At 39.6% G+C, this 227,984-nt stretch overlaps 5 protein-coding genes and 2 long non-coding RNA genes across 13 annotated transcripts; 2 read left to right on the plus strand and 5 right to left on the minus strand.

Moving 5' to 3' along the window:
- Window positions 1–26,068: 26,068 nt before the first annotated feature.
- Window positions 26,069–151,307, plus strand: tmem98 (transmembrane protein 98). 3 transcript variants are annotated; one of them, XM_077494658.1, is made up of 7 exons: window positions 139,462–139,603; window positions 140,550–140,736; window positions 140,812–140,943; window positions 141,014–141,047; window positions 141,107–141,222; window positions 141,290–141,349; window positions 149,323–151,307. In XM_077494658.1, the coding sequence occupies exons 2-7, from the start codon at window positions 140,606–140,608 to the stop codon at window positions 149,525–149,527; spliced, it is 678 nt and encodes a 225-aa protein (XP_077350784.1). In that variant the 5' UTR covers window positions 139,462–139,603; window positions 140,550–140,605; the 3' UTR covers window positions 149,528–151,307. The 3 variants fall into 3 exon arrangements, with proteins under 3 accessions (XP_077350775.1, XP_077350784.1, XP_077350765.1); XM_077494649.1 differs by lacking the exon at window positions 139,462–139,603 and adding an exon at window positions 26,069–26,151 and having other exon boundaries at window positions 140,550–140,943; XM_077494639.1 differs by having other exon boundaries at window positions 140,550–140,943.
- Window positions 45,883–47,623, minus strand: LOC144002478 (uncharacterized). The gene is made up of 3 exons (XR_013278754.1): window positions 47,370–47,623; window positions 47,208–47,291; window positions 45,883–46,475 (listed from the first exon to the last, which is right to left on the minus strand). It is a non-coding gene; the product is annotated as an uncharacterized LOC144002478 (long non-coding RNA).
- LOC144002527 (uncharacterized) lies at window positions 107,612–109,377 on the minus strand. Its single transcript, XR_013278766.1, has 3 exons — window positions 109,334–109,377; window positions 109,172–109,255; window positions 107,612–108,341 (listed from the first exon to the last, which is right to left on the minus strand). It is a non-coding gene; the product is annotated as an uncharacterized LOC144002527 (long non-coding RNA).
- On the plus strand, window positions 142,059–145,596 carry LOC144006108 (uncharacterized). The gene is made up of 6 exons (XM_077504789.1): window positions 142,059–143,602; window positions 143,719–143,765; window positions 143,855–143,905; window positions 143,980–144,013; window positions 144,091–144,326; window positions 145,573–145,596. The coding sequence occupies exons 1-6, from the start codon at window positions 143,476–143,478 to the stop codon at window positions 145,594–145,596; spliced, it is 519 nt and encodes a 172-aa protein (XP_077360915.1). The 5' UTR covers window positions 142,059–143,475.
- On the minus strand, window positions 151,106–195,892 carry svilc (supervillin c). Of its 5 annotated transcripts, none has more exons than XM_077494599.1 (32): window positions 195,428–195,892; window positions 191,649–191,935; window positions 190,022–190,156; window positions 184,861–185,037; window positions 184,751–184,785; window positions 183,311–183,372; window positions 181,240–181,385; window positions 179,427–179,643; window positions 178,760–179,166; window positions 178,004–178,097; window positions 177,262–177,303; window positions 177,122–177,184; window positions 176,565–176,639; window positions 176,428–176,491; window positions 176,269–176,355; window positions 174,167–174,278; window positions 173,708–173,868; window positions 173,518–173,616; window positions 173,312–173,448; window positions 172,997–173,144; window positions 171,699–171,844; window positions 171,224–171,399; window positions 171,005–171,140; window positions 167,368–167,757; window positions 166,360–166,459; window positions 166,059–166,278; window positions 165,814–165,947; window positions 157,727–157,882; window positions 155,167–155,292; window positions 154,990–155,102; window positions 154,437–154,568; window positions 151,106–151,403 (listed from the first exon to the last, which is right to left on the minus strand). In XM_077494599.1, the coding sequence occupies exons 2-32, from the start codon at window positions 191,873–191,875 to the stop codon at window positions 151,365–151,367; spliced, it is 4,356 nt and encodes a 1,451-aa protein (XP_077350725.1). In that variant the 5' UTR covers window positions 191,876–191,935; window positions 195,428–195,892; the 3' UTR covers window positions 151,106–151,364. The 5 variants fall into 5 exon arrangements, with proteins under 5 accessions (XP_077350725.1, XP_077350736.1, XP_077350713.1 ...); XM_077494610.1 differs by having other exon boundaries at window positions 166,059–166,275; window positions 174,167–174,281; XM_077494587.1 differs by having other exon boundaries at window positions 174,167–174,281.
- A 571-nt stretch (window positions 195,893–196,463) lies between these two features.
- cdk21 (cyclin-dependent kinase 21) lies at window positions 196,464–218,213 on the minus strand. The gene is made up of 8 exons (XM_077494673.1): window positions 218,045–218,213; window positions 216,697–216,942; window positions 199,656–199,788; window positions 197,940–198,107; window positions 197,731–197,840; window positions 197,616–197,666; window positions 197,230–197,362; window positions 196,464–196,797 (listed from the first exon to the last, which is right to left on the minus strand). Exons 2-8 carry the CDS (start codon window positions 216,936–216,938, stop codon window positions 196,720–196,722), a joined length of 915 nt encoding a protein of 304 aa, XP_077350799.1. The 5' UTR covers window positions 216,939–216,942; window positions 218,045–218,213; the 3' UTR covers window positions 196,464–196,719.
- A 1,117-nt stretch (window positions 218,214–219,330) lies between these two features.
- retsat.2 (retinol saturase, tandem duplicate 2) lies at window positions 219,331–226,500 on the minus strand. Its single transcript, XM_077494685.1, has 11 exons — window positions 226,230–226,500; window positions 225,239–225,421; window positions 224,918–225,159; window positions 223,558–223,759; window positions 222,941–223,138; window positions 222,741–222,860; window positions 220,808–220,946; window positions 220,435–220,544; window positions 220,170–220,339; window positions 219,865–220,024; window positions 219,331–219,582 (listed from the first exon to the last, which is right to left on the minus strand). The coding sequence occupies exons 1-11, from the start codon at window positions 226,390–226,392 to the stop codon at window positions 219,434–219,436; spliced, it is 1,836 nt and encodes a 611-aa protein (XP_077350811.1). The 5' UTR covers window positions 226,393–226,500; the 3' UTR covers window positions 219,331–219,433.
- Between the last annotated feature and the right edge of the window lie 1,484 nt (window positions 226,501–227,984).

The following is a 227,984-nucleotide window of genomic DNA, read 5'->3' on the forward strand; positions in this document are numbered from 1 at the left end:
GTATTATGTGGCCACTCCACAATGTCTTTTGTGTCCACATTTGTTTTCTGGGGAGCGACACAACTTATTGGTCCATAATAGTATTTTTATTTTGTTTTAACACCACTTTCACTTCAATGATTAGCTTTCCAGTAGACTGACAATTACATATGTGTTCGCACCACAATATTGTGTGCAACCGCATTTGTTTCTGTGAAACGCTTTGAACATAATAGTCTTATTTTTATTAATTAGTTTTTAATGCTGTTTACGCTGTACTGTGCTCGCAATAATTGTTTAGTATTATTCTAATATTGTGTTTGCCCAACATAAAGGTGTCAAATGTAATAGGCACTTCCCTCACGGCTGCTTTTAAAACCATCCATCATTGTACTTGATCAATAACATGCAAGCGCTCAAATAAATATGTCTGTTAACAAATAAAAGTAGGCTTCAAATAATAAAGTGTTTGTAATAAAAAAAAAAAAAAGGGCTTTCTAGTGGCAGACTCATTTGTACGTGTCAAAGTGTAATTAATGCTCCAAGCCAGCGCACGCTAGAACTCTGTCCCGAGCACAGACACGTAATTAATTACTTTCCATTTAGTTCAAGCTCCTTTGTTCTCACTAAAACCCTTGCACACATCCACACACACAAGCGAAAGCAAAGCTAAAAAGGTGATCATAGTTTATAATTACAATATTAATTGCTGCGCTTGAGCCAAGCAGCCTCCACTGTTCAAGCTCCAAAGATGGCTACAAGGTGTTGTGATTCATTCCAATTACCACGCGATACAGTTGACTTCTGAAAGAGCAAATCGATACACTGACAACTTTTGACACATTTGTGATATAAAGTGTGAAATCACTCACTACAATTAAGCTGGTATCCAATGCAATCCAATAACGATGTGTTAAATTTGACTCCAGTTACAATTACAATTGTGATGAGGTAAATTACCCCAAGACAGTGTGATGTCAATCATTCCAATTACAATACAATACGATTTACACAGTTGTTCCAATTTCAATATTTATGATACAAATATTGTTGCACTTTTGATAGTATTCACATTTATGGTTCGATTCAATCCAATTATGATGTGTACGATTCACTCGAATAATGTCACAATTCAATGTGATTTCAATGCAATAAGCTAACACTAAACAATATATATTTTGGTAGACGGGCGCTCATGCACTCATCGGGTCCATCTTCATTTTGGTGCCGGAGCAAGGTAAATTTGTCAGACCACGCCTCGCTTGGGCATCCTAGTGGACCCAGTGTGTGTGTTGTTGTTGTTGTTGTTGTTGTTGTTTTTCAAATTAACTGTTCCATGCACACCTGACAATTTGGTGAGGAAAAGTAGACTAGAATTTAGACTAACAAAAAGCAGGTCTAAGTTTTGGTGCAGGTCTTTCAATGCAACTTTGGTGGATTTGACCCAGCTGCAGGCAAACCGAATCTGAGCTCCGTGAATGTGTATGGTGGACGTCATCGTATTTCATTCATAAATATGACAACAGCGTGTGACAATCCCTCAAAGTCATACTAGAAACCAATTCATTGAACAAATTATTATTATTATCATCTTAAACATATTTTTAAGAGCACACACGACACAACTATGGCTGGGTGTAGGGAGGGGTTTGCCGCACACGGACGCATGTTGAAGGGGAGAAGGCGGTCACCAAGTGCTCACTCAACAGCGGCCAACTTGACATCATCCATAAGTGGAGATCTTCTTGCAGCTCCTTTGGAATGTACTTTGCATTTGCCAATCTTATATATGCCATGTAGACTGCACACCTCTCTCTGTGCTGAATTTAAAGTGAATGAGGGCAACGGCTTCCATTTGATGGCAAACATGTGGGCTACCTCCCACAATGGCGCACAACGCCCTTGCACCAAACGAAATAGTCAACCTCAAACATTTCTTCCCAATAATATATCTGACCTCACTATTCTAAACATGACATTCTGATTAATATTTCAGTTGTGGAATGTGAGTTATGAAGCAAAATCCAGCCGTTTTTATCCCTTTTAGTGGGCGGCCATTTTGCCACTTGTCGACTGACGATGACATCAAAGGTGCTCAGGCAATGACCAATCATAGCTCACCTATTTTCTGAAGCTGCGCTGTGATTGGTTGTTACCTGAGACCTGAGCAACATTGATGTCATCTTTAGTCAACAGCAAGTGGCAAAATGGCCGCCCCCTAAGATGAATAAAAACGGCTGGATTTTGACAGGCGGGGCTGCATAGAACATATTGTCCCCCCAAAAATGGGGGGAGGGGAGGCGACTTCCCCTTTCAACAATTGTCTTAAATTTCTATATCATTTTTGTTTTTTTCGTTTTTTTGTTTTTATTATTATTGTTTAGCTTCACAGGCACCATTGTCTTTACTGCAAGCCTCTGAGCTTAAGTTGTGACGACGGCTTTGTGGAAGACGGAATAAAAATTAAAGTGAAGTTCTGTGAAGATGTAACTGACGATTTGGCGACGCTGGGATGATTTCAGCAGGAACGGGAAGTGCACACTGGGCTTTTTTATTGCTTTTTCTCGCCTGCCAGCTTCCTGCTGTCGCCGCTTGATATGAGAACTATTACCTAGTCGCTGTTTCGTGCAGCCAAGAGGAGGCCTCATGGTAACCACACTAAAAACTCACAAATTTGATCCCAATTACGTTGTTCTGTGAGATAATTCTGACATTGAGATTCAGCTCCACTCGTTTGTGTCCAGCTCATTCTTTTTCTTTTTTTTTCTTTTTCTTTTTTTTGCCACAGGCTGATAATACGTCTGATGACAATTAGCAGAGCTGACGGCCATCATATTTATTCATCATTAATTAGCCGTCATGCTGGCTCATCCTGAGCGAACATTAACTCCGAGAACAATGCGTGACCCACCGCCATGTTTTCATTTGCACAATTAAAGTGAAAGCGTAATGCCTCCATTAAGAAGTGTAATAAAGAGACTGATGCACGTTGATTTTACGTCCCATAAAACTGCTCGAAATATGTCACGGACAAAATGTGACTACTTGTCAACTGTACATCCAGTTTTTCAGGGTATATTTCTTTGGTGTCAAACAGGTGCATAATTCTTTTAAATACACCGAGTAAGTTTTGTGTACCTTAAATGCAAATGTACCCTAACATAAAAGTCTCATACAACTGTACTCAGGCAGTGATTATTTCCGAACTTTGAAAATGATTGGTGAAGAACAACAAGCCGTTACTTCCAAGCATTGTGAAGCTTGACGTTGTTTTGCGCTGGCATCCGTGAAGCCGTAGCGGGCAGATGGGTTGTGAACTTGTGACATTGCTCCAGACGAGTGTCCAAAGTGCCACGTTGCCACATTGCGTGCTGATGACGGGAACAAAAAAGTGAATAGAGCGCAGAGAACATGTGACGCCGCCACTCTCTTCTCTCACTTCCACAAAGTATGGTTTCTTCTCCCTATCAGGACTCGTGCCTTTGAATCAATCATCTGGCGAGCCATCTGCCTGTCAGACCGCAAATGTGTTACAGTCTGCGTATCAGGCCAAAAATAATCACGACATAAAATTATACGTAGCACCTCGATGGCCTCACCATGCGCATACCAAAACGTTAATCCTTTGGTCTCCAAATGCTGTTTTGCCTCACAAAGGCAGCAGCGGAGAGGGAAGAAAATATGTGCTATTCCTGCCAATCTATGACAATGAAAGAGAGTGAAGTGGGTGCCAAGAGGGGGAGGGTCACCGCGGAAAATTGAAATGTTTCACCTCAAATTGCCGTCAGATTTCTTTTGTGTTTGTTTCGCAACGTTGCATCATGCTCTAGCTAGCTGCTGATGCTTTTCCCCCACAAATACAGTTGAGAAGATCTTGTAGCGGTGCTGTCTGCTTTATGACATCATTAAAAAAAATAATAACTTGAAAACATGTCAAGTTTCTTGAAAATCATGACATGCTCATGCTCAAATGCTAAGCTAAAGCTACATTTGCCAGGAAAACAGCTATTTAGAATTTCATGTTAGAAATGATTTTTGCTGTGCTATAAACATGCTACATTTTCCACACAATTCTGTATATTGGCAGTTTTAGTTGTATGATATTATCACCGTAGAAAAAAGTTAAGGAGATTAGAAAAATGTTAAAACGTATCATTTATTGAGTGAATGAGTGCACAAGGGGACAAACAAACGTGCTGTGCTAAAACTCCATATGTTGACATTATTTCCAAAGTTGGTTGCATGACGTTTAGGGATGTAACGATAACGGCAATATCATGATATTGCAATATTAAAACTGCCACAATATATCATCATCGTCATGTCACGATAAAAGAAGCACATTGTTAAAAAGCCTGGTTGATTTCAATTTCTGCAGTTCTAGCACCCTCTGGTGGCTAGCTTTTTAGTGCATTTAATTTTCACAAGGCATGTTTTGGCCCTTCCGTGTTTTAAAATCCACGCTTATGTCAGATGAAGGAGAATGTAATATGCTTGTGAACACAATCAATATGTGGAGGAACTCAATGTGTGCTTGCATTATCAAGTAAGTGTCTTATATGCTATTTATATATTTGTTATACATAAAATGTATAATATTTGTAAAATATTTTTCATTGCTGTAATGTACAAACGCACAATATTATGTGTTTTTTTAGTGTGAGCTAATATTTTTACAGTATTGTGACCTTTTTGTATCACCATTCACCAACCTTCCCATAATATCGTATAATAATGTTTGGATATTGTTACATCCCTAATAACATTCCCAAAATGTCAATTTTCTATACTGCTGACTTTTCATGCAAAAACTGACTCCATTCTGAGGCGAGCAGTTTGCTGTGGTCAACCATGGCAAACAGATGGACTCAAATGTGGGCAAGCCAAGAGGTTTGAATATGCTCATTGTGAACGATAATGCCCCGGGGCTTGTTTGGGGACGGGTGCGCTGGCTCTTGCCTTCCTGGCTGCAACAAATGAGCATGTGCAACTTTGCGTCACGTCGCACCAGAGGCCCGAAAGCAATAACAATGCAAACATAATGGACGGATCGTTTGGCGCTTTCTTAATTATCCCTCCATCATCGCCACCGCAGCGGGAAATTGGCCTCACATCGAAAGCGACGAAAAAGCATCGCAGTGGAATGAAAGTCTGCGCCGTCCACACGGAGCTCAACTTATACAGCAATGAGCAGGAATTGCCGGTGGGAGGGAGAGGTGGTAATTCCGCGCGGAGCCTTCGTTCGTTGGGGCTGAGGTCTTCAGCTACGACAACAAACGTAATTTAGGGCTGGAGAAATAATACCCCCTGAAAAGACAATCACCACTTTGGAGCGAGGACACGGCGGCCATTTTATTCTTGTGATTGAGCTAGACAACTAAAAGATGGCATCACACAGACACGCTTTTTTTGTGCAGTAATTGAGGAAATAGGGTATCTCCTTTAACTACATCTTCAGACATCACTTTCTAGGCCATGTTCTAAAGCACACAATAGCCTACACAAATACTTTAGTTCAGTACAAAAAATATATTTTTCTTTACAGTACATTATGTTTGATACTGCATGTTTTTGCAAAAACAAAAAAATCTTTAAAAAAAACAACAACATTTCAATGGGGATGAATGCAACTGTAACAACCAGCATTGCATCGGGTCACATGACCAGTCCAACTACAGTAACAGATCTTTTTGTGGTACATTGTCTGTTATTGCAAAAAAATCGGACGTCTCGCCGCGTTGTTTTTGCTATTTTACGGCACGATGCTGAGGTCTCCGATGAGACGCTCCGCTGTTTTTCCATTTACTTCCCCCACACTTCACTGGCAGCTGCGAATTGGAAAAAGACAGAACATTTCTCACGGGGGATCTCGGGGGGGAGTCACTTGGTGTGCGACGACGATGGCGTGATGTGACGCTTCGCAGGAACAAGACGTGGACAAAAAAAAAAAGAAAGAAAAGAATAGAACGGGAGTGGTGATGCTCGTCAAAGCGCAGCGGGTCTTTTTAGTCGACGTGACGGAGCGAGAAAGGCCTCATTACGGCGGCAGAATTTGTCGGAAGCGCTGAGGTCTGAGGGAATAGATGGGAAGTGGAGCCTTCGATGAACCAATGGGCAGAGGACACAGCGCAAAAGTCTTTGCGGGTCAGATTCACACCTTCTAACTGTTACACATCTACTTTGTAAAAGCAAACTTGCAGAAACAATTTTCCCCTCCTATTTCTGTTCTTTTCTTCTTTTCCTCAACTCAACTTAAAGAGAACTTTAAAACAATAACAGCTGCATACAAAGTGCTGTACATAATATAAGAATCAGACATATAAACACAAAGACAATTCAAATAATTAATGATGAATATTAAATCTGCCTTATGGAGGAATTTCCCCAAAATATATTTACAATAGCCTTTTTATTTGACCATTTATTTCTCAAACATGTAATTAGCAGACACCTTAGCTGTCCACATATGGGTACTCCTGCAAGCGTCTAGCCAATAATTTTCAGACTGGATTCGGGTTTGAATTTCCCGCCCTCTGTCTGTGGATGTGACATAATGTGTGATTGTATATGTGAGAAGGGAGTGTGCAGTTTCATTTTTTGGCCACACGTGGCATGAGCGAATCAAAATTAAAATTTCTGCATTCAGCAGCTTTAAACACAATAAAATATGAAAACAAACAAAACAAAAAAGCCCAATAATAAAACTTACTTTAATATGAGTTTTAAAAATGGACAGAGGGGCACCTTGCCTAACAATATGCAGTGGGTCAAATTGACCCAGTCAAAAGTTCTTTGGAGAATGAATGAATGAATGAATGAATGAATGAATCACCGACCATTTCTTTAGTAATGAACATTTTTAAAATGTATCTTTTTAGGACTAATATTAAAGTTGCGGGTCAAATTGAGATCTAAGGTTTTGCACAATTTTTTTCTTTTAATTACAATTTTTTTTAAAGTTGACCTATGAACGTTTTTAGTATACAGTGTTCCCTCGCTATAACACGGTTAATTTTTTGAGGCCTTGCTGTTTCGTGGATTTTTTTGGTGCAATTTTGCATGCGTTTTTATTTTTATTTTTTATTTTTATTTCTTACAGAAATGTACCTATTTTCACTCCGAATTGTCCCTCGGTGTGCTTGTGAGTGTGGATGGTTGTTCGTCTCTGTGCCCTGCGATTGGCTGGCAACCAGTCCAGGGTTACCCCGCCGACTGCCCAAAGCCAGCTGAGATAGGCTCCAGCACCCCCCGCGATCCTTGTGGGGAATAAATGGATGGATGGATGGATGTACCTATTTTATAAAATTTAGGAAGGTTTGAACATTGAGAATGTTTAAACAAGAAAGAAATGTGATGCCTCAATGAGAAAAGTGTATTTACTGTGTGGTGAGCTGTTTTAGAGCCAGAAAACATTTAAAATGAATATAAAACACTAAGCAAACTACTTTGCGAATTTTATTTATTGTGGATATTTTTTGGAACCTAACCCCAGTGGAAAACGAGGGAACACAGTACTGAAAAAAAAAAAAATAATCACAACAGGAGGGTTGAAAACTCTAAGCCTGTTGCATTTTTCCCCCATTCTAAAGTATTTAAGTAACCTTTTGGGCTTTTGTGTTAGTTGACCTTGAACTTGACCTTGACTCCTGATTGCTGCTAAACAAACAAAATAAAAAATAAGCACAACCCTGAAAGTTGTAAATGTAGTTGAGAACATGTGAACAGATTGCATTTAATGAAATATTTGGATGAAGTCACGTGACCAAATAGTTCCTGAGAAAAAAGTTGAAAGGAAGGCAGCCACACCTTGTTTTTTTTTTTGTTTTTTTCAAAATTACTCAAATTTGGCAACGTTCATTCCAAGTTGCGTGTGTGAGTAATTGCTTAGTGCTCTCACCCTCTCAACATACAGCAAATTCCACCCCGAGTTGTATTTACATTTTGTTTACATATTGTCCTCAAATAAATTTTATTAGGCACTTGTTTCTGAAACAAAACAATTCATCAAACAATAAGGCAGAGTCTGCCAGTTGGCGGTAATGTCAGCAGTCATTCAAAGGAGAAAGAATGTTAAGAGAAAATCATTCAGAACATCTACACATCGTCATATGCTGTTCATTGGAGACACTTATTTTATACGTATTTATTTATTTGTATTTTTATTTATTAAAGTCTGGCTCAACCAGTGCCACTATATTCAAGATATAATGTGAACATTATTGGTAGGCCAATGCAACAAATGATTGATTGTTTGTTTGTTTGTCTGTTTCTTTACTGTAAGTCTCAAGTCTGCCACCAAGTCATCCCAATTGCCCGCAGCTGATTTTTAATGAGGTCATGTCCGATGATTGTGGTCCTCAACAAGCCAGCAATCGCTTCATTTCACGCGGCCATATTGCCATAGTATTGCTTTGTTGCGCTCGCTTGTGTGGATCTCATTTATGGAGGCTTTTAAGATGGCGACTAAAAAGCCCTTCATGTATAATTGCTCTGTCTGGGTGAGGACGACATGTGAGACGTCTTTGTCTGCTGTCCTTCAAGACCTTCTCCCTTTTTTTAGTAGTTAATGTTTCAATTAAAGATATGGTTAGTGTTTTAAGCAAAGATTTCAAATTTGGATTTCAAGACAGGGTTAGGGGTTGTAATTAAGGGGTTCAAACTTAGGTTTAGAGTTTCAAATCAGGGTTAGAAATGTGACTTAGGGTTTCAAGACCCATTTGGGCTTTCAAAAAAAAGGGTTTTAGGTTTTCAAACAAAGGTTTGGGTTTCAAGCTGTGATTAGGGTTTCATGTTATGGTTTGAAAATAAGACTACAAATCAGGGTTAGGATTTCAAATTAGCATTTGAAGGTGAGATTGTCATCCAAATTTGGGTTTGATCCCTGGTGTTAATATTTCAAAATGGATGACACACATCTAGCGCTGTTGTCAAATGAGCTTTTGAAGGGCAAGCGACATGTACAACGCATCATGAGTAACAAAGGATGGCAAAGATTAGAGGAAGAAGAGCTGCGGGATATTGGCCTCCTCTTCCTCCTCCTCCACACGTGTCCACACATTGCACTTAAAATTAGAAGCTAAAAAAAGGTCAGCAGACGCCGGACAACATCTTGGCCTTGTGTCCACCGCTTTTGCTATTACAAGCGTGCACTTGCCGCCTCCAGGCTCGGTGGGCTGAAAGGTCGCCGTCCTCCGAGGGTTAATATTCAAATCAGAGCGGTCGCCGTGCCGTACATGCACAGCAGCTGAGGTCCTGACTGTGTCGGGGAAGTCGGGTAAATACGGCAGCGTGCGTGTTCACCGGCCACTGACCGCAGGCATGTCAATCAAACGGCGGCCACGAGGCACAAAATCAATTTTCGTTTTCAGCCCACCAGAACGGAAGCCAAAAGCTTAAGCGACAGCGACCAGAAAAATACCGACGCATGACCTCGCGCTAAAATGTTCTTAAAGCCACTGAGGAGGAACGAAAAGTTGTGAATGAGGCCTCAGGTTGTTGATGTCTTGCCTGTGAAAACTCATTTGGCATTACTCGAATGGCTGGCCCAGCTAGCCGAATCCCGAGCATGAACCTTCACTCAAACCAAAAGTTTTAGTCTAGTTTTAGGAGGGGAAAAGTACACAGAAGCACATTGCCCTACATCAACCCAACCCTGATGATGATGAAGTTCTTGGTCCTTATTGATGCCACGGCTATAGAAAGCTGCCATTGTGTGATGGCAAATAACTCACACACCACTTTAATGAGAAACATGGAAATGAGAATGACGGTGCAACAATTCAACGCCGCCCCTGACCCACACAATCAACCAGACATTTCAAGTGTTCCCAAGTGGCCTCATTCAAAACCCGTCTTGGCGGAGACGAGCCCAAGTGAACGACTCGGAGCACATCCGGGATTAGGAGGCATCTCTGTGCACGCCTCGAGTGGACACTTGGTCCGCTGACTGGCACATTCTGAACACCTTTGTTGCGTTGCTTTGCAAAGATAAAACACTTGTACCTCATCACAAACCCATCAGGCTTGCCTTGTGATTACAGGTGAGGTATATGTATTAAGAGCAGTGGCAGCTGGTAGAGAAATCTTTCATGGTAGGAGGGGTGTGTTGCTAGATAGAGCTTAATATCAGTAACCTTGCTCTGCAAGAGGAATTCTTGCGGTATTTGTTAGTTCACAAACTCCCAGGGATACATCTTGGACCGAGTGCGTTCATTTTCAGTGATCCAAACCACTAGTGGTTCAGACCAATCACAGAGCAACATTATGATTGGGGGCAGGACATGCAGATGTGATGAAACCAGGAAGCGTTGACACCGTAGGAGACAAACAAATCTAACATGGACGAATGGATGCTGCAATTAATTCTGTTCTCACAGTAGAGTTGTGCAGATCGATCCAAGTATCTATAGAATCGTTACTAACGTGAGTATCGGTATTGGATCGATATTTTAATCTTTTTAATTTAACTTGGTTACTCATGGGTCCCTTGCGCAATCTTTTTGTAACACGCGCATGCATTTCAATCACAGTGAGCGGTGGACGGCACTGGCGGTAATTAATTTTACAAGTGAATGACATAATATGACAATAATGCTTCATTTGAGCTTTGCCAACTACTAGTTGAGCTAAGTGTTCGTGTAGCACAATATGTAAGTGTCGTTGATGTAATGTGACTAGACTAGAGGAACTTCGGTGGCTGATATTTCTTTGAATGCAAAAGAGTAACAGGAACTAAGAATATGAAGATTATTACTACTTTGCAAATTTAAATAACAGCCCAGGTATGTTTCCATTGAGGATATTATATTATGGCATGTTTAAGAACTTAACAAAAGTCTACTTTGCAAAAAAAAGAAAAAGAAAAAAAAAGGGAAAAAAAACTTTTTTAATAGGAAAAATGATTTAAAATACTGTACCATAATATTTTATGAACTGAAAAGTTTTTTTGTTGTTGTTGCTGTTGTACAATGTCCCTGTAAAGCGATCTTCTACTGTATATATGATGTACATCATCCATTTGAAAGTGTTCATCCCCGCATGTGTTCAGCGATAAGAAAGGTGCACTTGTGTATGCAACAAGACCAAACAGCACTTATCTCATGCAAAGCCACAACAGCATCAAGACATTTGCCCGATATGCAGACTCTCTTTGGAAGTCCTCACACATAAATCAGCAGGCCTGCCGTGTGGGGTTATCACCATTTCATAGAGGCGAGGCGCTCAGAGGCTCCACGGTGGAATGAATCATCCCTGCGGTGACCTTACGCACAGTTTGCACAGCCCCACCTCTCGGCGTCTTGTAAATGTTGCCATTAGCATTTTGACATTTGTGCTGCGGAGCGTTGGGTATTAAAACTCACGTTTGCCACCGTGCCCCTTTCAGCGGCGTCCATCTCATCTTTCTGCTGATGTGATGTCATTACACGGGTCGCTATCATCAAGTACATTGGTGCTTTGACTTACGACTGCCCCAACGTCGTTCTTTTTTTTAGTTGGGAGCCATTGATTGGCCAATTTTTTTTATTTTTTTTTGCTTTGTGTTGTGAGCCAAAAATTAAGTTCTGAAATCACTGCTGCTACGCTGCCACATGAGTGAAATGAGGAAAAAAGGTTAGGGTTAGATATAGGGGTGTGAATTGCCTAGTACCTGACGATTCGATTCGTATCACGATTCACAGGTCACGATTCGATACCGATTAATCCCGATCCGAATTTATAAGTCGATTGTTGCGATTTTTTTCATTCAAATTTAGAAAATGCTAATCAGTAAGCTTGTAGAGTGTAAGATTTATATGAAAATGTATTATTTATTTATCTGAAATTTCAGTCTTATAGAGGTTGTAATCTGTTTCATGTTTCAACAGCATTAAAATAAAATATTAAGGCTTAATGTTCCGTTCATGTAACATTCTTCCATGCTCAAGGTGTGAATCCTAAAAAAAAAAAAAAAAAAAAAAAAAAAATCGATTCTGCCGATTATTGAATCGATTCGAGAATCGCGCGATGTAGTATCGCGATATATCGCCGAATCGATTTTTTTTTTTTTTTTTTTTTAACACCCCTAGTTAGATATTTGAAGTAGGGTTTCAAGTAAGGCTTAGAGTTCTTAAATAGGACAGGATTCGGATTTTGTAGGGTTCCAAACACATTAGGGTTTCATGACTGTTTCATGACTCAATTTTAAGAAAACATTTGGATTTCAAATTAGGGCTTGATATCTGGGTTAAGGTATGTGTTTCAAATTGTAGTTTGAATGTTTTCAGACTTCAAAGCAAGTTCAGAGAGGGACGGGTTAGTCTTTCAAATGACTGAAACTAGGATTAGGGTTTTCAACTAGGGTTTCTAGACAGGGTTAGAGCCTTAAACGAGGGTTAGGATCTCAAGATGGAGTTGGAATTATTCAAGTTAGGGTTTCAATATAGGGTAAGGCTACAATTGTCCATGTCCTGGTTTTTGTTCCCATCCTATTGTTTTGCTGTTTGCTTCCTATGCTAAGTAGCCACTGCTAGGCTAGCCCCCACATCCTTGCCGTTTGTCAACCAATCTGTTTCAAATGTTGTGTAGCGCTGAATGCAACATGCTAAGACATGAACCAGCATTAACCTTTAGTGAATATACCTGCATTCAAAATTCAATTTGTATTCATCCTATTGTTTGGATAAAGTGAGAGTGATTCAGTCTGCCATGATGTTCTTCTGTGAAGCTTCACTGCAGGGAGCTCTCAATGACGGCCACGTAGGTGGACCTCACCTCTCAACCCAATGTGCGAGTGTGCACGTGTCTGTGTGTAATGTGTGTGTGTGAGAGTGTGTGTGGGAGGCCTGTGCACCCCTATCAGTAATTAACCCAATTACAATTGAATCCACGCCATAGCATTATGTTGGAGGGCTTGCTGAAAAGAGCGGGAGGCGTAGCACAAAGTCACAAATTTTTAGCTACTTGAAATAACATGAGGATGTATCTATGCTGCTGCAGGTGAAACGTTTTTTTTTTTATGAAGAAAAAACACTATAAACGCAATTTGTGTCGTATTTTCAACGTAAAAGCATAAAACATCACATAAAGCAGGATTGATGCATCAGGACATTGTTGTCACAGTAGTTAACTATTAGTAATAATAGTTAGTTGGGTTCAGAATAAGATATGACAAGCTAGCTTTTTTTTTTTTTTTTTTTTTTTAATTCAGCCCCAAAGGCAGTTTTAACTTACCAACATGGAATTTGGTATGCATGTCTATCATGATTACACACGCAGAAAAATCTTAAGAATTCATGGCCAAAAATACACAGGAAGTCGAACATTTTGGCTAGGTAGCATCATCCAGATTTTTGGGAAATTCAGCCCTGGAAGATAGCTTTAAATGAGGGAAATTAAGGGAAATTTCATTGACATGCCAATCATGATTAGACCCCAAAAAAGTCTCAAGAAGCCATGCTGGAAAAGAAACAGGAGTTTTGTCATTTACCAAAATTTTCAGATGACAAAATGAACCTGATTAAAAGCCGCAACAGCTAAATTTGGCCATAAAACAACTTTGCCATGTATTATTAGCCGCAGCTCTCCATGTTACGACATGGGATAGCTGCAAAGACAAAGGTCACACATATTGACTTTTAATAACTTTTATTGACCGCTTTTATGACTGCCACCTCTGGCCTAAAGTGTAACTGCAGCCTCCGTATCAAGCTATGTCATGCATGGTGCTTGTGTGGGTGTGGGTGTGCTCAAATAAACTTTTTTTTCTTTTCTTTTTTTTTTCCTGTTTTCTTGGAGTCTTAGCTGGATTTTGTGCTGTGCTCAAAGCCTCTTGTGTTTTAGTTTTTTTATTTTTTATTTTTTTTCCCACAGTTTCCATCCCAGTTGTGTCATACACTAGCTAACGCCACCGCAGAGAGACAAGCATGACGTCACCCGCGATCACTCCACCCCCTCCACTCCCCAAGAAACTGTGGCATGTTCAGGAGGACACCCACAACAACAACAAAAAGTCCTAAGAGGCCATGTTGGAAAAGATACAGGAAGTCTGCTGATTTATTTGTCAACATTTTATGGTCATTTTGACCATTTCCAGGGGGGCTTCAAAGATAAGCATAACTTTACAATTCATACCAAAATTTCAACAAAGTTTTTGCAATTAGGTTAAGCGAGGAGAAGGACTGTAAAGTTTTCTAAATGACAAGTGACAATTCAACCTCTGAAGGAACTAATTTCAATTAGTATAATGAAATTTGGTCGATATTTCTATTATAAGTAGTAAAAAAAAAAGTCTCAAGAAGCCATAACTGACAAGACACAGGAAGTTTGCTGTTTTGCTATGTTAATTTTGACCATTTCCTGGAAATCCCCAAAGTCTCATAATTCTACTCTACAAGGTCAGTGTTTGACTAAACGTCTTGGGTGCTGAAAGTTTTTTTTTTTCTTTTACTATTAGAACAATAAAGCCGTCAGAGAAACGGTATTAATGCAATGAGTGCAAAAGCATTCCTCTGAGCTTCGCAGCGTAATGGCCTCCCCTGTCAAGCTGCATCCTCGTTATAGTTGATTGCCAATTAGAGACCTCAATTAACAGCCACTCTTTCTTGCAGTGTTAACAAATGTGATTAGGTCATAAGGGCTCACACCTCCACCTACAGTGATATTAGCGACAGTAAATTTGGGTTGTGCAGTGCTGTTCCTGGTATCCCCACGTGTGCGCATTATCAAGCAGAGTGGCACAAACTCATTTACAGTATTAGATTTTATCAACATCTTCACCCCCGAGCAGTAAAACATCATTAAAAAAAAAAAAAAAAAAACGTGTGTCCTCTCTGTGAGTACCACCCTGCCCATTGGCGCCACGGATGACAGCGTGCTCGTCCTCTGCGGCGGCGTCATTTATCACAGGCAGTGCTGATAAATGGAGGTGAGGGGACAAGATTAAACAGATGAAGTGAGACCGTGTGCCCTGCAGTGCAGAGAGATGCCGCACCGCATCATGTGACAGTGAGTTACCTTTGGCCTGGTTTGGGACTTGTGTCCATACTGGGGTGGCCAGGCGCCCTGATTTAGGCAGGACAGTCCTAATTTTCAGTGATGACCTAAGCAGGACGCTGGTTTGTCCTCCTTTATAAAGACAATGAGCCGCGGTTGAGTTTATGTGACCCAACATTAGCCCCACCCCACGGTTGTCACAACTGCTCTGTTATTGGCCAAGAGGGGCTTCAGTTAAAAATCTCGTACATCATTGGTTCAATAAATGTAAACAAAGCTCCACGTGTGGCTATTTGACTACGTCATTTCCTCGCCGCCTTCTTTGACAGCAGCGAAAAGGCAGCGCTAGCAAAAATGCCAAAACGCCGGACATTTTTGAATGGACGAAAGAGCACAATTTCTTGGTCAAAAGCAATCAAGACTCATTTCATGGTTTCTACACACTTTGACAGTGTCATGTGGAAGTAGACAGTCACGGCAAAGCAGTCATAGAACGTCACGTGAGGCCAGAAAAGCATAAACGCAAGAAGCGAGCAGCAGGTGTGTCATCACTGAAGACGTGTTCCTTGTTATTTGCTTTTCAAAATAAATTATGTTTTGTGACACGTTGACTTTTAGAGAAGCATGTCACTGCTTAGTGGTTTAAAAACATGGTACTGTAAATAAATAAATTGTCAAAAAGAAGTTTGACTTTTAATTCACATTTTTTACCATTTAGTTACACAATCATGATATATAAACCAAGCAAAACTTTATTGTTGATGAAATTACACCGCGAGCCTGATGGACAGTGTTCCTTCGTTTTCCGCTGGGGTTAGGTTCCAAAAAATACCCGCAATAAATGAAATCCGTGAAGTAGTTACCTTCATGTTTTACATTTATTATAAATGATTAAAGGCTCTAAAACCCCTCACCACACAGTTTATACACTTTTCTCATCGAGGCATTTACATTTTCTCACATTTCTCTCTTGTTTAAATTCACAATGTTCAAACCATAAATTTTATATAATAGGTACATTACTGTAAAAAAAAAAAAAAAAAAAAAAGAAAACAGCGAGGCCATGAAAAGTGAACCGCGTTACACCTTGTTTGGGATTTTTCGCTGAATACACGTGTTTGCATAAACTGCCCGGGTTTTTGATCACAAAATTGGTATAGTATCCAAGCCTGAACACAAACCTCAAGTGTGACTGGCAGCGTGGGGGTGTGTGCGTGGTGGTGTGTGTGCGCGTGCGTGCAAATAAAAGACAGATACAGATGGAAGGTGTGAATGAATCGGGACTGGTCACATGGGATATTCTGACATGACAGGCTGAAGGTGACAACAGATGATTTGCGCGTGTCGTCGTTATCTGGAGGACATGACAGCACTTGACACGTCAACGGAACTTTCCAGAAGAGAGAAGGTGGCGAGTGTCTGGAATGTTCCATTACATGTGAGGCTACTATTAGAGGAACCGCAGGGTCATCAATCCAAAAAACACGTAGATGAAGATCAAAGTCTGTGGACGTGTTGCAATTAAAGACGCACATTGGTGAGTTATACACTAGTGATGGGCTGACAAACTGCGAAGTAAAATATGCCAAGAATTTCTAAATTAAATGAATAATTACCTCTATCTCTTAAACGAGGATTAAAATATATTTGTATACTATGTATTACTAGTGTGTATCAGGGAACTAGCATTTTAGTCCAAGACTTATTGATCATTTTCAGCATTTGGTTACAGCGAAAACTCTGACATTAAATGCCCCTCAGATTACACAATTCACAATTTTTGGCTTTTGTTTTGTATTCATTTGGACAAACAACGTCACTTTATGTGTAGCAACTAGTTAAAAGTTAAACTAGACTATTTGGTTTTTTTTATACTGCTTTTTTTTTAATTGTGTGAGTTTTGGAGAAACATTTTCGTTCTAAGGTGGTGCTCGTATTTGAGCACAGTGGAAGCTCTGAAGTCGAAAGACTCTTGTACAATTCTCACTTCAAATACTGTACAGTGGTTACTGTTTTACTGTTTTCAAATGGTGAGTGCCTACTTCTTAACTCATCATAAAAAAAAAGCCAATGAAACATTTTAGTGTCATTTTCCCCCGCAAAGATTCCAAATTGAATTTGACATGTGTCACATAAACTTGACATGTGAGCAGAGTTAATTCTTTGATGGTTCATTTTTTCATCAATTTTTCCATCATAGCATTTTATGATTAATTTATGCCAAAATCCAGGCCATTCCAAAGGCCTCACACACTTTTTCTTATGACATTAAGAAGCCACCATTCCATATTTCCTGCACAAGCATGCAAGAATGCATTGTAATCAGCATAAAAGTATGGCCATTATGTGTCTGGCTGGCTTATTTTTAAATGACAAAAATGTCTCTCTTTTATGGGGTGCACTTGACGTAAATACATGCATCAGCAGCGAGGTGGGAAATGGAGAAAAGATAGCAGGAGACACATTAGCCTGCAGTCAAAAGCCACTTCAATGACACACACACAACAACTTTTTTCTTTTCTTTTTTTCTTTTTTTGCAGAAGGAAACATTGCAACAAAAGACCACTGATGGTTAACATGTAATCACAGTTGGCGGCTTTACAGGGAATAAGACTAATTGAATTGCTGGTGTGGCAGATCTTAATCAGGCGAGCGCGTGGACAGCAAGACCGTCCATCGACAGGCCCGACACGCAAGACCGATTAGGCCACTTAAAAGTCCTCTGTGCTTCTCGTTCTGCGATGTAAATATGCAAAGTGCTGAGATTCGTGCTCTTCGCAATCAGGATGAGGAGAGTGAGGTGCGCGTACTGAAGCAGAACAAGCTTGTATGGCTGATTGCAGAAGGAGGCTAGTGCTACATGCTAACGGACGGGCTAATGATTAATTGGAGCAGACGAAGCACAGGAGCTTTTGAAGTGAAACACTCAGCTGTTAAATGAGTTTAGAACGTTCACATTTTAGATTTTCACTATATCAAATCCCGAGAATGGGTCACAATTGAGTAAAAGTTCATTTTACTCTTGTGAGCTTTAATCATAATATTCATGCATGCTAACGCAAGGACTCAGAGTGTTTTATCAAGGCAGAAAGTAAATGTTTAGTATGTTTATTGCATTAAGTAACAATAATACAGGCAACTCATTTTTCCATTTGTTTATCTTGGCTATATTGTGTTATAATAGGTTTTTGTTAGCTAACTTTCTTAGCAGCTTACTTCATAAATAGTATAAATAACGCTCTCGTATTTCCCCAATGCATAAACATATTAAATATATAGACATACAAGACTCATTGTAGATTACTCTAAAAGTCTTTGTTCTAATGGTACGTACATGAAATGACATTACAAGCTAACGTCAGCTTGCTTTATGGGAACTGTTAAGGGAATGAACAAGTACAGACAACTGAAACCATAACAAATTCTAATATATAATATGATACATCTCTTTTTTTATAGGACAATGTACCATCAACAGACAACCGACTTCTTTAACATTGTTGTGTTGATACATAGCATTGCTGGTTTACCCCATGACACAACGCTATGTGCTAGCTTTACGGGCCTCTGACTCGTTTTTAAAGCCTCGTGTCCCCTCAGTAATAGGTAACAAGCGTTATTTATGACCAATACCAAGAATACTGTTATAAAATGTCGGGACTTGAAGATGGCGCCCATTCAATATCAGTTTGATGGTAATATTTGCTGAAAACGAGCATTGTAAATTGAATGTGGGACGATTACGTTTTTCAATATTTTGCCTCCATTTGCTCAATGACCAATATAATAAAACGGACTGTGTTAGCTGTACTGGAAAAGACCATTCAGATTGTTTTTTGAAAAGGATTGGTCACCCAAAAGGTAAAGGTGTGTTTGTTCAATATCACCCCCGGCAACAGGAGGTCCATATGGGCGCATTTGTTTGCCCTGTCATTACAAACCTCGCCATCCCCGTATGACGGGCCTGTTGTCTTAGTGGCGGCATCCCCCACTCCCACCATTGCACCCCCAGGCGCCTTTCATCTCCATCGTCACGGGAACAGGAGCCACAAGGGAGAGGCAGTCGGCAGGAAATTAGGCGCGTGACAAGATAAGAGGCCACGTTCTGTCTGTATCTGTTCCCTGGCAACTGGCGGGAGCAGCTGGGGATGACTAAGAAAGAAAAAAAGGTAACCACTGATACGAGTGCCGCCTTTGTCTTCTTTAAATCCTGCTAAAAAGTCTCACACTATGCTTGAAAGCAAACGGCAGTAATGCTATCTGGCCGCATCGAGTCGATACTTCGGTGCGGTTCTTCCGCGGGACCCATCGTTCACTCGGCTTTATGGCCTGGCACATGAGCGCGGCCTGATAAAATGTTATTAAAGCGGCCGTCTCGCTTCCCCACAGCCGTAATGAAACTTCACCGGAACACTTCTAGTCTGATGCACGTTGGGAGCGGAGGAAAAAGTGAGCAGGCAGTTCAAGTGTAAGAACAGAATCCAAGAATGTTTCCATACGTAAATATACAAACGTCTCGTTTGCATTTAGCAGTTCGGTTTGGCACGGGATGTATTTTATTTTGTTTCTACTGTAAAGGGCCTCAAAATATCTGACACAAAACACCTTGCATGCTCCATGTACATTATGTACAGAACCGAAACACGACTAAAAAGTGTGACTGTTGTTAGATATTTTGAGACACTTTACAATGGAAAGACAATAAAAACCACAATGTCCCAAAATGCTAAATGGAGACTGGGATGAAAAATGTGGCAGTTCAGATCCGATTTTCTGAGGCTTTTACAATAGGGGGGAAAAAAAAATCAGGCCATCCTGAACCAAAACAGTGATAAAAACTAGTGTTCAGGTCAGACATTTTGGTACAAATAGAAACACAATTAAATACATATCAATCAACCTGATTTAAAAAAAAAAAAAAAAAAAAGTTTAATTAAAAAAAAAAAGTTACTGTAGTTAATTAGTTATAATAGAAACTAGAGCGGCAACTAAGGATTACTTTAATAACAGATTAATCTTTTGATTAGTTTGTTCATTAATCAATTATTCAGATTAAGCAACGTGTATTAATTTGCACTCCTTTGTTCAAAACACGACATTAATTCAAATAGACAGTGTAGAAAATGGACAAACAAATATTTATGATTCAGTTACTGACTGATTTGGTCCATATCAGGTCAGAAAATTGTTCAAAATGGTGTTCATTGATTTCAAAGTAAAAACAACGGTTTAAAGATAATCAGTCTATTCAATCCTTCATGGAGGACAACAGAAATCTGAGAATATTGAGTTGAGTTGAGAAATTGAATTTCTGAGGATTTGGAAAATTTGAAATTGTAAAAAGCTATATAATACATGATTAATCAATTATTAAAAATATTGATGGAATAATTTGATATTCGATTAGTTGTCAATGAATCAATTAGTTGTTGTACCTCTAATGCAAACATAAAAACGTACCAAAACAGGACAGACATTTTGAGATTCAAATGCAATAAAATGCATAGCCGTCCTGACATTCTTCAGCACCAAGTGAATACAGGGCTAAAAAAATAAATAAATAAATAAATAAATAAATAAATAAATAAAAATGGCACATTTCTCATTAGATAACCAAACCAAACTACACTAAACCCCGATATAGAATATTTAAATATTTGCCACCCCAAAACCTGTCCTGGTTTGGGTTGGGTCTTGGTTAGTTTTAATTGCTTCAGTCATGTTTTGGGCTTTGTTATCATGTCATGTTACTTTAGTTTTGTTCATGATCTGTGCTTTGTTATGTTTTCCTTGTGTGTCTCCCTTGTCTCGTCCCGCATTGTCATGTGCACCTGTATTTGCCTGCCCATCCTCGTGTGTCAACCAATCAGTGCCCTCTGCCACTTGTGTCTTGCACAGGTGAGTCTCGTTATGTCAATTAGAGTTGATGTATTTGGGCCCCGTTCACACAAAATCCCGTTTCAATGTATCAGCGCAAGTATCTTACCGTTTGGGCAGTTCGTCCACACGGCGACTCGGTTTCAGCGCTTGAAACCGATCACTTTTGAAATCGGGCTCCCGAGTGGAAAGATTTCAAAACGCGTCCCGTACATTCCAATGTGGACACCATATGCAGGATAGATACTCCTACTGTAATTCTCTCATAACTGCGCACAAACTGCTAGTCTGTCAACAACAATGGCGGATAGACGTGGCGTCGTCGTTTTGCGCAACCTCCTTAGATTGTTCGTGCTTTAACAGCAAGATGTTTTGCATGTTGTGTTCGTCTCACTGATCAGTATAGCATGCCTGTGCAAGCCGATGAAGCCACAGGGCAGCCATCTTACTCCTCCCATCTCGCAAACAGATAACTGTTTAAACTACTTTGAAGACCTCCTTTCCTTTTATCGCTCAGTTCTTAGACCTCATTAGATTTGGCAGAGTCATCTTTTGTTGAATTACAGTTATAATTCTTTAATAAAAAAAAAATATATATACAAGTTTCCTCCTGTAAACATCATTAAAGCGATACAACATGTATAAATCATTTTCCATTATAGGATTAGGCATTGTATTCAAAGAATAAAAGGGTAAATATCTTTGGCATCTTATTCCCTGACTTTTCTTTTAAACCCATTAACTCATTCACTCCCAGCCATTTTCACAGAAGCAATCCCGTTCACTCCCGGCTGTTTTACTGGATTTTGACTGATTTTGCAAGGCCCACAGAATATTGTGTTTTATTGCTATAAAAGCATGGAACCTATCACAAGAAAGATTAAAGTTTCTTCTTTCATCAGGAGAAAAAAAAGTATGTTTCTATCAGTTTCCGTTTTGCAGCAATTAGCATTAGAAGAGAGCTAAGTTTTATCAGTTTTTTTTATCTCCTTTGCTCTGCTGCCACCTGCTGGCCGTTTGTGTAATAACTACCATTTCTGCAACCGTTCTTTGCAGTTGAGAGGCTGCATCAAAGCCTTCTGTATGCTCTAGCATTAAAAAAAAAAACAAAAAAACGTATAAATACGTCTTTGGGACACTTAGAACATTCAAAAAAACATATTTACACGTTATTGGGAGCAAATGAGTTAAGTATCAAATTAAGAACGCACCGTGGTGAACGCCATTATCCTGGTCGTGTGATCGTGATGACGTATCCCGTGCGTAACCAGAAGCCGTCTTCGCTCATTTCAATGGGAATTTGTTGACAGGCTGTTTCTGCTAAGTACTGTCTCAAATGTTCTCTAATTTCGATACTGTAAATGTATAGGATCGTATGCCGAGAAACGCTTCTTGGGAGGAGTAATATGGCGGCTTCGCGGCTTCAAAATCTTGACCTATCGGCTATTCAGATCAGTGGTTCGTTATTCTTCGCTGATTCTTCTTCCACGCTTTCCGTTAACTCCTTATGGCAGTGCTACAGCGCCACTCCAGACTTGGCATATGTATTGGCATATATATGTTAAGCGTCTTCTTTTGAACACTCGCATGTCTTGAGACAGTTCTGTCTTGACAAGATTTGTTTGAGGAACGAAGCCTTGCTTCCGTTTAAAAAGGGCTTTAGTCTCCTGTCTTTTGTTAAGTCCTGTCGGTCCATTGTTGCTGTTGCTTCCCCTCGTCGTGCAGTAACCTCGTCGCGTCTATTGCTTCGTTTTTCGTTTGGATTATAGACTGTTGTTTTCATGTTTACCTACCAGTGTTTTTGTGCACCTTTCCACATTGTTAAATTAAATCATTCCTGGACTTCATTCCCCTGCCTCCTTGCTTGGTTTTCCAAGTGGGTCCTAACCACACCTTAACGCGGACGTAACAACCAATTTCATTGACTGGCGCCCAATCCAGTGTGTACTCCACGCTTTTGGCCTGATCACCCGAGATGTCAGAGTACAATTATGAGACAATCTATCAGTCGTCACCTCTCCTCAATGGAGAATTAAAACAGAGGCAGTTTGCAGCGATGAGGGCAAAGAGTCCTTTTTAATAACAAGGTGGTGATAATAAGCCGGCGGGAGGAGCAGCGGCGAGATAAATCAGTGTGACACGCCAAATCAGCGGGAGAAAAGTGAGCATCTGCTCACACTGACAGGCTGATAAAGAGCATGAAGGGATGTAAGGCAGAAGGTGTCCAAGTATTTTTGTCCACATGACGTTCTGGTTAACCCAAATACAATACACTTTTTTTCCCCCCCCCCTCCCTTTGACCTTCTGGTTTTGACGGTAAAATTGATCTACGGTGAAGTCACAGTGGGATGTCATGTGGCATCGATAGCAAAAAAAGAAGTACAAACATGCTGGATGGAAACGCTGACCTTCAAGCGCGTCGCACAGTTGGCGACCGCGAAGAACAAGAAGTGTTTGACAAACCATTTGACATTTAGCCTCCACCAGTGTCCCACTGTTGTGCCATTGACAATGACAAGCCAGGGACTCGGACTCGAGGATGAATTATGACACCGAGTGCACCAAGCGTGACTTCCGTAGTTTCCATCCGACACGAACTCTCACAATTTTAAGCCCTGTATCACTTTGGCATTTTACTGCAGAGTTCACTGTGATGCAGTACAGTTCTATACCCAGGACAACTCTTATTGGATCATACTGTATGCTGCAGGTGCACCTAATGGTTAGTCATGTATTGCATAATTATGCTTTAGGACAGACCGCCGGTCATATACCAAAATAAAAGCGCTTTGAGTTTCAATGAGTAGTGACAGTGAGGTGACTGGCAGACATGTATGCCTTTCTCCGTCCTTTGCGCTAATTCTCTGCCATCTGTGACAGACATTGACCAAATTCATTTATTTCTAGCAAAGGTATATGCTCAGCACAAGGATGAAATGGTTTACAGTTTACCAGTGGACTGTGACAAACGCTAATTAATCTTACTACCAGAGGTGGGCAATTCCGTCTTTCCGTAGGCTGTCAGTGATGGCTGCCCACATTTCGACGAGTGCTTCCATATTTTTTGGCTTTTTGACACAAAATCTAAAAAAATAATAATAATACCTGGACCGAGAAGGAGCGTTTCTACTGACCAAGCTAGATGGACGAAAACGTGCTTCTGTCGATGCTCAGTCCATGTATTTTTTCAAGCCTTCACATTAAAGACAGGAAGAGACGGAAGTGTCCATCTCTGCTGACTACCATATTTCAAAATTATGGGTGTAATAGTTGTAGATTACTGCAGTGTCTACTGATATACAAACCAAAAATTGTTGTGAAACAAGACATGAACCCCAAAAGAGGAGTACCGAAGGAGATGCAAACTCTGCAAGAAAAAGACACAAACCATTGAAGATGCAAACCGTAGAAGACACAAATCGTGGGAGACACTAACTGTAGAACAAGTAGCGAACTGTGCAAAGACGTGATATGTAGAAAAAAAAATATTGAAGACATTTACTTATAAACAGACCTGAACTGTAAAAGTAGAATACGTACAAGATAGACACAGAATGAGATGCGAACTGTAGAAGACGTGAATCATAGAAGATGGGAATTGTAAAAGAAAAAGCATACCATAGACAAAAAAATATTTAATCCATGGAAGTGATCAAACTGTAGAAGAATCGAACAATAGAACAAGAAGCCAACCGTTGAAAACGGCAGTTGTAAAAGAAGAATAAGACAAACTGTGAACCGTAGATATCATTGGCTTTAAAGAACAATAGTAAGATCGTATAAGTTGCAAATTGTAGAAGACCTGAACCACAGGGGAAAAAAAACAGAAGAATAAGAAATCAGCTGAAGAAGAAGAGATGAACTGTAAAAGATGCAAGCTGAAGAAGAAGATGAAACTTTTTTTGTTTTTTTGTTACTGGCATTTCTATTCATCTCAATGGGGAAATTGAAAATGGCTGATTTGAAGTACGATCACGGTCTTGGAACACAAAACCCGTAAACCAATGTAGCACTGTTCCTCCGATCGTATTGGTCACTATCATCATCGTGCAAAATGTTGGTACGATTTCCTCTCTAGTTGCGCGACAGCAAACCCTCCGTCACACGAGGTGTCTTCACTTGCCTGCTGCTTTCATTACTCCAACCGCAGGGATTATTCGAGTGTACACGACCAGATAAAACCCTGAAAGAGAACTCCTCGGATCAAGAAAAAAAATATAAGGAGAAGATTTTCAGACGGCTGACTCAACACCAAAAGGATGAGCGACGTCTGGATTCCACATTAATATTCATTCAAACACGTCTCCGTCTTGCTGATATTTTAAGATTGCTTCCCGTCTTACAGCCCCCCGGTGGCACCCGAGGCCGCCAAATGCTACCTGGCGTTTCCTGACGGCTCACCCGTTTGGCTCTTTTCCTCCTCACTCGCTCGTAAAGCTGCCCGACCAGCTGGCCGGGACGGGTCGCCCCAGGCTGCCTTGGACGTGGATCAAGCGCCGACGTCTGGCTCCAGCATGTCGCCGGCCTTGCCAAACAAAGATGTCTTCTTTTCGGTTGTAACATTTGTTGTGGGGGGAGAAAACATTAAAAATAAGTCTTAGATAAATAGGGATAAGTTGCTTATTAGTATAGTTGGATCTGGCGCATCGCAAGGAGAATGCACCAGCTGAAAAAAGCTTGTCTAACACAATCCTCTCTCAAGGTTTTTATTCAGCACAAAATCACTTCTTATAGCTGAGCATTACATCATCTTCTGCGGAGGACAGAAAATCAAGCCGTTCTAAAGCAAAGTCATCTCTTTAAAAAGTTGTTTTCCACCACAGAATCAGACAATTTTCTGGATTCTGCAAATATATGTGTTCAGTATGATGCATCTTCTGCCAGCCTGGCCTTGCACGCTTTCTCACCAGCGCATTTTCATCATTTGCACTCTGCATTATTCACACTATTTATCCTCTCGGTTGCAATTTGCTGAAGTAATAACTGCTGTTCCCTCACGGGAATGATTAAACTTTCACGCAACAAAAAAATTCAATTATTGAAACAAATACTGGCTTACAACAACCATGTAGCCAAGTCAGGCAACCCAAAAATATTAGAAATGTAGAGCGGGAGATCAAGTGTGCGCAGATTAAATGTGAAGGATGACGAGACGACTCTACGGCTTAACCGCCGCACGTCTGTCCTCGTCGGATTTGTTGCATAATTTCAACGTCGTTCATGGGGGGGGAAAGAAGTTGGTGGCGGTGGGTGAAGACAACCATGAGGATATATGGAGATTTTGGCAGCAGAAGCAAATTCAGAGAAGTCAGACTTCAATAAAAAGTAGGGGAAAACACACGTTAAATATTTGGTGCTAGGTGGAGGAGAGATTGAGAACCTACTGAATGGGGGGAGTGGTATTTTTAATTTAGTGTATTTCGCTCTAATATTTTGTGCTAATACTTTTCATGTATTATTCCTTGTATCATTTTCTATTTGTGTCTAATACTTTGTTTTTTAATGCAACACAATTGTTATTTAATGAGCATGTGCATGTTTTTACTAGTGCCACTCGGATTAGCAAATACCGGTTGCATTTCTTTTAGCAGTGCTGTCATAAAACACTGACAATTGTGTGTGTGGGTTACAGGAAGTTTAGAATTCTTTAGGAGTGTGTGCGTGTGCTTGCGAGCACGGCAATGGCTCGTCAAAAAGTATGTGTATCAAGTATTTTTCTTGTGTGTGCGCGCACCATTGGCTCCAACTCCCATAATTACTGTGAAAAACAAAAAACACACATATGCTGATGCTTGTTGTGGCTGCCAGATTGTTTCTCTTTTAGTTGTTGTTGTGAGAAAGTTGTACTTCTCTTCTCAGGCCAGACATAGCAGCAGGAAAAGAAAAAAAAGAAAAAGAAAAAAAAACCTCGCACAGAGATTGGCTCTAGTTTGAGGCCAATTAGTCAATTGTTTTAAGAAAAAAGTATATGTATAATAATATTTTGCAAATTGAGGCATTTACTAAAAAGAAAAATGGTGTTACCTGCAGTTATCTTTTAATGTCAGTTTAACACAAATTCAATTTGAGTGTCATGTTATCAATTGTTAAAGTTACTTATTACAGTTTATTTGTGTATTCATTTATTTTTCCAATTGAGCCATTGAGAACTACATTGGGATAACTCAACTTTTGCCATTTAGCAAGAGTGACTAAGCATCATGCTCGTAATAACATTTGCAGAGTTTATATTTTGGTCATTTACATGGCAATGAGTAATTGTGAATAGCTTTTTATTTTTGGTCTTTACAGAAATTGCGTATTTTATTCAGATTTTGGCATCTTGCCAAAAAAATTGTTTAATACAATCCATTTATTAATATTTTTTGCCATTAAATATTAATTTAACGTTTAAAAAATTAATGCAATATCTTTGTAAGTGCAAATAGCCTTCAAGTCTATCATTTCATAAAATCTGATTAAAACATTAACAGGTCTGGACTAGTCATCTGAGATAGTGTAATGATTCATCCATCCTTTTTCTTGACCGCTTATTCCTCTCAGGGATCGCGGGGGGTGCTGGAGCCCATCTCAGCTGGCTTTGGGCAGTAGACGGGGAACACCCTAAAGTGGTTGTCAGCCAATTGCAGGGCACACGAGGACAAACAACCATTCACACTCAAAAGCACACCTAGGGACAATTCAGAGCACCTAATTAACCTGCCATGCATGTCTTTGGAATGTGGGAGGAGACCAGAGTACCCGGAGAAGACCCACGCGTGCACAGGGAGAACATGCAAACTCCACCCAGGAAGGCCGGAGCCTGGACTCGAACCTGAGTCCTCAGTACTGGGAGGCGGACTTGCTCACCACTAGTCCACCGTGCCGCCCTGTAATGATTCAGTGGATCTCAAATACACAAAGTTCAGTAGAGTATAAAAATACAAAATCTAAGACCACAGGCAAAAGTCCAACAAAAAGAGTTTGCAATGGCAAGAGAAAAATTGAATAACAAAAAGGCACACAACAATACGCGAAACACTCTTGAGCCAGTCCAAAACAGAAACAAGGGAAAGTATAACAAAAAATAAAAAATAAATAAATCTTCAAGAACTTAAAAAAACAAGACGGTAAGGCAGGGGTGTCAAACATAAGGCCCGCGGGCCGGATCAGGCCCACAAAGGGGTTTAATCCGGCCCACGAGATGATTTTGTAAAGATAAAAAAAACAAAACAAAAAAAACAAATGTAATGTCGGACAAATTAATCAGCCGGCCACAATCAAAATTTATAAATATATATAATTTGTAATTTCACAAGCAGTCCTCAGATGAGCAATGCAACTTGTACACAACTGAAAGTTATGGTTTGTTTCATTATTGTTATTTTTTTGTAATCATACACTGACATAAACGTGTTAAATACGACACAAATTCAATTACTGGTAACACAAATAGCTATGACAAGGATTAGCGTCCTTATAACGTCATTAACTGCGCCACGCAATGCATTCTGGGAACAACATATATGCCAAACGGGTCGATTTAATACATCCGGAACGTATACCGGCAAAGTGTTGCCGCGTTCTATTTGCATTTGTGTTATTTTTCGGAACATGATTACAGTTGAGCTCCGTAATTTAGGGCTGGTCCAAAAGTCTGCATATAAATGACGGTAATTGTTATATACCGTATATAGTATATATTGTTATAAAACTTACATACCGTTTTTTACCGATGCGGCCCACTTGGTAATATATTTTCCGTCATGCGGCCCCTGAGCCAACATGAGTTTGACACCCCTGCGGTAAGGCAAGATCAAGGTTGCAAATAATGTTTAGGAGTCACAGCTATCTTGGGCTGAGGCATGAACAAGCGAATAGTCCGACAAATGAAAGGAGCAGAAGCTCCCTCTTAAATACACAAGACATAATTGCCGATGAGCAGCAGCTGTGCAGTCTCAGGGGCGCCACCGCAGGTCAGGCTCAAACTGGAATTACAACAATAAGACAAAAGCAAGCACATCCTGCAGGCATGGAACATGACAGATAGAGGGCAAGTGCCAGGTGGACCGGTGTCTTTTGGGGCCGATGCTGTGCTATTTAGATTTTGTTTTCCAACATTTTTTCTCCAAGAGACTGGGCACAGAAATTGAACCAATCAACGTCAGTGGAAAAGCTACATGATAGCCAGGGGTGGTCAGGAGTCATGCCTAAATATAAATATCATATGAATCTATCTTCAGGATAGAACATTTGATACTTACAGTCAATTATGTCCAATTTTTTTCACCCCATAGCAAGCAAATAACATGGCTGTGAAGGGGTGACGTTTTATTTATCACACTATTCACAGTCATCTTTCATGAAGTAAAATGCGCACCTCCAGAACCTTAATCAACACATAGGAAACTTTGTCAGCTCTGATTGGCTGTTAACCGGTCAATGCATGACATAGAAGTACATAAAGGTCCTAAGGGCTTTTTGTTTTCATGGCTCACTCGGTGTTGCCGTTTCAGTTCGCAACCGTATTCAGAAGGGTTCGGCCGTAACCCTGCGGTTGAGTGGCCTCCCGGGAGGTCAGCATGGCTGATGAACCCCAGAGACGCTGTGCACCTCCCGGGAGGGTTCGGCCTCAGCTGGCGTTCAGCTAAGCGTCCCGTAGGAAGCAAGCCCTTTGAGCATATCCCGCCATATGCCAGAACACTGACGCGCTTGCCATCCACAGGGAAAAAAAACGAAGCTCTGGTACGCACCTGAGCCGCCATATCTCACGCTCTGATGCTCCGATGTTAATGTGCAGCTTTGAGCAAAAGGCTGCCATGGAAATCACATCTCACTTTGCTCTGAGTAGGATGAAGAGGAGCTGGTTCGGGTCCGCCTTTCACAAGGGTTAAAGTTCTCAGTTGTTGAGACGGATTTCTGTCATTATTCAGAAAAATTAAGCTCGTGTCTCACTGAGCAAAGTAGCAATTGTTGCTTTTTCGGCAGGCTTCCTTCTGTGTTGCAAAGCCACTTGCCACCCTCTCTCAAACCATCTATGCTCTCAAATCGTTTTTCTTGCCACAGAGAAATTTTGAATGTTCAAAATTTGGTTTGAAAGAAACATGCACCGACTGCGCTCCTTGACAGACGAAAATGTCGTTTGTGCAGAGTTGCATGCACGCCCTTGCATGGTTGTTGTCGGCACAATAAAACTGTCCTAACAGCTGGAATATGTGTGCACTTTTATTTTGTAGGTGCTGTGGAAAGTGTTCATCTTTATGACACGTGGAAGGGCAGAGCAGCTGCTATTTGCCGGTTTACTTTACTGTACAACTACCATGGGTCAATCTCATCTGAAAGGTGCCGCGTTGGTAAACATCAACAGGCATGAAAATCACGCACCTTTAGGCGAATACGCCGTTTAGAAACCAAAATAAGTGACCTACGACGTGAAGACCAATGTGTGTGATGGTGGGGAGTGCTACGTACATAGCTAACAGCCACTGCACCCTCAAATGTAAGTCAAGTGTCACGACTGATGACTTATGACACGATATCAGGGTGTTCAGTACCTTGCTCAAGAATACTTTGACATAGTCAGACTGGCTTGGGATTGAACCCACACTCTCAGGGTTGCAAGTTCACCACACTACCACTGAGCCACGCCGCCACAGCAACACTTGCCAGGGGCCTCATTTGTAAAGCTTGCGTACGATCAAAATGAGGCCAAAACTACGTACGAACATTTCTGCGCCAAAGGTGGTATTTACAGAAAACAAACTGAACGTGAAACTTTACGCACCGCCACATCAAGTCTGGACCTACCGTACACAATCCGAGCATTCTGGAGACATGGGAAAACAGCGACACAATCAGCTTTGTGTATTTCTATTCCTTAAATGCCATATATGCTGGATGTTGCGTCACATTATAACGTTTTGCAGACTTGCCCCGACGTCACAAGCACGCAGCGGGGCGGAGAGCTGCGCGCAAATAAACATCTTAAACGCCTGTCTTCTCCCATTGACCACCTATCTTGAAAAAGCCTCATGCAACAAATCACATTAGTAACAACTAATGTGGACACATACTGCACCTATTACATCATCGCGCCGAGCAACAATATGCGTCTATTGTAACTTCACCCAACCGCCGCGCAGTAAACCACTAAAGGCTAAATAAAACTACATTAACTAAATTTAAAAAAAAAAAAAAAGCTAGAAAGGTACAGTCTTGGTGCATCTTTTCTGCGTAGATAGGGTTTTGTCATGCAATTACAAAAAAGAAATGCGCGCGTCAGTCATAAACGTTCACAATGCAATCCACGCAGCCATGATTCTGGATGAAGATCCATAAGCAACACGTTGAGAATATCAACAACAACTAGAGCTGCGAGCAGCTATAAAGGGCCCTCGCAACCCGGGCCACGTTGGGGTATTTGCACGTCGGGGTACTGGCATGTTGGGGTACTGTCAAATAGGAAACCATCTAAATTGTAAACGTTTTTGCCATGCTTTGTGTTTGTAAAGTTTCATGGAAAGGCCAAAAATGATGCACAATTAACAAAATAAAATCAAAATGGATTGGCACATGGCTATATAGAATACTTTTTGAATATATTCGGCATGCCTGCCAATATTCACACATCTAGCTGAATCATATAAACGGAAAGACTTCATAAAAATGTCTAAAGGGCGCTATTGAGCCATTTATTACAATTGCACAACAAATATCTAAATAAAATATTCATGTTCCAGACATGTCTGGTGTGTGTGCAAAGTTTTGTGAGTTTTCGCCCATATTTAGACTCTCAAAGAAGCATTTTTCTTCACAAACAATGCATGGCTAGAGCAAAGGCGTGTGACAAAATAAAAAAATTCAATAACTTTTCATCTTAAATATCTTAAGATGAAACACGCCAAAGAATGAAGACGATCTGATAAGTTCTGTTGAAAATATGACCCCTAGAAAAGGCCCCAAAAAATGGCTACAAATACCAAAGTAAATCCAAATGGCAGACTTCCTGTTTGATTCAGCATATGGCTTTAGAAACCTTTTTGTAAGTCTTAGGCTGATAGGTATCCCAATTTTTACAAATCTAGCTGAATCACAAAACACAAAACATTTGCAAAAGCTTCATAAAAATGTCTAGAGGGCGCTATTGAACCATTTATTGCAAATTGAATAAGAAATCTCTAAAATATTCATGCTGATGACAAGCCTGATGTGTGTGTAAAGTTTCATGAGTTTTTGCACATGTTTAGACCAAAAAAAAACCCATTATTTTACATGGCAAACAATGCATCACCATGACAATGGCGTGCGACAAAATAAATAACTTTGATAACTTTGCATCTTAAACATCTTAAGATGAAGCACACCAAGTTTAAAGACAGTCGGATAAATTTTGTAGGAGGAGTCCGTTAAAATATGACCCCGAAAAAAGGCCACAAAAAATGGCTACAAATCCCAACGTAAATCAAAATGGCGGACTTCCTGTTTGGTTTAGCAGATGGTTCCAAGAGACTTTTTTGTACATCGTGGGCTCTTATGTATGCCTCTAAATTATCATAGCGCTAGGTGAAACGTACAACCGGGAATGCTTCGTTAAAGATTTTTTTAGCTCAAAATGTGATGCCCGGCCCCTACGGGACTTCCTGTTGGGTTTAGCACATGGCACCAAGAGACTTTTTTGTACATCGTGGGCTGTTACATGTGTCTCCAAATTTCCGTAGCTCTAGGCTGCTTCGTACAACTGGGAATGCTTCATTAAGAAGGAATTTTTTCCTTTGCAAACTGTGCATGCTACGGCAACAGCGTGCGACGAAATAAAAAGCTTTCAATAACTTTTCATCTTCAACGTCTTAAGATGAATCACACAAAGTTTGGAGATGATCGGATAAACTCTGTAGGAGGAGTTCGTTAAAATAAGACCCCTATGAAATGGCCCAAAAAATGGCAACACGTTCCAAAGTAAATCAAAATGGCGGACTTCCTGTTCGGTTTAGCATATGGTTCAAAAAGAGTTTTTTGTACCTTGAGGGCTGTTACATATGTCTTAAAATTTTGGTAACTCTAGGTGAAATGTACAGCCGGGAATGCTTCATTAAGTAAGAATTTTGAAACACAAAATTTGATGCCTCGCCTCTGGCGGACTTCCTGTTAGGTTTAGCATATGGCACCAACAGGCTTTTTTGTAGATCATAGTCTGTTACATATGTGTACCAATTTTCGTAGCTCTAGATTAAACGTACCACCGGCAATGCTTCGTTAAGTAAGAATTTTGAAACTGTAAATTTGATGCCCCGCCACCGTCATATAGTATGTCAAAAACTTTAGATTTTTTACCATGATGTTGTCCCAGGTGTTGAGATGGTACAGCCCAAGTTTGAAGTCAATCGGGTTAACCGTGTAGGAGAAGCGGGCAAAAGTATGACCCCTGTAAATGTGCAAAAATTGGCCAAAATTGGACATTCAAATACTCATACCTCACTTCCTGTCTATTTTAGGGTACACATATCAAAGAGGTTTTTGTTCATCTGGATGTGCTACAGGTGCCACACAATTTTCGTAGCCATAGGACAATCGTAGCGGGACAGGGATCCGTTAAACCTATGTAGGTGGCGCTACAGAGCCATTTTTCTGTTATCATGTATGGCGACTTTAAAATATCAAATTTTTCGCCAGACCCGATCTGCGTGTAAAGTTTGGTGAGTTTTCGTTCATGTTTAGTGCCTCAAAAATGTGGTTGTTTGCGGAAAAGAATAATAACAAAGAACTAGAGCTGCGAGCAGCTATAAAGGGCCCTCGCAACCCGGGCCACGTTGGGGTATATGCAAGTCGGGGGACTTGCACGTTGGGGTACTGTTAAATAGACAAGGACCATGGAAAATAGAAATGCATTTGCCGTGCCTTGTGTGTAAAAAGGTGCAGTAAAAGGCCAAAAATGATGCACAATTCCCAAAATAAATTCAAAAGTGTGGACTTTCTGATGTGTGTGCAAAGTTTCATGAAAAGTCGCTCGTTTGATATTCAAAACCAGCATCTGTTTATTTGAAAACATTGCATGGCACAGAGATGGTGTGTGATCAAATAAAAAGCTTTTTGATGACTCTTAATGTGGTGTCGCTGTGCAACACATATGTATTCATGACATAGTGAAGTATTGTGACAGTTTTGTAGGGTCCAGCAAACAGTAAATGTGTGACAGTTATTCAAGAAAAAATGTAGCTTTGAAGCAGGCTAACCAATGACATCATCTAAAGGGGAAAAAAGCACATGAGCAAGCATAGGTATAAGTAGAGGAGAAAAAGAGATGAAAGAAGTGCGAGAGATGGAACAGGAGAGGAATGCAGCTGTTTATGTATAGCTGTTGTAACAGGACAGATTAAATAACACTTTAACCTGGGGTTAACAGCGCCCTAGGACAGATAAACTCTTTAGTGTAAAAGTTTTCTGGGACAGATGAATCCTTTGGGGTCAAAGAGTTTGGGTTAGCACATAGTCTGTCTTAGGATAATGTAACCTCCATGGATGAATTAGTCCTAGGACGCTTTGACCTGCGGGCTAAAACTTCAGGGGGGTTAACCTGTCCTGTTATATTGTGATCATCGTCTTCGTGCATGTCCTCAGTGGCTTCTTCTGTCTGTGTGGCAGCATTTGATACATCTGTAGAACAAAAAAGAATGAAGAATCATGTTAGATCTGTGAAGTTTGGTTGTCTTAGGTGTAGTTTACAGAACAGTCGTGTGCATATTTTTAGCATGGTAGTGTCTTAATACAAATGCATATTATGTAATGCACTGTATATGGATATTACAGACGTAATATTTGACGGTGATCTTATATTCATAGTTTTTGCCCGTTAATAAATAATATAGCTAGTAAGTAATAAGACACGCAAAAATGGTATAGTTGAATCCTCTGGGTCAAAAAGCAATGTTTTAGGATTGTGTGATGAAATGATGAATAAAAGTAAGGATACGACAGGTACATAAATGGTTATGTAAGTGTAAAATTTGGCATGGTGTGTCCAGATACATGCAGGATAAGTATAAAATATTATGGTGTGTGATTGATTTTTTCTTAGTAAAAATTAGTATTGTAAAGGTCAAGTCACAGTATGTCCAAATTTTTTTTTTTAAAAAATCTATGGTATAGAAACATCATAATCAGGGGCAAAGACATAAACATAATAATAGTAATTAATAATGATAGAATTTAAATACAATCTTTTCCATGAATATGTCAGTTATTTTGAGAAGATACAGAAAAAAAAGAACTTTGAAGTGTCTATCAGTGGATGAAAGAGGGCAAGATCACAGCATAGCTACATGATATCAGTCACATTTGAAAGTAATCAAGTGTAGTATGTATTCACATTATATACATTGAGAAATTGCGGCTCAATAATCAGTCAGTGTTTTAGTTAACAGTCCAATGTTACCTTCAAGATATTCCTAACAGAAAAAAAGGAATGTGCATTAACAAAAAAATGTAAAAATGTCCATTGTCAAACATGTCATTCATTATACACAATGTGTAGGATGGGGATGCTTGCTGTGTTAGTGTTTGTGTGTCTTCCATGTCATATAGCTTACCATCACGGACAAATGCATCACATGCATCCTTTATATCCAATGCAGTCTGGAGTTCTTTCACAAGCTTGGTTTTGAAGTCTATCTGTTTTTCAAGTGCTCGATTGACTCGAGTCACATGGACGAGTTGGTTCATTTGGGAATGAAGATCAAGGCTGCGCTGGTATAAGTCGTTGCGACTGAGAGCATGATCAATGCATGCATACTGTAATGACAAAGCATTCAATGAAAATCAGTCATGTTAGATTCCATGATTCTAAATAGCAGAGGTAACGTGTTGGTGCAAAACGTTGTGGTCGTGTTGCATGTTACTCAATGGCTGTGTGTGTCAAAACGAGTTTATTTGAAAGAATATACAAATATATACACACGGACATATATATTTATACAGTATAACAGTGCCGCATGTATTGGTTTTAAGGAAAGAGTTGAAAAGCAGTGTTCAGAAAAAAGCATAAGACGCACAAAGTACCATTTCACTACATGTAATAAGTTGTCAAGTAGACATGTGAATTAAGTGGTTAAGATAGTGGCTACTGTGCAAGTAAGCTTCAATTGTCTCTAAAAGGTTAGCATATGTGTTCTACATGATATCAATGGCTAGACGTGCTCGTGGAGAAACATTACAAACAGAAAAACACACTAAAGGTGCCTTTAACAAACCTGTTAATAAATGAGAACTTAATACATATATGTATGGCATACTGTATATGATTGAGAAAGTTGTCCTGTTTAGTTTATGTATTGTATACTTACGGAAAAAAGTTGGCAATCTTTGCGTATGGAGATGATTAGAGGGTCTTTATCAAAAGAGAATTTGCTTGGTGATTTGTTCATGTTCTGTAGAAAAGCAAAGGAGTAGAAATAAATACAGTATCATACTTCATAAACATACAAGAAATTTGTAGCTGTATTAACCATTGTTGGTATTTGAAGTGATAATTTAGGAATAGAAGTGTAGTGATTGCAGAATTTATAGAGTGCTTACCTTGTATGACTTTGTAGATGGAAATGTCTTTTGTTGAAAGAGCTCTTTGTCTACTATATATGCAAGGACAAGCATAAGTAGGTGTGGTTATGAAGTACTTGACCATTGAAATAAAGCAGTGGTATCAAATGTATGGACCGTGGTTTGGCTCAGGCCTGCAAAGGGGTTTAATGTGGCACAAGAGATAATCTTGTAAGGTACAAAAAATAATAATAATATAATAGGTATGCCTCTGAGTTTTCACAAATCTAGGTCAAGTCAAGTCATCTTTAGTTATTTTGCGCTTGAATCATCCAATCGAAAATGCTCCATAAAAAATGTATAGAGGGTGCGATTTATTGCAAATTGCACAAGAAATCTCTAAAAATTCATGTTAATGACAAGTCTGATGTGTGTGCAAAGTTTCACGAGTTTTCACACATGTATAGATAAAAAAAAAACAAAGCAGCACTTTACTTGGCAACCAATGCATCGCTATAGCAGCAGCGTGCGACAAAATAAAAAACTTTCGATAAATTTGCATCTTAAACATCTTAAGATGAAACACACCAAGTTTGAACACGGTCGGATGAATTTTGTAGGAGGAGTTAAAATATGACCCCTAAAAAAGGCCACAAAAAAAGGCTACAAATCCCATCATAAATCAAAATGGCGGACTTCCTGTTTGGTTTAGCACATGGTTCCAAGAGACTTTTTTGTACATCGTGGGCTCTTATGTATGCCTCTAAATTATCATAGCGCTAGGTGAAACGTACAACCGGGAATGCTTCGTTAAAGAGGAGTTTTTTAGCTCAAAATGTGATGCCCGGCCCCTACGGGACTTCCTGTTGGGTTTAGCACATGGCACCAAGAGACTTTTTTGTACATCGTGGGCTGTTACATTTGTCTCCAAATTTTCGTAGCTCTAGCTGCTTCGTACAACTGGGAATGCTTCATTAAGAAGTAATTTTTTCCTTTGCAAACTGTGCATGCCACGGCAACAGCGTGCGACAAAATAAAAAGCTTTCAATAACTTTTCATCTTCAACATCTTAAGATGAATCACACCAAGTTTGGAGATGATCGGATAAACTCTGTAGGAGGAGTTCGTTAAAATAAGACCCCTATGAAATGGCCCAAAAAATGGCAACACGTTCCAAAGTAAATCAAAATGGCGGACTTCCTGTTCGGTTTAGCATATGGTTCAAAAAGAGTTTTTTGTACCTTGAGAGCTGTTACATATGTCTTCAAATATTGGTAACTCTAGGTGAAATGTACAGCCGGGAATGCTTCATTAAGTTAGAATTTTGAAACACAAAATTTGATGCCTCGCCTCTGGCGGACTTCCTGTTAGGTTTAGCATATGGCACCAACAGGCTTTTTTGTAGATCATAGTCTGTTACATATGTGTACCAATTTTCGTAGCTCTAGATTAAACGTACAACCGGCAATGCTTCGTGAAGTAAGAATTTTTAAACTCTAAATTTGATGCGTCGCCGCCGTCATATAGTATATCAAAAACTTTAGATTTTTTACAATGATGTTGTCCCAGGTGTTGAGATGGTCCATCCCAACTTTGAAGTCAATCAGGTTAACCGTGTAGGAGAAGCGGGCAAAAGTATGACCCCTGTAAATGTGCAAAACTGGGCCAAAATTGGACATTCAGATGATCATACCTCACTTTCTGTCTATTTTAGGGTACACACATCAAAGAGGTTTTTGTTCATCTGGATGTGCTACGGGTGCCACACAATTTTCGTCGCCATAGGACAATCGTAGCGGGACAGGGATCCGTTTAACCTATGTAGGTGGCGCTATGGAGCCATTTTTCTGTTATCATGTATGGCGACTTTAAAATATCAAATTTTTCGCCAGGCCTGATGTGCGTGTAAAGTTTGGTGAGTTTTCGTTCACAGGCTTTTTTGTAGATCATAGTCTGTTACATATGTGTACCAATTTTCGTAGCTCTAGATTAAACGTACCACCGGCAATGCTTCGTTAAGTAAGAATTTTGAAACTGTAAATTTGATGCCCCGCCACCGTCATATAGTATGTCAAAAACTTTAGATTTTTTACCATGATGTTGTCCCAGGTGTTGAGATGGTACAGCCCAAGTTTGAAGTCAATCGGGTTAACCGTGTAGGAGAAGCGGGCAAAAGTATGACCCCTGTAAATGTGCAAAAATTGGCCAAAATTGGACATTCAAATACTCATACCTCACTTCCTGTCTATTTTAGGGTACACATATCAAAGAGGTTTTTGTTCATCTGGATGTGCTACAGGTGCCACACAATTTTCGTAGCCATAGGACAATCGTAGCGGGACAGGGATCCGTTAAACCTATGTAGGTGGCGCTACAGAGCCATTTTTCTGTTATCATGTATGGCGACTTTAAAATATCAAATTTTTCGCCAGACCCGATCTGCGTGTAAAGTTTGGTGAGTTTTCGTTCATGTTTAGTGCCTCAAAAATGTGGTTGTTTGCGGAAAAGAATAATAACAAAGAACTAGAGCTGCGAGCAGCTATAAAGGGCCCTCGCAACCCGGGCCACGTTGGGGTATATGCAAGTCGGGGGACTTGCACGTTGGGGTACTGTTAAATAGACAAGGACCATGGAAAATAGAAATGCATTTGCCGTGCCTTGTGTGTAAAAAGGTGCAGTAAAAGGCCAAAAATGATGCACAATTCCCAAAATAAATTCAAAAGTGTGGACTTTCTGATGTGTGTGCAAAGTTTCATGAAAAGTCGCTCGTTTGATATTCAAAACCAGCATCTGTTTATTTGAAAACATTGCATGGCACAGAGATGGTGTGTGATCAAATAAAAAGCTTTTTGATGACTCTTAATGTGGTGTCGCTGTGCAACACATATGTATTCATGACATAGTGAAGTATTGTGACAGTTTTGTAGGGTCCAGCAAACAGTAAATGTGTGACAGTTATTCAAGAAAAAATGTAGCTTTGAAGCAGGCTAACCAATGACATCATCTAAAGGGGAAAAAAGCACATGAGCAAGCATAGGTATAAGTAGAGGAGAAAAAGAGATGAAAGAAGTGCGAGAGATGGAACAGGAGAGGAATGCAGCTGTTTATGTATAGCTGTTGTAACAGGACAGATTAAATAACACTTTAACCTGGGGTTAACAGCGCCCTAGGACAGATAAACTCTTTAGTGTAAAAGTTTTCTGGGACAGATGAATCCTTTGGGGTCAAAGAGTTTGGGTTAGCACATAGTCTGTCTTAGGATAATGTAACCTCCATGGATGAATTAGTCCTAGGACGCTTTGACCTGCGGGCTAAAACTTCAGGGGGGTTAACCTGTCCTGTTATATTGTGATCATCGTCTTCGTGCATGTCCTCAGTGGCTTCTTCTGTCTGTGTGGCAGCATTTGATACATCTGTAGAACAAAAAAGAATGAAGAATCATGTTAGATCTGTGAAGTTTGGTTGTCTTAGGTGTAGTTTACAGAACAGTCGTGTGCATATTTTTAGCATGGTAGTGTCTTAATACAAATGCATATTATGTAATGCACTGTATATGGATATTACAGACGTAATATTTGACGGTGATCTTATATTCATAGTTTTTGCCCGTTAATAAATAATATAGCTAGTAAGTAATAAGACACGCAAAAATGGTATAGTTGAATCCTCTGGGTCAAAAAGCAATGTTTTAGGATTGTGTGATGAAATGATGAATAAAAGTAAGGATACGACAGGTACATAAATGGTTATGTAAGTGTAAAATTTGGCATGGTGTGTCCAGATACATGCAGGATAAGTATAAAATATTATGGTGTGTGATTGATTTTTTCTTAGTAAAAATTAGTATTGTAAAGGTCAAGTCACAGTATGTCCAAATTTTTTTTTTTTTTAAATCTATGGTATAGAAACATCATAATCAGGGGCAAAGACATAAACATAATAATAGTAATTAATAATGATAGAATTTAAATACAATCTTTTCCATGAATATGTCAGTTATTTTGAGAAGATACAGAAAAAAAAGAACTTTGAAGTGTCTATCAGTGGATGAAAGAGGGCAAGATCACAGCATAGCTACATGATATCAGTCACATTTGAAAGTAATCAAGTGTAGTATGTATTCACATTATATACATTGAGAAATTGCGGCTCAATAATCAGTCAGTGTTTTAGTTAACAGTCCAATGTTACCTTCAAGATATTCCTAACAGAAAAAAAGGAATGTGCATTAACAAAAAAATGTAAAAATGTCCATTGTCAAACATGTCATTCATTATACACAATGTGTAGGATGGGGATGCTTGCTGTGTTAGTGTTTGTGTGTCTTCCATGTCATATAGCTTACCATCACGGACAAATGCATCACATGCATCCTTTATATCCAATGCAGTCTGGAGTTCTTTCACAAGCTTGGTTTTGAAGTCTATCTGTTTTTCAAGTGCTCGATTGACTCGAGTCACATGGACGAGTTGGTTCATTTGGGAATGAAGATCAAGGCTGCGCTGGTATAAGTCGTTGCGACTGAGAGCATGATCAATGCATGCATACTGTAATGACAAAGCATTCAATGAAAATCAGTCATGTTAGATTCCATGATTCTAAATAGCAGAGGTAACGTGTTGGTGCAAAACGTTGTGGTCGTGTTGCATGTTACTCAATGGCTGTGTGTGTCAAAACGAGTTTATTTGAAAGAATATACAAATATATACACACGGACATATATATTTATACAGTATAACAGTGCCGCATGTATTGGTTTTAAGGAAAGAGTTGAAAAGCAGTGTTCAGAAAAAAGCATAAGACGCACAAAGTACCATTTCACTACATGTAATAAGTTGTCAAGTAGACATGTGAATTAAGTGGTTAAGATAGTGGCTACTGTGCAAGTAAGCTTCAATTGTCTCTAAAAGGTTAGCATATGTGTTCTACATGATATCAATGGCTAGACGTGCTCGTGGAGAAACATTACAAACAGAAAAACACACTAAAGGTGCCTTTAACAAACCTGTTAATAAATGAGAACTTAATACATATATGTATGGCATACTGTATATGATTGAGAAAGTTGTCCTGTTTAGTTTATGTATTGTATACTTACGGAAAAAAGTTGGCAATCTTTGCGTATGGAGATGATTAGAGGGTCTTTATCAAAAGAGAATTTGCTTGGTGATTTGTTCATGTTCTGTAGAAAAGCAAAGGAGTAGAAATAAATACAGTATCATACTTCATAAACATACAAGAAATTTGTAGCTGTATTAACCATTGTTGGTATTTGAAGTGATAATTTAGGAATAGAAGTGTAGTGATTGCAGAATTTATAGAGTGCTTACCTTGTATGACTTTGTAGATGGAAATGTCTTTTGTTGAAAGAGCTCTTTGTCTACTATATATGCAAGGACAAGCATAAGTAGGTGTGGTTATGAAGTACTTGACCATTGAAATAAAGCAGTGGTATCAAATGTATGGACCGTGGTTTGGCTCAGGCCTGCAAAGGGGTTTAATGTGGCACAAGAGATAATCTTGTAAGGTACAAAAAATAATAATAATATAATAGGTATGCCTCTGAGTTTTCACAAATCTAGGTCAAGTCAAGTCATCTTTAGTTATTTTGCGCTTGAATCATCCAATCGAAAATGCTCCATAAAAAATGTATAGAGGGTGCGATTTATTGCAAATTGCACAAGAAATCTCTAAAAATTCATGTTAATGACAAGTCTGATGTGTGTGCAAAGTTTCACGAGTTTTCACACATGTATAGATAAAAAAAAAACAAAGCAGCACTTTACTTGGCAACCAATGCATCGCTATAGCAGCAGCGTGCGACAAAATAAAAAACTTTCGATAAATTTGCATCTTAAACATCTTAAGATGAAACACACCAAGTTTGAACACGGTCGGATGAATTTTGTAGGAGGAGTTAAAATATGACCCCTAAAAAAGGCCACAAAAAAAGGCTACAAATCCCATCATAAATCAAAATGGCGGACCTCCTGTTTGGTTTAGCACATGGTTCCAAGAGACTTTTTTGTACATCGTGGGCTCTTATGTATGCCTCTAAATTATCATAGCGCTAGGTGAAACGTACAACCGGGAATGCTTCGTTAAAGAGGAGTTTTTTAGCTCAAAATGTGATGCCCGGCCCCTACGGGACTTCCTGTTGGGTTTAGCACATGGCACCAAGAGACTTTTTTGTACATCGTGGGCTGTTACATTTGTCTCCAAATTTTCGTAGCTCTAGCTGCTTCGTACAACTGGGAATGCTTCATTAAGAAGTAATTTTTTCCTTTGCAAACTGTGCATGCCACGGCAACAGCGTGCGACAAAATAAAAAGCTTTCAATAACTTTTCATCTTCAACATCTTAAGATGAATCACACCAAGTTTGGAGATGATCGGATAAACTCTGTAGGAGGAGTTCGTTAAAATAAGACCCCTATGAAATGGCCCAAAAAATGGCAACACGTTCCAAAGTAAATCAAAATGGCGGACTTCCTGTTCGGTTTAGCATATGGTTCAAAAAGAGTTTTTTGTACCTTGAGAGCTGTTACATATGTCTTCAAATATTGGTAACTCTAGGTGAAATGTACAGCCGGGAATGCTTCATTAAGTTAGAATTTTGAAACACAAAATTTGATGCCTCGCCTCTGGCGGACTTCCTGTTAGGTTTAGCATATGGCACCAACAGGCTTTTTTGTAGATCATAGTCTGTTACATATGTGTACCAATTTTCGTAGCTCTAGATTAAACGTACCACCGGCAATGCTTCGTTAAGTAAGAATTTTGAAACTGTAAATTTGATGCCCCGCCACCGTCATATAGTATGTCAAAAACTTTAGATTTTTTACCATGATGTTGTCCCAGGTGTTGAGATGGTACAGCCCAAGTTTGAAGTCAATCGGGTTAACCGTGTAGGAGAAGCGGGCAAAAGTATGACCCCTGTAAATGTGCAAAAATGGGCCAAAATTGGACATTCAAATACTCATACCTCACTTCCTGTCTATTTTAGGGTACACATATCAAAGAGGTTTTTGTTCATCTGGATGTGCTACAGGTGCCACACAATTTTCGTAGCCATAGGACAATCGTAGCGGGACAGGGATCCGTTAAACCTATGTAGGTGGCGCTACAGAGTCATTTTTCTGTTATCATGTATGGCGACTTTAAAATATCAAATTTTTCGCCAGACCCGATCTGCGTGTAAAGTTTGGTGAGTTTTCATTCATGTTTAGTGCCTCAAAAATGTGGTTGTTTGCGGAAAAGAATAATAACAAAGAAGAAGAAGAAGAAGAACTAGAGCTGCGAGCAGCTATAAAGGGCCCTCGCAACCCGGGCCACGTTGGGGTATTTGCACGTCGGGGTACTGGCATGTTGGGGTACTGTCAAATAGGAAACCATCTAAATTTTAAACGTTTTTGCCATGCTTTGTGTTTGTAAAGTTTCATGGAAAGGCCAAAAATGATGCACAATTAACAAAATAAAATCAAAATGGATTGGCACATGGCTATATAGAATACTTTTTGAATATATTAGGCATGCCTGCCAATATTCACACATCTAGCTGAATCATATAATCGGAAAGACTTCATAAAAATGTCTAGAGGGCGCTATTGAAGCATTTATTGCAAATTTAATAAGAAATCTCTAAAATATTCATGCTTATGACAAGCCTGATGTGTGTGTAAAGTTTCATGAGTTTTTGCACATGTTTAGACCAAAAAAAAAAAAAGCAGCATTTTACTTGGCAAACAATGCATCGCCATGAAACGGCGTGCGACAAAATAAATAACTTTCGATAACTTTGTATCTTAAACATCTTAAGATGAAGCACACCAAGTTTGAAGACAGTCGGATAAATTTTGTAGGAGGAGTTCGTTAAAATATGACCCCTAAAAAAGGCCACAAAAAATGGCTACAAATCCCAACGTAAATCAAAATGGCGGACTTCCTGTTTGGTTTAGCAGATAGTTCCAAGAGACTTTTTTGTACATCGTGGGCTCTTATGTATGCCTCTAAATTATCATAGCGCTAGGTGAAACGTACAACCGGGAATGCTTCGTTAAAGAGGAGTTTTTTACCTCAAAATGTGATGACCGGCCCCTACGGGACTTCCTGTTGGGTTTAGCACATGGCACCAAGAGACTTTTTTGTACATCGTGGGCTGTTAAATTTGTCTCCAAATTTTCGTAGCTCTAGCTGCTTCGTACAACTGGGAATGCTTCATTAAGAGGGAATGTTTTCCTTTGCAAACTGTGCATGCCACGGCAACAGCGTGCGACGAAATAAAAAGCTTTCAATAACTTTTCATCTTCAACATTTTAAGATGAATCAGACCAAGTTTGGAGATGATCGGATAAACTCTGTAGGAGGAGTTCGTTAAAATAAGACCCCTATGAAATGGCCCAAAAAATGGCAACACGTTCCAAAGTAAATCAAAATGGCGGACTTCCTGTTCGGTTTAGCATATGGTTCAAAAAGAGTTTTTTGTACCTTGAGGGCTGTTACATATGTCTTCAAATGTTGGTAACTCTAGGTGAAATGTACAGCCGGGAATGCTTCATTAAATAAGAATTTTGAAACACAAAATTTGATGCCTCGCCTCTGGCGGACTTCCTGTTAGGTTTAGCATATGGCACCAACAGGCTTTTTTGTAGATCATAGTCTGTTACATATGTGTACCAATTTTCATGGCTCTCAATTAAACGTACCACCGGCAATGCTTTGTTAAGTAAGAATTTTGAAACTGTAAATTTGATGCCCCGCCACCGTCATATAGTATGTCAAAAACTTTTGATTTTTTACCATGATGTTGTCCCAGGTGTTGAGATGGTACAGCCCAAGTTTGAAGTCAATCGGGTTAACCGTGTAGGAGAAGCGGGCAAAAGTATGACCCCTGTAAATGTGCAAAAATGGGCCAAAATTGGACATTCAAATACTCATACCTCACTTCCTGTCTATTTTAGGGTACACATATCAAAGAGGTTTTTGTTCATCTGGATGTGCTACAGGTGCCACACAATTTTCGTAGCCATAGGATAATCGTAGCGGGACAGGGATCCGTTAAACCTATGTAGGTGGCGCTACAGAGCCATTTTTCTGTTATCATGTATGGCGACTTTAAAATATCAAATTTTTCGCCAGGCCCGATCTGCGTGTAAAGTTTGGTGAGTTTTCGTTCATGTTTAGTGCCTCAAAAATGTGGTTGTTTGCGGAAAAGAATAATAACAAAGAAAAAGAAGAAGAAGAAGAATAATAACTAGAGCTGCGAGCAGCTATAAAGGGCCCTCGCAACCCGGGCCACGTTGGGGTATATGCAAGTCGGGGGACTTGCACGTTGGGGTACTGTTAAATAGACAAGGACCATGGAAAATAGAAATGCATTTGCCGTGCCTTGTGTGTAAAAAGGTGCAGTAAAAGGCCAAAAATGATGCACAATTCCCAAAATAAATTCAAAAGTGTGGACTTTCTGATGTGTGTGCAAAGTTTCATGAAAAGTCGCTCGTTTGATATTCAAAACCAGCATCTGTTTATTTGAAAACATTGCATGGCACAGAGATGGTGTGTGATCAAATAAAAAGCTTTTTGATGACTCTTAATGTGGTGTCGCTGTGCAACACATATGTATTCATGACATAGTGAAGTATTGTGACAGTTTTGTAGGGTCCAGCAAACAGTAAATGTGTGACAGTTATTCAAGAAAAAATGTAGCTTTGAAGCAGGCTAACCAATGACATCATCTAAAGGGGAAAAAAGCACATGAGCAAGCATAGGTATAAGTAGAGGAGAAAAAGAGATGAAAGAAGTGCGAGAGATGGAACAGGAGAGGAATGCAGCTGTTTATGTATAGCTGTTGTAACAGGACAGATTAAATAACACTTTAACCTGGGGTTAACAGCGCCCTAGGACAGATAAACTCTTTAGTGTAAAAGTTTTCTGGGACAGATGAATCCCTTGGGGTCAAAGAGTTTGGGTTAGCACATAGTCTGTCTTAGGATAATGTAACCTCCATGGATGAATTAGTCCTAGGACGCTTTGACCTGCGGGCTAAAACTTCAGGGGGGTTAACCTGTCCTGTTATATTGTGATCATCGTCTTCGTGCATGTCCTCAGTGGCTTCTTCTGTCTGTGTGGCAGCATTTGATACATCTGTAGAACAAAAAAGAATGAAGAATCATGTTAGATCTGTGAAGTTTGGTTGTCTTAGGTGTAGTTTACAGAACAGTCGTGTGCATATTTTTAGCATGGTAGTGTCTTAATACAAATGCATATTATGTAATGCACTGTATATGGATATTACAGACGTAATATTTGACGGTGATCTTATATTCATAGTTTTTGCCCGTTAATAAATAATATAGCTAGTAAGTAATAAGACACGCAAAAATGGTATAGTTGAATCCTCTGGGTCAAAAAGCAATGTTTTAGGATTGTGTGATGAAATGATGAATAAAAGTAAGGATACGACAGGTACATAAATGGTTATATATACACACGGACATATATATTTATACAGTATAACAGTGCCGCATGTATTGGTTTTAAGGAAAGAGTTGAAAAGCAGTGTTCAGAAAAAAGCATAAGACGCACAAAGTACCATTTCACTACATGTAATAAGTTGTCAAGTAGACATGTGAATTAAGTGGTTAAGATAGTGGCTACTGTGCAAGTAAGCTTCAATTGTCTCTAAAAGGTTAGCATATGTGTTCTACATGATATCAATGGCTAGACGTGCTCGTGGAGAAACATTACAAACAGAAAAACACACTAAAGGTGCCTTTAACAAACCTGTTAATAAATGAGAACTTAATACATATATGTATGGCATACTGTATATGATTGAGAAAGTTGTCCTGTTTAATTTATGTATTGTATACTTACGGAAAAAAGTTGGCAATCTTTGCGTATGGAGATGATTAGAGGGTCTTTATCAAAAGAGAATTTGCTTGTTGATTTGTTCATGTTCTGTAGAAAAGCAAAGGAGTAGAAATAAATACAGTATCATACTTCATAAACATACAAGAAATTTGTAGCTGTATTAACCATTGTTGGTATTTGAAGTGATAATTTAGGAATAGAAGTGTAGTGATTGCAGAATTTATAGAGTGCTTACCTTGTATGACTTTGTAGATGGAAATGTCTTTTGTTGAAAGAGCTCTTTGTTGTCTACTATATATGCAAGGACAAGCATAAGTAGGTGTGGTTATGAAGTACTTGACCATTGAAATAAAGCAGTGGTATCAAATGTATGGACCGTGGTTTGGCTCAGGCCTGCAAAGGGGTTTAATGTGGCACAAGAGATAATCTTGTAAGGTACAAAAAATAATAATAATATAATAGGTATGCCTCTGAGTTTTCACAAATCTAGGTCAAGTCAAGTCATCTTTAGTTATTTTGCGCTTGAATCATCCAATCGGAAATGCTCCATAAAAAATGTATAGAGGGTGCGATTTATTGCAAATTGCACAAGAAATCTCTAAAAATTCATGTTAATGACAAGTCTGATGTGTGTGCAAAGTTTCACGAGTTTTCACACATGTATAGATAAAAAAAAACAAAGCAGCACTTTACTTGGCAACCAATGCATCGCTATAGCAGCAGCGTGCGACAAAATAAAAAACTTTCGATAAATTTGCATCTTAAACATCTTAAGATGAAACACACCAAGTTTGAACACGGTCGGATGAATTTTGTAGGAGGAGTTAAAATATGACCCCTAAAAAAGGCCACAAAAAAAGTCTACAAATCCCATCATAAATCAAAATGGCGGACTTCCTGTTTGGTTTAGCACATGGTTCCAAGAGACTTTTTTGTACATCGTGGGCTCTTATGTATGCCTCTAAATTATCATAGCGCTAGGTGAAACGTACAACCGGGAATGCTTCGTTAAAGAGGAGTTTTTTAGCTCAAAATGTGATGCCCGGCCCCTACGGGACTTCCTGTTGGGTTTAGCACATGGCACCAAGAGACTTTTTTGTACATCGTGGGCTGTTACATTTGTCTCCAAATTTTCGTAGCTCTAGCTGCTTCGTACAACTGGGAATGCTTCATTAAGAAGTAATTTTTTCCTTTGCAAACTGTGCATGCCACGGCAACAGCGTGCGACAAAATAAAAAGCTTTCAATAACTTTTCATCTTCAACATCTTAAGATGAATCACACCAAGTTTGGAGATGATCGGATAAACTCTGTAGGAGGAGTTCGTTAAAATAAGACCCCTATGAAATGGCCCAAAAAATGGCAACACGTTCCAAAGTAAATCAAAATGGCGGACTTCCTGTTCGGTTTAGCATATGGTTCAAAAAGAGTTTTTTGTACCTTGAGGGCTGTTACATATGTCTTCAAATATTGGTAACTCTAGGTGAAATGTACAGCCGGGAATGCTTCATTAAGTTAGAATTTTGAAACACAAAATTTGATGCCTCGCCTCTGGCGGACTTCCTGTTAGGTTTAGCATATGGCACCAACAGGCTTTTTTGTAGATCATAGTCTGTTACATATGTGTACCAATTTTCGTAGCCCTAGATTAAACGTACCACCGGCAATGCTTCGTTAAGTAAGAATTTTGAAACTGTAAATTTGATGCCCCGCCACCGTCATATAGTATGTCAAAAACTTTAGATTTTTTACCATGATGTTGTCCCAGGTGTTGAGATGGTACAGCCCAAGTTTGAAGTCAATCGGGTTAACCGTGTAGGAGAAGCGGGCAAAAGTATGACCCCTGTAAATGTGCAAAAATGGGCCAAAATTGGACATTCAAATACTCATACCTCACTTCCTGTCTATTTTAGGGTACACATATCAAAGAGGTTTTTGTTCATCTGGATGTGCTACAGGTGCCACACAATTTTCGTAGCCATAGGACAATCGTAGCGGGACAGGGATCCGTTAAACCTATGTAGGTGGCGCTACAGAGCCATTTTTCTGTTATCATGTATGGCGACTTTAAAATATCAAATTTTTCGCCAGACCCGATCTGCGTGTAAAGTTTGGTGAGTTTTCGTTCATGTTTAGTGCCTCAAAAATGTGGTTGTTTGCGGAAAAGAATAATAACAAAGAAGAAGAAGAAGAATAACTAGAGCTGCGAGCAGCTATAAAGGGCCCTCGCAACCCGTGCCACGTTGGGGTATTTGCACGTCGGGGTACTGGCACGTTAGGGTACTGTTTCATAAGAAACCGTCTAAATTGTAAATGTTTTGCCATGCTTTTTGTGTTTGTTCACATTGCTATGGAATGCTTTGTCGAGGTATTCGGCTGATAGGTATGCCTCCCAATATTCACACATCGAGCTGAATCATATAAAAAAAAAAATTCTTTGCAAACAATGCATCGCTACAGCAAAGGCGTGCCACGTTGGGGTACTTGCACGTCGGGGTACTGGCACGTTGGGGTACTGTCAAATAGGACAAGGACCATCTAAAATGTTTTTGACAAGTCTTGTGTGTGCAAAGTTTAATCAAAACGCAAAATATGGTGCGCAATTCCCAAAATAAATTCAAAATGGCGGACTTCCTTTTAGGTTTAGCATACGGCTTCAGAATACTTTTTGTAGGTCTTAAGCTAATAGGTATGCCTCCCAGTTTTCACAAATCTAGGTCAAGTCATCTTTAGTTGTGTATCGCTTGAATCATACAATTGGAAATGCTCCATAAAAATGCATAGAGGGCGCTATTGAGCACAACGTTGGGTTACTTGCACGTCAGGGTACTGGCACGTTGGGGTACTGTTACATGGAACAAGGACCATTTAAAATGTTAGTTTTTTCCATGCCTTGTCTGTGCAAAGTTTAATGAAGAAGGCCAAAAATGATGTATAATTCCCAAAATAAAATCAAAATAGCGGACTTCCTCTTTGGTTTGGCAAATGGCTACATAATACTTTTTTGTAGGTCTAGCATAATCATACAATCGGAAAGGCTTCATAAAAATGTCTAGAGGGCGCTATTTATTGCAAATTGCACAATAAATCTCTGAAAATTCATGTTCATGACAAGTCTGATGTGTTTGCAAAGTTTCATGAGTTTTCATGTGCATAAAAAAAAAAAAAGCAGCACTTGACAACTGTTACATGGAACAAGGACCATTTAAAATGTTAGTTTTTTCCATGCCTTGTCTGTGCAAAGTTGAATGAAAAAGGCCAAAAATGATGTATAATTCCCAAAATAAAATCAAAATAGCGGACTTCCTCTTTGGTTTGGCAAATGGCTACATAATACTTTTTTGTAGGTCTAGCATAATCATACAATCGGAAATGCTTCATAAAAAAGGTCTAGAGGGCGCTATTTATTGCAAATTGCACAATAAATCTCTGAAAATTCATGTTCATGACAAGTCTGATGTGTTTGCAAAGTTCCATGAGTTTTCATGTGTATAAAAAAAAAAAAGCAGCACTTGACAAACAATGCATTGCTATGGCAACAGCGTGTTACAAAATAAAAAACTTTCGATTACTTTGCATCTTAAACATCTTAAGATGAAACACACCAAGTTTGAAGACAGTCGGATAAATTTTGTAGGAGGGGTTCGTTAAAATATGACCCCTGAAAGTTTTTCCTTGCCCGGTTGGAGGGTTAGATCAGGGGATGTCGCAACTTGTTTGTGGTTAAGTGCTACAGAAGTAAATGTGTCTTAACAACCTCATGATTGAATGTGTTTTCAATTCTCTAGGATGTGATTGGATTGTATCAATTAAATGTTCTTATAACTGATTCAGTGAGTAGTAAAAATAGTGTGTCAAGTATAATGACATGAAATATAAGGAATCCAAAAAACAAAACAAGAACCCTTTAAATTACACATTTTGTTCCAGGCTTTATGTGCGTGCATAGTTTGAGTATACACCTAGGTTTAGGCCAGGAGTGTTCAAACCTTTTGCAAAGACCGGGTATGGTAAGGTGAAAATGTGTGGGGCCTAATCAACCATTTAGTTTAGCCTGACATAATTTTTTTACATGCATATGTAAATATATATATGTGGACAAATGTGTACATATGTCTACAAATTTTTGTAGCTCGAGCTGCTTCGTCCAACTGGGAACGCTGCATTAAGAAGGATTTTTTTTTCCTTTGCCAACAGTGCATGCCACGACAACAGCGTGCGACGAAATAAAAAGCTTTCAATAACTTTTCATCGTCAACATCTTAAGATGAATCACACCAAGTTTGAAGATGATCGGATAAACTCTGTAGGAGGAGTTCGTTAAAATAAGACCCCTATGAAATGGCCAAAAAAATGGCAACATGTTCCAAAGTAAATCAAAATGGCAGACTTCCTGTTAGGTTTAGCATATGGTTCAAAAAGAGTTTTTTGTACCTCGAGGGCTGTTACATATGTCTTCAAATTTTGGTCACTCTAGGTGAAACGTACAGCCGGAAATGCTTCATTAAGTAAAAATTTTGAAATGCAAAATTTGATGCCCTGCCTCTGGCGGACTTCCTGTTAGGTTTAGCATATGGCACCAACAGGCTTTTTTGTAGATCATAGTCTGTTACATATGTGTACCAATTTTCGTAGCTCTAGATTAAACGTATAACCGGCAATACTTCAGATGAAACATGCCAAAGAATGAAGACAATCTGATAAGTTTTGTAGAAAATATCAGGCCTATAAAAGGCCCCCAAAAAATGGCTACAAATAGCAAAGTAAATCAAAATGCCGGACTTCCTGTTTGGCTTAGCATATGGTTCTAAAAGACCTTTTTGTACATCGTGGGCTCTTATGTATGCCTCCAAATTATCATTGCGCTAGGTGAAAGGTACAACCGGGAATGCTTCGTTAAAGAGGAGTTTTTTAGCTCAAAAAGTGATGCCCGGCCCTTGCGGGACTTCCTGTTGGGTTTAGCACAAAGCAGCAAGAGACTTTTTTGTACATCGTGGGCTGTTACATATGTCTACAAATTTTCGTAGCTCTAGCTGCTTCGTACAACTGAGAATTCTTCATTAAGAATAATTTTTTTCCTTTGCAAACAAGTGCATGCCACGACAACAGCGTGCAGCGAAATAAAAAGCTTTCAATAACTTTTCATCTTCAACATCTTAAGATGAATCACACCAAGTTTGAAGATGATCGGATAAACTCTGTAAGAGGAGTTCGTTAAAATAGGACCCCTATGAAATGGCCAAAAAAATGGGAACACGTTCCAAAGTAAATCAAAATGGTGGACTTTCTGTTAGGTTTAGCATATGGTTCAAAAAGAGTTTTTTGTACCTTGAGGGCTGTTACATATGTCTTTAAATTTTGGTAACTCTAGGTGAAACGTACAGCCGGGAATGCTTCATTAAGTAAGAATTTTGAAACTCAAAATTTGATGCCCCGCCTCTGGCGGACTTCCTGTTGGGTTTAGCATATGGCACCAACAGACTTTTTTGTAGGTCATAGTCTGTTACATATGTGTACCAATTTTCGTAGCTCTAGGTTAAACATACAACCGGCAATACTACGTTTAGTAAGAGTTTTGAAACTCTAAATTTGATGCCCCACCGCCGTCATATAGTATGTCGAAAACTTTAGATTTTTTACCATGGTGTTGTCCCAGGTCTTGAGATGGTACATCCCAAGTTTGAAGTCAATTGGATTAACCGTGTAGGAGAAGCAGGCAAAGGTATGACCCCTGTAAATGTGCAAAAATTGGCCAAAATTGGACATTTAAATACTCATATCTCACTTCCTGTCTATTTTAGGGTACACACATCAAAGAGGTTTTTGTTCATCTGGATGTGCTACAGGTGCCACACAATTTTCATAGCCGTCGGACAATCGTAGCGGGCCAGGGATCTGTTTAACCTATGTAGGTGGCGCTATGGAGCCATTTTTCTGTTATCACCTATGGCGACTTTAAAATATCAAATTTTTCGCCAGGCCTGACGTGTGTGTAAAGTTTGGTGAGTTTTCGTTCACGTTTAGTGTCTCAAAAATGTGATTGTTTGCGGAAAAGAATAATAACAAATAAAAAGAATAACTAGAGCTGCGAGCAGCTATAAAGGGCCCTCGCAACCCGTGCCACGTTGGGGTATTAGCACGTCGGGTATTATTCGGCTGATAGGTATGCCTCCCAATATTCACACATCTAGCTGAATCATATAAAAAAAAAAATTCTTTGCAAACAATGCATCGCTACAGCAAAGGCGTGCCACGTTGGGGTACTTGCACGTCGGGGTACTGGCACGTTGGGGTACTGTCAAATAGGACAAGGACCATCTAAAATGTTTTTGACAAGCCTTGTGTGTGCAAAGTTTAATCAAAACGCAAAATATGGTGCGCAATTCCCAAAATAAATTCAAAATGGCGGACTTCCTTTTAGGTTTAGCATACGGCTACAGAATACTTTTTGTAGGTCTTAAGCTAATAGGTATGCCTCCCAGTTTTCACAAATCTAGGTCAAGTCATCTTTAGTTGTGTATCGCTTGAATCATACAATTGGAAATGCTCCATAAAAATGCATAGAGGGCGCTATTGAGCACAACGTTGGGTTACTTGCACGTCAGGGTACTGGCACGTTGGGGTACTGTTACATGGAACAAGGACCATTTAAAATGTTAGTTTTTTCCATGCCTTGTCTGTGCAAAGTTTAATGAAGAAGGCCAAAAATGATGTATAATTCCCAAAATAAAATCAAAATAGCGGACTTCCTCTTTGGTTTGGCAAATGGCTACATAATACTTTTTTGTAGGTCTAGCATAATCATACAATCGGAAATGCTTCATAAAAATGTCTAGAGGGCGCTATTTATTGCAAATTGCACAATAAATCTCTGAAAATTCATGTTCATGACAAGTCTGATGTGTTTGCAAAGTTTCATGAGTTTTCATGTGTATAAAAAAAAAAAAAAGCAGCACTTGACAACTGTTACATGGAACAAGGACCATTTAAAATGTTAGTTTTTTCCATGCCTTGTCTGTGCAAAGTTGAATGAAAAAGGCCAAAAATGATGTATAATTCCCAAAATAAAATCAAAATAGCGGACTTCCTCTTTGGTTTGGCAAATGGCTACGTAATACTTTTTTGTAGGTCTAGCATAATCATACAATCGGAAATGCTTCATAAAAAGGTCTAGAGGGCGCTATTTATTGCAAATTGCACAATAAATCTCTGAAAATTCATGTTCATGACAAGTCTGATGTGTTTGCAAACTTCCATGAGTTTTCATGTGTATAAAAAAAAAAAGCAGCACTTGACAAACAATGCATTGCTATGGCAACAGCATGTTACAAAATAAAAAACTTTCGATTACTTTGCATCTTAAACATCTTAAGATGAAACACACCAAGTTTGAAGACAGTCGGATAAATTTTGTAGGAGGGGTTCGTTAAAATATGACCCCTGAAATTTTTTCCTTGCCCGGTTGGAGGGTTAGATCAGGGGATGTCGCAACTTGTTTGTGGTTAAGTGCTACAGAAGTAAATGTGTCTTAACAACCTCATGATTGAATGTGTTTTCAATTCTCTAGGATGTGATTGGATTGTATCAATTAAATGTTCTTATAACTGATTCAGTGAGTAGTAAAAATAGTGTGTCAAGTATAATGACATGAAATATAAGGAATACAAAAAACAAAACAAGAACCCTCTAAATTACACATTTTGTTCCAGGCTTTATGTGCGTGCATAGTTTGAGTATACACCTAGGTTTAGGCCAGGAGTGTTCAAACCTTTTGCAAAGAGGGCCGGGTATGGTAAGGTGAAAATGTGTGGGGCCTAATCAACCATTTAGTTTAGCCTGACATAATTTTTTTACATGCATATGTAAATATATATATGTGGACAAATGTGTACATATGTCTACAAATTTTTGTAGCTCGAGCTGCTTCGTCCAACTGGGAACGCTGCATTAAGAAGGATTTTTTTTTCCTTTGCCAACAGTGCATGCCACGACAACAGCGTGCGACGAAATAAAAAGCTTTCAATAACTTTTCATCGTCAACATCTTAAGATGAATCACACCAAGTTTGAAGATGATCGGATAAACTCTGTAGGAGGAGTTCGTTAAAATAAGACCCCTATGAAATGGCCAAAAAAATGGCAACATGTTCCAAAGTAAATCAAAATGGCAGACTTCCTGTTAGGTTTAGCATATGGTTCAAAAAGAGTTTTTTCTACCTCGAGGGCTGTTACATATGTCTTCAAATTTTGGTCACTCTAGGTGAAACGTACAGCCGGAAATGCTTCATTAAGTAAAAATTTTGAAATGCAAAATTTGATGCCCTGCCTCTGGCGGACTTCCTGTTAGGTTTAGCATATGGCACCAACAGGCTTTTTTGTAGATCATAGTCTGTTACATATGTGTACCAATTTTCGTAGCTCTAGATTAAACGTATAACCGGCAATACTTCAGATGAAACATGCCAAAGAATGAAGACAATCTTTGACAAGTTTTGTAGAAAATATGAGGCCTATAAAAGGCCCCCAAAAAATGGCTACAAATAGCAAAGTAAATCAAAATGCCGGACTTCCTGTTTGGCTTAGCACATGGTTCTAAAAGACTTTTTTGTACATCGTGGGCTCTTATGTATGCCTCCAAATTATCATAGCGCTAGGTGAAAGGTACAACCGGGAATGCTTCGTTAAAGAGGAGTTTTTTAGCTCAAAAAGTGATGCCCGGCCCTTGCGGGACTTCCTGTTGGGTTTAGCACAAAGCAGCAAGAGACTTTTTTGTACATCGTGGGCTGTTACATATGTCTACAAATTTTCGGAGCTCTAGCTGCTTCGTACAACTGAGAATTCTTCATTAAGAAGAATTTTTTTCCTTTGCAAACAAGTGCATGCCACGACAACAGCGTGCAGCGAAATAAAAAGCTTTCAATAACTTTTCATCTTCAACATCTTAAGATGAATCACACCAAGTTTGAAGATGATCGGATAAACTCTGTAAGAGGAGTTCGTTAAAATAGGACCCCTATGAAATGGCCAAAAAAATGGGAACACGTTCCAAAGTAAATCAAAATGGTGGACTTTCTGTTAGGTTTAGCATATGGTTCAAAAAGAGTTTTTTGTACCTTGAGGGCTGTTACATATGTCTTTAAATTTTGGTAACTCTAGGTGAAACGTACAGCCGGGAATGCTTCATTAAGTAAGAATTTTGAAACTCAAAATTTGATGCCCCGCCTCTGGCGGACTTCCTGTTGGGTTTAGCATATGGCACCAACAGACTTTTTTGTAGGTCATAGTCTGTTACATATGTGTACCAATTTTCGTAGCTCTAGGTTAAACATACAACCGGCAATACTACGTTTAGTAAGAGTTTTGAAACTCTAAATTTGATGCCCCACCGCCGTCATATAGTATGTCGAAAACTTTAGATTTTTTACCATGGTGTTGTCCCAGGTCTTGAGATGGTACATCCCAAGTTTGAAGTCAATTGGATTAACCGTGTAGGAGAAGCAGGCAAAAGTATGACCCCTGTAAATGTGCAAAAATTGGCCAAAATTTGACATTTAAATACTCATATCTCACTTCCTGTCTATTTTAGGGTACACACATCAAAGAGGTTTTTGTTCATCTGGATGTGCTACAGGTGCCACACAATTTTCATAGCCGTCGGACAATCGTTGCGGGCCAGGGATCTGTTTAACCTATGTAGGTGGCGCTATGGAGCCATTTTTCTGTTATCACCTATGGCGACTTTAAAATATCAAATTTTTCGCCAGGCCTGACGTGTGTGTAAAGTTTGGTGAGTTTCCGTTCACGTTTAGTGTCTCAAAAATGTGATTGTTTGCGGAAAAGAATAATAACAAATAAAAAGAAGAATAATAAGAATTCCTTGAAAAACAATAGGGACCTCGCAGCGGTCGCTGCTCGGGCCCTAATAATAAGAATTCCTTGAAAAACAATAGGGACCTCGCAGCGGTCGCTGCTCGGGCCCTAATAATAAGAATTCCTTCAGGAACAATAGGGACCTCGCAGCGGTCGCTGCTCGGGCCCTAACTAGAGCTGCGAGCAGCTATAAAGGGCCCTCGCAACCTGGGCCACGTTGGGGTACTTGCACGTCGGGGTACTGGCACGTTGGGGTACTGTCAAATCGGACAAGGACCATCTAAAATGTTTTTGACAAGCTTGTGAGTGCAAAAGGCCAAAGATGGTGTGCAATTCCCAAAATAAATTCAAAATGGCGGACTTCCTTTTAGGTTTAGCATACGGCTACAGAATACTTTTTGTAGGTCTTAAGCTAATAGGTATGCCTCCCAGTTTTCACAAATCTAGGTCAAGTCATCTTTAGTTGTGTATCGCTTGAATCATACAATTGGAAATGCTCCATAAAAATGCATAGAGGGCGCTATTGAGCACAACGTTGGGTTACTTGCACGTCAGGGTACTGGCATGTTGGGGTACTGTTACATGGAACAAGGACCATTTAAAATGTTAGTTTTTTCCATGCCTTGTCTGTGCAAAGTTTAATGAAAGAGGCCAAAAATGATGTATAATTCCCAAAATAAAATCAAAATAGCGGACTTCCTCTTTGGTTTGGCAAATGGCTACATCATACTTTTTTGTAGGTCTAGCATAATCATACAATCGGAAATGCTTCATAAAAATGTCTAGAGGGCGCTATTTATTGCAAATTGCACAATAAATCTCTGAAAATTCATGTTCATGACAAGTCTGATGTGTTTGCAAAGTTTCATGAGTTTTTTAATGTGTATAAAAAAAAAAAAAAAAGCAGCACTTGACAAACAATGCTGATAGGGGTCTGTCCTAATTTTCACAAATCTAGCAGAATCATACAATCGGAAATACTTCATAAAAATGTCTAGAGGGCGCTATTTATTGCAAATTGCACAATAAATCTTAAAAAATTCATGTTCATGACAAGTCTGATGTGTTTGCAAAGTTTCATGAGTTTTCACACATGTATAGATAAAAAAACAAAGCAGCACTTTACTTGGCAAACAATGCATCGCTATAGCAGCAGCGTGCGACAAAATAAAAAACTTTCGATAACTTTGCATCTTAAACATCTTAAGATGAAACACACCAAGTTTGAAGACGGTCGGATGAACTTTGTACGAGGAGTTCGTTAAAATATGACCCCTGAAAAAGGCCACAAAAAATGGCAACAAATCCCATCGTAAATCAAAATGGCAGACTTCCTGTTTGGTTTAGCACATGGTTCCAAGAGACCTTTTTGTACATCGTGGGCTCTTATGTATGCCTGCAAATTATCATCGCGCTAGGTGAAACGTACAACCGGGAATGCTTCGTTAAAGAGGAGTTTTCTAGCTCAAAATGTGATGCCCGGCCCCTGGGGGACTTCCTGTTGGGTTTAGCACATGGCACCAAGAGACTTTTTTGTACATTGTGGGCTGTTACAAATGTCTACAAATTTTTGTAGCTCTAGCTACTTCGTACAACTGGGAATGCTTCATTAAGAAGGATTTTTTTCCTTTGCAAAAAGTGCATGCCACAACAACAGCGTGCGAAGAAATAAAGAGCTTTCAATAACTTTTCATCCTCAACATCTTAAGATGAGTCACACCAAGTTTGAAGATGATCGGATAAACTCTGTAGGAGGAGTTCGTTAAAATATGACCCCTATGAAATGGCCCAAAAAATGGCAACACATTCCAAAGTAAATCAAAATGGCGGACGTCCTGTTAGGTTTAGCATATGGTTCAAAAAGAGTTTTTTGTACCTCGAGGGCTGTTATATACCTCTACAAATTTTGGTAACTCTAGGTGAAACGTACAGCCGGGTATGCTTTGTTAAAGAGGAGTTTTTTAGCTCAAAATGTGATGCCCGGCCGCTGGGGGACTTCCTGTTGGGTTTAGCACAGGGCACCAAGAGACTTTTTTGTACATCTTGGGCTGTTACATATGTCTACAAATTTTCGTAGCTCTCGCTGCTTCGTACAAATGGGAATGCTTCTTTAAGGATATTTTTTTCCTTTGCAAACAGTGCATGCCATGACAACAGCGTGCGACGAAATACAAAGCTTTCAATAACTTTTCATCTTCAACATCTTAAGATGAATCACACCAAGTTTGAAGATGATCGGATAAACACTGTAGGAGGAGTTCGTTAAAATAAGACCCCAATGAAATGGCCAAAAAAATGGCAACACGTTCCAAAATAAATCAAAATGGCGGACTTCCTGTGAGGTTTAGCATATGGTTCAAAAAGAGTTTTTTGTAGGTCATAGCCTGTTACATATGTGTACCAATTTTCGTAGCTCTAGATTAAACGTACAACCGGCAATGCTTCGTGAAGTAAGAATTTTTAAACTCTAAATTTGATGCGTCGCCGCCGTCATATAGTATATCAAAAACTTTAGATTTTTTACAATGATGTTGTCCCAGGTGTTGAGATGGTCCATCCCAACTTTGAAGTCAATCAGGTTAACCGTGTAGGAGAAGCGGGCAAAAGTATGACCCCTGTAAATGTGCAAAACTGGGCCAAAATTGGACATTCAGATGATCATACCTCACTTTCTGTCTATTTTAGGGTACACACATCAAAGAGGTTTTTGTTCATCTGGATGTGCTACGGGTGCCACACAATTTTCGTCGCCATAGGACAATCGTAGCGGGACAGGGATCCGTTTAACCTATGTAGGTGGCGCTATGGAGCCATTTTTCTGTTATCATGTATGCCGACTTTAAAATATCAAATTTTTCGCCAGGCCTGATGTGCGTGTAAAGTTTGGTGAGTTTTCGTTCACGTTTAGCGTCTCAAAAATGCGATTGTTTGCGGAGAAGAATAATAATAAGAATAATAATAATAACTAGAGCTGCGAGCAGCTATAAAGGGCCCTCGCAACCCGGGCCACGTTGGGGTACTTGCACGTCGGGGTACTGGCACGTTAGGGTACTGTCAAATAGGACAAGACCATCTAAAATGTTTTTGACAAGCCTTGTGTGTGCAAAGTTTAATCAAAACGCAAAATATGGTGTGCAATTCCCAAAATAAATTCAAAATGGTGGACTTCCTTTTAGGTTTAGCATACGGCTACAGAATACCTTTTGTAGGTCTTAAGCTAATAGGTATGCCTCCCAGTTTTCATAAATCTTGGTCAAGTCATCTTTAGTTGTGTATCGCTTGAATCATACAATTGGAAATGCTCCATAAAAATGCATAGAGGGCGCTATTGAGCACAACGTTGGGTTACTTGCACGTCAGGGTACTGGCACGTTGGGGTACTGTTACCTGGAACAAGGACCATTTAAAATGTTAGTTTTTTCCATGGCTTGTCTGTGCAAAGTTTAATGAGAAAGGCCAAAAATGATGTATAATTCCCAAAATAAAATCAAAATAGCGGACTTCCTCTTTGGTTTGGCAAATGGCTACATAATACTTTTTTGTAGGTCTAGCATAATCATACAATCGGAAATGCTTCATAAAAATGTCTAGAGGGCGCTATTTATTGCAAATTGCACAATAAATCTCTAAAAATTCATGTTCATGACAAGTCTGATGTGTTTGCAAAGTTTCATGAGTTTTCATGTGTATAAAAAAAAAAAAAAAACAGCACTTGACAACTATTACATGGAACAAGGACCATTTAAAATGTTCGTTTTTTCCATGCCTTGTCTGTGCAAAGTTTAATGAAAAAGGCCAAAAATTATGTATAATTTCCAAAATAAAATCAAAATAGCGGACTTCCTCTTTGGTTTGGCAAATGGCTACATAATACTTTTTTGTAGGTCTAGCATAATCATACAATCGGAAAGGCTTCATAAAAATGTCTAGAGGGCGCTATTTATTGCAAATTGCACAATAAATCTCTGAAAATTCATGTTCATGACGAGTCTGATGTGTTTGCAAAGTTTCATGAGTTTTCATGTGTATAAAAAAAAAAAAGCAGCACTTGACAAACAATGCATTGCTATGGCAACAGCGTGTTACAAAATAAAAAACTTTCGATTACTTTGCATCTTAAACATCTTAAGATGAAACACACCAAGTTTGAAGACAGTCGGATAAATTTTGTAGGAGGGGTTCGTTAAAATATGACCCCTGAAAAAGGCCACAAAAAATGGCAACAAATCCCATCATAAATCAAAATGGCAGACTTCCTGTTTGGTTTAGCACATGGTTCCAAGAGACTTTTTTGTACATCGTGGGCTCTTATGTATGCCTGCAAATTATCATAGCGCTAGGTGAAACGTACAACCGGGAATGCTTCGTTAAAGAGGAGTTTTTTAGCTCAAAATGTGATGCCCGGCCCCTGGGGGACTTCCTGTTAGGTTAAGCACATGGCACCAAGAGACTTTTTTGTACATCCTGGACTGTTACATATGTCTACAATTTTTCGTCGCTCTAGCTGTTTCGTACAACTGGGAATGCTTCATTAATAAGATTTTTTTTCCTTTGCAAAAAGTGCATGCCACGACAACAGCGTGTGACGAAATAAAAAACTTTCAATCACTTTTCATTTTCAACATCTTAAGATGAATCACACCAAGTTTGAAGATGATCGGATAAACTCTGTAGGAGGAGTTTGTTAAAATATGACCCCTATGAAATGGCCCAAAAAAATGGCAACACATTCCAAAGTAAATCAAAATGGCGGACGTCCTGTTAGGTTTAGCCTATGGTTCTAAAAGAGTTTTTTGTACCTCGAGGGCTGTTATATACCTCTCCAAATTTGGTAACTCTATGTGAAACGTACAGCCGGGTATGCTTTGTTAAAGAGGAGTTTTTTTAGCTCAAAATGTGATGCCCGGCCCCTGGGGGACTTCCTGTTGGGTTTAGCACAGGGCACCAAGAGACTTTTTTGTACATCTTGGGCTGTTACATATGTCTACAAATTTTCGTAGCTCTAGCTGCTTCGTACAAATGGGAATGCTTCATTAATAAGATTTTTTTTCCTTTGCAAAAAGTGCATGCCACGACAACAGCGTGTGACGAAATAAAAAACTTTCAATCACTTTTCATTTTCAACATCTTAAGATGAATCACACCAAGTTTGAAGATGATCGGATAAACTCTGTAGGAGGAGTTTGTTAAAATATGACCCCTATGAAATGGCCCAAAAAAATGGCAACACATTCCAAAGTAAATCAAAATGGCGGACGTCCTGTTAGGTTTAGCCTATGGTTCTAAAAGAGTTTTTTGTACCTCGAGGGCTGTTATATACCTCTACAAATTTTGGTAACTCTATGTGAAACGTACAGCCGGGTATGCTTTGTTAAAGAGGAGTTTTTTAGCTCAAAATGTGATGCCCGGCCCCTGGGGGACTTCCTGTTGGGTTTAGCACAGGGCACCAAGAGACTTTTTTGTACATCTTGGGCTGTTACATATGTCTACAAATTTTCGTAGCTCTAGCTGCTTCGTACAAATGGGAATGCTTCTTTAAGGATATTTTTTTCCCTTTAAAAACAGTGCATGCCATGACAACAGTGTGCGACGAAATACAAAGCTTTCAATAACTTTTCATCTTCAACATCTTAAGATGAATCACACCAAGTTTGAAGATGATCGGATAAACACTGTAGGAGGAGTTCGTTAAAATAAGACCCCAATGAAATGGCCAAAAAAATGGCAACACGTTCCAAAATAAATCAAAATGGTGGACTTCCTGTTAGGTTTAGCATATGGTTCAAAAAGAGTTTTTTGTAGGTCATAGCCTGTTACATATGTGTACCAATTTTCGTAGCTCTAGATTAAACGTACAACCGGCAATGCTTCGTGAAGTAAGAATTTTTAAACTCTAAATTTGATGCGCCACCACCGTCATATAGTATATCAAAAACTTTTCATTTTTCACAATGATGTTGTCCCAGGTGTTGAGATGGTACATCCCAAGTTTGAAGTCAATCGGGTTAACCGTGTAGGAGAAGCGGGCAAAAGTATGACCCCTGTAAATGTGCAAAAATTGGCAAAAATTGGACATTTAAATACTCATACCTCACTTTCTGTCTATTTTAGGGTACACACTTCAAAGAGGTTTTTGTTCATTGGGATGTGCTACAGGTGCCACACAATTTTCATAGCCGTCGGACAATCGTAGCGGGACAGGGATCCGTTTAACCTATGTAGGGGGCGCTAAGGAGCCATTTTTCTGTTATCATGTATGGCGACTTTAAAATATAAAATTTTTCGCCAGGCCTGATGTGCGTGTAAAGTTTGGTGAGTTTTCGTTCACGTTTAGTGTCTCAAAAATGCGATTGTTTGCGGAGAAGAAAAAGAAGAATAATAAGAAGAATTCCTACAAAAACAATAGGGCCTCGCAGCGGCACCGCCGCCGCCGCTGCTCGGGCCCTAATAATAATAATAATAATAATAAGAATTCCTACAAAAACAATAGGGCCTCGCAGCGGCACCGCCGCCGCCGCTGCTCGGGCCCTAACTAGAGCTGCGAGCAGCTATAAAGGGCCCTCGCAACCCGGGCCACGTTGGGGTATTTGCACGTCGGGGTACTGGCATGTTGGGGTACTGTCAAATAGGAAACCATCTAAATTTTAAACGTTTTTGCCATGCTTTGTGTTTGTAAAGTTTCATGGAAAGGCCAAAAATGATGCACAATTAACAAAATAAAATCAAAATGGATTGGCACATGGCTATATAGAATACTTTTTGAATATATTAGGCATGCCTGCCAATATTCACACATCTAGCTGAATCATATAATCGGAAAGACTTAATAAAAATGTCTAGAGGGCGCTATTGAAGCATTTATTGCAAATTTAATAAGAAATCTCTAAAATATTCATGCTTATGACAAGCCTGATGTGTGTGTAAAGTTTCATGAGTTTTTGCACATGTTTAGACCCAAAAAAAAAAAGCAGCATTTTACTTGGCAAACAATGCATCGCCATGAAACGGCGTGCGACAAAATAAATAACTTTCGATAACTTTGTATCTTAAACATCTTAAGATGAAGCACACCAAGTTTGAAGACAGTCGGATAAATTTTGTAGGAGGAGTTCGTTAAAATATGACCCCTAAAAAAGGCCACAAAAAATGGCTACAAATCCCAACGTAAATCAAAATGGCGGACTTCCTGTTTGGTTTAGCAGATGGTTCCAAGAGACTTTTTTGTACATCGTGGGCTCTTATGTATGCCTCTAAATTATCATAGCGCTAGGTGAAACGTACAACGGGGAATACTTCGTTAAAGAGGAGTTTTTTACCTCAAAATGTGATGACCGGCCCCTACGGGACTTCCTGTTGGGTTTAGCACATGGCACCAAGAGACTTTTTTGTACATCGTGGGCTGTTAAATTTGTCTCCAAATTTTCGTAGCTCTAGCTGCTTCGTACAACTGGGAATGCTTCATTAAGAGGGAATTTTTTCCTTTGCAAACTGTGCATGCCACGGCAACAGCGTGCGACGAAATAAAAAGCTTTCAATAACTTTTCATCTTCAACATTTTAAGATGAATCACACCAAGTTTGGAGATGATCGGATAAACTCTGTAGGAGGAGTTCGTTAAAATAAGACCCCTATGAAATGGCCCAAAAAATGGCAACACGTTCCAAAGCAAATCAAAATGGCGGACTTCCTGTTCGGTTTAGCATATGGTTCAAAAAGAGTTTTTTGTACCTTGAGGGCTGTTACATATGTCTTCAAATGTTGGTAACTCTAGGTGAAATGTACAGCCGGGAATGCTTCATTAAATAAGAATTTTGAAACACAAAATTTGATGCCTCGCCTCTGGCGGACTTCCTGTTAGGTTTAGCATATGGCACCAACAGGCTTTTTTGTAGATCATAGTCTGTTACATATGTGTACCAATTTTCATGGCTCTCAATTAAACGTACCACCGGCAATGCTTTGTTAAGTAAGAATTTTTAAACTGTAAATTTGATGCCCCGCCACCGTCATATAGTATGTCAAAAACTTTTGATTTTTTACCATGATGTTGTCCCAGGTGTTGAGATGGTACAGCCCAAGTTTGAAGTCAATCGGGTTAACCGTGTAGGAGAAGCGGGCAAAAGTATGACCCCTGTAAATGTGCAAAAATGGGCCAAAATTGGACATTCAAATACTCATACCTCACTTCCTGTCTATTTTAGGGTACACATATCAAAGAGGTTTTTGTTCATCTGGATGTGCTACAGGTGCCACACAATTTTCGTAGCCATAGGACAATCGTAGCGGGACAGGGATCCGTTTAACCTATGTAGGTGGCGCTACAGAGCCATTTTTCTGTTATCATGTATGGCGACTTTAAAATATCAAATTTTTCGCCAGACCCGATCTGCGTGTAAAGTTTGGTGAGTTTTCGTTCATGTTTAGTGCCTCAAAAATGTGGTTGTTTGCGGAAAAGAATAATAACAAAGAAAAAGAAGAAGAAGAAGAAGAATAATAACTAGAGCTGCGAGCAGCTATAAAGGGCCCTCGCAACCCGTGCCACGTTGGGGTATTTGCACGTCGGGGTACTGGCACGTTAGGGTACTGTTTCATAAGAAACCGTCTAAATTGTAAATGTTTTGCCATGCTTTTTGTGTTTGTTCACATTGCTATGGAATGCTTTGTCGAGGTATTCGGCTGATAGGTATGCCTCCCAATATTCACACATCTAGCTGAATCATATAAAAAAAAAATTCTTTGCAAACAATGCATCGCTACAGCAAAGGCGTGCCACGTTGGGGTACTTGCACGTCGGGGTACTGGCACGTTGGGGTACTGTCAAATAGGACAAGGACCATCTAAAATGTTTTTGACAAGCCTTGTGTGTGCAAAGTTTAATCAAAACGCAAAATATGGTGCGCAATTCCCAAAATAAATTCAAAATGGCGGACTTCCTTTTAGGTTTAGCATACGGCTACAGAATACTTTTTGTAGGTCTTAAGCTAATAGGTATGCCTCCCAGTTTTCACAAATCTAGGTCAAGTCATCTTTAGTTGTGTATCGCTTGAATCATACAATTGGAAATGCTCCATAAAAATGCATAGAGGGCGCTATTGAGCACAACGTTGGGTTACTTGCACGTCAGGGTACTGGCACGTTGGGGTACTGTTCCATGGAACAAGGACCATTTAAAATGTTAGTTTTTTCCATGCCTTGTCTGTGCAAAGTTTAATGAAGAAGGCCAAAAATGATGTATAATTCCCAAAATAAAATCAAAATAGCGGACTTCCTCTTTGGTTTGGCAAATGGCTACATAATACTTTTTTGTAGGTCTAGCATAATCATACAATCGGAAATGCTTCATAAAAATGTCTAGAGGGCGCTATTTATTGCAAATTGCACAATAAATCTCTGAAAATTCATGTTCATGACAAGTCTGATGTGTTTGCAAAGTTTCATGAGTTTTCATGTGTATAAAAAAAAAAAAAAAGCAGCACTTGACAACTGTTACATGGAACAAGGACCATTTAAAATGTTAGTTTTTTCCATGCCTTGTCTTTGCAAAGTTGAATGAAAAAGGCCAAAAATGATGTATAATTCCCAAAATAAAATCAAAATAGCGGACTTCCTCTTTGGTTTGGCAAATGGCTACATAATACTTTTTTGTAGGTCTAGCATAATCATACAATCGGAAATGCTTCATAAAAAGGTCTAGAGGGCGCTATTTATTGCAAATTGCACAATAAATCTCTGAAAATTCATGTTCATGACAAGTCTGATGTGTTTGCAAAGTTCCATGAGTTTTCATGTGTATAAAAAAAAAAAGCAGCACTTGACAAACAATGCATTGCTATGGCAACAGCGTGTTACAAAATAAAAAACTTTTGATTACTTTGCATCTTAAACATCTTAAGATGAAACACACCAAGTTTGAAGACAGTCGGATAAATTTTGTAGGAGGGGTTCGTTAAAATATGACCCCTGAAAGTTTTTCCTTGCCCGGTTGGAGGGTTAGATCAGGGGATGTCGCAACTTGTTTGTGGTTAAGTGCTACAGAAGTAAATGTGTCTTAACAACCTCATGATTGAATGTGTTTTCAATTCTCTAGGATGTGATTGGATTGTATCAATTAAATGTTCTTATAACTGATTCAGTGAGTAGTAAAAATAGTGTGTCAAGTATAATGACATGAAATATAAGGAATACAAAAAACAAAACAAGAACCCTCTAAATTACACATTTTGTTCCAGGCTTTATATGCGTGCATAGTTTGAGTATACACCTAGGTTTAGGCCAGGAGTGTTCAAACCTTTTGCAAAGAGGGCCGGGTATGGTAAGGTGAAAATGTGTGGGGCCTAATCAACCATTTAGTTTAGCCTGACATAATTTTTTTACATGCATATGTAAATATATATATGTGGACAAATGTGTACATATGTCTACAAATTTTTGTAGCTCGAGCTGCTTCATCCAACTGGGAACGCTGCATTAAGAAGGATTTTTTTTTTCCTTTGCCAACAGTGCATGCCACGACAACAGCGTGCGACGAAATAAAAAGCTTTCAATAACTTTTCATCGTCAACATCTTAAGATGAATCACACCAAGTTTGAAGATGATCGGATAAACTCTGTAGGAGGAGTTCGTTAAAATAAGACCCCTATGAAATGGCCAAAAAAATGGCAACATGTTCCAAAGTAAATCAAAATGGCAGACTTCCTGTTAGGTTTAGCATATGGTTCAAAAAGAGTTTTTTCTACCTCGAGGGCTGTTACATATGTCTTCAAATTTTGGTCACTCTAGGTGAAACGTACAGCCGGAAATGCTTCATTAAGTAAAAATTTTGAAATGCAAAATTTGATGCCCTGCCTCTGGCGGACTTCCTGTTAGGTTTAGCATATGGCACCAACAGGCTTTTTTGTAGATCATAGTCTGTTACATATGTGTACCAATTTTCGTAGCTCTAGATTAAACGTATAACCGGCAATACTTCAGATGAAACATGCCAAAGAATGAAGACAATCTTTGACAAGTTTTGTAGAAAATATGAGGCCTATAAAAGGCCCCCAAAAAATGGCTACAAATAGCAAAGTAAATCAAAATGCCGGACTTCCTGTTTGGCTTAGCACATGGTTCTAAAAGACTTTTTTGTACATCGTGGGCTCTTATGTATGCCTCCAAATTATCATAGCGCTAGGTGAAAGGTACAACCGGGAATGCTTCGTTAAAGAGGAGTTTTTTAGCTCAAAAAGTGATGCCCGGCCCTTGCGGGACTTCCTGTTGGGTTTAGCACAAAGCAGCAAGAGACTTTTTTGTACATCGTGGGCTGTTACATATGTCTACAAATTTTCGTAGCTCTAGCTGCTTCGTACAACTGAGAATTCTTCATTAAGAAGAATTTTTTTCCTTTGCAAACAAGTGCATGCCACGACAACAGCGTGCAGCGAAATAAAAAGCTTTCAATAACTTTTCATCTTCAACATCTTAAGATGAATCACACCAAGTTTGAAGATGATCGGATAAACTCTGTAAGAGGAGTTCGTTAAAATAGGACCCCTATGAAATGGCCAAAAAAATGGGAACACGTTCCAAAGTAAATCAAAATGGTGGACTTTCTGTTAGGTTTAGCATATGGTTCAAAAAGAGTTTTTTGTACCTTGAGGGCTGTTACATATGTCTTTAAATTTTGGTAACTCTAGGTGAAACGTACAGCCGGGAATGCTTCATTAAGTAAGAATTTTGAAACTCAAAATTTGATGCCCCGCCTCTGGCGGACTTCCTGTTGGGTTTAGCATATGGCACCAACAGACTTTTTTGTAGGTCATAGTCTGTTACATATGTGTACCAATTTTCGTAGCTCTAGGTTAAACATACAACCGGCAATACTACGTTTAGTAAGAGTTTTGAAACTCTAAATTTGATGCCCCACCGCCGTCATATAGTATGTCGAAAACTTTAGATTTTTTACCATGGTGTTGTCCCAGGTCTTGAGATGGTACATCCCAAGTTTGAAGTCAATTGGATTTACCGTGTAGGAGAAGCAGGCAAAAGTATGACCCCTGTAAATGTGCAAAAATTGGCCAAAATTGGACATTTAAATACTCATATCTCACTTCCTGTCTATTTTAGGGTAGCGCTAGGTGAAACGTACAACCGGGAATGCTTCGTTAAAGAGGAGTTTTTTACCTCAAAATGTGATGACCGGCCCTTACGGGACTTCCTGTTGGGTTTAGCACATGGCACCAATAGACTTTTTTGTACATTGTGGGCTGTTAAATTTGTCTCCAAATTTTCGTAGCTCGAGCTGCTTCGTATAACTGTGAATGCTTCATTAAGAGGGAATTTTTTCCTTTGCAAACTGTGCATGCCACGGCAATAGCGTGCGACGAAATAAAAAGCTTTCAATAACTTTTCATCTTCAACATTTTAAGATGAATCACACCAAGTTTGGAGATGATCGGATAAACTCTGTAGGAGGAGTTCGTTAAAATAAGACCCCTATGAAATGGCCCAAAAAATGGCAACACGTTCCAAAGTAAATCAAAATGGCGGACTTCCTGTTCGGTTTAGCATATGGTTCAAAAAGAGTTTTTTGTACCTTGAGGGCTGTTACATATGTCTTCAAATGTTGGTAACTCTAGGTGAAATGTACAGCCGGGAATGCTTCATTAAATAAGAATTTTGAAACACAAAATTTGATGCCTCGCCTCTGGCGGACTTCCTGTTAGGTTTAGCATATGGTTCAAAAAGAGTTTTTTGTAGATCATAGTCTGTTACATATGTGTACCAATTTTCGTGGCTCTCAATTAAACGTACCACGGCAATGCTTTGTTAAGTAAGAATTTTGAAACTGTAAATTTGATGCCCCGCCACCGTCATATAGTATGTCAAAAACTTTAGATTTTTTACCATGATGTTGTCCCAGGTGTTGAGATGGTACAGCCCAAGTTTGAAGTCAATCGGGTTAACCGTGTAGGAGAAGCGGGCAAAAGTATGACCCCTGTAAATGTGCAAAAATGGGCCAAAATTGGACATTCAAATACTCATACCTCACTTCCTGTCTATTTTAGGGTACACATATCAAAGAGGTTTTTGTTCATCTGGATGTGCTACAGGTGCCACACAATTTTCGTAGCCATAGGACAATCGTAGCGGGACAGGGATCCGTTAAACCTATGTAGGTGGCGCTACAGAGCCATTTTTCATGTATCATGTATGGCGACTTTAAAATATCAAATTTTTCGCCAGGCCCGATCTCCGTGTAAAGTTTGGTGAGTTTTCGTTCATGTTTAGTGCCTCAAAAATGTGGTTGTTTGCGGAAAAGAATAATAACAAAGAAAAAGAAGAAGAAGAATAATAACTAGAGCTGCGAGCAGCTATAAAGGGCCCTCGCAACCTGGGCCACGTTGGGGTACTTGCACGTCGGGGTACTGGCACGTTGGGGTACTGTCAAATCGGACAAGGACCATCTAAAATGTTTTTGACAAGCTTTGTGAGTGCAAAAGGCCAAAGATGGTGTGTAATTCCCAAAATAAATTCAAAATGGCGGACTTCCTTTTAGGTTTAGCATACGGCTACAGAATACTTTTTGTAGGTCTTAAGCTAATAGGTATGCCTCCCAGTTTTCACAAATCTAGGTCAAGTCATCTTTAGTTGTGTATCGCTTGAATCATACAATTGGAAATGCTCCATAAAAATGCATAGAGGGCGCTATTGAGCACAACGTTGGGTTACTTGCACGTCAGGATACTGGCACGTTGGGGTACTGTTACATGGAACAAGGACCATTTAAAATGTTAGTTTTTTCCATGCCTTGTCTGTGCAAAGTTTAATGAAAGAGGCCAAAAATGATGTATAATTCCCAAAATAAAATCAAAATAGCGGACTTCCTCTTTGGTTTGGCAAATGGCTACATAATACTTTTTTTGTAGGTTTTAGGCTGATAGGGGTCTGTCCTAATTTTCACAAATCGAGCAGAATCATACAATCGGAAATACTTCATAAAAATGTCTAGAGGGCGCTATTTATTGCAAATTGCACAATAAATCTCTAAAAATTAATGTTCATGACAAGTCTGATGTGTTTGCAAAGTTTCATGAGTTTTCACACATGTATAGATAAAAAAACAAAGCAGCACTTTACTTGGCAAACAATGCATCGCTATAGCAGCAGCGTGCGACAAAATAAAAAACTTTCGATAACTTTGCATCTTAAACATCTTAAGATGAAACACACCAAGTTTGAAGACGGTCGTATGAACTTTGTACGAGGAGTTCGTTAAAATATGACCCCTGAAAAAGGCCACAAAAAATGGCAACAAATCCCATCGTAAATCAAAATGGCGGACTTCCTGTTTGGTTTAGCACATGGTTCCAAGAGACTTTTTTGTACATCGTGGGCTCTTATGTATGCCTGCAAATTATCATAGCGCTAGGTGAAACGTACAACCGGGAATGCTTCGTTAAAGAGGAGTTTTCTAGCTCAAAATGTGATGCCCGGCCCCTGGGGGACTTCCTGTTGGGTTTAGCACATGGCACCAAGAGACTTTTTTGTACATTGTGGGCTGTTACATATGTCTACAAATTTTTGTAGCTCTAGCTGCTTCGTACAACTGGGAATGCTTCATTAAGAAGGATTTTTTTCCTTTGCAAAAAGTGCATGCCACGACAACAGCGTGCGACGAAATAAAGAGCTTTCAATAACTTTTCATCCTCAACATCTTAAGATGAGTCACACCAAGTTTGAAGATGATCGGATAAACTCTGTAGGAGGAGTTCGTTAAAATAAGACCCCTACGAAATGGCCCAAAAAATGGCAACACATTCCAAAGTAAATCAAAATGGCGGACGTCCTGTTAGGTTTAGCACATGGTTCAAAAAGAGTTTTTTGTACCTCGAGGGCTGTTATATACCTCTACAAATTTTGGTAACTCTAGGTGAAACGTACAGCCGGGTATGCTTTGTTAAAGAGGAGTTTTTTTTAGCTCAAAATGTGATGCCCGGCCCCTGGGGGACTTCCTGTTGGGTTTAGCACAGGGCACCAAGAGACTTTTTTGTACATCTTGGGCTGTTACATATGTCTACAAATTTTCGTAGCTCTCGCTGCTTCGTACAAATGGGAATGCTTCTTTAAGGATATTTTTTTTCCTTTGCAAACAGTGCATGCCATGACAACAGCGTGCGACGAAATACAAAGCTTTCAATAACTTTTCATCTTCAACATCTTAAGATGAATCACATTAAGTTTGAAGATGATCGGATAAAATATGACCCCTATGAAATGGCCAAAAAAAATGGCAACACATTCCAAAGTAAATCAAAATGGCGGACGTCCTGTTAGGTTTAGCATATGATTCAAAAATAGTTTTTTGTACCTCGAGGGCTGTTATATACCTCTACAAATTTTGGTAACTCTAGGTGAAACGTACAGCCGGGTATGCTTTGTTAAAGAGGAGTTTTTTTTAGCTCAAAATGTGATGCCCGGCCCCTGGGGGACTTCCTGTTGGGTTTAGCACAGGGCACCAGGAGACTTTTTTGTACATCTTGGGCTGTTACATATGTCTACAAATTTTCGTAGCTCTCGCTGCTTCGTACAAATGGGAATGCTTCTTTAAGGATATTTTTTTTCCTTTGCAAACAGTGCATGCCATGACAACAGCGTGCGACGAAATACAAAGCTTTCAATAACTTTTCATCTTCAACATCTTAAGATGAATCACACCAAGTTTGAAGATGATCGGATAAACACTGTAGGAGGAGTTCGTTAAAATAAGACTCCAATGAAATGGCCAAAAAAATGGCAACACGTTCCAAAATAAATCAAAATGGTGGACTTCCTGTTAGGTTTAGCATATGGTTCAAAAAGAGTTTTTTGTAGGTCATAGCCTGTTACATATGTGTACCAATTTTCGTAGCTCTAGATTAAACGTACAACCGGCAATGCCTCGTGAAGTAAGAATTTTTAAACTCTAAATTTGATGCGCCGCCGCCGTCATATAGTATATCAAAAACTTTTCATTTTTCACAATGATGTTGTCCCAGGTGTTGAGATGGTACATCCCAAGTTTGAAGTCAATCGGGTTAACCGTGTAGGAGAAGCGGGCAAAAGTATGACCCCTGTAAATGTGCAAAAATTGGCAAAAATTGGACATTTAAATACTCATACCTCACTTTCTGTCTATTTTAGGGTACACACTTCAAAGAGGTTTTTGTTCATTGGGATGTGCTACAGGTGCCACACAATTTTCATAGCCGTCGGACAATCGTAGCGGGACAGGGATCCGTTTAACCTATGTAGGGGGCGCTAAGGAGCCATTTTTCTGTTATCATGTATGGCGACTTTAAAATATCAAATTTTTCGCCAGGCCTGATGTGCGTGTAAAGTTTGGTGAGTTTTCGGTCACGTTTAGTGTCTCAAAAATGCGATTGTTTGCGGAGAAGAATAATAATAAGAATAATAATAATAAGAAGAATTCCTACAAAAACAATAGGGCCTCGCAGCGGCACCGCCGCCGCCGCTGCTCGGGCCCTAATAAGAATTCCTTCAGGAACAATAGGGAATGAAATGGCCAAAAAAATGGCAACACGTTCCAAAATAAATCAAAATGGCGGACTTCCTGTGAGGTTTAGCATATGGTTCAAAAAGAGTTTTTTGTAGGTCATAGCCTGTTACATATGTGTACAAGGTGAGAATGTGTGGGGCCTAATCAACCATTTAGTTTAGCCTGACATAATTTTTTTACATGCATATGTAAATATATATATGTGGACAAATGTGTACATATGTCTACAAATTTTTGTAGCTCGAGCTGCTTCGTCCAACTGGGAACGCTGCATTAAGAAGGATTTTTTTTTCCTTTGCCAACAGTGCATGCCACGACAACAGCGTGCGACGAAATAAAAAGCTTTCAATAACTTTTCATCGTCAACATCTTAAGATGAATCACACCAAGTTTGAAGATGATCGGATAAACTCTGTAGGAGGAGTTCGTTAAAATAAGACCCCTATGAAATGGCCAAAAAAATGGCAACATGTTCCAAAGTAAATCAAAATGGCAGACTTCCTGTTAGGTTTAGCATATGGTTCAAAAAGAGTTTTTTGTACCTCGAGGGCTGTTACATATGTCTTCAAATTTTGGTCACTCTAGGTGAAACGTACAGCCGGAAATGCTTCATTAAGTAAAAATTTTGAAATGCAAAATTTGATGCCCTGCCTCTGGCGGACTTCCTGTTAGGTTTAGCATATGGCACCAACAGGCTTTTTTGTAGATCATAGTCTGTTACATATGTGTACCAATTTTCGTAGCTCTAGATTAAACGTATAACCGGCAATACTTCAGATGAAACATGCCAAAGAATGAAGACAATCTGATAAGTTTTGTAGAAAATATGAGGCCTATAAAAGGCCCCCAAAAAATGGCTACAAATAGCAAAGTAAATCAAAATGCCGGACTTCCTGTTTGGCTTAGCATATGGTTCTAAAAGACTTTTTTGTACATCGTGGGCTCTTATGTATGCCTCCAAATTATCATAGCGCTAGGTGAAAGGTACAACCGGGAATGCTTCGTTAAAGAGGAGTTTTTTAGCTCAAAAAGTGATGCCCGGCCCTTGCGGGACTTCCTGTTGGGTTTAGCACAAAGCAGCAAGAGACTTTTTTTGTACATCGTGGGCTGTTACATATGTCTACAAATTTTCGTAGCTCTAGCTGCTTCGTACAACTGAGAATTCTTCATTAAGAAGAATTTTTTTCCTTTGCAAACAAGTGCATGCCACGACAACAGCGTGCAGCGAAATAAAAAGCTTTCAATAACTTTTCATCTTCAACATCTTAAGATGAATCACACCAAGTTTGAAGATGATCGGATAAACTCTGTAAGAGGAGTTCGTTAAAATAGGACCCCTATGAAATGGCCAAAAAAATGGGAACACGTTCCAAAGTAAATCAAAATGGTGGACTTTCTGTTAGGTTTAGCATATGGTTCAAAAAGAGTTTTTTGTACCTTGAGGGCTGTTACATATGTCTTTAAATTTTGGTAACTCTAGGTGAAACGTACAGCCGGGAATGCTTCATTAAGTAAGAATTTTGAAACTCCAAATTTGATGCCCCGCCTCTGGCGGACTTCCTGTTGGGTTTAGCATATGGCACCAACAGACTTTTTTGTAGGTCATAGTCTGTTACATATGTGTACCAATTTTCGTAGCTCTAGGTTAAACATACAACGGGCAATACTACGTTTAGTAAGAGTTTTGAAACTCTAAATTTGATGCCCCACCGCCGTCATATAGTATGTCGAAAACTTTAGATTTTTTACCATGGTGTTGTCCCAGGTCTTGAGATGGTACATCCCAAGTTTGAAGTCAATTGGATTAACCGTGTAGGAGAAGCAGGCAAAAGTATGACCCCTGTAAATGTGCAAAAATTTGGTAACTCTAGGTGAAACGTACAGCCGGGAATGCTTCATTAAGTAAGAATTTTGAAACTCCAAATTTGATGCCCCGCCTCTGGCGGACTTCCTGTTGGGTTTAGCATATGGCACCAACAGACTTTTTTGTAGGTCATAGTCTGTTACATATGTGTACCAATTTTCGTAGCTCTAGGTTAAACATACAACCGGCAATACTACGTTTAGTAAGAGTTTTGAAACTCTAAATTTGATGCCCCACCGCCGTCATATAGTATGTCGAAAACTTTAGATTTTTTACCATGGTGTTGTCCCAGGTCTTGAGATGGTACATCCCAAGTTTGAAGTCAATTGGATTAACCGTGTAGGAGAAGCAGGCAAAAGTATGACCCCTGTAAATGTGCAAAAATTGGCCAAAATTGGACATTTAAATACTCATATCTCACTTCCTGTCTATTTTAGGGTACACACAGCATATGGTTCAAAAAGAGTTTTTTGTAGGTCATAGTCTGTTACATATGTGTACCAATTTTCGTAGCTCTAGATTAAACGTACAACCGGCAATGCCTCGTGAAGTAAGAATTTTTAAACTCTAAATTTGATGCGCCGCCGCTGTCATATAGTATATCAAAAACTTTTCATTTTTCACAATGATGTTGTCCCAGGTGTTGAGATGGTACATCCCAAGTTTGAAGTCAATCGGGTTAACCGTGTAGGAGAAGCGGGCAAAAGTATGACCCCTGTAAATATGCAAAACTGGGCCAAAATTGGACATTTAAATACTCATACCTCACTTTCTGTCTATTTTAGGGTACACACTTCAAAGAGGTTTTTGTTCATTGGGATGTGCTACAGGTGCCACACAATTTTCATAGCCGTCGGACAATCGTAGCAGGACAGGGATCCGTTTAACCTATGTAGGGGGCGCTAAGGAGCCATTTTTCTGTTATCATGTATGGCGACTTTAAAATATCAAATTTTTCGCCAGGCCTGATGTGCGTGTAAAGTTTGGTGAGTTTTCGGTCACGTTTAGTGTCTCAAAAATGCGATTGTTTGCGGAGAAGAATAATAATAAGAATAATAATAAGAAGAATTCCTACAAAAACAATAGGGCCTCGCAGCGGCACCGCCGCCGCCGCTGCTCGGGCCCTAATAAAAAGGGCCCTCGCAACCCGTGCCACGTTGGGGTATTTGCACGTCGGGGTACTGGCACGTTAGGGTACTGTTTCATAAGAAACCGTCTAAATTGTAAATGTTTTGCCATGCTTTTTGTGTTTGTTCACATTGCTATGGAATGCTTTATCGAGGTATTCGGCTGATAGGTATGCCTCCCAATATTCACACATCTAGCTGAATCATATAAAAAAAAAAATTATTTGCAAACAATGCATCGCTACAGCAAAGGCGTGCCACGTTGGGGTACTTGCACGTCGGGGTACTGGCACGTTGGGGTACTGTCAAATAGGACAAGGACCATCTAAAATGTTTTTGACAAGCCTTGTGTGTGCAAAGTTTAATCAAAACGCAAAATATGGTGCGCAATTCCCAAAATAAATTCAAAATGGCGGACTTCCTTTTAGGTTTAGCATACGGCTACAGAATACTTTTTGTAGGTCTTAAGCTAATAGGTATGCCTCCCAGTTTTCACAAATCTAGGTCAAGTCATCTTTAGTTGTGTATCGCTTGAATCATACAATTGGAAATGCTCCATAAAAATGCATAGAGGGCGCTATTGAGCACAACGTTGGGTTACTTGCACGTCAGGGTACTGGCACGTTGGGGTACTGTTACATGGAACAAGGACCATTTAAAATGTTAGTTTTTTCCATGCCTTGTCTGTGCAAAGTTTAATGAAGAAGGCCAAAAATTATGTATAATTCCCAAAATAAAATCAAAATAGCGGACTTCCTCTTTGGTTTGGCAAATGGCTACATAATACTTTTTTGTAGGTCTAGCATAATCATACAATCGGAAATGCTTCATAAAAATGTCTAGAGGGCGCTATTTATTGCAAATTGCACAATAAATCTCTGAAAATTCATGTTCATGACAAGTCTGATGTGTTTGCAAAGTTTCATGAGTTTTCATGTGTATAAAAAAAAAAAAAAGCAGCACTTGACAACTGTTACATGGAACAAGGACCATTTAAAATGTTAGTTTTTTCCATGCCTTTTCTGTGCAAAGTTGAATGAAAAAGGCCAAAAATGATGTATAATTCCCAAAATAAAATCAAAATAGCGGACTTCCTCTTTGGTTTGGCAAATGGCTACATAATACTTTTTTGTAGGTCTAGCATAATCATACAATCGGAAATGCTTCATAAAAATGTCTAGAGGGCGCTATTTATTGCAAATTGCACAATAAATCTCTGAAAATTCATGTTCATGACAAGTCTGATGTGTTTGCAAAGTTTCATGAGTTTTCATGTGTATAAAAAAAAAAAAAGCAGCACTTGACAACTGTTACATGGAACAAGGACCATTTAAAATGTTAGTTTTTTCCATGCCTTGTCTGTGCAAAGTTGAATGAAAAAGGCCAAAAATGATGTATAATTCCCAAAATAAAATCAAAATAGCGGACTTCCTCTTTGGTTTGGCAAATGGCTACATAATACTTTTTTGTAGGTCTAGCATAATCATACAATCAGAAATGCTTCATAAAAAGGTCTAGAGGGCGCTATTTATTGCAAATTGCACAATAAATCTCTGAAAATTCATGTTCATGACAAGTCTGATGTGTTTGCAAAGTTCCATGAGTTTTCATGTGTATAAAAAAAAAAAAGCAGCACTTGACAAACAATGCATTGCTATGGCAACAGCGTGTTACAAAATAAAAAACTTTCGATTACTTTGCATCTTAAACATCTTAAGATGAAACACACCAAGTTTGAAGACAGTCGGATAAATTTTGTAGGAGGGGTTCGTTAAAATATGACCCCTGAAAGTTTTTCCTTGCCCGGTTGGAGGGTTAGATCAGGGGATGTCGCAACTTGTTTGTGGTTAAGTGCTACAGAAGTAAATGTGTCTTAACAACCTCATGATTGAATGTGTTTTCAATTCTCTAGGATGTGATTGGATTGTATCAATTAAATGTTCTTATAACTGATTCAGTGAGTAGTAAAAATAGTGTGTCAAGTATAATGACATGAAATATAAGGAATACAAAAAACAAAACAAGAACCCTCTAAATTACACATTTTGTTCCAGGCTTTATGTGCGTGCATAGTTTGAGTATACACCTAGGTTTAGGCCAGGAGTGTTCAAACCTTTTGCAAAGAGGGCCGGGTATGGTAAGGTGAAAATGTGTGGGGCCTAATCAACCATTTAGTTTAGCCTGACATAATTTTTTTACATGCATATGTAAATATATATATGTGGACAAATGTGTACATATGTCTACAAATTTTTGTAGCTCGAGCTGCTTCGTCCAACTGGGAACGCTGCATTAAGAAGGATTTTTTTTTTCCTTTGCCAACAGTGCATGCCACGACAACAGCGTGCGACGAAATAAAAAGCTTTCAATAACTTTTCATCGTCAACATCTTAAGATGAATCACACCAAGTTTGAAGATGATCGGATAAACTCTGTAGGAGGAGTTCGTTAAAATAAGACCCCTATGAAATGGCCAAAAAAATGGCAACATGTTCCAAAGTAAATCAAAATGGCAGACTTCCTGTTAGGTTTAGCATATGGTTCAAAAAGAGTTTTTTGTACCTCGAGGGCTGTTACATATGTCTTCAAATTTTGGTCACTCTAGGTGAAACGTACAGCCGGAAATGCTTCATTAAGTAAAAATTTTGAAATGCAAAATTTGATGCCCTGCCTCTGGCGGACTTCCTGTTAGGTTTAGCATATGGCACCAACAGGCTTTTTTGTAGATCATAGTCTGTTACATATGTGTACCAATTTTCGTAGCTCTAGATTAAACGTATAACCGGCAATACTTCAGATGAAACATGCCAAAGAATGAAGACAATCTGATAAGTTTTGTAGAAAATATGAGGCCTATAAAAGGCCCCCAAAAAATGGCTACAAATAGCAAAGTAAATCAAAATGCCGGACTTCCTGTTTGGCTTAGCATATGGTTCTAAAAGACTTTTTTGTACATCGTGGGCTCTTATGTATGCCTCCAAATTATCATTGCGCTAGGTGAAAGGTACAACCGGGAATGCTTCGTTAAAGAGGAGTTTTTTAGCTCAAAAAGTGATGCCCGGCCCTTGCGGGACTTCCTGTTGGGTTTAGCACAAAGCAGCAAGAGACTTTTTTGTACATCGTGGGCTGTTACATATGTCTACAAATTTTCGTAGCTCTAGCTGCTTCGTACAACTGAGAATTCTTCATTAAGAAGAATTTTTTTCCTTTGCAAACAAGTGCATGCCACGACAACAGCGTGCAGCGAAATAAAAAGCTTTCAATAACTTTTCATCTTCAACATCTTAAGATGAATCACACCAAGTTTGAAGATGATCGGATAAACTCTGTAAGAGGAGTTCGTTAAAATAGGACCCCTATGAAATGGCCAAAAAAATGGGAACACGTTCCAAAGTAAATCAAAATGGTGGACTTTCTGTTAGGTTTAGCATATGGTTCAAAAAAAGTTTTTTGTACCTTGAGGGCTGTTACATATGTCTTTAAATTTTGGTAACTCTAGGTGAAACGTACAGCCGGGAATGCTTCATTAAGTAAGAATTTTGAAACTCAAAATTTGATGCCCCGCCTCTGGCGGACTTCCTGTTGGGTTTAGCATATGGCACCAACAGACTTTTTTGTAGGTCATAGTCTGTTACATATGTGTACCAATTTTCGTAGCTCTAGGTTAAACATACAACCGGCAATACTACGTTTAGTAAGAGTTTTGAAACTCTAAATTTGATGCCCCACCGCCGTCATATAGTATGTCGAAAACTTTAGATTTTTTACCATGGTGTTGTCCCAGGTCTTGAGATGGTACATCCCAAGTTTGAAGTCAATTGGATTACCCGTGTAGGAGAAGCAGGCAAAAGTATGACCCCTGTAAATGTGCAAAAATTGGCCAAAATTGGACATTTAAATACTCATATCTCACTTCCTGTCTATTTTAGGGTACACACATCAAAGAGGTTTTTGTTCATCTGGATGTGCTACAGGTGCCACACAATTTTCATAGCCGTCGGACAATCGTAGCGGGCCAGGGATCTGTTTAACCTATGTAGGTGGCGCTATGGAGCCATTTTTCTGTTATCACCTATGGCGACTTTAAAATATCAAATTTTTCGCCAGGCCTGACGTGTGTGTAAAGTTTGGTGAGTTTTCGTTCACGTTTAGTGTCTCAAAAATGTGATTGTTTGCGGAAAAGAATAATAACAAATAATAAAGGGCCCTCGCAACCTGGGCCACGTTGGGGTACTTGCACGTCGGGGTACTGGCACGTTGGGGTACTGTCAAATAGGACAAGGACCATCTAAAATGTTTTTGACAAGCCTTGTGTGTGCAAAGTTTAATCAAAACGCAAAATATGGTGTGCAATTCCCAAAATAAATTCAAAATGGTGGACTTCCTTTTAGGTTTAGCATACGGCTACAGAATACCTTTTGTAGGTCTTAAGCTAATAGGTATGCCTCCCAGTTTTCACAAATCTTGGTCAAGTCATCTTTAGTTGTGTATCGCTTGAATCATACAATTGGAAATGCTCCATAAAAATGCATAGAGGGCGCTATTGAGCACAACGTTGGGTTACTTGCACGTCAGGGTACTGGCACGTTGGGGTACTGTTACATGGAACAAGGACCATTTAAAATGTTACTTTTTTCCATGCCTTGTCTGTGCAAAGTTTAATGAAAAAGGCCAAAAATGATGTATAATTCCCAAAATAAAATCAAAATAGCGGACTTCCTCTTTGGTTTGGCAAATGGCTACATAATACTTTTTTGTAGGTCTAGCATAATCATACAATCGGAAATGCTTCATAAAAATGTCTAGAGGGCGCTATTTATTGCAAATTGCACAATAAATCTCTGAAAAATTCATGTTCATGACAAGTCTGATGTGTTTGCAAAGTTTCATGAGTTTTCATGTGTATAAAAAAAAAAAAAAAGCAGCACTTGACAACTGTTACATGGAACAAGGACCATTTAAAATGTTAGTTTTTTCCATGCCTTGTCTGTGCAAAGTTGAATGAAAAAGGCCAAAAATGATGTATAATTCCCAAAATAAAATCAAAATAGCGGACTTCCTCTTTGGTTTGGCAAATGGCTACATAATACTTTTTTGTAGGTCTAGCATAATCATACAATCGGAAATGCTTCATAAAAATGTCTAGAGGGCGCTATTTATTGCAAATTGCACAATAAATCTCTGAAAATTCATGTTCATGACAAGTCTGATGTGTTTGCAAAGTTTCATGAGTTTTCATGTGTATAAAAAAAAAAAAAAAACAGCACTTGACAAACAATGCATTGCTATGGCAACAGCGTGTTACAAAATAAAAAACTTTCGATTACTTTGCATCTTAAACATCTTAAGATGAAACACACCAAGTTTGAAGACAGTCGGATAAATTTTGTAGGAGGGGTTCGTTAAAATATGACCCCTGAAAAAGGCCACAAAAAATGGCAACAAATCCCATCATAAATCAAAATGGCAGACTTCCTGTTTGGTTTAGCACATAGTTCCAAGAGACTTTTTTGTACATCATGGGCTCTTATGTATGCCTGCAAATTATCATAGCGCTAGGTGAAACGTACAACCGGGAATGCTTCGTTAAAGAGGAGTTTTTTAGCTCAAAATGTGATGCCCGGCCCCTGGGGGACTTCCTGTTAGGTTAAGCACATGGCACCAAGAGACTTGTTACATATGTCTACAATTTTTCGTCGCTCTAGCTGCTTTGTACAACTGGGAATGCTTCATTAATAAGATTTTTTTTCCTTTGCAAAAAGTGCATGCCACGACAACAGCGTGTGACGAAATAAAAAACTTTCAATAACTTTTCATTTTCAACATCTTAAGATGAATCACACCAAGTTTGAAGATGATCGGATAAACTCTGTAGGAGGAGTTTGTTAAAATATGACCCCTATGAAATGGCCAAAAAAATGGCAACACATTCCAAAGTAAATCAAAATGGCGGACGTCCTGTTAGGTTTAGCATATGGTTCAAAAAGAGTTTTTTGTACCTCGAGGTCTGTTATATACCTCTACAAATTTTGGTAACTCTATGTGAAACGTACAGCCGGGTATGCTTTGTTAAAGAGGAGTTTTTTAGCTCAAAATGTGATGCCCGGCCCCTGGGGGACTTCCTGTTGGGTTTAGCACAGGGCACCAAGAGACTTTTTTGTACATCTTGGGCTGTTACATATGTCTACAAATTTTCGTAGGTCTAGCTGCTTCGTACAAATGGGAATGCTTCTTTAAGGATATTTTTTTTCCTTTAAAAACAGTGCATGCCATGACAACAGTGTGCGACGAAATACAAAGCTTTCAATAACTTTTCATCTTCAACATCTTAAGATGAATCACACCAAGTTTGAAGATGATCGGATAAACACTGTAGGAGGAGTTCGTTAAAATAAGACCCCAATGAAATGGCCAAAAAAATGGCAACACGTTCCAAAATAAATCAAAATGGTGGACTTCCTGTTAGGTTTAGCATATGGTTCAAAAAGAGTTTTTTGTAGGTCATAGCCTGTTACATATGTGTACCAATTTTCGTAGCTCTAGATTAAACGTACAACCGGCAATGCTTCGTGAAGTAAGAATTTTTAAACTCTAAATTTGATGCGCCGCCACCGTCATATAGTATATCAAAAACTTGTCATTTTTCACAATGATGTTGTCCCAGGTGTTGAGATGGTACATCCCAAGTTTGAAGTCAATCGGGTTAACCGTGTAGGAGAAGCGGGCAAAAGTATGACCCCTGTAAATGTGCAAAAATTGGCAAAAATTGGACATTTAAATACTCATACCTCACTTTCTGTCTATTTTAGGGTACACACTTCAAAGAGGTTTTTGTTCATTGGGATGTGCTACAGGTGCCACACAATTTTCATAGCCGTCGGACAATCGTAGCGGGACAGGGATCCGTTTAACCTATGTAGGGGGCGCTAAGGAGCCATTTTTCTGTTATCATGTATGGCGACTTTAAAATATCAAATTTTTCGCCAGGCCTGATGTGCGTGTAAAGTTTGGTGAGTTTTCGTTCACGTTTAGTGTCTCAAAAATGCGATTGTTTGCGGAGAAGAAAAAGAATAATAATAAGAAGAATTCCTACAAAAACAATAGGGCCTCGCAGCGGCACCGCCGCCGCCGCTGCTCGGGCCCTAATAAGAAGAATTCCTACAAAAACAATAGGGCCTCGCAGCGGCACCGCCGCCGCCGCTGCTCGGGCCCTAATAAGAATTCCTTGAAAAACAATAGGGACCTCGCAGCGGTCGCTGCTCGGGCCCTAATAAGAATTCCTTCAGGAACAATAGGGACCTCGCAGCGGTCGCTGCTCGGGCCCTAATAAACGTTTTTGCCATGCTTTGTGTTTGTAAAGTTTCATGGAAAGGCCAAAAATGATGCACAATTAACAAAATAAAATCAAAATGGATTGGCACATGGCTATATAGAATACTTTTTGAATATATTAGGCATGCCTGCCAATATTCACACATCTAGCTGAATCATATAATCGGAAAGACTTCATAAAAATGTCTAGAGGGCGCTATTGAAGCATTTATTGCAAATTTAATAAGAAATCTCTAAAATATTCATGCTTATGACAAGCCTGATGTGTGTGTAAAGTTTCATGAGTTTTTGCACATGTTTAGACCAAAAAAAAAAAGCAGCATTTTACTTGGCAAACAATGCATCGCCATGAAACGGCGTGGGACAAAATAAATAACTTTCGATAACTTTGTATCTTAAACATCTTAAGATGAAGCACACCAAGTTTGAAGACAGTCGGATAAATTTTGTAGGAGGAGTTCGTTAAAATATGACCCCTAAAAAAGGCCACATAAAATGGCTACAAATCCCAACGTAAATCAAAATGGCGGACTTCCTGTTTGTTTTGGAAGATGGTTCCAAGAGACTATTTTGTACATCGTGGGCTCTTATGTATGCCTCTAAATTATCATAGCGCTAGGTGAAACGTACAACCGGGAAGGCTTCGTTAAAGAGGAATTTTTTACCTCAAAATGTGATGACCGGCCCTTACGGGACTTCCTGTTGGGTTTAGCACATGGCACCAAGAGACTTTTTTGTACATTGTGGGCTGTTAAATTTGTCTCCAAATTTTCGTAGCTCTAGCTGCTTCGTACAACTGTGAATGCTTCATTAAGAGGGAATTTTTTCCTTTGCAAACTGTGCATGCCACGGCAACAGCGTGCGACGAAATAAAAAGCTTTCAATAACTTTTCATCTTCAACATTTTAAGATGAATCACACCAAGTTTGGAGATGATCGGATAAACTCTGTAGGAGGAGTTCGTTAAAATAAGACCCCTATGAAATGGCCCAAAAAATGGCAACACGTTCCAAAGTAAATCAAAATGGCGGACTTCCTGTTCGGTTTAGCATATGGTTCAAAAAGAGTTTTTTGTACCTTGAGGGCTGTTACATATGTCTTCAAATGTTGGTAACGCTAGGTGAAATGTACAGCCGGGAATGCTTCATTAAATAAGAATTTTGAAACACAAAATTTGATGCCTCGCCTCTGGCGGACTTCCTGTTAGGTTTAGCATATGGTTCAAAAAGAGTTTTTTGTAGATCATAGTCTGTTACATATGTGTACCAATTTTCGTGGCTCTCAATTAAACGTACCACGGCAATGCTTTGTTAAGTAAGAATTTTGAAACTGTAAATTTGATGCCCCGCCACCGTCATATAGTATGTCAAAAACTTTAGATTTTTTACCATGATGTTGTCCCAGGTGTTGAGATGGTACAGCCCAAGTTTGAAGTCAATCGGGTTAACCGTGTAGGAGAAGCGGGCAAAAGTATGACCCCTGTAAATGTGCAAAAATGGGCCAAAATTGGACATTCAAATACTCATACCTCACTTCCTGTCTATTTTAGGGTACACATATCAAAGAGGTTTTTGTTCATCTGGATGTGCTACAGGTGCCACACAATTTTCGTAGCCATAGGACAATCGTAGCGGGACAGGGATCCGTTAAACCTATGTAGGTGGCGCTACAGAGCCATTTTTCTGTTATCATGTATGGCGACTTTAAAATATCAAATTTTTCGCCAGGCCCGATCTCCGTGTAAAGTTCGGTGAGTTTTCGTTCATGTTTAGTGCCTCAAAAATGTGGTTGTTTGCGGAAAAGAATAATAACAAAGAAAAAGAAGAAGAAGAATAACTAGAGCTGCGAGCAGCTATAAAGGGCCCTCGCAACCCGTGCCACGTTGGGGTATTTGCACGTCGGGGTACTGGCACGTTAGGGTACTGTTTCATAAGAAACCGTCTAAATTGTAAATGATTTGCCATGCTTTTTGTGTTTGTTCACATTGCTATGGAATGCTTTGTCGAGGTATTCGGCTGATAGGTATGCCTCCCAATATTCACACATCTAGCTGAATCATATAAAAAAAAAAATTCTTTGCAAACAATGCATCGCTACAGCAAAGGCGTGCCACGTTGGGGTACTTGCACGTCGGGGTACTGGCACGTTGGGGTACTGTCAAATAGGACAAGGACCATCTAAAATGTTTTTGACAAGCCTTGTGTGTGCAAAGTTTAATCAAAACGCAAAATATGGTGCGCAATTCCCAAAATAAATTCAAAATGGCGGACTTCCTTTTAGGTTTAGCATACGGCTACAGAATACTTTTTGTAGGTCTTAAGCTAATAGGTATGCCTCCCAGTTTTCACAAATCTAGGTCAAGTCATCTTTAGTTGTGTATCGCTTGAATCATACAATTGGAAATGCTCCATAAAAATGCATAGAGGGCGCTATTGAGCACAACGTTGGGTTACTTGCACGTCAGGGTACTGGCACGTTGGGGTACTGTTACATGGAACAAGGACCATTTAAAATGTTAGTTTTTTCCATGCCTTGTCTGTGCAAAGTTTAATGAAGAAGGCCAAAAATTATGTATAATTCCCAAAATAAAATCAAAATAGCGGACTTCCTCTTTGGTTTGGCAAATGGCTACATAATACTTTTTTGTAGGTCTAGCATAATCATACAATCGGAAATGCTTCATAAAAATGTCTAGAGGGCGCTATTTAATGCAAATTGCACAATAAATCTCTGAAAATTCATGTTCATGACAAGTCTGATGTGTTTGCAAAGTTTCATGAGTTTTCATGTGTATAAAAAAAAAAAAAAGCAGCACTTGACAACTGTTACATGGAACAAGGACCATTTAAAATGTTAGTTTTTTCCATGCCTTGTCTGTGCAAAGTTGAATGAAAAAGGCCAAAAATGATGTATAATTCCCAAAATAAAATCAAAATAGCGGACTTCCTCTTTGGTTTGGCAAATGGCTACATAATACTTTTTTGTAGGTCTAGCATAATCATACAATCGGAAATGCTTCATAAAAAGGTCTAGAGGGCGCTATTTATTGCAAATTGCACAATAAATCTCTGAAAATTCATGTTCATGACAAGTCTGATGTGTTTGCAAAGTTCCATGAGTTTTCATGTGTATAAAAAAAAAAAAGCAGCACTTGACAAACAATGCATTGCTATGGCAACAGCGTGTTACAAAATAAAAAACTTTCGATTACTTTGCATCTTAAACATCTTAAGATGAAACACACCAAGTTTGAAGACAGTCGGATAAATTTTTGTAGGAGGGGTTCGTTAAAATATGACCCCTGAAAGTTTTTCCTTGCCCGGTTGGAGGGTTAGATCAGGGGATGTCGCAACTTGTTTGTGGTTAAGTGCTACAGAAGTAAATGTGTCTTAACAACCTCATGATTGAATGTGTTTTCAATTCTCTAGGATGTGATTGGATTGTATCAATTAAATGTTCTTATAACTGATTCAGTGAGTAGTAAAAATAGTGTGTCAAGTATAATGACATGAAATATAAGGAATACAAAAAACAAAACAAGAACCCTCTAAATTACACATTTTGTTCCAGGCTTTATGTGCGTGCATAGTTTGAGTATACACCTAGGTTTAGGCCAGGAGTGTTCAAACCTTTTGCAAAGAGGGCCGGGTATGGTAAGGTGAAAATGTGTGGGGCCTAATCAACCATTTAGTTTAGCCTGACATAATTTTTTTACATGCATATGTAAATATATATATGTGGACAAATGTGTACATATGTCTACAAATTTTTGTAGCTCGAGCTGCTTCGTCCAACTGGGAACGCTGCATTAAGAAGGATTTTTTTTTCCTTTGCCAACAGTGCATGCCACGACAACAGCGTGCGACGAAATAAAAAGCTTTCAATAACTTTTCATCGTCAACATCTTAAGATGAATCACACCAAGTTTGAAGATGATCGGATAAACTCTGTAGGAGGAGTTCGTTAAAATAAGACCCCTATGAAATGGCCAAAAAAATGGCAACATGTTCCAAAGTAAATCAAAATGGCAGACTTCCTGTTAGGTTTAGCATATGGTTCAAAAAGAGTTTTTTGTACCTCGAGGGCTGTTACATATGTCTTCAAATTTTGGTCACTCTAGGTGAAACGTACAGCCGGAAATGCTTCATTAAGTAAAAATTTTGAAATGCAAAATTTGATGCCCTGCCTCTGGCGGACTTCCTGTTAGGTTTAGCATATGGCACCAACAGGCTTTTTTGTAGATCATAGTCTGTTACATATGTGGACCAATTTTCGTAGCTCTAGATTAAACGTATAACCGGCAATACTTCAGATGAAACATGCCAAAGAATGAAGACAATCTGATAAGTTTTGTAGAAAAATATGAGGCCTATAAAAGGCCCCCAAAAAATGGCTACAAATAGCAAAGTAAATCAAAATGCCGGACTTCCTGTTTGGCTTAGCATATGGTTCTAAAAGACTTTTTTGTACATCGTGGGCTCTTATGTATGCCTCCAAATTATCATTGCGCTAGGTGAAAGGTACAACCGGGAATGCTTCGTTAAAGAGGAGTTTTTTAGCTCAAAAAGTGATGCCCGGCCCTTGCGGGACTTCCTGTTGGGTTTAGCACAAAGCAGCAAGAGACTTTTTTGTACATCGTGGGCTGTTACATATGTCTACAAAGTTTCGTAGCTCTAGCTGCTTCGTACAACTGAGAATTCTTCATTAAGAAGAATTTTTTTCCTTTGCAAACAAGTGCATGCCACGACAACAGCGTGCAGCGAAATAAAAAGCTTTCAATAACTTTTCATCTTCAACATCTTAAGATGAATCACACCAAGTTTGAAGATGATCGGATAAACTCTGTAAGAGGAGTTCGTTAAAATAGGACCCCTATGAAATGGCCAAAAAAATGGGAACACGTTCCAAAGTAAATCAAAATGGTGGACTTTCTGTTAGGTTTAGCATATGGTTCAAAAAGAGTTTTTTGTACCTTGAGGGCTGTTACATATGTCTTTAAATTTTGGTAACTCTAGGTGAAACGTACAGCCGGGAATGCTTCATTAAGTAAGAATTTTGAAACTCAAAATTTGATGCCCCGCCTCTGGCGGACTTCCTGTTGGGTTTAGCATATGGCACCAACAGACTTTTTTGTAGGTCATAGTCTGTTACATATGTGTACCAATTTTCGTAGCTCTAGGTTAAACATACAACCGGCAATACTACGTTTAGTAAGAGTTTTGAAACTCTAAATTTGATGCCCCACCGCCGTCATATAGTATGTCGAAAACTTTAGATTTTTTACCATGGTGTTGTCCCAGGTCTTGAGATGGTACATCCCAAGTTTGAAGTCAATTGGATTAACCGTGTAGGAGAAGCAGGCAAAAGTATGACCCCTGTAAATGTGCAAAAATTGGCCAAAATTGGACATTTAAATACTCATATCTCACTTCCTGTCTATTTTAGGGTACACACATCAAAGAGGTTTTTGTTCATCTGGATGTGCTACAGGTGCCACACAATTTTCATAGCCGTCGGACAATCGTAGCGGGCCAGGGATCTGTTTAACCTATGTAGGTGGCGCTATGGAGCCATTTTTCTGTTATCACCTATGGCGACTTTAAAATATCAAATTTTTCGCCAGGCCTGACGTGTGTGTAAAGTTTGGTGAGTTTTCGTTCACGTTTAGTGTCTCAAAAATGTGATTGTTTGCGGAAAAGAATAATAACAAATAAAAAGAAGAAGAATAACTAGAGCTGCGAGCAGCTATAAAGGGCCCTCGCAACCCGTGCCACGTTGGGGTATTTGCACGTCGGGGTACTGGCACGTTAGGGTACTGTTTCATAAGAAACCGTCTAAATTGTAAATGTTTTGCCATGCTTTTTGTGTTTGTTCACATTGCTATGGAATGCTTTGTCGAGGTATTCGGCTGATAGGTATGCCTCCCAATATTCACACATCTAGCTGAATCATATAAAAAAAAAAAATTCTTTGCAAACAATGCATCGCTACAGCAAAGGCGTGCCACGTTGGGGTACTTGCACGTCGGGGTACTGGCACGTTGGGGTACTGTCAAATAGGACAAGGACCATCTAAAATGTTTTTGACAAGCCTTGTGTGTGCAAAGTTTAATCAAAACGCAAAATATGGTGCGCAATTCCCAAAATAAATTCAAAATGGCGGACTTCCTTTTAGGTTTAGCATACGGCTACAGAATACTTTTTGTAGGTCTTAAGCTAATAGGTATGCCTCCCAGTTTTCACAAATCTAGGTCAAGTCATCTTTATTTGTGTATCGCTTGAATCATACAATTGGAAATGCTCCATAAAAATGCATAGAGGGCGCTATTGAGCACAACGTTGGGTTACTTGCACGTCAGGGTACTGGCACGTTGGGGTACTGTTACATGGAACAAGGACCATTTAAAATGTTAGTTTTTTCCATGCCTTGTCTGTGCAAAGTTTAATGAAGAAGGCCAAAAATTATGTATAATTCCCAAAATAAAATCAAAATAGCGGACTTCCTCTTTGGTTTGGCAAATGGCTACATAATACTTTTTTGTAGGTCTAGCATAATCATACAATCGGAAATGCTTCATAAAAAGGTCTAGAGGGCGCTATTTATTTCAAATTGCACAATAAATCTCTGAAAATTCATGTTCATGACAAGTCTGATGTGTTTGCAAAGTTCCATGAGTTTTCATGTGTATAAAAAAAAAAAGCAGCACTTGACAAACAATGCATTGCTATGGCAACAGCGTGTTACAAAATAAAAAACTTTCGATTACTTTGCATCTTAAACATCTTAAGATGAAACACACCAAGTTTGAAGACAGTCGGATAAATTTTGTAGGAGGGGTTCGTTAAAATATGACCCCTGAAAGTTTTTCCTTGCCCGGTTGGAGGGTTAGATCAGGGGATGTCGCAACTTGTTTGTGGTTAAGTGCTACAGAAGTAAATGTGTCTTAACAACCTCATGATTGAATGTGTTTTCAATTCTCTAGGATGTGATTGGATTGTATCAATTAAATGTTCTTATAACTGATTCAGTGAGTAGTAAAAATAGTGTGTCAAGTATAATGACATGAAATATAAGGAATACAAAAAACAAAACAAGAACCCTCTAAATTACACATTTTGTTCCAGGCTTTATGTGCGTGCATAGTTTGAGTATACACCTAGGTTTAGGCCAGGAGTGTTCAAACCTTTTGCAAAGAGGGCCGGGTATGGTAAGGTGAGAATGTGTGGGGCCTAATCAACCATTTAGTTTAGCCTGACATAATTTTTTTACATGCATATGTAAATATATATATGTGGACAAATGTGTACATATGTCTACAAATTTTTGTAGCTCGAGCTGCTTCGTCCAACTGGGAACGCTGCATTAAGAAGGATTTTTTTTTCCTTTGCCAACAGTGCATGCCACGACAACAGCGTGCGACGAAATAAAAAGCTTTCAATAACTTTTCATCGTCAACATCTTAAGATGAATCACACCAAGTTTGAAGATGATCGGATAAACTCTGTAGGAGGAGTTCGTTAAAATAAGACCCCTATGAAATGGCCAAAAAAATGGCAACATGTTCCAAAGTAAATCAAAATGGCAGACTTCCTGTTAGGTTTAGCATATGGTTCAAAAAGAGTTTTTTGTACCTCGAGGGCTGTTACATATGTCTTCAAATTTTGGTCACTCTAGGTGAAACGTACAGCCGGAAATGCTTCATTAAGTAAAAATTTTGAAATGCAAAATTTGATGCCCTGCCTCTGGCGGACTTCCTGTTAGGTTTAGCATATGGCACCAACAGGCTTTTTTGTAGATCATAGTCTGTTACATATGTGTACCAATTTTCGTAGCTCTAGATTAAACGTATAACCGGCAATACTTCAGATGAAACATGCCAAAGAATGAAGACAATCTGATAAGTTTTGTAGAAAATATGAGGCCTATAAAAGGCCCCCAAAAAATGGCTACAAATAGCAAAGTAAATCAAAATGCCGGACTTCCTGTTTGGCTTAGCATATGGTTCTAAAAGACTTTTTTGTACATCGTGGGCTCTTATGTATGCCTCCAAATTATCATAGCGCTAGGTGAAAGGTACAACCGGGAATGCTTCGTTAAAGAGGAGTTTTTTAGCTCAAAAAGTGATGCCCGGCCCTTGCGGGACTTCCTGTTGGGTTTAGCACAAAGCAGCAAGAGACTTTTTTTGTACATCGTGGGCTGTTACATATGTCTACAAATTTTCGTAGCTCTAGCTGCTTCGTACAACTGAGAATTCTTCATTAAGAAGAATTTTTTTCCTTTGCAAACAAGTGCATGCCACGACAACAGCGTGCAGCGAAATAAAAAGCTTTCAATAACTTTTCATCTTCAACATCTTAAGATGAATCACACCAAGTTTGAAGATGATCGGATAAACTCTGTAAGAGGAGTTCGTTAAAATAGGACCCCTATGAAATGGCCAAAAAAATGGGAACACGTTCCAAAGTAAATCAAAATGGTGGACTTTCTGTTAGGTTTAGCATATGGTTCAAAAAGAGTTTTTTGTACCTTGAGGGCTGTTACATATGTCTTTAAATTTTGGTAACTCTAGGTGAAACGTACAGCCGGGAATGCTTCATTAAGTAAGAATTTTGAAACTCCAAATTTGATGCCCCGCCTCTGGCGGACTTCCTGTTGGGTTTAGTATATGGCACCAACAGACTTTTTTGTAGGTCATAGTCTGTTACATATGTGTACCAATTTTCGTAGCTCTAGGTTAAACATACAACCGGCAATACTACGTTTAGTAAGAGTTTTGAAACTCTAAATTTGATGCCCCACCGCCGTCATATAGTATGTCGAAAACTTTAGATTTTTTTACCATGGTGTTGTCCCAGGTCTTGAGATGGTACATCCCAAGTTTGAAGTCAATTGGATTAACCGTGTAGGAGAAGCAGGCAAAAGTATGACCCCTGTAAATGTGCAAAAATTGGCCAAAATTGGACATTTAAATACTCATATCTCACTTCCTGTCTATTTTAGGGTACACACATCAAAGAGGTTTTTGTTCATCTGGATGTGCTACAGGTGCCACACAATTTTCATAGCCGTCGGACAATCGTAGCGGGCCAGGGATCTGTTTAACCTATGTAGGTGGCGCTATGGAGCCATTTTTCTGTTATCACCTATGGCGACTTTAAAATATCAAATTTTTCGCCAGGCCTGACGTGTGTGTAAAGTTTGGTGAGTTTTCGTCCACGTTTAGTGTCTCAAAAATGTGATTGTTTGCGGAAAAGAATAATAACAAATAAAAAGAAGAAGAATAATAAGAATTCCTTGAAAAACAATAGGGACCTCGCAGCGGTCGCTGCTCGGGCCCTAAAAAGAAGAAGAACTAGAGCTGCGAGCAGCTATAAAGGGCCCTCGCAACCCGGGCCACGTTGGGGTATTTGCACGTCGGGGTACTGGCATGTTGGGGTACTGTCAAATAGGAAACCATCTAAATTTTAAACGTTTTTGCCATGCTTTGTGTTTGTAAAGTTTCATGGAAAGGCCAAAAATGATGCACAATTAACAAAATAAAATCAAAATGGATTGGCACATGGCTATATAGAATACTTTTTGAATATATTAGGCATGCCTGCCAATATTCACACATCTAACTGAATCATATAATCGGAAAGACTTCATAAAAATGTCTATAGGGCGCTATTGAAGCATTTATTGCAAATTTAATAAGAAATCTCTAAAATATTCATGCTTATGACAAGCCTGATGTGTGTGTAAAGTTTCATGAGTTTTTGCACATGTTTAGACCAAAAAAAAAAGCAACATTTTACTTGGCAAACAATGCATCGCCATGAAACGGCGTGCGACAAAATAAATAACTTTCGATAACTTTGTATCTTAAACATCTTAAGATGAAGCACACCAAGTTTGAAGACAGTCGGATAAATTTTGTAGGAGGAGTTCGTTAAAATATGACCCCTAAAAAAGGCCACAAAAAATGGCTACAAATCCCAACGTAAATCAAAATGGCGGACTTCCTGTTTGGTTTAGCAGATGGTTCCAAGAGACTTTTTTGTACATCGTGGGCTCTTATGTATGCCTCTAAATTATCATAGCGCTAGGTGAAACGTACAACCGGGAATGCTTCGTTAAAGAGGAGTTTTTTTTTACCTCAAAATGTGATGACCGGCCCCTACGGGACTTCCTGTTGGGTTTAGCACATGGCACCAAGAGACTTTTTTGTACATCGTGGGCTGTTAAATTTGTCTCCAAATTTTCGTAGCTCTAGCTGCTTCGTACAACTGGGAATGCTTCATTAAGAGGGAATTTTTTCCTTTGCAAACTGTGCATGCCACGGCAACAGCGTGCGACGAAATAAAAAGCTTTCAATAACTTTTCATCTTCAACATTTTAAGATGAATCACACCAAGTTTGGAGATGATCGGATAAACTCTGTAGGAGGAGTTCGTTAAAATAAGACCCCTATGAAATGGCCCAAAAAATGGCAACACGTTCCAAAGTAAATCAAAATGGCGGACTTCCTGTTCGGTTTAGCATATGGTTCAAAAAGAGTTTTTTGTCCCTTGAGGGCTGTTACATATGTCTTCAAATGTTGGTAACTCTAGGTGAAATGGACAGCCGGGAATGCTTCATTAAATAAGAATTTTGAAACACAAAATTTGATGCCTCGCCTCTGGCGGACTTCCTGTTAGGTTTAGCATATGGCACCAACAGGCTTTTTTGTAGATCATAGTCTGTTACATATGTGTACCAATTTTCGTGGCTCTCAATTAAACGTACCACCGGCAATGCTTTGTTAAGTAAGAATTTTGAAACTGTAAATTTGATGCCCCGCCACCGTCATATAGTATGTTAAAAACTTTAGATTTTTTACCATGATGTTGTCCCAGGTGTTGAGATGGTACAGCCCAAGTTTGAAGTCAATCGGGTTAACCGTGTAGGAGAAGCGGGCAAAAGTATGACCCCTGTAAATGTGCAAAAATGGGCCAAAATTGGACATTCAAATACTCATACCTCACTTCCTGTCTATTTTAGGGTACACATATCAAAGAGGTTTTTGTTCATCTGGATGTGCTACAGGTGCCACACAATTTTCGTAGCCATAGGACAATCGTAGCGGGACAGGGATCCGTTAAACCTATGTAGGTGGCGCTACAGAGCCATTTTTCTGTTATCATGTATGGCGACTTTAAAATATCAAATTTTTCGCCAGGCCCGATCTGCGTGTAAAGTTTGGTGAGTTTTCGTTCATGTTTAGTGCCTCAAAAATGTGGTTGTTTGCGGAAAAGAATAATAACAAAGAAAAAGAAGAAGAAGAAGAATAATAACTAGAGCTGCGAGCAGCTATAAAGGGCCCTCGCAACCCGGGCCACGTTGGGGTACTTGCACGTCGGGGTACTGGCACGTTGGGGTACTGTCAAATAGGACAAGGACCATCTAAAATGTTTTTGACAAGCCTTGTGTGTGCAAAGTTTAATCAAAACGCAAAATATGGTGTGCAATTCCCAAAATAAATTCAAAATGGCGGACTTCCTTTTAGGTTTAGCATACGGCTACAGAATACTTTTTATAGGTCTTAGACTAATAGGTATGCCTCTGAGTTTTCACAAATCTCGGTCAAGTCAAGTCATCTTTAGTTATTTCGCGCTTGAATCATCCAATCGGAAATGCTCCATAAAAATGTATAGAGGGCGCGATTTATTGCAAATTGCACAAGAAATCTCTAAAAATTCATGTTCATGACAAGTCTGATGTGTGTGCAAAGTTTCATGAGTTTTCACACATGTATAGACCAAAAAAATAAGCAGCACCTTACTTGGCAAACAATGCATCGCTATGGCAACAGCATGTGACAAAATAAAAAACTTTCGATAACTTTGCATCTTAAACATCTTAAGATGAAACACACCAAGTTTGAAGACGGTCGGATGAATTTTGTACGAGGAGTTCGTGAAAATATGACCCCTAAGAAAGGCCACAAAAAATGGCTACAAATGCCGACGTAAATCAAAATGGCGAACTTCCTGTTTGGTTTAGCAGATGGTTCCATGAGACTTTTTTGTACATCGTGGGCTCTTATGTATGCCTCCAAATTATCATTGCGCTAGGTGAAACGTACAACCGGGAATGCTTCGTTAAAGAGGAGTTTTTTAGCTCAAAATGTGATGCCTGGCCCCTGCGGGACTTCCTATTGGGTTTAGCACATGGCACCAAGAGACTTTTTTGTACATCCTGGGCTGTTACATATGTCTACAATTTTTCGTCGCTCTTGCTGCTTCGTACAACTGGGAATGCTTCATTAAGAAGGATTTTTTTCCTTTGCAAAAAGTGCATGCCACGACAACAGCGTGTGATGAAATAAAAAACTTTCAATAACTTTTCATTTTCAACATCTTAAGATGAATCACACCAAGTTTGAAGATGATCGGATAAACTCTGTAGGAGGAGTTTGTTAAAATATGACCCCTATGAAATGGCCAAAAAAAATGGCAACACATTCCAAAGTAAATCAAAATGGTGGACGTCCTGTTAGGTTTAGCATATGGTTCAAAAAGAGTTTTTTGTACCTCGAGGGCTGTTATATACCTCTACAAATTTTGGTAACTCTAGGTGAAACGTACAGCCGGGTATGCTTTGTTAAAGAGGAGTTTTTTTAGCTCAAAATGTGATGCCCGGCCCCTGGGGGACTTCCTGTTGGGTTTAGCACAGGGCACCAAGAGACTTTTTTTGTACATCTTGGGCTGTTACAAAGGTCTACAAATTTTCGTAGCTCTCGCTGCTTCGTACAAATGGGAATGCTTCTTTAAGTATATTTTTTTTCCTTTGCAAACAGTTCATGCCATGACAACAGTGTGCGACGAAATACAAAGCTTTCAATAACTTTTCATCTTCAACATATTAAGATGAATCACACCAAGTTTGAAGATGATCGGATAAACACTGTAGGAGGAGTTCGTTAAAATAAGACCCCAATGAAATGGCCAAAAAAATGGCAACACGTTCCAAAATAAATCAAAATGGTGGACTTTCTGTCAGGTTTAGCATATGCTTCAAAAAGAGTTTTTTGTAGGTCATAGCCTGTTACATATGTGTACCAATTTTCGTAGCTCTAGATTAAACGTACAACCGGCAATGCTTGGTGAAGTAAGAATTTTTAAACTCTAAATTTGATGCGTCGCCGCCGTCATATAGTATATCAAAAACTTTAGATTTTTTACATTGATGTTGTCCCAGGTGTTGAGATGGTCCATCCCAAGTTTGAAGTCAATCGGGTTAACCGTGTAGGAGAAGCGGGCAAAAGTATGACCCCTGTAAATGTGCAAAACTGGGCCAAAATTGGGCATTCAGATGATCATACCTCACTTTCTGTCTATTTTAGGGTACACACATCAAAGAGGTTTTTGTTCATCTGGATGTGCTACGGGTGCCACACAATTTTCGTCGCCATAGGACAATCGTAGCGGGACAGGGATCCGTTTAACCTATGTAGGTGGCGCTATGGAGCCATTTTTCTGTTATCATGTATGGTGACTTTAAAATATCAAATTTTTCGCCAGGCCTGATGTGCGTGTAAAGTTTGGTGAGTTTTCGTTCACGTTTAGCGTCTCAAAAATGCGATTGTTTGCGGAGAAGAATAATAATCAGAATAATAATAATAAGAAGAATTCCTACAAAAACAATAGGGCCTCGCAGCGGCACCGCTGCCGCCGCTGCTCGGGCCCTAATAATAAGAATTCCTTGAAAAACAATAGGGACCTCGCAGCGGTCGCTGCTCGGGCCCTAATAATAATAATAAGAATTCCTACAAAAACAATAGGGCCTCGCAGCGGCACCGCCGCCGCCGCTGCTCGGGCCCTAATAACTAGAGCTGCGAGCAGCTATAAAGGGCCCTCGCAACCCGGGCTACGTTGGGGTACTTGCACGTCGGGGTACTGGCACGTTGGGGTACTGTCAAATTGGACAAGGACCATCTAAAATGTTTTTGACAAGCCTTGTGTGTGCAAAGTTTAATCAAAACGCAAAATATGGTGTGCAATTCCCAAAATAAATTCAAAATGGTGGACTTCCTTTTAGGTTTAGCATACGGCTACAGAATACCTTTTGTAGGTCTTAAGCTAATAGGTATGCCTCCCAGTTTTCATAAATCTTGGTCAAGTCATCTTTAGTTGTGTATCGCTTGAATCATACAATTGGAAATGCTCCATAAAAATGCATAGAGGGCGCTATTGAGCACAACGTTGGGTTACTTGCACGTCAGGGTACTGGCACGTTGGGGTACTGTTACATGGAACAAGGACCATTTAAAATGTTAGTTTTTTCCATGCCTTGTCTGTGCAAAGTTTAATGAAAAAGGCCAAAAATGATGTATAATTCCCAAAATAAAATCAAAATAGCGGACTTCCTCTTTGGTTTGGCAAATGGCTACATAATACTTTTTTGTAGGTCTAGCATAATCATACAATCGGAAATGCTTCATAAAAATGTCTAGAGGGCGCTATTTATTGCAAATTGCACAATAAATCTCTGAAAAATTCATGTTCATGACAAGTCTGATGTGTTTGCAAAGTTTCATGAGTTTTCATGTGTATAAAAAAAAAAAAAGCAGCACTTGACAACTGTTACATGGAACAAGGACCATTTAAAATGTTAGTTTTTTCCATGCCTTGTCTGTGCAAAGTTTAATGAAAAAGGCCAAAAATTATGTATAATTCCCAAAATAAAATCAAAATAGCGGACTTCCTCTTTGGTTTGGCAAATGGCTACATAATACTTTTTTGTAGGTCTAGCATAATCATACAATCGGAAATGCTTCATAAAAATGTCTAGAGGGCGCTATTTATTGCAAATTGCACAATAAATCTCTGAAAATTCATGTTCATGACAAGTCTGATGTGTTAGCAAAGTTTCATGAGTTTTCATGTGTATAAAAAAAAAAAAAAGCAGCACTTGACAAACAATGCATTGCTATGGCAACAGCGTGTTACAAAATAAAAAACTTTCGATTACTTTGCATCTTAAACATCTTAAGATGAAACACACCAAGTTTGAAGACAGTCGGATAAATTTTGTAGGAGGGGTTCGTTAAAATATGACCCCTGAAAAAGGCCACAAAAAATGGCAACAAATCCCATCATAAATCAAAATGGCAGACTTCCTGTTTTGTTTAGCACATGGTTCCAAGAGACTTTTTTTGTACATCACGGGCTCTTATGTATGCCTGCAAATTATCATAGCGCTAGGTGAAACGTACAACCGGGAATGCTTCGTTAAAGAGGAGTTTTTTAGCTCAAAATGTGATGCCCGGCCCCTGGGGGACTTCCTGTTAGGTTAAGCACATGGCACCAAGAGACTTTTTTGTACATCCTGGACTGTTACATATGTCTACAATTTTTCGTCGCTCTAGCTGCTTCGTACAACTGGGAATGCTTCATTAATAAGATTTTTTTTCCTTTGCAAAAAGTGCATGCCACGACAACAGCGTGTGACGAAATAAAAAACTTTCAATAACTTTTCATTTTCAACATCTTAAGATGAATCACACCAAGTTTGAAGATGATCGGATAAACTCTGTAGGAGGAGTTTGTTAAAATATGACCCCTATGAAATGGCCAAAAAAAATGGCAACACATTCCAAAGTAAATCAAAATGGCGGACGTCCTGTTAGGTTTAGCATATGGTTCAAAAAGAGTTTTTTGTACCTCGAGGGCTGTTATATACCTCTACAAATTTTGGTAACTCTATGTGAAACGTACAGCCGGGTATGCTTTGTTAAAGAGGAGTTTTTTTAGCTCAAAATGTGATGCCCGGCCCCTGGGGGACTTCCTGTTGGGTTTAGCACAGGGCACCAAGAGACCTTTTTGTACATCTTGGGCTGTTACATATGTCTACAAATTTTCGTAGCTCTAGCTGCTTCGTACAAATGGGAATGCTTCTTTAAGGATATTTTTTTTCCTTTAAAAACAGTGCATGCCATGACAACAGTGTGCGACGAAATACAAAGCTTTCAATAACTTTTCATCTTCAACATCTTAAGATGAATCACACCAAGTTTGAAGATGATCGGATAAACACTGTAGGAGGAGTTCGTTAAAATAAGACCCCAATGAAATGGCCAAAAAAATGGCAACACGTTCCAAAATAAATCAAAATGGTGGACTTCCTGTTAGGTTTAGCATATGGTTCAAAAAGAGTTTTTTGTAGGTCATAGCCTGTTACATATGTGTACCAATTTTCGTAGCTCTAGATTAAACGTACCACCGGCAATGCTTCGTTAAGTAAGAATTTTTAAACTCTAAATTTGATGCGCCGCCGCCGTCATATAGTATATCAAAAACTTTTCATTTTTCACAATGATGTTGTCCCAGGTGTTGAGATGGTACATCCCAAGTTTGAAGTCAATCGGGTTAACCGTGTAGGAGAAGCGGGCAAAAGTATGACCCCTGTAAATGTGCAAAAATTGGCAAAAATTGGACATTTAAATACTCATAGCTCACTTTCTGTCTACTTTAGGGTACACACTTCAAAGAGGTTTTTGTTCATTGGGATGTGCTACAGGTGCCACACAATTTTCATAGCCGTCGGACAATCGTAGCGGGACAGGGATCCGTTTAACCTATGTAGGTGGCGCTACAGAGCCATTTTTCTGTTATCATGTATGGCGACTTTAAAATATCAAATTTTTCGCCAGGCCCGATCTGCGTGTAAAGTTTGGTGAGTTTTCGTTCATGTTTAGTGCCTCAAAAATGTGGTTGTTTGCGGAAAAGAATAATAACAAAGAAAAAGAAGAAGAAGAATAATAACTAGAGCTGCGAGCAGCTATAAAGGGCCCTCGCAACCTGGGCCACGTTGGGGTACTTGCACGTCGGGGTACTGGCACGTTGGGGTACTGTAAAATAGGACAAGGACCATCTAAAATGTTTTTGACAAGCCTTGTGTGTGCAAAGTTTAATCAAAACGCAAAATATGGTGCGCAATTCCCAAAATAAATTCAAAATGGCGGACTTCCTTTTAGGTTTAGCATACGGCTACAGAATACTTTTTGTAGGTCTTAAGCTAATAGGTATGCCTCCCAGTTTTCACAAATCTAGGTCAAGTCATCTTTAGTTGTGTATCGCTTGAATCATACAATTGGAAATGCTCCATAAAAATGCATAGAGGGCGCTATTGAGCACAACGTTGGGTTACTTGCACGTCAGGGTACTGGCACGTTGGGGTACTGTTACATGGAACAAGGACCATTTAAAATGTTAGTTTTTTCCATGCCTTGTCTGTGCAAAGTTTAATGAAAAAGGCCAAAAATTATGTATAGTTCCCAAAATAAAATCAAAATAGCGGACTTCCTCTTTGGTTTGGCAAATGGCTACATAATACTTTTTTGTAGGTCTAGCATAATCATACAATCGGAAATGCTTCATAAAAATGCCTAGAGGGCGCTATTTATTGCAAATTGCACAATAAATCTCTGAAAATTCATGTTCATGACAAGTCTGATGTGTTTGCAAAGTTTCATGAGTTTTCATGTGTATAAAAAAAAAAAAAAAAGCAGCACTTGACAACTGTTACATGGAACAAGGACCATTTAAAATGTTAGTTTTTTCCATGCCTTTTCTGTGCAAAGTTTAATGAAAAAGGCCAAAAATGATGTATATTTCCCAAAATAAAATCAAAATAGCGGACTTCCTCTTTGGTTTGGCAAATGGCTACATAATACTTTTTTGTAGGTCTAGCATAATCATACAATCGGAAATGCTTCATAAAAATGTCTAGAGGGCGCTATTTATTGCAAATTGCACAATAAATCTCTGAAAATTCATGTTCATGACAAGTCTGATGTGTTAGCAAAGTTTCATGAGTTTTCATGTGTATAAAAAAAAAAAAAAGCAGCACTTGACAAACAATGCATTGCTATGGCAACAGCGTGTTACAAAATAAAAAACTTTCGATTACTTTGCATCTTAAACATCTTAAGATGAAACACACCAAGTTTGAAGACAGTCGGATAAATTTTGTAGGAGGGGTTCGTTAAAATATGACCCCTGAAAAAGGCCACAAAAAATGGCAACAAATCCCATCATAAATCAAAATGGCAGACTTCCTGTTTTGTTTAGCACATGGTTCCAAGAGACTTTTTTTGTACATCACGGGCTCTTATGTATGCCTGCAAATTATCATAGCGCTAGGTGAAACGTACAACCGGGAATGCTTCGTTAAAGAGGAGTTTTTTAGCTCAAAATGTGATGCCCGGCCCCTGGGGGACTTCCTGTTGGGTTTAGCACATGGCACCAAGAGACTTTTTTGTACATCCTGGGCTGTTACATATGTCTACAATTTTTCGTCGCTCTAGCTGCTTCGTACAACTGGGAATGCTTCATTAAGAAGGATTTTTTTTCCTTTGCAAAAAGTGCATGCCACGACAACAGCGTGTGACGAAATAAAAAACTTTCAATAACTTTTCATTTTCAACATCTTAAGATGAATCACACCAAGTTTGAAGATGATCGGATAAACTCTGTAGGAGGAGTTTGTTAAAATATGACCCCTATGAAATGGCCAAAAAAAATGGCAACACATTCCAAAGTAAATCAAAATAGCGGACGTCATGTTAGGTTTAGCATATGGTTCAAAAAGAGTTTTTTGTACCTCGAGGGCTGTTATACACCTCTACAAATGTTGGTAACTCTATGTGAAACGTACAGCCGGGTATGCTTTGTTAAAGAGGAGTTTTTTAGCTCAAAATGTGATGCCCGGCCCCTGGGGGACTTCCTGTTGGGTTTAGCACAGGGCACCAAGAGACTTTTTTGTACATCTTGGGCTGTTACATATGTCTACAAATTTTCATAGCTCTAGCTGCTTCGTACAAATGGGAATGCTTCTTGAAGGATATATTTTTTTCCTTTAAAAACAGTGCATGCCATGACAACAGCGTGCGACGAAATACAAAGCTTTCAATAACTTTTCATCTTCAACATCTTAAGATGAATCACACCAAGTTTGAAGATGATCGGATAAACACTGTAGGAGGAGTTCGTTAAAATAAGACCCCAATGAAATGGCCAAAAAAATGGCAACACGTTCCAAAATAAATCAAAATGGTGGACTTCCTGTTAGGTTTAGCATATGGTTCAAAAAGAGTTTTTTGTAGGTCATAGCCTGTTACATATGTGTACCAATTTTTGTAGCTCTAGATTAAACGTACAACCGGCAATGCTTCGTGAAGTAAGAATTTTTAAACTCTAAATTTGATGCGCCGCCGCCGTCATATAGTATATCAAAAACTTTTCATTTTTCACAATGATGTTGTCCCAGGTGTTGAGATGGTACATCCCAAGTTTGAAGTCAATCGGGTTAACCGTGTAAGAGAAGCGGGCAAAAGTATGACCCCTGTAAATGTGCAAAAATTGGCAAAAATTGGACATTTAAATACTCATACCTCACTTTCTGTCTATTTTAGGGTACACACTTCAAAGAGGTTTTTGTTCATTGGGATGTGCTACAGGTGCCACACAATTTTCATAGCCGTCGGACAATCGTAGCGGGACAGGGATCCGTTTAACCTATGTAGGGGGCGCTAAGGAACCATTTTTCTGTTATCATGTATGGCGACTTTAAAATATCAAATTTTTCGCCAGGCCTGATGTGCGTGTAAAGTTTGGTGAGTTTTTGGTCACGTTTAGTGTCTCAAAAATGCGATTGTTTGCGGAGAAGAATAATAATAAGAATAACTAGAGCTGCGAGCAGCTATAAAGGGCCCTCGCAACCCGGGCCACGTTGGGGTATATGCAAGTCGGGGGACTTGCACGTTGGGGTACTGTTAAATAGACAAGGACCATGGAAAATAGAAATGCATTTGCCGTGCCTTGTGTGTAAAAAGGTGCAGTAAAAGGCCAAAAATGATGCACAATTCCCAAAATAAATTCAAAAGTGTGGACTTTCTGATGTGTGTGCAAAGTTTCATGAAAAGTCGCTCGTTTGATATTCAAAACCAGCATCTGTTTATTTGAAAACATTGCATGGCACAGAGATGGTGTGTGATCAAATAAAAAGCTTTTTGATGACTCTTAATGTGGTGTCGCTGTGCAACACATATGTATTCATGACATAGTGAAGTATTGTGACAGTTTTGTAGGGTCCAGCAAACAGTAAATGTGTGACAGTTATTCAAGAAAAAATGTAGCTTTGAAGCAGGCTAACCAATGACATCATCTAAAGGGGAAAAAAGCACATGAGCAAGCATAGGTATAAGTAGAGGAGAAAAAGAGATGAAAGAAGTGCGAGAGATGGAACAGGAGAGGAATGCAGCTGTTTATGTATAGCTGTTGTAACAGGACAGATTAAATAACACTTTAACCTGGGGTTAACAGCGCCCTAGGACAGATAAACTCTTTAGTGTAAAAGTTTTCTGGGACAGATGAATCCCTTGGGGTCAAAGAGTTTGGGTTAGCACATAGTCTGTCTTAGGATAATGTAACCTCCATGGATGAATTAGTCCTAGGACGCTTTGACCTGCGGGCTAAAACTTCAGGGGGGTTAACCTGTCCTGTTATATTGTGATCATCGTCTTCGTGCATGTCCTCAGTGGCTTCTTCTGTCTGTGTGGCAGCATTTGATACATCTGTAGAACAAAAAAGAATGAAGAATCATGTTAGATCTGTGAAGTTTGGTTGTCTTAGGTGTAGTTTACAGAACAGTCGTGTGCATATTTTTAGCATGGTAGTGTCTTAATACAAATGCATATGATGTAATGCACTGTATATGGATATTACAGACGTAATATTTGACGGTGATCTTATATTCATAGTTTTTGCCCGTTAATAAATAATATAGCTAGTAAGTAATAAGACACGCAAAAATGGTATAGTTGAATCCTCTGGGTCAAAAAGCAATGTTTTAGGATTGTGTGATGAAATGATGAATAAAAGTAAGGATACGACAGGTACATAAATGGTTATATATACACACGGACATATATATTTATACAGTATAACAGTGCCGCATGTATTGGTTTTAAGGAAAGAGTTGAAAAGCAGTGTTCAGAAAAAAGCATAAGACGCACAAAGTACCATTTCACTACATGTAATAAGTTGTCAAGTAGACATGTGAATTAAGTGGTTAAGATAGTGGCTACTGTGCAAGTAAGCTTCAATTGTCTCTAAAAGGTTAGCATATGTGTTCTACATGATATCAATGGCTAGACGTGCTCGTGGAGAAACATTACAAACAGAAAAACACACTAAAGGTGCCTTTAACAAACCTGTTAATAAATGAGAACTTAATACATATATGTATGGCATACTGTATATGATTGAGAAAGTTGTCCTGTTTAGTTTATGTATTGTATACTTACGGAAAAAAGGTGGCAATCTTTGCGTATGGAGTTGATTAGAGGGTCTTTATCAAAAGAGAATTTGCTTGTTGATTTGTTCATGTTCTGTAGAAAAGCAAAGGAGTAGAAATAAATACAGTATCATACTTCATAAACATACAAGAAATTTGTAGCTGTATTAACCATTGTTGGTATTTGAAGTGATAATTTAGGAATAGAAGTGTAGTGATTGCAGAATTTATAGAGTGCTTACCTTGTATGACTTTGTAGATGGAAATGTCTTTTGTTGAAAGAGCTCTTTGTTGTCTACTATATATGCAAGGACAAGCATAAGTAGGTGTGGTTATGAAGTACTTGACCATTGAAATAAAGCAGTGGTATCAAATGTATGGACCGTGGTTTGGCTCAGGCCTGCAAAGGGGTTTAATGTGGCACAAGAGATAATCTTGTAAGGTACAAAAAATAATAATAATATAATAGGTATGCCTCTGAGTTTTCACAAATCTAGGTCAAGTCAAGTCATCTTTAGTTATTTCGCGCTTGAATCATCCAATCGGAAATGCTCCATAAAAAATGTATAGAGGGTGCGATTTATTGCAAATTGCACAAGAAATCTCTAAAAATTCATGTTAATGACAAGTCTGATGTGTGTGCAAAGTTTCACGAGTTTTCACACATGTATAGATAAAAAAAAACAAAGCAGCACTTTACTTGGCAACCAATGCATCGCTATAGCAGCAGCGTGCGACAAAATAAAAAACTTTCGATAAATTTGCATCTTAAACATCTTAAGATGAAACACACCAAGTTTGAACACGGTCGGATGAATTTTGTAGGAGGAGTTAAAATATGACCCCTAAAAAAGGCCACAAAAAAAGTCTACAAATCCCATCATAAATCAAAATGGCGGACTTCCTGTTTGGTTTAGCACATGGTTCCAAGAGACTTTTTTGTACATCGTGGGCTCTTATGTATGCCTCTAAATTATCATAGCGCTAGGTGAAACGTACAACTGGGAATGCTTCGTTAAAGAGGAGTTTTTTAGCTCAAAATGTGATGCCCGGCCCCTACGGGACTTCCTGTTGGGTTTAGCACATGGCACCAAGAGACTTTTTTGTACATCGTGGGCTGTTACATTTGTCTCCAAATTTTCGTAGCTCTAGCTGCTTCGTACAACTGGGAATGCTTCATTAAGAAGTAATTTTTTCCTTTGCAAACTGTGCATGCCACGGCAACAGCGTGCGACAAAATAAAAAGCTTTCAATAACTTTTCATCTTCAACATCTTAAGATGAATCACACCAAGTTTGGAGATGATCGGATAAACTCTGTAGGAGGAGTTCGTTAAAATAAGACCCCTATGAAATGGCCCAAAAAATGGCAACACGTTCCAAAGTAAATCAAAATGGCGGACTTCCTGTTCGGTTTAGCATATGGTTCAAAAAGAGTTTTTTGTACCTTGAGGGCTGTTACATATGTCTTCAAATATTGGTAACTCTAGGTGAAATGTACAGCCGGGAATGCTTCATTAAGTTAGAATTTTGAAACACAAAATTTGATGCCTCGCCTCTGGCGGACTTCCTGTTAGGTTTAGCATATGGCACCAACAGGCTTTTTTGTAGATCATAGTCTGTTACATATGTGTACCAATTTTCGTAGCTCTAGATTAAACGTACCACCGGCAATGCTTCGTTAAGTAAGAATTTTGAAACTGTAAATTTGATGCCCCGCCACCGTCATATAGTATGTCAAAAACTTTAGATTTTTTACCGTGATGTTGTCCCAGGTGTTGAGATGGTACAGCCCAAGTTTGAAGTCAATCGGGTTAACCGTGTAGGAGAAGCGGGCAAAAGTATGACCCCTGTAAATGTGCAAAAATGGGCCAAAATTGGACATTCAAATACTCATACCTCACTTCGTGTCTATTTTAGGGTACACATATCAAAGAGGTTTTTGTTCATCTGGATGTGCTACAGGTGCCACACAATTTTCGTAGCCATAGGACAATCGTAGCGGGACAGGGATCCGTTAAACCTATGTAGGTGGCGCTACAGAGCCATTTTTCTGTTATCATGTATGGCGACTTTAAAATATCAAATTTTTCGCCAGACCCGATCTGCGTGTAAAGTTTGGTGAGTTTTCGTTCATGTTTAGTGCCTCAAAAATGTGGTTGTTTGCGGAAAAGAATAATAACAAAGAAGAAGAAGAACTAGAGCTGCGAGCAGCTATAAAGGGCCCTCGCAACCCGGGCCACGTTGGGGTATATGCAAGTCGGGGGACTTGCACGTTGGGGTACTGTTAAATAGATAAGGACCATGGAAAATAGAAATGCATTTGCCGTGCCTTGTGTGTAAAAAGGTGCAGTAAAAGGCCAAAAATGATGCACAATTCCCAAAATAAATTCAAAAGTGTGGACTTTCTGATGTGTGTGCAAAGTTTCATGAAAAGTCGCTCGTTTGATATTCAAAACCAGCATCTGTTCATTTGAAAACATTGCATGGCACAGAGATGGTGTGTGATCAAATAAAAAGCTTTTTGATGACTCTTAATGTGGTGTCGCTGTGCAACACATATGTATTCATGACATAGTGAAGTATTGTGACAGTTTTGTAGGGTCCAGCAAACAGTAAATGTGTGACAGTTATTCAAGAAAAAATGTAGCTTTGAAGCAGGCTAACCAATGACATCATCTAAAGGGGAAAAAAGCACATGAGCAAGCATAGGTATAAGTAGAGGAGAAAAAGAGACGAAAGAAGTGCGAGAGATGGAACAGGAGAGGAATGCAGCTGTTTATGTATAGCTGTTGTAACAGGACAGATTAAATAACACTTTAACCTGGGGTTAACAGCGCCCTAGGACAGATAAACTCTTTAGTGTAAAAGTTTTCTGGGACAGATGAATCCCTTGGGGTCAAAGAGTTTGGGTTAGCACATAGTCTGTCTTAGGATAATGTAACCTCCATGGATGAATTAGTCCTAGGACGCTTTGACCTGCGGGCTAAAACTTCAGGGGGGTTAACCTGTCCTGTTATATTGTGATCATCGTCTTCGTGCATGTCCTCAGTGGCTTCTTCTGTCTGTGTGGCAGCATTTGATACATCTGTAGAACAAAAAAGAATGAAGAATCATGTTAGATCTGTGAAGTTTGGTTGTCTTAGGTGTAGTTTACAGAACAGTCGTGTGCATATTTTTAGCATGGTAGTGTCTTAATACAAATGCATATTATGTAATGCACTGTATATGGATATTACAGACGTAATATTTGACGGTGATCTTATATTCATAGTTTTTGCCCGTTAATAAATAATATAGCTAGTAAGTAATAAGACACGCAAAAATGGTATAGTTGAATCATCTGGGTCAAAAAGCAATGTTTTAGGATTGTGTGATGAAATGATGAATAAAAGTAAGGATACGACAGGTACATAAATGGTTATGTAAGTGTAACGTGTTGGTGCAAAACGTTGTGGTCGTGTTGCATGTTACTCAATGGCTGTGTGTGTCAAAACGAGTTTATTTGAAAGAATATACAAATATATACACACGGACATATATATTTATACAGTATAACAGTACCGCATGTATTGGTTTTAAGGAAAGAGTTGAAAAGCAGTGTTCAGAAAAAAGCATAAGACGCACAAAGTACCATTTCACTACATGTAATAAGTTGTCAAGTAGACATGTGAATTAAGTGGTTAAGATAGTGGCTACTGTGCAAGTAAGCTTCAATTGTCTCTAAAAGGTTAGCATATGTGTTCTACATGATATCAATGGCTAGACGTGCTCGTGGAGAAACATTACAAACAGAAAAACACACTAAAGGTGCCTTTAACAAACCTGTTAATAAATGAGAACTTAATACATATATGTATGGCATACTGTATATGATTGAGAAAGTTGTCCTGTTTAGTTTATGTATTGTATACTTACGGAAAAAAGTTGGCAATCTTTGCGTATGGAGATGATTAGAGGGTCTTTATCAAAAGAGAATTTGCTTGGTGATTTGTTCATGTTCTGTAGAAAAGCAAAGGAGTAGAAATAAATACAGTATCATACTTCATAAACATACAAGAAATTTGTAGCTGTATTAACCATTGTTGGTATTTGAAGTGATAATTTAGGAATAGAAGTGTAGTGATTGCAGAATTTATAGAGTGCTTACCTTGTATGACTTTGTAGATGGAAATGTCTTTTGTTGAAAGAGCTCTTTGTTGTCTACTATATATGCAAGGACAAGCATAAGTAGGTGTGGTTATGAAGTACTTGACCATTGAAATAAAGCAGTGGTATCAAATGTATGGACCGTGGTTTGGCTCAGGCCTGCAAAGGGGTTTAATGTGGCACAAGAGATAATCTTGTAAGGTACAAAAAATAATAATAATATAATAGGTATGCCTCTGAGTTTTCACAAATCTAGGTCAAGTCAAGTCATCTTTAGTTATTTCGCGCTTGAATCATCCAATCGGAAATGCTCCATAAAAAATGTATAGAGGGTGCGATTTATTGCAAATTGCACAAGAAATCTCTAAAAATTCATGTTAATGACAAGTCTGATGTGTGTGCAAAGTTTTACGAGTTTTCACACATGTATAGATAAAAAAAAACAAAGCAGCACTTTACTTGGCAACCAATGCATCGCTATAGCAGCAGCGTGCGACAAAATAAAAAACTTTCGATAAATTTGCATCTTAAACATCTTAAGATGAAACACACCAAGTTTGAACACGGTCGGATGAATTTTGTAGGAGGAGTTAAAATATGACCCCTAAAAAAGGCCACAAAAAAAGGCTACAAATCCCATCATAAATCAAAATGGCGGACTTCCTGTTTGGTTTAGCACATGGTTCCAAGAGACTTTTTTGTACATCGTGGGCTCTTATGTATGCCTCTAAATTATCATAGCGCTAGGTGAAACGTACAACCGGGAATGCTTCGTTAAAGAGGAGTTTTTTAGCTCAAAATGTGATGCCCGGCCCCTACGGGACTTCCTGTTGGGTTTAGCACATGGCACCAAGAGACTTTTTTGTACATCGTGGGCTGTTACATTTGTCTCCAAATTTTCGTAGCTCTAGCTGCTTCGTACAACTGGGAATGCTTCATTAAGAAGGAATTTTTTCCTTTGCAAACTGTGCATGCCACGGCAACAGCGTGCGACAAAATAAAAAGCTTTCAATAACTTTTCATCTTCAACATCTTAAGATGAATCACACCAAGTTTGGAGATGATCGGATAAACTCTGTAGGAGGAGTTCGTTAAAATAAGAACCCTATGAAATGGCCCAAAAAATGGCAACACGTTCCAAAGTAAATCAAAATGGCGGACTTCCTGTTCGGTTTAGCATATGGTTCAAAAAGAGTTTTTTGTACCTTGAGGGCTGTTACATATGTCTTCAAATATTGGTAACTCTAGGTGAAATGTACAGCCGGGAATGCTTCATTAAGTTAGAATTTTGAAACACAAAATTTGATGCCTCGCCTCTGGCGGACTTCCTGTTAGGTTTAGCATATGGCACCAACAGGCTTTTTTGTAGATTATAGTCTGTTACATATGTGTACCAATTTTCGTAGCTCTAGATTAAACGTACCACCGGCAATGCTTCGTTAAGTAAGAATTTTGAAACTGTAAATTTGATGCCCCGCCACCGTCATATAGTATGTCAAAAACTTTAGATTTTTTACCATGATGTTGTCCCAGGTGTTGAGATGGTACATCCCAAGTTTGAAGTCAATCGGGTTAACCGTGTAGGAGAAGCGGGCAAAAGTATGACCCCTGTAAATGTGCAAAAATGGGCCAAAATTGGACATTCAAATACTCATACCTCACTTCCTGTCTATTTTAGGGTACACATATCAAAGAGGTTTTTGTTCATCTGGATGTGCTACAGGTGCCACACAATTTTCGTAGCCATAGGACAATCGTAGCGGGACAGGGATCCGTTAAACCTATGTAGGTGGCGCTACAGAGCCATTTTTCTGTTATCATGTATGGCGACTTTAAAATATCAAATTTTTCGCCAGACCCGATCTGCGTGTAAAGTTTGGTGAGTTTTCGTTCATGTTTAGTGCCTCAAAAATGTGGTTGTTTGCGGAAAAGAATAATAACAAAGAAAAAGAAGAAGAAGAAGAAGAAGAAGAATAACTAGAGCTGCGAGCAGCTATAAAGGGCCCTCACAGCCCGGGCCACGTTGGGGTCCTTGCACGTTGGGGTACTTGCACGTTGGGGTACTGGCACGTTGGGGTACTGGCATATTGGAAGCAAAATTTCTTTGAAAATGGCATAATAAACGTTTACATGTAGAATATTTTTTTGCCAGTGTGTGTGTCAAGCTCAACGGGTTTTGGTGATTGTTAAGACCTGCAAAAATCAGCGTCCTTTTTTATTTTTAGGCAATGAGTTGCCCTGATTGGTATTTTTTTGTAAAAGTGTATATACACATCATCGCTCGTTGTACTCATTGCACAATGTTACTTTTATTGTCCAAAGGGGCAATCAAAAATGAATAAAACAAAATGGAAACGTACATACGTTTGGATCGGTGTGAAGCCAGTGAACAATTTGAGTGGTGGAAACTAAAAGAATATTCATAAATGACTTAGTTATCACACTTAGAATGAGTGTACATTTTTTGTACAAAATACCGTATGTGGGGTATTTTATTTTTATTTTTATATAAGCCTCAAGGGCTAGGTGGAGCTGTATTTATAACTGAATGTTGTCATAGAGATACCTTCAGGCCTTGATTATAAGCATACATGTCAAGTGTGGGATTTATTTTTTGGAGCATGTACCGTGGAGTTATTAAGCATATCCTTCATTCACGATATTGCTTTTAATGTCCATAGAGGCTATCAAAAATAAATAAAAATATATATATGTTTGGATAAGTCTGATGCCAGTGAACATTTTGAGTGGTGGAAACTAAAAAAATATTCATAAATGACTTAGTTATCACACTTAGAATGAGTGTACATTTTTTGTACAAAATACCGTATGTGGGGTATTTTTTTTTCATGCCTCAAGGGCTAGGTGGCGCTGCATATATAACTGAATGTTGTCATAGAGATAACTTCAGGCCTTGACGATAAACATACATGTCAAGTTTGGGATTTTTTGGAGCATGTACCGGGGAGTTATCAAGCATATCCTTTTTCATTGTGAAACACAAATTTTGATGCCCCGCCCTCATCATATAGTATTTCGAAAAGTCAAAATTTTTCCCCCTGTCGTTGGCTCAGGTCTTGACATGGTCCAGGCCAAGTCTTAACTCAGTCGGATGAAACGTGTAGGAGAAGTGGGCAAAAGTCTGCCCTCTGTGAATGTGCAAAAATCGTCAAAAATGGGACATTCAAAAATTCGTAGCTCACTTCCTGTTCATTTTAGCATATGGGTACAAGAGACGTTTTTGTAGGTCTTGGGCTCCCTCATACACCTAAAAATATTCTGCGTTTTTGCTTAAACGTACAACCGGGGCTGCTTCGTTAAAAATTTCGAGGGGGCGCTATTGAGTCATTTTTGTAAAAATAGCACAATCAACAATAAAATATTGCTCATTTTACCAGGCCAGATGTGTGTGCCAAGTTTCAGGAGTTTCTGTGCATGTTTAGATCCTCAAAACTGGCGTTGTTTTCTTGGCGAACAGCGCTTAGCCACGCCTACAGCAATTCGCGAAAACTCACAAACTTCGTGTTGTGACATCATGAAGGCCGAAACCCTCCTCTGAGCAAATATGAGGTAGGTCCAGTTAACGTGTTTGGAGAAAAACGTAGAAGAAAATTCGTAAGAAAAAAAATTGCCACTAGGTGGCGCTATCAGTTAGATGAAATGTAAGTTAGTAGATGTCTTTAGAGCTTGACTCTCATCAAATGTGTGAAATTTTGAGAAGATAGGATCATCTCGGTCAAGTTAATGCAGCTTTTATTTTCACGAAAAATCTTCAGATTTTGCGTCACCGTAGCGGCCACGCCCTTTGATGAAAAGTTACAATATTCGGTGTGGGGCATGATCAACATCTTAAGGCTTTTCTGACCAATTTTCAAATGGATCCCTTCAACAAGCTCAGCACAGTAGCTAAAAACGTAAAGTATGACATTTATTGTAACCACTAGGTGGCGCTATATGTATAACTGAATTTTGTCATATAGATGTTTTCAGGCTGTGACTATTACGTTGCCTGAGAAGTTTGAGATTTTTTGGAGCTTCAACATGGGAGTTATTAAGCATTTGCTCTTTCTGGACAAATGAAATTTTAAAGGCAATATTTGATGCTCCGCCCCCGTCGTATAGTATTTCGAAAAGGCAAGATGTTTTGCCCAGCTGTTCTCTTAGGTCTTGAGATGATAAATGCCAAGTTTGAAGTCAATTGGATGAAAAATGTTTGCAAAGGGGGAAAAAGCATGACCACAGTGAATGTGCCAAAATAGGCCAAAATTGGACATTAAAAAATTCATAGCTCACTTCCTGTACATTTTAGCTACATGGTCCCAATAGACTTTTTTGTGCGTCTCGGGGTGCTACACGTGCCTGCCAATTTTCGTTGCTCTAGCTCAAACGTGTCGGGCTTGGTTTTTATTTTTCTACGCTAGGGGGCGCTATAGAGCCGCGTTGTTATAACGACTTCATAATATCAAATTTTTCGCCGGACCTGAGGAGTGTGCAAAGTTTGGTGAGTTTTCGTGAATATTTAGGTACCCAAAATCGCGATTGTTTGCGGAGAATAAAGAAGAAGAAGAAGAATAATAACTAGAGCTGCGAGCAGCTATAAAGGGCCCTCGCAACCCGGGCGACGTTGGGGTATTTGCACGTCGGGGTACTGGCATGTTGGGGTACTGTCAAATAGGAAACCATCTAAATAGTAAACGTTTTTGCCATGCTTTGTGTTTTTAAAGTTTCATGGAAAGGCCAAAAATGATGCACAATTAACAAAATAAAATCAAAATGGATTGGCACATGGCTATATAGAATACTTTTTGAATATATTCGGCATGCCTGCCAATATTCACACATCTAGCTGAATCATATAATCGGAAAGACTTCATAAAAATGTCTAGAGGGCGCTATTGAGCCATTTATTACAAATTGCACAACAAATCTCTAAAGAAAATATTCATGTTCCAGACAGGTCTGGTGTGTGTGCAAAGTTTTGTGAGTTTTCACCCATATTTAGACTCTCAAAAAAGCATTTTTCTTCACAAACAATGCATGGCTACAGCAAAGGCGTGTGACAAAATAAAAAAATTCAATAACTTTTCATCTTAAATATCTTAAGATGAAACACGCCAAAGAATGAAGACGATCTGATAAGTTCTGTTGAAAATATGACCCCTATAAAAGGCGCCAAAAAATGGCTACAAATACCAAAGTAAATCAAAATGGCAGACTTCCTTTTTGATTCAGCATATGGCTTTAGAAACCTTTTTGTAAGTCTTAGGCTGATAGGTATCCCAATTTTTACAAATCTAGCTGAATCATAAAACACAAAACATTTGCAAAAGCTTTCATAAAATGTCTAGAGGGCGCTATTGAACCATTTATTGCAAATTGAATAAGAAATCTCTAAAATATTCATGCTGATGACAAGCCTGATGTGTGTGTAAAGTTTCATGAGTTTTTGCACATGTTTAGACCCCCCAAAAAAAGCAGCATTTTACTTGGCAAACAATGCATCGCCATGACAACGGCGTGCGACAAAATAAATAACTTTCGATAACTTTGCATCTTAAACATCTTAAGATGAAGCACACCAAGTTTAAAGACAGTCGGATAAATTTTGTAGGAGGAGTTCGTTAAAATATGACCCCTAAAAAAGGCCACAAAAAATGGCTACAAATCCCAACGTAAATCAAAATGGTGGACTTCCTGATTGGTTTAGCATATGGCTCCAAGAGACTTTTTTGTACATCCTGAGCTCTTATGTTTGCCTGCAAATTATCATAGCTTTAGGTGAAATGTACAACCGGGAATGCTTTGTCTGTTTAATCAAAACGCAAAATATGGTGTGCAATTCCAATGCATTGCTATGGCAACAGCGTGTGACAAAATAAAAAACTTTCGATTACTTTGCATCTTAAACATCTTAAGATGAAACATACCAAGTTTGAAGACAGTCGGATAAATTTTGTAGGAGGGGTTCGTTAACATATGACCCCTGAAAAAGGCCACAAAAAATGGCAACAAATCCCATCATAAATCAAAATGGCGGACTTCCTGTTTGGTTTAGCACATGGTTCCAAGAGACTTTTTTGTACATCGTGGGCTCTTATGTATGCCTGCAAATTATCATAGCGCTAGGTGAAACGTACAACCGGGAATGCTTCGTTAAAGAGGAGTTTTTTAGCTCAAAATGTGATGCCCGGCCCCTGGGGGACTTCCTGTTGGGTTTAGCACATGGCACCAAGAGACTTTTTTGTACATCCTGGGCTGTTACATATGTCTACAATTTTTCGTCGCTCTAGCTGCTTCGTACAACTGGGAATGCTTCATTAAGAAGGATTTTTTTCCTTTGCAAAAAGTGCATGCCACGATAACAGCGTGTGACGAAATAAAAAACTTTCAATAACTTTTCATTTTCAACATCTTAAGATGAATCACACCAAGTTTGAAGATGATCGGATAAACTCTGTAGGAGGAGTTTGTTAAAATATGACCCCTATGAAATGGCCAAAAAAAATGGCAACACATTCCAAAGTAAATCAAAATGGCGGACGTCCTGTTAGGTTTAGCATATGGTTCAAAAAGAGTTTTTTGTACCTCGAGGGCTGTTATATACCTCTACAAATTTTGGTAACTCAAGGTGAAACGTACAGCCGGGTGTGCTTTGTTAAAGAGGAGTTTTTTTTAGCTCAAAATGTGATGCCCGGCCCCTGGGGGACTTCCTGTTGGGTTTAGCACAGGGAACCAAGAGACTTTTTTTGTACATCTTGGGCTGTTACATATGTCTACAAATTTTCGTAGCTCTAGCTGCTTCGTACAACTGGCAATGCTTCTTTAAGGATATTTTTTTTCCTTTGCAAACAGTGCATGCCATGACAACAGCGTGCGACGAAATACAAAGCTTTCAATAACTTTTCATCTTCAACATCTTAAGATGAATCACACCAAGTTTGAAGATGATCGGATAAACACTGTAGGAGGAGTTCGTTAAAATAAGGCCCCAATGAAATGGCCAAAAAAATGGCAACACGTTCCAAAATAAATCAAAATGGTGGACTTCCTGTTAGGTTTAGCATATGGTTCAAAAAGAGTTTTTTGTAGGTCATAGTCTGTTACATATGTGTACCAATTTTCGTAGCTCTAGATTAAATGTACAACCAGCAATGCTTCGTGAAGTAAGAATTTTTAAACTCTAAATTTGATGCGCCGCCGCCGTCATATAGTATATCAAAAACTTTTCATTTTTCACAATGATGTTGTCCCAGGTGTTGAGATGGTACATCCCAAGTTTGAAGTCAATCGGGTTAACCGTGTAGGAGAAGCGGGCAAAAGTATGACCCCTGTAAATGTGCAAAAATTGGCAAAAATTGGACATTTAAATACTCATACCTCACTTTCTGTCTATTTTAGGGTACACACTTCAAAGAGGTTTTTGTTCATTGGGATGTGCTACAGGTGCCACACAATTTTCATAGCCGTCGGACAATCGTAGCGGGACAGGGATCCGTTTAACCTATGTAGGGGGCGCTAAGGAGCCATTTTTCTGTTATCATGTATGGCGACTTTAAAATATCAAATTTTTCGCCTGGCCTGATGTGCGTGTAAAGTTTGGTGAGTTTTCGTTCACGTTTAGTGTCTCAAAAATGCGATTGTTTGCGGAGAAGAAAAAGAAGAATAATAAGAAGAATTCCTACAAAAACAATAGGGCCTCGCAGCGGCACCGCCGCCGCCGCTGCTCGGGCCCTAATAATAATAATAACTAGAGCTGCGAGCAGCTATAAAGGGCCCTCGCAACCCGTGCCACGTTGGGGTATTTGCACGTCGGGGTACTGGCACGTTAGGGTACTGTTTCATAAGAAACCGTCTAAATTGTAAATGTTTTGCCATGCTTTTTGTGTTTGTTCACATTGCTATGGAATGCTTTGTCGAGGTATTCGGCTGATAGGTATGCCTCCCAATATTCACACATCTAGTTGAATCATATAAAAAAAAAAATTCTTTGCAAACAATGCATCGCTACAGCAAAGGCGTGCCACGTTGGGGTACTTGCACGTCGGGGTACTGGCACGTTGGGGTACTGTCAAATAGGACAAGGACCATCTAAAATGTTTTTGACAAGCCTTGTGTGTGCAAAGTTTAATCAAAACGCAAAATATGGTGCGCAATTCCCAAAATAAATTCAAAATGGCGGACTTCCTTTTAGGTTTAGCATACGGCTACAGAATACTTTTTGTAGGTCTTAAGCTAATAGGTATGCCTCCCAGTTTTCACAAATCTAGGTCAAGTCATCTTTAGTTGTGTATCGCTTGAATCATACAATTGGAAATGCTCCATAAAAATGCATAGAGGGCGCTATTGAGCACAACGTTGGGTTACTTGCACATCAGGGTACTGGCACGTTGGGGTACTGTTACATCGAACAAGGACCATTTAAAATGTTAGTTTTTTCCATGCCTTGTCTGTGCAAAGTTTAATGAAGAAGGCCAAAAATTATGTATAATTCCCAAAATAAAATCAAAATAGCGGACTTCCTCTTTGGTTTGGCAAATGGCTACATAATACTTTTTTGTAGGTCTAGCATAATCATACAATCGGAAATGCTTCATAAAAATGTCTAGAGGGCGCTATTTATTGCAAATTGCACAATAAATCTCTGAAAATTCATGTTCATGACAAGTCTGATGTGTTTGCAAAGTTTCATGAGTTTTCATGTGTATAAAAAAAAAAAAAAGCAGCACTTGACAACTGTTACATGGAACAAGGACCATTTAAAATGTTAGTTTTTTCCATGCCTTGTCTGTGCAAAGTTGAATGAAAAAGGCCAAAAATGATGTATAATTCCCAAAATAAAATCAAAATAGCGGACTTCCTCTTTGGTTTGGCAAATGGCTACATAATACTTTTTTGTAGGTCTAGCATAATCATACAATCGGAAATGCTTCATAAAAAGGTCTAGAGGGCGCTATTTATTGCAAATTGCACAATAAATCTCTGAAAATTCATGTTCATGACAAGTCTGATGTGTTTGCAAAGTTCCATGAGTTTTCATGTGTATAAAAAAAAAAAAGCAGCACTTGACAAACAATGCATTGCTATGGCAACAGCGTGTTACAAAATAAAAAACTTTCGATTACTTTGCATCTTAAACATCTTAAGATGAAACACACCAAGTTTGAAGACAGTCGGATAAATTTTGTAGGAGGGGTTCGTTAAAATATGACCCCTGAAAGTTTTTCCTTGCCCGGTTGGAGGGTTAGATCAGGGGATGTCGCAACTTGTTTGTGGTTAAGTGCTACAGAAGTAAATGTGTCTTAACAACCTCATGATTGAATGTGTTTTCAATTCTCTAGGATGTGATTGGATTGTATCAATTAAATGTTCTTATAACTGATTCAGTGAGTAGTAAAAATAGTGTGTCAAGTATAATGACATGAAATATAAGGAATACAAAAAACAAAACAAGAACCCTCTAAATTACACATTTTGTTCCAGGCTTTATGTGCGTGCATAGTTTGAGTATACACCTAGGTTTAGGCCAGGAGTGTTCAAACCTTTTGCAAAGAGGGCCGGGTATGGTAAGGTGAAAATGTGTGGGGCCTAATCAACCATTTAGTTTAGCCTGACATAATTTTTTTACATGCATATGTAAATATATATATGTGGACAAATGTGTACATATGTCTACAAATTTTTGTAGCTCAAGCTGCTTCGTCCAACTGGGAACGCTGCATTAAGAAGGATTTTTTTTTCCTTTGCCAACAGTGCATGCCACGACAACAGCGTGCGACGAAATAAAAAGCTTTCAATAACTTTTCATCGTCAACATCTTAAGATGAATCACACCAAGTTTGAAGATGATCGGATAAACTCTGTAGGAGGAGTTCGTTAAAATAAGACCCCTATGAAATGGCCAAAAAAATGGCAACATGTTCCAAAGTAAATCAAAATGGCAGACTTCCTGTTAGGTTTAGCATATGGTTCAAAAAGAGTTTTTTGTACCTCGAGGGCTGTTACGTATGTCTTCAAATTTTGGTCACTCTAGGTGAAACGTACAGCCGGAAATGCTTCATTAAGTAAAAATTTTGAAATGCAAAATTTGATGCCCTGCCTCTGGCGGACTTCCTGTTAGGTTTAGCATATGGCACCAACAGGCTTTTTTGTAGATCATAGTCTGTTACATATGTGTACCATTTTTCGTAGCTCTAGATTAAACGTATAACCGGCAATACTTCAGATGAAACATGCCAAAGAATGAAGACAATCTGATAAGTTTTGTAGAAAATATGAGGCCTATAAAAGGCCCCCCAAAAATGGCTACAAATAGCAAAGTAAATCAAAATGCCGGACTTCCTGTTTGGCTTAGCATATGGTTCTAAAAGACTTTTTTGTAAACGTACAACCGGGAATGCTTCGTTAAAGAGGAGTTTTTTAGCTCAAAATGTGATGCCCGGCCCCTGGGGGACTTCCTGTTGCGTTTAGCACATGGCACCAAGAGACATTTTTGTACATCCTGGGCTGTTACATATGTCTACAATTTTTCGTCGCTCTAGCTGCTTCGTACAACTGGGAATGCTTCATTAAGAAGGATTTTTTTTCCTTTGCAAAAAGTGCATGCCACGATAACAGCGTGTGACGAAATAAAAAACTTTCAATAACTTTTCATTTTCAACATCTTAAGATGAATCACACCAAGTTTGAAGATGATCGGATAAACTCTGTAGGAGGAGTTTGTTAAAATATGACCCCTATGAAATGGCCAAAAAAAATGGCAACACATTCCAAAGTAAATCAAAATGGCGGACGTCCTGTTAGGTTTAGCATATGGTTCAAAAAGAGTTTTTTGTACTTCGAGGGCTGTTATATACCTCTACAAATTTTGGTAACTCTAGGTGAAACGTACAGCCGGGTATGCTTTGTTAAAGAGGAGTTTTTTTTAGCTCAAAATGTGATGCCCGGCCCCTGGGGGACTTCCTGTTGGGTTTAACACAGGGCACCAAGAGACTTTTTTGTACATCTTGGGCTGTTACATATGTCTACAAATTTTCGTAGCTCTAGCTGCTTCGTACAACTGGCAATGCTTCTTTAAGGATATTTTTTTTCCTTTGCAAACAGTGCATGCCATGACAACAGCGTGCGACGAAATACAAAGCTTTCAATAACTTTTCATCTTCAACATCTTAAGATGAATCACACCAAGTTTGAAGATGATCGGATAAACACTGTAGGAGGAGTTCGTTAAAATAAGGCCCCAATGAAATGGCCAAAAAAATGGCAACACGTTCCAAAATAAATCAAAATGGTGGACTTCCTGTTAGGTTTAGCATATGGTTCAAAAAGAGTTTTTTGTAGGTCATAGTCTGTTACATATGTGTACCAATTTTCGTAGCTCTAGATTAAACGTACAACCGGCAATGACTCGTGAAGTAAGAATTTTTAAACTCTAAATTTGATGCGCCGCCGCCGTCATATAGTATATCAAAAACTTTTCATTTTTCACAATGATGTTGTCCCAGGTGTTGAGATGGTACATCCCAAGTTTGAAGTCAATCGGGTTAACCGTGTAGGAGAAGCGGGCAAAAGTATGACCCCTGTAAATATGCAAAACTGGGCCAAAATTGGACATTTAAATACTCATACCTCACTTTCTGTCTATTTTAGGGTACACACTTCAAAGAGGTTTTTGTTCATTGGGATGTGCTACAGGTGCCACACAATTTTCATAGCCGTCGGACAATCGTAGCGGGACAGGGATCCGTTTAACCTATGTAGGGGGCGCTAAGGAGCCATTTTTCTGTTATCATGTATGGCGACTTTAAAATATAAAATTTTTCGCCAGGCCTGATGTGCGTGTAAAGTTTGGTGAGTTTTCGTTCACGTTTAGTGTCTCAAAAATGCGATTGTTTGCGGAGAAGAAAAAGAAGAATAACTAGAGCTGCGAGCAGCTATAAAGGGCCCTCGCAACCCGGGCCACGTTGGGGTACTTGCACGTCGGGGTACTGGCACGTTGGGGTACTGTCAAATAGGACAAGACCATCTAAAATGTTTTTGACAAGCCTTGTGTGTGCAAAGTATAATCAAAACGCAAAATATGGTGTGCAATTCCCAAAATAAATTCAAAATGGTGGACTTCCTTTTAGGTTTAGCATACGGCTACAGAATACCTTTTGTAGGTCTTAAGCTAATAGGTATGCCTCCCAGTTTTCATAAATCTTGGTCAAGTCATCTTTAGTTGTGTATCGCTTGAATCATACAATTGGAAATGCTCCATAAAAATGCATAGAGGGCGCTATTGAGCACAACGTTGGGTTACTTGCACGTCAGGGTACTGGCACGTCGGGGTACTGTAACATGGAACAAGGACCATTTAAAATGTTATTTTTTTCCATGGCTTGTCTGTGCAAAGTTTAATGAGAAAGGCCAAAAATGATGTATAATTCCCAAAATAAAATCAAAATAGCGGACTTCTTCTTTGGTTTGGCAAATGGCTACATAATACTTTTTTGTAGGTCTAGCATAATCATACAATCGGAAATGCTTCATAAAAATGTCTAGAGGGCGCTATTTATTGCAAATTGCACAATAAATCTCTAAAAATTCATGTTCATGACAAGTCTGATGTGTTTGCAAAGTTTCATGAGTTTTCATGTGTATAAAAAAAAAAAAAGCAGCACTTGACAACTGTTACATGGAACAAGGACCATTTAAAATGTTAGTTTTTTCCATGCCTTGTCTGTGCAAAGTTGAATGAAAAAGGCCAAAAATGATGTATAATTCCCAAAATAAAATCAAAATAGCGGACTTCCTCTTTGGTTTGGCAAATGGCTACATAATACTTTTTTGTAGGTCTAGCATAATCATACAATCAGAAATGCTTCATAAAAAGGTCTAGAGGGCGCTATTTATTGCAAATTGCACAATAAATCTCTGAAAATTCATGTTCATGACAAGTCTGATGTGTTTGCAAAGTTCCATGAGTTTTCATGTGTATAAAAAAAAAAAAGCAGCACTTGACAAACAATGCATTGCTATGGCAACAGCGTGTTACAAAATAAAAAACTTTCGATTACTTTGCATCTTAAACATCTTAAGATGAAACACACCAAGTTTGAAGACAGTCGGATAAATTTTGTAGGAGGGGTTCGTTAAAATATGACCCCTGAAAGTTTTTCCTTGCCCGGTTGGAGGGTTAGATCAGGGGATGTCGCAACTTGTTTGTGGTTAAGTGCTACAGAAGTAAATGTGTCTTAACAACCTCATGATTGAATGTGTTTTCAATTCTCTAGGATGTGATTGGATTGTATCAATTAAATGTTCTTATAACTGATTCAGTGAGTAGTAAAAATAGTGTGTCAAGTATAATGACATGAAATATAAGGAATACAAAAAACAAAACAAGAACCCTCTAAATTACACATTTTGTTCCAGGCTTTATGTGCGTGCATAGTTTGAGTATACACCTAGGTTTAGGCCAGGAGTGTTCAAACCTTTTGCAAAGAGGGCCGGGTATGGTAAGGTGAAAATGTGTGGGGCCTAATCAACCATTTAGTTTAGCCTGACATAATTTTTTTACATGCATATGTAAATATATATATGTGGACAAATGTGTACATATGTCTACAAATTTTTGTAGCTCGAGCTGCTTCGTCCAACTGGGAACGCTGCATTAAGAAGGATTTTTTTTTTCCTTTGCCAACAGTGCATGCCACGACAACAGCGTGCGACGAAATAAAAAGCTTTCAATAACTTTTCATCGTCAACATCTTAAGATGAATCACACCAAGTTTGAAGATGATCGGATAAACTCTGTAGGAGGAGTTCGTTAAAATAAGACCCCTATGAAATGGCCAAAAAAATGGCAACATGTTCCAAAGTAAATCAAAATGGCAGACTTCCTGTTAGGTTTAGCATATGGTTCAAAAAGAGTTTTTTGTACCTCGAGGGCTGTTACATATGTCTTCAAATTTTGGTCACTCTAGGTGAAACGTACAGCCGGAAATGCTTCATTAAGTAAAAATTTTGAAATGCAAAATTTGATGCCCTGCCTCTGGCGGACTTCCTGTTAGGTTTAGCATATGGCACCAACAGGCTTTTTTGTAGATCATAGTCTGTTACATATGTGTACCAATTTTCGTAGCTCTAGATTAAACGTATAACCGGCAATACTTCAGATGAAACATGCCAAAGAATGAAGACAATCTGATAAGTTTTGTAGAAAATATGAGGCCTATAAAAGGCCCCCAAAAAATGGCTACAAATAGCAAAGTAAATCAAAATGCCGGACTTCCTGTTTGGCTTAGCATATGGTTCTAAAAGACTTTTTTGTACATCGTGGGCTCTTATGTATGCCTCCAAATTATCATTGCGCTAGGTGAAAGGTACAACCGGGAATGCTTCGTTAAAGAGGAGTTTTTTAGCTCAAAATGTGATGCCCGGCCCCTGGGGGACTTCCTGTTGGGTTTAACACAGGGCACCAAGAGACTTTTTTGTACATCTTGGGCTGTTACATATGTCTACAAATTTTCGTAGCTCTAGCTGCTTCGTACAACTGGCAATGCTTCTTTAAGGATATTTTTTTTCCTTTGCAAACAGTGCATGCCATGACAACAGCGTGCGACGAAATACAAAGCTTTCAATAACTTTTCATCTTCAACATCTTAAGATGAATCACACCAAGTTTGAAGATGATCGGATAAACACTGTAGGAGGAGTTCGTTAAAATAAGGCCCCAATGAAATGGCCAAAAAAATGGCAACACGTTCCAAAATAAATCAAAATGGTGGACTTCCTGTTAGGTTTAGCATATGGTTCAAAAAGAGTTTTTTGTAGGTCATAGTCTGTTACATATGTGTACCAATTTTCGTAGCTCTAGATTAAACGTACAACCGGCAATGACTCGTGAAGTAAGAATTTTTAAACTCTAAATTTGATGCGCCGCCGCCGTCATATAGTATATCAAAAACTTTTCATTTTTCACAATGATGTTGTCCCAGGTGTTGAGATGGTACATCCCAAGTTTGAAGTCAATCGGGTTAACCGTGTAGGAGAAGCGGGCAAAAGTATGACCCCTGTAAATATGCAAAACTGGGCCAAAATTGGACATTTAAATACTCATACCTCACTTTCTGTCTATTTTAGGGTACACACTTCAAAGAGGTTTTTGTTCATTGGGATGTGCTACAGGTGCCACACAATTTTCATAGCCGTCGGACAATCGTAGCGGGACAGGGATCCGTTTAACCTATGTAGGGGGCGCTAAGGAGCCATTTTTCTGTTATCATGTATGGCGACTTTAAAATATAAAATTTTTCGCCAGGCCTGATGTGCGTGTAAAGTTTGGTGAGTTTTCGTTCACGTTTAGTGTCTCAAAAATGCGATTGTTTGCGGAGAAGAAAAAGAAGAATAACTAGAGCTGCGAGCAGCTATAAAGGGCCCTCGCAACCCGGGCCACGTTGGGGTACTTGCACGTCGGGGTACTGGCACGTTGGGGTACTGTCAAATAGGACAAGACCATCTAAAATGTTTTTGACAAGCCTTGTGTGTGCAAAGTATAATCAAAACGCAAAATATGGTGTGCAATTCCCAAAATAAATTCAAAATGGTGGACTTCCTTTTAGGTTTAGCATACGGCTACAGAATACCTTTTGTAGGTCTTAAGCTAATAGGTATGCCTCCCAGTTTTCATAAATCTTGGTCAAGTCATCTTTAGTTGTGTATCGCTTGAATCATACAATTGGAAATGCTCCATAAAAATGCATAGAGGGCGCTATTGAGCACAACGTTGGGTTACTTGCACGTCAGGGTACTGGCACGTCGGGGTACTGTAACATGGAACAAGGACCATTTAAAATGTTATTTTTTTCCATGGCTTGTCTGTGCAAAGTTTAATGAGAAAGGCCAAAAATGATGTATAATTCCCAAAATAAAATCAAAATAGCGGACTTCTTCTTTGGTTTGGCAAATGGCTACATAATACTTTTTTGTAGGTCTAGCATAATCATACAATCGGAAATGCTTCATAAAAATGTCTAGAGGGCGCTATTTATTGCAAATTGCACAATAAATCTCTAAAAATTCATGTTCATGACAAGTCTGATGTGTTTGCAAAGTTTCATGAGTTTTCATGTGTATAAAAAAAAAAAAAGCAGCACTTGACAACTGTTACATGGAACAAGGACCATTTAAAATGTTAGTTTTTTCCATGCCTTGTCTGTGCAAAGTTGAATGAAAAAGGCCAAAAATGATGTATAATTCCCAAAATAAAATCAAAATAGCGGACTTCCTCTTTGGTTTGGCAAATGGCTACATAATACTTTTTTGTAGGTCTAGCATAATCATACAATCAGAAATGCTTCATAAAAAGGTCTAGAGGGCGCTATTTATTGCAAATTGCACAATAAATCTCTGAAAATTCATGTTCATGACAAGTCTGATGTGTTTGCAAAGTTCCATGAGTTTTCATGTGTATAAAAAAAAAAAAGCAGCACTTGACAAACAATGCATTGCTATGGCAACAGCGTGTTACAAAATAAAAAACTTTCGATTACTTTGCATCTTAAACATCTTAAGATGAAACACACCAAGTTTGAAGACAGTCGGATAAATTTTGTAGGAGGGGTTCGTTAAAATATGACCCCTGAAAGTTTTTCCTTGCCCGGTTGGAGGGTTAGATCAGGGGATGTCGCAACTTGTTTGTGGTTAAGTGCTACAGAAGTAAATGTGTCTTAACAACCTCATGATTGAATGTGTTTTCAATTCTCTAGGATGTGATTGGATTGTATCAATTAAATGTTCTTATAACTGATTCAGTGAGTAGTAAAAATAGTGTGTCAAGTATAATGACATGAAATATAAGGAATACAAAAAACAAAACAAGAACCCTCTAAATTACACATTTTGTTCCAGGCTTTATGTGCGTGCATAGTTTGAGTATACACCTAGGTTTAGGCCAGGAGTGTTCAAACCTTTTGCAAAGAGGGCCGGGTATGGTAAGGTGAAAATGTGTGGGGCCTAATCAACCATTTAGTTTAGCCTGACATAATTTTTTTACATGCATATGTAAATATATATATGTGGACAAATGTGTACATATGTCTACAAATTTTTGTAGCTCGAGCTGCTTCGTCCAACTGGGAACGCTGCATTAAGAAGGATTTTTTTTTTCCTTTGCCAACAGTGCATGCCACGACAACAGCGTGCGACGAAATAAAAAGCTTTCAATAACTTTTCATCGTCAACATCTTAAGATGAATCACACCAAGTTTGAAGATGATCGGATAAACTCTGTAGGAGGAGTTCGTTAAAATAAGACCCCTATGAAATGGCCAAAAAAATGGCAACATGTTCCAAAGTAAATCAAAATGGCAGACTTCCTGTTAGGTTTAGCATATGGTTCAAAAAGAGTTTTTTGTACCTCGAGGGCTGTTACATATGTCTTCAAATTTTGGTCACTCTAGGTGAAACGTACAGCCGGAAATGCTTCATTAAGTAAAAATTTTGAAATGCAAAATTTGATGCCCTGCCTCTGGCGGACTTCCTGTTAGGTTTAGCATATGGCACCAACAGGCTTTTTTGTAGATCATAGTCTGTTACATATGTGTACCAATTTTCGTAGCTCTAGATTAAACGTATAACCGGCAATACTTCAGATGAAACATGCCAAAGAATGAAGACAATCTGATAAGTTTTGTAGAAAATATGAGGCCTATAAAAGGCCCCCAAAAAATGGCTACAAATAGCAAAGTAAATCAAAATGCCGGACTTCCTGTTTGGCTTAGCATATGGTTCTAAAAGACTTTTTTGTACATCGTGGGCTCTTATGTATGCCTCCAAATTATCATTGCGCTAGGTGAAAGGTACAACCGGGAATGCTTCGTTAAAGAGGAGTTTTTTAGCTCAAAAAGTGATGCCCGGCCCTTGCGGGACTTCCTGTTGGGTTTAGCACAAAGCAGCAAGAGACTTTTTTGTACATCGTGGGCTGTTACATATGTCTACAAATTTTCGTAGCTCTAGCTGCTTCGTACAACTGAGAATTCTTCATTAAGAAGAATTTTTTTCCTTTGCAAACAAGTGCATGCCACGACAACAGCGTGCAGCGAAATAAAAAGCTTTCAATAACTTTTCATCTTCAACATCTTAAGATGAATCACACCAAGTTTGAAGATGATCGGATAAACTCTGTAAGAGGAGTTCGTTAAAATAGGACCCCTATGAAATGGCCAAAAAAATGGGAACACGTTCCAAAGTAAATCAAAATGGTGGACTTTCTGTTAGGTTTAGCATATGGTTCAAAAAAAGTTTTTTGTACCTTGAGGGCTGTTACATATGTCTTTAAATTTTGGTAACTCTAGGTGAAACGTACAGCCGGGAATGCTTCATTAAGTAAGAATTTTGAAACTCAAAATTTGATGCCCCGCCTCTGGCGGACTTCCTGTTGGGTTTAGCATATGGCACCAACAGACTTTTTTGTAGGTCATAGTCTGTTACATATGTGTACCAATTTTCGTAGCTCTAGGTTAAACATACAACCGGCAATACTACGTTTAGTAAGAGTTTTGAAACTCTAAATTTGATGCCCCACCGCCGTCATATAGTATGTCGAAAACTTTAGATTTTTTACCATGGTGTTGTCCCAGGTCTTGAGATGGTACATCCCAAGTTTGAAGTCAATTGGATTACCCGTGTAGGAGAAGCAGGCAAAAGTATGACCCCTGTAAATGTGCAAAAATTGGCCAAAATTGGACATTTAAATACTCATATCTCACTTCCTGTCTATTTTAGGGTACACACATCAAAGAGGTTTTTGTTCATCTGGATGTGCTACAGGTGCCACACAATTTTCATAGCCGTCGGACAATCGTAGCGGGCCAGGGATCTGTTTAACCTATGTAGGTGGCGCTATGGAGCCATTTTTCTGTTATCACCTATGGCGACTTTAAAATATCAAATTTTTCGCCAGGCCTGACGTGTGTGTAAAGTTTGGTGAGTTTTCGTTCACGTTTAGTGTCTCAAAAATGTGATTGTTTGCGGAAAAGAATAATAACAAATAAAAAGAAGAAGAATAATAAGAATTCCTTGAAAAACAATAGGGACCTCGCAGCGGTCGCTGCTCGGGCCCTAATAATAAGAAGAATTCCTACAAAAACAATAGGGCCTCGCAGCGGCACCGCCGCCGCCGCTGCTCGGGCCCTAATAAGAATTCCTTCAGGAACAATAGGGACCTCGCAGCGGTCGCTGCTCGGGCCCTAATAAGAATTCCTTCAGGAACAATAGGGACCTCGCAGCGGTCGCTGCTCGGGCCCTAATAATAGGGTGGCCTATTGATTGCCTAATTTTGAGACAATTTAGTAAGTCTGAGTAAAGACAATAAAAGTGTAAGAGGTTAAGAAAATGGATGGATGGATGGATGGATGGCTTATTTTTTTATTACTATGATTATAATTATTATTATTATTATTTTCCTTCTTAAAAAAAGTCTGCTACTGTGCGCCCTGTGCCGGCGTTACCGCAACTCATCCTGCTTACTGTTATTGGCCTTCCGCGACTCGACCCCTTCAATGAGGGTTTCAATGTACATCCTCTTTTTTTTTTTTTTTTTTTTTTAATAGGACCTACTGTTCACACAAAAATTCTATGTACATCATAGTAAAAATTTAGCCTTCTTTCTTGCCTTTCATTGACCGTCCAAATTGTTTTGATTTGGTGTTGCCAACACGTGCTGCTTATTAATATGCAGATGAGTTGATTTCCATTGCCAAATATGGGATGAAATAGGCGGACTTGGGGCGGGGAACGGCGTGGAATCTGCTGCGCACACCGTGTGGCATTTATAAAGGGAACTTGCGTGCAGATATGCGTATGTGTTTATATGCATGGTTTTATAAATCTTTATTTTTTTTCTGTGTACGTGAGTTTTGAGTTTTGTTCGTACGTACTTTTGTGCACAGGTTTTCACGCATAGTTTTATAGTTTTATAAATGAGGCCCCAGCGTTGGAGGTAGTATACTGGTAGATGACATGAACATTCTCAGGTGTGGGTTACATTCAGGGGCGGACTGACCCACGGGGGCCGGTGAGCCGGGCCACAAAACAAAACAAACAAAAAAAACTTTTCTTTTTTTTTTTTGCGCTCCTCGTGTTTTACAATACACATTGTTTAAGAGAATATATGTACAACCAGCCCACTATTTTCTAAATACAGGCCGACAGCAACAACCGTGCAGCCGCACTCCCCCTCCACCACTTGTGAGGAGGACACGCAGTGCTGGTGCCTGGCGGAGTGACTCGCCCAAGTCATTGCAAACACAAACTCAGAACAATGCTGGCCAACTGACCGTGTATGCTTCGTCGGATTGTCGCTTTGTGATCAATAATAAGCAGCGCTGCCGCAGTAAATTAACTACAAATGAGTGCAAGAGCGCATCAGCCCACAGGAGCACCACGCCCCAAGTTGTAGGAGCGAGAGAGAGACAGAGATAGAGAGAGAGACACGTGGGAGTGGCAACTTATTAACTTTATTAACTTATTAACAGTTAGTGGGATTCAAATCTATGACAAATTACTTAATTGTTATTTGGTGCCCGAGTGATCATTTTGCATATATTCAAACAGATTTAAAAGCTTTTAAACAGAATGTATTTTTGTGGTATTTTTAGTGTTCAATCTAAATGTCACTGGTCGCACGGTGAGTAAAATGAGTTTCCATACACTTTGAATCACTTCTACAACCACTAAAAGGGCCTAACAATATAGTCATTAACCTGTTGTCTTGTTAGATATTGCAGCATACACAGGAAACCTGTACAACTGTTTTACGGTTTTAATCATGTGATATTCAACATACAGTGGATTATGGTCCAAAAAACAACAACAACAAAAACATTTCTTCGCGTTAGTGCAACACACCAGGCTGGCTGGCCCCCCACAATATACGTGTGGGGCTGGTCCATCAAAACTCCCGGGCCACTTTTTCCCCCCAGTCCGCCCCTGGTTACATTAGTAATTAGTAATGGTGTCTGACTTTTTTCAGAAAGGAGTTTAGTGATCCAAATGTATCACTTTTTTTTTTTTTTTAACACAAATTGTTTTTAGAAGAAAAAACGCTTTATTTCAGTGGCCCCAGCCAGCTTGCTGGACTATTTTCCCCTCGTCCAACACCGGACCAGAACTCGTGTCACAGAACACTGTCAGGCGTAAGTCAGTGCTGATCGCACACACGGGAGGTGAGGATGAAATAGAGATTCATGTCAAAAAATCCAAACTATCCCATTAAGTCATATTCCACGAACTCAATATTAACCAAAATACTGCTGCATACTAAAATTCAAACAGAATATGCTTCTCCCACTGGTCGCTGAATCAGTGGAAGCTGGTGTTTATGGATCTCACTCTACTTCATCTATCCTTCCTTCCTTTCTTTAGTCTTTCTTCTGGTCTCTTGAGGTCTCCCTAATTTGTTGGAATTTAGATGTTTCTGTGGTTGGTGAAAGATTTTGGTTTGTAACTCTGTGAGTAGTAGGTGGTGTCTGGTCGATGCTTGAATTTCACTTTGTTTCATCATACTTTTCTCTGATCCTTCCTCTGGTCTCCTGACAACTTCACGACTCTGGCGGGACTCTGAAGTATTCTGTTAAAGTGAAGGGTATGGGATTTTTAACAGGTTTCAAGTGAATTAATGAGCACAAACTCGCACATATGCACACATGCACAAGCACACGCACACAAGAATTTTTTTTTTTGGGGGGGGGGGGCTAGTCATTCAAAAAAATGGTTAAAAATGTTAAGAATTATAAAAACTGGATTTAATTGAAATGTCTTTCACATTAAGCATAAAATAAAAACTTTAACTAAATAAAAGTTTAAAAACCAAGAGTTCTGAAAAGATTACATGGAAATGAAGTTGTGGCGTTAAAAAAAAGAGGCAAAATATAATCAGCTGACAGCATGCACGATACTGTACAATCCAGCTGTGAGGAGCACAAACAATGTTACGAGCACTTGGAAGCTTCTGCTCTATGAATTATGTGAATGTTACGTTCAGCTGACTGGGCGGCTGCAACGCACACAAGGTCACACGCATTTCATCTGCCGTCATCTGTTCCTCGAGGCTCTTTGAGTGCATTCGTATTGGCAAACTCAAACACGCACACAAGCTTGCACAAACACACGCCATACATAAGTCAGGATTGATGATATACTAGACGGGATACAATATCCATGATCGTCAATGCCAAGAATGCCATTACAGCCTTCAAAATTATCACAATAAAACGAAAGTATGAGCCGTCATTATTGAGCAAGTGACTCAAGAGCAGTGTTGGCGTTCACATTGAGAAAAATTACTGCAGCTACATTTAATATATTTACTACTGTTACCGCCCCACATTATTAGAAATGATAACCTCCGCTTGAGCGCACCTGCAGCACACACGTGGGACGTTCATCATCATCATCATCATCATAATCATTTCAAAATGTAATTAAAGTGCATATCATCAATATCTTTTTATCATCTGCTGCTGCTTCTTTTTCCAAGCTTCCCGCTGGTGTTTTCACACAAGCTGCGTTGACGAGATTCCCTGTAGTGTAGAGTGACACACAAGGTGTGTGAGTGCCACTTGATCATTCCTCCGCACAGCAACATGACAGTGATGACATGTTACCGTGGTGAATGTATTCATGCTATTTGATTGTTTACATCACACAGTCACAACATAGCCTGCAGATGCGAGGAAGCTTTCAATCATGTGAACAAAGAACAACACACAACACCATGTAACACTCGCACAACTTACTATTAACGGCAACACTACGATGCACCACATGATGACCAACACACATTGGCGACAAGAAATGAGGCCATGTGGCACATGTTGTCCTGTCTTCCGCTGCAGTGCTTGCTGCAGCGTTGGCTTATTAAGTTTGAAAGGTGAGACGTGTATAAGCTTCAATTTTCCTCCTCCCCTCATTTTGAGTGGCCAGTCTTCCCTCACCATTTTGTCACACGTCCTTTAGAGCGTCAGGCTCAGGAGGCCAGAACGGACCACATTTGCTCAGCCCTCTCGGCTCACGCCATCAACCGCCACAAAAAACTCAAACATCTGCCAATGTTGTTCATTGCCGTTTCTAAACACAACATTAGCAATAGCTTAAATTCACTCCCAGCCATTTTCACTGAAGCAACCCCCTTCGATACAGGCTGTTTTACTAGATTTTGACTGATTTTGCAAGGCACACAGAATATTGTACTCTATTGCTATAAAACCAAGGAACCTTCCAAAAGAAAGATTGGAGTCTCTTCTTTCATCAGAGAGAGAAAAAAAAGTATGTTTGTATTTTTTTTCCCGCTTTGCAGCAATTAGCATTAGAATATAGCCAAGTCTCATCACTATTCACAAACCTGTTTAAAACAATGGTAAAAAGACCTTGTTGCAACATGGCCCTGGCCATGGCCTCTTATACTCTGCTGCCACCTGCTGGATGTTTTTTTTTTTTTTTGGGGGGGGGGGGGGGGGATAACTACCATTGCTATAAGCAAAATTCTCTAGCATAAAAACAAAACATAAAAATGTATAAATACATTTATGGGAGTGAAGGACAAAGTATTAAAAAACGTATTTATACGTTTTTGGGTTTGAATGAATTTGATTTTTTTTTTTTTCAGCAATAACCTCCAACCTTAATTAACATGGACAATGTTTTGATTTTATCAAAGCCTGATCCCATTCACAATTCCTTTTCTTTTCAAAGGTCAGAATTGTGTCACTTAAACCAGCCTTAGGTGTAAATGTTCAATTTAACACCATGACAGCATCAATTTGTGCCATTACAATCTCTCCCAAATGTGTTCTTACTGTTTACCTGTGTTAGCTGTGCCATGTTGGCATTAGCAGAAGTGTCTTTCCTGACCGCCGAGTCATGACTATGCCTCGGTGATGGTGTCGTCCACATATGCGCTCACCGTTTGCGGAGAACAAAGCGTGGGCATCGCTCAGCCCCGAGTGGAGCTCCGTTTTTGTTTGAACTCTCCGCCACTCTACAGCGGGTGTGGGCGAGGAGCACAGGAAAACACAGAGGCTTTCCCCCGTGCCACAGACAGAGGCTACAATATGAAATCCACTGCGAGAGTGGAGGTGGTGGTGACGGTTCGCCATGCAGTCATCTTCCTTGTCAGGATTCTGCTGAGTCATGGTTTTCCACTTGTTGCAATTTTAGCATTTCAGCTCAAATTAGAAGCAAGTGTCAAATAGCGAGCCTGAGCCCGTCATGTCGTTCTTTGAACGCGTCCTGAGATTTCCGCAGACATGCATTGATCCAGGGCAATCCTGTGCGTGATTTATGAGCTGCATGTTCACAGGCGACAAGATGCTAATTTACAGTGTGTCTCTGCAGGGATTTTGCACAACATGAGAAACAGCTGTGACACAAAGTGTCTTCTCACATCATGTAATGTTGTTTTCCCAATGAGTGCAAATCAGTTCTGAAGCTGTGACTGGGCTATGATTGATGGGCTTTTCAGTGAATCCTCCCTTCACTTGGCCTACGCGGAGTCATTCGGTGTGACGGCCCAGCGTGAAATTACAACCTAGGTTAACTCATTTGCCTCCTACACCTCTTACAAATACGCCTTGCAGGAGTTCAAACGAATGTATTTTTAAAGACATCATCAATCGAATAGCTGGACCAGATCAATAGATCACAGAAGCAGGATGGTGGTGGCCCTGTGTCATTTTGGTGACATTAAAGGGGCACGGCGACACAATCAAGGCGGTCGACGAAGGCGATGATCGAGATTAGCGAGTGTTTGATGGACACACTTAGCCAGTGTGATGATTGTGTTTACAGCACAGGAGTTTGATCGGGTATGTTAGCATTCTACTGTGGCCACACAGTGAAAGGCGCCAAGCAACATAACCATTACGGGAGTGTGGATCCGCCTCTTACTACCACCGATACGGTCTAGGTTAGACGGGCTAATGAATAGCATCGATGTGGCGATGTTTTAACTCTTTAAGGACCAGACATTTGAGCACAAGGTTCAAGTTGGGGTAACTTCATCTGAGATTGTTTAGGTCCTGTTGTTTTAGTTAGCAACAGTAATGGAATTGACAGCTACGTGAAGCAGAAGTGAAGTTGACAGGTCAACAAAGTAACGTTCCGTTCACCAAAAGCCAACAAGGTTCCTGGGAAAAGGAGAATTTACATGAGAGCAACGTACGACCAGATGATGAACTCGGTTCATTGGCTGTGACTGGACGAGACGCGTGAGAAAAGCGAGCGCTGCGACTTTCCGCAGATCCATCGATATTACGCATGCACACACACATACACGCTCAGAGATTAGGGCGAAAATCCGAGGAGAGGCAAGACGAGCGATGTGGAGATAAAGAAAGAGAGAGGTTGCTAATCCTATTTGCACTCACTTCAATCCATGTGTGGGGAGGAAAACAGAGTTATTAGAAAAATAGAACTCCAAAAAATAAAAAGCCCAACCTTGGTTTGTGATCCTAATTAAAAACGATAACTTATTTTTAAAACTCTGATGTGAAAACTTCATCCCATTTTGAAACCCTTACACTAGCTCCAAATGTTAATTTCAAACTCTAACCTTTGAATAGAATAGAATTCAACTTTATTGTCATTGCACTATCACAAGTTCAGAACAACGAAATGCAGTTTGCATCCATCCAGAAGCAAAAATAAATGCAGTATGCAGTGTTGATACATGACTTTGACTTGAAAATCCCAATTCAAACCCCAACTTTTGTTTTAAAAAACAAACCAAAACAAAACGCTAATTTCATACCTAAACATTTGAGAATGTAATAGAAAACAACTTCTTTCAATCCCTTATTTAAAACCTTAACCTTTGCTTGAAACCCCATCACTAGGCTTGAAACCCTAATAAGAGACAGTGACCTTTTTCTTCACACCATAACCTTGGCTTCAAACCCTAATTTGGAACCTAAGCTTTGCTCAAATAACTTTACCCTGTCTTGAAACTGTAATTTACAACCATAATCTCGATTAGTCGACTCTAATTTAAAATTTGAAACCCTAACCTTTACACTCAACTTGCAGGGTTTCCCCAATGCTTAATAGGCCTATCTATATCAGATGTACTGCCTCATAGAAAGACTTTGATTTGAAATATGAAAATATCTGCCCATGAAGGCGTACAGAGCAGGACATGTCTGCAAACAGCAGAGAGATAACTGCAAGGGGATGACGAAGACCATTGTATTACGAGCACACAACGACATCCCATAATCTCTGAGGAACGTGACAAAAGACCAATATTGTGTTCAGCTTTTCTGTGCCAAGAAGAAGTAAGAGGATGTAAGCGCCTCCAAAAGACATAAACATGGGAATAAATGTGCATATATATATGTGTATATGTACTTAGTAACGTTTGCTATTGAGTCAAGTTTCTCCACGTCTGGTCAAGTTTCTCCCTCACATCCAAGCCAAGTGTCTCCCTTACGTCCTGCCAAGTCTGTCTACGTTCTGCCAAGTCTGTCCACGTCCTGCCAAGTCTGTCCAGGTTTGTCCACGTCCTGCCAAGTCTGTCCTGCCAAGTCTGTCCACATCTGTCCACGTCCTGCCAACTCTGTCCTGCCAAGTCTGTCCACGTCCTGCCAAGTCTGTCCACATCATGCCAAGTCTGTCTACGTCCTGCCAAGTCTGTCCACATCCTGCCAAGTCTGTCCTGCCAAGTCTGTCCATGTCCTGCCAAGTCTGTCCAGGTTTGTCCCCGTCCTGCCAAGTCTGTCCTGCCAAGTCTGTCCACATCTGTCCACGTCCTGCCAACTCTGTCCTGCCAAGTCTGTCCACGTTCTGCCAACTCTGTCCTGCCAAGTCTGTCCACGTTCTGCCAAGTCTGTCTACGTCCTGCCAAGTCTGTCCACATCCTGCCAAGTCTGTCCTGCCAGGTTTGTCCACGTCCTGCCAAGTCTGTCCAGGTTTGTCCACGTCCTGCCAAAACTGTCCTGCCAAGTTTGTCCACGTCCTGCCAAGTCTGTCCAGGTTTGTCCACGTCCTGCCAAGTCTGTCCTGCCAAGTCTGTCCACATCTGTCCACATCTGTCCACGTCCTGCCAAGTCTATCCTGCCAAGTCTATCCTGCCAAGTCTGTCCTGCCAAGTCTGTTCACATCTGTCCACGTCCTGCCAAGTCTGTCCACATCTGTCCACGTCCTGCCAACTCTGTCCTGCCAAGTCTGTCCACGTCCTGCCAAGTCTGTCCACATCCTGCCAAGTCTGTCTACGTCCTGCCAAGTTTGTCCACATCCTGCCAAGTCTGTCCTGCCAAGTCTGTCCACGTCCTGCCAAGTCTGTCCAGGTTTGTCCACGTCCTGCCAAGTCTGTCCTGCCAAGTCTGTCCACATCTGTCCACGTCCTGCCAACTCTGTCCTGCCAAGTCTGTCCAAGTCCTGCCAACTCTGTCCTGCCAAGTCTGTCCACGTTCTGCCAACTCTGTCCTGCCAAGTCTGTCCACGTTCTGCCAAGTCTGTCTACGTCCTGCCAAGTCTGTCCACATCCTGCCAAGTCTGTCCTGCCAGGTTTGTCCACGTCCTGCCAAGTCTGTCCAGGTTTGTCCACGTCCTGCCAAAACTGTCCTGCCAAGTTTGTCCACGTCCTGCCAAGTCTGTCCAGGTTTGTCCACGTCCTGCCAAGTCTGTCCTGCCAAGTCTGTCCACATCTGTCCACATCTGTCCACGTCCTGCCAAGTCTATCCTGCCAAGTCTATCCTGCCAAGTCTGTCCTGCCAAGTCTGTTCACATCTGTCCACGTCCTGCCAAGTCTGTCCACATCTGTCCACGTCCTGCCAACTCTGTCCTGCCAAGTCTGTCCACGTCCTGCCAAGTCTGTCCACATCCTGCCAAGTCTGTCTACGTCCTGCCAAGTTTGTCCACATCCTGCCAAGTCTGTCCTGCCAAGTCTGTCCACGTCCTGCCAAGTCTGTCCAGGTTTGTCCACGTCCTGCCAAGTCTGTCCTGCCAAGTCTGTCCACATCTGTCCACGTCCTGCCAACTCTGTCCTGCCAAGTCTGTCCACGTTCTGCCAACTCTGTCCTGCCAAGTCTGTCCACGTTCTGCCAAGTCTGTCTACGTCCTGCCAAGTCTGTCCACATCCTGCGAAGTCTGTCCTGCCAAGTTTGTCCACGTCCTGCCAAGTCTGTCCAGGTTTGTCCACGTCCTGCCAAAACTGTCCTGCCAAGTTTGTCCACGTCCTGCCAAGTCTGTCCAGGTTTGTCCACGTCCTGCCAAGTCTGTCCTGCCAAGTCTGTCCACATCTGTCCACGTCCTGCCAAGTCTATCCTGCCAAGTCTGTCCTGCCAAGTCTGTCCACATCTGTCCACGTCCTGCCAAGTCTGTCCTGCCAAGTTTGAGATGTGTTTATTTTCCCAAGGACATTTTCCCAAGTATATGTATACACAAAGACACACATAAGAAGAAGCCAAATTGTATTCTACTATATTGTGGTTTCGATTTCAATTTGAGTCATTTTTTCAGCCCTACTGAAGGAAAAAAAAAACCTGTCTTGGAACCATAATTACACACTGTAACCCTGTCTCGAAACCTTCAGTAAAGTCCAGGTGTTCTTTGATGTTGGACTGACATCCGCCTCTGCAGCACTCGGCCCAGCAAATAGTTCAATTACATCTTGATGGCCTCTCGCTTTCCATCTCCCTCTGAAGTCAGTGCTAACGTTTGATGAGCTATCGCCCTCTCAGTGTCACTACGTGACTGCTTGTTGAGGAACTCTCCAGCTCAACAACACTCCAAGAAGAAACATTGCACATTATTGTGGGATTCAAACAAACAACACACCTGTGCTATGCTGAAACCAGCTGGTGAGCCTCCTCCGCCGCCGAGTTGTCAGACTTTGAGGGAAATCGGTGGATTTCTCTATGCTGGCAGTGTGGCAAACTCTCAGTGAGTGTGGATCATTAACTAGATGACTGCTGCACAACGGCAGTGTATAAACAGTTAAACAGAGAAAAGAGGGTCCCTTTACAGAGGCGCTTTCTGGCTCCTTGCAGTCATCTCTGTTAAATAGCAGCACACCACTGCAAAGCAAACTTACAATGATAAACAGATGAATACGTATTTTGATTTCTGACAGTGCCAATGAAAGACTATTATTTTTGCAAAAGCAGATTCCATGATTGAATAGACTATACACAACGCAATGTACAGAATTAGCCTACTGTATGTGGTTAAAGTATTCAACACAAAGCACCTTCACATGAGGCTCATCAATAATATTACCTAGCATTAGACTTTACGCCGATCTGATCTTGTTTTTTGTTTTTTTTCTATGCATTTCAATAGCTGTCAATTATACATGGATTTCCGCTATGGCAGGTGTGAGAACTGTATAGTAAATAGACAAGTTGTTGAAATAAATACATTTTTCCAACTTCTGATTGAATTGGCTATTGAATATTTTTTCCAAACTTACTGTTCGACCCCAAAATTCTTGATTACGTAAAGCCATTTTTTTTTAATATGCAGGAAATTAACACCGTTTTTTTTTTTTTTTTTTTAGAGAGACATATTGCTCCATCGCATCACATTATTCTGATTGGATCGGTGAGCGTTTTTCGGGTTTTTCGAACTTGCTGATTGACGATCAGCTTAAAAAAATCCAGATCAGGTAAAGCCTACCTAGCATATAGCCTAAATAACACAAATGAACAGACACAACCCATGGGCAAACAAAAATGCGCTCTTGCACCTCACACAAGCATTCAAGTGAGTAATGATCTTTTTACATTTACACACAATAAATCTTCGTCTCCATTTAATGGCAGTAGCTGTTTTACACTAAAAAGACAAATGATTTGAATACCATGCATGATATGTAACATGAATAATATAAATTTAATTTTGCATCTACTCAAACTACAATATAACGTACTCAACAGTTTTTGATTGTTGCTGTGGTTGTTGCTTCAAATGGTCTCCGTGCGCCATCTAACGTTCAGTCTGCACACGAGCAAAAAAAAAAAAGAAAGAAAAAAGAAAGGTAACTGTTGGGAGCGGGCGCGCGCATACCAAAAGTTTTCATTGGCCGACACTCATGAGGCGCGTTCACATGTGCTCGTTGTCCGGAGAAGTCAGCGACGTCTCCGCCTTCGTCCAGCTGCTGAACAATGAGGTGGAATTTTTTTTTCCCTTTTTTATTTTAGTTTTGGGTGGTGAAATGTTAAGGTAAGCCAGATTTCCGTTTTCAAGACTTTTGCGAGGGGAAAAAAAACACACTATGTGGCTGTATTTTTGACAGCTTTGTTTGCAGTGTTTATTGACTGTCTTTGACTTTTCCATTGTTTTTGAAATGCTCACCGGAGCGGTGCATTTGGAAGTGTAGAGGAAAAATAGCCTGCTCTGCATAAAACCAGAAAATGTTGAATCATTTCAATTTTATACTTGAATTTACTTTGAATTTTGGTAAATGTTATATGGTCGAATTGGATGCACGAGTGGTTGGAATCCAGACTCCAGCCTTCCTGTGTGAATTGGTTTGTTTTCAATTGTGAAAAAAAATATAAAAAATTAAAAAAATGACTGTGCTTTTTACTAAGAGAATCAAGTTGAGTTTTGTTCAGCGAAAGCTCCATATGACACAGGCCACTTAACCCAAAAATAATCAGATTAAAGAATTACAACATTCCTCAGCAGAGTGTGGTGCGCGAGCCAGGGTTGCGTAATTATGGTGAAAAGCATGAGAACGCAATGTTGTGTTTAATTAAAGAAGTCGCCATTTTGTGACAGAATGTCATTTACAGTGTCAAAGAACCTGGGCTGGGCTTTTTGTGTCTGATGCACATGAGGAGGGTCAAGTGATGGCAAAGAGGAACAAGTATGATGATAACCATGGAATAGGAAATGGAATTTATTGAGACGTTGAGGAAAAGCCAGGAAGAAAAGTGTGATGAGAACCATAGAACTTACTGTTGCATATGTTTTGAACATTTATACATTTTATATTATTATTGTTCGTCTCATTTTTATTCTTTTAGTATTTTCTTTTTATAGTTTTAGCTCGGTCTTATGTTCTTAAAAAATATTATAGTGTGGTAATTTTTAACTTTCACGTTATCTGTAACAGCATAGAAGAAATGTATTTATTTTTTTAAACATCATGTATCCCCCACAGATGAAGTCTTGTCCTTAATCTTGGTTCTCGGAGCAGTCGCCATCCCGGTCGTCGCCATGGAGACGGTGGTGATCGTGGCCATCGGGGTGCTGGCCACCATTTTCCTGGCGTCCTTGGCCGCCCTGGTGGTGGTGTGCCGCCACCGCTACTGCCACCCGCACCATCTGCTACACCACTTTGATTCCAAGTGGGCGTCTGGACTATTCATTAGGAACACACAGCTGTCAAACAAAAGATTGATGTGCACTTCCTGTTCCATCAGGCCCACGGTGGACCTGATCGGCGCCATGGAGACGCAGAGCGAGCTGTCCGAGCTGGAGCTGGATGACGTGGTCATCACCAACCCGCACATTGAAGCCATTCTGGAGAACGAGGACTGGATCGAGGATGCTTCGTATGTTTTCAATATCAGCGTCAATCACCTGGGCTGCTCACATTGTTTTGTTTTGTTTTTCTTTTTACAGCGGATTGGTCTCTCACTGCATCGCTATCTTGAAGGTAACGCAAGACAAATGTCTTTAGCGACTGATGGACACTAACGCCGTTCTTCTTTGTAGATCTGCCACACTTTGACGGAGAAACTGGTCGCCCTGACGATGGGCTCGGGGGCCAAAGTCAAAGCACCGGCCAGCCTGGGCGACATCATCACTGTGGCAAAGCGTATCAGCCCCAGGTGATGTTTGTTTACATCTTAGCGATGCGGCTAGCACGCTAACGGCCTAGTTTTTGTTTCTTAACAGGGTGGACGACGTGGTACGATCCATGTACCCACCTTTGGACCCCATCCTGCTGGATGCCAGGTAATAATGTAAATAGAACGTTTTACTTTTTTACAAAAGGGTAACATCGATAGCAAAGAGGTATGTGATGTCCACAGAGCTGGAAATTGAAATTGTCTATCAGTCGGTCTAACTGGCTGCTAGCCTGTCCTCTGCAGAAGAACAACAACAACAAAATATAGCACGACAAATACTAACTGTCGAGCATTAGTGACAATCAGTTCAACACGCTGCACAGTTTGAAGTTGAAATGGTTTGAATTAAAAGTAGTGTAATGGAATTTTAGTGTGAAATGTAGAGTACTGAAAAATTGGGAATTATTGGAATGTGGAAAATAGAACTCAAGATGTCCTGAATGAGCTGAACATTTTTTAACTTTGTCAGGTTTACCTGTTTGACATTTATGAACTCATTTGCTCCCAATAACGTGTAAATACGTTTTTTGTTTTTTGTTTTTTTAAGTTTTAAGTGTCCCAAAGACGTATTTATAGTTTTTTTTGTTTTTCAATGCAAGAGCATACAGAAGGCTTTGATGCAGCCTCTCAACTGCAAAGAACGGTTGCAGAAATGGTAGTTATTACACAAACGGCCAGCAGGTGGCAGCAGAGCAAAGGAGATCAACCGGGGCCATGTAGAAAAAAAGCTAAATTACTTACAATTTTAAATAGATTTGTGAAAACTGATTAAACTGAGCTCTCTTCTAATGCTAATTGCTGCAAAACGGAAACAGATAGAAACATACTTTTTTTTCCTGATGAAAGAAGAGACTTTAATCTTTCTTTTGATAGGTTCCATAATTTATAGCAATAGAACACAATATTCTGTGGGCCTTGCAAAATCAGTCAAAATCCAGTAAAACAGCCGGGAGCGAACGGGATTGTTTCTGTGAAAATGGCTGGGATGGGAGTGAATGAGTTAAACACAACAAAAAGGAGAGAAGACACTCAGTTCAAAGCTCGCAAGGAGAGAGGAGAGGAACTGACTGATACAATGCGCTTCTGCACTCTCTGAATAAATCCCCACCTCACCCTTTCTTTTTATTTGGTTTCCATGCCCCGAGTTACATAGTTGTTCCAACCTTAATAATGAAAACGCAAAACATACTATGTGTTGTGCATGTGAGTGGAAGATAGCTGAGTACATGTGTGGTCAAGTTTGCAATCGTTTCTTAACAGAAAACAGGAGGCCACAGCAGACTGGCTTTAACCATTCTGCTGCATTAGATGTTCTGGTTATTTTGCTTTTTGCGTCATCTTCTGTTAAGATAACGTATAGCTAGGCTATGTGAATGTGAGTGTGGAGCATAGCAAAGCATTCTTCATTGCAGCATATGTATGATAACATATTTACAATTATTCCTACAAACTTGGAATCAGTTGCGAAAGCAGCACCACGTACAACTGATTAAAATGTTTACAGTCACAGAGTCACGCTTACTTTTCAGTTCACTTTAACTCTTTGACCGCCATAAACGTTTAAAGACGTTCAGTATAATCCTAGGATTGGCCGCCATAGACGTTAATTGACGTCTACTATGTTTTTTTATGGAAACGGGTGGAGGAAAGCCTTGGGCAGCTGTGCTCCAAGTATCAAGCCGATCGGGTTACTATAATGAGTATTCCTGGCCACTAGATGGCTGTGATGAGTCTTTTGGACAAGATCGGGTAGGAGACATCAGTAGAAGAAGAGAGGCTGAGCTAGAGTGTTGAGGGGGAGCGAATGGCTAACTTGGCTAAGAGAGTCAAAAAGGCTACAGATGGCAATCAGCTCACGCTTGATCCTTATTTTCAAAGCTCAAAAGCATCGACCAGTGCTCAAGAGCACAGTGATGACGGGGTTAAGTCATAGTTGAAGCGGTGACGCGGCCGTTTCGACCACGTCCTAAGGCCCCACCGGCTAGCGATGCTAATAACGTCCTAAGGCCCCACCGGCTAGCGATGCTAATAACGTCCTAAGGCCCCACCGGCTAGCGATGCTAATAACGTCCTAAGGCCCCACCGGCTAGCGATGCTAATAACGTCCTAAGGCCCCACCGGCTAGCGATGCTAATAACGTCCTAAGGCCCCACCGGCTAGCGATGCTAATAACGTCCTAAGGCCCCACCGGCTAGCGATGCTAATAACGTCCTAAGGCCGCACCGGCTAGCGATGCTAACACCGGAGAAAAGTGGTGCACAACCGAGCACGTCTGCACAGATGACGTTTCATCGGACGTTGACGACTACTATGGGTCCGATGCAAGACAGTCTTGGACATTCTTCCAAAGAACGTGAAGGTAAGCGCTAACATGCTAAGAGAACTTTCCGGTCGATCTGCTAGCAGCGTGTGTAAATGTGCTGATATACACTAAAACATCTATTACCTATACAAACGTGAATGTATATTTTATAGATCGTGCTCACAGCAACGTCCGACCGCTGGTTCTACGACAAAGAAAGGTAAAAAAAAAAAAAAACGTTTTCAATACACCGCAACAATAAAAGGAAAGTCTTTCGGATAGTATTGTAATTGTATATGTTTCTTTCAGCTCCTCCTCATAGGGCCCAAAGTGACCCTTCTCACAGTGAGCAGAACAAAGGTAAAAAGAAAAAAAAAAGATTCTCCACAGCTCTAATAAAATATTTGATGGTAAACGTCTTCTATAATTTACAGAATGTGCATCAACCAATACATCCAAGAAAAAAAGGTAAACATGCACACACACACGCACATTGTATCACAGTGCTCTAAAATAATATATGATATTGAAATGTATATTTGCAGATCCCAAAGATTCTGGCTGGCTTGAAGTTGATGAATTCGGCTGGCAGCCAACCATCTTCCCCTTTGCTGCAAAACCAGGACCAAGGGATGCTGCAGCAGAGCTGAATTCCCACCTGCCAGCTGACATCCTGGAGCTCTTCATCACGGATGAACTTCTCCAGCACATCGTTCATCATACCAACCTCTACGCAAATCAGTCCATGCAGAAGCAGACTGACAAAAACTGTTGCGCACGTGTAAATAGTTTGCAAAGAGTTTTCCAAATTGTTTGTTCGGATTGCTACTGTTGCATGTAAATAAACTGTTATTTTGCAATCAAAAAACACTTTTTTTTATTGTTGGGGTAGTGTTTTATAGAAGTTTAGGTGTTTGTAAAATCACTCATGCAAAAAAAAAAAGTGCCAAATTCACGAGAGTGCATGAAATAACATCGTTTCACAAAAAGCTTGATTTCTCCGTATTTTGGAAGAAAATAGAGGATTTGGGTGAAACGAAGCTGTTTTCTATTGTTGATTACTGAAGATCTGAATAAGGTAGCAACAAACTTTTTTTTTAGATGAAAGATGAGACTTCAATCTTTCATTTGGCAGTATCCGCGTTTCCATAGTCCTAACACAACATTTTCTGTGGAGCTTGAAAGATCGGTAAAATTCTGTAAATCAGCTGGCAGTATAGGGGTTACCTTTTCCGAAAATGGCTGGCAGTCAAAGAGTTAAAAAATAATTCGGTCATCGAACATGTTCTTTGCATACACCATGTTTAACTCATTCACTGCCAGTCATTATAGAAAATGTTTACATTTCCAATACTCACGTGATATTACATTCAATAATTATATATAAACCGAATCAACCAAATAACAGAATAGACTCCCTACTTTTTGTCCCGTCCCGTTCTTTTATAATTGACAGCAGAAAAATGTAGGTTTGCCAAAATACAGCCATTTCTCCCATGGACTCTGAAACTGTGTTTATTTCCTATAAAATGGGGCAATGATGTCATCTACCGGTGGTTGGGCAACAGTAAAGTTGTTTCCAAGTTTGATATTTACAGTGGAGCATGCTCAGATTCGCCCCCATTTAGCACCGCTCTAAAAAATACAATTGACAAGTATACTTGTCAAAGGCAGTGAATGAGTTTAAATGAAGCAGCAAAGTTATAAATTAGGGATAGACCGAGTATTGGTCGTGCAGTTATTTTGCATTTTGACAAATATCGGCTTCGGCCTTTTTACGATTATGAGGGCCGATAAAGCTGGCATCTCTTAACAGTTTTTACTTATCGCAAAGATATTTTGAACATGTTCAAACAATTTTTCACTGTCTGCGAAGATCTTTTGAAACTTTTACAATCCCTGACGAAAACACCAAATTAGCGACGCTCTCATGCATCCCCCAATAAAACAAAACTGCATCTTTCAGAGTGGTCTTTTATTGTGGTACTCTAAGGCACACCTGTGCACTAATCATGGTGTCTAATCAGCATCTTGATATGGCATACCTGTAAGGTGGGATGGATTATCTCGGTAGAGGAGAAGTGCTCAGTATCACAGATTTAGACCAGTTTTTGAACAATATTTGAGAGAAACAGTGATAATGTATGTGGTAAAAGTTTTATAACTTTGAGTTCATCTCATAACAAATGGGAGCAAAAACAAAAGTGTTGCGTTCATATTTTTGCTGAGTATGTTTACTATTAGCAAACGGGTGTAACAGATAACGTAAAAGGAAAGACAGCTGACAAAAATCAGCTGCTGCTGACCTTTGAAAGGAGCTGAATGCAAATTACAGAGTTTTTGCAGATTTGCGACCTCTCTGGCCAAATGCGGAATGGAAGCCAGCAATGTGCACGCGCCCAGAGTACCGATACGTTAATGGTACTAGTAGCAGTGGCGTTCCTCAGCAACTTGGCACCCGAGGCAGGATTTCTGGTAGTGCCCCCCCCCCCCAACCGCCAAGAGGGGGTCTTATTAGACCAAACATAAACACGACCCTGTGCAATTTCTTAGACCAACCACAAAATAATTTATCATAAACTCACACAGGGCACACGGTATCTTCACGTCTCTGGAATTTTAAAACCGCAGTTGCAGTTCAAAATTAATAATGTAGTAATTGTACTACAATAAATCATTGTATGGGATAATGAGAGCCTAACAAAGAACAAACTTAATTATTTGCATCAACCATTCAGAGTATTATCTCAGTATCATGAATCGGGACTTGCAGAAGTTAGGTTTACAGGTTTTCACAAGACTCGTTTTTTTTTCTGGTGTGCTTTGCTTTCATTTTATTGTTGATGGTTCTTATAACTGGTTCTGATGATGCAGAACAATATGAGTAGCACTCAGTACCTTATGAGCGAAAATTTCGACATAAATTTCTTACTGATGAAATCTGCATTTAGAGCATCTCCCACACTTAATTTTATACTTATTGGTACAACCATATGTCACACAGTTATATTTTCGCTGCAGAGGAAGATAACGTATGCTGCGGAAAAGTCGACTTACTTTAAGTCTGGCAACGCAAGATGGCCGCCGCCGGCTTCACTTTTTGCTACAGCATGAGCAGCCCAGTTTAGTTTATTCAGTACGTCCGTTCTGTATCAGCCTGCACATCCACTTGAGAGTCTGACCGTGATATTTATTTATTTATTTTATTTTATTTGATCTTTTAAGCCTTGATCCAGGACAGCATACTAGCGTTTTCATTTCATTTTCTTAACTAAAGAGCCAGACCTCTCACCAGAAAGGAAGTGCAGGGGGGCACTTCATCAACCTAAATCTGATGTTTTTGTACTTTTTGCAACCTAACTCCAGCAGAAAACGAGGGAACACTGTACATGAGACTCAAGGTGCATTTTCGTCAACAATAAAGTTTTGCTCTCTCTGTCCACTTTCACACCACAGTCTACACTTCTGTAGGAGTGTGCAGATCATTGTTTCATTTTGACATATTGAATAGTCTTAAAAAATAACATTCAGTAAGGTTTCATAATTTTATAGAACAGGAAAATATAAATGTGTATGTACAACACTACATACTTTGTCCAGCACGTGTTTACACTGCACCAGCGAGCGTGTTTTGATTGTCTAGCTGTCATGTATCAAATCTACTCTGCAGTTTACTTACTTCTACTTGGTGGCGAGCTTTTCCTATCCCCCTGCTCATCACACTGGAGTTGTTTTTGTACGCCGGCCGATCCTGTTGTGTTCTTCACTTCTGCCATGTATGACACGCAGCGAGCAGTTTTGTTTTTGTTTTTTTTGCTTGTTTCAGACCTTAACGAGCCACTAAATTGTTGTACATTGATTGACGTTAATGTGCGAAGACGACTCTCCCTCCGAAAGTGAATGCTATAGTGGGAAAGGGGAGGGGGGGCTGTTCGTTGTCCGCTGTAAATAAAGACTCGGTTCGCATCGTTCAAATTGACGAGCCATTCAAATGACTCAATTCGTTCATCATTAATAAACTCCAACGCGGCTGAAAAGGCGGTCAAACCAGAGTCCGGTTTAGGGTTGTGCATGACTGCTAACATTGCTGTTAGCTCGCTGTTAGCTAGCAGTCACGGCTAAACGCTGGCAACAGGCGACGTACAATACAACATCAGCATAATTATGTCTTATTAGCCTCTTACCTGGGGCTTGAACGTAACTTCAGGACTATGTAGTGTTACTGACGCCTGGCCCAGCAGTTTGGTGCACATGGATATTGCCATTGTTCAAAAACTCCGAATAGAGGAGCACATCTACAGCACCGATGACACGCTTCCGGTAACACTTCAAAATAAAAGTGTTACATGCATTGATATTAGGGGTGTGAATTGCCTAGTACCTGACGATTCGATTCGTATCACGATTCACAGGTCACGATTCGATTCGATACCGATTAATCCCGATACGAATTTTTAAGTCGATTGTTGCGATTTTTTTTCATTCAAATTTAGAAAATACTAATCAGTAAGCTTGTAGAGTGTAAGATTTATATGAAAATGTATTATTTATTTATCTGAAATTTCAGTCTTATAGAGGTTGTAATCTGTTTCATGTTTGAACAGCATTAAAATAAAATATTAAGGCTTAATGTTCCGTTCATATAACATTCTTCCATGCTCAAGGTGTGAATCCTAACCCGAAGTCAGACGTTTTGTTGAATATTTTTCCATTAAAAATGGAAGTTTAAAAATCGATTCACACACACACACAAAAAAAAAAAAAAAAAGGCAATTATGATAAGACGTTGAATCGGTAAGACTACCGAATGAACAATTCTGAGCTCTTAAAAAAAAAAAAAAAACGATTTTTTTTTAATCGATTCGAGAATCGCGCGATGTAGTATCGCGATATATCGCCGAATCGATTTTTTTTAACACCCTTAATTGATATACATATACTACTTGGTAAAGTAAGGTTTATTTTGAAATTTGGTTTCTCACAGCCCCGTGTACTGTCATGCATACTGCCGTTAGCTTGACTGACGTGACTGACAAAGGATGAAAAAAGAAGAAAAAAAACATCTCTCCCTGTCGCCCCTTTTGCTCACGAGCGCCCCTTGCATTTGCCTAATCCACCTAATGGCAGGAGCGCCACTGACTAGTAGTTCTATTGTGTATTGCTCATCATAAATAGACCCTATCACATTTTCGTGACGAGGTCTTACCTTTTTAACAAGAAAGCAAGTTGTGGGCCCCGTTTCATCCTCTTAGGTTTTTCCACCTACTCCAACAACGCTGCTCCAATATTGATCCACTCCAATATAGATTTCGAGCAGGAAAGGCAATCTCAGCTGCTGAAATGCAACTTGAGATATATGTGCCTGAGACCAGAGGTGTTACCAATAAGATTACATACATACATAATCATTTACTAATCATTAAGTATACAGTGGAGCCCAGAATATGTACAGATTCAACCTTTTGCAGATTTCTTTTTTTGTTTGTTTTTGTTTAAAACCCATTCCCCGTTATTTGCGGAACTTCCCCCCCATCCCCTTACTTATTATTCATATTTTTTAACCATTCCATTGCTTACATTTTTTTTTTTTTTTTGCTGATTTCTACTGTACATTGGTCGACTGTATATTTATCCCGCTCATCTAAAATGAGCATATCTTGTGCATATCTTTCAAAATATTTTTATATTACAATCGTAAGCGGTTCAGATAATGGCTGGCTGGATGGATGGATCAATATTTTTATAAAATTGTTTTGACGTTTTTCTTACCACCGCAGGGCGACCGCTCTTCTCCTGTCCGTCAGCCACCTGGTCCTGGTCACCCGCAACGCCTGCCACATGTCAGGCAGCCTGGACTGGATCGACCAATCGCTGCACGCGGCCGAGGACCACATGGTGGTGCTGAGGGAGGCGGCCTTGGCCTCCGAGCCGGAACGCGGCGTCCTCAGCGGGGCCGACGGCCAGAGGGAGCACGCCATCTAGATGCCGCCGGATTTTGGACTTTGAACGCAGCACCAGCACATCACGTTTCACACCTTAAAAACTTGCTTCAAATCCCAAAGCCTGGCTTGACACCCTACTTTGAAACACAATCTTTTCTTGAAACCCTGATTTCTACCTGTCTCGAACATCTCATTTACATCCGAAAACAAAATTCTGTCTTGAAACCCCACTCCTGACATGAAACCTAATCATTGCTTCAAATCTTAACACTGACTTGAAACCCTAATCCTGTCATGAAACCCTAATTCATAACCCTAACTTTTTCTTCAAATCCTAATCCGGGTTCGAAATCCTAATTTGAAACCCTGACAAAAAAACAAGAACAACGGAAAAAAAAACATGAATCTTTACTTCCAATGCCAATTTGAAACCCTAATCCTGCTTGAAATTAATTCAAGACAGGTTTAAAATATGAGCATGTATGAGCTCATGTTAGGGTTTCAAAACCAAATTAGGCCTTGAAGTAAAGGTTAGGGTTTTGGTTACGGTTGAAACCCCAACTATGTCTTCAAACCCTGGCTTGAAGCCCTTTTGCTTCAAACCCAAATTCTGTTTTGAAACCCTAATCCTGCTTGAAAATAGTGTACGAAAGCAATAGGAATTCAAATTGAGAAATTTCACATCTGGATTTGGGTTTGAAGCAATGGTTAGTTAGGGTTTCAAGCAAAGTTACGGTTTCAAGATATGCTTTAAATTATAGGTATATGAAACCTTAAAGTTGTTTTGAAACCCCAACTATGATAAAAAATGAGCTTTCTTTGAAACCATAACCCTTTGTTGAGCTTATAATGTGAAACCCGATCCACTGTTTAAAACCCTACTAAACGCCACATTTGAAATCCTAACCCCTTTTTGAACCACTAATTTGAAAGCCTACTTTGAAACCCATTAAGGTTGTAACCCGGCATTCTTTGATGTTTGACTGCCAACGTCATTGACTGAAAGCAAAAGTCGATGAGTATCGATCGTTTCGTCTACTTTCTCAACAAATGAAGTCAAAATCCCAAATCCACGGAAGACTTCTCTCACGGTGGTGGTCTGAAATCCACTCTCGCACAGAGGATTAGTCAGCTAATCAATGCGCAGAAAAATATCAGCCCATGAAATGGCTGCTACTAAGTGGACTGGCGGACATTTTGTGAGTATTAATGTGATATTTAAAAAAAAAAAAAAAGTCATAATGATAAGCATATGGGCAAAACTATTGGGACACACACAATTCGTTGTTGGCAGAATGTGTCCTAATACTTTTGTAATTTCCCAGGCACTTGCAATGGAATGTTTTTGGGACAATTTACGAAAACTAACGTGTTAGTCATTGGAGTACACAGAACATAAACCAAGCGTCAAACTCAGAAACCTCCAAAACTGCAAGCAGAAGTGTTGACCACTATTTCACAGTGCTTCCCTTTAACACATCCATACAATTGTATACATGATCCTCACACCCCTTGATGAAAATAAGACTATTACCCGCTTGGCCCAAAATGGCTGCCCACTGATGGCAACATTGTGTTGGTTGTTTGTGACAATCAAGAATGAAGTCTTCACAAGATGTGCCGTTCATGTCTTTTCTATTGTTTATTAGATGATCTTTTCTAAGCACTCGAGCACCACATACAGTAGTTGATCACGTATATCTATTTTATAAATTTCCTCTCATATATTCTACCTGTGATTTGCACAGATAAAATGGTTGTATAATTGTGTTGTTGAAAAAGTACATAAATAAAGTTGAGCTACACTTCTTTTTCTTTCACCATGTGACGTGTCCATTTGGCAAACAAGTCCTTCAGTTTTGCTTTGAGTCAGCATGTTAGCAGTTCGAGTCCTCTCGTTTCAGCTCGAAAGTCATCTGAAAAGCAATCACAGAGAGAACAGTTTATATTGTACAAGTTAACTTCTACCAACTTAACACGTTATTAAGTACAATGTGTCTTTCATATTTGTAGTATGTAAAAATTTTTTTGAGTCTATCCTGCATTTGTCGCTGCAAAAATAAATATCTATAAATTGGTCAAAAATCATCACCTTCAAATTTTGAAAACAAATACTTTTTTTTCTCAAATAAAGGTAAGATAATGACAAAGGTTATAATCAACCAACATTACAATTGAACCAACTGCTTTTTATGGAGGACCAAAAGTGCCAGCATTAAATAAATGAATACATCATTAAATAATTAAATAAAATTGTCATGAAATAATTAAATGTGTCATTCATTCATTAAATTACCTATATATAAATATATATATATATATATATATATATATATATGTATATTGCTCTGCGATTGGCTGGCAACCAGTCCAGGGTGTCCCCCGCCTACTGCCCAAAGCCAGCTGAGATAGGATCCAGCACCCCCCACGACCCTTGTGAGGAATAAGCGGTCAAGAAGATGGATGGATAATTATTGCTGTGTTTATTTATTTCATGGTCCTGTGTTGCAGCGTTTCATGAATTTATTTTATCTGTCAAACTCGCCCGCCAAAGTTAGTGGGCGGGGCTAAAGCCTGATTCACTGAATCTTGTCTAATCAACTGCTTCGTCCTGGAGTGGTTAGAAACATGGCGGCTACGGTGATGGATTTTTATAGAGTGATCGAGGCTTTGTGTTGTGCAAAACCAACATCAAAATAAAAGCGATATTTCTTCTATTTCGTTAAAGTACAATTTTGCCTTGTAGGCGTTTCCATTGAAGAGTGATTTGCCTCTGAGCCGTAGTTCTCGTAATGTCCCGCCTCGACTCTCGCGAGATCTCGCAGTTCATGTAGGCGGTCACATCACGTTGACGGCTCCACATGCAACGTCACGAACGTCAGCAGCCTTGGCGCGATAGTTACACCACCTTGTGCTTAATAAGACTTGTGCTCTTAGGAAGCAATTGGGACACAAAAGCGAGTGGCCCTGTATGTCCTACTTCCTTTTCTCCGTGACCGGGCGGGGTCACATGACTACAGGAAATGCGGAAAAAAAAAAAAAAAAAAGTGTTTCCATTACACTTTTGCGAAGTACTTCCATTTCAACACGTCTCAAAAAGCACCTCATGGGAGTGTAAATCCGAGTCTCATGGAAATGCACCTATTTAGGTGAAACGCGCCACCCCAGCCTATCAATTGTGTTTACTGGCTACTCACTCCGCATCAATTGACTATTGTGGAAATGGATTCGCCTTGACTTGGTGAGCAGACTGACCAATCAGGTGTTAGGACCCGCCCATCAGTTTGACTGATAAAATAAATTCCCGGAATACCGCAACACAGTCACCATGAAATAATTAAAAATAAATAAATAAATTTACAAATAATCATAGGGGACTTAATTCATTAATGACACATTTCATAACATGGATCTATTTAATTCCACATTTAATTAATAAATGAAACATTTAATTCATTAATGACATTTAAATTTAATTATTTAATGGTGTATTTATTTATTTAACGTTCGCACTTTTGGTCCTCCACAGCTTTTATCCACTTGTACATTGGAATGTGTGCATTTCTAGTTTAACCAGAATTCTCCTACTCATATAAAGTTGTTCAATAGCAGTTGACCTTGGTAAGATTGCAACACGGACGATGTCTTTTTTATGTTCACCATTATCGTCAACCATTTAAAAAAAAAAAAAAAAAAAAAAACACTTGACAGGGGTAACATGAAAAATATTAGGGGTGTGCCAAAAAATCGATTCAAAAAAGAATCAAGATTCTCATTTATTAATCGAATCGAAATTTAATAGCCAAAATCGATTTTAGTTAAATTAGAAATGAAGAAGGGGAAAAGGTAGTTGTAGCCCACATGCTGTTTTTGTGGAAAAAGGCACTTAAAATACAAAATTAATAAATGTTTAAACAAAAACAAAAAAACAAAAAAAACAAAAAAAGACACTTTAATGTCTCTATTTGTCATTTTGTCTTGCAAAGAAGACTGGAGTAGATCATGACAATGTTGTGCATATGTGTAAATTGAAGCAGAAATCATCCATCCATCCATTTTCTTGACCGCTTATTCCTCACAAGGGTCGCGGGGGGTGCTGGCGCCTATCTCAGCTGGCTCTGGGCAGCAGGCAGGGGACACCCTGGACTGGTTGCCAAGCAATCCCAGGGCACACAGAGACGAACAACCATCCACACTCACACGCACACCTAGGGACAATTCGGAGCGCCCAATTAACCTGCCATGCATGTCTTTGGAATGTGGGAGGAGACCGGAGTACCCGGAGAAGACCCATGCGGGCACGGGGAGAACATGCAAACTCCACCCAGGAAGGTCCGAGCCAGGACTCGAACCGGAGACCTCAGAACTGGGAAGCGGAAGTGCTAACCACTCGACTACCGTGCCGCCCTAGCAGAAATCATTTGTCAATCAAATAATTTTGAATCGAAAATCGTTTGAATCGAGAATCGATTCTGAATCGAATCGTAGACCCAAAAATCGAAATCGAATCGAATCGTGAGACAGTCAAAGATTCCCAGCCCTAATAAATATGGTCTTTAAAAAAAAAAATAAAAAAAAAATCTGCAACCTCATCTTGTCCCTCTTAATTTGATTTTTAAGAAACCAGCGTGTCTGAGGGGAAAAAACCCCCCCAAAAAACTGGACGGTGCTTTTCTGAAATGGCTCTTCTCCATGTTGTTCGTGTAAGCAGTGCAAGTAGGTGGGGACGCACTTTGAAATACTGGCTAAAAAGTTTTTTCAAAAAGTCCTGTCAAATGAAGTCAGGTTAATTTCTTGCGCCCTGTGCACACAAATTCATCAAATTGCGAGAGGCTGTGTCACTGTGCACGCGTTTGTGGCCTTGAAAATGCATTGTAAAGGTTTATTATTTATTTATTTATTTATTTATTTTTTACTCTACTGGTTGAAAAGGTTCCTGGGGATTCTACCTGGAAGTCGCGGTCCGACAGGTGTCCTTCTGGGCCTGGTGGGGTCACTTTGTCAGGTAAGGGGCTTGGTTTTGTTTTTGATCTTGTCTTGGTGAGCTGGGCCAGGGCGTCCTGCACCGAGGTCAGCTTGCCCTGCACGCATGCACCCAACATGCTCATGTTCCACTCAAATGAACCAAAGGTGGATGTCATAAACAACGTTCTTATAGTTTTACTTTCAACACATTTTATGTATGAATACATTCTTTTGAAGTACATTTCAAAGCTTATTTGAGCACATACAAAAAAAATTGCAGGTACAGATGCAAATCGTGCCGAATTATTACATCAAATGTGAAACTTTTCCATACTTGCGTAAGAACCCTGACCTCAGAGCAGCCATTGATTGGACAAGTCTGGCCGGCATGTGTGCATCAAGATGAAGACTTAAGACCAATCAATAAACCATTTAGCGCCATGCAGGTGAATGAACATTTGATTCTTATCTCCGGGCACACATTTGTGCGTGTGTTACATGATAATGTCGCCATTAGGACTGTAGAGTAGAGCAGACCTGTGCGAGGGCTGCCTGCTTCCTCTCCCAGCGAGGGAACACGTTAGTGAAGGTCAAAGGCTCGGAGCCCTCCAAGATGAGGTAAGCTTGTGGCGGGCGTCTCGGGTTGACTTCTATCAGAGGGAGATGGAGTTGCATTTAGCTCCATTTCAACCACCTTCTTTTGCGTGGGTTTACCTCTGCAGTACTGCAGCGTGGTCTCCATGGCGCACTTCCTCTCGTCATGCCAGCGGTCCGCTTCGTCCTCCGCTGTGCTGTGCTGCCACAGGTACACTTCAAAGCGGTTGTCAAGCAGGAACAGGGCTGAGGAAGGGAGGATTAGCATAGACGTGAAACTGGATTTGAGCATTTTACCTCCATTGCAATCAAAATCAGCAGACACAATTGCCAGAAGATGAGCCTGTGCAATTTCTTTTCATGTGCGCGATTTAAAAAAATTGGTTCAGATGTTAAAAAATGGTATGTGTGTACACCAAGGTTATTTTAGTTAACGAAAACCAACGAAAGAACTAAAACTAAAATCCATAAGCAAATTTCGCTAACGACATAAAATAAAACGAAACAAAAACTAACTGAAAGTACAGTTGATGTTTACAAAACTAACTAAATGTACCTATAATTATAGCGAAACTGTCCATTTTAGTCTTTGATAATTAATTTATGCATGTTGCCTTTGGGGATGATTTTAAATGTGATTTTAAGTAGATTTATTTAACCGGAATAAAGACGTTTGACAGTGTGTCACACAGAATTCTAGCAGCAGCCAATAGAAAAGCACTTTCAGATAGGGATGTTTCGATATCCAAACATCACGATGTAATATTATCACGATATGAACGTCACCATACGATAATTATCACGATATTGTGGGGATGTTGGTGATATAAATTAAGGTTAAGATTAAAGATGGGTACCGAAAACAGTACTTTTGTGGTAAGTATCAATTGGGATCGGTACTTCCGAGCATCAATTCACGTAAAATAAAACAGTGCCATGTTTCAATACTGAAGCACGGCGTAAGCTGGAAATAACAGAACCACCCCGTTATTTTTTTTTTTACTAGAATATTGAGTGCAAAGTGGGTTGGAATTTCAAACTCATTGCGCGGCGTGTGGCAGCCTTTATGTTCTGGAAAAACAACTGCACAAAAAACGAAAACATCAATTATTCATTTATATATTTACTGTTATACATTTATTTTTTACTATTGCTCTCTGGATCATTTGTTTTACATTTTTGTTATTTGTCAAAGTTTATATATTTAAAAGTAATTGTTAAATTGATTAGAAAAAATACTGTTACATAACGATGAACATTTATTACATCCAAATAAATAAATAAAATTGGAAAAAATAAAATAAAATGGGGAAAAAAAAGAAAACGAAAACAAGAGCACAAATGTACCAAAAATTGGTACCATTGAGTACCAGTATCGATTCCCAGGTACCGAGTATCGGAACAGTATCGGTTCAAATGTGAAAGGTACCCATCCCTAGTTACGATATTGTGTAAAAAAAAAAAAAAAAAAAAAAAAAAAAAAAAAAAAAAAAAAAAAAGAGCTCATTGTAAACAAACTACAACATAATATTGTGCATTCGTACATAACAGCAGTGCATACAAAAAAACACACACTCTAATAACACCTAATATTGAGGCACTTACTTGCTAATGCAAACACACATTTGAGTTCCTCCACATATTGATTCGGTTCAATATTATGTTCCTCTTTATCTGTTGATTAGCGTGGATTTTAAACATAGAAGGGCCAAAACATGCCTTGTGAAAATTAAACTGCACTAAAAAGCTAGCCAGCAGAGTGTACTAGAACTGCACAAATGGAAATCAACTTGACTTTTTTTTTTTTTTTTTTTTTTTTTACAGATTTGCTGCTTTTAATGTCGTGACATGACGACTACGATATATTGTGGCAGTTATATCGTGATAACACAATATTGCCGTTATCGTTACATCCCTATTTTCAGATGATGTCGCTCCTAGGCGACAATTTTTCGTCTTTGACTTTTGGTTCCAATGGCTCGGCTCGCCTGCTTTTTCATTTAACTCAGCCGAAATGAAATGCGAAGTAAGAAATTTGTTACTTTTTTCATTTTACCATTGTGTTAATTAAATATTGCGCACAAGTCATACACATTTTTTAAACGCCAACTAATATTAAAACTGCCCATCCATCCATTTCCTTGACCGCTTAGTCCTCACAAGGGTCGCGGGGGGTGCTGGCGCCTATCTCAGCTGGCTCTGGGCAGTAGGCGGGGGACACCCTGAACTGGTTGCCAGCCAATCGCAGGGCACACAGAGACAAACAACCATCCACACTCACAAGCACACCTAGGGACAATTCGGAGCGCCCGATTAACCTGCCATGCATGTCTTTGGAATGTGGGAGGAGACCGGAGTACCCGGAGAAGACCCACGCAGGTACGGGGAGAACATGCAAACTCTACCCAGGAAGGCCGGAGCCTGGACTCGAACTCGAGTCCTCAGAACTGTGAGGCGGATGTGCTAACCACTCACCACCCATACTATAACTAAATAAAGCTAAACTAAAACTAAACATTTTTTAAGTACTAAAAAGTAATAACAGAACCACCCTGAAAACTAATCAAAACTAACTAAATTAAATTAACAAAACTCAAAATGAAATTAAAATGAAAATTCCAAAACTATAATAACCATGGTGTACACATGTATGGTGTCAAGGTGCAGATTTGGTTCTCACCAGGCGGTGGCAGTGCATACAGGTGTTCTTGGACGAAAGGCAAGGCGGCCACGAGGCCCGGCAGGCGCGACGGACTGTGCAGCTCCTCGGCCCGGAAGCTGCCAGAGGCGGCACTCAGGTGGAAGAGGCGTGGTGTGAAGTTATATTTACCTGGATCTGGCGCACAGCAAAAGTTTGGGATTTGTAAAATGTTACACCAAAAATGTGCTAATCCAATAATGGTGTAAAAGAATGACTTACAGAATAATACAGTGGCATAATACCTTAATGAAGTAATACTATGTAATGGTAAAAGTTTAACTTGTCCCGTGCCCACACTTACAAAACAAAATCTTGTATGTGAATCATTTTTTTTTTCCATTGAAATGAATGGAAATGCCACAAATCCTTCCCATCAGTGGTAGGGAACCCTGGTCCTCGAGAGCCACTGTCCTGCCTCTTTTCCATGTCTCCCACCATCAACACACCTGATTGATGAACAAGATCGTTATCAGGCTTCTACAGAGCTTGATGATTAGCTGATCATTTGAAGCAGTTGTGTTGTAGGAGGGAGACATGGAAAACAGGGAGTACAGTGGCTCTCGAGGACCAGGGTTCCATATCCCTTCTTTATTGACAAATGGAAAAAAACATGGTTGTGATGTATATGAGCAAAAATATCACCTGATAGTATTGAACTTTATAAAAACATACAATATTAGAATAACATTCAAACTTTTTGTTAAATAATATTTCAATGATACGGAAACAGCCTAAACAACATCCATTGATGTAAATATGTGTGAAACGTAGGGATGGATGAGTCCCGGTACCGGTATCGGAACCAATAACAGGCCTTATTTAAGTACTAGTCATCAAGAAGTATAAATCAGGATTTAGAAGATAGAACATGCCATTAATTTCATGCAATTTTAAGAAAAATGCTATACAGGTATTGGGATATATAGAGCAAATGATCTGTCATTGTTTTTTGAAGCAGCCAACACAAACGTAACATACCTCCGACACCGTGACACCTGTTTTGCGTTTACTGACACTCGGATATAAGAGTGCTAAACCGAATGAATGGAAAAATATAATAATAAAAAAAGGAGAACCATTTTAGAGATCCATGCCTCAACTGGGCGGGCACAATCATCTTGGTGGGCGGGCACGGACCCCTATGGCCCGCCCATGGTGACGGGTGTGGGCTATCGTCAGGGAGGAAAATAAGGCAACATTTAGCCTGATTGAAATGCCGCGGAATGGAACGTCTGTTCTTCATAAAGTCATTCTGTTCTATTACATTCAACTTTGCCGCCCCTTTCACGCTAAATGTTGCCGTCCACCTCACTTTCACCCCAATAGTTACGACCGAGAAGTGATCGATCTTGAGGTTACTGCTATTTGAAAACAACCCATTTTTTTCTAAATGTCAAGATACTCGCTTCTTACCTTTTGGAGTAGAAGAAAGCCAGCTGTGAATCACTTTTCTAATCCAAGTCCGATCTCAACTCTCCACCGCTGAAATGTCATACCGATGTCACTCTCATTCTTGCCCGGCGTCGGTCACTATCAAGTTTAGGTTATTATTTATTTTTTTTCGTGGCACTTGACATTGTTTTCTTTTTTTAAGCAGTCTTCCGCGGAGTAACAGCGGGTGTCTGGGGCAGCAAAAATCTGTACTAGTTCCGTCTTCGCGCGACAGGAAACAACTGACGAGGACACGCATGATGTCACATCCCGCAGTCGGAGGGCGGGAAATTCGAAGGATTCGGACCGGACGCTTCCGAAATAATATTGGCCAGAGGCTTTTAGGAGTACCCATTGTGAACAGCTAAGATGTTGATCTACTAATTAGAATTTTAGTTTTAGTTTTTAGTTTTAGTTTTAGTCATAAATGGTAAAATAAAAAGGCTATAATTTGTTAAGATATATTTTGGATAGAAGATATATTCCCTCACTCTACAAATTGACTCTACCTTTAAACCTCCCCCGATATGGCGTTTTAACATCTCATTACTGAAAGACGTAGAGTTTGATAAAATTATTAGAAGGGAGTGGGCAGATTTTTTGGAAATAAATGACTCTCCAAATATATCTCCATCTCTTCTCTGGGAAGCAGGGAAAGCGGTAATTAGAGGGAAAATTATATCATATTCAACTTATAAAAAGAAACAGGATCAAAAATTAGAAAAATACCTGGAAGATAAAATTAAACAACTAACGGATGAATATGTATTAAACCCAAATAATCAAATATGGATAGAACTACAGAATATAAAAATACAGTTAGATAACATGTTATCTAAAAAGACAGAGTTCATAATACAACAGTTGAGATATAATAATTTTGAACATAATAATAAATCAGGTAAATTCCTGGCAAATCAACTTCAACGGAATCGGGAAAAATCTCTTATAACGGCTATTAAAGATATAAATGGTGAATGCACACAATCACCAGAAGAAATTAACCATATTTTTTATAACTATTATCGAAATCTATACACAGAAATTAATAGACCTAACCCTGAATATATTGAGGAATTCCTAAACAGCTTAAATATACCTCAGTTATCTATTGAACATAAAGATATTCTCGATACCCCGCTTACTATAGATGAGTTGTATCGTGCTTTAGACAGTATGCCTAATGGCAGAGCACCTGGTCCAGACGGCTTTCCGGCTATATTTTTTAAACATTTCTGGTTAATGTTTGCTCCATTATTTCTAAGAGTAGTAACTGAAATTAAAAGTAAAGGTGATATACGTCAAGATATGAATATAGCAGCAATTAAACTTTTATTAAAGCCAGAAAAAGACCCCACCCTCCCGTCAAGTTACCGACCGATATCACTAATTAATACCGATATTAAAATTATCGCTAAGGCCTTGGCATCTCGATTAGAGACGGTAATCTCGACAATTATTCATAGTGATCAAACAGGTTTTATTAAAGGTCGTCATTCTACTAATAATATTAGGAGACTCTTTAACTTGATTAGTATGTCACAGCGGTATGATAAAAAGGCAGTTGTTATTTCGCTGGATGCAGAAAAAGCATTCGATAAAGTTAACTGGTCCTTCCTCTTTGCTGTCTTAAATAAATTCGGCTTCGGGGAGTCATTCATTCAATGGGTCTCAATATTATATGATTCTCCTAAAGCTACAGTTACTACTAATGGGATTACATCACAGAGTTTTACTTTACAAAGGGGAACAAGACAAGGGTGCCCAATTTCTCCTTTATTATTTGCTATATTTATTGAGCCGCTTGCATTAGCTATACGTCAGGATAGACGGATCCAAGGAATCCACTCCGGGACAATAGAACATAAAATTAATCTATATGCCGATGATATATTACTCTATTTAGAAGAACCTGCTATCTCGCTAGGGGAAGCATTTAAATTAATAACTAAATTCTCTCACTTATCAGATTACTCTATTAACTGGACAAAATCAACATTATTACCTATTACAGAAAATTCATGGAATCCTACAAGTCAGGATCCACACTACTCCTTTCCTACAGGTAATTTAAAATACTTAGGTGTTAAAATTTCACCTAAGTTAACTGAATTAACTTCTTTAAATTTTTCACCATTATTGGATAGTATCCGTAGTGACCTGGAGCGCTGGAATAATCTTCCGATCTCTTTAATAGGACGGATAGCTACTATAAAAATGAAAGTTTTACCAAAGATTAATTATTTATTTTCAATGATTCCATTTAAACCTACGTCTAACTGGTTCCAATCGCTGGACTCTGCTATCATAAAATTCTATTGGAATAAAAAAAAAGCCAAAATTAGTCTATCTACTCTTCAGGAAAGTAAATCTAAAGGAGGTTTAGAGGCACCAAACTTTATGTACTATTATTTAGCTAATCAACTACAATATCTTGTGCTATGGACACAACCCAACAGAGATACTAACTGTTGGTTGGAATTGGAGCAGAAGGATTGTAATAATCTTAGACTGTCAGATTTACTCTTTATTACAAAATCAATAAGACGACATAATTGTTTTAAAAACCCAATGATAGCCGCCACCCTGACTGCCTGGTGGAAGGCATTAGAAATTACAAACTCCCAATTGGCGCCCTGTGGGCTCTCTCCCATTTGGCATAACCCCGACTTTCAACTTAATAATCAGTCGTTCCATTTAAGCCTATGGGAGCAGAAAGGAATTACACACCTTCATCATCTTTTCTCAGATAATAAGTTTATATCGTATACAAACTTGGTCCAGAAATATGAAATAAAAAAGGGAAATTTCTTACATTATCTGCAAGTTAAAAATATGGTTAAGAAACAAATCCCAACACTTCAGGATACGCTCCAACTGCCTGTCTTAGCTAAAGATATTATAAAGCTTTCTCCAACAACAATAAAGAAAATATCAAAAATATATAAGTTATTTTTATACACAAATAAAACGTATTTACCGACTTTAAAATGGGAAAAAGACTTGTCTATAGTTCCGGAACCAGACTTTTGGACCCAAATCTGTGAAAATGTATTTAAAATGACCAAACAGACAAATTTGCAACTTATCCAATATAAGATACTTCATAGAACATATATTACACAATATATGATGAAAAAAATGGGACTCTCTGACTCCGACATTTGTCTCCAGTGCTCACAAAACACTGCCGATACTTATCTTCATGCTTTATGGTCATGTACTCCAGTGCTGCATTTCTGGACTAAAATCTTGGAAAAGCTCGCCGATATATTAAACTGTAGGCTTCCTTTATCTCCAAGATTGTGTTTACTAGGTGACTTAACAATAACTGAGCTACCATGTAAACAATCTCAATCTATATTTATAGCCCTTACTATTGCTAAAAAAATAATCCTTGTCAATTGGAAAAATAAACAATCTCTAAATATCGACCACTGGTTAAACTTACTAATAAATTATATCTCAATGGAAAAAATCTCTGCCTTAAATAAAAATCAAGTATCAAGATTTAAACAAATATGGTCTATGTACATAGAATATTTTAATCTCAATTTGGCAACTTAATCCTGCCAAGATTCTGCCTGTTAACGAGAGCCACCACATCGTTACAACTTCTGTTTTCGCTGCTCCTGTATTTGGTATTTTGTATCTGATTGTTTTTATTTTTATATAGTCAGGAACCTAGTTGCTGCTAGTGGGCTCGAGCACACCACACTATACGACACTATACTCAATAACTCCTTAAGATCTATTTCTAGTGGGCACTAAGCATCAACACTTGGTGTTACTGCATGCTAATTAGTCAATTTTCTTGACGCCGTCCCCTGTGGTCGGGCGGGGGTGGTTCTGCCCCCCCCCCGTTGTCTGCTCGGTGGCGGTTGCGTCTTGGCCGCTCCCTGGGCCCCCTGTGGGGTGCGGTGTTGGGGTGCTTCCCCTGGTGCCCGGGGCGGTGCCGTCGTCCCGGCGCGGTCCGCTGCTCCGTGCCCGGCGGCGCGGTTCGGGGTGGGTGGGCCTCCGGTGTGCCCCGTGGTTCCCTCTCCCCTCCCCCTTCCTCCCCCCCGTCGCCTCTCCCTCCTCGCCTCCTCCCGCCCATCCTCCTCTGCCTCCCGGTCCCTTTTCCCTTGTCACCCTCCCTCCTCCTCTCCCCCCCCGCCTCCTGCCCTGCAGCCGCCCTTTCGCCTTCTTGTCGTCTTCTCCCCGCTTCCCCCGCCCCCCCCCCCCCTTCCCTGTCTGCCCTGCGGCCCCTCCCCCTCCCTCTCCCTGGGCCTGGGGCTCCCTCCCCGGCCCGGGCGTCGGGCTCCGGGGGCCGGGCGAGGGTTTGGGGCCTGCCCCACTCTGGTATAACTCCTGGCGCCCCGGGCGGGCTCCGGTGGCCGGTGGGCTGTCCGGTAGCCCTGCTGCGCTGGCTGTCCGCCCATTGTGGTGCCGGGTGGATGAGGTGGGGGGCGGCGGGGGGTGGGGGTGCTGGGGGGCGGGCGTGCCACCTACACCCGCCGGGTTGGGTGAGGCCCCGCTGGTCGCTCCTCTTACTCACTTCACTAGCTTGCACTATACACTTTGTAAATATACACATAGGGCACACAACACATTTCTTGGTGGGGTGGGGAAGGGTGGAAACACCGTCTTCACCCTTCAACTCCCCTCCAATTTTAATGCACCTCACGTCCAAGGGGAGGGGTGAGTTGGGGCGGGGAGCCATCAGAGGGGATGGACTGCAGTGCCTGGCAGCGCTGTGGTCCCCCCCATTTGTGTCCCTGCCCCACCACTTTGTCCCTCCATTCCCTTTTTTAATGCACCACACATATACATATTCATTTTTTTGGGGGGGATACGGGTGTGTCGGAGTAGGGGAAATTTTTTCCCTCTGCTCCGACTCACCTGCTCCCAATTTTAATGCACCACACGCACACACTTGTATATACACTGGGTGGGGCCACATTCACGGTGTAAGGGTAGAGCTCGCCAGTCGGCGAGCTGGCGGACTCAGTAACAGGGTTAGGTGTCACTAGTACTCTGGCGTGACGACCGGGGCCTCTCCCCACCGGGCTCGGTGTTCTGGTGTTCCGCCTTCTCCCCTGGTGCTTCCTCCTCTGCTTCCCCCCTCCCGCCGCTGTGCAAATCTCGCGCGGCTGGAGGTGGGGTGGGCACATCTTCCCTCTCTGCGCTGCTGCCCGGTGCCGGTTTCCGGGGGGGGGGGGGTGGGGGGTTCTCGCGGGGGGCCGGGTTCGCGGGGGGGGGGGTGGCGGCCGTCGGGGGGGGGCGGCTTGTTTGGGGGGGGGGTGGAGGTATGGGTGGGTGGGGGGTTGGGTGCTGGGGGTCGGGGTGTGTTCGGGGGTTTGGGGGTCGGGGGTGGTGGGGCCTGGGTCGTGGTGGATGGCGGGTTTGGGTGGGGTGCGGGGGGGTCGTGGGGGGATGGGGGCTGGGGACCGGTGGGGCGCTGTGGGGGCCCGCTGGGCCTCGTTCTGCGGCCTTGGGCTCGGGGGTGTGGGCCGGGGCTGGGGCGGGGGTGTTCCGGGTGTCTGGGTCGGCTCGCCGACCGGTGTCCGCTCGGGTGGCTTGGGGGGTGGCCTTGGTGCTGCCGCGGCCTGGGGATTCCGGGGGGGGGGGGGGGGGGGGGGTGCTCGCTTTGCTGGACCGCGGTTGACGGCTTCTTTCTTTGGTGGTGGTCCTTATGCATGCCAGATCCGTCGCACCAGCATCTACTGAAACTCAACAGAAGTACCCTCTCCCTCCCACAGCCCCTTGAATCAGTTGGTGCTGGTGTCTGTGGTTCTCACTTTGCTTTATCTATCCTTCCCTCCTTCCTCTCTTTAGTTTTTCCTCTGGTCACTTGAGATCTTAATTTATTAGAAGTATGAGGTTTCTGGGGTTGGCATAAGACTCCGGTTTTGTAACCACGCAGGAGGGGTCTTGTTGGTGCTGGACTTCACTTTGATGGATTGGATGTACTGGCTTCTATTGATCTCACTCTGCCTTATCGATCCTTCCCTCCTTCCTCTCTTTAGTTTTTCCTCTGGGCTCTTGAGATCTCGCTAAATTTGCTGGAATTTAGAGGCTTCCGGGGTTGGCGTAAGACTTTGATTTTGTAATCATGGGGAAGGCAGGAAGTGTTTGGTCGGTGCTGGATGTCACTTTGATTTACCTTTCTTTTCTCTTTATTTCTTTTTTTTTCTGACCTTTTCTCTGGTCTCCTGACCATTTAAATCTCACGACTCTGGCAAGATTCTGAAGTACCTGGTTAAGGCGAAGGGTAATGGGATATTTATAAGGTTTTAGGTGAATGAATGAGTATAAATTTATACGTATTTGCACGCACGCACACGCACGCACGCAAACGCACGCAAACGCACACATGCAAACGCACGCACGCACGCAAACGCACGCACTCAAACGCACGCAAACGCACGCACACATACACACACAAAAAAAAAAAAAAAAAAAAGAGCAATGATGACAAGACGTTGAATCGGTAAGACTACCGAATGAACAATTCTGAGCTCTTCAAAAAAAAAAAAAAAGATATATTTTGGGGAAATCCTCCATACAGTAGCTTTAATGATGTGATAATACGGGGATGTAGCTAATGATGTCATTGGCATACCCCTTTGAAGATATAGTGATGCGGTAGGTACCTTGCAGCATGCAGTCATAGGCCTTCCGGTCCATGCGTCCCAGCGCCACCCAGAAATCAGCGGGCTCTGAACCTTCCTCTACTGCCTGCATCTTCACTGGACTGCTTTTCCTCAGACCCAATTCTGCCGGACGCCTGACGCACAAGCACACGACCACTCATCAAACCTCTGTCAAAGCCTGACAACCTTAATTAAACATGTCCACCTGGCACTTTGATGGAACATTGAGAGAACATAGAAGTCACCCATGAGTGAGGCGCTCCACGGCCCTCTTGGCGACCTCCCTGCAGCTAGCCAGAGCTTTACATCCGGACCAGAGGTACAGCGCCGCCTGCTGGCCATTGATGAGGACCAGCGAGCCTCTGGAGCGCAGAGAGGCGCAGCAGCATTCCACCTCCAGTAGTGAGCCCTCGTCGGGCAGATCCCCTCGGACGGCAAACAGGCGCCACATGCCCGCTTGCTCTGCTACGGAACAAACGCAACTGAAATGCATTCAAGCACTTCAGGATAAATAAGAAACGACCGTATAGAGTCAATGTACAGCACCTGCGTGAGAGGAGGAGGCCTCTCTGTGACCTTTATGAATGACCAGACCTCCCTTGAAGAGTTGCAGGAAACATGGGGGCTCCTTTCCTTCAACTACAACCTTCAGTAATGACAAAACAAGCATTTTACACAATGTAGTTTAAGAGGAGACAGAGAGAAAAGCAATATTAACAACACCTGCTTGTACAGTTGTGCCTTGAGATGAGAGTAGGCATGCACGATTTTGAAAAATAATCGTTTTTTTCCCTCGCCTTACTTTTTCAATTGCAATTTAATATGCAATTTTGACAGTCCTCCTTTTCCCATGCATTTGCAACACAAACAATAAATGAATCTGTCTTACAATATAATTAACATTAATGAACCATTAATTCAAGTTTATTTATGTACTTCAATTAGACTTGTAGTCTTTTAAGCATTCGCTACAACTTCACAAAATTCTACAAATTAAGTGAGGCGTAAACATAAGTCAGTAAGTTAATAATGTGAACTAATGGCTGTATGACTTCAAATTTTCATGTTTCATGAAACGATATAAACATAAGCACTCCACTGTTTAAACATTGAACTTGATCTAGACACTATATAAATAAATAAGAAGTAAATAATGTAAATATAATAAGTGTATATATTTTTTTTTTTCAAATTGTAGCTTTGTGATTTGAAATTGCATGTTACTACATCAATTTGAATTTGATGAATTGATCAGCTCTTACACGACCTGTTTTTCAACATATGAGCCATTTTGATGTCTCACAAGCAAAAACGATTATATAGCTTGAGAGCACATAAAGCAAAAGATGACAATGCTAATTAAAACAATAATGTAGTGTGAGAGGATAAAAAGCAATAACAAAAGACAGCAAAAGCATGAAGAACACATACTAGTATGTCATGTTAGAGAGGGCAGAGAGTGAAAAACGACTATAAAAAGCAACAACAAAATAAAATGTCAACTTTATCAGTAGCAACAAATGCTTGAATGAGGTTGAAACCAAATGATGTTACCTGTGATTCTTGATTGTTGTTGATCCCTATGGAGAGAAAAGCAGTGGTGTCCCGTCCGCTCACGTTGGAGTGATGTCCTCGCCACAGGAAAAAAACTGTGCTGTCTTCCCCATCGTCCCCGATGCTGTACGTCCAGCGGACCACGTACGAGTCTCCCTCGTGAAGTTGTCCTGCGCTCTCCAGGGGGACCTCGCAGTCGTCGAACTCGTGGACGTGCCACGTGTCCACTCCGACAGTCCTCAGGCCCGGCGTGCCTAAGCCGGACCCCCTCTGGATGTCCACTCCGGCCACCGTGCTATGGGACCCTCCGTCTGCTGTCACTTTGCCCGACACCAGATCCTTGGCGTCGCAGGCCCTCAGGAGATCACATGGTGGCGCCACTGAGAGGGACTGTGGTGGAAAACAACAAGAGACAAAGGCAAAGGTTAATATTAGATTGATTATACAACCAACCTGTACCATATTAATGTCATGGCAGTTATCTACACAACTCTAATGTACATATATACATTGTAGTTAATAATCAATAAAACCCTAAGGTGTCAAACTCCGGTCCTCAAGGGTCGCAGTCCTGCAGGTTTTGGATGTTTCTCTTTTCCAACACAGCTGATATAGGAGCAGCTCATCAGCAAGCTCTGTATAAGCCTGATAATGATCCTGTTGATTGGAATCAGCTTGTGTTGGAAGAGGAAAACCTCCAAAACTGCGGACCGGAGTTTGACACCTATGGTAGGGCATCAAATATAATGAAAATACGGTCAATTTTATATCTAATGTACCACATTTCATTGTTTTTGACATTCTGTACAACTCTGATGTCTCATACTTGCATCATATTTAACATTAATGTACCAAATTTACAACATATTTAATGTGCTATATAACTCTAATGTATGATATTAAGCAAAGGTGTGTTTCTGTAAAAGGTGTTAATTTGTGGAATAATTCTGGAACTGACTTGAAAAGATGTGAGTCACTTGCTAAGTTGAAAAAATGTTTAAAAGCAAAGTTTAAAAAATAAATACTTAAATCAGACATGAGCTCCTAAAATTGCATAAATGTTGTAAATTTTTTAGATGTATCAGTGTTATGAAAATTGTATATGTGAGTATGAGGATATGATTTATAAATGTATTCTGGTATATGCCTATGAATTTCATGTACATGTGTCGTTGGCAAATGTATACACGTCAAAGTGCAGTTGTATACATGAGCAGGTTTATAAATTTTTCTTTTATTGAAATATATTAACCTATTGTACAGTATCAATAATTAAATAAGTCAAAACTAACTAACAAGTGGTAGGACTAGGTTTTCAACTTCTTCCTAATGCCTTTTGAACATGTAAACAGTGACTAATGATGACTGTTAAGGTTTTTTCTTCTTTTAAATCTTTCTTTTTATTTTTCTGCTACTTATTTTTATGCTCAATTAATAAACAAACAAAAAATGTATACCATATTTACATTCATGACCTAAATATCTCTAATATACCCCAATATTATCGTTTAATGTTCTATACAACTTTAATGTTCCAAATTCAACTTCAATATAGATAGACCTCATATAGGAGAAAGAATGAATGCTCAGAAGGACCCAATTAGTCAAAGGCATTAGCAACCACTGTGGTATGATTGGCATTGAGACATGTTCAGCTCAAGGCTGACTGCTGCCTGTCTCGAGGGTAAATGCTAACCTTGTGCATTAGATAAGATACCTAAAATATCTCTTGTGAAGATATTCTGTATAAAACATGATTTTCAGTCAACGAATAGATTCTCCACTCTCACAGCCGTGTCACGTGTTATCATTTTCCATAAAAATCATTCTATACAATTCAAATGCAACACAATTACATCAAATTTTATGCTCGATACAACTTGACTTTAATAATCTACACAATAATATATTTGTACAAGTAACATTCTAAACATTCTACTGGATCCAACTCTAATGGACGACAATTTATGTTCTATATAATTTTAATGTACTGTATTTACAGTACATCACCCCTCATGTAACATACTTAAGTACTTAGCATTGTATACACCTTTAATGTACCATATACAGCAAATACCAAATATGAAACAATTCTAATGCTCCATATTAATACTATATACTGTACATACATGAATGAGGCTTACAGGGGAAGTTAGCCTTAAACATTTCTTGACAGTTATTTGTGACCTCACTAGTCCATACATGATTGATTAATACTACATTTGTGGAATATGAGTTATGGAGCAAAATCCAGCTGTTTTTATCCATCCCAGGGGGCAGCCACAAGGTGCGTTTCCATTATCCTCAGTTTTGCGCAAAAGGCATGTTTCGCAAAAGTAAGCTGGTAATGGAAACACCGGATTTGCGAAAAAAGTTTTTGCGCTCTCATGAGGTGGTTTTTGAGACGTATCGAAAAAGAAGTATTTCGCAAAAGTGTAATGGAAACACTTTTTGCGCATTAGTAGTCATGTGACACCCGCCCGTTCACGGAGGAAAGGAATGTAACACGTTGATGTGTATTTTTTATTAAACTTGCAATTACTGTTTGTTTTGAGAATTATTAATTTCGGTTTTGTATTTTAGTTTTACATGCTGAAGTGATTTGTATCGGCCACTGCACGTCCATCCATCCATCCATTTTCTTGACCGCTTATTCCTCACAAGGGTCGCGGGGGGTGCTGGCGCCTATCTCAGCTGGCTCTGGGCAGTAGGCGGGGGACACCCTGGACTGGTTGCCAGCCAATCGCAGGGCACACAGAGACGAACACCACTGCACATCATGAGCGCAAAAGAGAAAGAGGTGTAATCGAGCGAGCCGCCTTCGAAAAGTTGAAGGAGAGGAGAGCTTGAAATCCTGCCCTGCCATGTCTGGTTAATTTAGCAGAAAACATCAGAAACCTTTAACAATTTGTAACCCGCCTTTTACCCAACTTCTGCATGGGACAACAACATTTTAGGATTACAGGAAGTAGGAAGTACGGTGCGACTTGCTTTCATGTCAGAACTGCTTGCCGACTGCAGAGGGACTCACAAAACAACACCAACACTAAATGCCCGAAACCGCCCGATGAAGGGTGAGTGTTTTTAAAGTAATATAACTACACCGGGCGTCCGTCTACTGTAAACATCATGAGCACCTCCTACAGAACAGCGAGGTCTCGCGAGACGGGACATTCCGAGAATTGCGCCTCAGAAGCGAAACTCTCTTCAATGGAAACACCACAATTCGAAATTGTACTTTATCGAAATAGTACAATATCGCTTTTATTTTTGCGAAAAAGGGTAATGGAAACACACCGAGAGTCGACTGAAGATGACATCATGGTTGCTCAGGGAACAACCAATCACAGCTCGCCTGTTTTCTGAAGATGAGCTGTGATTGGTTGTTATCTAAGACATGAGCACCTATGATATCATTTTCACTCTACAGTGAGTGTCAAAATGGCCGCCTTCTGATATTGATTAAAAGCTGCTGAATTTTGCTGCTTAACTCATATTCCACTAATGCAATATTAACCAGAATACCGTATTTAGACTAGTGGGGCTGCATAGTACATATTATTGTCAAGGGTTTTTTGGGAATTTGACTTCCCCTTTAATGTTCTATACAAGTCGATTGCACCATAAATGCACAAACCTGAGTCTCCTGGATGACTTCCTCCGGGTCACCTCTTCTTTCCGTCCAATCCAAGAACTTGTCTTTGAAAAGAGCTGTCTCGCTGTTTTCCCAGATGACACCAAAGAGAGCCCAGCTGGGACGCCCCTCACCCATCCTGCAAAAAGTAAACAAAATCAACTCAGTAACCCGTAACTTAACCTGCCTGTGTCCAACAGCAGGTGGCGCTCTCTGTCTCACAGCTGCGTGTTGGCCGGGTTTTGCGTGGGATCCATCGGGTTGACCCGGCAGTTTCTGTAGTCGTAGGCCCCAAGCCACACCTGCCGACTTAGCTGGAGCGCCACCTTCTGACGGTCGGCGGGCACGTTCTTCCCCAGCCACAGGTACACCTCGCCGCCAAAGTCAAACACTAGTGCCTGAACACACATGCACACACACCACATTGCTAATGTTGAAAGTGACAGGTGAGTCAATACTTACTGTAAGTCCATGGTTCTCAAAGGACCATTTACACCAGCGACCATGAAAAAAATAATAATAAAATATACTTTGCTCTTGCTTGAAGTCAATAAATGTTTTTTTTCTCTCCACCAATAAAAAAGGGTTTGTAGCTGTGTGCCGATATTTAATATTACTGTCGGACACTGTTAAAAAAAATACAAAATTAAAAAATTAAAAAATTAAAAAATCAGGAATAAACAAGGACCAATCAGACCTCATTGGAGTCCAGCATAGAGACTGTGGGCATGGAGGCCCAGGCTTGTTCGTGGGGCACCAGTCTGTTGTCCAGCATCTTGTAAACACAGTTGGACTCCACAACGCCGCGCTCGTACAGCTCGTCCTCCTCTGCTGTACCAGCTCCTATTTGGAGGCAGCGGCCCATGCAAAAGTCAGACTACTTCCTGTTTCGCTGGGGACGATGTCACATGTTACAAATGGACTGCATGGATGGACCCCGGTATACTTGGACCCACCTATGGCTTTCACCTATTCGCAGAGATTTTTTCAAGATTTGTAAAAATATTTTAAAATATTTTTAGCTCATTCACTCCCAGCCATTTTCACAGAAGCAATCCCCTTCACTCCCGGCTGTTTTACTGGATTTTGACTGATTTTGCAAGGCCCATAAAATAATGTGTTCTATTGCTATAAAAACATGGAACCTACCAAAAGAAAGATTAAAGTCTCTTCTTTCATCAGGAAAAAAAGTATATTTCTATCTGTTTTCGTTTTGCATCAATTAGCATTAAAATATAGCTAAGTTTCATCATTATTCACAAATTTATTTCGAATTGTGAGTAATTGAGGGTTTTTTTCAACATGGCAGGGCCATGATCTCCTTTTCTCTGCTACCACCTGTTGGCCGTTGGTGTCATAACTACCATTTCTTCAACCGTTCTCTGCAGTTGAGAGGCTGCATGAAAGCCTTCTGTATGGTCTAGCTCAGGGATGGGCAATCTCGGTCCTCGAGGGCCGGTGTCCCTGCAGGTTTTTGAGGTTTCCGTTTTCCAACACAAGCTGATTCCAATCAACGAGATCGTTATCCCTCTTATGCAGAGCTTGCTGATGAGCTGATCATATATCAGCTGTGTTGGAAAACGGAAGCCTCAAAAACCTGCAGGGACACCGGCCCTCGAGGACCGAGATTGCCCATCCCTGGTCTAGCTCTAGCATTAAAAAAAAACTTTAAAAAAACAAAAAAAAAGTATAAATACGTCTTTGGGACACTTAAAACATTTAAAATAGAACGCATTTATACGTTTTTGGGCGCAAATGAGTTAAAAATGTTTTTGCCCCATTTTTCGTGAGAAAATTTGCTCCCTACTTGCTCAACACTTTTGGGTTAAAATAATAAACAAATTAACTAAACAAGCTAACAACGTACTAGCTAAATATGTGATTGTGATTTAAATGACCAAATGAAAATAATTTTATAAATATGCAACTTTATCTGGATCTGCAGCAAAATTTTACGGTTAACCAACCAATCAACTATATAACTAACAAACCAACCTCTGTAAGGTGTCCTCCCTCCCAGAATGTTCCAGAAGTTTGTGGCCAGGCTGCTGTCGCAGTTGAGCCCCTCTTCCAGGTGGACGACGCAAGTGGTGTTGCAGCCCAGGTCTTTGCGACTTTGAATGAAAGACGCCAACTCTGAGGCCTGAAATACAAACATCAAATATTCAAGAATATTGGTATGGGAAAATCTCTCTCTGAATATTCTGAACCTCCGTTATGCTAGAGTTAGAAATGTTTGTCTAATTGTAATTGACACTCCCACATAAAATTTGCAGGTAGTGAATCACTGCTAGGCGGGGTAACATTTACCTTGGCTTTCTCTTTGTCGTTGGCAGACTGTCCGGTCCACAGGATGCAGTCCTCTGCGGTGACCAGCAGGTAGCAGTCTCCGCTGTTCAAGGAGCTAGCCGAGGGTTGGGCCAGGCGGACCTGGACGTGCTTTCTTCCTGTCGGCATAGACGGCCGTCAGTTCAAAGAGTGTAAAGCAGACGCAGACGAGGAGGATGTGTGCTGACCTTTAATAAATAGCAGCATGGGACTTGTGAAGGGTGGATGACACTCCTGAGGATCCGGGGAAGAGCTGACGGAATTCGCCTTGGAGGAGTTCTTAGAATCTACGGGGTGGACACAAACGTGAGGTGACACAACAAGCTTGAGACTCCGGAAAGTGAAGAAAAAAAAAAAGAGAATCCAGGAAGCGCTGACTTTTTTCGGTCTGGATCCTCTCCTCGGCGGCGGTGCTGAGCCCCATGAAATCCTGCCTGACATCCTCGCGGGCCGCCAGGGCCCGGAGTGGGTTTCGGGATCCCTGGGTACGCCGGGACGGACGCACGGAACGCCGGTGCTCTGCCACAGCTGACGTCAGACTGTCAATACACAAACAGAAAGCAGTGAGCTCCTACACAAATTCACCTCTCGCTGTTATTTGCTGGGGAAAAAAATGCCTAATTAGGGCCAAAGCAATAAATGTATTGCTGTCATATTGTGGCATTTGAGGGGCTTCATTTTATACAAATTTTGCACTTTGCCACCATCTTGTAACACCATAGTGCCAAGGAACTATGTTGAAGAAAGTTGAGGATCTTCATTTAGACAAAACTACAGATTTGCTGAAAATTGTTGCTATTTACATTGGTACTTCGTCCCAAACCCACACTTGCTCACATGGGGGTGTTGGTCTGGCAGAAAAGGTCGAGCTCTTGTCCCGCCTCTGAGGGGGCTCCACAGGGCGGGCCGGTGTACAAACCATTCTCAGGTGTCACCTCTTCCTGTTTAACTGCTGAGGACAAAGCACTAAATGTTTACTACGCACACACAAGTATATGTAGGTAACAGTCACCCATTTTGATTTGAAGCATTTTTAGCTAATTTTGGCCACCCCAACATGTAGTATTTGTACATGGTATAACTGATTTTTCAGCACTATTTGATAAGAATAAGAAACATTAACCTACCTAGATAATGTCAAAGCAACAGATGGCAAAATCACCCCTGGGTTTTAGGGGCATTTGAGATTTTAGCCAATCAGAAGCCAGAATTTCTGGAAACGTAATATCATTAATAACAATGGTGAATTGAGGAAAAAGGGAATCACTATTGCTATCAATGTTAACCACTGACCTGTATATATGACTGGATAGCTAATAGCCCATACACACCTGTGCAGGAATCACAGGGCGGCCATCTTGCTCCTCCCACCTCACGAACAGTCTACTGTATAAACTATACGGTATACATACAGATGAAACATATACAGCTATTAGGTAGTTAGTATAAGGTCGGAGGCGGGGTGGGGGGTTTGTGCCGGGGTAGTCACTATTTTTCAACAAGTAAAAAATAAATAAGTAAATGAATAAATAAATAAATAAATAAATAACAAGTGGAAGGTATGTGCTGCTTTGAAGACCACCTTTTTCTTTTATCGCTCAGTTCCGTAGAACCCAATATTAGTTTTGGCAGAGGCATTTTTTGTTGAATTACAGTTATAATTCTTTAATTACAAAAATATACAAGTTTCCTTCTGTACTAAAGATCAGTAAGTGTATAATTTATACATGTATTTAAGGAAAGTTGTAAAATGTCCTCTTGTTTATGTTTACTAAATTTAAAACACCATGAATCATGCTGCTTCTACTAAGTAGTAGTACTGGCTCAAATATTCTCCAATTTCGAATTTTCGATACTGTACAATACAAATATAGGATTGTATGCCGAGAAACGTTTCTTGGGAGGAGCAATATGGTGGCCTCGCGACCTCAAAAGCCTTGGCCTATCGGCTATCTAGTCATTTATATAGATCAGTGGCATTAACTAGGGATGGGCGAGTACCGATACCAGCCTTTTTTCAAGTACTCGAGTACTCGTGACTCAGACGAGTACAAGCGACCGATGGCAGAGGGGGAAGACGTTAAGTGAGTCCTTCTTGCCTTTAACTGGCGCTAGCTTGCAGCAGTTTTTCACCAAAACTTCACTGGTTTGGAAATACTTCAAAATTGTGAATCTTAAACTAAAAGAGCATTTTTGTGTTTTATTTTGAGCATTAAGACTATTGAAGAGTGACTGTGCTGTATTTTTTATTTTTTTTTGGGTCAAAATTAAAGGAAATATATTTGTTTAAAAATATCTTTTAGTGATTTTTTCTTATTTGTCAAAATGTACTACTTGTATCAGCAGTTGGTATCCGTATCGGTAGGTATTGAGGGTCTGAGCATCGGTATCGGTCTGAAAAAAAGTGGTATCGAACATCCCTAGTATTAACATAAAATTAACAACAAACCACAATTTGGTGTAATTTAATAGTGGTATAGCGCCCACACAAAATTATTACAGTTTAGCATCTTCATTGTCTGGAATATTTGGTTGCAATTCCTTAGCCATTGGACAAAACCGCTAAATGACGTTCGTCTTACAGAAGTACCACTGAAACTGGCACAAAGGAAAAATTCAAACCAAAATGGTAGACTTTGTGTGCATCTTCTAGCATGGATTCTTAAGACTTTTTTTGTGTGTCTACTCATGATAGACACGGCTACTAAATGTCAAGTTGCTCAGTAACACTGGCTTCAGCACTGAATTTTTGAAGGGATGGTCACATCTGACACGCTTAATTAACAAAGCTGTACTTTTAATTCAACATGTTTGCTAAATTTGGTACATGTTTGTTTATGTTTTGGGTGGTGGTGGGGGGCGTGTTCGGGTCCCCAAAATGGCAATTAATATGGCCCAAGAAGAAAATCTACAAATGTCTTGTGGATGTCTTCTCTTACCTCCAAATGAGCACATCGAAGGAGCTTCAGAAGACTGATTGTTGCTAAGACAGTTGTCACTACTGTCTAATAGTAGACATTCAACATCTACCAGAGAATAAAAAAGATCAGATTCAGTAAAGAAAATGTGATTCAGGGAAAGTTTGAATGCTAACTCACCTATTGTTTCTTCTGCCTTGATCGGCTGAGGCTGCTCTTGTTTATCTTCATCAACCTGCACAGGCTAAATCAATATTTGTTAGGATGGTAACGTGCCCAAACATCACATAAAATTTCTTTTATTTTTACAGTTTTACCATCTGTATCCACTGTGGGGGACTCTGGTTCTTTGTTGGAGATGCCACCTCTTGTGCCTCGAAGGACTGATTGGTCTGATATTTAAAAAAAGATGACCTTAGTACAAATTTTGGAGCACAAAGGCCGCATTTGAGTTTTCAAAGGGAGAGATGGGCCAGCTCATTCGTATGTGAGGTTAAAAAAAAAAAAAATTAAAATACTTAAATAAAATATGTTCTATAGTGATTCTGATAATAGTCTATTGTCATTCATTATCAATCATTATTTAAGTAGGCTACAGTTTTTCCTATTCCTATTTGTGTTAATGCTCAACTGTGCTTAATGTTACAGTGACATACAATAATAATATTACACCTTTAGGAATAACCTCCGCTTCATTTTTAATTAACACTAGAGCCTACTAGGCTATTATGTGTAATTTTTTTTAGGTGAAAGTTGGTGTAAAAGGTTTGCAAATCACTGCTTTACATGAAAGAAAATTTTTTTTCTGTTAATATTTAACAATGTCATTCAAAATGGCAGTGGTAAAGAATGTAAATAAACATGCAGCCACTACCTGGTTGAAGCACATGACATACTGAGGTGTAGTGCTGGAATAGACAGAGGCATAGACAGGCTCCTGTCAAGGGAAAAAAGGATATGCAATGAAGACACTAAAATGCCCATGTATGTAAATATGTCTTCATTAATGCTCACCCAACACTGAGGCTTCACTCCACCTGCGTGAGAGTTTTCTCCCTAAAAAAAAAAATAAATGAACACAGAACACACATCCAGTTCATGTAAAAATGGTCACGAAAGCTTTATTGACATTCTGACATTGTTTTCAATGCATTTGGCAAGAGAGATTTGTTCTGTGACGATTCAAAACCCATCTCAAATCATCTTTCCCACATGAAATGAATGGAAATGTCATTCATCTGTCACAACCCCAATTCCCCCACAATGTTTCTGCTTCAATTCAATGTATATTGTGCTCCTCCTTCTGGTGTGCAGGCCTTGGCCAGATGGGTGAATTGAGGAATTCATTTAGAAAAAAATAGTCTTTAAACAGTCCACCATCTTGTGTCATCTTACACGGCATAAACAGTAAATGTACAAAAACTGTGACACATAAATGCTATAAATAGTCACCAAAATTCACATGCACATCTTTACTCCTCAACTTTAACCTATGAATACAGTATATCAAAATAATTGCCGTAATATTTAGGATTTTATGCACATTAAGCATTTTTCTCACCATACTGTGCACTAGGTTTACTGGTACATACCCCTAGGGTATGTAAACTTTCAAGCACAAGTTGCAGAACTGTAAGTGGGAGTATAGTCCAATTAAAGCAGCAGACTCAGTCTTGACATCATCTGCCAACTGCTACATTTTGGCTGGACAAAAATGGCCAGAATCGGTGAAATAGTACACACGTGTGCTTCTTACCTTTCTACCATTGGTTATGTGGTGCGCTTGAGCATCGCCATTCACTGGAGTGCCCGGAACGATTTCTGCTGTATCAGCGACTTCATTTGTGTGCCTTTTAGAACAGATTACACAGAATTTATGATACAACATTATTACTTCTTTAGATAAACTATACAGTATGTTATAAATTTAGTAACTCATTGACTGGAGCAACCCCCTTCGCTCCCGTCTGCTTTAGTGGATTTTAACTGATTTTGCAAGGCCCACAGAATAATGTTCTATTGCTATAAAAACATGGAAGCTACCAAAAGAAAGATTATTCTCTTCTTTTGTCAGGAAAAAAAGTATATTTCTATATCTGTTTCTGTTTAGCAGCAATTAGTGTTAGAATATAGCTAAGTTTTATCATTATTCACAAATCTCTTTAAAACTGTGGGGAAAAGAGCCTTTTCCAACATGTCCCTGGTTAATCTCTTATACTCTGCTGCCACCTGTTGGCTGTCTTTGTAATCACTACCATTGCTTCAAGCACTCTCTTCAGTTAAGAGGCTGCATCAAAGCCTTCTGTATGCTCTACCATAAAAAAAAAAACACACAAAAAAAACATGTAATACGTGTTTAGGAGCATGGTAATATTTAAAATAGAAAGTATTTATATGTTTTGGGGAGCAAATGAGTTAAATTGTAACGTGACTTTATGGACACACTGTATATAGTAAGTTTCAAGTTTTCAATTGAACTTTTCCACAAGATTTTTATTTCTGAGATGCCCACCTGCCAGTGTGTTTGGACAGTGCAAGCATTGGTGTGCAGGCGATGGTCTCCCGCCTGCCCCGCGCCCTCTGCCTCCATGGGGCGGCTGCCCGTGAGCTGCCATCCTCCCGCGCCGCCTCCCGCCTCTCCATACGGACAGGCGCCACGTCTCCGTGCGATACGGCGCCATTGCGCTCCGCCTCAGAAATCTTGCCGCGCTCCGAGCGGCTTCTCTTCAGGATCCCTCTGAGTCCCGGCTCTGAGTCGCAGCGCTGCATGGACTGATCGGCGGGCGAGGGGCTGATGTCGGGTTTGGAGTGGGAGAGGCGCAGCTCGCTGGGCTTAAGGTTGACGGACGAGGCCTGTTGCCTGTCACAAAGGTGAGAGGACAGCGACAAGGTGGGGAGCTGCACGGGGCCTTTCTGCAGCTGAACACAAACAAATAATAAACCATTAAAATCGCTGTTATCATTCACAACAACTTATTATACAATGGTTCCTTGACTTAGGACCAGTGTTACCACAGCTACCTTGAAAATATCTAATTGACTGATGATTTTCGAAGTAACTATGTCGGATTAAAAGTTCCTTTATTAGTTACATTCAGCAAATACCAACAACAACCCCAATGGTGATAAAATAAGGTCAAGCTAACACTGTATTTTATGTACTCATTAAACCTACTTACCAGGCTGACTTCTTCTACTGTGATGGGCTGTGTACGGTAGCGAGAGCCCTTCTGTCGGCGCCTTTCCGGTGCCTTGTCGACACTCGGACCCTCGGGCAAGGAGAGTTTGTTAAAAAGAGCCAGCTTTTCGCTCACACTAAGTTTGCAGCCCTCGTCGTCTGCTTCTACTGGCTCGCCCTGGGGCGGGTGAGACTCCTCTGGTGCGACCGGTGGGGAACTGAAGCCCAAGAATACAACTCAAGTCTTTTGATGGAAGCATAACATAGCTCGTAATCAGACATTTTTTGTGAATTAAAACATGTTCACGTGCATCATTAGTGCAGCTAGAATCTTGCAAGAAAAGTAAATAAGCTTGGAGAAAGAAAGTCAAATTCTTATATTGAATTAATTCAAACATTGTATTGTTAAAAGGAAAAAAAAATTATGTAGTAAAAAACGTGTACTTTAAAAAAAAAAAGTGGTACTTTAACTATTTTTTGCTGTTGTAATCTTAGCAGAAAACATTTTTCCCCCACAAGAGTCATAATATTATTGTCGTAATTGTGTAAAAAAAAAAAAAAAAAAAAAAAAAAAAAAAAAAAAAAGACTTTTTGAGAAGTTTACAATTCTAAGTTGTTGTTGTTGTTTTTTTTGGTAATCTTACAATAAAGTAGAAAACATGTTTTTTCTCGAAAAAAAAAAGTCATAATCTTATTGCAGGGCGGCACGGTAGTCGAGTGGTTAGCACGTCCGCTTCCCAGTTCTGAGGTCTCCGGTTCGAGTCCAGGCTCGGACCTTCCTGGGTGGAGTTTGCATGTTCTCCCCGTGCCCGCGTGGGTCTTCTCCGGGTACTCCGGTCTCCTCCCACATTCCAAAGACATGCATGGCAGGTTAATTGGGCGCTCCGAATTGTCCCTAGGTGTGCGTGTGAGTGTGGATGGTTGTTCGTCTCTGTGTGCCCTGCGATTGGCTGGCAACCAGTCCAGGGTGTCCCCCGCCTACTGCCCAGAGTCAGCTGAGATAGGCGCCAGCAGCCCCCGCGACCCTTGTGAGGAATAAGCGGTCAAGAAAATGGATGGATGGATGGATAATCTTATTGCAGGCATATTTTTTAAAGAGTCTGAATTATGGGGGGAAAAAAGTATTTTTTGATTCCTAATATACCATACATCCCTATGAGTGATTTTTTTAAAAAAGTGCGAACGAAGAAAATTAAGAAAGAAAATTTTAATCTTCATACAAATAAAGACATGCACTTTTCAAGAAAAGTCAATCTGGGGAAAAATTCACTTTGGGGGGAAAATTTATCCTACAAGAAATAGAAAAAATCTTGTAGAGAAAAATAGTTGTGAATATTACGTCCAAATATTTTACAAAAATATATTTTTTATATCTTTTCAAGAAATAAGTTTCTTATTCTGATTTAAAAAAAAAAATCTTAAATGGGGGGAAAATTTATGTTTGAATAAAAAAAATAAAAAATATTGCATTTCTTCAGGAAAAATTTGCAGCCTTGTGACAAACAATTGGGGATTCGAGATTACTTTTTCAGAAAAAGAACGTAGTAACCTTACAAGAAAACAAGAAAGAAAATGTTTAATTAATTAATTAATTAATTAATTAAAAAGTTTCTTTTTTTTTTAAAAATGTCATGACAAAGTATTTTTTTTTTAAAAAGGAGTTGTATTGTGATTTTTTTCAAGCAATAAATCACACTATATAATGAAAAAGAAAATGACAGCTCTTTTTCAAAAAGAAAGAATTAATGTTTCTCCTATGTGTACCGATATTTTTTTCCTTTTCAGTGTGGCCCTGTTCTTGTAAAGCAGCTCACCTGACAGCCACCATCTCCTCGCAGGTGATTGGCTGTGTGAGGAAGCGATGGTCGTTGCCCCGCCGCTGCCTGCGCTCGTGGCAGACGCTTCCTGAGCGAGGCTTGAGGAAAGCAGATGCCTCGGGGGCGGCAGTCTTCTCCAGCTCCTGCGTCGAAACATATCGACTGTATGATTAATATTAATGGGTTCTGTCGGCAGCTTCTAAAAAGTCACAAAGGTGAGCACAAAAATGGTTGTTCTATTTGTAAGGGTTGGCGGTCGGGGGAAGCAGCTGGCGGCAGGGCAATGAGCATCACGGCGTAGTAACCTGAGTGGGGCCGTGTTGGGTTACTTCCCCGGCCTGCCGCCACTAATAATAACCTGGCCGTGGTCGTCAATGGCAACGCAACGTGTGGCGCATTTTCACCTTGGTGGCTACAGCTGAGCGCGAAACGAGGTGCCGGACGCCGCTTTTGAATCAGACCAAGCGGTGGAATTGAGGACAACACCTGTTGGGCCACATCCCATCCTTCAACACCTTCAACCGTCTGCAGCCTCATAAGTGCACGTCTGGACATTGAGATAAGCAGCTGGAGTGACAACTGTGAGCAGATTTCTACTCGCCATACATCGCAACATTACATTAGCAAACCCCAGCTGAGTTCTTATATCCACAGTGGTGCCTTGAAATACGAGTAAGCCGAATTATAGGCCTGCCTTTATGAGACGTTTCTGTGGTCCTACTCATGATGGACATGTTGACAATGTTCTATGAGTACAGTAGTAGTGAAACTGGCTTTCAGGGCTTAATTTTCAAAAAAATTCTATGTATGGATGCTGCCAAACTTTCACTTAAAGTAGCCTAAAAGTTCAGTTTCAAACTAAATATGAGGGTCGGTGAATTTTCCGGTATAAGGATTTCTAATACAGATAGAAGTTTACTTTTTTTTATATTTCTGTTTTACTTCTTTTTCCATGTGGACTTAATTTCTTTTGCAAATTAAAGAAAAATGTTCAGAGTTTTGGCAACTAACAAAGATGGTCGATATAGAAGCATGCTCCAGGATTGAACAGTGGTAAACAGTGGGAAAACTGTGTGGCAGTGCTGGGAAGAAAAAAAAAAGTAAGCTTCTATCTGTATTAGAAGTCTTATACTGAAAGATTCATCTTATTTATTGAATGACTGTCGTAGCTGACTTCCTGTGTCTTTTGGGTTTTAGTTTTCATATGTGTATTTTTGACAGGCATGTCTACCAACATTTATTTTGCTGCCAAACTTTTATAACCTAAAATGTGAGTGTGAAATCAAAATGGCTAGTTTCTTACTGTGTGTTTTTGGGCTTGGCATCTTGAGACATGTTTTTGTGATTCTATGGGGTATATGCCACGAAAAAGGTGGGACTGTTTTTGCATATCAGCTTTAATTCTGGTTCCGGTTCGCAACGTGTGAGCCGCATCCCAATACTTGTGCTTCCGACTTTGCGCCCCTCGGTTGCGCGTTCCCGTCGACGGGTGTGAATGTGTAATGTGTCTGTTAGTTCCCTTAAGCACGTCAGAGAGCTGAGACGCCCTGTGCACTCCCGCAAAATCGACGCGAGCACGCGGTTGGGTGGGGCGCAGGGGTGGGGGATGCGAGTATTGGAACGGGGCACACATGTCGCAACCCGGAACCAGAATCAAATCTCATGTGCAAAAACACGGAAGTCGGTAGTCCCGCCTCTTCCGTGGCATATACCCTATTCATGATAGACATGGCGATGAAGTTTTAAGTCGGAAAGTGAAACTTGAAACTGGCTTGATTTTCAAAAACTCTGGGGAGTGTTGCCAAACAGAAATTATCTCGAAAATTACCCCAAAATGCAACTTTCAAACACAAATGACTGCTTAGCTTACTATGTCATTTTAAGTATGACTTCTTGAGACTTTTTTTGTGGGTGTAGTAGTTCTGGTGAGCTGAGTGTATTGAGGATTTCGAATGAAACGCCACGGAAACGTCCTCTATTAATAAGGCTGTGACAGCACACAAATGAATGCGCTGGGAAGTTTATGAATAGCAATGAGTGTCCACTTTCACAGACAAAAGTGACTTACTTTAAATAAAGACATCTTGGCCGCCACACTCATCTGAGCTCTTTCATCTGTTTTCACATCAGCTGCAGCACAAGGAAAACAGCAGTTAAGGCTCAGGTTCAGCTTGTGTATATCCAATTAATTCAGTAAACACTCATAGAAGGCCTTCATGCCAGCTCGTGTGAAACTTCAAGCTGATTGTTGTGGTTTGTTGCCTTTTCAAGGCTGCAAAGTGCAAACAACATTGTGTCTCATAAATCTGTCATCAAGCATGTACAGGACTGTCTCAGAAAATTAGAATATTGTGATAAAGTCCATTATTTTCTGTAAGGCAATTAAAGAAGCAAAAATGCCATACATTCTGTATTCATTATATATCAACTGAAATATTGCACGTCTTTTATTATTTTTAATATTGCTGATTATGGCTTACAGCTTAAAAAAAAACTCAAACATCCTATCTCAAAATATTAGAATATTTCTTCAGACCAAGTAAAAAAAAAAAAAAAAAAAAAAGTCATAATCAGCAATATTAAAACATTAAAAGGCTTGCGATGTTTCAGTTAATTTGTAATGAATCCAGAATGTATGGCATTTTTGCTTATTTAATTGCATTAAAGAAAATAATGGACTTTATCACAATATTCTAATTTTCTGAGACAGTCCTGTATATATAACAGGGGCCGAAAAATACAAACCCATTTATTTGACAACATCTTAAAAGTGGTATAGAGCTGTCTTTTTCATCTAGCAGGAAATGTGGCAAAATGGCCTGTGGAAAAATGCACCTAAATTAGTCTGCAGTCATCATATCTCATGGGACTTCAGCTCAGTAAGCAGCTAAGGCAGGTGTGGCCAAAGGGCGGCTCACATAAAGCACAATAAGCTCTTTATTCTGGCCACCCAGAATTTACATTATCCAGAGTGCTGTAATATTTGTTACATTAATTTAAAGAGGAAGTCAAACATTTCTTGACAATAAGGTTATATGTGACATCCCTAGTCTAAACATGACATTGTGATTAATATTCCATTTGTGGAATATGAGTTATGCAGCAAAATCCAGCCATTTTTATCCAACTCGACTAATCACAACAATGACCGCTCACCTGTTTTCTGAAGCTGAGCTGTGATTGAGACCGTATGCGGTACAAGTATAGATCTTTGAGTTCATCTCATAAAAATCCAAGACCTGAGCAACTGTGATGTAATTTTCCCTCGACAGCATGTGGTAAAATGGCCGCCACCTTATCTTGACAAAAACAGTTGGATTTGCTTCTTAAGTCAAAATACCGCATTCAGACTAGTAAGGCTACATATAACATATTATTGTCAAGATTTTTTTGGGGGGGGTGGGGGTTGGTTGACTTCCTCTTTCACAATTTTTCTTCATAGAGTTAATTAAAATGTACATTTTTATGCAGCTTACTAAATAGTTGATTTATAGTAAATGTTGTTTACCTTCACATGTCTCCTTTTCCTCAGCCTCCAGCATCCTAGAAGAGACCACAATGTCAATCGAAATGATTCTGTGTGAATAACTTCACCGTCTTTCCCTGCGCTGCACCTACCCGCCACTCTCTTCCATTTCATTGGCCGTGATCGGCTGAGTCCTGAAGCGCTCGCTGTTTTTGCGTGCGCTACCTGGACCGCCGGGAAAGTAACGCCGGGTTCGACGGCGGGCCGCATCTGATACCGGCTTTGCTGTAGGCTCCGGAGAGGAAGCGGCTTGTGGTCCATCAGCACACCTAACACGCAAACGGTTGGAAGATATAAAGTATTACTCTCGTGACCAGCAGGCCTTATCGTTCTGACGGCCCACCTGTGGGCCCTCCGCCATCTTTAAAAAATAAAAAAAAAGCTGGGGGTGCGCTTTGCCTCCCTGGCTATGTGCCCGAACATGTTATATATCGTTGAAAGCTGAGTTTCTGGAGATTTGAATCATACCCAATATTTTAAGATACAATCATATATGCAGGCTCAGTGAGCACTTAAGTCAGATAATCGTAGATGCAAAAAAAAAAGAAAAAAAAAAAAAAAGAAGGTGCAACTCACCTTTTCTGGCCTCCTACATTTCTGAGGCATCCAACTCCATCCAAACTGGTCATCAAACATTGAAAAGGGTGCAGTAAAAGTATTCTGGTACAATTGTTTGTCCACACCGACCCTTTAATCCATAAAGCTACGTTATCGGCTGCTGCAAGGTGCGTCCAAGGTGCAAAATACGCACAAGATGGAGCCAAGATGAATCGCAGCTCCAAAGTGCCTGCCTAGATTAGCCTAGCAACACTCTCGAAAAAAGACTTGGGGCTTGGCTTCTGAATGACACCACGCTTGGTCCAACAGAAATATGCTTTATCGGTCAAAAGAACCACGCAACCCAATGAACGACATTGGGGCATATTCACCAAGAATGCGCTGCGTCAGGTAATAGCGCGAAATATTGCACCACAACTGCACCCGCAGTCTGCGCCCAGTTACCCACCTATTCACTCAGGATATTGCTCTAATCATATACCGGCGCAAACACGCCCACAAAACTGACAGCTTGGAGCAAATTTGCACCTGATTTACCACACATGGCAATGGATTTGCGCCAAGAACATGGTTGTTATAGTAACAGTTGCGAGAAAGATAACATCAGAAAGCGAGGTTGGACCGAGAGGTTCAGAAGCGTTTTCCTCATTTAGCTCCAATAAGCTGTAGAGAGCAGAGGACGACAACGACGTCATTCGTTCATAAAGTACAAATTATTGGTGCGATCGTGTTTCAAAAATATATTTTCAGAGGTTGGCGTGGCCGTACAGTATGCATCTGGCACGTAAAAATGATCGGAAAATGCCTCCCCGCTATTGCCGATCAGCCCGGGTTACGCGATGTGTCTTTAACACGGAAATATTTCCCCCTCGCTCTCTTTTTCTCTCTCTCTTTCTCTCCTCTCTGCGTGATCAGCCGCACATGTTGTGCGACAAATGGCATGCACTGCCGGAGATCGAGGTGCATCAGGTTAATACATGCTTTCCAAAAATGTTATTTGTGTCACGCAAACGCAGTGTTGCTATATGCGCTGGCATTAGTGAATTAGACGCTGCATATCAATGAGTCTCATTTGCATTGGGGTGGGCATATTTTGCATCAAATGTATACAAATTACCTAATTTACATACGCGCAAATAACACCGGCGCACCGTGAGGCAATCTGTTCGGCAGATCACTTAGTGACGGATTTCCCCATCTGCACGTGTTTAGTGAATTAGGTGCTCCCTAAATGCTCCATTTTTGTCGGTTAGCGCGGTGCAAAGGCGACGCAAACCTTTAGTGAATAGGCCCCATTGTGCGTAGAAAGGTCCTGCCTCCAAACCGCCATCGTCGCGTGAAGCTTCTTGGTGATTGACGTATTGATAAGCATCCTCAAAACATCGATGTGCTGGTTGCTACACGTAAACGCTCCAATTTCACGTTATTGGTTGGTTCAACCTGCCAAATATGCAAAATATTCACCGATTCTTAAGGTCGTTTGAGTTCGCACTCACGGGTAGGCCTCTCCAACCATTTACAACAATAAAAGGAGGCTAGACGGGTCACGGGGGGTAGATTGACACCTCACCTCACTCAAAACGCGGACAGCAGACCAGTTTACAAAATGTATTTTGCACAATGGACTCAACACAAATACAAACAGAAAACACTTGCAAAGGAAAGGAGGAAAAAGTAACAAAAAGTGCAAGCAAACAACGTGGGAATAAATCTAACAAAATGGGCTTGAACCAAAGGGGCAAGGGGAACAACTTGTTGCGTAATTACACAAAAAGGTAAGAGGCAGAATACAAAATCACTATACTAGAAACTTACAAGGACAAGGCAAGAACGAGGTACGAGACGAGACGAAAATCGAGGTTGAGGCTCAGTCGGGGCTATGCTGAATTGATTGACACATCACTTGGGCCGGTCCACATCTTCCTTTGTCTGTCATGGCCAATGACAATGTGCTCCTCCTAAAAGCTTCATCGTGATCGACATATTGAAAACCCAATGAGATTCTGAATACGTCGAGGTTTTTGTTTTTTACGAAAGCCAAGCTGTGCCAACGTCAATGCACAGCAACATCATAGCACGTCATAAAGGGTCATATCTATTTGATGAGTTTGCTTTGATTTCATGTCAAACTATGGCTAGAACTACATAGTGACAAATTAAAATGATTTTTTTTTATCAGACTTGACCAGTGTTTCCACTAAGCTGCACGTGTGCGCAATCACGCAGGGCTCTCACCCCCTCAGCGCACAACAAATGCAGTGCATTTAAAAAAAAAAAAAAAATCCTAACCTGAGCTGTATTTACTGTTTGTATTTTTTAGATTATATTCTTATAAAGAAATTGAAAACTATATTTAGCACATGTGGTAACGGATTGGGAAAGAAAAATGTGACCCATCCATCCATTCCTCACAAGGGTCTGGGCAGTAGGCGGGGGACACCCTGGACTGGTTGCCAGCCAATCGCAGGGCACACCGAGACAAACAACCATCCACACTCACAAGCACACCTGGGGACAATTCAGAGCGCCCAATGAACCTGCCATGTATGTCTTTGGAATGTGGGAGGAGACCAGAGTACCCGGAGAAGACCCACGCGGGCACGGGGAGAACATGCAAACTCCACCCAGGAAGGCCGGAGACTGGACTCGAACCGGAGTCCTCAGAACTGGGAGGCGGACATGCTAACCAGTTAACCACAGTGCCGCCCTAAAATGCTAATTTTCTGTAGTATTATTGTGAAACTTGAACTGGAAATAGGGAAGACTTAAAAGCTCTGATCCTGTACTGTAGTGTTTTCCAGTTCACGACACCATTTTACATTCATTTTCAAGGAATCCATCCATCCATCCATCCATCCATCCATCCATCCATCCATCCATCCAGATTTTGTGAAAAATAGACAAATGTAAAATTATTCTTTTTTTAATTTTTTTTTATTTTTTGTATTCAAACTTCCATTACTCGGTGCCAGTAGCACTTAAACAGATTCTGTCTGTTTAAGAGAAAAAATTAAAGTGTTATCTTTAAAAAGAGACCAAAACCATGCGGATACTCCAAATGATTCAAGAACAGCAAATTTACTTTGGGTGCATTTTTGGCAAAAATGGCTGGAAATTTTTAGGGGGTAAGGTAGCTCAGAATATGAAAGCGGATGAATCAGAATGATGAGATAAAATCTTTATTTTTTATTTTTTATTCAAATGTGTATGGCACAGCAGACGAATGGTATGCACACACCACACATACAAAAGGGAAGGATGGACATATTGATATTATTAATATGTAAGAGGAATAGCACGCCATAAAAAGCATATAGTAACAGCCTGACTAAAAAGGAATCTTTTTGTTTGTGCATCACAAGAAATTCATTGAGGCTCTTCCTGCACACAGAAGAATTCTTTTCTAACTATTACTCTACATCAGGGGTGTCAAACTCATGTTAGCTCAGGGGCCGCATGGAGGAAAATATATTACTAAGTGGGCCGCATCAGGAGAATAACGGTATATAACTTAAAAACGATTGCCGTCATTTATACGCAGATTTTCGTTATTTGTGGGCCAGCCCTAAATTACGGCGCAAAACTGTAATCACATTGTTCCGAAAAATAACACTGACGCAAATGGAACGTGGCAAAATTTTGCCGGTATAAGTTCCGGACGTGTTAAAGCTACCTGTTTTGCATATATATTGTTCCCAGAATGCATTGCGTGGTGCAGCTAACTCATTCACTCCCAGCACATTTTTCGCAGTTTTACTGGATTTTGACTGATTTTGCAAGGCCCACAGAATATTGTGTCCTATTGTTATCAAAACGTGGAATCTACCAAAACAAAAGATGAGTCTCTTCGTTTATCAGGAAGAAAAAAAAGTATATTTCTATCTGTTTCCATTTTGCAGTAATTGGCATTAGAATCTAGCAACGTTTCATCAGTATTCACAAATCTGTTTAAAACAGTGGGTGAAAAGAGCTTGTTGCAACATAGCCCAGGTTGATCTCTTATACTCTGCTGCCACCTGCTGGCCGTTTTTGTAATAACTACCATTGCTTGAAGCATTCTCTTCAGTTCAGCGGCTGCATCAAAGCCTCCTATGTGCTCTACCATAAAAAAAAATATATATATATGTCTTTGGGAGCATGGTAATATTTAAAATGGAATAGAACATATTTATACGTTTTTGGGAGCAAATGAGTTCATGACATGAGGACGCTAATCCTTGTGTTAGCAGTAAGTAAATTTGTATCGTATTTAACACGTTTATGTCGGTCTATGATTTAAAATAATAATAATAATAATAATAATAACAGTAATAATTAAACAAACCGTAACTTTAAGTTGTGTGTAAAATAATGACAACCAGGACGATTCCCCCATACAAGTTGTATTGCTCATCTGAGGACTGCTTGTGAAATTACAAATATATGTGTTTTCAATTTTTTTTTTTTTTCTTTTTACTTTACAGAATCATCTCGCGGGCCGGATTAAACCCCTTTGTGGGCCTGATCCGGCCCGTGGGCCGTATGTTTGACACCCCTGCTCTACATTATGTCAGGCGTCTTGAAAGGGTAAGCAGTTTTGCAGTATTTTTGTCTTAATTTACAGTGTGTCAAGTATTTTGACACTGGTACAAACAACATGATTATCCTATTGTTAATAAAGGTCATATGAAGTAAAACTACTGTCATGGTACTTACACTTTGTCCACCTCCGCTCCATTTCCCGCCTGCTGCAGAAGAGCAGTCCTCAGCTGGCCCACCGATACCCGAGTGCAGAGCTGCTGCTGCTGCACGGAGTGCTCCTCCCCTCCTGCTGTGTCCTGGGAATCCTGCCTGTTAGCGTGGAGAAAAGAGTTAAGGTGCAAGCAAAAAATAAATAAATATATACTCAGGTGTTCTACAGTACTCTACAAATAACAGTTCTGGGTTAAGTGGGGGTGGTTTAGGTAGACACACCTCTGAGTTCTATTAAGAAACAAATAGCAATCAATAAGTGTAAAGGAATATACCCCTAATCTAAAACTCTCGTAATACATTTGGCCATATGGCGTCATGTTACTAAGAGTTTTGCATTTTGAAAATTGCAATGAAAAAAAATCAAAGGGTTTCCAAACTGTCTGGTATACTTGGTTAAAATATGGTAGCAATAGGACAAATTCCATAGAAAGAGCTAAAATGACCCAAAAACTGCTGCTACTGTATAAACCAAAATGACACCTCTGTAACTTTTTAGGTATGACTTACGGAGACTTTTTTTGAGGGTCTACTGTTGATAGACATGCCTACCAAATTTCATGTTGCTAAGTGAAACTAGCTTTGGGGGATGAATTTTCAAAATTCTGGCATTAAAGTTTACCGTTTATGGAGAATCATCAATATTTGCCAACATGCTCCACCCAGAAGCAATAAGGAAAAACTCAGATGTTCTTTCTTTGTAATTTAACATTGCTCATCTGTCTAATATCCATAGCTCGAATTTGGGACCAATTGGATAAAATCTCTTGGACAAGTCCTCTTGAAATAGCTTAAATGACCCTCAGATTTCCATTTCAAATAAATGACAGACCTCCTGCGTCTTTTTAGGAATGACTTCTTGAGATTTTTTGAGGGTCTACTCTTGATAGACATGCCTACCAAATTTCATGTTGCAAAGTCAAATTAGCTTTGGGGGATGAATTTTCCAAATTCTGTATAAATGGCGTTTTAAGTTCGCTGTTTATGCCAATCATCAAAATTCACCAAGAATCTCCACTAACAAGAATAACAAAAACTCAAAATTTGTGGAATTTAACATCGTTCATCTCTCAAGCATATGTGTCACGTTATAAAAAACTGTTTTTTTTATTTACTATGTTTTTGGATGGTGCGATAGATCGATTGATGATGAATGACTTGATAGATGGGCGCTGCGAATTGTCTCTAGGTGTGCTTGTGTGTGTGGGGGGGGCGTGTGTGTGTGGGTGTGTGTGTGTGTGTGTGTGTGTGTGTGTGTGTGTGTGTGTGTGTGTGTAGTTGTTTGTCTCTGTGTGCCCTGCGATTGGCTGGCAACCAGTTCAGGGTGTACCGCGCCTACTGCCCAAAGCCAGCTGAGATAGGCTCCAGCACCCCCCGTGACCCTTGTGAGGGATAAGGGGTCAAGAAAATGGATGGATGGATGGATGGATGGATGGACACGATTGATACCAAATTTCATGTTACGAAGTGAAATTGGCTCTTTGTGGTTCTACGTTGGTAAAGCAGGTTTACTATACCAAAAGTGCAGAATGTCAAAGTAGTCACCGCACACCATAGGCTTTTTTCAAAAGTCAGGAGTCTCCCGACTCACCCTGTCAGGCAGGTGGATCCCACAGAAACGTCCGATCCATTCAGAACACTGTGCGTCTTGCCGTTGACATTTTGGTAACCGGGATCTGGAGCCTCCCCGCCGCCACTGGCCCATCGGGGGTCTAAAAAGTCCTCAGTGTGTCCAAAGCGCTCGGCCAGCTCTCGCCTCCTCTCCGCCTTGTAGCGGGCAATGCGCTCCGACCGTGGCTCCAGGACCAGGTCCTCCATGGTGTCCTAGGAATAACTTACTTCGACTCTAAAATATGTCCATGGAGAAGTTTTGGCGTCCTACAAGAGGAAAAAAGCTCAGAGTTGACTGTATCCCACATGTAACCCCCAACCTCTCTCTCTCTCTCTCTCTCTCTCTCTCTCTCTCTCTCTCTCTCTCTCTCTCTCTCTCTCGCTCTCTCTCTCTCTCTCGCTCTCTCGCTCGCTCTCGCTCTCTAGCTCTCTCGCTCTCTCGCTCTCTCGCTCTCTCGCTCTCTAGCTCTCTCGCTCTCTCGCTCTCTCGCTCTCTAGCTCTCTGTAAGCTGAGCCTCAGCACTGCCAAGCTGGAATCTCCCATTGCGCTGAAAGGCAACACCAAACTCTCCTCTCTGGACTCATGACTCTGCAGGTCTTTTCCGCCAAGGCTAGAGTAACTTAATCTAGTACCGCATAAACACCCACTACCACCACCATCATCATCATCATCATCATCCCCTTCCCTTGGTCCATTTCCAAGAAGGCCGCCACAAACAAAATTGGTTTGTTCTACCAAGTTTGGACTGGTTTTGGGTTTTTGTTTCTGGTTAAGGCAATCATGATCCCACAGAAAGTGTCATGTCAGGAAAATGTGCAATAAAAGAGTGATGATTGAAAGAAGATGGAGCTCTGTCAGTGAAGTGCACATAATCCTGAATTATTTATTGTAAAAGTCAGCTGACATTGATTTTTAAGCTTTCTGATTGGATATAAAGTCCTTTGTGAGCCATATCATAACATATTAACGGAGTTTATCATGAGCATTGACAGGCTTTTTCTAACTCCTTTCTGAAAAAAAGTCAGACGCCATATCCGCTGGGCACTATTTTTATGTTCGTTTGTATCACTGCGCGGCGCCCTGTAGGCAGCTAATCGACGTGCTGCAGACAGCTGATCCGTGCGCCTTCGAAAAGACAAACAACTTGTAGATTAGTGCGCATCTATCAGCTGTATGCGGGGCGCCGAGCAGTGATACGAACAAACAGAAAAATCTTACCCAGCGGTAATGGCGTCTGACTTTTTTTCGGAAAGGAGTTTAGTGTGCAAATGTATCACTCTTTTGAACACTAATTGTTTTTAGAAGATAAACGCTTTATTTCCGTAACCCAAGTCAACTTGCCGGACTACTGTCCTCTCGACCAACACCGGACCAGAACTCGTGTCACAGAACGCTGTCAGGCGTAAGTCAGTGATGATCACACACACTGGAGGTGAGGATGAAATAGGGATTCATGTCAAAAAATCCCAACTATCCCTTTAAGCACCATTTCCAGGAACTCTTAATTCTTGAAATTAATCTATTAGTTATGTGACATTTTCAGCACTACTGACTACAACCCAAAGGTTCTTGGACTTAAAAAAAAAAAAACAATCGACAAAACTCTGTTAAATTGATAAATTCCCTAAAAATTAAGACAGTAGTTATTGCAGTCTAAACACACAACAGTCCTCCAAAAGTTCAGTTATAGGCTGTCTATGGCTCTCCAGAACCGGGATTACTGTGTTCACACATAATCAAAGAATGAGAGTTACATTAAAAGCGGATTAAAGGGTGTTAGTGTGAAAGTGCCTTGTCATAAATTAAGATTTCCTTATTTACACATAAATAAACTTGTTTGATTTGTCACGTTTCACGGCAACACTGTCATAACACCGCATGAGGCTAAGACTTCAATCCACATTATAAATAACAGCGATTCAACACTCGTGTGTGTGTGTGTGTGGTGGTAGGGGGGGGATCTGTGGGCGCATGTGTGTGAACGTGTTTGTGAGAGTGTGTGTGCGATACCCCAAACTGTGGCTGTCAGCATTCCTGATATTTTAGCCGCCGTGCAGGAAGCACAATGGAACAAAAGAGGTATGAGCCACGGACTTAGCACCCTGACCAGCTAAAGCTTCTGTTTGCAGCACAGTTCAGACAGTATACCTGTACAGTCAATACGGAGGAAAACAATAATTCATAATGGAAAACATGTTTCCACAAATAAAAGATACAAGTCAAGAGTGAAAACAATGTGAACCGTGCTGGAGACAGCAAAAGAGGATATTACCTGGTCGTCATGGAGACGAGACAGCGAACTCAACTCTTTGCACAGACGCAGTACAGACAAACCTTAAGCATCCATGGTTGCCCTTACTCACTCTGTTGTGCTGTGTGCAGCTATAGGTGAGAGTGGCTAAAATGTCATATGATAAATTGAGGGTATGCAAGAAGAGTGTTGGGGTGAGGCTCAAAGGGGATAGGGGATGACTTAGCAACTCGCACAACTCTCGCTAACTTCCACAGAACACAGGCTCTAATCAATACCAATTACCATCAGTCGAGTTAATTAAAAAAAAAAAAAAAGCCTCCTTGAAAACAAATACATCTTGAAACTGTTGTTCAAGCATTTAAAACAGAGATGATCATAAAGCATCAACATCATACTTAGAACACGTACACATCGACCACTGTTACTTAAAGACTGTGTTAAGTAGTTAAATTATTCAACATGAACAAACCACCTTCACATCAATAGTATTAGCAAGCATACTAGACTAGTATGTATCACGCAACATGATGTGGCATTACCCTTAGACAAACTAATATGTACGCTAGCATTTTACACAAACAGTATTAAGTCGTTAACTCAACCTTTGGCATTTACACACAACAATAATTGTTAGGAAATACAGAAAAAAAAATAATGGCAAAGCAGGCTACACTAATAGCTCCACTATATCAGGAGAGAAGCAGAAACATGTCTCACTTTTGCAGTGCGTGAGGTGCATTCAAGAACCATATACAAAAAAACAAAAACAAAAAACAAAAAAAACATAACATCTCAGATGCAGACAAATAATCACTAGATCAAACCTAACAACAACACCAACACTTTATCAGACAGTGCCAAAGTAAATACATTTATCGCTTTGGCCAGAGTACAAAAGCAGTTAATAGTTGTGATTTTCAGCAAGTAATGGCGAATTGGTTTAAAAAAAAAAATCTGCATGTGTGTAAATATAAACATGAATATGGTGTTCGTTGATTGTGTGTTGTTTTTTTAAATTGTCATTATTATCGTTACTGTTATTTTGTTTTTCTTCATATTCGAAATAAAAATGTTCATTCATTGTCACAGTTGTGTTTTCAAGGAGTCAGTGATTTTATATTTGAGTTTATTGCATCTACGGTAGTCACAGCTAGCGTAATAATTATGTATAATTATAAATTAATAGTAATAACAATAATAATAATAATAGTAAACCATACTTTGAAAAAAAAAACTACGAAACTGAACCGTATTCCATCCACGATGACAGCTTTTTTTAAGTTGCTTTTACTCACAAAAACAAAAAGGTATTGACAAGCAAGTGATTTCACGACCCATTTCATGGACCAGACATGCTCCAGTTAAAAAGAACTTCCCTATCGATACAACGCCAAGCAATTTATCAAATGTAACTTAATAACAGTCATTAACATTGATTCAAGCTCATATTTCGCTACTCTAGACTTTTTTTTAAATGAAAGAACGAACACTGTCTGATACTTACATGCGTGCATCGAGAACAGTAGAAGCTCCTCCCTTGGGCTAGCCAGCACTTGGCGTTGACAGCTTGCTCCAAAAGTAGTCAGCCCCTCTCTAGGGGAGGTGGGTGGGCCGTTTACAACACACGTGGGTGAAGAGCAAAAATAGACGGACTGCATCCATATGGTGTGTCTGCATCCATATTTAAGTGAAATATGCAGGAAACAAATAGCTACCGAAACGTTAACAAGGGGGCCTGGTGAGCAGTCGGTGTTGCGTTTAAAGACAGTCGAGGAAACAAAGTGACAACTGACAAATAAATGACGCACAGTTAAGTTTAAATGTCTTGAAACATGAATAAAAGATGATTCAAAAATAATTTTGCAATGTAAGCAGTACCGTAAATGAATCAAACCCCTTACTTGGTGAATGAAATGTGTTGCATTTATGGGTTCCTTTTTTTTTTTTAATAGCATTTTGTTGAAAGCCGATAACACATCAACGTTTCTATGGTGACGTGAAAGGGCGCACGGGAAATTTGGCCTAATAATAGCTTGCACACAAGCAGGTGTGCCTGCCAACCACTGACTGCCAACCCACATGGGAAATTAATCAATTTAGTGATCCGTCTGTTTCTTAAATGTGCACTTCCTCCTCACTGTTATGTCACAGTTGGACAAATAAACATAATAACCACCACTATATCTAGTTTCTCAGCCAACGTCTTAGAAGCTTGGCTGAGTGAAGTTCCAAAGGGAACGAAAGAACTACTTTGACGCGGCAACTGAAATGCTGCTATCGTGTCAAAACCAAGATGTAAGCAGACTTGCAGCGTTTAACAGTATTAGCAACATTAGCTTCTGATAATAATGTTCAGTATAATAATATTGAGAGACGCATAGGTAGGGAAACACCGGAAGTAGCCAATTTCCAAAATATGTCTAGAATTCTTGAACCATTTTGACCAACTCACATGCCTACATGTCACATAAATATTAAGACAGACACAGTATTAAAATTGTGGAAATCATGTCTCCTTTAATAAATGGTTTTCTGTTTGAAGTTTACAAATCATGAAAGTGCTTGTACTGCTCTTAAATACAACACTGGTTATAAACATGAATAGAAAAAGATGTTATTAAATAACACTGACATATTTCATTAATCAGGCCTCAAATTCATAAGTTTTTTTGACAACAAAGCACTGCCGCTTCACAGTTTGATAAAATCAGCAACAAGAAGTGTCCATTTTAAGGTACTCATAGTACTTTTGTTTTGTAAACGTGCGACATCAACATGTAATATGAATACATTCCCTCAGTGCTGGCTGAAGAAGGGGTGAGCGAGGGCCCTAGCAGCCGAGATGCGTCTGCTCGGCGTGAAGGTCAAACATTGCTGCAGGTGAACAAAATGGAGGACTGACGCTCAAACTGGACAAAATGGCCTTATAATAGAATTTGAGGTTTGTTTCACAAATATACAATTTCTGATTTCAGTTGGGGTTTTTCATGACTTCTAGAAAAAAGGACGTAACAATGACAAAGCAATTTTTTTAGGGGATAGAGCTAGTCTTTTTTTTGTAATAGTCACTGGAGCGGCCTGAAAGTTGCAAAGTTGGCACCACCAACTGTACTATTGTCAAGTAGCTCCTCTATGTCCGCAGCCATGTTGTTAGTGTAAGTGTTGTATGGCAGCTGGGATTTGAACAAAAGAATCAACTAAAAGAATCCTTTTAAAAAAAAAAATCTTGACAAAACATTTTAGAATTGCTGCAATTGAAATTTCGCCCAGCCCTTCCCTCTTTTTCTGACGCTTTTATCCACTCACCAGAAGGAGGTCTCTTTCATAAGGGTTCAGAGAGTGCAGCAGCAGAGGATTGGGATTCTTGGCCCCCAAGTTGAGTGAGTAGGTGACGGGGCTATTCTGGGGCCACTCATCCTTGCTTGGCAAGCCAATGAAGCTAAAATGGTTGACAGATCCAAAACAAAGAGCCTCAAATTTAAATGTAAAAAAAAAAAAAAAAACATCGAAAAATGTGAACTAAATAAACACATAAATACATAACATTACATTTAAATTGGGCATTGTGAAAGTGCAGAGCTGTGATAAAAATGCAGAACATTGTAGGATTTATGCAGAAAATTTGGTTCTTCTTTTTGCATGATCTCTGTGAGAAAGAGACTTTAGTAACAGCCAAACAACCAAATACTCACTCAAAGATCATTTGCAGCTGGTGCGCCTCACTAAATCCGTTGAAGAGTGGCCTGCAGGATGAACGTCACGTCAGCATGTCATCTTCATGCCAACGGTAATGAGTGATGCTCTTACTTGAGCAGGAAGAGCTCAGCAAAGACGCACCCGGCGCTCCACACGTCCATAGATGACATGTAAGGAGATTTGAGCAGCACTTCCGGGGCTCGATACCACAATGTGACAACCTGCAGAGGCAATTAAAAAAGAAAAAAGAAAAAAAAAGACACATTCTTCAGACACACTTTCTGTGATGAACACAATGATGTAATGGCGCATGCACGTACACCTGGTGTGAGGGCCTTGTTGAAGGTGTACAATCGAGACATGCCGAAGTCTGCGATTTTGACCAGGCCGCTGCTGCTGACCAGAATGTTGGGCGGCTTGAGGTCGCGGTGCAGCACCATATTGACGTGCAGGAAGTCCAGGCCGCGCATCAGCTGCAGCATCACGGCCTGGACACACACATTCCGCATCTTCACTTGTAGCTTTCGTTTGGTGGCGTGAAAGGAAAGTAGGCACATGCTAGTACAGGGGTTGATTAACAACTTTGGTGCTCAAGTGACTTGTAAATGCTACAAATGAAGCGCACAAAATAAGGTCAGCTTAGCATGTAAAATATCATCGGCATCAATCCTCGCATCTCTAAAACTATCATGTTTCAGAAAGAAACAAACACCACACAAAATGTAAGTTGTTGAGCCATTAACATTGCACGTCATCCAAAGCAAGCTATTTTCAACAATTTTGATAGGTCAATAATATACAAAAACAAAACAAAACAAAAATGGACCCACGTAGGAACAGACCAGTTGTATAGATGTCAGAAAAAAATAGGAAATTGACCAAAATTGGACACAGGATAAAGATCAAAGTGTTTATTTAGATAATAATATTTATTTAGATAATAATTTAATTGCAAGTTTTGTTTTAACTCATGTTATTACAGTCATACTAAAAAACTAGAACATACTAGGATAGCTAGACAAACACATTATTTGACAATTTGCAGTCATGCACAAATACTATGAATATAAGTATTATCCATCCACCCATTATCGGAACATATATTTTTTCAGTATGATTGTATTCATAATGAATTCCATTTTATTGAGTGAAAAGAAAAACAACTATTTAAAACACGTCCAAAATTGCCTATCGATTAAAAAAAAAAAAAAAAAAAAACTCGCTGAGGAGGGTTTGTGTTGGGCTTTTCTTGGAGAACAGCGCCCTCTGCTGTAACTGTAGGACAATGATGACTATAACATAATGTGCTTTATAAAAATGTAGTGTTGTGTATTGATATTTATATATTTATTAAATCATTAACATAATCATTGTCTTCCGATATATAAAAATCATAAATGACTAAAGCTTGTAGCACGTAGCTCAGCAGTGGTGCCAATGGACACCAGGTAGCCCCCAAAATAGCCCGTTGGCCTGTCGAAAAAACAGCTCATCAGTAATGGGACATTGTGATTTCCTAGGAGTGTTGTAGAAGTGATCATTTGAAATTGTGATCACTGGCAGGGATTAATAAAAATAAAAACTTAAGGCTCCTATTTTCGTAGACTGGCGCCCATGTGCTTGTCTGCTTAACGTAAAAACTTTTCATGTTGGGCAAATCCGAGGGCATATTCTATTACACAACCCTGCGGCACAAACACAGTTTGATATATGACATTTTTGTACTTGTGTGTATGTACCCATACTTGGGAATATTTAGTGTTACAGTTTAACACTGAGGTTAGGTTAAGCTTCCAAAAACAAGTTGCCGCTTCAACTCGATTTAGTTTTTATTTTGAAGTCATCACTTCATAGAAAATCAAATAATAAGAGTAGAAGAAATGTAATTTCGTGTTAAAGGGCATGGTACAAAAATAATGTTTTGCCACCTACTATGTTACTTATCACCTGCGGAATCTATGGCCGAAATCAACAATGAGAAGTCTCAACAAGGAAAGAAAAATTAAAGTTAAGCTTGACCGTGTTATTGTTCTTACCTTAATGTTGTCCCTGCTGAGTCCAGACGGAGGGGCTACGGACAGGTAAGTGGACAGGTCCTGGTCAATGTACTCTAACACCACTGTTAGGTCAAACTCCTTGTCCACCAGTGTGATTGTCGCATCCAACAGCCTACACAGTCCAACAAGAGGGTTTATGTGTAAATATCAGTGTCATTATGTACAATGTATGTATTCACTAAAATTAACATGACATCGTAATGCAATTTTTGCTTTTGGTTTATTATTTGTCGGGGATTTGATTTGTTTTGTTTTTTGTACCAAACAAGGTTTGAAGCTTTTTTTCCTGAGCATTAATGGGTATCAATTTCCACAGCAAATAAGACCTATAGCTAATCCATGCTTTTTTTCTCAGGGGATATGATCTGCACCCTGCTCTAAGTATCAAATAACTATAATTGATAGCCCTAGAAAGTGTAATTGCCTATAGATCCCACAAAATAGTGGCAAAGCACTACTTTTGTCCAAATGAAGCTCTTCAATTTACTTCAACATGATTCCTTGGTACCAAGATACAAGATGGCAGCAAAACAAAGCATGCATTTTTGGCACTAGCATGAAAACTGCAAATTGTTGAGTTTTTTTTAATTGTGCAAAATGGGTGATAGCCCCCCCACCACCAAAAAAAAACAAAACGTGAATGTCAATTAACAATTGCCGAACAGTTTAGCAATTATATATCTAAAAAAAAAACGGCTTGATATATAGGTAAAGGGCGGCAAATGTCAAAAGTGAAATAAATCAATGATTTATGGCACCCCCCATAAAACTTTATTGCACCCCCCATAAAACTTTATTGCCCCCCCCCCCCCCCATAAAACCATTCATATCCTAGCCCTTTGAAGTAAGCCCCGCCCCCTTCCGACATCTTAACCAATCAGAAGCCGTTATTTTGAATTAAGCCCTACCCACTTACCACCTTGTTAACCAATCAGAACCCCAGGGCGGCAAATGTCAAAAATGATTGATGACATTCCGCTCTGCTTCCCACAACATCAAACACATGTTATCCGGTCCCCCCACCCTTCAACAAACAAATGATTCCGGTCACCAGCACCCGACTGTCTACGTACTTCTTTGAACCCTACAAACAGTAGCTTTTGTTGTTTTCCGGTCCCCCCACCCTTCAACAAACAATTGATTCCGGTCTTACAGGAAGGATCCTACCACCAGCTTTTGAAGTAGCAATGGGGGAAGCCCCCCTGTAATTCGAATTACTGATAAAGCTACCTACTTTGAAGTAGAACGGGTACCAACCGTAGGAACCCCCGACCCCCCCCCCCTTATCACCATGTTGGGCGGCAGGAAGCCCCCACCACCGCCCTCTATCGGGTATGTGCGTGCGTGAATGTAAATTAGTACGAGGCTCACTTATTCGAGTTAAAGTGTTGTGAATATTAAAAAAATGTTATCCATTTGTTTTATGTTTTTTAAATAAATAAAAGAGACTTACCGGTGTTTCGGAATATGAAATCGCGTCTCCTTCGAGGGTTTTTTTTCTTTTTTTAAAAATAAAATAAAAAAAATAAAGTTTCTGTTTCTAACCAATTCTATCCGATGGAGAGGGGGGGAAATATAGACGAAAAAACAGATTATTCGTGCGTAAAGGGCGGTTATTTAACCCATTTCAGAACCGCGTCCTTTTTCTTAGACTAAAAACTTGTGTATCTGTGTGACTATGTAAAAGCCAATGGGGGGTGGCGGGGAGGTGTGACTCCCTCACGCCGCGGTAAACGGCGCCATCTAAAGGGCAAAGGATGTTACAGCGTATGATTAAGAGAGGGAGCATTAAAGTTAGTCTACAAAAGTAAATTAGGGTATTAAAATGTTGATAATGAATGTAAAACCTAAAAATTTGATTCAAAGGTATTCATTTTGTAAATTATACATTTTGGATGACGGAACAATGTATGGCATTAGAGTAGCCTTTAAATATTAAGTAGGGTTCATTTTAAATTTTTGGCGACAGCAGATCGAAACTAGCATCATACTAAACCCCCCAGCAGCCATCTTTTTAATGTTACTGAACACTATCCTATATTAAACCAAACTTAACTCATTTACGTTTCGGTTACAAATGATACGTTTTATTTTTATATGGTATCTATTATAAGACGATGGATGCTAGAATTTGTACATTTTATATATACGTGATGTTTATAGGTATGCTTAGACGTGTATGTTTTTATTATTTTATGTTTATGATGTGTATAAGAGTACGCTGTTTTGGGAGGGATGGGAAAATTTGTTTACCTTTTTTTGTGTGTTTAAAAAAGATAATAATTGTACTAGTTTTTTTTTTTTAAATACTGATTTTGGGAGAGAATATATAATCACAAACTCAGGCAGTTCCTGCCTGTGGACATTATTGGTCAGACGTCTGCTTCTTTTTAAAACTAAGAGAATTGAAAGTCTGAAACTTTGAGTTTCTTGATGCGTTATTAGATTTATACTCTACTTAACCCTTAATCTTTAATCTTAAAGCCGATCTTTGCAACAATTTAACCAAAATCATCTTCTTATTAGTAGATTAACACCATAGTCTCTTACAAAGGGTATTCCTGTAAGCCTTTGGCTAATAGTTTTCTATAAAAGGATCCACGGTCTGAATTTATGACACCATAGATCAGGGGTGTCAAACATAAGGCCCGGGGGCCGGATCAGGCCCGCAATGGGGTTTAATCCGGCCCGCGAGATGGTTTTGTAAAGTTAAAAAAAAAAAAAAAGAAAGACTGTCGGCCCAATTAATCAGCCGGCCACAATCAAAGCTTATAAATTCATAATTACACAAGTAAGTCTCAGTTGAGCAATGCATCTTGTACATGGAATTGTTCTGAATGTCGTTATTTTAAACACAATTTAAAGTTAGTTTGTTTAAAAAATAAAAACATGAATCAAACACAAACATGCTGAATAAGACACATCCAACTACACATATGACAAGGATTAACGTCCTTATAACTTCATTAACGGCACCCGGCACACAATCAGTGAACAATATACAGGTTTATGCAAAAAAAATTTTAGGACAATATTTGTACAGATGCGCCCCACAATTTAGGGCTGGCCCACAAATAGCGAAAATCTGCATGTAATTGACGGCAATGTTTTACAAATTATTTTACAATTTTACCGATCCGGCCCAATTGCGAATATATTTTCCTCCATGTGGCCCCTGAGCTAATATGAGTTTGACACCCCTGCCATAGATGTATTTGTGCATGAAGAAGGGTGTGTACACTTTTATTTTAATTTTAATTAGAGTGAGGCGTGAAATTAATCGGTTGATGTTTTGTGCATTGTATTTGATAGCAATGTAATAAAGAAATCTCGGTAGGATGAACACAATAAAGTTGGTATAATTTTGTCTACAAAAGTAAACTAGGGTATTAAAATGTTGATATTGAATGTAAAACCTAAAAATTTGATTCAAAGGTATTCAATTTGTAAATTATACATTTTGAATGACGGAACAATGTATGACATTAGAGTAGCGAAAATTTGTTTACTTTTTTTTTTTTTTTTTTTTGTGTTTAAAAAAGATAATAATTGTACTAGTTTAAAAAATACTGATTTCTGGAGAGAATATGTAATCACAAACTCAGGCAGGAACTGCATGTGGACATTATTGGTCAGACGTCTGACAGCGTGTGTGCATGTTTTTTTTTTTTTTTGTTTTTTTCCCTGTGTTTTTTCCCATTAGTAAAACAGACTGTTATATCTGATGCTTTAGTCTGAAGTATACTTTGTATTACGATACATGCGATTCTATACCTTCTATTTAAAACTAAGAGAATTAAAAGTATGAAACTTTGAGTTTCTTGATACGTTAATAGATTTATACTCTACTTAACCCTTAATCTTTAATCTTAAAGCCGATCTTTGCAACAATTTAACCAAAATCAGCTTCTTATCAGTAGATTAACACCTTAGTCTCTTACAAAGGGTATTCCTGTAAGCCCTTGGCTAATAGTTTTTTTTTTAGAAAGGATCCACGGCTTGAATTTATGACACCATAGATGCAATATGTATATGAGGGAGGATGTGTACACTTTTATTTTAGGGCTGTAGCATTTCAAATTGGAATTTTCCACATTTACCAGATTTAAAGACACACTTAGATGTTATCCTAAATGTGATTCACTGTGCAAAATAATAATACTAATGACACTAAATCACGGCAAGGCGTTGCTCACGTTCTAGTTGTAAACCTGCTTTGGGGATATACATTTTCTACAAATGTACCACTGAGAATATTTACGAGCTTGTAAATAAAATACTAAAGGGGTACCAACATGAAAAATTAAATTTTTGGAGGTTTTAGCTGTGTTAAAATGCTCTTACCTCGCCAAATACATGACCGAATTGGAGTTTTCCTCCATTTCCCCCCTCTCTGAGAAATTCTGTTCCACAAAACACCAGCCCCACCCATCCTGAGAAAAAAAGCTGTAGGCGGCCTTTGACACCATAAGGTTACCCTCTCTCACGTTTTTGGTGTACGTCTAGCTATGTATTTTATGTTTTCGAGCTGTTGTATATAAGATTGTGTTGTACATAAGAATTTTACCCCCCTCTTACGTTTTTGATGCGTTATAAAACTAATAAATGCGCTGATTTTTTTTTAAAAAAGGATTAGACTTAGAGAAGGTGTTGGTGGCACTCTCATGAATAAAGCGCGCAAGTTGTTTTAGCCCCTCTGCAGATGCGTACACGTATAAAATGTTATTTTTCTGTTTCTAGTTTTGTTACCGCTAGTGCTATAATTTGTGTCTATACGATTTTTATCGGATGTCTCTATGTATTTTTGTTGTTGTTTAAGTTTATAAGGTTTGTATATACGAATGCGCTGTGTGGAAACGGGTTTTAACATCTATCGTTTTTGTAATATTTAAAAAACTAATAAATATACTGTTTTTTTTTTGTTTTTCTTAAACTGATTTATGAAAAGGACTTGTAATCGCAAACTCTTTTTTTAAAAGCAGTAACTGATTTTAGGAGGTGGAGGGGCAATGTATTATGGGGATCATACTTTTTGAAATCTTTAAACTGTCGAATGTAAGAGTCTTCTATCTTGATGTTAGCCTTTTTATCTGAATATGTATGAATGAAATATCTTCTAATAATCAGCTCGGATTATTTCAATGGATAGCCCTGTAACCCTTAGGTTAGTAGTTTTTTAGAAAGTATCTGGGTATGAAATATGTTATGTTAGGAATATGGCGCGTACGTGAAGAAGGTACGTCTGGCTATGTATTTTATATTTTTGAGCTGTTGTATATAAGATTGCGTTGTACATAAGAATTTTACCCCCTCTTACGTTTCTGAGGTGTTATAAAACTAATAAATGTACTGATTTAAAAAAAAAAAAAAAAAAAAAAAAAAGGATTAGGCTTAGAGAAGGTGTTGGTGGCACTCTCAGGAGCAGAGTGCGCAAGTTGTTTTAGCCCCTCTGCAGATGCGTACACGTATAAAATGCTATTTTTCTGTTTCTAGTTTTGTTACCGCTAGTGCTATAATTTGTGTCTATACGATTTTATCGGATGTCTCTATGTATTTTTGTTGTAGTTTAAGTTTATAAGGTTTGTATATACGAAAGCGCTGCGCGGAAATGGGTTTTATCCTCTTATCGTTTTTGTAATATTTAAAAAAACTAATAAATATACTGTTTGTTTTTTTTTTGTTTTACTTAAACTGATTTATGAAAAGGACTTGTAATCGTAAACTTTTTATTTTTTTAAAAGCAGTAACTGATTTAGGAGGTGGAGGGGGAGGCTGGTCCAAAGTGTGCATATGTGCACGCGTGTGTACGGTGTCGGTGTTTACGCCTAGGGGGCAGTAAAACAGTCTTTGAAAGTGATTGTCATACGATGCTTCGATCTGAAGTATACTACTTTGTAGTCGTGTATAAATAATTTTATACATTCTTTTTAAAAAGAGAGAAATGTAGGTACGAATGTTCGAGCCTGTTAAAATGCAGCGAACTTTATACTTGATTTAGAAATTATTCTTTAATTTACTAGGGCAATGTATTGTGGGGGTCATACTTTTTGAAATCTCTAAGCTGGTGTTTGTAAGAGTCTTCTATCTTGATGTTAACCTTTTTATTTGATGATGTATGAATGAAATATCTTCTAATTATTACCAGGGCTTCTATCAATGGATACCCTTGTAAGGCTTAGGATTGTAGTTTTTTAGAAAGTATTCGGGTATGAAATATGTCATGTTCGGGACATGGTGCGTACGCGAAGAAGGTTGATGTAGTTTTATTTTTGTTTTGTTTACGATTTAGTTTTTTTTTAGGGGGATGTAGGCATCGTTTTAAGGTGCCAGGTGTATTTTGTGTAAATAATACATGGATACTTACTTTTTATTTTTGTTACCGATAGTGCTTTGTTTCGTGAAACCCTTATGTTTTGTTTTGTTTCTTGTTTTTTTTTAACTTACCCTTCGATGATAAATAAAACGTCTTTAGACTTATCGCTAGCGAAGATGTAGCACGTTTAACATTCTAAATAGTTTTATCGCTGCACGACGTATTCGAACTAAGAGATCCCAAGTCTTTGTGAGTTTTTATTTCTCTTTTAAATACTTAGAAATTCCCATTGTTAAATTAGCCTATAAGATATTATTGAATAGGATAGGCTGTAAGATTAGCTATACTAAATCACCCCTGGATTTAAAACATAAAACTATGAGATTTAATCAGAGCGTAACAATCTACCGCGACGATCTTTTTTAATCTTAAAACCGCTCTTTGCAGCAATTTACCTAAATATATAGTGAACAAACGTGTATCTTGTATGACTAAGAGACATTTAACTTTTGATTGAAGGATTTATTTTTTTCCTTACAAATCGCGCTTACATTCCGATGATACGCGTAGGTAAACAATTTTTTACAAGTATGATTGTGAAATAACAGCTACTAAATTACTTAATTTGAATGAATAATATTATTTAAGACGTCTACCCATCTAACGCTTTAAAAATAGCGACATAATTCAGATAAAAATATTATTCGTACTATATTGTTTGTTTTTGTTTTTTTACAATAGTTTCCGAGTTCTCACAATAGATGTTCGATGATACTATTTTATGTTTTTCTTACCGGTATGATTAACGTGTATTACATTTATGACTTTTCGCTATTATCTTTGCATCGTTTTAAGGTGGCCGGTGTATTTTGTACAAATAATATATGGATACTTATTGATTTTTGATCAATTTTTACTCGTATATTTACCTACTTTTGCTTTTAGGCGTATGTTAGTTAGTTAGTTACTTGTATATGAGTGCGTATTCTAACTTTCCCATTCACTTCTTGGTTCCATTCCATCACCCCTGTGAGACCGGACTCGTCTACTTAATATCACTAAAGTCTGTTCAAAAATCATTGGACACCCTGACAGAGCCTTATCTTCCTTTTGTGACCGAATCCTGCTCGATCCGTTTCACTCACTTCATCGAATGTTTGAGTGGCTTCCATCATCTCAGCAGACTGAGACGCCCACTCTGACGAACACAGCGGCGGAGGAGGAGGACTACATTTGTCCCCAGAACACTAAAATCTCTTGAACAGTGACCCCCCTCCCGGGCCAAATTGCGACAGACTGGCTGACTGACACGTAGCACTTTAGTGTGAAGCACGGAGCACTTTCTTTTGTTTTTTTTTATTGCTATTTATTATTTTTCGTATTTGTTTTTTTTTTAATGTTCATTGATTTCATGTTTTGTTTTTTATAAAGTCAAATTATTACCTTTATGAAACTTTTTAGTTCTCCTTACGCTTTACGATGAAATGTTTCAAAATACTCGGTCCCTCCAAAACAAAGTAAAACAAAACGTGTTTACACATATTTATTTTAAAAATTCTAGGCGTAACTTTGCCGAGTATTAATCGCCCGCTTGTATTTTTATTGAATGCGTACGTATACCGTTAAAATTTGTAATTAATATTTAACTACTCGATTCCCGTATTGACTAATTATTCGTGAGGCTAACGTTTTATAATTTAAAGTTATTCCGAGAGTTTACTCTTTAGCGACGTCTTTACACGCTTTAAACGTCGGCTTATACCCCTTGTGTCTTTACTGATGAATATTATCGTTAAATGTTTTATCCCGGATTAAAACAGGGGGGACTTATTCAAAGATGTTTTATTTTACGGTAAATGTTTTTATATTAGTCACATATTGATTTTAATGTGCGAAGGAATCAAGGAGACTCTCTGACTTTCATTTTTAAAAAATCTGTTGTTTTAGCGCCACCAACCTTTTTTTGGTAAAAACCACGCCCCTGTGGGGGGTCTCGTGCTAATAAAGACCGCTCCCCCTTCGGGAAAAAAAACCCCTAACATCGCGAACGTTTGATAATCTTTGAGGAGATTCACTAGTGCCACCACCTCCGGGGGATCGAGTTAGAACGATCTGGACATCCCCACGACTCTCCAGAAGTATGCAGATTTTCAGCGAGCCGCCAAATTTTACAGCATCTAGTCCTGAGCGTTCGGACGTCGAAGAGGATGAGGCAAACGTAACCTTTATCGACGGACCCTACCGGAGTTCCAGCCCCATGACCGCTTGCAACTTATCCTCGACATCGTCTACTGACTTCGGGTCTACGGCATCCATCCCGGTAAACTACTTTTGACGAATCGATGTAGCCTAATAACATCAATAATAATAATAATAATTTTAAAAAAAAGGAGGGTTACCTACGTTTATATTTACAGATGATAGACCCTATCGCTGAGGAAGAGGAGAATAACCCTCCGCCCGGGTCTCCTCAACCCGATGATCGCCCGAATGAGGACGGTACGGAAAGTAACGTTTCCTCTCTTGAGACCTCCGTGGACGACGACGACTCGCTAACCAGTCTACCGACGGCTTCTGCCGGGCCTAAGGAGAGGGAGGGTGAATTGGTTTGGAATTACACACCGGACGTGTGGGTAATAAATGCAAGATATAATTGTATTAAGCAAACTGTTAGCTATATGTTGATGAGCGCTATCCATAAATATAGCAGAGAGAATTGCTCCGGATGTGATTTAAAATTACCGAGTCAATTAAGACATCCCTGCTTATTTTATGATCGGGAACCGTATTATCTTGCTCGGAATTTTGAAGGTATCATGAAACTACTGTGTAACGGACGTTTTCTGTCGACGATTCACCGTATCTTAACCATAACCCATCGTGAGACGACTACCGAGGAAGTCCAACGCATCGTAGAATTTGTGCTGCACGACTACGTTCATGAGCGTATGGTGTTAGACAGAATTAAGATCGTTCTCGATAACTGTTGGGACGGAGGACTGAGCCATGAACAACTGGATCTGATCGCTGATTGGTACGTGTGAGATGGGCGAATCTTTTTCGAAAGCTTGCATATTTGGATAGAAATTGTAGAGAAAACCATTTTACACACATCCATTGAGAACAAAACTGTTGAAGAACCGTGTAAACATGACTGACACGATGGAATATGTATTGAATAATTGGTGTAACCATGATATTAAAGCGGGACATTTGGTGACCGTCATGACATTGTTTATTGACTGTGCTAAATATTATTACGACAACGACGAGTCTTTGAAACTAAAAATGAAATGAAAAACTTCCAAACTGTTATTGAAAGCAAGGTGCTTCCCTATGTTTTATTTGATGTGCTTTACAATGTATATCATGTCTTTTTGTTGACGTCCCGTGTAACTAAATAAAAAATATATCTGTATGGATTAAAATCATGTTTGTCGTTTGTTTTCTTATCGAGTTTTAGACCACCGGTGGAGCAAGGAAGTGGCGAGGGATGCGTGGATAGGAATTAAAAAAACTATTAAACTTCTAGTGATAAAGACTTTAGTTTCTCTTTTTAAGACCAAAAAATAACTTAAAAATGAATAAAATACCACAAGTAATTAAATATTCAATTCAAAAACGCTTTTATTTGTCCTCGAGGGGAAGTTAAAAAAAACAAAACATGAAATCAATGAACATTAAAAAATAACAAATACGAAAAATAATAAATAACAATAAAAAAAAACAAAAGAAAGTGCTCCGTGCTTCACACTAAAGTGCTACGTGTCAGTCAGCCAGTCTGTCGCAATTTGGCCCGGGAGGGGGGTCACTGTTCAAGAGATTTTAGTGTTCTGGGGACAAATGTAGTCCTCCTCCTCCGCCGCTGTGTTCGTCAGAGTGGGCGTCTCAGTCTGCTGAGATGATGGAAGCCACTCAAACATTCGATGAAGTGAGTGAAACGGATCGAGCAGGATTCGGTCACAAAAGGAAGATAAGGCTCTGTCAGGGTGTCCAATGATTTTTGAACAGACTTTAGTGATATTAAGTAGACGAGTCCGGTCTCACAGGGGTGATGGAATGGAACCAAGAAGTGAATGGGAAAGTTAGAATACGCACTCATATACAAGTAACTAACTAACTAACATACGCCTAAAAGCAAAAGTAGGTAAATATACGAGTAAAAATTGATCAAAAATCAATAAGTATCCATATATTATTTGTACAAAATACACCGGCCACCTTAAAACGATGCAAAGATAATAGCGAAAAGTCATAAATGTAATACACGTTAATCATACCGGTAAGAAAAACATAAAATAGTATCATCGAACATCTATTGTGAGAACTCGGAAACTATTGTAAAAAAACAAAAACAAACAATATAGTACGAATAATATTTTTATCTGAATTATGTCGCTATTTTTAAAGCGTTAGATGGGTAGACGTCTTAAATAATATTATTCATTCAAATTAAGTAATTTAGTAGCTGTTATTTCACAATCATACTTGTAAAAAATTGTTTACCTACGCGTATCATCGGAATGTAAGCGCGATTTGTAAGGAAAAAAATAAATCCTTCAATCAAAAGTTAAATGTCTCTTAGTCATACAAGATACACGTTTGTTCACTATATATTTAGGTAAATTGCTGCAAAGAGCGGTTTTAAGATTAAAAAAGATCGTCGCGGTAGATTGTTACGCTCTGATTAAATCTCATAGTTTTATGTTTTAAATCCAGGGGTGATTTAGTATAGCTAATCTTACAGCCTATCCTATTCAATAATATCTTATAGGCTAATTTAACAATGGGAATTTCTAAGTATTTAAAAGAGAAATAAAAACTCACAAAGACTTGGGATCTCTTAGTTCGAATACGTCGTGCAGCGATAAAACTATTTAGAATGTTAAACGTGCTACATCTTCGCTAGCGATAAGTCTAAAGACGTTTTATTTATCATCGAAGGGTAAGTTAAAAAAAAACAAGAAACAAAACAAAACATAAGGGTTTCACGAAACAAAGCACTATCGGTAACAAAAATAAAAAGTAAGTATCCATGTATTATTTACACAAAATACACCTGGCACCTTAAAACGATGCCTACATCCCCCTAAAAAAAAACTAAATCGTAAACAAAACAAAAATAAAACTACATCAACCTTCTTCGCGTACGCACCATGTCCCGAACATGACATATTTCATACCCGAATACTTTCTAAAAAACTACAATCCTAAGCCTTACAAGGGTATCCATTGATAGAAGCCCTGGTAATAATTAGAAGATATTTCATTCATACATCATCAAATAAAAAGGTTAACATCAAGATAGAAGACTCTTACAAACACCAGCTTAGAGATTTCAAAAAGTATGACCCCCACAATACATTGCCCTAGTAAATTAAAGAATAATTTCTAAATCAAGTATAAAGTTCGCTGCATTTTAACAGGCTCGAACATTCGTACCTACATTTCTCTCTTTTTAAAAAGAATGTATAAAATTATTTATACACGACTACAAAGTAGTATACTTCAGATCGAAGCATCGTATGACAATCACTTTCAAAGACTGTTTTACTGCCCCCTAGGCGTAAACACCGACACCGTACACACGCGTGCACATATGCACACTTTGGACCAGCCTCCCCCTCCACCTCCTAAATCAGTTACTGCTTTTAAAAAAATAAAAAGTTTACGATTACAAGTCCTTTTCATAAATCAGTTTAAGTAAAACAAAAAAAAAACAAACAGTATATTTATTAGTTTTTTTAAATATTACAAAAACGATAAGAGGATAAAACCCATTTCCGCGCAGCGCTTTCGTATATACAAACCTTATAAACTTAAACTACAACAAAAATACATAGAGACATCCGATAAAATCGTATAGACACAAATTATAGCACTAGCGGTAACAAAACTAGAAACAGAAAAATAGCATTTTATACGTGTACGCATCTGCAGAGGGGCTAAAACAACTTGCGCACTCTGCTCCTGAGAGTGCCACCAACACCTTCTCTAAGCCTAATCCTTTTTTTTTTTTTTTTTTTTTTTTTTAAATCAGTACATTTATTAGTTTTATAACACCTCAGAAACGTAAGAGGGGGTAAAATTCTTATGTACAACGCAATCTTATATACAACAGCTCAAAAATATAAAATACATAGCCAGACGTACCTTCTTCACGTACGCGCCATATTCCTAACATAACATATTTCATACCCAGATACTTTCTAAAAAACTACTAACCTAAGGGTTACAGGGCTATCCATTGAAATAATCCGAGCTGATTATTAGAAGATATTTCATTCATACATATTCAGATAAAAAGGCTAACATCAAGATAGAAGACTCTTACATTCGACAGTTTAAAGATTTCAAAAAGTATGATCCCCATAATACATTGCCCCTCCACCTCCTAAAATCAGTTACTGCTTTTAAAAAAAGAGTTTGCGATTACAAGTCCTTTTCATAAATCAGTTTAAGAAAAACAAAAAAAAAACAGTATATTTATTAGTTTTTTAAATATTACAAAAACGATAGATGTTAAAACCCGTTTCCACACAGCGCATTCGTATATACAAACCTTATAAACTTAAACAACAACAAAAATACATAGAGACATCCGATAAAAATCGTATAGACACAAATTATAGCACTAGCGGTAACAAAACTAGAAACAGAAAAATAACATTTTATACGTGTACGCATCTGCAGAGGGGCTAAAACAACTTGCGCGCTTTATTCATGAGAGTGCCACCAACACCTTCTCTAAGTCTAATCCTTTTTTAAAAAAAAATCAGCGCATTTATTAGTTTTATAACGCATCAAAAACGTAAGAGGGGGGTAAAATTCTTATGTACAACACAATCTTATATACAACAGCTCGAAAACATAAAATACATAGCTAGACGTACACCAAAAACGTGAGAGAGGGTAACCTTATGGTGTCAAAGGCCGCCTACAGCTTTTTTTCTCAGGATGGGTGGGGCTGGTGTTTTGTGGAACAGAATTTCTCAGAGAGGGGGGAAATGGAGGAAAACTCCAATTCGGTCATGTATTTGGCGAGGTAAGAGCATTTTAACACAGCTAAAACCTCCAAAAATTTAATTTTTCATGTTGGTACCCCTTTAGTATTTTATTTACAAGCTCGTAAATATTCTCAGTGGTACATTTGTAGAAAATGTATATCCCCAAAGCAGGTTTACAACTAGAACGTGAGCAACGCCTTGCCGTGATTTAGTGTCATTAGTATTATTATTTTGCACAGTGAATCACATTTAGGATAACATCTAAGTGTGTCTTTAAATCTGGTAAATGTGGAAAATTCCAATTTGAAATGCTACAGCCCTAAAATAAAAGTGTACACATCCTCCCTCATATACATATTGCATCTATGGTGTCATAAATTCAAGCCGTGGATCCTTTCTAAAAAAAAAACTATTAGCCAAGGGCTTACAGGAATACCCTTTGTAAGAGACTAAGGTGTTAATCTACTGATAAGAAGCTGATTTTGGTTAAATTGTTGCAAAGATCGGCTTTAAGATTAAAGATTAAGGGTTAAGTAGAGTATAAATCTATTAACGTATCAAGAAACTCAAAGTTTCATACTTTTAATTCTCTTAGTTTTAAATAGAAGGTATAGAATCGCATGTATCGTAATACAAAGTATACTTCAGACTAAAGCATCAGATATAACAGTCTGTTTTACTAATGGGAAAAAACACAGGGAAAAAAACAAAAAAAAAAAAAAACATGCACACACGCTGTCAGACGTCTGACCAATAATGTCCACATGCAGTTCCTGCCTGAGTTTGTGATTACATATTCTCTCCAGAAATCAGTATTTTTTAAACTAGTACAATTATTATCTTTTTTAAACACAAAAAAAAAAAAAAAAAAAAGTAAACAAATTTTCGCTACTCTAATGTCATACATTGTTCCGTCATTCAAAATGTATAATTTACAAATTGAATACCTTTGAATCAAATTTTTAGGTTTTACATTCAATATCAACATTTTAATACCCTAGTTTACTTTTGTAGACAAAATTATACCAACTTTATTGTGTTCATCCTACCGAGATTTCTTTATTACATTGCTATCAAATACAATGCACAAAACATCAACCGATTAATTTCACGCCTCACTCTAATTAAAATTAAAATAAAAGTGTACACACCCTTCTTCATGCACAAATACATCTATGGCAGGGGTGTCAAACTCATATTAGCTCAGGGGCCACATGGAGGAAAATATATTCGCAATTGGGCCGGATCGGTAAAATTGTAAAATAATTTGTAAAACATTGCCGTCAATTACATGCAGATTTTCGCTATTTGTGGGCCAGCCCTAAATTGTGGGGCGCATCTGTACAAATATTGTCCTAAAATTTTTTTTGCATAAACCTGTATATTGTTCACTGATTGTGTGCCGGGTGCCGTTAATGAAGTTATAAGGACGTTAATCCTTGTCATATGTGTAGTTGGATGTGTCTTATTCAGCATGTTTGTGTTTGATTCATGTTTTTATTTTTTAAACAAACTAACTTTAAATTGTGTTTAAAATAACGACATTCAGAACAATTCCATGTACAAGATGCATTGCTCAACTGAGACTTACTTGTGTAATTATGAATTTATAAGCTTTGATTGTGGCCGGCTGATTAATTGGGCCGACAGTCTTTCTTTTTTTTTTTTTTTAACTTTACAAAACCATCTCGCGGGCCGGATTAAACCCCATTGCGGGCCTGATCCGGCCCCCGGGCCTTATGTTTGACACCCCTGATCTATGGTGTCATAAATTCAGACCGTGGATCCTTTTATAGAAAACTATTAGCCAAAGGCTTACAGGAATACCCTTTGTAAGAGACTATGGTGTTAATCTACTAATAAGAAGATGATTTTGGTTAAATTGTTGCAAAGATCGGCTTTAAGATTAAAGATTAAGGGTTAAGTAGAGTATAAATCTAATAACGCATCAAGAAACTCAAAGTTTCAGACTTTCAATTCTCTTAGTTTTAAAAAGAAGCAGACGTCTGACCAATAATGTCCACAGGCAGGAACTGCCTGAGTTTGTGATTATATATTCTCTCCCAAAATCAGTATTTAAAAAAAAAAAACTAGTACAATTATTATCTTTTTTAAACACACAAAAAAAGGTAAACAAATTTTCCCATCCCTCCCAAAACAGCGTACTCTTATACACATCATAAACATAAAATAATAAAAACATACACGTCTAAGCATACCTATAAACATCACGTATATATAAAATGTACAAATTCTAGCATCCATCGTCTTATAATAGATACCATATAAAAATAAAACGTATCATTTGTAACCGAAACGTAAATGAGTTAAGTTTGGTTTAATATAGGATAGTGTTCAGTAACATTAAAAAGATGGCTGCTGGGGGGTTTAGTATGATGCTAGTTTCGATCTGCTGTCGCCAAAAATTTAAAATGAACCCTACTTAATATTTAAAGGCTACTCTAATGCCATACATTGTTCCGTCATCCAAAATGTATAATTTACAAAATGAATACCTTTGAATCAAATTTTTAGGTTTTACATTCATTATCAACATTTTAATACCCTAATTTACTTTTGTAGACTAACTTTAATGCTCCCTCTCTTAATCATACGCTGTAACATCCTTTGCCCTTTAGATGGCGCCGTTTACCGCGGCGTGAGGGAGTCACACCTCCCCGCCACCCCCCATTGGCTTTTACATAGTCACACAGATACACAAGTTTTTAGTCTAAGAAAAAGGACGCGGTTCTGAAATGGGTTAAATAACCGCCCTTTACGCACGAATAATCTGTTTTTTCGTCTATATTTCCCCCCCTCTCCATCGGATAGAATTGGTTAGAAACAGAAACTTTATTTTTTTTATTTTATTTTTAAAAAAAGAAAAAAAACCCTCGAAGGAGACGCGATTTCATATTCCGAAACACCGGTAAGTCTCTTTTATTTATTTAAAAAACATAAAACAAATGGATAACATTTTTTTAATATTCACAACACTTTAACTCGAATAAGTGAGCCTCGTACTAATTTACATTCACGCACGCACATACCCGATAGAGGGCGGTGGTGGGGGCTTCCTGCCGCCCAACATGGTGATAAGGGGGGGGGGGGGTCGGGGGTTCCTACGGTTGGTACCCGTTCTACTTCAAAGTAGGTAGCTTTATCAGTAATTCGAATTACAGGGGGGCTTCCCCCATTGCTACTTCAAAAGCTGGTGGTAGGATCCTTCCTGTAAGACCGGAATCAATTGTTTGTTGAAGGGTGGGGGGACCGGAAAACAACAAAAGCTACTGTTTGTAGGGTTCAAAGAAGTACGTAGACAGTCGGGTGCTGGTGACCGGAATCATTTGTTTGTTGAAGGGTGGGGGGACCGGATAACATGTGTTTGATGTTGTGGGAAGCAGAGCGGAATGTCATCAATCATTTTTGACATTTGCCGCCCTGGGGTTCTGATTGGTTAACAAGGTGGTAAGTGGGTAGGGCTTAATTCAAAATAACGGCTTCTGATTGGTTAAGATGTCGGAAGGGGGCGGGGCTTACTTCAAAGGGCTAGGATATGAATGGTTTTATGGGGGGGGGGGGGGCAATAAAGTTTTATGGGGGGTGCAATAAAGTTTTATGGGGGGTGCCATAAATCATTGATTTATTTCACTTTTGACATTTGCCGCCCTTTACCTATATATGGCTTGTGTGCTCTTACTTGACAATGTTGGGGTGTTTGAAGGACTTCATCTTATTCAAGAGCGCCGCTTCGCGAAGTATGGAGGGAGGGATGCCATTGTCGCCCGATAACGGTGACATCTTGCTGCAGAAGTGGAACTTTTTCACTGCTAGGAGGCGCCCTCCTATGTCCACTGCCCTGGCCTTGTACACCTTGCCAAAGGATCCCTGGCCAATCTCGGCCAGCAGCTCATAGAGGACCGGACTTGCGTTAAACTCCATCGCTCTGGGTGTCGAAAATCAGAGCAGTTGGAGAAGATGCATATGCATGAGCTTCTTGGGGAATGGGCCCAAATAAAGGTGAGATAAGCAGCATATTCTAAACAATAATAATAATTAGAAGAAAAAAAAAAGAGGCTGCAGCTTCAGCCAATGGTGCAACAACAAACTATGAAGTGTGCATTTGTGTAAAACACAAAAATTAAAAAAAAAAAATCAATTATGATATCAATATAGGGTGCCATGTGTATATTTTTTTAGGGGAAAAGGGGATTTTGAAATGAGGCTGTAACATAAAATGTAGCAAAAGTGAAGCATTGTAAAATCTTTCAGTACCAACCAGTTTCCAGTTTAAGCCAGTGCTCATGGGACTACCTTTCACAGGCAAGACTGAACAAGTAATTGATAACAACTGTGTTGGCCATTATTATAACATTATTTTGCAAATAGAATTAGCTGACTTTGTGGATCACACTGTTATCTAAAGTCCCAGGTGTCTGTGAATTATGGAGGCAGATAGTAGAAACCAGCCTCCAAAAAACAAAAGTCTTTCCCAAATTACCACGACGTAACTACTCTGATAGTTAGCTGCTTGGCTACATTTAATACGTTTCCCAAATACAAACAGCTGAGAAAGGAGTCTGTAGTCTGTCTCCAGTTATGAGTAGGTTTTTTTTGTTTGTTTTTTTAAATAAATTTCTGAATAGAGAATGATGGATGTCCCACGAATTCCTTAAAAACCAAGCTCCAAAATCTAATAATTAAATATCCAAATACATCCAAAAGTTATTGTTTAGTCTTAAATGAGATAGGTAATGTCATCAATTCTTGGCTGTGTAAAAACGTTCTCTCGACTTTGCCACATTCAACATGGCAGTGACGTCTCTGGGCAAATCAGATCAGGCATAGCCAATCAGAATCAGGCTCTGCCGTACTGATTTATAAAATAAAATAAATATAAATTATGTAATAAACATGCAATTTTAAAACTATATATACTTAGCTTGTCACGTGGCGAGTTAATACGAGTCTTAACCATCAGTCAAGTTAGCTTGCAGTCTGCACGGTTTAGTTTAATAACTACAGTAATACTTTTCTGCTTACTTTACCTTAGTGGGATGTTTTTTTTGTTTTTTTTTAATGATCTTGCTTCCGTGTTGCTGGCGGCCCAGACCAATGTGGCAGGCCCCCTCCTCAAAAATACACACACAACACGTAAATTGTACAACTAAATCCGAAACTCAACGTTAACAGCTGTTCATGTGTGTCGTGACTCGTGAGCACGAATGCCGTGTTGACGCACGCGCACTACCGGATTGTGAGCACTCAATAACCATGTTAAAATTATTAAGTACAACCTAGGCTTAATTCGTAGTAATTGTATTTTTCAAGTGTGCCAAATTAAAAATAACATTAAAAAAAAATAATAACAACAGAGAGCACTTTGTGCAAGTGTTGGCCAAATAGGAGCAGAAACTGAAACTGTTTGTCATCATTTGAACACAGCTGTGTTTTTAGTTAAGTTTATTTATATAGCCCTTAATCACAAGAGAGTCTTATAATACAAGAGTCTAATAAGTATGGATGTTACTAACCAAACAGGTCATTAAGTACATTTCTCTTTCACATCCAAACAATGTTGTATATTATACAGTACATACATCAATGGGGTATATGCCACGGAAGAGGCGGGACGTGATTTTGCACATCAGTTTGTTTCCGGTCCGGGTTGCGAAAGCGTAACCGAGGGGCACAAAGTCAGAAGCACAAGTATTTTTGATGCAGCCCACAAGTCGCAAACTGAACCGGAAACAAACTGATGTGCAAAAACAGTCCCGCCTCTTCCGTGGCATATACCCCGTTCTTCACGATACAGGGGCCACGATACGATACGTATTGCGATACATGTGTACCCCACATAAGACACTTTTTTTTTTTTAAACAAAATATAGGAAAATTGGTACACTGAGACACGTGCCATGTTAAGTTTATAAGTAAATAAATGTTGATATTCTTCCTCTGCTTTCATTTTTCTTAGTAAGACACAGTGTCCAATCACTGGTGAGCTATTTTTGCATTAATTGAAGGCAATTAACTTCAAAGACGCTGCTGGTTTTTTAATTTTTAGGTACAATGCAAGCTGCAAAGGCAAACGTTCACTGCCTATTTAAAGTTAACAAGCAATATCGATTCTGACGCCTACGTATCGATACGTGTATTGTAATGAGGCCCGCACCGATATATTGCCGTATCGATTTTTTGAGCACACCCCTAATTTCAATACATATACATATAAAATTTTACAGTAGGCCTACACACATATGTACATATGTATAATATGACAAATGAGGTACAGTATTGTTTAAATATTCAATTACAGGCACTGTAGACTGGATCACTGGTGTTATTTATTTATTTATTTTTAAAATGTGTTTCATTCATGAGGCATCAGCCAATGAAAAAGCCCTGTTAGTCAAGCCAGCTGTTATTCCGCCCAGTTACACTCCTTTCAGTTTGCTGTTGACAAACTTGGTCTTCTTGGCCAGCGCCAAGGCATCCAGGTGCAGGTTGCGATGGAGGATGGCCGAGCCGCAGGTAAGCGCGCCGGACAGTGCACCCGCGAAGCCGCACAGGAACACATCCTGACCTGCGACATATACACTGACGTGTGAATGTACAGTAGAAACTGAATGCTGAGTAGACGACGTGACGGCTTATGCTTATTGAGCCAATGATTCCCAGCCACTGAGCTGTGTGGAAACTATCCACTTATATTTCATTGGTCAGAAAACTAGTATTTATTTACTACAATGTATATTATTTGTTCATCATGCTATGCCATCCACGTACAGGGAGTGACTGACAGGCAGAACAATATATGCCTTGGCTCAATAAAGGTTGGAAACACTGAATTGGATGACGTGACTACCTGTCAGGTAGAGGTTTTTGAACGGCGTTTGGGGCCTGATGTTGGCGCTGAACTCCGGGGTGAAGCGCTCAATGCCGTGGTCTGCCCCGTAGATCTCACCCTTGGGAGCGCCGATGTAGTGAGTGTTGGTGATGGGCGTGCCGGCGTCGATGTATTCCACCTGTGCCAGAGCGGGAAAAAGTTCATTCATCCATTAGGGGTGAGCTGGCTCACGTGACATTTGGCGAGAGGCAGGGTAGACCATGGAATAGTCACCAGCCAATCGCAGGACACATACAGACAAGCAATGCTAATGCTAACATTACCATGTCCCTAGAGATTTTGGGGAAGACATCCAGCACCACCTGCAGGGCTGTCTCGATGAACGCCTGCTTTAACTCCTTGTAGTCGAACGCCCGGTTGGTCACCTTGTCGTCCTTCCACTCCTCGAACCAGTCGTAATTGGCAAAGCTGACCAGACTTAATGTGGACTTGCCTATCGCGTCAAACCAAAAACAATAAATCACTGGCGTAAGTTGTATGGCACACAAATGAACCACATCCTGCTTCACCAAAACTAAAGTCTAGTACCTGGTGACCTCTCCTCCCAGGTAGGATCTTTAGCAGACGGAGAGGCAACAAACAGGATGGGGATGCTTTTGCAAGACTCCTCTCTGTTGCTGTCCCTGTATTTTGTCAACCTAAAGAACAAAACGGCAAACAAGCAATCCAATCATTGAAGAACTGTTTTCTATCTGACAAACAGCACATAGGACAATAAGGAAGGACGAATACTGTATACAGTAGTATTATATATGACAGGCCTGCACCGGGCAGCAGGTGTCGTAGCAGGGAAGCAATTTTTTGCGAGTCAGAGTAAAGATGTACAGTACGAGGACCAACACCAATACTCATATATGTGTACATCCCAGGTGTAACTGATACAGTGGAACATCCAACTTACAGTTCGTCAAAATTGTTCTCTGTAAAGACCCAGTAGTTGTCGGCTTTGAGGCCCAGCTCCTCCTTGGTGCCGTTGAGTCCCACAAAGATGTTGAGGCCGCCTACACCGTGCTTTATCATGCTCAGCTGCCTCTGGATTGCTATTAAAAAAATAATAATAATCTCACAAATCAAAGCTTCTAATGGCCATCCTCTGCAGGTGTTTTGTATTAACTAGCTGGCAAGATTGAGACACATGAGACTTTGAGCTTTTGTCGACTCACAATAGTCTACTTTTGTGAAACACTGGATTTTTTTTTTTCTCTTTCTGCCATCATCATCAAAACTGAAACAAATAAACGGCTGAACTATTTGACTTTTTGTGTGGTGAACTGTGTAAAATGCAAGATTCACTTTTTGAAACAAATTATTGAAATACAGACTTTTCCTCGATATTCTAATTATTCTGACCAGCACCTGTATAACATCAGAGAACCAACCAGGATACATTTCCAGACCCATCTGCAGAATGAAATTAGAGGGGGGCATTAATTTATTTTTTTTGGGGGGGGCACACTTCTACCTAAATCGAATGTTCTTCAGGCTGAATAGTAGTATTGTGACAACTGAAAAAGTGCTCAGAGATATTTTCGGTCACTTACAAGTGACAGTACATTGTGAAATCTGAAACTGATAAAATAGTGTAGTTCTGTTTGTATTCATTCAATGCAAAAGTTCATTTGCAACAAAACCACTCGCCACTTCTGTAAACAATTATTTCCGAATGAATGACTCTGTGACCCAGCCCCTTCGATCCATTCATTTGCTTTTTGGATTTAGGGCTGTATGATTTGGACAATTTCATATCTCAATAGTTTTGCCAGACATCTCTATTCTTTGGTCTTTGACTCAGCATGAGACTTCGCATCATTTTCAGTGTTTTATGGTCCCTACATCTTCTTATAATTTTTTAAATATTAATTTTATTTGCTTGTATACTTACCTACATATGATATTTATTATAATTAATTTCATTTTGTGTTATTTTCTTTCACTTGTCTCCACTGCAAGACTGATTTCTATTCCATGCACAGCACTTTGTATGCAGCAATGGATGTTTTAAAGTACTTTATAGATAAAGTTTAGTTGAGATGTGTCGATAATATACAACAACGATAAATGGGTTCAGTGAAAACTTAGCAAAATATCAATCCAAAAGGATGTGTAAGTGCTTTTTTTTTAAAAAAGTTTTATGAGAACTTAGTGACTGTCATCAACATTTAAGTAATAAAAATCTGAATTCAATCACAAAGCACTGCAACTGTGCTTTAGTGATAAATAATTTTATGGTCCAATATAAGATGTTGTGCTTGTGTGCCTGTGTGGGTCTGTTAACCGCAATACTGTGTGTTGTTCTACAATTTGTCCATGCTTGCTGTGTGGCTTGACTGATTCAAATAAAAGTTTGCCACTCACTTGTGAACGTTGTAACCAGTGGACTTGAGATTTACAGCGATGTCAACTGTGTCAGCCTGGATTGAGGTTTGGCGTTTGGTGTCTCCCATTACAATTCGTTGCTATGCATCACTTGTTTTCATCACCAAAAAGTGGCATGACATGCTCACTGCTCGGTCATCGGGCCAGCGGGCAAGCGCGTGCTGTTTGTCTGATATGCGTCACCAGAGCATGTCACCCCCCACCCCATATCCCGATTATTATTGGCTAGCTTCTTCTGTCAATAAAAGCCAAACTTGACAGGCAATATGAGGTTGGAGAATAGCACAACCCAATTGGGTTGTGCATTGTATTTGTGGATCTGCTTGGAATCATAGTGTATCGTGTCAGCACTAGCGTCAATGTATGTATGTTGTTAGCACTAGCGTCAACGGACGGGTGGACGGACAGAGAGATGGCTACATAAATAGATACATAGAGAGATTGAACATTGTTATTACCCGGCATGGTCTGGAGCTCTTTGGGCAGCAGCTTCTGGTAGGTGTTGAAGATACCCGCGTTGGATATGACCATGGGGGCATGGATATGTACCTCCTCCTGCCCCTTCATCACACTCACACCTGGTGGAGCCATATCGAATAATATTGAAGCTAAACAAAAGTGACCGTCAGTGCAACTTTGCCACGGCGAGTCTACGCACCACACGCTTCCCGTGCGTTGCTGAACAGGATGCGGTTTACGGGCGCTCGCACCAGAACGGCGCCTCCTGCCTTCTCGATGATGGGGATCATGTGGTAGGCGATCTCGCTGGCGCCGCCCTTTGGGTACCAGGCCCCGTTCAGGTAGTGAGTGACAATCAGGCTGTGCATGGCAAAGCTGGCCTCTTTCGGCATATTACCTGGATGGTGATGGAGAAAGTCAAGGACACAGGCAGGAGACTTCTCAAGTTGTATTAGAATTAGCATTAAGGCTAACATTAGTGTTCAGTATGAAGGAGAATGGTGTCTGTTGTTTCCTTGGCAACCCTGGATAAACTACTTTCACGGTTTATCAGAAATAATGGACCAGCCAAGACACCTTGTGTTGCGTTTGTGCTAGCAACCATGATAATTTTACCACTTAGTGTTGTGTTACTAAGGGGGCACTATCATACTGGTGGACCAGACAGGACGTCTCCAGGTTGTGTTACCACTAATGTCCTTGCTAATGTTACTGTCCAGAGATGTGTAATTAAATTAACCAATACAGTGGAATCCCGTGAGCAAAACAGGTTTCCTATTGTTACTTCATGCATTATTAGCCAACATGTCGGCCTACCATAGGTGCCGAAAATGTAGGAGAAGACGGCCCTGAGGTCCTTATTCTCCGTCAACCCGTTGACGACTTCGGACAGGCTGCGGGGTGCCATTTTGAAGAAGGCCGACAGATATTTCACCAGACCACTGCGGACCAGCAGCCCAGCCAAGAAGGGCGGTAAGTGCTTCAGCACGGCCATGAACCAGATGCCTCTGCCTGTTTTCTACAAATACAACAAAGTGGCAGATACGTTGGGCATTCAATGGCAACCACTCCCGAACAGAACTGGAAGTAAGCCAAAAGTATGTCTGAAGTCTTAACATTCTAGTTTCAGGTAAGTCCTAATTTAAGGCTTTTTCACACTGTGCTTGTTTATGTGCTGATGCCAACACGCACTTGACAGATTGTCCAAAATTCCAAGCTTTCACCTTGAACTACTTAAAGGGATAGTTTGGATTTTTTGACATGAATCCCTATTTCATCCTCACCTCCAGTGTGTGCGATCAGCACTGACTTACCCCTGACAGCGTTCTGTGACACGCGTTCTGGTCCGGTGTTGGACGAGAGGAAAATAGTCCAGTAAGCTGGCTGGGGTCTCCGAAGTAAAACGTTTTTCTTCTAAAAACATTTGTGTTCAAAATAGTGATACATTTGCACACGAAACTCCTTTCTGAAAAAAGTCAGACTCCATTACCGCCAGGCACTAATTTTCTGTTCGTTCGTATCACTGCAGACAGCTGATAGTCGCGCCTTCCACTTTCGAAAAGACAAACAACTTGTAGATTAGTGCGCGTCTATCAGCTGTATGTGGGGAGCTGCGCGGTGATACGAACAAACAGCAAAGTAGTGCCCAGCGGTAATGGAGTCTGACTTTTTTCAGAAAGGAGTTTAGTGTGTAAATGTATCACTCTTTTGAACACACATTGTTTTAGAAGAAAAAAGCTTTATTTAGGTGACCCCAGCCAACTTGCTGGACTATTTTCCTCTCGTCCAACACCGGCCCAGAACTCGTGTCACAGAACGCTGTCAGGGGTAAGTCAATGATGAAATAGAGATTCATGTCAAAAAATCCAAACTATCCCTTTAACTCTTTCTATTTACATCCAATTGTATGTTGTGTCACCATCCACGGAGGTTAAAAAAGGAATGAACATATTTGTAAAAGTAAAAAAAAGAAAAAGCACAGGTCTATTTTCAAATATCAGGAGTTTGAAGAAAAAACGTCAAACGTCATCAGAAAACAAAATACTCAACACAAGTAAATTACAGTAACAAAATATTGGTACTTTCTTATTTGCCACCTTTTCCTATAACTGATGACTTGAATCTGATTCGAGATAAGTTATGTCCACCACCTGTGCTCCCAACAGAGTCTTTTTACCTTGACCAGTCGCATGTACTCGTCGATAGCCGCCTCCTCGCCCGGGAAACATTTCTTCAGCTCCTCGGGGAAGCGTGTGCGACCACTGTAGATGGGATAGTGGCGACGATTTTCCGGCGGCCCGATCACGACATGGTCAAATGGGTTCTCCATGGGCTCCCACTGCAGCTGCCCGTTGGTTAGCTGGTCCACGACGCAGCGGAATGGCTTGTAGTCTTGCATTTCGCCAACGTAGTGGATTCCTATGGTACACAAACACCCCGTGGATCCATTCCATATTTATTTATTTTTTTAATCAACAATGCCAAATGTTCTCCTTACCGACGTCAAACTCGAAACCCTTCTCGGTGAACGTGTGGCAGCATCCACCGGCTCGGTCATGCTGCTCCAGAACTAGAACTTTCTTTCCCACTTTTGTCAGCAGCACAGCCAGGCCGAGCCCACCGATCCCACTGCCGATGATGACAGCATCCAAGTTGTCAGGAACTTTACTGGCCAGGAAGCCTGGAAGCAGCAACAATGTTCATAATGTGGTCTACGTGGCAACTTTACATGGATCTATACTTACAATGATGATTTGTACTCCAACTTACACGTTTTTGGAGTAAGGAACGTACGCTTGCTGATTATTTACTTTGTGTTGCGAGCTACTATTTTCACAGGCAAGTAAGCACACCAGCCCTCAGACTAAAACTACGTTTGAGTGAAGGAAACTTAGAAATATTATTTCTAGGTTATTTTCTCGATAAGACATTTTTGTGGTCCATTTAAATAACTAATTTGAATTTCAAAAACTTCATTGAGTTATGTTAATAAGAACACGATGTCCCTGCATTTGTCCAATATATTGGATATTGAAGTGGTAGTAAAAACTTAGTTATCCAACAATTGAAGAATGAAGTGTTCATTCAAACCTAAATAATCCTAAAACAAAAACAAAAACAAAAAGACTTCTTTTTTTCCACGGGAATGGGCTTCCATAGCATCCATAGCAAAAAATATATATATATAATAACAGTATTTGCTATAACAAACGTGTAACAGAGAATGAAGAAAATCCAATCGTTCATTCATAATGGTAAACACTCGGCCATTAACTTATAAGTAGCCTACAGCGTTTCTCAAAGCAAAGCGCTGGTGGGCGGGGGGGGATCGACCCCACGACCGCTGGGTTGGGTGCATGGTAGACGATTACTGCCATGACCCATGATGACGTCCTTCAAGTAGTGCGAAATGTCATACTAAAGAATATCCAAACTGTGAACAAAGTTTGCTTATAAAAGGACCTTATACAACGACAGCAGGGTTTCACCTTGTTTCAACACCTTATTCTTCTCTTTGCGGTTATGGACCATCGGTTTCAGGGGTTCTCGCGTGTCCGTCCTAAAGGGATTTGATTCGGCCGAAGACAAGACATATAGAAGACAGAAGACAAGCAATGCGACGCCAATAATAATCGCCACAGTGAGAAACATTGTTGTGTTTCTTATCTTCTCTCTTCTCTTGCTTGCCAAGCCACGAGCCCACAGTGAACGACTGTCACTGATGATTGTGAGAACGTCGTCACGGAAGTATCCGCCCACGAAAGTGACAGGCTCAGAAGTGCGTGCAGCTGATTCGCGAGCTCCAGGTTAAATCCACAAATCAGCATCGCTCAGGAAGTTCCTCGTTGTTTAGCAGAACGAAAGTACAAAAAGTAGTAAAGTCAAAAATAAATAATTAAATAAATAGAAAAAAGAAATAGAAAAAGAAATAAATGATAATAAAATAATGACACAAATATCAAATCTATTAAAGACGGTCGATCTACGTAGGAACGTAGATAAGTGGTAGTAAATGTATGTATGTACTTTGTATGTATATGTAATGTGTTTAAAAAGGTCAAAATCCTATAGTAGTAGTCCAATAGTTTTTATTTTCATGCATTGGGAATACTGTACGTCATATTGTAAATCAAAACATGAAGAAACATTTGTCAATTTTGAATTTCTTTTGAGAAAATAGGAAAAAAAAAAAAAAAAGATTTAAAAAATTGCAGTGTCTGAAGGCTATTTTTGTTTACAGATTTGAATATTTTAACTCAACTTTTCTTGGATTTAGCATTCCTGTGACTCATTAAATTCACATTTAGTTGTATAACCAGTAACCACCGTTTCTGAGAACTGCTTCACATCTGTGTTGCATGGAGTCGATCAACTTCTTGCACCGATCAACAGGTAGGCCTATCCCAGCCCACGATGATTTGACAACAGTCCCTATGCATTTCTTGGTTTTGCCTGAGAAAGAGCACTTTTGATGTCGCCCCAAAGGTTTAAGGTCCGGGGATGGATCTGACCACTGAATAACTGTAATTTTGTTGGTTTGAAACCAAGATGCTGTTCATTTACTGGTGTGTTTAGGGTCGTTGCCTTGTTAGAACACCCATTTCAAGGGCATTTCCTCTTCAGCAGGCAACATGACCTCAAGTATTTTGATATATGCAAACTGATCCATGATCCCTGGTATGCGACACCATAGTAAGAAAAACATCCCCATATCATGATGCTTCCACCACCATGCTTCACAGTCTTCAGTGTGCTATGGCTTGAAGTCAGTGTTTGGGGGTCACCTGACTTTCTTCCACGTCTTTCTGGTTTTGCATTCCATTTTAAAGCATTGGAGATCATTTTCGCCAGCTCTTTGAACAATATCTGGACTATGGAGTGACCCATTTTTCTCAGGTTTTCAAAGCGAGATACATGCATGAAAGCTTCATTTTCCTCTTGATAATCCTGTATTACAAGAGGAAAATGAGGGCCACAATACAGTATTATCAGGAAGAAAATGTGGGTTACCAGACTCAAAAAACAGAGCTGACAGCAAGCATGAAGAAAGCCTGGGCTTCCAGAACCCCCTGGCAATGCCACAGTGCATCAGGCAGTGATTAAGGCAACAGGATTCAGTATACAAATTTTTTGAAATCCTGTTTTTGTGGGTTTTATGAAGTAGAAGCCCTAATAAATACTTGAAATCACTTCAAATTGTTGGCCCTGAATCTATAGTCTAAGAAAGTTTGACTTTTTAAATG

Source organism: Festucalex cinctus, chromosome 1 (genome assembly GCF_051991245.1).
Source record: "Festucalex cinctus isolate MCC-2025b chromosome 1, RoL_Fcin_1.0, whole genome shotgun sequence".
Lineage (NCBI taxonomy): Eukaryota > Metazoa > Chordata > Actinopteri > Syngnathiformes > Syngnathidae > Festucalex > Festucalex cinctus.

Coding starts and splice junctions, on each gene's coding strand:
- svilc (XM_077494587.1), bottom strand. CDS start 191,875: ATGGAGGACCTGGTCCTGGAGCCACGGTCGGAGCGCATTGCCCGCTAC. Junction 181,386..183,310: donor CCAAGATGTCTTTATTTAAA/GTAAGTCACTTT, acceptor GTTTCGACGCAG/GAGCTGGAGAAGACTGCCGC. Junction 179,167..179,426: donor CAGTAGAAGAAGTCAGCCTG/GTAAGTAGGTTT, acceptor GTTTGTGTTCAG/CTGCAGAAAGGCCCCGTGCA.
- LOC144006108 (XM_077504789.1), top strand. CDS start 143,476: ATGCTAACACCGGAGAAAAGTGGTGCACAACCGAGCACGTCTGCACAG. Junction 143,603..143,718: donor TTCTTCCAAAGAACGTGAAG/GTAAGCGCTAAC, acceptor TATATTTTATAG/ATCGTGCTCACAGCAACGTC. Junction 144,327..145,572: donor ACAAAAACTGTTGCGCACGT/GTAAATAGTTTG, acceptor GTGTCTAATCAG/CATCTTGATATGGCATACCT.
- cdk21 (XM_077494673.1), bottom strand. CDS start 216,938: ATGGAGTTTAACGCAAGTCCGGTCCTCTATGAGCTGCTGGCCGAGATT. Junction 198,108..199,655: donor TCAGCAGGGACAACATTAAG/GTAAGAACAATA, acceptor GTGTGTGTCCAG/GCCGTGATGCTGCAGCTGAT. Junction 196,798..197,229: donor ATGAAAGAGACCTCCTTCTG/GTGAGTGGATAA, acceptor GTTCACCTGCAG/CAATGTTTGACCTTCACGCC.
- tmem98 (XM_077494649.1), top strand. CDS start 140,606: ATGGAGACGGTGGTGATCGTGGCCATCGGGGTGCTGGCCACCATTTTC. Junction 140,944..141,013: donor GACTGGATCGAGGATGCTTC/GTATGTTTTCAA, acceptor TTCTTTTTACAG/CGGATTGGTCTCTCACTGCA. Junction 141,350..149,322: donor CCCATCCTGCTGGATGCCAG/GTAATAATGTAA, acceptor TTACCACCGCAG/GGCGACCGCTCTTCTCCTGT.
- retsat.2 (XM_077494685.1), bottom strand. CDS start 226,392: ATGTTTCTCACTGTGGCGATTATTATTGGCGTCGCATTGCTTGTCTTC. Junction 225,422..226,229: donor GAATAAGGTGTTGAAACAAG/GTGAAACCCTGC, acceptor TGCTGCTTCCAG/GCTTCCTGGCCAGTAAAGTT. Junction 220,545..220,807: donor GAGAACAATTTTGACGAACT/GTAAGTTGGATG, acceptor TTTGTTCTTTAG/GTTGACAAAATACAGGGACA.